The sequence below is a fragment of the Scyliorhinus torazame genome, chromosome 10 (assembly GCF_047496885.1).
Source record: "Scyliorhinus torazame isolate Kashiwa2021f chromosome 10, sScyTor2.1, whole genome shotgun sequence".
Lineage (NCBI taxonomy): Eukaryota > Metazoa > Chordata > Chondrichthyes > Carcharhiniformes > Scyliorhinidae > Scyliorhinus > Scyliorhinus torazame.
In genome coordinates, this window is record NC_092716.1 from 85,967,447 (window position 1) to 86,255,804 (window position 288,358).

General features: G+C 48.8%; 1 protein-coding gene across 1 annotated transcript; it reads right to left on the bottom strand.

Annotated features, from left to right (window-relative positions):
• Positions 1–48,421: 48,421 nt before the first annotated feature.
• Positions 48,422–174,951, bottom strand: LOC140430707 (11-beta-hydroxysteroid dehydrogenase type 2-like). The gene is made up of 5 exons (XM_072518368.1): positions 174,622–174,951; positions 67,378–67,590; positions 62,359–62,544; positions 61,426–61,563; positions 48,422–50,478 (listed from the first exon to the last, which is right to left on the bottom strand). The coding sequence occupies exons 1-5, from the start codon at positions 174,893–174,895 to the stop codon at positions 50,141–50,143; spliced, it is 1,149 nt and encodes a 382-aa protein (XP_072374469.1). The 5' UTR covers positions 174,896–174,951; the 3' UTR covers positions 48,422–50,140.
• Between the last annotated feature and the right edge of the window lie 113,407 nt (positions 174,952–288,358).

The following is a 288,358-nucleotide window of genomic DNA, read 5'->3' on the forward strand; positions in this document are numbered from 1 at the left end:
TCCAACAGCACGCTTTGTTCTGTACAATCCATCTCGGTCTGTGTTTGAGTGTTTTTCATTGTGTTTGGGATGCTGTGTGAATAAACATTGGCTGGACCTTTCCACACATGTCAACCATGGGGCCTTAAAACCCTGCCCGTTATCTTTTCCTCTGTATGAAACTTGCCTGAAAGTCTGTTTGATGTTTATTACTAAAAGTCACAACACTCAAAACACTCACTCTGAAACACACATCTTGTTGCAGACAAGGTGAGGAAAAGCAGATACGTTTTCCCATCATGTCTCTGCCTGTCCGTAACACAAGTTTGCAGCATCCTTTTTGTTATGTACAACATGTCAATCTAACATCAAAATAGCTAAATTGGAAAAGAAGACAAAAATTTAGCTAAAGTTATGCAATATTTTTACTGATGCAACAGGGACTTTAACATCATCTAAACAATTTATTTGTCTTCCACAATTTCTTTCTCTTGTACAATTGAGTGAGCTCGCTAAGCAAGTCACTGGCTGCCTGGGTATACAGAGGGCATTGAGGATTGGCAGACCTGTTGATGTCAGAGCTTCTATAATGGGCAGTTGCTCCATGACTATCCTACTGAACTTGCACACGTGGTTCCTGAAGCTTTGGTTTATGATTTTGCCCATCATCTTGATCAATTCAGCATAACAAGGAACTAACTGATTTTCAAAGCTCACATGCTAAACCTCACTGTCTCCAATTTTTCAAATGGTAATTTTTTTTTAGAATTCCTACAGTGCAGAAGGAGGCAACATGGCCCACCGAGTCTGCACCGATCCTCTGCAAGAGCACCCCACCCAGGTCCACACCCCTGCCCTAACCCCACTAAGCATTGCCAATTCACCTAACCTGCACATCTTTGGACTGTGGGAGGAAACCCACACAGGCACAGGGTGAATGTGCAAACTCCACACGGTCCACAGTCAACCAAGGTGAGAATAGAACCCAGGTCACTGGCACTATGAGACAACAGTATTAACCACTGTGCCACCCCAGAAAGGGGGATATCCAGATTTGCAAGGCTGACCAGTTTTGCTGATTGCAGTATATCTAGCTTGGAAAAATTCAAGTCCCTCACTGACACTCAAAGAGAATTCAGTGTTCTTGAGATCCATATAGTTGGAATTCTAGGTTTGGTTAAAGCCCCAGCTGCTTTGCTGCTGAAATTTTGAAGTTACATTTCTGAGGAATGGGCAATAGAATTGTGGAATATTGTCCTGTAACAGTTTAACCAACTTAGCAAATGCCACCAGAAAGATCACTTGCATGGTTCGGTTCATCCTTGGCAGCATTCATTCCCAATATGCACCGCAGTGGATTAGCAGAGAATGCTGGGCCAACTGTTATGATGTGTCAGGTTAATGATGAAATTACAGATGCCTACATTGTTGAACAAATGTTGACATTTCTAAAAATTATTTATGGACACTGGACTCCATATGATAAAATAAAAGCAGTGCAAAATATATTAATTTGTGGGAATAGATGGTATTTTTTTCACATGTACTTATGCAATCAAGAGCCAGTATAATAAAGTTGTCTTTGTGCATAGCCATTGAAATTGGGATTGTGATATTAAGCAAAAAACACTTGTAGGCAACACCTCATGATCAGACCTAAATATTCTTTTCGGAATTAATTTTGGCCCTTTTCATATCTGCACAACTGTTAGAGCAATTCCTCAGCCTTTCCTTTGGATTGCGATCGTACATGCTCGTCTGCAATTAGCCCAGCATTAAGAAATTTCCGCACAAATGTAACCAGTTGAAAATAGCAATGTTGCCCTTCATTTCTAACTTTCTAATTGAAGAAAAGCTACATCAACTCTTCCCCAACACAGGAAGGCTAGAAATTAAGGGCAAAATATAACCCCATTAGCCAGCGGTTAGCAAGGTACAGACACAAGTAGGATTTCACTTGTCTAATCCAAAACCAGTGTGAAGGTGAAAGCGGAACTCAGCACTGCCAGCTGTACTTCACTCTAGGCAGAGACTAGCTTCAAATAAATATCCATAGCATTATCGTCCCATTATGTACAAACGAGTCTCCTTTGAGCAATGTCTCTACCATGAAATCCTTTCCTGTCTGAGGTTACTGGGATTAAAATAAAGAACAAGCTGTTTCTGCAGCAACTGTGAATAAGCCATTGCTTATTCTGTCATTATTACAGTTTAACTGTTAAGTGGAAGAAGTCCAAATCTTCAACCCCAACAATAGTCCAAAGCACAAATAATTAATTAATCCTTTGACTACATAGAAACACATGGAAAATAGAAGCAGGAGGAAGCCCTTCGAGCCTGCTTCACCATTCATAATGATCAAGGCTGATCATCAAGTTCAATACCCGTGGGCAGCACAGTAGCATAATTGCTTCACAGCTCCAGGGTCCCAGCTTCGATTCCCGGCTCGGATCACTGTTTGTGCGGAGTCTGCACATTCTCCCCATGTCTGCGTGGGTTTCCTCCGGGTGCTCCGGTTCCCTGCCACAGTCCAAAGATGTGCGGGTTAGGTGGATTGGCCATGATAAATTGCCTTTAGTGTCCAAAAAAAAAGGTTAGATGGGGTTGCGGGGATAGGGTGGAGGTGTAGACTTAGGGTGATCTTTCCATGAGTCGGTGCAGACTCGATGTGCCAAATGTTCCTCCTTCTGCACTGTAAATTCTATGTAAATCCTACTTTCCCCCATATCCCTAGGTCCCTTTAACCCCAAGAGCTGTACCTAATACCTTCTTGAAATTACACTCTTTTCACCTCAACTACTTCAGTGGTAGTGAATTCCACAGATTCACCACTCTCTGGGTGAAGAAATTTCTCTTCATCTCAGTCCTAAAAGGTTTATTCCATATCCTCAAACTATGACCCCTAGTTCTGGATTCCCCACCATAGGGAACATTCTTTCTGAATCTACCCGGTCTAATCCTGTTAGAATTTTATAAGTTTCAGTTAAAGTTTACATTTTGCACTGTTTCTTTGTTTAGCGGGGTTTTGTTTCTGTCGGGCAATTGTGCTGGGATTGTTTGTCATCTGAATATCTGTGTATGAGCGGGGGGAGGGTGGGGAGGGAACAATAGGTGGGAGAATGTCTGGTGCCAGGGGTGGGGGCCACTAAGCTAGCTGGGTGGGCTAGCTCACAGAAGCATAGTGGGGGGTGAGCAGATGTTAGGCTTATCAAAGGGGTTGATTTACATTGTGCTGTTATGAGGGGGGAGGGGGGAAATGTTCTGCTGACGAGGGAGGGACTGTTGCTGAGGGACAGAGAGGAGGTCGGGGGTGGAGGCTGCCTGGGGGCGGGCCGGTGGAGGCGCGGGGCGTGGGCTGGAGACAGGCCCAAGAAAGGTGATGGCTGATCGGCGAAGGGGGAGGGTGATGAGCCCCCCAACTAGGCTGATCACCTGGAATGTACGAGGGCTAAATGGGCCGGTAAAGAGGGCACGCGTGTTCGTGCATTTGAGAGGACTGAAGGCGGATGTGGTAATACTGCAGGAGATGCACCTTAGAGTAGCTGACCAGATTAGATTAAGGAAAGGTTGGGTCGGACAGGTTTTTCACTCGGGACTGGACTCGAAGACTAGAAGGGTCGCGATCCTGATCGACAAGCGGGTGGTGTTTGAGGCGGGAAGAATAGTTTCGGATGTGGGAGGTTGGTACATTATGGTCAGTGGGAAATTGGAGGGGGTGCAGGTGGTACTAGTAAATGTGGGCCGATGTGGAGTTTATAAAGAGGATGCTGGGGAAGATACCGGACCTGGATTCGCATAAGTTGGTCATTCGAGGGGACTTCAACACAGTTATTGACCCTGGTTTAGACCGGTCAAGCTCAAAAACAGGCAGGGTGCCAGCAATGGCAAAGGAACAAAAAGGGTTCATGGAGCAGGTGGGAGGTGGGGGGTGGGGGGGTGGACCCATGGAGATTTGGACAACCGAGGGTGAAGGAGTTCTCCTACTCACACGTGCATAAAGTGTACTCCCGGATTGATTTCTTTATTCTGAGCAGGGCTTTACTGACGGGGTGGTGGACACGGGGTACTCGGCGATCACAATCTCAGACCATGCTCCGCACTGGGTTGACCTGCATGTTTGTAAAGACAGTAACCAGCGTCCGCACTGGAGGCTGGACATGGGACTTTTAGCTGGCGATGAGGTGTGAGGGCGGTTGAGGAAATGTATTCAGAACTGCCTGGAAGTCAACGACACGGGGGAAATTTTGACAGCGGTGGTCTGGGAAACATTGAAGGCGGTGGTTAGAGGGGAGCTGATCTCGATACGGGCCCACAGGGAGAAGGTAGACAGGGCAGAGACGACCGACTGGTAAAGGAGATACTACAGGTCGACAGGAGGTATGTAGAGACCCCAGAGGCAGGGCTTTTAAGGGAACGGCGGAGGCTACAGGCGGAGTTTGGCTTGTTAACCACAGGGAGGGCGGTGGAGCAGCTGAGGAAGGCAAGGGGGGCGATCTATGAATATGGAGAGAAGGCCAGCAGAATGCTTGCACAGCAGCTTAGAAAGAGGGAGGCAGCCAGGGAGATAGGGAAAGTAAAGGATGGAGATGGGAACCTGGTTGGAGACTCAGTAGGGTTGAATAAGGCGTTTAAGGAATTTTATAGTAGGTTGTATGAGTTGGAACCCCCAACAGGGCCGGAGGGGATGAGGCACTTCCTCGGGGGGTTGAACTTCCCGAAGGTGGACGGGGTGCTGGTAGAAGGGCTGGGGGCCCCGATTGGGATGGAAGCGATAGCGGAGGGTCTGAAGGCCATGCAGCCGGGTAAAGCTGGACGGATACCAATGGATTCTATAAGATAAGCAGGTTCTTTGGGGTAGAAGATAGGTGTGCAAAGTGCGCGGGAGGGCCAGTGAACCATGTCCACATGTTCTGGACATGTCCCAAGCTTAGGGGATTCTGGCATGGTTTGCAGATGTCATGTCCACAATGTTAAAAACAAGGGTGGCACCGAGTCGGGAGGTGGCGATTTTCGAGGTGTCGGAAGATCCGGGAATCCAGGAGGAGAAAGAGGCAGACGTTCTGGCCTTTGCTTCCCTGGTAGCCCGGAGACATATTATTAGCTTGGAGGGACTCAAAGCCCCCGAAGTCGGAGACTTGGCTATCTGACATGGCTAGCTTTCTCTGTTTGGAGAAAATCAAGTTCGCCTTGAGAAGGTCAATGTTAGGGTTCGCCCGGAGGTGGCAACCGTTCATCGACTTCTTTGCGGAAAATGAATCATCAGCAGAAAGCGGGGGGGGTTAGTTTAGTTTAGAGTAGGGGATTAATAAAGGTAGGACCTGTAAGGGAGGAAGACTGCTTTTGCACTATGTTTATAGTTTCATGTACATTGTTTATTTTGTTGTTGCCAAACGAAAAAATACCTCAATAAAATATTTATTTTTTAAAAAAAATGAATTTTATAAGTTTCAACGAGATCCCTCCTCACTCTTCTAAACTCCAATGAATATAATCTCTTCTTATATGATAGTCCCGCCAACACAGGAATCAGCCTGGTAAACCTTCACTGCATTTCCTCCATAGCAAGAACATCCTTCCTCAGATAAGAACACTAAAACTGCACACAATACTCCAGGTGTGGCCTCACCAATGCCATGTATAATTGTAGTAAAACATCACTATTCCTGGACTCAAATTCTCTCACTATGGAGGCCAACATACCATTTGCATTCTTTACTGCCTGCTGTACTTGCGCGCTTACTTTCAGCCACTGATATACAAGGACACCAAAGTCTCGCTGTGTATCCACCTCTCTCAATTTACATCCATTCAAATAATAATCTGCCATCCTATTCTTGCTACCAAAGTGGATAACATCACATTTACACACATTATACTGCATCTGCCATGCATATGCCCACTCACTCAGCATGTCCAAATCCCACTGAAGCATCTCTGCATCCTCCTCATAGTTCATCCTCCCACCCAACTTTGTATCATCTGAAAATTTGGAAATACTACATTTAGTTCCCTCGTCTAAATCATTAATAAAAAATGTGAACAGTTGGGCTCCTCGCACAGATCCCTGCGGTACCCCACCAATCACTGCCTGCCAATCAGAAAAAGGCCCATTTATTCCAACTTTTTTCTCTCTGTCTGCTAACTAACTGTCTATTTATCTCAAGGCACTACCTACAATCCCATGCGTTTTAACTTTACATAGTGATCTACTGTGTGAGATCTTGTCAAAAGACTTCTGAAAGTCTAAATAAACCACATCCACCGGGTTAACTCTACTAGTTACACCTTCGAGGATAGTTTTGTCAAGCATGGTTTCCCTTTCATAAATCCATGCTGACCGTGTCTGATTACACCACTGCTTTCCAAATCTGTGCTATGAAATCCTTGTTAATGGACTCTAGCAACTTCCCTACTACCAATGTTGTGCTCACTGGTCTACAGTTCCCTGTTTTTTCTCTATCTCCCTTTTTGAACAGCGGGGTTATATTAGCTACCCTCCAATCTGTACGAACCATCCCAGAATCCAAAAAATTTTGGAAAATGACCACCAATGGATTTACTATTTCTAGGGTCATTTCCTTAAGTACTCTGGGATGAAGATTATCAGGCCCTGAAGATTTATTCGCCTTCAATCCCATTAATTTCCCTAAAACTATTTGTCTACTAATACGAATTTCCTTCAGCTCCTCACTAAAACTTGTGTTTCACAGAACTTCTGGTACATTATTTATGCCTTCCTTTGTGAAGAGAAGCAAAGTACAAATTTAGTTCCTCAGTCATTTCTTGGTTCCCTGTTATGAATTCCGTCGTTTCGGACTGTAAGGGGCCTGCATTCGTTTTTATCAATCTTCTTCTCTTTACATACCTATAGATACTGTTACAGTCAGTTTTTATGTTCTCCGCTAGCTTACTTTCATATTGTATTTTCCCCTTCTTAACCAATCCCTTGATCTGCACTGCTGAATTTAAACTGTTCCCAGTCCTCGGGCCTCTTGCCTTTTCTTGCTAACTTGTATGCCTCTTCTTTGAATCTAGTACTTTCTCTAATTTCCCTTGTAAGCCATGGTTTGGCCACAGTTTCCTTTTTACTCTTGCGCCAAATAAGAAAAAGCAACTTTTGGAGTTCACCTATTCGTTCCTTGAATGCCTGTGATTGCCTGTCCACTGTCCTTCCTTTCAGTAATGTTCCCCAGTCCATCATAGCCAACTCATGCCACATACCATCATAGTTACCTTTATTAAGATTCAGGACCCTAATCTTAGAATCAACTACCTCACTATCCACCATGATAAAGAATTCTATAATATTATGCTCAGTCATCCCCAAGGGTTCTCTCACAACTCGGTTGCCAACTAATCCTTTCTCATTGCACAACACCCAGTCCAAGATGACCTGTCCCCTTGTTGGTTTCTCAATGTATTGGTTCAAAAAACCATCCCGTACACACTCCAGAAATTCCTCCTCTATTGTACTGTGACTAATTTGACTCACCCAATTTCTAGGCAGATTAAAGTCACCCATAATCACAGATGTTCCTTTATCTCTGGTTTTCTATCTAATAATATTCACAACATTACCACTGCACTTTGGTGGTCTATATACCAGCCATACGAATGCTTTGTTGCCCATTGATGTTTCTTAACTCAACCCAAACAGATTCCACATTATCTGTGCTGATATCTTTCCTCAATATTGTATCAATATTTTCTTTAATCAAAATGCAACTCCACCACCTTTTCCTTTCTGTCTGTCCTTCCTAAACACTGAACAGCTCTCAATGTTTAATTCCCATCCTTGGTCACCTTGGAGCCATTTCTCCGTAATCACAACTATATCATAACCTTTTACGTCTATCTGTGCAATTAATTCATCCATTTTATTTTGAATGCTCCGCACGTTCAGGTACAAAATCTTCAGACTAGTCCTTTTAACATTCCTTGACCGGTTCCTACTATTTTTTACAGTGTCATTATCTGATACTGGACTTGGTTTCTCTGCCCATCACTTTTCATATTCTCTTAGCTGTGTTTTTGTCTTGCTTCTGATTCCCATTGTTCTGAATCCTTACATGGGTTCCCACCCCCTGCACTATTAGTTTAAACCCTCCCCAACTGCTCTAGTAAGTACTCCCCACATCCCAAGGACATCAGTCCTGGTCCTGCCCAGGTGTAACCCATCCAGTTTGTGCAGGCCCCACCTCCCCAGAACCGGTCCCAACGCCCCAGGAATCTGAAACCCTTCCCCTCACATCATCCCTTCAGCCAAGTATTCATCTGATATATCCTGTTACTTCTACTCTGACTAGCACGTGGCACTGGTAGTAATCCTGTGATCACTACCTTTGAGGTCTGACTTCTCAACTTTCTTCCTGACTCCCTATATTCTGCTTTAAGGACCTCATCCCTTTTTTTTTAAACATATGTCATTTGTACCAATGTGTACCATGACCACTAGCTGTTCACCCTCCCCCTCCAGAATGTCCTGTAACTGCTCTGAGACATCCTTGACCCTAGCACCAGGGAGGCAACACACCATTCTAGAGTCTGGTTTATGGCCACAGAAATGCCTATCTATTCCCCTTACAAACAAGTGCCCTATAACTATTGCATTACCGCACATTTTACCCCTCTTCTCTGCAGCAGAACCAACCGTGGTGCAACAATTTGGCTGCTGCTGCTTTCCCCAAAGAGGTCATTCCCCTCAACAGTATCCAAAGCGGAATATCTGTTTTGCAGGGAAATCGTCCCAGGAGATTCCTGCACTGCCTGCCTAACTCTCTTGCGCTACCTGGTGGTCATCCATACCCGTTTCAGCCTGCAGTGTGGCCTCCTCTCTACATGTGCAATCAATTATACTCTCTGCCTCGTGAATGCTCCACGGGGTTTTTTTAAAAATAATTCATTTATGGGATGTGGGCATCGCTGGTTAGGCCAGCATTTGCTGCCCATCCCTAGTTGCCTTCTTGAGCCGCTGCAGTCCTTCAGCTGTAGGTACACCCACTGGGCTGTTAAGGCTGGAGTTCCAGGATTTTGTCCCAGCGGCAGCGAAGGGACACCGATATATTTCCAAATCAGGGTGGTGAGGAGTTGCAGCTGGAGACACGTTCTGCACAACCAGTGGTCCTGGAAACTGGAACCGTTCCTGGTCTCCCACATGGAGTAGGAAGAGCAGACCATGCTTGGAGCTCCGCTGACAAGTCTTACCCTTTAAATTAAATGTATCCTTTTAATATCAAATAATATTAATTAGTATTAACTAGGGCCCTTCTTCTCATCACCTTGTTATTATAGAATATATAAATGTACTCATCCAATCAGCTCTTTTGATTTCCTGGTTGTGATTTCAGATTAATTTCTCCTTTACCCTCTAGGATTGGTTCCCTAACTGTTACCTTTTTCAGTTATTTAAGTTACAGCTATTAAGACACAGTCCCTAATATCAGTTACACACCAACCAATCCGCTTCCCTGTGATGTCCCTGTTGATTTTTTTTTTGCTTCAAACAGCGCGCTGCTTGAACAGCTCCTGAGCCTCGAGTAAGCTGTCCCTCGCAGGTCCAGTGCTCTCTACTGCCTGAAGGTGAGTCTGTGGATCAGGAAACAATCCCGTTTAAGGTATATCAAGTAGAAAAATATTTTATGTTTACACAACTTAACAGAGCAATCTTCCAGGACTGTATGTAAGCTCTGCATCGGTAGCTTCAAAAAGTAACTTATTCACCAGGGGCCTGAGATATACCCCGTTATAAACTTTAAAAAATAGCGTGATCATTACTGCTGACATGAGTTAATTACGAAGACCAATAGGGACAGGAGATTTGGCTTGGCAGTGAATTTTAGGTTTATTTGTGGGAAGGTACATTTTTGATTTTGTTCCACAGAATCCCTACAATGCAGAAAGAGGCCATTCAGCCCATTGAGTCTGCACTAACCCTCGAAAGAGCACCCTACTTAGGCCCACTCCCCTCGCCCTATCCCCATAACCCCACATAACCGACACATTTTTGGACACTAAGGGACAATTTAGCATGGCCAACCCAACTAACCGGCACACCTTTGGACTGTGGATGGAAACCGGACCACCTGGAGAAAACCCACACAGACATGGGGAGAAAGTGAAAATTCCACACAGTCACCCAAGGCTTGGAATCGAATCCAGGCCCCTGGTGCTGCGAGACAGCAATGCTAACCATTGTGCCACTGTGCCACCTTAATGCTAAACATTTGAAGATCAAACTGACTTGATTCATGAGTCACAGATGTTGTATCAGACTGTTGGGAAAATGGTGGTCTGTTGCTCTCTTTGGTGATGTGTGCTTACCACAAGACCACCATCAATTAGTAATTCTGCAGAAGTCTGATGTGAAAAGGAAAAAATGCCGATAGTGTTACAAGAGTGTTGGATATTTTTCTGATCCTCTCATCCAACACAGCAGTTGAACATTAAAAGCAACACTAATTAGTTACCTTTCTGAGTAGCTATGTGTTTATTGATAGGCAGCAAGCACTACACAGAAAGCTTTGACTGAAATATCAACCTTCTGTGTACAAAGGGGAAGGTCCATTTGAGAAAGAAGTTATTTATGTTTTAACTTAATCAGATGGTCCAGTTTAGTTCCCTTTAGATTATCAATGCGTAATTCTGACTTCACTCTGTTTCAAAATCTATAGCCCTGGTGGGAACCAGCACCAAACCAATTTACAAGATAAGGAAAGCTGTGATCAATGAACCCGGAATTCAAAGAAAAACTATAATTTAATGCATGAGTCCTTTGATCAAGAAAGTCATACTAAGAACCCTGAGGTAATGTATAACTTCAAAGATGAACTGCTTCCATTGTCATTTAGCAAGATCTTGCTAGTCTTTTAGCACAATTATCTCTTAATGGTAACCCCAGAAACACCATTTTACCATTTAATAAATATTTTTCAAAATCCAGTCTGCAAGGGAATAAAAATCAGCTACTTGGAATCAATAATATTTACTTACTCCCTCAAATTTAGTAAACCATTAAATGGGAAATGCCCAGTGATGGTTTTAATTTATGGCAAGAAATCACAACGTTCAGTACTTATTCAAAATATCTTGATCCGCCAAGGATGGTAACGACTGACATTTCCTATCCTTAGCGTCACTGATATAAGGTGGGAACCTTTATATTTACAGAAAAACTAACAAAACCATTTTTTCAAGAATTCTGACAGCAAACATGTATTGTTAGAATTCAAATTTAAGAATTCAAAATCCTGAATCTACGATAAAGATGTGAGAGGGAGGGGAATCCGTCAAGGGTGCCCTCTGACCCCACTGCTTTTTGCCCTCGTGATGAAACCCCTGTCAATAGCCCTAATGTCCTACATGCTGCTAAAGGGTATCTTTCAAGCTGGTGTGGAGCACAGTGTGTCCTTGTTTGCTGATGATCTCCTATTGTGTCACTAACCCTGCTGCCTGATGGCATAATGAATATTTGCAGCTCCTTTGACTCATTCTCTGGCCGTAAATTGAATATTAACAAAAGTGAGTGTTTCCCAATTAACTCCCGTGCCAAACAAATCCCCCAAGAGCTTTGGCGTTTCATATATCTGGTGCTGGTTTTTGATAGTTAGGTGTGAACATAATGCACCCTCTCGCAACTCTTCATAGAACAAATCTTACGAGCCTGGTCACCAAAGTTAAAGTGGATTTGCGGCACTGGGAAAGTTTGCCTCTTTCCTTAGCTGGCAGAATTCAATCCAAAAACGTGAACTTTCTGCCCAGATTCTTGCATCTTTTCCAATGTCTCCCTATTTTTCTACCAAAATCATTTTTTGTTATGGTTAACACAATGACACCAACATTTCTGTGGCAGGCAGAAGTCCGAGAGTCCGTAGAGTGATACTTCAAAGAGGGAGATGGCTTGGTGGGCTCACTCTTCCTAATCTACTGTGCTATTATTGGGCGGCCAACATTCAAAAGATATTAATATGGTGACATAATCCAAGTTTAAACTGATGCCTTATGGAAGCGCACTGCTCCTGCTCGCCCTCTCTTCCTGCCTTAATTTGTGCCACACTACCCTTTTCCCCCTCTAAACACGTCAAACCCCTTTGTGATTTCTACTTTACAAAATATGGAAACAATTTTGTCAGCATTTCCTCTCCCTCGCTATGTGGTCTTATTTGTAATAACCACTTTTTCTTGCCCTCCATGCTTGACTCGACATTTGCCTTGTGGAGGAAGATGGGACTTTGCTGACCTGTTTGTGGATGGGAACTTTGCCAGCTTCAGCGAGCTTGCAGCCAAATGTAATTTTCCTCAATCTAGTCTTTACCGCTATTTTCAAGCCTGTAGTTTTGTTCGCTCGCACTGTCCATCCTTTCATCGACTACCTCCTAATACATTGTTGGAAAGGATTTTGTCATTCCCTCAAAAAGTAGTGGTTCTATTTCAAGGTTGTCTATCCCTTGGATGCTCCCATCTCTATAAGGAAATGAAGGAAGCGGAGCTTGGGTTTAACCTTGCAAACGACTGGTGGGACCCTTTTTAGAGTCAGCTCCACATCCTCCAGTGCTCGGTTAAGCTCAATTCAGTTTGAAGTTCTGCACAGAATTCACTTTACCAAGGCCAGGATTTTCAAGTTGTTCTCCAACACAAGCATCAGATGTGACAAGTGCTCACTCGCCCCTGCAGACCATATCCACATGTTCTGGTCATGCCTGAAGCTGGCCAATTTTTGGTCATCTTTCTTTGACACACTATCCAAGGTTTAGATATTGACCTACAGCCTTGTCCGTTGTTAGCCATATTTGGAGTCTCATCTACACTGGTCAGTTTTGCTAAGATTAAAGCATACAGGGGCAGCACAGTGGCACAGTGGTTAGCACTGCTGCCTACGCACCCAGGACCTGGGTTCGATCCCGGCTCTGGGTCACTGTCTGGAGTTTGCACATTCTCCTCATGTCTGTGTGGGTCTCACCCCCACAACCCAAAAAGATGTGCAGTATAGCTGAATTGGCCATGCTAAATTGCCTCTTAATTGGAAAAAAATAGAATTGGGCACTCTAAATTAATTTTCAAAAAGATTAAGGCAGGCGTCATTGCATTTGCTTCATTGCATAGCTCGTAAGCAGAGTTTTATTCACCTGGAAGTCTCCCAAGCCATCCAATGTTTCGCATGGTTGGAAGACTTAATGACTTTTCTATATTTGGAGAAGATGCCAGAAGAGGATCCACTGGGCAATGTTCTTGTAGATGGCAACCATTTGTCTCTCTCTTTAAAGAATTAATTACTGTCGACGTTAATTTAACTTTCTTTTTGTATAGTTTTTGTTTGTTTGACCGTTTATTGGGGGAAGAGTTGCATTATGGTGCTGTATTGTAGTTTGTTTAGCTGCTCCTTTTCTCTTTTGGAAATCAATAAAAATATATATTTTTTAATATGTGCGGGGATTAAAACCTCACTTTGTATATTTTTGGAAAATACCTATAGATATCCTCATGGCTATTTCCAAGTAATTAAAACTGGACCTTTCAAAATGATTGAATCTATGTCAGTCTGTGACTCCTGAACAAAGGGAGCGATCTGGCAGTATCGAAGAAATTTGGACTTCGCTATATCTTAAGAGACACTAATTCCACAAAGTGGGCAGCACAGAACAAATTCAAAGAGAGCTGTACAAAGGCCATCTGCATTTCATAAACCAGGTTCACCAACCAGAGTCTAGTCATCTGCTAGGACAAAGGGTACCCTCATCTTTCTTGCAGTTCTTAATGGTTGAAATATTTAACCATCTCAGCGACCAAGACAGGAGATACACACCCTTTGTTAAAGACTGTGAGAGGTGGAAGCCATGTGAAACGGACTTCTCTTTGGTGTCACCAGTATTGCAGTATACTGAGAAATTTCAGTCTGCCATTTTATCAACTAAGTAGCAGCAACACAGAAAAGGTACTCTGCCCATATTGAATACCTGGCCACATCTGCACTGTTTCTGCTGGAATTTCTGTATCATTGCCTGCAGGATGGAATCATCCCTATGGCCTATCTCATTGTGTGAAATCAACTCCACCAGAAAAGTGAATTATACAGCATTGATTTTCAATCTGTTGACCTTAGTGAAGGAACACCTCACTGGCCATTAATTCTGGACTCTGAACCCATGTGAAACAATATTGGTCTCTGTAGTATAAATCTTTATTTTCTGCATCCTTTTATTGTATGAGTGCAAATGAAGCAATGTTGCAACCCCCCCCCCCCCCCCCCATGTTTGAGTGTGTGCAATAAACTACTCTTTGAGTTCATCCTATCTCGAGTTTTCTGTGGGGTTATTGATAGGAAATTGGATCACACCAAAACAGAGGGGTTATAAAAGTGGAAGCAAATCAAAAACACTTTTCTTTTTACGGATAGGTAGTGAGTGAGAAATTAGCCCCCTTCTGTCCGTAACAAGTATTATTGCTACAATTGCACACTTGATGTATCTTAAAGCAATATCATGGGTTGAAGAGGGAATGGAATGTAGCAGACGTTCATCCATAAGATTACCATCAACATCTAAAGTGAGGGAATGCACATCTGCTATTGGGCAGACAACGTGGCCTGTATGCTTTGGCAATTGTACATGTGTCGGAGGCAGTGCATGTAGTAATATTCTGAGAGACATCACCATTCCTGTCATGACATTCAGGGTGAAGCACTGTCTTAGCCTGACCACCAGCCTGGTGGAAAGTAGACCTGATGTTAGCAATAGGTTCAGTCAATTCCTCACTGATGGTTGTCTTTGATTGGTCACTCATCCTATCAAATCCAGAAGAGAAGCTTCACCAACCTGGCACCGGAGGCCTCTATTGTAGGCTGAACACCCATTGCCCCTCTGCCATGGGGATCTCTGCTGCAGATGTCCCTGAAGCTATGCACAATCCATGAAACGATTCTCTGAGATACTTTACATGCTGCTGGTGGCCTCCTGCACTCAAGCTAAATGTGATATGACTCTCAACCCTGCACTAACGATGGTTCTCCAATTGTTGTTCGTTTGAAATCAGGTGCCGTAAGATTTGGACTGTTCAGTGAAGAGTATGCTAGGGGCTTTTCACAGTAACTTCATTTGAAGCCTCCTTGTGACAATAAGCGATTTTCATTTCATTTCATAATGTTTTCCTCTTTTTTGGGGGTCCTTCTCACATTACTGTGTGCAGCTTCTACTCCCTCTGGCTCTCTTTCTCTCTAACTGCACCTAGAAACGATAGCTGCGAACTGGTCCTTGAAAAAGATAGTGAAAATGTGCTCTGTGCAGTGCGAGCAGCGGCAGATGTAGCGGACCCCATGTCCTCTTCCTGTAGCAGATCTCCGTGAGAAAGCAAAATTAGAGTGGTTTCCTGATAAGTGGAGCTTGTGCCGCTTTGGAGTGAAGTGATGCAATTGACTGGCAGTTAACTTGTGCAATAGGACAATGGGAAGCAAAACATCATTGTGAAGCTGCAGTTCACACATCCTCTTCTCTTTCGGCTCTATCCCTGCAATAGCCTACCTCTGTGGGATGGGAGCAATTCCTGAGGCTGAAAGGTTAGACATTTGCAGGTTGGACTCAGCGATCTCACCTCCTTTTATGGGCCCTCTTACCCGTGGAAAAGAAAGTCAAAGAAGGCAAGTTAGCAAGACAGCGATAATGCACAAAGCTCATAATGATGATGTGCAAGAAAAGTGGAGTTACATTACAGGTTAGACTTGTAACGTGGTTAAAGTGTGAGTGAAGAAGGAGCATTTGCAGGCAAAAGCTCAGGTAGTAACACACCATGCTAGCACTCTAATATAGTGTGAGGAAACATGTTCAGTATAGTACATTGTTGGAAAAGGCAGCTACTTTCCCTTTGCTGTGGCTCAGTGGGTGCCACTCTTGCCTCTAAGTTACAAGTCTCTGGGTTCAGGTCAAGGTCACTGGAGCTCACGCACAAAAATCAAGTCTACCCACTCCAACCTTAGTACTGATGGTATACTGCACTGCTCGAGTATAGAGGGAGGGCTAAGCGGCCGGATTCTCCGTTCCTGAGACTAAGCATTGACGCCAGGGCAGGATTCATGGAGTTCTACGGCAGCAAAATTGGCTTCGCACCTCGACTGTTTCAGCAACCATTGAGGGGCTAGCACTGGCACCACATGGAACACATTCCAATGGAAAATGGTGTCGGATTCGCTGGGGTCAGGATTGACACTCGAGGCTGACAAGCTGCAGCCGCATATTAGCACTCCACTCCCCCCCCCCCCCCCCCCCACACACACACACACACATTCCAGCCAACAAGATGGCACTTGTTGCCCTGGAGAATGCCCATCGCATTGATGGGTCAGCTGGGGCCACAGGGCACCTAGGGGGTTGGCCTGGGGGGATACCCATACGACCTGTGGCCCTAAGTTCACAGTGGGCAGTCAGAGGTGTGCGCAGCTGCATGGCTGCCTTTCCATCTGTAGCAATGGTGTTTCCTGCCCGTCCACCCGGGCCCCACAGCCCACCTCATGGCCACCATCTGCCACTCCCCTCGGCCCTGGCAGAAGCTTCCCGGCCATCGGCACCACTGCCCAGCAGGCTCTGGCGATGTTGGACACACTCCGTACCCCCTCTCTCTCCCTCAGCAGCCTTGGTGCCTCTTTCACAATTTTTGAAAGCACAAGTGAACCTTGCCGCCGGGAATTCCCCCTGGTGGAGGCAGAGAATGCAGAGGCCCCGGAGAATACCGGGTCAGACCCGCTAATGATGTGCAAACGGTGTTTATTGTACGTGCGGAATGGAACGCATTGACGCCGCTGTCGAGGCACCGGAGAATTGTGATTTGGCGTGAACCCGCCGCCACCATGATTTTGCCGTCAAAACCAAATCTCCGCCCAATAGCCTTCCATGATTTCGGTGTTGGCCGACAGAGACTCCCACCCAAGTTATTAACCCAGGGGCCCAACCACCTGGTTGGGTGAATGTAAAAGACCGCGTGACACCATTTTGAAGAAGGGGGAGGGGCGTTCTCCCTGGTGTTCTGCGCAATATTTATTTCTGAATCAACATTACAAGAAAACAAATGATCTGGTCATTATCGCATTGCTGTTCGTGGGAATCTGCTGAGTAAATTGGCTGCCACTTTTCCTCCTTTGCAGCAGTGAGTAAACTTAAAAAAAATACAGCATTGACTGGAAAGCACGTTGGGATGTTTGATGGTCACAAAAAGCAATAACATTTGCAGCTCTTTGTTTCCCTAACCCAGGGTTATTAACTTTTTTCTGCGTTTTTTTCTACTGAGCATGGAACATGGTTGAGTATGCATGTACTGACTGGCTGTCTCTTTTTAGTGGCAAATCATGTTTCTTATATGCAACAAATGGTAGTTCCTTGAAGCTGCTGAAGAATTTAAACTGAACAGCAGCAGCCTATTCCCCAATCCTGGTGGACACACACCAACTCACAGCATTTAAAAGAGCTGGAACACAGACAGAATATAAGATTGGATTGAGCCTGGAAATGTTGTAGATACAATTACATGTTACTCTACTTCTTGTTGGGATTGCAAGCAATCAGAAAGCCAAGACTTTACGTTTTAAGGCCAGGTTTAATGATACTTTTTTAAAAAATCTTTTTATTGGCGTTTCCCATATTCATAAACAGTTGTGTATATACAGATCACATTTTTCTCGCTTGCGCTAATTTCCTTTATTATACAGAGAGGTTTAGTTTGTCCTTCATTTAACTGACCCTACGTGCATTTCATTGCCCTCTGGGTCGGTCTATGGTTCCTCCCTCTTCCCCGTTCACCCCCCCCACTTTCCCGTTCACCCCCCCACTTCCCCGTTCACCCCCTTCTCCGTTCACCCCCCTCCCTGTTCACCCCCCCTTCCCCGTTCACCCCCCCCTTCCCCGTTCACCCCCCCTTCCCCGTTCACTCCCCCTTCCCCGTTCACCCCCTCCCCTTTCACCCCCCCTTCACCCCCCCTTCCCCGTTCACTCCCCTCCCCGTTCACCCCCCCTTCAACTCCCCTTCCCCGTTCACCCCCCTCCTTCCCCGTTCACCCCCCTCCTTCCCCGTTCACCCCCCTCCTTCCCCGTTCACCCCCCTCCTGCCCCGTTCACCCCCCCTTCCCCATTCACTCCCCTTCACCCCCCTTCCCCGTTCACCCCCCCTTCCCCGTTCACCCCCTTCCCCATTCACCCGCCCTTCCCCATTCACCCGCCCTTCCCCATTCACCCCCCTCCTTCCCCGTTCACCCCCTTCCCCGTTCACCCCCCCTTCCCCGTTCACCCCCCTTCACCCCCCTTCCCCGTTCACACCCCTTCCCCGTTCACCCCCCTTCCTTCCCCGTTAACCCCCCCTTCCCCGTTCACCCCCTTCCCCATTCACCCGCCCTTCCCCATTCACCCCCCTCCTTCCCCGTTCACCCCCCTTCCCCGTTCACCCCCCCTTCCCCGTTCACCCCCCTTCACCCCCCCTTCCCCGTTCACACCCCTTCCCCGTTCACCCCCCTTCCTTCCCCGTTAACCCCCCCTTCCCCGTTCACCCCCTTCCCCATTCACCCGCCCTTCCCCATTCACCCCCTCCTTCCCCGTTCACCCCCTTCCCCGTTCACCCCCCCTTCCCCGTTCACCCCCCTTCACCCCCCTTCCCCGTTCACACCCCTTCCCCGTTCACCCCCTTCCTTCCCCGTTAACCCCTCCTTCCCCGTTCACCCCCTTCCCCATTCACCCGCCCTTCCCCGTTCACCACCTTCCCCGTTCACCCCCCATTCACCCCCCCCGTTCACCCCCCCGTTCACCCCCCCGTTCATCCCCCCGTTCAACCCCCCCCGTTCACCCCCCTGTTCACTTCACCCCCCCCGTTCATCCCCCCAATTCACCCCCCCCGTTCATCCCCCCCCGTTCATCCCCCCCGTTCAACCCCCCCCGTTCAACCCCCCCCGTTCAACCCCCCCTCGTTCAACCACCCCCAATTCACCCCCCCGTTCACCCTCCCCTTCACCCCCCCGTTCACACAACCCCCCCTTCACCCTCCCATTCACTCCCCCTTCACCCCCCCTTCACCCCCCCCGTTCACCCCCCTGTTCACTTCACCCCCCCCGTTCATCCCCCCGTTCAACCCCCCCCGTTCAACCCAACCCCGTTCAACCCCCCCCCCAATTCACCCCCCCGTTCACCCCCCTTCACCCCCCCCGTTCACACAACCCCCCCTTCACCCCCCCCGTTCACTCCCCCTTCACCCCCCCGTTCACCCCCCCCGTTCACACCCCCCCCGTTCACACACCCACCGTTCACCCCCCCCCGCTCACCCCCCCGTTCACCCCCCCCGTTCACCCCCCCCGTTCACACCCCCCGTTCACACCCCCGTTCACCCCCCCCATTCACCCCCCCGTTCACCCCCCCCCGTTCACCCCCCCCGTTCACCCCCCCCGTTCACCCCCCTGTTCACTTCACCCCCCCCGTTCATCCCCCCAATTCACCCCCCCCCGTTCATCCCCCCCGTTCAACCCCCCCCCCGTTCAACCCCCCCCGTTCAACCCCCCCTCGTTCAACCACCCCCAATTCACCCCCCCGTTCACCCTCCCCTTCACCCCCCGTTCACACAACCCCCCCTTCACCCTCCCATTCACTCCCCCTTCACCCTCCCCGTTCACCCCCCTGTTCACTTCACCCCCCCTGTTCATCCCCCCGTTCAACCCCCCCCGTTCAACCCAACCCCGTTCAACCACCCCCCCTAATTCACCCCCCCGTTCACCCCCCCCTTCACCCCCCCCGTTCACACAACCCCCCCTTCACCCCCCCCGTTCACTCCCCCTTCACCCCCCCGTTCACCCCCCCCGTTCACACCCCCCCCGTTCACACCCCCCCGTTCACACACCCACCGTTCACCCCCCCCCACTCACCCCCCCGTTCACCCCCCCCGTTCACCCCCCCCGTTCACACCCCCCGTTCACACCCCCCGTTCACCCCCCCGTTCACCCCCCCCATTCACCCCCCCGTTCACCCCCCCGTTCACCCCCCCCGTTCAACCACCCCCAATTCACCCCCCCTAATTCACCCCCCCAATTCAACCCCCCCAATTCACCCCTGCCCCAATTCACCCCTCCCCCAATTCACCCCTCCCCCCAATTCACCCCTCCCCCCCAATTCACCCCTCCCCTAATTCACCCCCCCACTAATTCACCCCCCCACTAATTCACCCCCCCCCACTAATTCACCCCCCTCCCACTAATTCACCCCCCCCCCACTAATTCACCCCCCCCCCAATTCACCCCCCCCCCACTAATTCACCCCCCCCCCCACTAATTCACCCCCCCACTAATTCACCCCCAGTCACCCCCCCCCCCCCCCCCCGGGTTGCGCAGTCTTTTGGTAACTCATCTATCTTGGTGTTTTAATAATTAAAAAATTAAAAATAAAATTCTTATTAGGTTACTCCTTGTTGCTGGCCTCGAACAGGTTTTGGAACAGACCGACAAACTGCCCCCAAGTATCCAGAAAGCCTTCCTCTGACCCTCAGGTGGCGTACTTAATCTTCTCCAGGTGGAGAAATTCCGAGAGGTCAGCGAGCCAGTCTGCAGCTGTAGGTGGTGCTGCCGATCGCCAGCCGAGCAGGATTCTCCAGAGTGCGATTAGGGAAGCGAAAGCAAGGACGTTAGCCCCCTTTCCCATGTGTAGCTCAGGCTGCCCCAATACCCCGAAGATTGCCACTATTGGGCATGGCTTCACCCTCATGCCCACAACCTTGGACATTGCCTCGGAGAAGGCTGTCCAGAACCCAGCAAGCTTGGAGCAAGCCCAAAGCATGAGGGTGTGGTTGGCCGGGCCCCTCTGGCACCGTTCACATTTTTCCTCCACCTCCGGGAAGAACCTGCTCATTCGGGTTCTGGTCAGGTGCGCTCTGTGCACCACTTTGAACTGCATGAGGCTGAGCCTTGTGCAGGAGGAGGTGGAGTTCACCCTGCTCAGCACTTCGCTCCAGAGTCCCCATCCTACCTCTGTCCCCAGTTCGTCCTCCCATTTTTGTCTGGTCTCGTCCAGTGGTGTCCGTGCCCTGTCCAGTAGCTGTCCGTATATTTTCCCACATAGCCCCCCCCCTTCTCGTTGCTTGTGCCTATCAGGTCCTCTAGTAGTTTGCTTTCTGGGGCCCCCGGGGTACCCCACTGTCTCTTTGCGGAGGAAGTGTTTTATTTGGAGGTGTCTCATTTCCTGTCCTTTTGCTAGTTTCCACTTCCTCGTCAGTTTGTCTAGTGTCGCCAGTCTGCCCTACGTAGAAGTCCCCGACCGTCAATGTGCCCCCGTCCCGCCTCCATCTTTTGAAGTTGGTATCTAGCATGGCTGGGGGGAATCTGTGATTACCGCAGATGGGGGCCATGGGGGACATTTTGGTTATCCCAAAGTGTTGTCTCAGCTGGGTTCACGTTCTCAGCGTGGCCGCTACCACTGGGCTTGTTGTGTATCTTGTTGAGGAGGATGGGAGTGCTGCTGTGGCCAGGGCCCGGAGGGTCGTTCTTTTACAGGATGCCTCCTCCATTTGTACCCAATCTGTGTTGGGTTCTTGTACCCATCCCCTCACTCTTTCTGCCATTGCTGCCCAGTGGTCGTATTGTAGGTTTGGTAAGGCCAAGCCCCCTTTGATTGTCCTTCTTTGCAGTGTCTGTTTTGGGATTCTCGGGCTCTTACACCCCCCCCCCCCCCCCCCCCCCCCACACACACACACACACACACAAACGCCATGATTAGACTGTCTACGTTTTGGAAAAAGGCCTTGGGGATGAAGATTGGAATGGATCTAAACAGGAAGAGGAACCTTGGCAGTACGTTCATCTTGATCGTCTGCACTCTCCCCGCCAGGGAGAGTGGGAGTGAGTCCCACCTTTGAAGGTCTCTTCTTACTTCCTCCACCAGGCTGGTCAGGTTCCACTTGTGGATCTGTGTCCAGTCTCTGGCTAGCTGGATCCCCAGGTAGCGGAATCTGTTCTGGGCTGTTTTGAACGGGATCCCCTCCAGCTCTCTCCCTCCCCCGTTTGGGTTCACTGGGAATGCTTCGCTTTTTCCCAGGTTAAGTTTGTAGCCCGAGAAGGTTCCAAACTCTTTCAGTATTTGCAGTATTGTCTTCAGTCCCTCCTGTGGCTTCGAGACATAGAGGAGCAGATCATCTGCATAGAGTGAAACTCTGTGCTCTCTGTCTCCTCTCCGGATTCCCTTCCAGCTTTTCGCGTCCCGCTGGGCTATTGCCAGGGGTTCGATGGCTAGCGCGAACAAGAGTGGGGACAGGGGACAGCCCTGTCTTGTTCCTCTCTGCAGCTGGAAGTATTCAGAGCTGTTGGTGTTAGTTTGGACGCTCGCTTTGGGAGTGTTGCACAAGAGCCTCACCCAGGTGGTGAACCCCGCTCCTAGACCAAACCGTTCCAGTAGCTCGAGGAGGTATTTCCATTTGATTCTGTCGAAGGCCTTTACTGCGTCCAGGGAGATGATCACCTCTGGTGTTCTCTCCCCAGAGGGGGTCATTATTACATTCAGCAGCTGCCTGATGTTCGCTGTGAGCTGCCTACCCTTGACGGTTTTATCCTCTGCGACCACCTCTGGTACACAGCTCTCCAGCCTTTTGGCCAGGACCTTTGTGAGTATTTTCACATCCACATTCAGCAGTGAAATGGGTCTGTATGATCCACATTCCGTCAGGTCTTTATCTTTTTTGGGTATCAGTGAAATTGTGGTCTGCGGTAGCGTTGGGGGCAGGGTGCCCCTTGCCAGTGAGTCCCCGAACATGTCCCTTAGGTGTGGGGCCAGGACTGGTGCAAATTTTTTGTAGAAGTCCGCCGGGAACCCATCGGGTCCCGGTGCCTTCCCTGCCTGCGTGGAACTGATGCTCTCTGATGCGCAATCAATTACACTCAAGACAAAGTGATTTCATAACTGAAGGCTTTAATCTACTAGAACCATAAGACCATAAGACATAGGAGTGGAAGTAAGGCCATTCGGCCCATCGTGTCCACTCCACCATTCAATCATGGCTGATTTCAACTCCATTTACCCGCTCTCTCTCCATAGCCCTTAATTCCTCGAGAAATCAAGAATTTATCAACTTCTGTCTTAAAGACACTTAACGTCCCGGCCTCCACCGCCCTCTGTGGCAATGAATTCCACAGACCCACCACTCTCTGGCTGAAGAAATTTCTCCTCATCTCTGTTCTAAAGTGACTCCCTTTTATTCTAAGGCTGTGCCCCCGGGTCCTAGTCTCCCCTGTTAATGGAAACAACTTCCCTACATCCACCCTATCTAAGCCATTCATTATCTTGTAAGTTTCTATTAGATCTCCCCTGAACCTCCTAAACTCCAATGAATATAATCCCAGGATCCTCAGACGTTCATCGTATGTTAGGCCTACCATTCCTGGGATCATCCGTGTGAATCTCCGCTGGACCCGCTCCAGTGCCAGTATGGCCTTCCTGAGGTGTGGGGCCCAAAATTGCTCACAGTATTCTAAATGGGGCCTAACTAATGCTTTATAAAGCTTCAGAAGTACATCCCTGCTTTTATATACCAAGCCTCTTGAGATGAATGACAACATTGCATTTGCTTTCTTAATTACGGACTCAACCTGCAAGTTTACCTTTAGAGAATCCTGGACTAGGATTCCTAAGTCCCTTTGCACTTCAGCATTATGAATTTTGTCACCGTTTAGAAAATAGTCCACGCCTCTATTCTTTTTTCCAAAGTGCAAGACCTCGCACTTGCCCACGTTGAATTTCATCAGCCATTTCTTGGACCACTCTCCTAAACTGTCTAAATCTTTCTGAAGCCTCCCTACCTCCTCCATACTACCTGCCCCTCCACCTATCTTCGTATCATCGGCAAACTTAGCCAGAATGCCCTCAGTCCCGTCATCTAGATCATTAATATATAAAGAGAACAGCTGTGGCCCCAACACTGAACCCTGCGGGACACCACTCGTCACCGGTTGCCATTCCGATAAAGAACCTTTTATCCCAACTCTCTGCCTTCTGCCTGACAGCCAATCGTCAATCCATGTTAGTACCTTGCCTCGAATACCATGGGCCCTTATTTTACTCAGCAGTCTCCCGTGAGGCACCTTATCAAAGGCCTTTTGGAAGTCAAGATAGATAACATCCATTGGCTCTCCTTGGTCTAACCTATTTGTTATCTCTTCAAAGAACTCTAACAGGTTTGTCAGGCACGACCTCCCCTTACTAAATCCATGCTGACTTGTCCTAATCCGACCCTGCACTTCCAAGAATTTAGAAATCTCATCCTTAACAATGGATTCTAGAATCTTGCCAACAACCGAGGTTAGGCTAATTGGCCTCTAATTTTCCATCTTTTTCCTTGTTCCCTTCTTGAACAGGGGGGTTACAACAGCGATTTTTCAATCCTCTGGTACTTTCCCTGACTCCAGTGACTGTTGAAACATCATCACCAACGCCTCCACTATTTCTTCAGCTATCTCCTTTAGAACTCTAGGATGTAGCCCATCTGGGCCCGGAGATTTGTCAATTTTTAGACCTCTTAGTTTCTCTCGCACTTTCTCCTTTGTGATGGCTACCATATTCAACTCTGTCCCCTGACTCTCCGGAATTGTTGGGATATTACTCATGTCTTCTACTGTGAAGACTGACGCAAAGTACTTATTCAGTTCCTCGGCTATTTCCTTGTCTCCCATCACAAAATTACCAGCGTCATTTTGGAGCGGCCCAATGTCAACTTTTGACTCCCGTTTGTTTTTAATGTATTTAAAGAAACTTTTACTATCATTCCTAATGTTACTGGCTAGCCTACCTTCAAATTTGATCCTCTCTTTCCTTATCTCTCTCTTTGTTATCCTCTGTTTGTTTTTGTAGCCTTCCCAATCTTCTGACTTCCCACTACTCTTTGCCACATTATAGGCTTTCTCTTTTGCTTTGATGCATTCCCTAACTTCCTTTGTCAGCCATGGATGCCTAATCTTCCCTCTGATAACCTTTCTTTTCTTTGGGATGAACCTCTGTACTGTGTCCTCAATTACTCCCAGAAACTCCTGCCATTGCTGTTCTACTGTCTTTCCCACTGGGGTCTGCTCCTAGTCGATTTTTGTCAGTTCCTCCCTCATGCCCCTGTAGTTACCTTTATTTAACTGTAACACCTTTACATCTGATTCTACCTTCTTTCTTTCAAATTGGAGATTGAATTCGACCATATTATGATCACTGCCTCCTAAGTGCTCCCTTACTTTAAGATCTTTAATCAAGTCTGGCTCATTACATAACACTAAGTCCAGAATGGCCTGTTCCCTCACAAGCTGCTCCATCACAAGCTGTTCCAAAAAGCCCTCCTGTAAACATTCAATGAATTCCCTTTCCTTGGGTCCACTGGCAGTATTATTTACCCAGTCCACCTGCATATTAAAGTCCCCCATGATCACTGTGACCTTGCCTTTCTGACATGCACTTTCTATTTCGTGGTGCATCTTGTGCCCCTGGTCCTGACCACTGTTAGGAGGCCTGTACATAACTCCCATTATGGTTTTTTTGCCTTTGTGGTTCCTCAACTCTACCCACACAGACTCCACATCATCTGACCCTATGTCGTTTAGTGCTATTGATTTAACTTCATTCCTAATTAACAAGGCAACCCCGCCCCCTCTGCCCACCTCTCTGTCTTTTCGATAGGTTGTGAATCCCTGGATGTTTAAATGCCAGTCCTGAACCCCCTGCACCCATGTCTCTGTGATGCCTACCACATCATACCTGCCAGTCACAATCTGGGCCACAAGCTCATCTACCTTGTTCCGTACACTGCGCGCATTTAAATATAGCACCTTTAATTCTCTATTGACCGTCCCTTTTTGTTTTCTTAGTGTGGTGGACCTTGGTTTACTGAGCCTTTCCATACACTGTGTCATATTTTGTGGGATGGGGACTATTGTAACCTCTCCTGAGTTTTGTCTTTTCGTGCTTTTTTGTATTCCTAAGCAGCTACGCTTCCCACTGATTACTTCACCTCTTGGTTCCCTGACTTTCCCTTCCCCCCCAATCTTTACCTGTTCCCCAGCAGCTTCGATACAGAAAGTGAAGGCTGCTGGGACGGCACCATCTCTTATACTCCGCCTTCAGGGCGGAGCTACGCAATACAGTCAATGGTAGACTCCTGTGTCTAACCAATGGTCATCAGCCTCTCAGGTACCGCAATACCTGGTACTACCACATTCTCCATGATTTCTCCCAGGTCTATTGGTACTTCCAGCTCCGCCCGTCTGTCTTCCCCCACAACTGGTAGTTCCAGTCCGTCTAGGACCAGTTTCATGCCCACGTCCCCGTTGGGGGGCTCGGAGGTCTACAGTCCCCGGTAGAAGGTCTCAAATGCCCGATTGACCACCTTTGGTTCTGTTACCTTTACCTGCGCTATTTCCCTTGTGGCTGCCTGCTTTCTCAGCTGGTGAGCCAATAGGCAGCCAGCCTTGTCTCTGTGTTCGTAGAAGATCCCCCGTGTCTGACGGAGGTGGTGCACTGCTTTCCTAGTGGATAGCAGGTTAAAGTCCATTTGCAGTTTTTTCCTCTCCGCCAGCAACCCTACGGTCGGGGCCTCGGAGTATTTTCTGTTGACTTCCAGGATGGAGTCCACCAGTTGTTGCCTGGCCACCCTCTCTTCCCTATCTCTACTTGCCTTGTAGGCTATGATCTCTCCTCTAATCACGGCCTTCAGTGCCTCCCAGAACGTGGAGGGTGAGACCTCCCCGTTTTGGTTGTTACTCACGTAGTCGTCTATGGCCCGCAATGTTTTCTGACAGAAGGCCTTGTCGGCCAGGAGGTCCGTGTCCAGCCTCCATGTGGGGCGCTGGGCACGGCCTGTCTCCAACCTCACATCCATATAGTGTGGAGCGTGGTCAGAGATAACGATCGCGGAGTAGTCCGTTCCCGTGATCCCTGGAAGCACCGATTTCCCCACTGCAAAGAAATCGAGACGTATGAAAATTCCTTCTCTCCCGGGTGCAGGAACCTCCATGGGTCCACCGCCCCATCTGCTCCATAAATGGTCCTAGTTCCCTAGCCATGCAAGTCTTTTTCCCTGCTCTGGGGTTTGATCGGTCGGTCAGTGGGTCCTGTACACAGTTGAAGTCGCCCCCCACGATCAGTTGGTGTGTGTCAAGGTCGGGGATTTCTGCCATGGTCTTCTTTATGAATTCTGTGTCGTCCCAGTTGGGAGCGTACACATTAACCAGTACGACCGGTGCCCCTTCCAGGACACTGCTGACCATGACGTACCGTCCCCCTGGGTCCGTAACTGTCTTGGTTTCCGTAAATCTTGTCCTCTTACTAATTAATATTGCTACTCTACTAGCCCTCGTCCCGTTGCATGAGTGGTATGTCAGTCCCACCCAGCCCTTCTTTACCAGCCGTCGGTCCTTCTTCCTCAGGTGCATCTCTTGTAGGTAGATTATGTCTGCTTTCAGGCTTCTTAGGTGGGTGAAGACTCTGGATCTTTTGACCGGGCCGTTGAGTCCCCTTACATTCCAGGTAACAATCCTGGTGGGGGGGCTTTTGACTCCCCGGTCCTGCGGGGTCACCCATACTTACCTGGTGAATGCGGCCCTGCCCTCCGGGGTTTCCCTTCGTTAGGGGGCCGTACAAAATGGCCACGGTCACCGCTCTCACCATGAGGTCGGGCCCCAGGGATCCGTGGTTTCCTTTTGTCCAGGGGGCACCCACCATGGCCGCCAGCTGTGTGTACGCCACGTGGCTGCGCCCCTGCACTCTAGGGTCTCCTTTCGTCCTGAAGCCCTCCGGAGTGGCTGTTTGTGGCACCGTCTTGGTTCCTCGCCCTGCTCCATGCCTGCCGAGGCCTGTGTTCGTGCTGCTTATCTACCTCGCCCTTCTCTTCTCTTTTGTTCTGCGCTCTCTCCCCAACTCCTCTCCACCCCCCTTAGTCCCTGTTCCTCTGCCCCCCCCCGCGTGTTCTGACCCCCCCTTCTGCCCTGCCCCCCCTTCTCTTTGTGCCAGGCGCTCCCTCTCCCCTGAAAAGCATGCTGCGGCCCTCCTTTCTTACTGCCCTTCCCTGTTAACCCTCCCTCCCAGCACTTGCCCTGTTCTGATCCTGTCTAGCCCTTCCTTTTGCTAGCCCTTGTCTCGCCCTCCTGTCCGCCTTTTTCACCCTCATTCACCTTGCTTCGCTCCCCCCATTGCATTGAGAGGTGGAACGAGCCCGGGAACGAGTCAGCACAGTGCACCAAACACGTGTGTAGAGTCGTGATCTTATTGTCTCGGTTTGCGGTCTGCCCGCTGCTCTTTGTTCCGATTCTTTCTTTCTTTTCCATCCCCGTCACTTTCATGATGGCCGTTGTGGCTGTCCCTCCCCCAGTCTGTTTGCTCTAACGAACTCCTCCGCTGCCGCTGGGGTGTTAAAAAACAGCTCCTTCCCCTCAAATGTTACCCAGAGTTTGGCCGGGAATAACATCCCAAATTTCACATTACTTTTGTAGAGTGCTGACTTGGCCCTGTTCAAGTCAGCCCTTCTTTTGGCCAGGTCCACCCCAATGTCCTGGTCCACCCTTATGGTCTTCCCTTCCCACGTGCTCGCTTTCGTCTGCCGGGCCCACTTTAGGATTTTGTCCGTCTTGGAACCTGTGCAGCTTCACGATAATCACTCTGGGCTGCTCCCCGGCTTTGGGCCTGGGTCGGAGCGACCCGTGCGCCCTGTCGATTTCTGGGGGGTTTGGAAACTTCTCCCTTCCCACTAGCTTGCCCAGCATTTGGGTGACGTAGACTGTTGATTCTCTGTCCTCCATCCCCTCTGGCAGACCCACTATTTTAACATTCTGCCGTCTGGACCTATTTTCCTGGTCCTCCACTTTCCCTCTTAGTCTCCCCTGGGCCGTTACCAGCCTTTTCACCTTGGTTTCCTGACTTACCATCCTGTCGCTCTGGTCCGAGGCGGCCCTCTCCAACTCCTGAATAGTTTGCTCCTGCACCTCCACCTGGTTTCCACCTGGTTTAAATGATACTTAACTTCAATATTTTTCTTTCTCACTTGTGGCCAGATACACCTCAGGGAACAGTTTTTTAAAATTTGTTTTCGTCTCCCAAGGTATGGTCCATGAATGACTGGTGACGGAATGATGGGAATGGTACACTTGTTGACCATTTACTTTGCTGATCTCGCACTGAGCTACACTTTTTCCAAATTCAGTGTACTTGAGATAAAAATAGCAACTGACCATACATGGCAAGACCATACATGGCACGTATCCACTCGTGTGACCGCAGTACTGACCTTTCAAAATGGGTTTTTTGAAATAGAAAACCCTAATAAAGAAAAACAAACATAAAAGACTCACATCGCCTCACAACAAATGGCCACCAAAACCTTAAAGAAAGGAATCTTGGCTTTTTCCTACAGCTAGCCACATTAACCAACAAAATAAATTATTAGGATTGAAATGGATGCACTAACCAATACATCTTGTCAAAAGGACAACTTCCAGGAATGTTTGATCCAAGACAATCAAGAGCGAGGATTCTTCAAAACCAACGAGTGGCAGGGAAGTGGTTAGAACTCATGAAGTTTTGAACAGATACAATGGGACTGCATCAAATAGCTCTTATAAACAGATATTCCCCTTAATATCCCATTCAACCCTTTATTTAATGAATAGAGATAACTGCAATAAATTCAAATATAAAAACAATTGATAAATCACATTAAGTTCAGAGGCCTGAGGCTCTCTAAATACTGTTCAAAAATATCCAATTCAACGCCATGAAGTGAACATAGAACATAGAAAATACAGCACAGAACAGGCCCTTCGGCCCACGATGCTGTGCCGAACCTTTGTCCTAGATTAATCATAGATTATCATTGAATTTACAGTGCAGAAGGAGGCCATTCGGCCCTTTGAGTCTGCACCGGCTCTTGGAAAGAGCACCCTACCCAAACTCAACACCTCCACCCAACACCAAGGGCAATTTGGACATTAAGGGCAATTTATCATTGGCCAATTCACCTAACCCGCACATCTTTGGACTGTGGGAGGAAACCGGAGCACCCGGAGGAAACCCACGCAGACACAGGGAGGACGTGCAGACTCCGCACAGACAGTGACCCAAGCCGGAATCGAACTTGGGACCCTGGAGCTGTGAAGCAATTGTGCTATCCACAATGCTACCGTGCTGCCATTGAGAACAAATAAATCTACACTATATCATTTTACCGTAATCCATGTACCTATCCAATAGCTGCTTGAAGGTCCCTAATGTTTCCGACTCAACTACTTCCACAGGCAGTGCATTCCATGCCCCCACTACTCTCTGGGTAAAGAACCTACCTCTGATATCCCTCCTATATCTTCCACCTTTCACCTTAAATTTATGTCCCCTTGTAATGGTTTGTTCCACCCGGGGAAAAAGTCTCTGACTGTCTACTCTATCTATTCCCCTGATCATCTTATAAACCTCTATCATGTCGCCCCTCATCCTTCTCCGTTCTAATGAGAAAAGGCCTAGCACCCTCAACCTTTCCTCGTAAGACCTACTCTCCATTCCAGGCAACATCCTGGTAAATCTTCTTTGCACCTTTTCCAAAGCTTCCACATCCTTCCTAAAATGAGGCGACCAAAACTGTACACAATACTCCAAATGTGGCCTTACCAAAGTTTTTACAGCTGCATCATCACCTCACGGCTCTTAAATTCAATCCCTCTGTTAATGAACGCGAGCACACCATAGGCCTTCTTCACAGCTCTATCCACTTGAGTGGCAACTTTCAAAGATGTATGAACATAGACCCCAAGATCTCTCTGCTCCTCCACATTGCCAAGAACTCTACCGTTAACCCTATATTCCGCATTCATATTTGTCCTTCCAAAATGGACAACCTCACACTTTTCAGGGTTAAACTCCATCTGCCACTTCTCAGCCCAGCTCTGCATCCTATCTATGTCTCTTTGCAGCCGACAACAGCCCTCCTTACTATCCACAACTCCACCAATCTTCGTATCGTCTGCAAATTTACTGACCCATCCTTCAACTCCCTCATCCAAGTCATTAATGAAAATCACAAACAGCAGAGGACCCAGAACTGATCCCTGCGGTACGCCACTGGTAACTGGGATCCATCCACCACCACTCTCTGACTTCTATCGGTTAGCCAGTTCGTTATCCAACTGGCCAAATTTCCCACTATCCCATGCCTCCTTACTTTCTGCATAAGCCTACCATGGGGAACTTTATCAAATGCCTTACTAAAATCCATGTACACTACATCCACTGCTTTACCTTCATCCACATGCTTGGTCACCTCCTCAAAGAATTCAATAAGATTTGTAAGGCAAGACCTACCCCTCACAAATCCGTGCTGACTATCCCTAATCAAGCAGTGTCTTTCCAGATGCTCAGAAATCCTATCCTTCAGTACCCTTTCCATTACTTTGCCTACCACCGAAGTAAGACTAACTGGCCTGTAATTCCCAGGGTTATCCCTAGTCCCTTTTTTGAACGGGGCACGACATTCGCCACTCTCTAATCCCCTGGTACCACCCCTGTTGACAGTGAGGACGAAAAGATCATTGCCAACGGCTCTGCAATTTCATCTCTTGCTTCCCATAGAATCCTTGGATATATCCCGTCAGGCCCGGGGGAACTTGTCTATCCTCAAGTTTTTCAAAATGCCCAACACATCTTCCTTCCTAACAAGTATTTCCTCGAGCTTACCAATCTGTTTCACACTGTCCTCTCCAACAATATCGCCCCTCTCATTTGTAAATACAGAAGAAAAGTACTCATTCAAGACCTGTCCTATCTCTTCAGACTCAATACACAATCTCCCGCTACTGTCCTTGATCGGACCTACCCTTGCTCTAGTCATTCTCATATTCCTCACATATGTGTAAAAGGCCTTGGGGTTTTCCTTGATCCTACCCGCCAAAGATTGTTCATGCCCTCTCTTAGCTCTCCTAATCCCTTTCTTCAGTTCCCTCCTGGCTATCTTGTATCCCTCCAATGCCCTGTCTGAACCTTGTTTCCTCAGCCTTACATAAGTCACCTTTTTCCTCTTAACAAGACATTCAACCTCTCTTGTCAACCATGGTTCCCTCACTCGACCATCTCTTCCCTGCCTGACAGGGACATACATATCAAGGACACGTAGCACCTGTTCCTTGAACAAGTTCCACATTTCACTTGTGTCCTTCCCTGCCAGCCTATGTTCCCAACTTATGCACTTCAATTCTTGTCTGACAACATCGTATTTACCCTTCCCCCAATTGTAAACCTTGCCCTGTTGCACGTACCTATCCCTCTCCATTACTAAAGTGAAAGTCACAGAATTGTGGTCACTATCTCCAAAATGCGCCCCACTAACAAATCTACCACTTGCCCTGGTTCATTACCCAGTACTAAATCCAATATTGCCCCTCCTCTGGTCAGACAATCTACATACTGTGTTAGAAAAGCTTCCTGGACACACTGCACAAACACCACCCCATCCAAACTATTTGATCTAAAGAGTTTCCACTCAATATTTGGGAAGTTAAAGTCGCCCATGACTACTACCCTATGACTTCTGCACCTTTCCAAAATCTGTTTCCCAATCTGTTCCTCCACATCTCTGCTACTATTGGGGGGCCTATAGAAAACTCCTAACAAGGTGACTGCTCCTTTCCTATTTCTGACTTCAACCCATACTACCTCAATAGGGTGATACTCCTCGAACTGCCTTTCTGCAGCTGTTATACTATCTCTAATTAATAATGCCACCCCCCCACCTCTTTTACCACCCTCCCTAATCTTATTGAAACATCTATAACCAGGGACCTCCAACAACCATTTCTGCCCCTCTTCTATCCAAGTTTCCGTGATGGCCACCACATCGTAGTCCCAAGTACCGATCCATGCCTTAAGTTCACCCATCTTATTCCTGATGCTTCTTGTGTTGAAGTATACACACTTCAACCCATCTCCGTGCCTGCAAGTACTCTCCTTTGTCAGTGTTCCCTTCCCCACTGCCTCAATACACGCTTTGGCGTCCTGAATATCGGCTACCTTAGTTGCTGGACTACAAATCCGGTTCCCATTCCCCTGCCAAATTAGTTTAAACCCTCCCGAAGAGTACTAGAAAACCTCCCTCCCAGGATATTGGTGCCCATCTGGTTCAGATGCAACCCGTCCTGCTTGTACAGGTCCCACCTTCCCCAGAATGCGCTCCAATTATCCAAATACCTGAAGCCCTCCCTCCTACACCATTCCTGCAGCCACGTGTTCAACTGCACTCTCTCCCTATTCCTAGCCTCGCTATCACGTGGCACCGGCAACAAACCAGAGATGACAACTCTGTCTGTCCTGGCTTTTAACTTCCAGCCTAACTCCCTAAACTTGTTTATTACCTCCACACCCCTTTTCCTACCTATGTCGTTGGTACCAATGTGCACCACGACTTCTGGCTGCTCACCCTTCCCTTAAGGATCCTGAAGACACGATCCGAGACATCCCTGGCCCTGGCACCCGGGAGGCAACATACCTTCCGGGAGTCTCGCTCGCGACCACAGAATCTCCTAGCTATTCCCCTAACCATTGAATCTCCTACAACTATTGCTTTTCTATTCTCCCCCCTTCCCTTCTGAGCCCCAGTGCCAGACTCAGTGCCAGAGACCTGGCCGCTAGGGCCTTCCCCCGGTAGGTCATCCCCCCCCAACAGCATCCAAAACGGTATACTTGTTTTGAAGGGGAACGGCCACGAGGGATCCCTGCACTTTCTGCCTGTTTGTTTTTTTCCCCCCTGACTGTAACCCAGCTATTCTTGTCCTGTACCTTGGGTGTGGTTACCTCCTTGTAACTCTTCTCAATCACCCCCTCTGCCTCCCGGATGATCCGAAGTTCATCCAGCTTCAGCTCCAGTTCCCTAACACGGTCTTTGAGGAGCTGAAGTTGGGTGCACTTCCCGCAGGTATAGTCAGTGGAGACACCGGTGGTATCCCTCACCACCCACATCCTACAGGAGGAGCGTGTAACTGGCCTAGCCTCCATCCCCTCTTACCTGACAGAATATAGCTGCCCTGTGGACTAACTAGATCTCCGCCCTCCGACCCTGCTCCCAGTCAGCTACACTTTCTGTAAACTCCTGGCTCTCTTTGCACTCTTTGCGGAAATGTCGGAAACAAAATGAAAGGAGCACCTTACTCCCTCCTCACCTAACTCCCTTGGTCACCAAACTCTCACTATCGCACTCAAATGCACCAAATTCAGCACTCAGTGCAAACAAGGTCTGCACTGTAGGGGATCACTTTTATACTGTGAATCTAGCCTCTGAAAACTGGCCTAATCCAATTAACTAATTAACAAGCTCCAGCTGCAAGTGCCTACAAGTAGAAGCCTGTTTAAAGCTTATTGAAAATTCACCTTCTTCTAAACCAAACAGCAACTTTTAAGTTAATTAACTAAATAAAAGAAAGACTAAACTTTAGATAAAAATGAAGCCTTATACTCCCTCGGTCACCAAACTCTCACTATCGCACTCAAATGCACCAAATTCAGCACTCAGTGCAAACAAGGTCTGCACTGTAGGGGATCACTTTTATACTGTGAATCTAGCCTCTGAAAACTGGCCTAATCCAATTAACTAATTAACAAGCTCCAGCTGCAAGTGCCTACAAGTAGAAGCCTGTTTAAAGCTTATTGAAAATTCACCTTCTTCTAAACCAAACAGCAACTTTTAAGTTAATTAACTAAATAAAAGAAAGACTAAACTTTAGATAAAAATGAAGCCTTATACTCCCTCGGTCACCAAACTCTCACTATCGCACTCAAATGCACCAAATTCAGCACTCAGTGCAAACAAGGTCTGCACTGTAGGGGATCACTTTTATACTGTGAATCTAGCCTCTGAAAACTGGCCTAATCCAATTAACTAATTAACAAGCTCCAGCTGCAAGTGCCTACAAGTAGAAGCCTGTTTAAAGCTTATTGAAAATTCACCTTCTTCTAAACCAAACAGCAACGTTTAAGTTAATTAACTAAATAAAAGAAAGACTAAACTTTAGATAAAAATGAAGCCTTATACTCCCTCGGTCACCAAACTCTCACTATCACACTCAAATGCACCAAATTCAGCACTCAGTGCAAACAAAGTCTGCACTGTAGGGGATCACTTTTATACTGTGAATCTAGCCTCTGAAAACTGGCCTAATCCAATTAACTAATTAACTTGCTCCAGCTGCAAGTGCCTACAAGTCGAAGCCTGTTTAAAGCTTATTGAAAATTCACCTTCTTCTAAACCAAACAGCAACTTTTAAGTTAATTAACTAAATAAAAGAAAGACTAAACTTTAGATAAAAATGAAGCCTTATACTCCCTCGGTCACCAAACTCTCACTATCACACTCAAATGCACCAAATTCAGCACTCAGTGCAAACAAAGTCTGCACTGTAGGGGATCACTTTTATACTGTGAATCTAGCCTCTGAAAACTGGCCTAATCCAATTAACTAATTAACATGCTCCAGCTGCAAGTGCCTACAAGTCGAAGCCTGTTTAAAGCTTATTGAAAATTCACCTTCTTCTAAACCAAACAGCAACTTTTAAGTTAATTAACTAAATAAAAGAAAGACTAAACTTTAGATAAAAATGAAGCCTTATACTCCCTCGGTCACCAAACTCTCACTATCGCACTCAAATGCACCAAATTCAGCACTCAGTGCAAACAAAAGTGGTCATGTGATTATTTATTATCTTGTGCACGTGTATGCTGAATTGATGCTTTCCTTTTCATGTGGTGCACGCATTCACTGGACTGTTAACACTCACTCACTCACCCAAAAGAGGTTGGTCCATGGGTATGAAGTAATTAAGTGAACAAATGGGAGCCTGATTGTGCTAAAGATCAGGTGCAAGGGCCCTGATGGAACAGGCAGGAGACAGAGCAAAATTAAAACAATTACAATTCTGGGCAGTGCGCTTGAAGGCAGTGCCACCCACCACATGACTTGGCCAGCCATTGGAACAAGAGGAAAATACAGCAGATGCTGGGAATCTGAAATAAAAACAGAATATACTTGAAATACATTATCTGTGCAGAGAGAAACAAATGGCTGAGGTTTTCCAATCACAGGGCAAGTCCCAATATCAGGGCTATGCTTGCAGATCCCAATGCAGTGAGGAAGGCCAAGAGGACCAAGGTGGCAATCTTCTAATCCAGCTTTGCAACCCTGGCAGCAGCACCAAGAGAAAGGAGACTACTGAGACAGCAAAGAGAACGAGGGGGGAGAGGAAGACAAATGACTTTTCTGCTGGTCAGGGCAGAGCACATGGTGGATCTGCACCAGGGAGACATCCCAGTGCATCTCCCCAGCTTTCTGCTAACCCAAGGCCTCCCAGTCTGTCACCCAAGGGCCAGTAAAATCCTGGCCAACACTGCAGCTGAGTGTTTTTTGATTGGAACAATCAGCCATGTGAATCTTCATTTCAGTATTCCGACTGCTTCTTCAATCCTTACTAGTGGATATGGGTTTCACAATAACACGTCGCCTGCTGGTTAATGTGACGACCACCATGGCAAAGATCAGAGGTGGGCAGCACTTAAAATAGTGCCACCATCTTGTACTCCAGCTCCAACCTGTCACTCATCTTCACCCAGGCCACTTTAGCAGATGTGAGAATGGTGAGGGGGGTTGGGAGGGGCTTATGGGAACAGGGTTAGCTGCCCACATGCAACCAACGGCACTCATTAAGAGCAATTCAAGATTTTCTAGTTGGCCTCCAGCCCCTGCAGGTTGCAGGTGGTGGGGTCCAGTTTAACTGCTTGACGATCACCTCCCGGTGGCAGACTGGGAAACCATTGCTCCAAGCAGGCCTACCCTGCATGCCTGGATTTTGCAGCAGCTTCTGACTGCTCTAGGATCGTAGGAACACAGGAAATAGGACTTAGGAGTAGAGGTAGGCCATTCTGCCCTTCAAGCCTGCTCTGTCATTCAATAAGATCTTATTGGCTGATCCCATTGTGGTCCCAACTCCACTTTTCTGTTGGCTCCCCATAACATTTGACTCCTGCATCTATCAAAAATCGTATATTGGCCGACAAATATCGACCCTGCACAAAGCCCATCTGATCTTCCAGAATTATGTCTGGAAGCCAGGGCTCCAGCCGAAGTGGCATGTAGCCACCTAAATTGGCCAACTCCCAATTTAAAATGGCGAACGGCAAAGGCTGATGGGAAAGTCAGCCAACATAGACAGAAACCAGCAGCTGCAGGTTTGCTGTGTATTTACCTCTGCAAAGGCCAGACAACATTGATACCAGCGACCATCAGCATAACAATGCAGCAGCCATCTACATACTGATGAACAATCCCCGGGACCAATAAGTAACATTTTGGACACACAAAGCAAAGCCAGACTCCTCGGCGCCAGCAGGAGCCAAAACAAAGGAGGTGAACGAGAACCTCAAGACCGCCCATCGATCAGGGAACCGCTCCAGTATTGGAGAAATCAAACCAAGCGATTGGGACAAAGTCCAATCACTTGGGACCAGGTACAGGGTCCGCCCCGAAAGACGAGAAGCCCCTGGGGACTATAAGAGTTAAGCCCCAAGTTAAAATCGCGCTCTCTTCAGCTCTCTTCACCCTGCCCGGGTCACCCAGCAACACGAACCAACATTGACTGTGACTGGTGCAGTGACCACCGAACAAAGTAAGTCTTAATTCAACGCTCGCTACGAGATAGGCGCTCCTAGCTACCAATCCGTACCAACTTCGAATCCCGCAGACTCAGAACCTGAACGAAAGGCCATTTGTTCCCCTGACCTGGTGGGCCAGTCCGAAGTTAAGTATAGGTCTGTTAGTTGTAGAAGTAGCTTAAGACGTAAAATTTGTGCATGAGTAGCGATTACTGTGTATAATAAATGTGCTTTGATTTGAATCTTACTAAATCGATGTATTGGGTTATTGATCATTACTCGGACTTGAACCTCGTGGCGGTATAAAGATACCTGGCGACTCGAGAGCAAAGGTAATAAAACAGAGCAATTGAACCTACGGAAAGTTAGCAACATTATTTGGCGACATCCTGACGGGACCCGATCTAGAAGTGGCAAAACCACTCCGGGAGAACCCAAGAATTTGAATTAGAGATCCAATTGGGAACAGAAAACCACAAGTGTTCAAGCAGTTCTGATCAATCCTCATAATTCGGAAGTGTGTGTATGCATGCGTAACTAACAGGGCGATAAGGTAAAACTGCTAGATTTTTTGGTGCGACAAAACTGTCGGGAGTTTGTATATCGGAAAGTAGCGAAAGCCGTACCCGTATTTACAACACCGCCTTAATACCCCTGTCCCAAATTTGAAGAGCATCCTTCAGATAGGAAAGATGGCAATGCAGCGCCTCATGAACCCAGAGGAATTTGCGGTCGCAGTGACCAGCAGCAGTAGAGTAGGACAATGTCCCATTTGGGAGGAAGAGATCAGGAAATATCTCAAAGGGAAAGGATGGCCCCTTTGGAATGAATTCTGTGACAACGAGGAATCAGGCCCCGTGAGTATAGGACATACTTAGTGGGAGAACCTGAGCGAGATCCTCAAAAAGAGCTTAGGGAAAGCTCGCAAGCCGATGGCAATCGTGTCCTGCTTGGCACAATTGCGAGGCACAGAGGAGGTCGTTAGGATGCTCCGGAAAGAAGTAGAGGGCATACATCGAATGAGTAAGGTCGATGTAAGCGAGGTAGAAAGAGAGAACTTAGAATTGAGGAGGAAATTGGCAGCAAAAGATGGAGAGGTGGAGGATGCCAAAAGGACACACCAGTCTTGTCTGGCGCACTTAAGCAGCTTCCAGTCTCAATATTAAAAGGCCTATCAGGACACGCAACGTGCAGTCCTGGTACGTGAAGAAACAGAAAAGCAGGTAGAAGCATTGCAGAGACAGTGCAGCGACCTAAAGGCAGCGTTAAGAGCGCTCCATGCTGCCACCACAGAGCAAAGACAAAGCACGCTAGATCACGCAAAGTGCCGGAAGCAGATTGCAGAGCTGCAATCGCTGCTTTCAGTTCAGAAAGGATTCCAGGAAACCTTTGGAGCAAAGTTAGATGAGGAAGACGGCCCTGATTGGGAAGAATTAAACGAGACAGGGCAGAGATATGTTCAGGGAACATGTGCGCAGGGACAGCCACAAAAGAGGAAAGCGCCCCAACCCCCCACACAGCAGATAGTTCAGGCTCCAATGAACCCAGTCACCACCCACCGCACAGCCACATCGGACGATGCGGAATTTCTATACTCCACCCCCTTAACAGTGACCCAATTACGGGACGCGTGCGATAAGATCACACCGTTCCTCCCCACCTCAGACCCCAACCATTTGTTTGCCAGAGTAAAGCAGCAGGCGACCATGTACGGCCTGGATGAGCAAGAGCATGTAAAGCTCACAGTTTTAAGTTTAGACCCTTCAGTAGCAGCAGCCCTTCCCGACCCACAGAATGTAGGAGGAGGCACCCTTGCAGAAATGCATACCGCGCCTGGATGCGATCGGGTATAATCGGGGTGACCCCGTAGATAGCCTCAACAAATGCAGGCAAAAGAAATCCGAGCACCCCACAGCGTTTGCTGGATGCCTGTGGATCCACTTTGCAACAAAACATACAAAGAACAAAGAAATGTACAGCACAGGACAGGGCCTTCGGCCCTCCAAGCCCGTGCCGACCATGCTGCCCGACTAAACTACAATCTTCTACACTTCCTGGGTCCGTATCCCTCTATTCCCATCCTATTCATGTATTTGTCAAGATGCCCCTTAAATGTCACTATCGTCCCTGCTTCCACCACCTCCTCCGGTAGCGTGTTCCAGGCAGCCACTACCCTCTGTGTAAAAAACTTGCCTCGTACATCTACTCTAAACCTTGCCCCTCTCACCTTAAACCTATGCCCCCTAGTAATTGACCCCTCTACCCCGGGGAAAAGCCTCTGACTATCCACTCTGTCTATGCCCCTCATAATTTTGTATACCTCTATCAGGTCTCCCCTCAACCTCCTTTGTTCCAGTGAGAACAAACAGAGTTTATTCAACCGCTCCTCATAGCTAATGCCCTCCATACCAGGCAACATTCTGGTAAATCCCTTCTGCACCCTCTCTAAAGCCTCCACATCCTTCTGGTAGTGTGGCGACCAGAATTGAACACTATACTCCAAGTGTGGCCTAACTAAGGTTCTATACAGCTGCAACATGACTTGCCAATTCTTATACTCAATGCCCCGGCCAATGAAGGCAAGCATGCCGTATGCCTTCTTGACTACCTTCTCCACCTGTGTTGCCCCTTTCAGTGACCTGTGGACCTGTACTCCTAGATCTCTTTGACTTTCAATACTCTTGAGGGTTCTACCATTCACTGTATATTCCCTACCTGCATTAGACCTTCCAAAATGCATTACCTCACATTTGTCCGGATTAAACTCCATCTGCCATCTCCCCCCCCCCGCAAGTCTCCAAACAATCTAAATCCTGCTGTATCCTCTGACAGTCCTCATCGCTATCCGCAATTCCACTAACCTTTGTGTCGTCTTCAAACTTACTAATCAGACCAGTTACATTTTCCTCCAAATCATTTATATATACTACAAACAGCAAAGGTCCCAGCACTGATCCCTGTGGAACACCACTGGTCACAGCCCTCCAATTAGAAAAGCATCCTTCCATTGCTACTCTCTGCCTTCTATGACCTAGCCAGTTCTGTATCCACCTTGCCAGCTCACCCCTGATCCCGTGTGACTTCACCTTTTGTACTAGTCTACCATGAGGGACCTTGTCAAAGGCCTTACTGAAGTCCATATAGACAACATCCACTGCCCTACCTGCATCAATCATCTTAGTGACCTCCTCGAAAAACAGTCTTTGGAGACTTAGACCGTGCCCATTTGTCCCCAGACAACATGGCCAAATGGACCCGCACCCTTATCTCCCATGCCACAGAAACAGGACAGAAAGCTTGCGCGAGTTATGATCCCTCAGAGGAGGCCCATAACGAGAAGTGGGTAGTGAAAAGATTGTCCCGCGCTTGGGAGCAATCTGTACAAAGCAAACCCGCAGTCAAAAATCCCGAGGAAAAGCAGGCCGACGCAGACATACACGCAGTTACAACACACCAGAACCCCACATGGGTAAATTAAAGCAAGAACAGCCCCCCTCCCAAGTCCCAAGAGTGTTACAACTGTGGCCATTTAGGACACTTTGCAAGGGAATGCAATGCCCCTAGAAAGCCACAGAGCCCAGCAGACGGACACTCTGAGTAAGAAGAACACAGAGCCCATTCATAGTGTTAGCGTCCCTTCAGATCAGACGGACCTGACCGGAACGGACTGACGGTGTTCGGGCTCCCCCAGTTGGGTCTGCGACACCCTTTGGAATAGGTCCGGACGACCGGTAGTTGCAGCGGAAATTCGGGGACAGCCCATCGAATTTCTCTGGGACACAGGAGGGTCCCGCACCACAATAAATTCCTCCACCATGTTCCAAAAGGACACGTGGTCCACTGCAGCCACCATCACCCTCAGCGGCTTTACAGGCCACTCACAGCAGGGACACATCACAGCCCCTGTACCCATTCAAATCTTTACCATCACCACCAAGCACCCTGTGGTTTTAGTTGACCTGCCCCACACAGCAGAACACATTCTGGGAATCGATTTCATGAATTCCCACCATCTTTCATTTGATCCAGTCAACCAGTGTGTCTGGAAAATGGCAAAACCGCAAGAGCCCCCGCAACACTCAACATAGGAGAATACGTGAACAAAATTAGCGCAGTAGGCGAATTTTGGTTCAACCCGACCACGCTTAGCACGGACAAGCAGGCAGTTCTGCAAAAGAACAGGGCAGCATTCGCAACCCACAAGCACGACTGTGGACGGATGACTGGCTCCGTACAAATAACAGGACCTGACCCTAGACCCCCAAAACAATATGGATTTCCCCAAGAGGCAGAGGGAGAAATCTCAAAGGTAATAGAAAGCTTATTAGAGCAGGGCGTACTTAGATCAGTAGCCTCCACTAATAATGCCCCGATTTGGCCAGTGAGAAAGCCCGATGGATCATGGCGACTGACCATCGATTACCGGGAACTCAACAAAATCACCCCCGGAACAGCCCCCACAGTAGCAACAAGTCCCGAGACCATGCTCAAGCAGGGACTCAATTCCCGATTCTTTACAGTTTTGGATGTCAGTAATGGATTCTGGTCCATTCCATTGGCAAAGGCGTGCCAGTACAAATTTGCCTTCACTTTTAAAAATCAGCAGTACACGTGGACATGCCTGCCACAAGGATTCCACAACTCCCCCTCCATTTTCCACCGACAGCTGGCAAATGGTTTAGCCAAATTTTCTCGCCCCGAATGTCTCGTCCAGTACGTAGACGACCTACTATTGCAGACAGACACCAAGGAAGAGCACATTGAGCTTCTGTCTGAACTCCTGGAACTCTTACACTCAATTGGTTGTAAAGTCAACCCCAAAAAGGCCCAGATTTTGGAAGATAAGGTGATATATTTGGGAACAATTATCACACACGGTAAACGCGAGATCGAGCATAAAAGGATTGACTCGATTGCTAAATTGCCCCTTCCCCAGAACGTTTCAGCCCACCGGTCGTTTTTAGGACTGGTTGGCTACTGCCGAAACCACATTGACGGTTTCGCCAGCAAGGCAGCGCCCCTCTCAGACCTCCTAAAGAAAGGAGCCCCCTGGGAATGGCTTCCGCAGCATACGGATGCTGTGGATGCATTAAAACAGGCACTCATAGCAGCCCCCGCACTACAAGTTCCAGACCCGTTTTCCCCCTACGCTATAGAGGTAGCAACCACAGACCGCACCCTTTTGGCCGTGCTCCTCCAGGAACGGCACGAACAGTTGAGGCCCGTAGCTTACGCCTCCAAAATTTTAGATGCTGTGGAGCAGGGATTTTCAGCCTGTGAGAGGCACCTGCTCGCAGTATTTTGGACAGTTCAGTATTTTTCGTATATTACCGGACTGAACCCCATCACAATTCTCACCGAACACACCCCCACCCAACGTTTACTGGACGGACGACTCAAGGATGGTACAGTAAGCCAGATTAGAGCAGCTAGATGGACCCTTCTCTTGCAGGGACGGGACATCACTGTTAAACGGACAAAGACGCACACCTTTTTAGCCGACAACTTACAGTACCCCAGAATGCCCCATGAATGTGAAATTATCTCTCCACACCACAACACAGGCCCCTTTATTGCTAAAACACCCCCCAGAAAGATAGGTAGTTCAACCCAGAGGAATTAGGATCTAGTGGAGGCCCAGAAGCAGGACAGCAATCTCAGGGAGATTTTAAAAGGAAAATATCCAGCACCCTACGAGAGATTTAAAAATGATCTGACCACACATGACGGTGTGGTGTTAAAAGACACCCTTTATGTGGTTCCTGAACAGGACAGGAATCAACTGATTTGTTTGTTCCATGATGGTCATGGACATCAAGGAATCAATCCCACTACAGCCCATCTCAAGCAGCTTTGTTGGTGGCCGAATTTAAAGGACGATGTAAATTACTACATCGAGAATTGTCTCATCTGTGCCCAGAATAATCCGGACAGATATGCCAAAAAGGCTGAGCTTAGTCACACCCGACCCGTTAATGGCCCCTGGACTAACCTCCAGATTGATTTTATAGGACCATTGCCCCCTTGCGGGAATGGTTATAAATATGTACCCGTGGTGATAGACACGTTTACAAAATGGGTGGAAGCATTCCCAGCCAGAACAAACATGGCAAAAAACCACAGCCAAGGTTTTGACCCACCACATCTTTACAAGATGGGGACTCCCCCGCAGCATTGAATCCGACCAAGGTTCCCATTTTACGGGACGTGTCATGCAGAACGTCCTCACGATATTTGGCATCACCCAAAAATTCCACATAGCATACCACCCACAGTCGAGTGGTATCGTGGAGCGCATGAATCGGACCCTAAAATCCACCCTCAGAAAAATGGTCCAGCAAAACAACACCACTTGGGACTCAGTCCTCCCTTTTGCGCTGATGTTTTTGCGTAATACAGTTTCAACTTCCACAGGTTACACCCCACACACCCTCATGACCGGACGCCCCATGAAAGGCACAGAATTTTTATTAGGTTTAGACTTGACTTGCCCCGAGGGGACGGCCCTCACACACGAGAAAGCAGTAGAGCAATTCGTGAAAAATGTTAAAACGGCTCAGCTAGCAGCCGCAGTGAAATTGGGCACAAGGAAGAAACAGAGCAAGGCTTGTTTCGACAAGACAGTGCATGCGACTGAGTACAGTATAGGACAGCAAGTCATGCTCTCCGTATACAACCCCAGCACATTCCTGTCACCAAAGTACTCGGGTCCGTACTCCATTGCGGACAAAGTAAGCCCTTCCGTCCACAAGATAAAGTATCCCAACGGAAAGACTGCGTGGTTCCATATCAACCAGCTGAAGGCATATGGAACACAGTCTAACCACGCACACCACATCATGCACGACGCATCACACCACACCCCGCCCACAGCCAACGTAACCCTACCCTCCCCCAACACGTCCAGCCCAGCCACGGACTCGACCTCAATTCCACCCCCGAAATATACACTCCGCCCCGGAACGCCCACAGACTGCAGCAGCAGAGACAGCGACTGTGACTCGGACGATAGCCACAGCACGCCTCCCTACTATCCCTATGCAACAGGACCACAACCAGCGAATCCGACTACGATCCGAGTGATCCCTTCATGATCACTTTCCTAAACAAACCCCACCACCGACCTTCAATGACGACCCCGATTCCGTCCCCACACAACTAGACACCACCTATTGGCACAGAGACAACTCATACAGACTCGTCCGAAACGACGAGAGTGACCCCAAATCGCACCATGCAGCCCTACCAACCTTAATACATTCAAGAGTTTGGCACCTGGGAGAAAATGACTCCCAGAACAAGAACCCCTTTGCGACCCTGTTCGCGACCGATAACTGAGGTGTCCAGATGATGTTTTAAAGGAACCGCCTGGGAGAAACGGTGTCCTTTCTGATGGAACCTGCAGCATGTTTTATGTTGTTTGTAGTGTTTTGTTAAATGTTGTATGTCAGACCGGAATTTCTTTTCCCACAGCCCCACGCCCTTTCAGCAGAAACCTCTGAGGACTTGCCCACAGAGACTTGCTATTGGCCAGACACTAGTTCAAGTCTGCAGAGACTTGTTAAGGTCCCAGACGCTAGTTCAGCGGAACTCGTCTTGTCAACAGATGCCCGTTCGTAACTGCCCTTCTGGTTCGAAGGTAGAACCAATACGGCAGCCCCACCACGATGACTACATTTCTTGCCCATTCTTGTCGGTTGCTCAGGCAGTGGAGAAACGGCTTGGGACCCGCCCTGCCTGGGAACCCCCCTATGGTCAGCTACGGTCGGGTAGGGGAGACACGGCATTGGTCGCCGTCCTACCCGGGGACTCCATCCAACTCTTACCCGTCGCGGCCCATACGCACCTCATTTTGGAAAGTTTCAGTTCAAAAGTTTTGTTTTGTTTAGGTAACCCTTAGGTTGCCAACCATATGCTATTTACATCCTGAAACATTGGGATGGTAAACCGCACAGTCTGCGAGACGGCTCGCACTGGTTCATTATTTGTAAGTGTGTCTTGTCCTAAAATTTGTTTTTTGAAAAAAAAAAAGGGAGTCACACATAGTGACCAATTATAAAGGGAGTAATTGGCACTAAAGGACAGACAGACTATCGTACGAGATGTTAAACCAAGATAGTTACAGACACTATGCTTGTTTCCACAGAACTCCAGAAGCTCCAGGACCGGAGACGAGAAGGGAAAAGAGAAGAGACGTGAAAGAAGACGTCTCTTCTTTCCTCCGGATTGTGCATCATGATAATGGACATTTGGTTGCGCGTGAATGCGAACCCCATGACCTCAAGCCCCCCAGCCGTTAATGATTCACTTCCCCACAGTACCCAGAGTCCAGTCACCATCTTGGTGTGGCAGGTTTATAACCTGGTATTCCCTGTCCTACGTAATAGAATCCTTGCTGGTATTGGCGATACTCTGCTGCATCATGCAGACTATGCGTCTAAGAAAATGGAGGAGAGCCTACCGCGCTCGCACCCCGGTATATAGGATCAGATCCCCTATTTTCGGATACGACCAGACCCCCGACCCCCGCGATCTATAATAAAGAGCATTCATTTGCGGTTTAATTGTAAATAAAGAAATGTTCATGAGCAATTTTACGATCCGGAGCTTGAATGCCAAGCCAGGAAAAATGTGTATAGACTGCTATGATTTTGTTTGTATGGTTGAGGAAGTTAGAGTGATGAAATGTTTGAGTGGGAGTAGCGTATTAAGGATAGTTAGAGGTTCCCACTTTTTTTTATTGTTTTGTAATGCATGTCCCTGTTTGACATAGTGCCCCTTAGAATTGTCAGGTAAAATGTTTTTGCAAAGTTATGGTCAGTGTAGAGGCCATGAAAGAAATGCTCCCCAGGTCAGGGAATGGAAAGCAACGTAGTTATGTGATCCTTCACGCTTCGCGTTAGGATCACAAGGAGGGAGTGTAGCCACCTAAATTGGCCAACTCCCAATTTAAAATGGCGAACGGCAAAGGCTGATGGGAAAGTCAGCCAACATAGACAGAAACCAGCAGCTGCAGGTTTGCTGTGTATTTACCTCTGCAAAGGCCAGACAACATCGATACCAGCGACCATCAGCATAACAATGCAGCAGCCATCTACATACTGATGAGCAATCCCCGGGACCAATAAGTAACATTTTGGACACACAAAGCAAAGCCAGACTCCTCGGCGCCAGCAGGAGCCAAAACAAAGGAGGTGAACGAGCACCTCAAGACCACCCATCGATCAGGGAACCGCTCCAGTATTGGAGAAATCGAACCAAGTGATTGGGACAAAGTCCAATCACTTGGGACCAGGTACAGGGTCCGCCCCGAAAGGCGGGAAGCCCCTGGGGACTATAAGAGTTAAGCCCCAAGTTCAAATCGCACTCTCTTCACCCTTCGTCCTGCCCGGGTCACCCAGTAACACAAACCAACATTGACCATGACCGGTGCAGTGACCACTGAACGAAGTAAGTCTTAATTCAATGCTCGCTACGAGATAGGCGCTCCTAGCTACCAATCTGTACCAACTTCGAATCCCGCAGACTCAGAACCCGAACGAAAGGCCATTTGTTCCCCTGACCTGGTGGGCCAGTCCGAAGTTAAGTATAGGCCTGTTGTAGAAGTAGCTTTGACGTAGAATTTGTGCTTGAGTAGCGATTACTGTGTATAATAAATGTGCTTTGATTTGAATCTTACTAATCGGTGTATTGGATTATTGATCATTACTCGGACTTGAACCTCGTGGCGGTATCATAAAGATACCTGTCGACTCGAGAGCAAAGGTAATAAAACAGAGCAATTGAACCTACGGAATGTTAGCAACAGGCAACACCTTGGCAAGTAACTTGACATCTGCGTTCAACAGTGAGATAGGTTGGTTGACCTAAAGACGCCTTGTGAGGGTGAACTGGATTATAAAATTATTTGCTTCAAAAAGACAGGACTTTAACTAAGAAGGGTTCTGCAGATTTATCATTTTTTTTTAAGAATCAGCAATTAAAATCTATAGCACGTTACTAATGCAAATATGTGATGGAAAGTGTGCATTCTGCAATTGCAAATGGCACCTCACACTCAAGAATTTAACATAACCGCCAGTCAACTTGTGCACCATATATTATGCAGTTATGATGGTGAGAAGCATGGGATAGAGGTTTGACCAACACTGTATTTACATTGTGATAATGCCAGCAAGTGCACAATCATGCTATCCCAAGAGCCACGATCATCTTGATCAGCAGAGTGCTCTTTCGGTGCAGGTTCAAGGGGCCAAATGGTCTCCGTCTACACTGTAAGGATTCCATGACTCTATGAAAGGAAAATAGGACGTATGGACTTAGATCTGAGCGCATGTTATTTTATGGCAAAATAAAAGCCTGAGGGTGGGATTTACCTTCCTCGGCAAAGTGACATTGACTACTGGGAAGAAACACCCCACTAAATATGCCCCCAAAATGACTTTTTTTCCCCCCCCATTGAATCCCTCCATGGATGTTTTGTTCCATCCTGGAAGTGTTGAATCGTAGCCTGGATGTTTTGTTCCATCCTGGAAGTGTTGTCTCGCTCCCTGGATGTTTTGTTCCATCCTGGAAGTGTTGAATCGTAGCCTGGATGTTTTGTTTCATCCTGGAAGTGTTGACTCGCTCCCTGGATGTTTTGTTCCATCTTGGAAGTGTTGAATCGTAGCCTGGATGTTTTGTTCCATCCTGGAAGTGTTGAATCGCTCCCTGGATGTTTTGTTCCATCCTTGAAGTGTTGAATCGTAGCCTGGATGTTTTGTTCCATCCTGGAAAGTACAAGGTCCTTGGATACACACAAAAAGACACATCCCGTAAACCTTGAAAAAATTTTTTTTAATTAAAGCGTAAGTCACAATGTTTTTACATTTTGTATTTTCATATTCAAGCCCCTGGCATTTATGATTCGATCTTAAATCTAACAATCAAATAATACATTTACAAATTTAAAAACAATGAATCTTTAGCTTGGTACATTTATATTTTGAAATTAAACTTGCAAGAATGAAAGTAACGTTAATGATAATGGTGCAGATGGGGTCATTCTGCTTTCTTCCTGAATTTACCCAGTATATACTTTGGACAAATCATAGTCTGAAAAGAAAAAGAATCAAAGCTTTCACTTACTCTGCAAGTTTTGTTCCAAAGATAATAGATAGAAAGAAACACTAACCTACAAGGTTTCATAATTAGGCAGGGTATGCATCATGAACTATTGGACTAGTACAAATACTTGAATTATCGATGACTACAATGACAGAAGGGCTTAAAATCATGCTTCACGATGAATTCATATCATTGGCGTTCAAAGCAGAAATGATAAATACGCACACATACAGGATCAACTGTATAGTATATGTAAATGTGTAATGAAAGACCACAGGCATAGCTAATAGGTTCCTAATGCCATTGCTTTTTTTGTACATTCCGTGGTTTAATTTTATACCAGCAGGCTACTTTTCGTGAAGGCTAGCAAAAAAAAAAAAAAAAATCAGAATTTCATTAGCTCCAACAGATAGAGGTTTGTCAATAAGTGACATCAAGCAGCAATAGAACACAGCTCTAGTCTCTCTTGGGGCAACATCATGCCTCATTTTAGATACTCATTAAACAAAATGTGTGTTAAATGTTTAAAGTATATTAGAATAACCTACAAATAGTTCACATTTTTTTTTTTAAGGTAATGGATAGTGTGTGTTCATTTCAACAAATAATATTCCCTTCTCAACATATCCTACAAAAAGGTGCTGAGGATCCCCCCTAAACGGAAGAAATTCCCAGTCCTAATATCGATTCCTCGACCTTTGGACACAATCTAATACATCTTTGCATTCAAAAGCATAAATCATTTCTCAAATTAGTTACTTTGGGGGGGGGGGGGAAAGACTGGTTTATTGCTTTGTTTTTGCTCATTCATCTATAACCACTATTTCTTCAACAATGCATGCTAAAACAGCCCAGATTTTCCCAATAATGTAGGTTGTGTCATCCAAAATCTCTGTCCCACAAAAAATGGTGCAGCTCACCATATGTGTAGGAGTTTAATGTTTTTCAAAAGTAGCGACGTATGGGGTTGCAGCACATTTAATATTTATAAGTTACAGTCGACAAGCCATATTCAAACACATCTAAATTACATTTGGAACATGGGGTCCTGTTGAACATTTTTGCATAATCATTATCGATGGTTTAAAAAGAAAATCAGTTGTACTTCAACAATTGCTGTTTTATTTACAAAATGCCCTGGAGTAAATTCCTTGGGAGTAATTTTCACCTTCAATGGTTGGAATTAAAGTGTTGGAAAATTGGTGGGGGTGGATGTGATCCCATTATGGACGGGCAATCCCATCCGCTCAGTTTAACACCCAGACAGTGAAAGTGAACCCCCCCCATCTCACTTTTCGCAGCAGAGTCACTTATGTGCATGTACTTAAACTTGCTATCAAATGAGCAACTAATACATTGAGAATTATCAAACTAACTGGTCATTTTGGAGGAGAAATTATTCACAATGTCTGATTTTTCCCCACTCTGCACTATTTTTGTAAAGCCTTTGGCAAGACTTTCTTAAGTAAGAATGACCTGCTGAAAATGAAATCGCTTAATGATGTCGGTAGAATACAGAGAAAGATGTACATAACAATAATTGCTTTCCCAGCATAATATCTTGGTTTTGGATTAGTGGAGAGGATAGCATCGGTGATACTTTCAATTACAGGGCTAAAGTCTTCCGCGGCCGTTGTCATATATTTCAAGAATAGATCTTTTGTCTCTAACATATACTCTTCGCCATAATCCTGGAGTAGTTCTGACGAAATACTCTTTATGAGATGGTGGACTTGCTGTTCCCAGTATTCAAAATTACGTGATGGAGCTGGAAGATAGAAAGCCAACAACAAAAACCAATTAGAAAAAAAAAGGGAAAAATATTGCCTTTTGGCAGTGCAGATCAATGAGGCTCTCCCTCAACCAAACAGAAAATGACTTTTGATCATCACCATCACAAGTACTGATCTGGGCCTTGGGTCTCCCCACACCTTCTGCTGTCAGACCGGTGACAGAAAACCAGGTTATGCAAACAAGTGGGGTGCTGAACAGTTTGTTTATTTCAATGTGCTGGGCAATTATAGCATGTACATGTACATCTTTGACAAAACTCTTCCATTGGTCCCATTCCACCACCTCTCCACATCCTGGCCTACTTGTCCTCATGCAAACCATTTTGCCACGTCTCTCACATGGCCCATTCAATCTCCTTGCTCATTGGTTACATTCTGGCTGTCTAGCCTTTCTCATATCTGCCCATTCTAACGCTACGCTTTCACCACACACCTGGACTGTCATCTCCTCTTTCCCGATACTAAGGGCTGGATTCTCCGGTCACGGCCGCCAAAATTGCGTTCGGCGACAGGCCGGTGAATCCAAATTACTGACAGAATCGGAGGCGGCGCCCCCTCCAAAGCGGCGTACTCTCCATGTAGCGACCCCCCGATGCTCCTCCCCCGACTGGCCGTGTTCCCGGCGGCGTGGGACACGTGTGGTCTCACCCGTTGGGAACTCGGCGTGGCGGCTGCGGACTCAGTCCAGGGGAGGGTAGGGGTGGACGGGGCTGGGGCGGTCCTAGGTGCCCGAGCTGGCCGTAAATAGGGAACTATTTCACAGGCTGGGTCCACGAAATAGTATCTGCCATGAAGCACAGTGGGTGGCATGGTAGTACAGTGGTTAGCACTGTTGCTTCACAGCACCAGGATCCCAGGTTCGATCCCGGCTGGGGTCACTGTCTGTGCAGAGTCTGCACGTTCTCCCTGTGTCTACGTGTATTTCCTCCGGGTGCTCCGCTTTCCTCCCACAAGTCCCGAAATTCTCCCTCTGTGAACCCAAACAGGTGCCGAAATGTGGCGACTAGGGGCTTTTCACAGTAACTTCATTGCAGTGTTAATGTAAGCCTACTTGTGACAGTTAATTGCTTCAGTATCTGAGTAGTTACTAATGGTGCTTATTAATTAATTACTTCAGTATCTGAGTAGTTGCTAATGGTGCTAAACACTTGTGCAGTCATCTGCAAACATTCTCACTTCTGATGGAAGGAAGGTCATTGATGAAGCAGCAGAAGATGATTGTGCCTAGGCCACTAACTTGAGGAACTCCTGGAGCTGAGTTGACTGAGCTCCACCTTTCTTTGTTCCAGGGATGACTCCAACCAGCAGAGAGTTTTCCCCCCCGATTCCAGCTTATCTAGAAGTCCTTGATGCCATACTCGGTCACATGCTGCACTGATGTCAAGGGCAGTCACTCTCACCTCACATCTGGCATTCAGCTCTTTTGTCCATTTTTGAACCAAGGCTGTCAGGAGCCGAGTGACCCTGGCAGAACCCAAACTGAGCGTCAGTGAGCAGACTATTGCTGAGTAAGTGCTGTTTGATAGCACTGTTGATAACCCCAATAATTGAGAGCAGACAGATGGGGCGGGAATTGGCTGGGTCAGATTTGTGTACAGAACTTACCTGGGCAATTTTCTACATTGCCGAGTGGATGCCAGAGTTGTAGATTTACTGGAAAATCAGCTACTGAGCCATTGCCTCCCCTGGACAGTGCACTGGTGAAACCTGGAGTACTGCATACAGTTTTGGTCTCCTTACATAAGGAGGGAAAAACTTGTGTAGGAGACAGTTCAAGGAAGCTTCACTGAAGTGATTCCTGGGATGGGGGTGGGTTAGGAGGCAAGGTTCAGCTAATATTTATTGGTTTTCAGTAGAATGAGAGGTGATCTTGTTGAAACATGCCAGATTTTAAGGGGGCTTGACGGTAGAAGCAAAGAAGATTTTCCTCTCATGGGGAATTGAAAACTAAGGAACACAAAACACAACGGGCTGGATTCTCCGCACCCCGACCCCGAAATCATGGCCGGCGCAGGGGGGGGGGGGCGGGTGGAGGATCCATTTTCCCGCAAGGAATCGGGACCGGCGTCAGTTCCCCGATTCTGCAGGCCCCGAAAAGCGGTGTACCTGGGGAGTATGCTGCGCCGTCGAGGACCGACCTGGGGTCATTGACAGAAGCCCGCTCTGCCATTCTCCACCCCCGACCGGCCAAAGTCCCGACGGCGTGGATCTAGCATGGTCCAGACGGTCGGGATACTCGCGTGGCAGTTGCAGACTCAGTCTGCAGCCACCCTGGTCGGGGGCATGTCGATCGGAGGGCAGGGTGGGCCCTATAGGCGGCCGGGAAATGTTTGTGCACGAGTGGAGGATCGGGCTCGCGGCCGATCAGGGGGTATATTTTTCGGGTCCAGCTCCGCGGAGAGTCTGCTGTGGAGCACGGGGTGGCCGCTGCCATGTGCATCCGCGGCCACCGACCCGGAAGTGCGGGGGCCCGAATCTGCAGCAAGAGCTGGTAGATCTACGCCGGGTTCCTCCTAGCCCCCTGCAGGGCTAAGAATCCGTGGCCCTTTCATGCCAGTTTTTCTGCCCTGAAATTCCATCGTTTTGACGCCAGCGTGGGGACATAGTCCCAATCTCAGAAGATCATTAATCTTTGGAATTTTCTACCCCAAAGAGCAGTGTAGATGGAGTAATTGAATATATTTCAAGTCTGAGTTAGATTATTGATCGACAAGGAAGTCAAAGGTTATGGGAGGCAGACAGAGTGCAATTAACACAGCAATCAGAGCTGCCATGACTCAAAGAGCCTACTTCTGTTCCTATTTATTATGTTCTTATTAATAATAATAATAATAATGCACTTTTTCAGGCAACTAAACAAGTGAAAAGTATTCCATCGTTCTGCTGACCTGCATCTTGTAGAGGGTGAAGAGATATTTGCAACAGAAATCTCAAAAATGGCCCTTGTAGCCACAGCATTTAAATGGCTTATCCAGTTATGTTTCTGGTCAATGGTAACCCCGTGGATGTGAATAGTGGGGGATTCAGTGATGATAATGCCATTGAACTGAAGACCATAAGACATAGGAGTGGAAGTAAGGCCATTCAGCCCATCGAGTCCACTCCACCATTCAATCATGGCTGATTTCAACTCCATTTACCCGCTCACGCTCCATAGCCCTTAATTCCTTGAGAAATCAAGAATTTATCAACTTCTGTCTTAAAGACACTCAACGTCCCGGCCTCCACCGCCCTCTGTGGCAATGAATTCCACAGACCCACCACTCTCTGGCTGAAGAAATTTCTCCTCATCTCTGTTCTAAAGTGACTCCCTTTTATTCTAAGGCTGTGCCCCCGGGTCCTAGTCTCCCCTGCTAATGGAAATAACTTCCCTACATCCACCCTATCTAAGCCATTCATTATCTTGTAAGTTTCTATTAGATCTCCCCTCAACCTCCTAAACTCCAATGAATATAATCCCAGGATCCTCAGACGTTCATCGTATGTTAGGCCTACCATTCCTGGGATCATCCGTGTGAATCTCTGCTGGACCCGCTCCAGTGCCAGTATGTTCTTCCTGAGCTTCAGAAGTACATCCCTGCTTTTATATTCCAAGCCTCTTGAGATGAATGACAACATTGCATTTGCTTTCTTAATTACAGACTCAACCTGCAAGTTTACCTTTAGAGAATCCTGGACTAGGACTCCCAAGTCCCCTTGCACTTCAGCATTATGAATTTTGTCACCGTTTAGAAAATAGTCCACGCCTCTATTCTTTTTTCCAAAGTGCAAGACCTCGCACATGCCCACGTTGAATTTCATCAGCCATTTCTTGGACCATTCTCCTAAACTGTCTAAATCTTTCTGCAGCCTCCCCACCTGCTCCATACTACCCGCCCCTACACCTATCTTTGTATCATCGGCAAACTTAGCCAGAATGCCCCCAGTCCCGTCATCTAGATCGTTAATATATAAAGAGAAAAGCTGTGGCCCCAACACTGCGGGACACCACTCGTCACCGGTTGCCATTCCGAAAAAGAACCTTTTATCCCAACTCTCTGCCTTCTGCCTGACAGCCAATCGTCAATCCATGTTAGTACCTTGCCTCGAATACTATGGGCCCTTATTTTACTCAGCAGTCTCCCGTGAGGCACCTTATCAAAGGCCCTTTGGAAGTCAAGATAGATAACATCCATTGGCTCTCCTTGGTCTAACCTATTTGTTATCTCTTCAAAGAACTCTAACAGGTTTGTCAGGCACGACCTCCCCTTACTAAATCCATGCTGACTTGTCCTAATCTGACCCTGCACTTCCAAGAATTTAGAAATCTCATCCTTAACAATGGATTCTAGAATCTTGCCAACAACCGAGGTTAGGCTAATTGGCCTCTAATTTTCCATCTTTTTCCTTGTTCCCTTCTACAACAGCGATTTTCCAATCCTCTGGGACTTTCCCTGACTCCAGTGACTTTCGAAAGATCATAACTAACGCCTCCACTATTTCTTCAGCTATCTCCTTTAGAACTCTAGGATGTAGCCCATCTAGGCCCGGGGATTTAACAATTTTTAGACCTCTTAGTTTCTCTCGCACTTTCTCCTTTGTGATGGCTACCATATTCAACTCTGCCCCCTGACTCTCCGGAATTGTTGGGATATTACTCATGTCTTCTACTGTGAAGACTGACGCAAAGTACTTATTCAGTTCCTCAGCTATTTCCTTGTCTCCCATCACAAAATTACCAGCGTCATTTTGGAGCGGCCCAATGTCAACTTTTGCCTCCCGTTTGTTTTCAATGTATTTAAATAAACTTTTACTATCATTCCTAATGTTACTGGCTAGCCTACCTTCAAATTTGATCCTCTCTTTCCTTATCTCTCTCTTTGTTATCCTCTGTTTGTTTTTGTAGCCTTCCCAATCTTCTGACTTCCCTCTACTCTTTGCCACATTATAGGCTTTCTATTTTGCTTTGATGCATTCCCTAACTTCCTTTGTCAGCCATGGCTGCCTAATCTTCCCTCTGATAACCTTTCTTTTCTTTGGGATGAACCTCTGTACTGTGTCCTCAATTACTCCCAGAAACTCCTGCCATTGCTGTTCTACTGTCTTTCCCACTAGGCTCTGCTCCCAGTTGATTTTCGTCAGTTCCTCCCTCATGCCCCTGTAGTTACCTTTATTTAACTGTAACACCTTTACATCTGCTTCTACCTTCTTTCTTTCAAATTGCAGATTAAATTCGACCATATTATGATCACTGCCTCCTAAGTGCTCCCTTACTTTAAGATCTTTAATCAAGTCTGGCTCATTACATAACACTAAGTCCAGAATGGCCTGTTCCCTCGTGGGCTCCATCACAAGCTGTTCCAAAAAGCCCTCCTGTAAACATTCAATGAATTCCCTTTCCCTGGGTCCACTGGCAGTATTATTTACCCAGTCCACCTGCATATTGAAGTCCCCCATGATCACTGTGACCTTGCCTTTCTGACATGCACTTTCTATTTCGTGGTGCATTTTGTGCCCCCGGTCCTGACCACTGTTAGGAAGCCTGTACATAACTCCCATTATGGTTTTCTTTTGCCTTTGTGGTTCCTCAACTCTACCCACACAGACTCCACATCATCTGAGGAGCTATTAGATTCCTTGTTGGAAATCCATAGAATCCCTACAGTACAAAAGGAGGCCATTTGGCCCATCAAGTCTGCACCAATCCTCCAAAGGAGCACCCTCCCTAGGCCCATTTCCTCACCCTATCCCCATAACTCCACCTAACCTGCACATCTTTGGGCACTAAGCGGCAATTTTACCTGGCATTTGTGGTGTGAATGTTACATGCTACTTATCAGCCCAAGACTGAAAGTGTCCAGGTCTTGCTGCGGATGTCTGAGGAGCTGCGAATGATACATTGCATAATTAGCAGCGAACATCCCTACTTCTGAACTTATGATGGAGGAGAGAACATTGATAAAGCAGTTGAGATTGTTCAGCCTAGGGCATTCTAATTATGAGTGTTGCTTCCTTTGCATCCTTTCCATTGAACATTTGCTGGATGGACCTCAAAAACTCCAGAGCAGAGTTCTCCGATCCTGAAACGTGATGTGGGTAAGTTCCCCAAACACCACCCCATTCACTTTGTCCCAAATTCTTACCCTCTCCCCCAGTTCATGCAATTCCTTATCAAGAGGACTCTAAACACCTGGGCTATTACGCACATAAAAAAAATCACCAAATTATAAATATAATATTCTAACATTGAAAAATATTGTGAAATTTAAGATCAAAGGAGTTGCAATGGATTGCCAATTTCAAGTTTCTGATGTAACAGGTAATAAATTAATCAGGACTTCCGGTTTAGTTTTTCTCTCCCCCGCCTTCCCTAAACTGTTGACTGATGTGAGCAGCCTTTGGGTACCTTGTTAAATTGGCAGTTGTCCATGTGCAAGTCTGTACTGTGAGTTTTGGCAAAGACGTGAATGACAATGGCATAACAGCTGAACCCAACACCGTCCAAAAGTCAGACTTTACAGCAGAGGTTATATTAAGATAGCAGTAGCGCTGAGAGATTCCCACCTCAATCCTCAAGGCCAATTCTAGCACTCAATGTCCCTGCTTGTACAGTACAGGGGAGAAATTCTCCGGTATCGGCGCGATGTCTGCCGATCGGCGCCAAAAACGGCGCAAATCAGTAGGGCATCGCGCCGCCCCAAAGGTGCGGAATCCTCCGCATCTTGGGGGGCCGTGCCCCAACCTTGAGGGGCTAGGCCCACGCCGGACTGATTTCCGCCCCGCCAGCTTGCGCGGAAATGACATTGCCGGGATGTGCATGCGCGGGAGCGTTAGCGGCCGCACACGGCATCCCCGCGCATGTGCTGTGGAGGGAGTCTCTTCTGCCTCCGCCATGGTGGAGACCGTGGCGAAGGCGGAAGGAAAAGAGTGCCCCCTTTGCACAGGCCCGCCCGTGGATCGGTGGGCCCCGATTGCGTGCCAGGACACCGTGGGGGCACCCCACGGGGCAAGATCGCCCCGCACCCACCCCCCAAGGACCCCGGAGCCCACCTGCGCCGCCTTGTCCCACCGGTAAGGTAGGTGGTTTAATCTACGCCGGCGGGACAGACATTCTAGCAGCGGGACTTCGACCCATCCGGGCCGGAGAATCGCGGGGGGGGGGGGGGGGGTGGGGGGGGGGGTGGTGGCGCTAACCGCCCCCGCTGAATCTCCGATGCCGGAGAATTCGGCAACCGGCGGGGGCGGGATTCAAGCCAGCCCCCGGCGATTCTCCGACCCGGCGGTGGTTCGAAGAATCTCGCCCCAGATATCAAAACCACGACCGAGGAACATTGGAATCCTGAAGCCTGTTCTGTCATTCACTTATTTACCTTCCTCCATTCCATATCCTTCAACACCCTGAGCTAACAAAAATCCGTGATCTCAATCAGGAAAGCCCCAGTTGTCTCAGCCGCCACCATCCTTTGTGTTCATAAAGAACAAAGAACAAAGAACAAAGAAATGTACAGCACAGGAACAGGCCCTTCGGCCCTCCAAGCCCGCGCCGACCATACTGCCCGACTAAACTACAATCTTCTACACTTCCTGGGTCCGTATCCTTCTATTCCCATCCTATTCATATATTTGTCAAGATGCCCCTTAAATGTCCCTATCGTCCCTGCTTCCACTACCTCCTCCGGTAGCGAGTTCCAGGCACCCACTACCCTCTGCGTAAAAAACTTGCCTCGTACATCTACTCTAAACCTTGCCCCTCTCACCTTAAACCTATGCCCCCTAGTAATTGACCCCTCTACCCTGGGGAAGAGCCTCTGACTATCCACTCTGTCTATGCCCCTCATAATTTTGTAGACCTCAATCAGGTCGCCCCTCAACCTCCTTCGTTCCAGAGAGAACAAACCGAGTTTATTCAATCGCTCCTCATAGCTTATGCCCTCCATACCAGGCAACATTCTGGTAAATCTCTTCTGCACCCTCTCTAAAGCCTCCACATCCTTCTGGTAGTGTGGCGACCAGAATTGAACACTATACTCCAAGTGTGGCCTAACTAAGGTTCTATACAGCTGCAACATGACTTGCCAATTCTTATACTCAATGCCCCGTCCAATGAAGGCAAGCATGCCGTATGCCTTCTTGACTACCTTCTCCACCTGTGTTGCCCCTTTCAATGACCTGTGGACCTGTACTCCTAGATCTCTTTGACTTTCAATACTCTTGAGGGTTCTACCATTCACTGTATATTCCCTACCTGCATTAGCCCTTCCAAAATGCATTACCTCACATTTGTCCGGATTAAACTCCATCTGCCATCTCTCCGCCCAAGTCTCCAGACAACCTAAATCCTGCTGTATCCTCAGACAGTCCTCATCGCTATCCGCAATTCCACCAACCTTTGTGTCGTCTGCAAACTTACTAATCAGACCAGTTACATTTTCCTCCAAATCATTTATATATACTACAAACAGCAAAGGTCCCAGCACTGATCCCTGTGGAACACCACTGGTCACAGCCCTCCAATTAGAAAAGCATCCCTCCATTGCTACCCTCTGCCTTCTATGGCCTAGCCAGTTCTGAATCCACCTTGCCAGCTCACCCCTGATCCCGTGTGACTTCACCTTTTGTACTAGTCTACCATGAGGGACCTTGTCAAAGGCCTTACTGAAGTCCATGTAGACAACATCCACTGCCCTACCTGCATCAATCATCTTAGTGACCTCCTCGAAAAACTCTATCAAGTTAGTGAGACACGACCTCCCCTTCACAAAACCGTGCTGCCTCTCACTAATACGTCCATTTGCTTCCAAATGGGAGTAGATCCTGTCTCGAAGAATTCTCTCCAGTAATTTCCCTACCACTGAAGTAAGGCTCACCGGCCTGTAGTTCCCGGGATTATCCTTGCTACCCTTCTTAAACAGAGGAACAACATTGGCTATTCTCCAGTCCTCCGGGACATCCCCTGAAGACAGCGAGGATCCAAAGATTTCTGTCAAGGCCACAGCAATTTCCTCTCCAGCCTCCTTCAGTATTCTGGGGTAGATCCCATCAGGCCCTGGGGACTTATCTACCTTAATATTTTTTAAGACACCCAACACCTCGTCTTTTTGGATCACAATGTGACCCAGGCTATCTACACCCCCTTCTCCAGACTCAACATCTACCAATTCCTTCTCTTTGGTGAATACTGATGCAAAGTATTCATTTAGTACCTCGCCCATTTCCTCTGGCTCCACACATAGATTCCCTTGCCTATCTTTCAGTGGGCCAACCCTTTCCCTGGCTACCCTCTTGCTTTTTATGTAAGTGTAAAAAGCCTTGGGATTTTCCTTAACCCTATTTGCCAATAAAGTTCAGGGAGCAAAGCCCAGAATTATTTTTAAAGAAGAGAAACCAAGCGGATAAGTCAAGGTGCACAACACAATTAGGATGAGTTAGGAAAAATAGAAAAGTTGTTATGAAAGTGATGCCAAGATACTAAAAAAAACAAAATTGTAGGAGACAGAAATACCGAGGAAATTGGGCCACATGTTTTTGACACCCTGAGAAAATAAGCTTACACAAGGGGTGGCACGGTGCCACAGTGGTTGGCATGGCTGCCTCACAGCCCAGGGACCAGGATTCAATACCGGCCTCCGGTGACTGTGTGCAATTTGCACTTTCTCCCTGTGTCTGCGTGGGTTTTCTTCGGGTGTTTTGGTTTCCTTCCACAGTCCAAAGATGTGCAGGTTAGGCGGGTTACGGGGATAGGGCGGGGATGTTGACCTAGGTAGGGTTGTCTTTCAGAGGGTGGATGTAGATTCGATGAGCCGAATGGTCGCCTTCTGCATTGTAGGGATTCTATGGTTCTAAGAGATGGATCTTTATAATAGCCTACTGTAATTATTCTTACAATGAAACTCAGTCGAGGGAAGTACACAATAAAATATTGTGCAGGATATTTTACAAAGTATCTGGAATACATAGAGGGTGTTCAATGGATTCAGTGAGCTTCTCGAGAGCGGGGGAAGCTTACACCCATGCTCACTGGTGAAGCATTCAGCTTACTTTGTGGGGCTTGGTGTTTGCTAGAATAGGAGCACTGATCAGAGATTTAAATACCGCCTACTGGCAGGTGATAAACCACAGCTGTGCTTCAGCCTTCCGCTCACTTGTCTGAACAATCACTTTAATGAGCATGGGGATAAATTAGTGCCCATCAACTTCAATGCAATTATTTAGGAGTTTTGCTTTGGTTGTTGAATGAAACTCATGGAGCATAGTGCCAGACAAAATAGGAACTCACTACTCCCACAGACCCGCTTGCACTGTACAGCTCGTCTGTACAAGAGCATTTTGATCGTCAGGGTATGAAGGGTATGAAGCCAGATTCCATTGATCCACCCCGAACAAACCAATCAATATGCACTCACGTCTTCTGAAAGGGGACGTCTCGGAGGGAAGAGGACACCTCCAGTAATGGAATTTGTCTCAGGTTTTTAAGGGAAAGATAATTGGCAGGGCTGTTCTGAATTTTACAGCACAGTAGTACAACATTCAGTCCAGTGTATCTATGCTGGTTTTAAAAAAAATAAGCTATCCAATTCTAAAAATGTTTACTTTTGCAAGTACTTGTCCAACCCCCGACTAAAATAGTTACGATTGAATGTGCTTCAACCACCTTTTCAGGCAGGACATTCCAGATCATAATTTGCTGCACAAAAAAAAACTCCTCCTTCTCCTCGATCTTTTGCTAATTGTTTTAAATTTGTGCCAACCGGTTACTGACCCTTCAACTGAAAACGTGGAGTGGACAGAAAGGATTAGGGAGTCAAGTTGTGAAGGTCACATTAATAATTTGGGTTTGAAGCAGCATTCCAGGGCTGTAGTCAGGTTAAAGGTGAGGATTGGTACCATCGGGAGTCCAAAATACAACCATTCTGCCGTTTGCCAATATGCCAAATAATACCTACCTGTTTTATAGCATCCAGGAAGTATGGTGCAAACTTTCACTCCCCAGTGACTCAACTCCAGGCGTAAAATATTTGTGAATAAGGAGAGTGCAGCTTTCGAAGCTCCGTAAGCTGCGAAGAAGGGCAACGGAATTTCTCCTGGAAGGAAATGGATAGTGGAAGAGCAGTTACATTTTTATTAAATAAAATGCAAGATACTGCAAATGATATGCTTGCTGATTTATCAAGGGAGTGTGCTATTGGAAATTTATTCTTAAACATATACTGTATGAAACAATTCTACCATTACAAAATGACATTGGGCTTATCATGTATCTGTAATCATCTTATGCACATTTGGTTCATATGTGGTCTTTGTTATTTTATGACCTTGTAGAGTCATTGTGGGCAAGTAGAACCACAATCAGCCATGATTTTATTGAACGGCATCGCAGACTTGAGGGGCCAGATTGGCCATTCCTATTTATGTGCTTATTTATTTATTTTTTAAAGTTCTCAGAAAATAACATGAAACTCTGCATTTGGCAATAACTATAAATAGTTGCTTACATTATAAACTTCCACTACCAAAAGGGGAAGAATATATTAAAGATGGATAAACATAAAGGCTGGGATTCTACGTTCCACGCTGCTAATATCGGGAATCCCGATCAGGCGGAGAATCTTGCAGTGGGGAAAAAAAAAAAGGAGGGTTCACGTGGGTGCGAGTTTCTTGCTGGCCGAATCGGACATCCTGCCACAACTTGGCGGGATCGTGAAAATAGCTCATTAAAGATATTTGACATATCATTGCAGGTGGGACGCACAATTCAGGAGGCAGCTGGGATGCTCTGCAGCAGCAACCACCCCCCCACCATATAATCATTGTGTTGTGTATCTATTATTTCACTCTTGGATTTTGTTCTCCTGTGTACATTATACAACACAGCTTACCCACTGGGCTGGAAACATTTACAATTCTGCCCTTTGCTCTGCGTATCAGGGGAAGGAAGCCCTTTGTAATAGCTATTGCACCAAAGAAGTTGACTTCCATGCAGCCTCTGTAGTTGGACATGGCCGACAGTTCAGCATCGCTAATGTTGAAGCACATTCCGGCATTGTTGACCAAACCCCATAAACCTGAAAAATAATACAATACCTTCTTACATAAGCTAGTGTCTAGGTTCATAATAATAATAATAATAACTCTGTGCAAGTTTGAAACTAAAAAGAATAACACTCTCTCCGGATGGAAAAGTATGGCTGCAATTCCCAAGGTGCACTTCCTGGAATTGCTGAACCTTTGTAAGTGAAAAAAAGCAGGAATGATACAGTCAACATAAGTATCCGGCATATCTTTTCTTTTGAAAATTCACGGCCTAAAATGCTAATGCCGCTGTCCTTATTTTAGAATGTAGCCCTTACTTGAGGGGTTGAAGGTCTCAGGGTAATATAGTCAGCCTTCTCCCAGGATTCTGTTAACAAGCTGTTTGGAGAAGTGTGAAAAGGAAGTTGGTTTAACTTTCCCTTTGGTTTCCTCTGTCACCAATGGTCGCCAGCAAATCCCAACAACCAAAGAACTAATAACTTGCATCCTCTGCCCGGCTCAGAGCTGGAACAGCAATCCACTATGCTGGATGTTAGCCTGCCCTGTTCCCAACACAATGAGCTCCTAATTTTAAAATGTGTCATTCTGCTAAGTTCAGAGATCATATTGAATTAAGGAACATCACTTGGAGGAAGGAATGTGTTGAGGTGGGTAACACTGGGGCCAAGACTACATGTTCAATCTTTAGGTTGCACATGCTTTGTGGCTGTCTGGATACACCGGGCCGTTTGTATCCTGTTGCAAAAGAAGAAACTGCATCAAACATGAATAAAAACATGGTTCATCAGCCCCTTTTATGGTCATAGAAGGTCCATGGGAGTATCTAAGCACTGGAGTTTACAATGCCATCGGGTTCCATCTGTCTGAACAAGAAATAAAGTGTATTTACAAAAGACAAAACATCACAACTGTCTCATGCTCTTTTGAAGCCATTTTTATAGTTAAGAACAGGTACAGATATGAATTATTCCTTCAGATTGAAGAACAAATTGCAATCATCTGGATCTTTTTATTGGGAACTATGGGGAGGCATTGGCCATCTCAATTTCTCTGCTCCCCTCACTCATTCTAACCAACTTCACTCTGAACTTGTACATTCCATTCTCTCAAGTCCAACCCTGACGTCATCTTCAAACCTCCTGCCAAGGATGGCACTCGTTGTTTGTGTACCAACTTCGATTTGGAAAGGCTGAATGCCAATTTGATACCTCCTCCTAGATTATGATCTCAACACTGAACAACAGACATTATTCTTTCCATGGCTGTCCCTCGCTGGAGCTCCTCTGGAGATCTTCTCTCCAACCCTGAACAACTTGCAGCCACTTCCTTTCCTAGATTCACAACAGGGCTAACCTGGCAGATGCATCGTTTAAATCTGCATTCGCCACAGGGAATTGATTTCTTCCCATCTCGCCTCCATTTTTCAGGACTCTTTCCATTTACATCCGTGGCTCTTTTGACTCTAACTCTTCCTGCTACTTAAGTTCCCTGTCCTTAATTGCCCCTTTTTCATCATGGATGCTCAATTCCTCTACATCTCCATTTCCTATCAGGACAGTCTGAGGGCCCTTCCATTAGCAATACCCTCCAAAGAACATCCCCCCCCCCCCCTCCCCCCCCCCTCGTTAAACAATTGCTGACTGTGCAACTTCTCCTTTGACTCCACTTTATTCCTCCAAATAAAACATGTTGCTATGGTAACTTGCATGGGTCCCCGCTGTGCCTGCCTTTTCAGGAGATATACGGCATATTCCTTTGTTCCAGTCCAAATCAGACCCCCTCTCTCAACTCTTTCTTCCCCCCAGTACTTTGATGACTGTACCTGTGCCACCTTTGCTACCAACTTCCTACTTTCATCCATCTCTAACTGTTCCATTTCTCAACTTGCCTCTATTTATGAACAATATCCACTATAATCCGGTCTACATTTCCTTCAACATCACCATAAACTCTATCCTCTTCTCCCAGGCTTAACCTTTCTGGTCATTCCCACTGGTGGGTTCTTCCGGTCCCGCTGACTGCGACCCCCTGCTCTGGGTTCCCCGGCAGCGGAATGTACGTGCATTTGGTTCCGTTGCTGGCCATGGCCGCCTCTGCAAAGCACACCATGGGTGATGGAAAATCCCACCCTTTCTTCTTTCCAGCTGTCCTGATGATGGCATCTTTCACACCAGTGATTCTAATAGGTCTTCCTTCATCTTCAACTGTGAACTCTGCTTTCTCCCTTCACTGCGGCTGACCAGGTTCGAGAACATCAATGCCGATTCATCTATTCCCTCCCTCCTGGAACCACAAATGGCTTCCCCTTGTCCTCAACATCCATGCCACCATCCTCCATATTCAATGGATCATGCCAATCATCTTCACCACCTCAGGCGTGAAGGTGAAACACTTCTCCTCCTCAACCCCATCAATATTGCAAATGCGCTGTTCCCTCTGCGACACAATGGTTCACTCCTCAAATGATCCTAACACAGTCACCCATTTCCTCATCATCTAGATGATGCAACATTTGCCCATTTATAGTTGCTCCCTTCTCACCGTCCAGGGCCCCAAACACTTCTTCCAGGTGAAACAACGTTTAACTTGGACTTCTTTCAATTTTGGCTACTGTATTCACTGCTCACAAAGCAGTCCCCTCGACATTAGGAAGACCAAACGCAAATTGGTGATTGCTTTGTAAAACAACACCATTCTATTTGCAAGCATGACCCGGGCAGCACGGTAGCATTGTGGATAGCACAATTGCTTCACAGCTCCAGGGTCCCAGGTTTGATTCCGGCTGGGGCCACGGTCTGTGCGGAGTCTGCAAATCCTCCCCGTGTGTGCGTGGGTTTCCTCCGGGTGCTCCGGTTTCCTCCCACAGTCCAAAGATGTGCAGGTTAGGTGGATAAATTGCCCTTAGTGTTGGGTGGGATTTCAGTGGGTTATGGGGATAGGGTGGAGGTGTTGACCTTGGGTAGGGTGCTCTTTCCAAGAGCTGGTGCAGACTCGATGGGCCGAATGGCCTCCTTCTGCACTGTAAATTCTATGAGATTCTGATTACCTGACATTTTAAAATTTCTACTCCACTGCTGCCCTTGGCCTTCTAGAATGTTCTATTAAAGCTCAACCTAAGCTGGAGGAATAGCACCTTACCATTGACTTAGACACTTTGCAGCCTCCAGACTCAGAATTTTAGATTACAAACTGTGCCACCTTTTTGTTTCCATATAGCAGTTGTTGCTGATGATTCAGCCAATCCAATTTGCACCTCCTCTAGGCGCATCTTTTATTTCTTTATTTGTCCCATTCTCATCCCCTTGCCATGCACTATTATCCCTCGTGTCATTTCATCTCCCTCTCCTCCCAGTTCTGGTGATGAGTCATAGACTTGAAACATCGGACGGGACTACCGACCAACCCACCGCATGTTTTTCGGCGTCGGAGGCATCATGCCAGCAGGATTTACCCACCCCGCCATTGTCAACGGGATTTCATGGTGACTGACTCCCTTGTTCCTGGGATACCCGTGTGCCGGCGTGGGATATCCCACCGGTGTGAACAGCCAGTAGATCGCGCCCATTAACTCAGTTTCTCCCTTCACAGGTGCTGCCTGACCTGAACATTTCCAGTTTTTACTACAATTATCTCTTGCACTGACTACTAAACATATGTCTCAGTGCAACATACAAGAATAAAACTGAGAGATTTCAGTTCAGGACACAAAGCACGAAAAAGGGAGTGAGAATTCACCAAATTGCAAATCTAAATGTGCAGTCTGATCCCTGATTGCCCAACCTGAAAGCTTCCATTTTAGTTGCATACCTATTACCATGGCAGTGCAGTCTTGAAAAGTATAAAATGGCCAGGACTAGTATTTGGTCTCATTTATTTCCATGTAGTTGGTTTAAAGAGGATTTTTTTTTTTTTTTAAAAACAAGCCCAAAAATGTTTATCTTTCCTTCAAAACAAAAAAAATTGCCCCAAGAGAAGCATATCTTAGGACGGAAGTTAGATATTATAGAATCATAGAATCCCTACAGTGCAGGAGGAGACCATTCAGCCCATTGAGTCTGCATTGGCCCTTGGAAAGAGCACCCTATTTAGGCTCACACCTCCACCCTTTCCCCACAACCCAGTAACCCCACCCATCCTTTTGGATACTAAGGGGCAATGTCGCATAGTCAATCCACCAAACCTGCACATTTATCAACTACGGGAGGAAACCGGAGCATGGGGCGGAAACCCATGCAGACAAGGGACGAAAGTGCAAACTCCACACAGACAGTCACCCGAGGCCGGAATTGAACTCGGCTCCCTGGTGCGGTGAGGTGGTAGTGCTAACCACTTTGCACACACCCATTTTAAAGTACACAGTAAGTTGCAATAGAAAACAAAGACAACATGTTTACCTTTCTCTCCCCCAAAGGTGGTGCATGTCTGCAAAAGGGCCACCAATAATTTGGACAGAAGTTCTCCCACTAACATTAGATTTAAGCTGAGAGGGGTCAATCCAATCAACCCAGGAAGTAGTTAAGTTTCAAGTACCCAGAGGGCAGCATGGTGGCACAGTGGTTAGCACTGCTGCCTCACAGTGCCGAGGACCTGGGTTCGATCCCGGCCTCAGGTCACTGTCTGTGTGGAGTTTGTACATTCTCCCCGTGTCTGCATGGGTCTCACCCTTACATCTAAAGATGTACTGGGCATGTGAATTGGCCATGCTAAATTGCCCCTTAATTGGAAAAGAAAATAGGGTAAACCATCTAGAATAGCGAATTCAATTTTAGGTAGTGAATTCCAACCAGGTAGACAGCAAAATTAAGAGAGTGGAAAAATAAATGGGATTGAGCGACAGAGATAAAGTTAAAACATGTTTATTTTACCTTTTTCACCGAGCTTCTCTTTTGTGATTTGCAAGGCTCTTTCGATATCCTCAGGTTTAGTGAGGTCCATCTGAATTAAGGTAAGATGTTCCGAACAGACCTGTAGCAGTTCCTTTGCTCCTGGTCCATTTTTATCCAGTACTGTAGCAAACACTTCGAAGCCCAGGGAGTCGAAGTGTTGAGCCATTGTCTTTCCAAAGCCTGAGTCACATCCTAGAATTATCACATTGCAGAAAAAATTATATTGGAGAGCAACAGGCAAGTCATCATTATTATAACAAGTAACCCAACTATTAGAATAAGCTTTAGGGGAGCCCAGGGTAGAGGGGTCAATTACTAGGGGGCATAGGTTTAAGGTGAGAGGGGAAAGGTTTAGAGTAGATGTACGAGGCAAGTTTTTTACGCAGAGGGTAGTGGGTGCCTGGAACTCACTACCGGAGGAGGTAGTGGAAGCAGGGACGATAGGGACATTTAAGGGGCATCTTGACAAATATATGAATAGGATGGGAATAGAAGGATACGGACCCAGGAAGTGTAGAAGATTGTAGTTTAGTCGGGCAGTATGGTCGGCACGGGCTTGGAGGGCCGAAGGGCCTGTTCCTGTGCTGTACATTTCTTTGTTCTTTGTTCTTTGGGAGTATACTTTTACTCAGGAGAGTAGGAACTAGAACTGGTTTGGTGGAGATAAAGGCATAAAACAGGAGGGGAAACATTAGTGAAGTAATTCATAGGGCCCCTGGTGGTAGCTATAATAATTCATAGGGCCCCCAGGGGTAGCTATAATAATTCATAGGGCCCCGGGTTTAGCTGTGCTAATTCCTAGGGCCCCCAAGAGTAGCTGTACTAATTCATAGAGCCATTGGGGGTAGCTATACTGTTGGACAGAGTATGTAATCAAGAAAGAAGGAGCTTGTAACAAGACAATGCAATAATTGTGGGGGCTTTATTGTTCATTGTTATGGACAGGAAGGGGGATTAATTAAAGCAGCACTAATTTAATGCTCCTCTGGGATAACAAGGTGAGAATTTCTCTGAGACTGCCAGATAGATTCTTGTGTTGAAAGCTCAGACAGACATAAATTCAGTAGTTTAAGATCTAGCAAGATTTAAGAGCTAGCAACGAGCTTATTGCTATATGTTTTATAAAAGTCCCTTTGTCCCTCAGACTGGAATTAAATAAATCAGTTATGGCCAACCTAGGCTATTAAGTGGCCCTCCTTCATCTCAGTGGGCAGAAAGATTGAAATCAGGCTAGTTCACTAACCATGACCCCATGAATAAGATTAAATACATTTAATACTCATCAAATATTTCATTGTGAGTTATACAAAATGTTTACTCATTCATATATTAATAGAACTATCACCTTCAAATGGTAAAAACAAAATAAATATTTACTCTTTGGATGCAAAGGGAGTGCACGGCTTTCAGTCTGTTGGGTGCATGAGCAAGCACCTCACTTCACTTGTCCTTGCTTTACAGGTGTACCACTTCAGTTACATTAGTAAGACAAAAACTACATGGACAGAAATCCGCATTAGCACTACTGCCTCACAGCGTCAGGGACCAGTGTTCAATTCAGGCCTTAGGTCACTGTCTGTATGGAGTTTGCCCGTTCTCCCCGTGTCTGTGGGTTTCCACCTAGTGCTCCGATTTCCTCCCACAGTCCAAAGATGTACAGGTTAGATTGATTGGCCATGCTAAATTGCCCTTTAGTGGGGGGTAGGGAGGAAGAGTGGACATGTGTAGGGTGTTCTTTCGGAGGGTTGGTGCGGACTCAAATGGCCTCCTTCTGCACTGTAGGAATTCTATGATTCTAAATCAGCAGATTAGGACAACCCTAGACATAGGCAACGGTTAACAAAATGTCTCGCAGACCGCACTCAGAACCCAGATGGGCCGCAGGTTGCCCACCACAGTTATAAGTTGATAAGTAGTAGTTTGGAAGGCCAGTTCACGTAATGCACTACAGACGGTTTCTCAGAACAATATGTCAAGGAACCGGTTTAGTTGGTGGCATAGTCTCAGAATAAGGGGTCAGCCATTTAGAACATAGAACATACAGTGCAGAAGGAGGCCACTCGCCCATCGAGTCTGCACCGACCCACGTAACCCAATAACCCCTCCTAACCTTTTTGGTCACTAAGGGGAAATTTATCATGGCCAATCCACCTACCCTGCACGTCCTTGGACTGTGGGAGGAAACTGGAGCACCCGGAGGAAACCCACGCAGACACGGGGAGAATGTACAGACTCCGCACAGACACAGTGACCCAGCGGGGAATCGAACCTGGGACCCTGGCGCTGTGAAGACACAGTGCTAACCACTTGTGCTACCATGCTGCCCACGGATTGAGACGAGGAGGAAGGTTTCATTTAATGCTGTGAATCTTTGGAATTCTCGATCTACACATCAACTGTGTATGCTCAGTCAGTGATAGAGCAGAGAAAAGGCCCTTCGGCCCATCGGGTCCACAGCGGTCAAAAACTTATTTCTTTAGCACAGTGGGCTAAATAGCTGGCTTTTAAATCAGACCCAGGAAGGCCAGCAGCGCGGGTTCAATTCCCGTATCAGCCTCCCCGAACAGGCGGCGGAATGTGGCGACTAGGGGCTTTTCACAGTAACTTCATTTGAAGCCTACTTGTGACAATAAGCGATTTTCATTTTTACTTTTTAAAATAAATTTGGAATAACCAATTTTTTTTTTTTCAATTAAGGGGCAATTTAGCGTGGCCAATACATCTAACCTGCACATCTTTGGGTTGTGGGAGTGAAACCCACGCAGAAACGGGATGAATGTGCAAACTCCTCACGGACAGTGACCCGGGGCCGGGATCGAACCTGGGTCCTCAGCGCAGTAGGCAGCAATGCCAACCAGTGTGTCACCCTGCACCGGTCAAAAACAATGACCTAACTATTCTAATCCCATTTTCCAGCACTTGGCCCATAGCCTTGGGATCGCATGTGCACATCTAAAAATTGCTAAATGTTTTTTAAAAAATATTTTTTATTCTCCTTTTTCACATTTTCTCCCAAATTTACACCCACCAACAATAAACAATAATCAGTAACAAATATGTCAATCCCCATATCAATAACAACAATCCCATCCTCCCACCAAACCCCAAACATTAGCCCGCATGTTCACACAAACAAATGACAAAAAGGAATTAGGAATCACCCATAGTCGCCATTAACACACACAGCCCCCCTCCCCCAACCCTCCCACCCACACACCCCAACTAATGTTCGATGTTATCCAGTTCTTGAAAGTGCATAATGAATAACGCCCATGAATTGTAGAACCCCTCCCATCCTTCCCCTCAGTTCAAACTTAACCTTCTCAAGAGTCAAGAATTCCAACAAGTCCCCCCACCACGCCAGGGCACAGGGTGGGGAGGCTGCTCTCCAACCTATCAGGATCTGCCTTTGGGCGATCAACGAGGCGAAGTCTACAACATCTGCCCCCGTACCCGTTTCCAACCCTGGCTGGTCCGACACCCCGAATATGGCCTCCCGGGGGCCCGGGTCCAGTTTCACGTGCACCACTTTAGAAATTACCCGAAAAACCTCCTTCCAGTAATCCTCTAGCTTTGGACAGGACCAAAACATATGAACATGATTAGGCCCCCCCCCCCCCGCAATGTTCACACACATCTTCTACTCCTTCAAAGAATCTGCTCATCCTCGCCCTCGTGAGGTGTGCTCTGTATACCACCTTCAGCTGTATCAGCCCCAATCTCGCACGCACGAGGTGGGGGCATTCACTCTCCGGAGCACCTCACATCAGAACCCCTCTTCCATATCCTCTCCCAACTTTTCCTCCCACTTTGCTTTGATCCCTTCCAGTGGTGCCTTCTCCTCTTCCAAAATAGCTCCGATAACCACCGACTCTACTCCCTTCTCCAGTCCCCCTGTCGTCAGCACCTCCTTCAGCAATGTGGAGGCCGGCTCCACCGGGAAGCTCTGTATCTCCTGTCTGGGAAAACCTTGAATCTGCATGTATCTAAACATTTCCCCATGCTCCAGCCCACACTTTGCTTCCAGCTCCTTCAATCCTGCAAACCGACCACTAAGAAACAAATCTTTTAGTGTCTTAATCCCCTTCTCCCATTTCCGAAAATTGCCTTCCCACTTCCCTAGCTCAAATCTGTGGGTCCCCCGAATCGGCATTTCGCTTGACCCTGTCCCCAACCTGAAGTGTTGGCGAAACTGCCTCCAAATTCTCTGTAGCAGCACCTTTCTAACTCTGGCCGCCTTCCCTCCCCATATGAACAAAGTAATCCTTCCCTCAATCTCTCTGAAAAAAGCTTTTGGCAGGAAAATCGGCAGGCATTGAAAAATAAACAGAAATCACGGCAACACGTTCATTAAAAAATTCTAAATGTTATGAGCGTCTCTGCCTCCACCGCCCTTTCAGGCAGTGAGTTCCAGACTCTCACAACACTATGGAGAAGAAAAAAAAGTTTTTCCTCACATCCCCTCTAAGCCGCCCCTTAAATCTATGCCCCCCTGTCATTGATTCCTTCACCAAGGACAAAAGTTTCTTCCTGCCTACTATTTTATACATCTCATTCATGTCCCCCCCTCAGTCTCCTCTGCTCCAAGATAAACAATCCAAGTCTGTTCAATCTCTCTTCATAGCTAAAACTCTCCAGCCCAGGCAATAACCTGAAAAATCTCCTCTAGTGCTATCACATCACACCTATAATGTGGATTTCAGAACGGCACACAATACTCTAGCTGTGGCCCAACCAAAGTTTTTTAGTTTCAGCATAACATTCTTGCTCTTAAACTCTATGCCTCGGCTAATAAAGACGATGTGGAGATGCCGGCGTTGGACGGGGGTGAGCACAGCAAGAAGTTTAACAACACCAGGTTGAAGTCCAACAGGTTTGTTTCGATGTCACTAGCTTTCGGAGCGCTGCTCCTTCCTCAGGTGAATGAAGAGGTATGTTCCAGAAACATATATATAGACAGATTCAAAGATGCCAGACAATGCTTGGAATGCGAGCATTAGCAGGTGATTGAATCTTTACAGATCCAGAGATGGGGTAACCCCAGGTTAAAGAGGTGTGAATTGTGTCAAGCCAGGACAGTTGGTAGGATTTTGCAGGCCAGATGGTGGGGGATGAATATAATGCGACATGAATCCCAGGTCCCGGTTGAGGCCGCACTCGTGTGCGGAACTTGGCTATAAGCTTCTGCTCGGCGATTCTGCGTTGTCGCGCGTCCTGAAGGCCGCCTTGGAGAACGCTTACCCGGAGATCAGAGGCTGAATGCCATTGACTGCTGAAGTGTTCCCCGACTGGAAGGGAACATTCCTGCCTGGTGATTGTCGCGCGATGTCCGTTCATTCGTTGTCGCATCGTCTGCATGGTCTCGCCAATGTACCACGCTTCGGGACATCCTTTCCTGCAGCGTATGAGGTAGACAACGTTGGCCGAGTCGCACGAGTATGTACCGCGTACCTGGTGGGTGGTGTTCTCACGTGTAATGGTGGTATCCATGTCGATGATCTGGCACGTTTTGCAGAGATTGCCATGGCAGGGTTGCGTGGTGTCGTGGTCACTGTTCTGAAGGCTGGGTAGTTTGCTGCAAACAATGGTTTGTTTGGAGGTTGCGCAGTTGTTTGAAGGCAAGTAGTGGGGGTGTGGGGATGACCTTGGCAAGATGTTCATCTTCATTGATGACGTGTTGAAGGCTGTGAAGAAGATGTCGTAGTTTCTCCGCTCCGGGAAAGTACTGGACGACGAAGGGTATTCTGTCAGTTGTGTCCCATGTTTGTCTTCTGAGGAGGTCGGTGCGGTTTTTTGCTGTGGCGCGTTGGAACTGGCGATCGATGAGTTGAGCGCCATATCCCGTTCGTACGAGGGCATCTTTCAACGTCTGTAGATGTCTGTTACGCTCCTCCTGGTCTGAGCAGATCCTGTGTATACGGCGAGCTTGTCCATAGGGGATGGCTTCTTTAATGTGTTTAGGGTGGAAGCTGGAGAAGTGGAGCATCGTGAGGTTATCCGTGGGTTTGCGGTAAAGCAAAGTGCTGAGGTGACCGTCCTTGATGGAGACGAGTGTGTCCAAGAATGCAACTGATTTTGGAGAGTAGTCCATGGTGAGTCTGATGGAACTTATTGATGTCATCGTGTAGTCATTTCAGTGTGCCGTGGGTCCAAAGGAAAAAAATGTCATCGATGTATAACGTCGGTTGAAGGTCCTGTGCGGTGAGTAGGTCGTGTTCAAACCTGTGCATGAAGATGTTGGCGTATTGGGGTGTGAATTTGGTCCCCATGGCTGTTCCGTGTGTCTGGATGAAGAACTTGTTGTCGAAGGTGAAGACGTTGTGATCCAGAATGAAGCGGATGAGTTGCAGAATTGCGTCTGGAGATTGGCAGTTGTCGGTGTTGAGTACTGAGGCTGTTGCAGCAATGCCGTCGTCATGGGGGATGCTGGTATAGAGTGCCGAGACGTCCATTGTGACGAGGAATGTTCCTAGTTCAACTGGTCCATGGGTGCCGAGTTTCTGTAGGAAGTCCGTCGTGTCGCGACAGAAGCTGGGTGTACCTTGTACGATGGATTTCAAGATGCCCTCGATGTAGCCAGAGAGGTTCTCACACAGGGTCCCATTGCCTGAAACGATAGGACGGCCTGGTGTGTTGGCCTTGTGTATTTTCGGTAGGCAGTAGAGATCTCCAATGCGGGGAGTACGTGGGATGAGAGCACGTAGGGTGCTCTGAAGATCTGGATCCAAGGTCTTGATCAGCCTGTTAAGTTGGCGGATGTGTTCCTTGGTCGGATCTGCGGGTAACTGTCTGTAGTGTTCTTGGTTGTTCAGTTGTCAGTATACTTCTTTGCAGTAGTCCGTTCTGTTCAGTATGACAGTGGCCCCTCCTTTGTCTGCTGGTTTGATGACGATGCTGCGGTTGGTCTTGAGAGCACGGATGGCATTGCCTTGTGCTTGGGTGACGTTCGGGGCTGTCTTGTGAATGCGACTGATGAATCTGGCATTGACGCGACTCCTGTCGGCTTGAGCATACATGTCGAGTCTAGGGCAGTGGCCTTCGCACCCAAATTCGCACCCCAATACGCCAACATCTTCATGCACAAGTTTGAACAAGACCTACTCACCGCTCGGGACCTTCAACCGACGTTATACACCAGATACATCGATGACATTTTTTTCCTTCGGACCCACGGCGAAGAATCACTGAAACGACGACACGATGACATCAATAAGTTCCATCCAACCATCAGACTCACCATGGACTACTCTCCAAAATCAGTTGCATTCTTGGACACACTCGTCTCCATCAAGGACGGTCACCTCAGCACTTTGCTTTACCGCAAACCCACGGATAACCTCACGATGCTCCACTTCTCCAGCTTCCACCCTAAACACATTAAAGAAGCCATCCCCTATGGACAAGCTCTCCATATACACAGGATCTGCTCAGACCAGGAGGAGCGTAACAGACATCTACAGACGTTGAAAGATGCCCTCGTAAGAACGGGATATGGCGCTCAACTCATCGATCGCCAGTTCCAACGCGCCACAGCAAAAAACCGCACCGACCTCCTCAGAAGACAAACATGGGACACAACCGACAGAATACCCTTCGTCGTCCAGTACTTTCCCGGAGCGGAGAAACTACGACATCTTCTTCACAGCCTTCAACACGTCATCGATGAAGATGAACATCTTGCCAAGGTCATCCCCACACCCCCACTACTTGCCTTCAAACAACCGCGCAACCTCAAACAAACCATTGTTTGCAGCAAACTACCCAGCCTTCAGAGCAGTGACCACGACACCACACAACCCTGCCATGGCAATCTCTGCAAGACGTGCCAGATCATCGACATGGATACCACCATTACACGTGAGAACACCACCCACCAGGTACGCGGTACATACTCGTGCGACTCGGCCAACGTTGTCTACCTCATACGCTGCAGGAAAGGATGTCCCGAAGCGTGGTACATTGGCGAGACCATGCAGACGATGCGACAACGAATGAACGGACATCGTGCGACAATCACCAGGCAGGAATGTTCCCTTCCAGTCGGGGAACACTTCAGCAGTCAAGGGCATTCAGCCTCTGATCTCCGGGTAAGCGTTCTCCAAGGCGGCCTTCAGGACGCGCGACAACGCAGAATCGCCGAGCAGAAGCTTATAGCCAAGTTCCGCACACATGAGTGCGGCCTCAACAGGGACCTGGGATTCATGTCGCATTACATTCATCCCCCACCATCTGGCCTGCGAAATCCTACCGACTGTCCTGGCTTGACACAATTCACACCTCTTTAACCTGGGGTTACCCCATCTCTGGATCTGTAAAGATTCAATCACCTGCTAATGCTCGCATTCCAAGCACTGTCTGGCATCTTTGAATCTGTCTATATATATGTTTCTGGAACATACCTCTTCATTCACCTGAGGAAGGAGCAGCGCTCCGAAAGCTAGTGACATCGAAACAAACCTGTTGGACTTTAACCTGGTGTTGTAAAACTTCTTACTCGGCTAATAAAGGCATTTATATATTGCACAAAATTCAAAGACAAATTCCACATAAAGATGTTACATTGGGATATAGATTAAAACAAACTTTATTACAAACACAGCATTGAAACACAAGAAAAATAGCTTACAATTACCCCTTAAACAATACTAATCAATATAGTGACACAATTATTCCTCAACAACAAAACCAACTCAGATCTCAATCAACTTTGAAATACAGCTAGCAATCAGGAATACCTACTGTACAGAAATGTATGGAAAGTCTACTTTGAGAAAGAAAGATCTTTTGACACCGGTTAAAGAAAGAGATCTGACCCTGTCAGAACAATGCAGTATTTCTAGCTGAAGTCTTCAGAAATTGTCTTCATAGTTTGACTTCCAGCTCCAGAACCAACTGCAAACTACTGTCTATCTCAACTCACTGTTGGAGCTGCCTATCCTGTTCACAGGCAACTTCTGCTTCTGGTCTGATCCCAGTTAAATCTTTAACTGAACTGCAATGACAGCAGATGCTTGACTTCCGCACACACCCCAACCTAAAACTCAACTAAAAACTGCTTTTCTGTAAAATGCCTGGTACTTCCTCCCATTAATTCCATCATGAAAATGAAATGAAATGAAAATGGCTTATTGTCACAAGTAGGCTTCAAATGAAGTTACCGTGAAAAGCCCCTAGTCGCCACATTCCGGCACCTGTTCGGGGAGGCTGGTACCTCACATCAGAGCCCCTCCTCCATATCCTCTCCCAACTTTTCCTCCCACTTTGCTTTGATCCCTTCCAGTGGTGCCTTCTCCTCTTCCAAAATAACTCCGATAACCACCGACTCTACTCCCTTCTCCAGTCCCCCTGTCGTCAGCACCTCCTTCAGCAATGTGGAGGCCGGCTCCACCGGGAAGCTCTGTATCTCCTGTCTGGGAAAACCTTGAATCTGCATGTATCTAAACATTTCCCCATGCTCCAGCCCACACTTTGCTTCCAGCTCCTTCAATCCTGCAAACCGACCCCTAAGAAACAAATATCTTTTAGTGTCTTAATCCCCTTCTCCCATTTCCGAAAATTGCCTTCCCACTTCCCTAGCTCAAATCTGTGGGTCCCCCGAATCGGCATTTCGCTTGACCCTGTCCCCAACCTGAAGTGTTGGCGAAACTGCCTCCAAATTCTCTGTAGCAGCACCTTTCTAACTCTGGCCGCCTTCCCTCCCCATATGAACAAAGTAATCCTTCCCTCAATCTCTCTGAAAAAAGCTTTTGGCAGGAAAATCGGCAGGCATTGAAAAATAAACAGAAATCACGGCAACACGTTCATTAAAAAATTCTAAATGTTATGAGCGTCTCTGCCTCCACCGCCCTTTCAGGCAGTGAGTTCCAGACTCTCACCACACTATGGAGATCATCTTACCAAGCTGAAACACAAATTGTATCCAACTCCACAGGGAACAAAGAATCTTAGAAAATAGAAGCAGGCGGAGGAGGCCATTCAACCCTTTGAGCCTGCTCCGACATTCAGTATGATCATGGCTGATTATCAAGTTCAATACCTTGATCATGCCTTCCCACCCCCCCATATCCCTTGACCCCTTTAGCCCCAAGAACTATATAATTCCTCCTTGAAATTACACAACGTTTTGGCCTCAACTACGTTCTGTGGTAGCGAATTCCACAGATTCAACACTCTGCGGTTGAAGAAATTTCACCTCACCTCAGTCCTAAAAGGTTTACCCCTTATCCTCAAACTTTGACCCGTTATTGGGAACATTCTTTCTGAATCTATCCGTACAGGTTATATAGATTTTATAAGTTTCTAGGAGATCCCGTCTCACACTTCTAAACTCCAATGAATACAATCCTAACTGACTTAGTCTCTCTGCATATGACAGTCCCACCATCCCAGGAATCAGCCCGAGAAACCTTTGCTGCACTCCCTCCATAGCAAGAACATCCTTCCTCAGATAAGGGCACCAACACTGCACAGGTGTGGCCTCACCAATGCCCTATACAATTGCAGTAAAACATCTCTATTCCTGTACTCAAATCCTCTTGCTATGAAGACTAACATACCATTTTCCTTCTTTCCTCCCTGCTGTACCTGCACGCTTACTTTCAGGGACTGATACACGAGGACACCAAGGTCTCGCTGAGTATCCATCTCTCTCAGTTTACACACATTCAAATAATTCAAACCCCTTTAATCCAAACAAAAAAAAACTCCATTAGCCCAAGGTTTCTACAATGCCTTAATTGTACCCCGGCTCCCAAAACCTTTCAAACCAGGATTCTTTAAAAACACTATTGCAGCAGTCGCACATACACACACTAACCCAGGCTTTTAACCCTTACTGCACCAAATACATATATAATATAATGGGCGGGATTCTCTGTCCCACTGCACCCGTTTTCTAGTGTGCGCTCCCTACCCACAGCGGGATCCTCCATTCCAGCAGCCGGCCAATGGGGTTTCCCATTGCAGGCACCCCCACGCCATCGGGAAATCCGCGGCGTCAATGCACTGCCAGTGAAATGGAGGATCCTGTCGACGGAGAATCCAGCCCAATATATTTGAAATTCTTATATTCATCAACTCCACCTTCGTTTTTATTTAGATAGGATTAGTGAAGCTGACACAGGATTAGTGAAGCTGACTCAGTTGAATCAGAAAAGAAGCTAGCTTTCTTTACCCATCTGACCTTTGCTGTATCAATCTCCCCCCGACCCTAAACATGCACGACTAATCTTCTCCCTCAGTCCATATCCCGCAAAATTGCTTCTTTCACTGGATCTTACTCAAAGACAATCTTGTTTGAAATTACATCTCAGCCTTTGGCCTCTGCAATGGTTTTACAGCACAGAAAACAGGCCACCCAGTCCAATAGGTCAAAGCTGCACATTCTCCCATTCTCCTTCACCCAGTCCTATTAGCATATCCTCCCATCCTTTTCCTCTTGAAGTCGCCATAGTCCCAGAGGACAATAGGCTAGTTTCCTGTTTGATAGAGAATTGACTGGTGGTGATTTAACTGGAGGGTCACCACACCTCAGGCGAAGGGCATGGTTAGGAATTGAACCCACGCTGTTGACATTGCTCTGCATCACAAACCAACCATCCAGCCAACTGAGTCAATCACCCTTCCAGCACGTATATAGCTTGAACTCAAACGTACAAACTCTTCATCTCAAACCATTCCCATGTGGTACCAAGTTCCACATTCTCACCAACCTCTGGGTAAAAAAAAGTAGTTTCTCCTGCATTCCCTATTGGATAAATTAGTGACCATTTTCCACAATGTGGAAACGCTTTCTACAGTTCTCTATCAAACTCTTTGATACTTTTAAAGGCTTACATTACTTTTCAGCCTTCTCTTTTCTAGAGAAAAGAACCCTTGCCTGTTCAGACCTTCTGGCATTATTCAAATTTTTGCAATCTCCTCCCACATATAAAAAACAGAACAGAATGTTCTAACCAAGCTTAACAACCTCACTGCTCTACTTTTCATGTTATCCCTCTAGAAATTATCCTCAGTTCTTTCTTTAATTTTTATATACACCACATGTGAATCTACACTCCTAGATCCCTTTGCCTCCATTCAGACTAATTTCCAACGTGCATGTGGCCTACCACCTCACATTATGCTGAAATGAATGTCATTTACATACCTGCTCAGAAAGCATATCGAGCTACAATTTGTCAAGTCTTCTTTTGTATATTTCACGATAGCGCACAATTTGGTATCGGAAAGTTTGAAATTGTACTTCTAATTCCAGAGTCCAAAGTGTTGATATGAATGGCGAATGAGGGTGGTGCAGGAAAGAAATAGCAGTTTTCACAACCGTCTTAAAGCACTTAACAGGCAACGAAGTATTTTTTGAAGCGTAATCACGGTTATAATGTAGGAAACATGGCAGCACGGATCTCTACACAGCAACTCTTCTTACAAGGCTGACTAAATAGCATTAATTCCTATTTTTCTATAACTCACTCCTCTACAACCAATTAGGTCTTCTAACCTAACTTCGACCAAAACTGTGTCCATCAAAACCGTTGCTGGCTCTGGATTGTATTGATTATATTGCTGCTAATGGGTAGTCAGCTACTACACAAGCTTGCAAGGGCGAGCTGACTGCATTAGGGTGGAGAGTTTGCCTCCTTTGTACGAGTTTTTCCCCTGATTAACCATTCCATGGTGATGATGTTTGATCTAGGTTCAGGGAAATTAGTCAAAAGATTGTTTAGCATGAGAGTCACATATGCACTTTGAATGCTGATTCAGGAGACATCTGTTGTTTACATTACCTCACTGACTGAGGGAGGATAGTAAAGTACTTGGAACTGGGTCAAAATCCTGGAGCTCCCTTCCCAACAGCACTGTGGGCACACTTACACCAAATGGACTGCAGTGGTTCAAGACAACAGCTCACCATCACCTTAAGGACAATTAGAGATGGGCAATAAATGGTGGCCTAGGCAGGGACACCCACAACCCAGGAATTAATAGAAACAAACCGCGGATAGCACCAATAAATTGCAACGGTAGCAATGATGAAACATATAGGACATGATCCTCCAGCGGGGTTGGGCTCTCACTTGAGCACAACGTGGCCTGAGAATGCTGGGAAAGACCTCCAGCGAGCCACCCGACAGGTTCCGCGCCTTCCGGGATTCTCCAAAGTCACGCAAGATATCGGAGTCGGAACCCCACCCCAAATGCGCGGGACCGAATGACCCTCGCAGATGTAGGTCGCAAACCTACTTATGACCTACCTGCACGAGATCCAGCAGCCTCCTGCGAGTCCTTGGCCTTCCCAGCGAGGCTGCAGCCGGGCGCTTATCAGTGCTAGTCCACACAAACGTGGACCAGGCGGAATGGCACCCGGGGGGCCTCCTGGGTCACTGGAGACCCCAGGGTGGTCAGGGTAAGTACAGGGTGGCTCCCTGGCCCTCCCCCTGGAACGTGGGCACCTTGACACTGCTGCGCCAAGGTGCCCAGATGGCATTGCCAAGCCAGCAGGAACACTGCCTGGATGCCAGGGTGGCAGTGTAATGGTGCCACTGCTAAGGGTGGGGGGAAGAGCAGGGCAGGTAAGTAAGGGCCTCCGGAAGATTGGGTGGGTGTCCTAGAAGGAAGGCGGTGCTGTAAGGGGGCTTGGTGGGGCCTGAAGAGAGGGGACCCCCAGGCACCCTATAGCGGCATGTCCTCACTTGGGGGATGTGAGGTCATGTCCATGTGTGGGGGGTGACATTGTCCATGGGATGGGGGGGGGGGGGGGGGGGGCGGGGGAGCCCCACAAGCTCACATAGAGATCAGGGATCTCTTTTCAAAATGGTGGCCCAATCTCTTCAGCTTCCCAGTGCTAAAAAAAATTCTAAGTGTGGGCTAAACCAGTGAGAATCTCCCCAGGGCCCAAAAAAGTGACTAAGTGTCATTGAATAGCGGTGGGGAATCCGCCTGTAGAGTCGGCGGGAAACTCCGACAAACCCACTGAAACGCCACTGAAATTTTCTTGGGATAATCAGGTTCATAGGTATGCCTGGCTGGAAATAATTGTTTGCAATAGTTTGTCACACAACAGATAATCAGACAACTAGTAATCCCCATTCAGCAATTCACTACTTTTATGCAAGAAGGATGTTCCCCCGATGATGGTGATGTCCAGAACCAGGGGTCACAGTCGGAGGGTGTGGGCGGGACCATTTCAAACAGAGAGAAAGAGAAACTTCTTCCCCCAGAGTGTGGTGAGCCTGTGGAATTTATTACCACAGTTAGTATGGAGGCAAAAAATATTGCATGTTTTCAAGAAGCAGTTACATATAGCACTTGAGGCGATGGGGGTTGAAGTACATTGGGGGAGGGGAGAGGCAAGGTTAGACTATTGAGATGTATGATTAGCCATGATCACAATGGATGGCAGAGCAGGCTCGAAGGGTTGAATGGCCTCCTCCTGCTCCAATATTCTATGTTTCTAATTCTGTGGTGAGTAACTCACCTCCTCCCCGAAGCCTGTCCACTAGCTACTAGGCACAAGTTAGGTGTATATGGAATAGTCTCCACTTGCCTGAATGAAAGTAGCTCCAATTACACTCAAGAGCTCCAAACCATCTAGGAAAAAACATCTCACTTGATCAGAACCCTATCCACCATCTTAAACATTCACTTACACAGTGCACAGTAGCAGCAGTATGTCCCACCCACAAGATGCATTGCTCACCAAGACTCCATGGACTGCATCTTCCAAACCTGCAACCTTTACTGCCTTGAAGGACAAGATGTGGAGATGCCGGCGTTTGACTGGGGTGAGCACAGTAAGAAGTCTTACAACACCAGGTTAAAGTCCAACAGGTTTGTTTCGATGTCACCAGCTTTCGGAGTGAGGAGCAGCGCTCCGAAAGCTAGTGACATCGAAACAAACCTGTTGGACTTTAACCTGGTGTTGTAAGACTTCTTACTGAAGGACAAGGGCAGCAGACACATGGGAACAGCACCATCTGAAGATTCCCCGCCAAACTCTCTTGCCTTGGACTAGATTTCCGTCCCTTCACTGTCGCAGGGTCAAAATGCAGGAACCCCCTCCCACAGTAGGTGTACCTACACCAGTTCTGATTCACCACCACCTTCAAGGGCAATTAGGGATGAGAAACAAATGCTCACAAGTGACACTTGCGTGGCCAGGAATAAAAATACTCTTATCAATCAATTGGCTGCACATATTGCTGACAACGGTTTCTGTATTAGAAGATTTTTTTAAAATTACGGTTGTTTAGACGACTGGAAGACATGCACGTTGTTAAATAACAGAATTCACCATTTGTTGCCATGTTTGTGAATCTTGCATTCGGACTACAGATAGACTACTTGACAAACTGAACTTTTAAAAAAAAGGAGTTGTTCCTGGGCTGTGAGCTTCCCAGCAAGGTCAGCATTTATTGCCCATTCTAACTGTCCTTGAGCAGGTGATGAGCTGCCTTCTTGAACTGCTGCACTCCATGTGGTGTCGGCATAGCCAGTGCGGTTAGGAAAAGAGTTCCAGGATTCTGATCCCGCAGAGTGTTTCTCCATGGCTTTCACCTACACTTAAGTCACTACTTTGGGCCTTGGGGAGTTTCTCCCCGGTCTAGCCCACAGAAATATTTTCAGCAGTGGAGAGCTGAACTCACCAGCAAGCTCTACTCCTCAAGATCAGGGAGCCATTTTGAAATGGTGCCCCAATCTCTAAGTGAACTTGAGGGTCCTCTACCCATAGACAATGCCATCTACCCACAGGCAATGCCATCTCCTCCAGACATACCCCTCCCCCAAGAAAGCACACCCTATGGGGTCGCTGAGGTCCCCTTCCTTTTCATGCACCCCATTCACCAAAACCAACCCTCACCTTTTATGATGGCCCTTCATACTCCACTCTTCATGGACATAGCCCCCCTCAGGCCCACATCTTGGCACCCAGGCAGTGCCCCAGGCACCCTTCCAGTGCCAGGGTACTGCCCTGCCCCTGTCCACCCAGGGGACTCCGATGCCCTCCAAGATCCCCAGAGTGGTCATCACGCCCAGTTTCCGCTTGTGGAGACCAGTCCTAAGCCCTGCCCGGATGAGGCCAGTGACTCCTGGGCGCTGGGAAAATGCGGCTCAAATAGGCCATGTATATTTAAATGAGCCTAATAGCTCATTTAAATATGAGTATCTCGATCATGCCCAGTGAGGGTGTGATCCAGATTGCGCTGGGCAACGCGGGGTCGGTTAACCGGCGTGCGGTTTTGCGCCTGGCGTGGAGGCCGATTTGAGCTTCTCCATCGACGCTCCCAGGATGAGATCGCCGCTGGGTGCAGTGGGGTGGCAAAACCCCGTCCATGGTTCCAACTCTGAATGATGTGTTACTTGGAGGGGAACTTTTAGGTGGTGGTGGTTCCTATGCAGCTGCTGCCCATGTCCTTCTGGGCGGTTGAGATCAAGGGCTTGGAAGATGTTACTGATGGGAGGCTTGGTGAGCTGTTGCAGTGCATCTTGTGGATGGCTCACACTGCTGCTACTGTGGGTTGATGGTGGAGGGAGTGAATATACAGGGTGGTAGAAGTGGTGCCAATAAAGTAGGTTGTTAAATTTGGATGGTGTCGGGCTTGAGTGTTGTTGGAGCTGCCCTCATCCAGGCAAGTGGAGAGTATTCCATCACACTTCTGACTTGTGCCTTGTGGATGGTGGACAGGCTTTGGGGAAAATCGGAAGGCAAATTACTTGACACTGAATTCCCAGCCTGGGACTTGCTCTACAGCCACAATATTTACATGGCTGGTCCAGTCAAGTTTCTGGTCAATTGTAACCCCATAGGATGTTTTATGTTGGAGGATTCAGTGATGGTCGAGTGTCAAAGGGTAATGGTTAGATTTCTCTGGGAGATGGTCATCGCCCAGAATTAATCTCATGGAGAAAATACCTGCTATGTTCCTTCAATTGTGCACTACTCGCCTCCCACTGTAGCATCCTTGCAGACACCATTTACTGCTCATTTACCACTAAATGACATGAATTTAGAAAGCCCATGACTCCTACAAAAACAGTAACTCTCTCAATATAAAATTGGCTCTGCTTCACTATTATCCATTTTCCTCTAACATTCATGTGTCTTCTTCACACACAGATTCAGGTTAACACTACAACTCCCTTAATTCGTTTACATGCATCTGCACACTTCTATTTTCACCCCCAGCGCTTGCCCTTGATGATAAAGTGTTGGGCATGCGATGTGTTGTTTACTTTCCAATTCCTTACTTCTTCCAAGTGCCCCACAGTGACAGGAACATAGGTGGTGACATGTTGCCATTCTACAATGGGAATTTCTTTTTTGTCTTGGGTGAATGCCTTATTTGATGCATGATCTGACCCTCCCACCACTGCCAACACTGGCATCGACATACATTAGCTGTTTGTTTACCTCACTGTTGCACAATATTGCTGACTGGTCAGAGATTGGCTACATTCACCAATTGTAATGGGAATAGTAAAACTCACAATACAGGTGTATACACCTCATCTGTCATTTCCCAACTAAAAAAATGACCACTCAGTAACGAAGGAAGTATAGCATCCTAAGTGATCACAAACACACACTGCTTTTCATCTAATCTAATTTGTGTTTTTGGTTAAAGTACACACTGTTTGAATGAGAATCGGGATCACATTCCCAGAAACTCTAAATGGGCAAATGGGGCAATGGGCAAAGACGCAATCTGGATTCCCAGTTAGCCACACATCTGGCAGAAAGCGTATAAATTGTCGGAAAGCGAATGAGATAACATTTCATACAATTTACAGTGCAGAAGGAGGCCATTCAGCCCATCGAGTCTGCACCGGCCCTTGGAAAGAGCACCCCACGCAAGCCCACACCACCCTATCCCCGTAACCCCACTTAACCTTTTTTGGACACGAAGGGCAATTTAGCATGGCCAATCCACCTAACCCGCACATCTTTGGACTGTGGGAGGAAACCGGAGCACCCGGAGGAAATCCACGCACACACGGGGAGAACGTGCAGACTTTGCACAGTGACCCAGAAGTCCAATGAAGGAAATTCAGCAGAAATGTCTTTACTGGTGAGAATGTGGAACTCGCATCCACATGGAATAGTTATACATGAGGCAGAAAGGAATAAAGGACTGTGCTGAGAGGGTGAGAGCAGGAAATATGGGAGGAGGTTTACGTAAACCTTTAGACAGAATGGCCCATTTCTGCTGTAAAAACAAAATTGGATACAATCCCTTTGGCTGACACCAAATTGGAGGCACAACCTCTACTGCTTAGAAAGATTTAAAATGTGATAGATGATAATTTGCAGATGTAGCAGCATACTGTAAAACTGTGCTTAATACATGGAGAAGATGAGTGTTACAAGCTCAAAGAGTACAATACTTCTTTGCTACAATGTCTTTATTAGAATGGAGCATAATGTGGGTGCCCATAGGGAGTGCTTCATGGCAGAGGTCACAGACCACGGCTAGCTACGTAGAACCTTTCATTTCCATTGTTGGCACCAGTGGACCTCTGGGACTGATGATTGTCTGGCGATTTTCATGGCCACCTCAGCCTTTCCATTCAACCGATGGAGACGATGTATAGTTTTGAATTTCCCAATCCTTTGTGAAGTGGCTCAACTTTTAATTCTTGTACTGAGGACAATTGTCACACATCACAAAATGTCTAGAATGCCATTACAACTGAAGTAAGCTTTCAAGCATTCTACAATCTCACCGATTGTCATTAAAGCCAGCGAGCCTAACTTTCAACCGTCAGAATAGGAGTCTATGGTGACAAGATAATCAGTTTTTACTGTACTGTAGGCGTAGTGATATGCACCACTGTATATACACAAGGGGTTAATGTAAATACACTACAACTAAGTAACCACTAGAGGGGGCACCAGAGATGTATATAATACACAAACAGGAAGTCAAGGGACACTCTACACAGGAACGGCACCTGGTGAGCAGGACACAAACAGACAGCTCAGATGTAACACATAGTATAAGCGCTGGAGAGAGAACAAACTCACACAATAAAGCATCTACTTCAAGTGTAAGACTACGAGCTTTATTCAAACACAAGGAATAATACATGGTACCAGGAGACGTCAGAACGCTTACCAGAAGACTACACAAGATGCAGACAAAGAAAGATCGAAATGACAAGAAAACTTGTACCGGACATTCGACGTGGGGAGACTTCGCTGAGTCGATGAAACTCGTTAGAACTACACCGCAGCTGAAAACCAGTAATTTAAGTCATAGATGGAAAATTTTGAAAGAAACGTTCGAACTATATATCGTAGCTAATGATTTGAGCACGGCCTCAGAAAAAACTAAAATAGCACTGCTCCGAGCAGGACATGAAGCTAGAGAAATCTATAACTGCTTTAATTACTTGAAAAGGTGAAGAGAATACCAAATTAGAAGTAATACTCAAAACATTTGAAGATCACTGTAACACCAGTAACAATGCTGCTTTAAGACATTCAATGCTCGGAGATCAAATTGCACGGGGAATGAGTGATGCGAAATTCCAACAATCCAGAAGAAAAGGTTTAATGCTGGAAATCGCGATTAAAAAGTGCAGATCGCAAGAAAAAAAATAACATTACGTTTTTAACAAGAACCCCTAAAACGTTCTTCTCCACGGGTCTGAAGCAGTTGAAAATGACGTCTGAGCACATTTTAAACTGCCCGTGGAACAAAACACTCAATCGCGCCTGCGCAATTGAAAAAAGACGTTTTGGGGGCAGATCGTTCTGCACATGCGCAGTCAGAAGACGATTGGACACCGTTCGAAGATGGATCTACGCATGTGCAAGCCACACACGTGCAGTTGAACGAAAAGAGCGCACAATTCGACGATGGATCTGCGCATGCGCAAATCGAGCATGCGCAATTGGACAAAAAGAGCGCACAGTTCGAAGATGGATCTGCGCATGCGCAAGCCACGCATGCGCAGTTTAAGAAAAAGTCTCCACCTGAGACCCAAAATTAACATGCGCAATCGATTCCTACGCTTTACATCATGAGCGTCATGACGTCAGAGGACTCAGACCACGCCCACTTAAAGGGGAAATGCCCGAAAATCACAAACAAGACTTTTAAAGCTACAAAACCAAATTTTTGTACCTCGAAAGACAGAACAATGCCTGAACTTCTACCAGCAGTTGAAAATAACTTTGCAGCACTTTGGAACAAGCAGTTTGCACCACCCAAAGTGAAGAGCACAATGACAAATCCGAAACCAAAGAAGATGATTTGTTCATTGAACATGAAGAGCACAATAACAAATCCAAAACAAAAAAAGATGATTTGTTTATCGAAAAATACTACTCAGACATGGCTGAGTTATTCGGATATGCTAATCATAGCATAAGCGACACAGTTGTAAAGCTCAATACGACTCTTCTCATGGTAGATGAATCCAATGCCAAGATGCAATGGCAGATCGTCGATACATTGGATGACAGCAACCTTTCAAAAACCCAAGAAGAAAACGACGCCACACAGCGAGTACTGACGGAGTCAGTTGAGAGAGTTGAGAGTGCACAGATCGATTCCACAGAGAGAACACTGCACAACTCCACAGAGAGAGCGACGCAAACCTTCAAAGAGAGCTTGTTGACATACTCCAAAATGGAAGCAACTAAAGACTCCCTAGCGAAATCCATGCATGAACAAAACCATGAAGGTCTACCCACCGACCAGAAGCAGACTATGAAAGTCTACCAAGCTCACATAATCAACAAGAAGATAATGTAAGTCTACCCACTGTATGTGAGACAAGTGACAAAGAAATCACAATTCGCAGACAAGATACATAAGATCACAGCGAGCCTGACAGATCTCAGCTCGTCTGTACAAAAGAACTTGACAATCAAAGCACAACCACTCATGAGTCTAGTGAGACCGCATCAATTAAAACCTCATCTACTCTTGACAACCTGCAAGAAAATGAAATCTTGACGATGTTGACTCCAGAGGAAGAGCACCAAGAGATCAAAGATGAAGCAGATCAACCAGAAATGACTCCAGAAGAGGAGCACCAAGGAATCAAAGAAGAGGAGTCGAATCAACCACAAATGACTGACGTCACCAAGATCAATCTCACAATCCTCAAGAAGAAATGCTCAATGAAACATCAGATACCACAAAGGACACTGACACCAATAACTTTGAGAGTGAGTCAAATTATCCACACGGAAGAGTCATTGAGCGCAACAAGAACAACAAAAACAACAAGAAGCACAACAAAAACTACAAGCACAACAACATCATAACAAAAACTACAAGCGCAACAACATCATAACAAAAACAACAATGAAAACATCAACAATGAAACGACGACCTGTATAACATGGAACAACTTTGCACATGAAGGACAACGCAACAGCACACTCCAAAACAATGACAAGAGTACAAACATACCATGGCATGACAACGAATCGCACAAATTCACATTTGCTCCAGAACAAACAAGCACACCAGCTTTCAAGGCAGATGACACACTAAATCGATACAAGCACCGAAAAAAAGTCCACGTCAGTCAACATCAGTGGTTAGACCATCTTGTGATGACTTGTTGGTTACTCAAACACAAGAACACTGACGACATTCACAAAGAAATTACAATGTCAACATCACCACGTCAACAACAGAAGAAAAAAACATCAAACCGAATAAATTCATAAAGTTGGACTCATTTTAGTAAGACTGGACTCAAACATTAAATTGGCTTTGTATAATCATCAATACCATCATTTGTCTACCTGTTTTGTACAATTTTCTTGAACAAAGTACAGAAAATATGTAAAAAGAAAAAAGGGGGATATAGTGATATGCATCACTGTATATACACAAGGGGTTAATGTAAATGCGCTACAAATAAGTAACCACCAGTGATGTATATAATACACAAACAGGAAGTCAAGGGACACTCTACACAGGAACGGCAGCTGGTGAGCAGGACACAGACAGACAGCTCAGATGTAACACATAGTATAAGTGCTGGAGAGAGAACAAACTCACACAATAAAGCATCTACTTCAACTGTAAGACTACGAGCTTTATTCAGACACAAGGAATAATACAGTAGGTTTACTCCCAACTTCATCCATGGTCTGTCTGAGATGCCATGCACCTTCAGTGGCTCTCTAGCTTAGCACTCATTACAAGCACCACACTGGCTGGCGTGGTCCCTCATTTTATTAATTGCTCACGTTTGGCCAGTAGGACACTTTTCTTGCTCTCCTTTGACTCAATTCCCTGATGGCGCTTATATCGATGCACTTCAGCATCTCGCCGCTCGTCTCCTTAGTGATAGGGATACTGACTCCATTTCCTTTGAAGTATGCCATCTTGAGCTGTCATTTCACTTTTGTATGTCCAATACGCTCATGATCACAGATGTAACGTTGATGCTTTCAGGCCATCACTACTTTTTGCACCATTTGAAAAGTTGCATCTTGTTGGCTAGTTTGCCAGTCTGCCAGATTCAATGTCTCTGGCGGGTTGATGACCTCGAATCTGGAAGATTTTATATTCTGTTTTAGCATGCTCAATTTTCTTCAGAGTGTGCTGCTTTCGACTACATGTCAGTGATGTAAATCAGTTTCCCTTGTTAGCACGGTAGCATTGTGCATAGCACAATTGCTTCACAGCTCCAGGGTCCCAGGTTCGATTCCGGCTTGGGTCACTGTCTGTGCGGAGTCTGCACGTCCTCCCCGTGTCTGCGTGGGTTTCCTCCGGGTGCTCCGGTTTCCTCCCACAGTCCAAAGATGTGCAGGGTAGGTGGATTGGCCATGATAAATTGCCCTTAGTGTCCAACATTCTTTGCAGACGCAAGGCAGATAGTAGCAGTTCTCGGAAAATGCTCTGAAGTGGCTTTGGTCAGACTCCACTGTGACTCTCCCAGCAGATTTTGATGAAAATGCTCATGCATAGTGTCTTCTTCACACGCTTCAGGAAAATGCATAGTATTGTTCAGTTCCTGCCTTGGATGCAAATGTAACTGGTGGTTCTTGTTGCATTAGGGCTGCTCCAAGACCAGTCTTGCTGGTGTCACACTTCATGGCAACTTCTGCTTTGATGTCACATAACTTCAGCACTGCTGATGCTGTCACTAGTTGTTTGATTTTAGTGAACGCTGCTTCTTGTTCTGCTCCCCAATAACACTGCACATCCTTGGCAGCGATAGTTAACAAATAAGGCAAACATTTTGCTAAATAGTTCACAAACCCAACAAATGATTACACTGGTTTCACATCTGTTGGTTGCTGCATCACCAGTACAGTTCCCACTTTTTCAGGATCCGGGCAATGACCTTTTGCTGTCAATACATAGTCTATGTACTGGACTTCAGGCATCGCCAGTGGCATTATTTTCTTGTTTAGCTTGAAGTCATCTGGTGAACTCTCCTAGAGAAGTTGCACTACATTTTGATCTTCCACTGCTTTGCCACATCCATAGACCAGTAGGTCATCCACTATGGTTTCAACTCCGGGAAGATCACTGACCTTCTCATTCTGTCTCCATTGATACTGGGAGCTGTGTAAATGCCAAACAGCAACCGCCCGTATTTCCCGAAAGGTGTCCAGGATGTAGTTAGAAAGCTGCTGCTTTCATCCAGCTTCACGTGCCAATATCCATCCTTCACACCTATGGTAGCAAAGATCTCTGCCGTGATGTTTCCAGCACATTTCTTTCAATGATTGGCATAGGTTAACAGTGCTATAATAATAATTGCTTATTGTCACAAGTAGGCTTCAATGAAGCTACTGTGAAAAGCCCCTAGTCGCCACATTCCGGCACCTGTTTGGGGAGGCCTGTACGGTGTTGTGCATTTTCTCTACTACTAGGTCTTTCCTGTGACTCTGTTCCAATTAGGACAATCAGTAAATTTGCCTTCTTTCTATATTGTCTCTGTCCGAATGCTTAGAGTCGCCAGGTATCGAGTGATAACACCACAAGTTTCAACCGGCTATCGATCAAAGAGCCAAACACCAGTTAGTTAGTTCAAGGTCAAGGGTACTTTATTTACATACAATCAGTCATGCAACATACACACTACTAGTTAAGTACACCTATTACTAAGACAACCTGTACTTAACTTCGGGCACCCGGCTTAGGTCAGGAAACAGTGGCCGCTGTTCAATTCTGGATCTCTTGGGTTCGAAATGGTTACTGCTGCTCAGCTGGGCTCATCAGTCTGGTAGCGGGGGTTGAACTCTAACTTGCTTCTGGTGTTGCTGCAGTTGGCGACGGCTGTGACTGGGGTACCAAGGCCAAAAGAGAGCGAACATATGGCAAACTCTTCCTTTATACTCGGGGGAGGGGCGCTCTTTTGGGCGGTCCTTCGATTTGGGCCTTACTAATTGGATGATCCCTGATCACTCCGTTCGATTCTTTAGCCAATAAGTGGATGGGGATCTGGATGGCTGGGCGTGTCCCAAGCGGTGATTGACCCGGTTGTTTGCGTTTCCCTTGGACAGGGAGGGGCGCCAAAATGTCTGGGACTGTCCCGGTTGCTGGAGTACCAGTCTTTTGTTTTGGGGGATTTGATCAGCCTGATTAACATGCTAATGGGACGGAGTTTCGATGCCGTCTGGACTTGGCTGACAAATATGCATTTCAGCCTCTGAGCCTGCCTGATTCTTGGTTTGTCCATCTTACCCTTCAGTCTTTGCGAGTTGCTCTGTACCTAATTGGAAGTGGCCATCCCCGATGGCTACAACGGGAATTGAACCCACGCTGCTATTCCTTGGGTCTGTGCACACATGCAGCTTTCCAGGTCATTTTCACTGTGACCATGCTGCGAATCCAGTTTGTCAGAGTTGTTACTTCCTTGATTTCCTCCTTTCTTTCCCTGTTCTTTGAGGCTGGATTGCAGGGCACCCAAAATTCTTCACAGCAGACGTGGAATTACACTCATCTACTTGGAGATGATATTCACCAGGTAGACATCCAAACCCTGGAAACAAATATCTTTGTACTCCGAGGATCTGTTCAGTGGTCAATGGTTTAGTGTGCTGTGGCACGTTGTAAATCTCTTTTGGCACGTTCAGGGTTACTAATGCAAGTTTTAGACTTGCTCTGGCTGAGGCGAGTGGCTTTTGGATACCGTTTATCTGGAACTTTCCTTCTTGCCATTGCATTGGGTTCACAGATAAATTTGTCCCCTCACAGTGAGTGAATATCAGCCATCATATAACCTCCATCTCACTTTTGAGGACTTTATCGTTGGATCATCATGCTAAGCCACTTCACATAGGTCTGTGAAGGGTATGATGCATGAATATCTATCTCACACATTATGTTCACTTGATGTTCTCCTTCTGCAGTCATCATTCTAATGGTTAAAGACCATTTATCACTTAGAGACTTGACAGCGCCAGCCTGTTGCATGGTGTCTCGTGATTTGTCAGAATCTTTGGCCGATATCTCTCTGGGAGGCTGGTTTTGCTTCTTTCTAGCAAAATGCTGGAGTGCAAAAATGATTTGGCTTTCATGCACTTAAAACACTGCATGGCAACTTCTGCTTTGATGTCACATAACTTCAGCACTGCTGATGCTGTCACTAGTTGTTTGATTTTAGCGAACGCTGCTTCTTGTTCTGCTCCCCAATGACACTGCACATCCTTGGCAGCGATAGTTAACAAATAAGGCTAACATTTTGCTAAATAGTTCACAAACCCAACAAATGATTACACTGGTTTCACATCTGTTGGTGTCACATCAGTGTTAAAACACTGCTTTTTTCACGTTGAACAAGTCTGCTTTTCCTTTGTATCCTGCCCTTGGTCTACGATACTTCAGCCTGGAATGTCTATTAGCATGATGCAAGCCTGGTCTGTTCAGTCTGCAAACCCAGTCTGTTCGGTCTGCTATGAATATGCTCTAGCTCAGTGTTCTTCAAAGTCGGGGGCGCAACCCGCGGGTGAGTCGCGGGAGGATCACGGAGCAGTTGTCCTCGGCGCTCCCGATCGCGCAAATCCCCGTGCAGCAGCCGGCTTTTCCATTTCCTCAGGGTCCCCTTCGGCATCACAAATGGGGTCTCCGTCTTCCAAAGGGCGATGGATCAAATGGTGGACCAATACAGTTTGCGGGCTACATACCCGTACTTGGACAATGTCGCCATCTGCGGCCATGACCAGGAGGATCATGACGCGAACCTCAAAAGTTCCTCCAGACTGCCCGAGCCCTCAACTGACCTATAACGAGGAAAGATGCGTTTTTCACACAACCCGGCTGGCCACCCTCGGCTATGTCGTGGAAAACGGGGTCCTAGGTCCCGACCCCGACCACCGCAGCGCGCGGTGAGTTTTTCTACAAATTCGTCTAGTGATTCCCCCGAGTGCTGCCGACAGGTAGAGAGCAGATGGCGGGCATGTACCTCGTTGATGAGTTTGACAAACCACTTGCGTAGTAACTTGACCACCTCTTCGTAGGTAGTCGCCTTTTCGAGCGTGGCGGAGATTCCCGGGCGTGGAGTAGGCGTAGCTTGCGTGGCCCCAGGATGGGAGTCTCTGAGAAGTCCAGGTAGGCCTCAAAACATCGGAGCCAGTATTTAAAAATGTATTTTGCCTCCGGTGTCCGTGCTTCCAGATTGAGCTTCTCTGGTTTTAGGCCTGCGTCCATCCTGATGTAGTTTAGCTTATTAAATTGTTGTACCCACAATAACGACGCTTAGAGAGTAAACAGTAAAGAAGGCTTTAATAAGCTAAGAACTAGCCTGGTGCCGAGACGGGTGCCGCCCACAAGGCGGCCCCTTATATACGACTCTCAGGTGGGCGGAGCAGGAGGCGGAGTCCCCCAGGGTTCCAAGCCCGGCCTTAAAGGTGACATCACCTTACATGATGATAAGGGGTAACATAGTAACCGTTCATCACAACATTAAAGCAGATTAGATTGTGGCTCTCAAAATTTAACTGATTAAGCATCTGAAATGAAAACCTGCAAGACCGACCTGGCTTACTGTGATCATGTGACCTTTGCCATGAGGCACTTCCACAAGCATTTGAGAAGCTACCTAGGAGCGGATTTTGTGTCAGCACTGACATTAGAGTTTCATAGAGCAGCAACTGTACATCAAAGTATCGGGGCACAAGATCAGCATGTTCTGAACCCCATTAAAAAAGCACCTCTTAGTGGCATCCACCCAAAGTTAATTTAACTTTTGGTTCTTATGACACGAGAAGAACTCCAACACTATGTTCACAACTTTATCCTTACTGCTATTTTTTAAAAAACAAAACGTGGCTGCCACACATCGCTTGACAAGGTTGGCCCTATTCCCGAGAACCCCATCAGGTGATTGAAGAGCAAAAAACCATTTTGAAATCCCTACATGCCTTTAAGAACTGAGAAATAATCAGTCTGCTATGCTATAATGTCCAGCTGGGGAGCTACCAAGAAGCATACCACTCCAGGCAGAAGAACAGCCTGTACCGCAAAACCTATCTCAGGACCAATTGAAAAGCGAATACTACATGTCCGGTTGTCAGTCTGCTGAACTCTTACTCCTACATAAAATAATTCCTTACTGGACTTCCCTTGGGACTTGGAAATACATGAACTAATATTAATTACATTGATTTACATAGAATTTACAGTGCAGAAGGAGGTCCCATCGAGTCTGCACCGGCCTTTGCACCCCCACTTAAGTCCACACCTCCAGCCTATCCCCATACCTAGTAACCCCAACTAACCTTTTTGGACATCAAGAACAATTTAGCATGGCCAATCCACCTAACCTACACATTTTTAGACTGTGGGAGGAAACCGGAGCACCCGGAGGAAACGCACGCAGACACGGGGAGAACGTGCCGACTCCGCAAAGACAGTGACCCAAGCAGGGAATCGAACTAGAGACCCTGCAGCTGTGAAGCACCAGTGCTAGCCACTGTGCTACCATGCCACCCAGTTCCTGGTTCTTCTACGTCAAACTCCTTTTTTTTAAAAAATCCCCCATTTGTGTGTTTGGACATGCCTCCCCTGACTTTTTGAACATGAAATAAGCATAACCTTCAGAGTTAGCTGCAGATTATTAACAATTAGGTCATAAAAACCGAGGGATTGGGAGAACACGCCACCACATAAACAAAAAATTCAAACACCTTCTGCTTACGAACAGATGGCAAGAGGGAATAGGTACAGTTTTCCTGTCTCTCCTGTTTGTAACACAATTTACATTTATAGCGGGAGTATAATCAATTAAAAAATGATACAGAGACAAAGGACTGTATGAGGAGCGACCAAAAGCTTGGGCAAAGTTTTTGCATTGACACAGCCACCAATGGTGAGGCGAGGGGATGAGGGATGGACAAGAGGCTAGAGGAGGTTACAGAGGTGAGGGACATAAATGAGGATAGAGGAAGCTATTTGAATGCATTTCACTGTCCACATCCCTATAACAATGATCCAGGGTACCTGTTAACCCATTTGATAACTTACAAAGTACCAAGCCATACAGCAACATTTCTTCATGGAATCCAAACATTGTCAATGCTGTCACCATTTCGGTTAACCCATGTCAGCAGTTGATCACTTTCTGGATAAAGAAATGCTGTCTAGCATCTTTCATAGAACATAGAACATAGAAAATACAGCACAGAACAGGCCCTTCGGCCCACGATGTTGTGCCGAACCTTTGTCCTAGATTAATCATAGATTATCATTGAATTTACAGTGCAGAAGGAGGCCATTCGGCCCCCCGAGTCCGCACCAGCCCTTGGAAAGAGCACCCTACCCAAACTCAACACCTCCACCCAACACCAAGGGCAATTTGGACATTAAGGGCAATTTATCATTGGCCAATTCACCTAACCCGCACATCTTTGGACTGTGGGAGGAAACCGGAGCACCCGGAGGAAACCCACGCAGACACGGGGAGGACGTGCAGACTCCGCACAGACAATGACCCAAGCCGGAATCGAACCTGGGACCATGGATCTGTGAAGCAATTGTGCTATCCACAATGCTACCGTGCTGCCCTTAAGAACAAATAAATCTACACTATATCATTTTCCCGTAATCCATGTACCTATCCAACAGCTGCTTGAAGGTCCCTAATGTTTCCGACTCAACTACTTCCACAGGCAGTGCATTCCATGCCCCCACTACTCTCTGGGTAAAGAACCTACCTCTGATATCCCTCCTATATCTTCCACCTTTCACCTTAAATTTATGTCCCCTTGTAATGGTGTGTTCCACCTGGGGAAGTTTTACGGTCACGATTCTCCCAAAAGGGAACAAAGACCCTAGCGAGTGCAATTAGCTGTGTGTTTCCAGTCACTCAGTGCCGAGAAACACATGGCTATTCAACGTGGCACGCATTGAATAAGGGCCTGAACAGAGAATGCACGGTCGAGGCCGCACATAGCCCCATTTTATACAGTGGGGAGCTCCGCTCACCGGAACTCCCCATTGTAGCAAGAGATCATTGCATCCCGATCTTAGAGGCCCCAAAACGATCCATGACCTTCTCCTCCCCCCAAACGCAATATGGGAGGATCCCCAGCCCCCCCCAATACCATCGCCAATACCCACGGCAGCAATCCCGTCCCGATCGTCCACGCAAAAAATGACAGTTTGGCACCCTGGCAGTGTCACCTGGGCACCTTGGCAGTGCTAGGATGCTAAGCTGGCATTGCCATGGCCCCACCCTGCCCAAAGGCATGCAGCTGGGGGCTTCCATTCCCCTGGGAGGCCCCCACGAGTGTCATTCTGTCTGGTACCCATTTGTGGGGACCAGTGCTGAACAGAGCTCCTCCGAGGTCTCAGAGGTGAAGGGGTTGAATACCAAAGCCTCATTTACCTTAGAGGACAGCATCACCCAATGGGGAGTGGGAGTAATGTCCCTGAGCCAGGGAGGGAATTGCGCCTTGCAGAGTTGCATGGTGCCCATCTGGTTGTGTCAAAAACGAAGATGCTTGTCAAAAACTGGCCAGGCATCCATGCCAATATCAAGTTTAGTGAAGCACTACAATCAGTGCTAGTTACAGTAAATGTTACTTGCTACAGCTCCTTCGGTCCCTTGGGAATGGCCGGGTCGACCATGGGCGAGAATCCACATATTGGGCTATTTTTAGCAAGCCTAACAATAGTTGTAAGTATGAGAGGAGTTCCACAACAGCACATGCCACAGTCAAGATGTTTCGCCAGTGCTCTGTGTTCCATGGAGTACCTGAAATACGCGCGATAACAGAACGGCTTTTACAAACACCGAATTTCAACGTTTCATGTCTTCCAATGGGATGAAGCATGTCAAAACTCTGACTTTGGGGTGATCCCGGCGGATTGGAAATTAGCAAACGTGACACCACTGTTTAAAAAAGGAGGTAGGCAGAAAGCGGGTAATTATAGGCCAGTGAGCTTAACTTCAGTAGTTGGGAAGATGCTGAAATAGCGAGGCAATTGGATGGAAATTGTCCCATTGGGCAGACGCAGCATGGGTTCATAAAAGGCAGGTCGTGCCTAACTAATTTAGTGGAATTTTTTGAGGACATTACCAGTGCGGTAGATAACGGTGAGCCAATGGATGTGGTATATCTGGATTTCCAGAAAGCCTTTGACAACGTGCCACACATAAGATAAAGATGCATGGCATTAAGGGTAAAGTAGTAGCATGGATAGAGGATTGGTTAATTAATAGAAAGCAAAGAGTGGGGGTTAATGGGTGTTTCGCTCATTGGCAATCAGTAGGGAGTGGTATCCCTCAGGGATCAGTGTTGGGCCCACAATTGTTCACAATTTACATAGATGATTTGGAGTTGGGGACCAAGGGCAATGTGTCCAAGTTTGCAGACGACACTAAGATGAGTGGTAAAGTAAAAAGTGCAGAGGATACTGGAAGCCTGCAGAGGGATTTGGATAGGCTACGTGAATGGGCTAGGGTCTGGCAGATGGAATACAATGTTGACAAATGTGAGGTTATCCATTTTGGTAGGAATAACAGCAAAAGGGATTATTATTTAAATGTTAAAATATTAAAACATGCTGCTGTGCAGAGAGACCTGGGTGTGCTAGTGCATGAGTCGCAAAAAGTTGGTTTACAGGTGCAACAGGTGATTAAGAAGGCAAATGGAATTTTGTCCTTCATTGCTAGATGGTTGGAGTTTAAGACTAGGGAGGTTATACTGCAATTGTATAAGGTGTTAGTGAGGCCACATCTGGAGTATTGTGTTCAGTTTTGGTCTCCTTACTGGAGAAAGGACGTACTAGCACTGAAGGGTGTGCAGAGGAGATTCACAAGGTTAATCCCAGAGCTGAAGGGGTTGGATTACGAGGAGAGGTTGAGTAGACTGGGACTGTACTTGTTGGAATTTAGAAGGATGAGGGGGGATCTTATAGAAACATATAAAATTATGAAGGGAATAGATAGGATAGATGCGGGCAGGTTGTTTCCACTGGCGGGTGAAAGCAGAACTAGGGGGCATAGCCTCAAAATAAGGGGAAGTAGATTTAGGACTGAGTTTAGGAGGAACTTCTTCACCCAAAGGGTTGTGAATCTATGGAATTCCTTGCCCAGTGAAGCAGTAGAGGCTCCTTCATTAAATGTTTTAAGATAAAGATAGATAGTTTTTGAAGAATAAAGGGATTAAGGGTTATGGTGTTCGGGCCGGAAAGTGGAGCTGAGTCCACAAAAGATCAGCCATGATCTCATTGAATGGCGGAGCAGGCTCGAGGGGCCAGATGGCCTACTCCTGCTCCTAGTTCTTATGTTCTTAAAACTGCACCATATCATCCCTCTTCCAATGGACTGGCTGAGTGGGAAATCCAGATTTTCAACACTGGCTTGAGGAAACAATTAGTTACACCTTTGGAAACAAAAATAGCTTGGTTCCTCCTAGCATACAGGACCACCCCGCATTCGACCACAGGTACATCTCCAGCAGAACTATTGATGGGTCAACGTTTAAGGACAAGGCCAAGCCTGGCATTCCCAAATTTAGCAGGGAGGGTAGAGGCAAGACTGTGCAACTAAAAGAACAACTGTGTTTTGACTAAATATGCAAGATCATTCGAAATAGATGACCCAGTTTACGTGAGAAATTTTGGGAGTGGTCCAGACTGAGGTCCAGGAGTTGCTGTGGCCAAGGCAGGACTGTTATCTTACGAAGTGACAGTGTACAAGACAGGATTTTGAGGAAACAGGTGGACCATCCACGTGGGCGAGGGGCATCCCAGGAGCCAATGTTACAGTCTGTTTCGTTATTGCCAACTGGTGGTGTTGTTGGCTGCCCAAGAAGTGACATTTCCAATCAGCTTGTGTCAGGTGGGAGTATTGTTCCGACTGAAACAGAGGAGGTTGAAGTTTCAGTTCCAGAAGAGAGAACCAGTGTGACAGTTTCTACAGAAAGTGCCCAACAGAAGCACCTCAGTCAATGGAGTTGCAGCGCTCTGCGAGAAAGGGGAAGCCATCAGAGAGACTGAGTTTTTGATGGACTGATTAAAAATTTAATTGTTGCAAATTATAGGGAACTCCACGATTCTGTAAATTAAGCAGCTTAGAGGGGAAGGAATGTAATAGCTAGCCACTTTTAGGGGTGATCTTTTGGAGGGCCATGTGAGCCGCTCGCCCAATCAGTACCTAGCAGGCAGAATCGCCAAGCAGAGCACGGGCTTTTGCTCTGTTCGATCCAGGAGGTGGGCCAGCAGCATCAAGGCTGCACTACTCTGTCAGTAGCATGGCGTGCAAATAAATGTTTGTTGTTTGCACTTTACTGGTGGAGCAAGTTACTACATCAAGAAAAGTCTGAACACAGGCCAAATGCAGAGATGCCAGCTGCCTGGACCATTAATCTGAACAGGAACCATATGGTATCCTAAGCAAAAGATTAAAAAGCCAACAATTAAATGCCCAAATGAATCTGATAATACAGCAGATGAGACTGTCTACATTTATTACTTTGATCTTTTGCCAGGTTATTTTTAGATTGAAGGAGTTTGTATTTTAAGTGAAGTGCATTTTCTGTGCAATTTTAAGTTTTAATAAATGAAGCCCATTATTAAAAGGATACACTGTGCTGGTCATGAGCATTTGATTAACTGCCATGTAAACTTGAAAGGAACCCAGCAGGCAGTCAATCTTAACTAAGTGTCTCATATTTATTTAATGCTGCAACATCCAGATTTGGGAAACAGAATCCAAATCTTTTCAGGACACAGAACAGTTAACAATCAGCACTTATCTTATTTTGTAGCTCTTCCTCGCCAGTAAGTATTTTAAATGATTGTTGTCCTCCAGTGTGGTGTCCATGGAGTTTCGAGAACAAGAGCAATAAGCTCTGGTCCCTCACATCACGATTGGTTATGGACGTGGCAGAGTTCTGCCTATCTACCAAGCACAGGCACAATAAGCTGGCCAACAACTCAAAAAGGAGCTCCCTGGATAATGTATATATTTTTGTTATCCTATTATCATGAGCAAGTTGCTTTAAAAGGTTTACAAAAGCAGACTGCCAACTAACTAGAACGAAATGGCAGCCGAAGTCCTGGTGCCAACAATGGAGTCTTTCTCTTCCAGGGAGACGTGTTCTGGTGCCACATTTTGCATTTCTTGCAAGGTCAGCAGTGTTGCATTCACATAACACTGGTGCAGCCCTAGACTCTGTGCGCACGAGTTATTTAACAGCAGCATCTTAGTGGTCAACTATAAAATGCACCTGCAAGGCCACAATTGAAAGTGTTCTCAGAATCCCGACAGTGCACACGGAGGCCATTCGGCCCATCAGGTCTGCACCAACCCTCTGAAAGAGCACCCTAGCCTTGTAACCCCACCTAGGGCTAATGTAGCATAGCCAATCCACCTAATCTGCACATCTTTGGTCTGTGGGAAGAAACCGGAGCACCCGGAAGAAACCCACGTAGGAGAATGTGCAAACTCCACACAGTTGCAAATTCATCACCCGAGGTCGGAATTGAACGCAGGTCTTTGCCGCTGTGAGGCAGCGGTGCTAACCACTGTGCCACCCAACACACAATGGAGATTATGGGCTGGGTTTTACTGCCGCAGGAATTGGATGGGCTGCCTGCACCCCCACGCGTATATGAATGATGTTGGAGCAATGATGTTGGGCTGGCAATCCAATGTCATCACGCCTGTTTCTGATACTATAGAAGGCAGGCATGCAGGGAAATCAGAAGCACACCCACTATTTTGAAGTAACCAATTCACCTGCTTCAGTTTGTTAAGGGGCCAATTCTATGCAATCTTGCACTACCCGCTGCAGTATTCAGATGGGAAAAGGTTTGAGAGTGCTTTACACCAGGAAAGAAGTGACAGCAGAAAGGTAGAAGAAACAGGCATGCCACCAGGAATGTGGCTGCATGAGCTGCAGACTCTGCTGGAGTGAAGGCAGCAACTAGTTTTTTGACTTTATTTATTCAGGGCGTGATTCTCTGACCACGTTGTGCTCTTGCTTAAGCAAAATGAGGCCGGTGAATGGCGGGAGAGGCCAAAACGAGGACCGCGCCAGGCACCAAACAGTTTTCGATGCAACCAATTATCAAGAAACCAATTATCACCACTGAAGCCCAATTTCCATATAATTAACAGAGCTGCCCCTTATCCACCGGCCTCCTGTCATTCAGGAGCCTCCCCAACAAGTGGTCGCGCTGGCGCCGATTAGTACTCTTTTTGAAAAATATGAACCTGGCGGAAGGGCTTCTGTGGGGAGCCATGGAGGCGAGTAGTCACCTTTGCTCACAGGCAAAGAGCTCTGGGGTGCTGGGCTTGCCACCCCTGTGCACGGTGGGGGATGAGGGATGCTCCGCAGGGGTGAGCCGCCATGGGAGGATGGCACTGAGGGGGCACAACTGCTCGTGGCACCACCATGCCAACCCCTGGACCGTGTACACACATTCTGGGGCGACCCTTGTCCTTGGCTGTCTGCCCCAATGACGACCCATAACCCCCACCAACTACGGAGATCTTTGGCTGCATGGCTGAAGGCTACTGGCAATAGGGAATTGGCAATCGTGGTTAAGTGAGCACTTCACACAACCAAAGCGGATTGCCGTGGGTGGACAGGCTATGTAGAATTGTGGAAGTCATTGCCCAGCACCCCAATCATACCCTGATGGCTGGACACTGGGAGGCAACACCACACACGCAACATCTGAACACCCAGGGGATGCAACACAGCTCCAGGGACATGCCCACGGCCCAATGGTGGGTGAGCGCCACGGGGTGGGGGGGGATGTCTGTAGCCATGGGCAAAGGGTCCGGAGGTCAGCCTGCACTGCGGAAGGAAGTGACGGGGGCATCATAATGGTTGTGCAAAAAAAAGTTTTCAATGTGTTGCACCATACCCCACTCCCGATTGTGCCGATGTTGTGCACCAGGCTCTCCACTACGATCGCCACCTTCGCAGTGTTGACCTCGTGCCATGCATTGCTGGCAACATCTCCTGTGCCTATAGGCTTTGGGATTCCTCCAATCAGCTGTGGATCTGCTGGAGTGAAAATTACATCTCCCCCCAAATGTCCCTGCTGCTCCCTAACATCTCCATCAGCTCCGGGTATCTCTGTACCACAGGCTCAGCATCAGGCTGTGATCCAGCTGGGTGCTGAAATCCAGCAGACCTCCGACTGCAGTTTTGCCGGGGGATTCCTGCCTCGACCTGATCTGCACGATCAGCAGTGTGGCTCACCAGATTGTGCCCCCGAAGCCTGTCCACTACCATATCCCACCGAGATGCATGTATCTGCGCTGGTGAAGGGTGGGGCCAAAAGTATAACAGTTGTGTCCTCTGAGCTCTCCTCCGAGGTGTTCACCTCGAAGTCAGGAGTGGAGGCCGCCCAGGATGGGCTGGCGCCATCGGCTGGAGGACCTGTGGGAGAATGGACGTGGTCAGTGGGAGGGATGGGTCAGGTTGCAAGGCAATAACAACTCACGTTTGACTGGTCCTCCTCAGCTCTGCGCCGTCCACCAGCCTCCGCGTGGGTGACCGATCGGTCCTCGGCCACGCTCCTCGAAGGAGGTGAGGATTCTGAAGTCCATCAGCCCACTTTGAGAGCTTTGACACCGAGAGGGCATCAATAGCCACACACGCAGTTTGCAGTGATGGGGGTGGGGATGTGTGAAAGGAGGGTTGAAGGGGAATGGGGTGGAAGGGGATAGAATGGGGAGGCGTTGGTGGATGCTCCCTTGGGTGGGGGGGCCCCAGGGGTGGAGTGCGAGTTGGTGTCTACTCACTCTGGCTGCCCGGTGTAGGTCTTTGACATTCTTACAGCACTGAAGGCCAGTCCTCCTGGTCACACTCCCCGAGCTGACAGCTGCCACCACCTCATCCCATGCAGTACTGGCTGTCTTGTGGCTGACTCTCCGGGACGCTCAGGGGAACAGGACGTCTCTCCTGGCCACCACCGCATCCAGGAGCCTCCCCAGGTCAGCATCCCCAAATCTTGTGGTCAGTCTCCTTGGCGCCATTGTTGTGAGCTGGCTGGGGTTGGCTGATCAAGTGCAGTGCAGCCCAAGTGCTGCGTGACCTCGTTAGCGGGGGGCTGGTGAACGCGGTGCCGGTGAATCAGCTGACGAACCTTCATTTGCAACGACAATCCCGTGAGGCCTCGTTAAATGGACTAATTAACGTTGAATTGCATTGCCGGCCTCGCTGTGCCGGGCACCGGGAAGCTTGCAGCAATTCCCGCTTGCTACCACATTTTCCGGACAATTGCGCCCTCAATGTTTTAAGTCTTTCCTAAGAAATAAAGAGAAACTGAGAAGGCAAGAGCCTCTAAATTAGTGGTTGTGACTATTAACCCTTCTCCCACCTGACACCACTAACTGGCTACTTGCTGCTGGGCGGTTGCTAATTGGCAATCCCACACTTGATTCACCGCAGTGGGATGTTGGGGTGGGAGTAAGCAGGCTACTCCGTTTGTTGTTCCACCTCCCTCACAAAAAACACAAAATTACTGCAACATCTCTACTCCCTGCAAATCTGATGCAATAAACTCACCGTGAAATGTATCACAACATGTGAAATGGAGTACGAGTCTTGGACCACTGCTTTTTTGAGCTTTACACCTGGACCTTGGAATACAGAGGAGAATTTCTAAATTTTCCAATGATATCAAGCTTGGGCAGAGTGGATGATACAAAACACATGCAACCTGACAGAGATAAGCTAGCAGAACGGGTCGGCAAGTGGCAGATGGAATTTAACAGAGAAAACTGGGAGGTGAGGCATTTTGGCACAAGAAAATGGGAGAAGCAATATAGATGTATAATTCTAAAGAATGTGCAGGAACAGAGGGACCTGGGGACACGTGCACAGATCATGTGGATGGCACTGGCAGGGCCAGCACTTGTTGCCTATCTTTGAACTGAGTGACATTTAGGCCCCTTCAGAAGGGAGTTCAGAGTCAAGCACTTTGCTGCGAGTCTGCAGTTACATGTCGGCCAGATCAGTCAAGGATGGAGGATTTCCTTCCCCAGGAGGAGGTTAGTGAACCAGATGGGTTTTTACAATAATCAATTATAGTGGTCATGGTCACTGGATAGGCATGTGAAGGAAATAAATGGTCACATAGCTTTATATTCCAGACTTGTTAACTGAATTTTTATTCCACTGGCTTTCATGGTGGAATTTCAGCATGTTCCCAGTAAATTTTCCTGGGCTTCAGAATGACTAATTCAGTGATATTACCACTACGTCACCATTTCCCGCTAAATCTTTGAAGATAGCAGGACATATTGAGAAAGTGGTTAGCAAAACAAAATGATCTGATTCATTAATAGAGCCACTGAGTCTAAAAGTAGGAAGTTATACTGAACCTTTATAAAACTCTGGTTAGGCCCCAACTACAGTACTGGAGTTCAGTTCTGGCCACTACACTTTAGTAAGAATGCTAGGGTCCTTGAGAGGTTAATCAGAATGGTTTCAGGAATGGGGGATTTCAGTTACAAGGTTAGGTTTGTTCTCCTTGCAGCAAAGGATATTGCAGGGAGGTTTGATAGAGATGTATAAAATTAGGTAGGTTTGGATAAGGCAGACAAGAAAAAACTATTCCCATGATACAAAGACCAGAAGAGGCAGATTTATAGGTCTTAGGCAAGGGGAGTGTAAGGGGACTTTTACAGGGAGAGTGCAAAGGACTTTTATTTTTTTTTACGATGCAGTGACTGCTAATGAACTCTCTGCCCACAGGATGGTGGAAGTGAAAACGATGAATGATGTCAAAAAAGAAATTGGATAGGCATGTGAAGGAAATAAACATCTGGGAGGAATTAAACTAACTGGACTGCTCAAAGAGCTGGTGGCATGGATTTCAATGGGCTGAATGGCCCCCTTCTACACTGTAAACAACTATGATTCACTGCTGCTGGGGCCAACAGCAAATGTACTTTAATTCTTCATATAAAGGGCTGTTTACAAGTTTACAGATTGACCAAATAGTACAAGTGCAAACAGTTTCATTGAAAGACAATTTTTTTCTCTTCACCTGCAGTGCATCCCTAGTGCCCCAACTTGACATTTCCTCCAGTGGTCTATACAATTAAATCTGCCATTAACAATACTTATTAAAAGCTTTGGAACATGTTAAAGAATTGGGAAGTTTAACAGATTTCACATTGCTGAAAAAAAGACACCGTTGTCCAAGCTTGTCACCTAAAGGAACAACAGTTTATACTGCATGAAAAGAGATTGGAAAAGTGGACACAATGGAGACTGCAACATAGAATTTACAGTGCAGGAGGAGGCCACTTGGCCCATCGAGTCTGCACTGGCCCCTGTAAAGAGCACCCTCTTTAAGCCCACACCTCCACCCTATCCCGTAACCCCACCACCGTTTTTTTGAACACTAAGGGCAATTTAGCATGGCCAATCCACCTGACCTGCACATCTTTGGACTGCGGAAGGAAACCGGAGCACCTGGAGGAAACCCACGCAGACACGGACAACGTGCAGACTCCGCACAGTGACCCAAGCCGGGAATCAAACCTGGGACCGTGGAGCTGTGAAGCAACCGTGCTAACCACTGTACTACCGTGCCAAGCTGGTTTAAATTCAAACTTGGCAAGTTGACCCATCCCCAAGGCAATGCTTAGTTGAAAAAGGCACAATGTGTGTACATGCTCTTTGTCTGCAAAGGACAGGGCCCTGTGTATATTCTACGCTGATGTGAGTCACACTGCAAGCTCGACTGATAATCTTAAATTGGCCGTCAGTGTAATTCTTAGCGCAGTCAGGATCGTTTAACAAATGTTGTCCAATCATGGAATCACATCTGATGTTGGACACTGTTCTTTTGAGTTTTGCAAGCAAAACTGTTGCGTACAACCAAAGGGATGTGCAGTTTGATACAATCTGCTGCCAGTCTTTGGGACGTACGGCCAACATACCCAGGATCACACCAGCACTGATGCATTCTCCCATGGCAACGCCTCGACCTACCAGAGTCCAGTTGCCAACCATAATCAGCACTCTTCTGATGCAGTATAAATGGTTGTTCCCTTGAAAATTGTCCTGATGGGTGCAAGACGAAAAGCATCAACAACATGTGTATTCCTTTCGCAACACTCCAGCCAATGATAAAAGTTCACATTTTGAACCGGAAAGCCAGGATGCCTCACAACCTGTCTCCGATTGATTTACTCATTTTACTCCAAATAACCAGCTGTTTTATTGGGAAAAACACATTTTTCTGTTTAGTTCAACAGTTTTTAGATTTACTGTTTGAAACATGTCCTAGAATCTTGAAGAAACAGGGTGACCAGGCTACGAGTGGCGTTAGACATTTTGCCCATGCAAATAAGGGACTTGCTATCTATTTTAGGCATGTGTCTGATTTTGCTGCCTACCGACAAACACTCAAGCCCATATTGGAGTGTGCATTGTCAGACTGGACACTTAAAAACGGCCTTTTACCATCTGGAAAACCGGCGTTGTGCAATCCAGTTTCTCAGCTTCGGTCAGATTCAACCCTGCTTCCTCATTTAAGACCGGATGACAATAATTCCCTGGGCTGAGTTGCCACTTGGAGGGATATTTGGTGCAATAATGGATTGCACCCTGTCTTTGACCATTAGGTCTAGAATCAGATGCAGCCCAAATTGTGTGAGAAAAATCTCCTTCTAATTAAGTTCTTCTAGGACCCAATGTCTGGAATGAAGCAATGTTAAACCAGTCCAGTAGTGGGGATGGGGAGCGGGAGCATTTGCGACATTTAGCACTCAGGGCAGATAGTGAGTGGAAATTTTTACAGCCTCTCCAATCGGCTGGACTTTTCACTCCCGAAGTCAATGGACTTTTAACCACCCATCACATTTTTCAGCCCAGCCCTTGCTATGACAGGACCATAAAAGGTCCGTCCTGTGTCTCTAAACATGCCATACTTGGCCCAAGTATCACTTACCTGGAGCACAAGGCCTTACTGCTTTTCAAGATGGACAGGCAGAATCAACTAGACGGATAAGTGCAATGTGGGAGACAGGCTATAATAGCAACCTTACCAGAGGTGGGGTCAAATAGATGAGCAATAAACAAAGGAGCTCTAAAAAGCTTCTTTAAATATAAAAATGACAAGTAAATATCAATGCAGAAATCTTTTCCTTCAGAAAAGATATTCCGGTAAATGTAAACATTAGACTAAAGGCTAATTTACCTTTAGTACTGTGCGTTTTTGAAAACTGTGTTTTTTTTAAGAGCCAGTTTTGTCAGTTAGATTTTATTCAAACTTTTTTTAAAAAATTAGTGTATCCAATTCAATTTTTTCCAATTAAGGGGCAATTTAGCGTGTTCAATCCACCTACCTTGCACATCTTGGGTTGTGGGAGTGAAACCCACGCAAACACGGGAGAATGTGTATTCAAACTATTTCAAACATAAAGTTCAATTCTGGGTATTAAAAAAACAATTTCTCAAACATAACAATGAGAAGCAGCCACTAATGAAAGATGACCTATACAGACTTATTACTTGAGACAACTCGTAATTTAAAAAAAGTAATGATTATCCAGAGCTAAATATCTTTTGAGGTAAAGGAAAACTGGATCTAATCTTATAATAATAATCTTTATTGTCACACGTAGGCTTACATTAACATTGCAATGAAGTTACTGTGAAAAGCCCCTAGTCATTGATGCACAATCAATTACTCGTGAGACAAGGAGAGTCATACTAATCGGCTTTAATCAGCTAGAACTGTACCCAGCAGCTTCGATACAGAAAGTGAAGGCTGCTGGGACGGCATGGGTTCTTATACCCTGCCTCTCAGGGCAGAGCTATGTGCGTTAGCCAATGGTAAACTCCTAGGTCTAGCCAATGGGCATCCACCTCTCAGGTACTGCAATACCTGGTATTACCACAGTCGCCATATTCCGGCGCCTGTTCGGGGGCACTCAGAGAATTCAGAATGTCCAAATTACCTAACAGCACGTCTTTTGGGACTTGTGGGAGGAAACCGGAGCACCTGGACGAAACCCACGCAGACACGGGGAGAACGTGCAGACTCCGCACAGACAGTGACCCAAGCTGGGAATCAAACCTGGGACCCTGACGCTGTGAAGCAACAGTGCTAACCGCTATGCTACTGTGTTTTAGGATCTCAGTACAATGCCCTTAAAGTATTTTGGAAGCCAAAATAGATGCTGGTCAAAGCCTATTCAGACGTTAGATATTTGCTTCTACATGGCCCTACCTCCACCGCAACAGGTCTGCTTCATCGCCCACGTGATCATATCAGGCCCATATCATTAACTGATGGAGAATTAGGGGGAAGATTTTTGTCAAATATTAGGTGCTAAAAAAGTGACTGGGGCTTAAGCTGAAACACCAGCTTTGCCTCAGTGCAAGATGTCATCTTGATAAGAGTTGAAGCCAGCACTAGGAACAGACACTGGAGGCTCGTTAAATAGCCAATTATCAATTAAAATGCTGATGGTGCCTAGTAAAGAAGCATCCCAGCATATTACTGGCTAGTGCCACCCTACTAACATGTTGCTGTCAATTTCAAGTGCTAAATACACAGACGGGAATTTCTGGAGCTTTTGATAAGTGAACCCCAATTATCACAACGCCGGGATTTAACACAGATTCACACCACAATCTTGAAGTTGGGTTTGTCATTGTTTAAGGGTCAGGATTTAGTGCAGAGTAGTGGTAGTCTGATTAACAAGCACCAATTCAGCACGTTTCACCCTTTGGCCAAAACAAATGGTCCAGCTGTTTCAAGACTCCATGGCAGATGAAAATAATAAACCAAGCAAAAAAGTAAGTTAGGAGGATTTTTCTACCATTGGCAAGTTACTAGGCGAGTGTAGACACACCCGCCCGCCCCTTGACATGTCAGGAGTTTGGTTCCATTGGACCAACTACCATAACGTACTGATGAAGAATGATCGAGCTGAACATTGGCCAGGACTTTCCTGCCCTGCCAGTGGTGGGCATGGTCGTGGGCAAAATGGGAACAGTTGTAGTTGCTATTTTCTCGCCCACTCCTGACAATCCCTGGCAGGACAGGAACATTCCACCCGCGTTAACTGTGCTTCTCTCTTCGCAGATGCTGCTTGGCCAGCTAAGCATTTCTAGCAATTTCTGTTTTAATGCTACGCAGCACTGTGGAAACAGCCACTGTCCTCGAGAAACATAACACAACAAGCAACTTGTCTTTTCGACCATGGGAGTCTACTTCCAGTGATTTATTTTTCCCTCTCCTCGCCCCAAAGGACGCCAGAGCCTTTGGTTATGCTTTTAGTGCTGAGATTCACTGAACATAGACCAAGAGCCAAGTATTATGTTGCACTGGAAAATAATTGGCTAAGTAAGATGTTTATGACTCAACTGGGAAGATTGGACTGCAGAGTAGAACTGCCTAGAACCAGTTGCGTCATATCCTCCCCCCCCCCCAATGGTTTAGTTGAACTACATAGTGAATAACTATGCCATTAAACTCAAGCTCCTTCCTGAGGAAGGAGCAGCGCTCCGAAAGCTAGTGACATCGAAACAAACCTGTTGGACTTTAACCTGGTGTTGTAAGACTTCTTACTGTGCTCACCCCAGTCCAACGCCGGCATCTCCACATCATGATTAAACTCAAGGTCACAGGATCAATTCCATGTGTGTGCTGTTAGCTGACCTTGCTAAACCATCTGTTTTTCAAGCCCAAGAAGTGAGTAAATTATCAGGCAAATCAACTATAGGGAAAGATTCACAACCAATGTCCACTCACTTCCAAAAACAAGAATCCTGCACAAACAGTACTCGCCCTAATGTAGGAATGAGGTGACCAAAGAGAATGTCCGAGTGCTGGATCCGCTAAAATGAACAGAAATCAGTGTTAATTCTGGGATCAATTCTGGGATCTTGCTGATCGCTCTCACTATTTGTCTTTTGTCGGGAACCATATTTGCCAAATGTAACAATACTGCGAATAGAAGCAATTTACTCCACAAATATAATGGAGACCTAGACAAACTGCAGGAGGTCTAGATAGGTTGTCGCGCATTTAAACACCACCACCCTACATTTATACAGCACTTTCCATGGAGGTAAAACATCCCAAAATACCTCATAGGAATGATCAGACTAAAATTTGATACTGAAGCACATAAAGAAATATTAGGAATGGTGAGAAAAAGCTTGGCCAAGATTTAGTGTAGAGATGAGTGTAGAGATGTGGACAGGTTTAAGGACGGACTTGCAATGGGGTTTGGGACTCCAGAAAGTAATTGCAACGGGAGCAGCTGAATGGTCAGTTGAGCATGGACTCTTTAAGAAGGCTTGTTCCAGTTCAGAGGCCCCTTCTTTCTTCAGGGGTCACATCCTTTCAGCTTCATTATTTGGCCAACAGTAACTAGCTTTTCCAACTAGTCTCTATGCTATGTTGTGGCTGCTGGCCTATGAGAGTATTTCTTGCTTGAAAAGCGAGAGAGAGAGAGAGAGAGAAATTCCCACTACTAGAATAAATGATTTATAAATTGAAGTGAAGAATCTTATTTAATTAATCTCCCTTCTTACGAGCTTAGCTTGGGTGAAAAATAATCTTTGCCATCTGATTAATACATTAACATTCAATTGCAGTGACATCTCTCAGTTACAATGTTATTGGTTAGCATAAGATTATATCGCCATTTCAAATCAGAGACTGGATTGGTTGAGTTAAGGTTGAGTTAAAGTGCACAGTAATGATTCCAGAACATTGTTCGCATACCCAAGTGCCATTTCCAAAAATACAAAATAATATTTCATAAACATTCAACAAGCTTGCTGATCAAGCACTCGGGAACTATTACACTATGTTCCTAACGATCATGACCTTTTGAAACGTACCTGAATTTATGACAAATAATTTAGACTTGGACACTGTGCCTAAAACATTGATAAGCAAAAGCAATTGTTCTTCCTGTGCATCAGTGCCAGTTGATAGATGACTTGCATAACTTTCAAAACAAAGGTTTTCTTCACAGTATTTAGAATTAGAGAGAGACAAATACAGGGCGCGATTTTACCAAATGGGAATAAAGTCTCATAGCGAGCGTGTTTAGCCGAGAAACACTGTTATTGAAAAGTGACTTGCGTTTGATAAAAGCGTTTCCTCAATGTGGAACGCGTGACCGAGGCCGCACATAGCCCCATTTTGTACATGCAGGATCTCTGCTCACCGGAACTCCTGTGTAGCACGAGATCAAGAATCCATTTGAAAATAGCTCCCTGATCTCCAAGGCCCCCGAAGCGACACCTGACCTCCCCCGCACCCTACCTCTCTCTCCCTCTCCCTCTTGATGCCTCCACCATATTTCCTGGCTGAAAGGAAGTGTGATTCTAAGGAGGGGGCGACTGAACTGGAACAAGCCTTCTGTAATCTTTATCTTTATTAGTGTCATAAGTAGGCTTACATTAACACTGCAATGAATTTACTGTGACAAGCCCCTAGTCGCCACATTCCGGCGCCTGTTTGGGTACACTGAGGGAGAATTCAGAATTCTGGAATCCAATTCACCCAACAAGTCTTTCAGGGCTTGTGGGAGGAAACCAGAGCACCCAGAGGAAACCCATACAGACAAAGAGAGAACGTGCAGATTCCTCACAGACAGTGACCCAAGCTGGGAATCGAACCCGGGTCTCTGGCATGGTGAAGCAACAGTGCTAACCCCACTGTGCTACCGTGACACCCATATTGAAGAGTTCATTCCAGACCCGAACCAATAAAGATTTTCTCCCACATCACATTTGCTTATTTTGCAAATCACTTTTAAAACTGTGATCATTCTTGATCCTTTTACGAGCAGCAATAGTTTCTACCCATCTACCCTGTCTAACGCCCTCATGATTTTGAACATCTCTATCAAATCTCCTCATAGCCTTCTTCTCTCCAAGAAGAACAGTCCCAACCGCTCCAATCTATCCTCATAACTGAAATGTCTCATCCCTGGAACTATTCGTGTAAATCTCTTCTGCACTCTCTATCTAATATGTTCCCATCTTTCCTAGAACTGTATTCTCCAGCTGAGGACTAACTAGTATCTTGCACAAGTTTAGCATAACCTACTCTTTGTCACAATTAATAAAGTCCAGAATACTATATGCTTTATTAACTGCTCTCTCCACCTGCCCTGCCACCTTCAATGATCTCTGCACAAATACACCCATGTGGCCCTGCCCCTGCATACCTTTAAAGAATTTTACCCCTCATTTTATTTTGTCTCCCCTGGTTCTTCCTACCAAAATGCATCACCTCCCCCTTCTCTGCAATAGACTTCATCTGCCACGTAATTGTCCATTCCACCAACTTGAATACTTTCTTTTCAAGTAGTTTAATATAATTCTTAGTTTTGTGTCATCCACAAACTTTGAAACTGTCCCCTGTACACCAAGATCTAGATCATTAATATATAATAATGAAAAGCAAGAGTCCTCCAGCCGACTCCTGGGGGACACCACTACAAACCTTCCACCAGCCCCCAAAATATTAATTACTCTCTGCTTCCTATTGTTCAGGCAATTTTGTATCTACGTTGCTACTGTCCATGAGCTATCACTTTTCTCAGAAGTCTGTTGTGTGGCACTGCATCAAATACCATCTGAAAATTCATGTACACTACATCACTCTCACCAACCCTTTCTGTTACCTCCTCAAAAAACTCCCAAAACCCTTTGGAAATCCATGCTGGCTCGTCCCAATGAATCCACATTTTTCCATGTGACTACACATTCAATCCCAAATAATTGTTTCTAGCAGCTTGCCCACTACCGATATGAAATTCACTCGCATATAATTTATGAGGCTATCCGTTCAACCTTTAAAAAAAAAAATTAGAGTACTCAATTCATTTATTCCAATTAAGGGGCAATCTAGCATGGCCAATCCACCTACCCTGCACATCCTTTGGGTTGTAGGGGCGAAACCAAAGCAAACACGAGGAGAATGTGCAAACACCCCACGGACAGTGTCCCAGAGCCAGGACTGAACCTGGGACCTCGGCGCCATGAGGCAACAATGCTAACCACTGTGCCACCATGCTGCCCGGCTCCATTCAACCTTTTTTAAACAAAGGTGTAACATTTGCAATTCTCCAGTCCTCTGGCACCTTCCCAGAGTCTAGAGAAGACTGGAAGATTATGGCTGGCGCCCTTGCAAATTCCATTCTCACTTCCTTCAATACCTTTGCATCTCATCTGGTCCCGATGCCTTATTAACTTTCAGTACCAACAGTTTATTCAACACTTCCTCATTATCAATTTTGAGCTTTTCTAGGGACAGAATTTCCATGTCTGTCACCATCTCCTGGGTAGCACCTACCTCCTTGTTAAAGACAAATGCAAAGTATTCATTTAATACCTCAACCATGCCCCCTGTCTCCATGTTTAAATCCCTTTTAGGTCCCTAATCAACCCTACTCCTTTTACCACCTTTTTACTATTTATATGACTATAGAAGGCTTTGGGTTGCCCGTCTTTTCTCATAATCCCGCTTTGCTTCTCTATATGTGCGTTATTACCTCCCCTCGGAAACTTCTGTATTTCTCTTGGTTCTCAACTGTATTTTCCACATGACACCTGTCATAAGCACACCTTTTCTTAATTCCTAGCTCCTTTTTCATCCAGGGCGCTCTGAATTTGTTTGCGTTACTTTTCCCTTTTAAGGGAATATACCTTGATTGTGTCCGGACTATTTCTGTTTTGAAGTTTGCCCATGGTTCAACTACAGTTTTTTCCAACCAACATTTCATTCCAGTCTAACTAGCCCAGCTCCATTCCTGCGCTACGGAAGTCAGTTCTCCTCCAGTTAATTAGTTTTATTCTGGATTATTGTAGAAGCTACCAATTATCCATTTTTCTTTTCTAACATCATCCTAAACCTTACAATAAACAATGATCATGGTCTCCTAAATGTTCCCCCACTGACACTTGGATCTACTTGATCCATCTCATCTCAAAGATCCAGGTCATGGCATCCTTTCTTGTTGGACTGGACTGTCGTAGAAACATTTCCTGGACACAATCTAGAAACGTTTGCCCCGCTCTGCTCTTGACGCTACCACTGCCCCAGTCTACCTTTTAAAGTCCCCCATTAAAACTATGTTTACATCTCTAATTTCCCAGCAGATTTGTTCTGCTACATCTTTCTCACTAGCTGGTGGTCTATAAATGACACCAAGCAATGTAATTGAACCCTTTTTGTTCCTTAGCTCGAGCCAAATTGATTTGGTCTTGAACCCTCTGGGACACTATCTCCAGCACTGCAATGCTCTCCCTAACCAACACCGCCACCCTTCCCTCTTTCCTATCGTTTCTGAACACCTTGTACCTTGCAATATTTAATACTCAGTCATAGAGTCCCTACAACAGTGCAGAAGGAGGTCATTTGGCCCATTGAGCCGCACCGACCCCGACCCTCTGAAAGAGCACCCCACCGAGGCCCCCCCCCCCCCGCCCCCGCGCCCCCCCCCCCCCCCCCCCCCCCCCCCCCGCCCCCGCTATCCCCGCAACCTCACTTAACCCATATATCTTTGGACACTAAGGGACAATTTAGCATGGCCAATCCAACTAACCAGCACATCTTTGGGCTGTCGGAGGGAACCGGAGCACCCAGAGGAAACCCACGCAGACACGGGGAGAACAGATTGATGAACTTCAAACCTCCCACAAAGGGATTATCGTCACACATGGTGAATCACGTCCAGACTGAACCAACAACCTGGTCAACCTTCAGTATCTCCCTTTCCTTTAACACTGTGTATTAACTGGACAGTATATCAACATTTGAGGTGTGCGAGTGATCTCCAACAGTTCCTGTAGGGTTTCAATGAAAATTTTTTTTTTAATGTTTAAAGTTCGTATGGAATAAATCTTGTAACGGGGTATTATATCATAAGAAAAAGCGTTTTCCAAAAAGAACTGGAGACAAAGAATCTGCCATTGCTTTTCCGTTCTACTGGCAGCCAGTGTCAAGATACTTATTGAAGAAATTGAAGTCAAATGCACAATTTGTTAGCCCAGCAAATCATGTCCACATGTTTTGGGCATGCCCGAAGCTTACAGGGTTTTGCTAAAACAATGTCCACAGTCATGGTGGTGTCGAGTCCGGAGGTAGCGATTTTTGGAGTGTCGGAAGATCCGGGGGTTCAGGTGGGGAAAGAGGCCGACGTCCTGGCCTTTGCCTCCCTGGTAGCCCGGAGACGGATAATGTGGAGGGACTCGAAGCCCCGCCCCCCCCCCCCCCCAACACTCCCTGCCGAGTGTAGAGAACTGGGTTAGTGACATGGCTGGGTTCTCAGTCTTGAGAAAATAAAGTTTGCCTTAAGAGGGTTAATGTTAGGGTTCTCCCGGGAGGTGGCAGCCGTTCGTCGACTTTCAACAAAGAACAAAGAACAAAGAAATGTACAGCACAGGAACAGGCCCATCGGCCCTCCAAGCCCGTGCCGACCATACTGCCCGACTAAACTACAATCTTCTACACTTCCTGGGTCCGTATCCTTCTATTCCCATCCTATTCATATATTTGTCAAGATGCCCCTTAAATGTCCCTATCGTCCCTGCTTCCACTACCTCCTCCGGTAGTGAGTTCCAGGCACCCAGTACCCTCTGCGTAAAAAACTTGCCTCGTACATCTACTCTAAACTTTGCCCCTCTCACCTTAAACCTATGCCCCCTAGTAATTGACCCCTCTACCCTGGGGAAAAGCCTCTGACTATCCACTCTGTCTATGCTCCTCATAATTTTGTATACCTCTATCAGGTCGCCCCTCAACCTCCTTCGTTCCAGTGAGAACAAACCGAGTTTATTCAATCGCTCCTCATAGCTTATGCCCTCCATACCAGGCAACATTCTGGTAAATCTCTTCTGCACCCTCTCTAAAGCCTCCACATCCTTCTGGTAGTGTGGCGACCAGAATTGAACACTATACTCCAAGTGTGGCCTAACTAAGGTTCTATACAGCTGCAACATGACTTGCCAATTCTTGCCAATGAAGGCAAGCATGCCGTATGCCTTCTTGACTACCTTCTCCACCTGTGTTGCCCCTTTCAATGACCTGTGGACCTGTACTCCTAGATCTCTTTGACTTTCAATACTCTTGAGGGTTCTACCATTCACTGTATATTCCCTACCTGCATTAGCCCTTCCAAAATGCATTACCTCACATTTGTCCGGATTAAACTCCATCTGCCATCTCTCCGCCCAAGTCTCCAGACAATCTAAATCCTGCTGTATCCTCAGACAGTCCTCATCGCTATCCGCAATTCCACCAACCTTTGTGTCGTCTGCAAACTTACTAATCAGACCAGTTACATTTTCCTCCAAATCATTTATATATACTACAAAGAGCAAAGGTCCCAGCACTGATCCCTGTGGAACACCACTGGTCACAGCCCTCCAATTAGAAAAGCATCCCTCCATTGCTACCCTCTGCCTTCTATGGCCTAGCCAGTTCTGTATCCACCTTGCCAGTTCACCCCTGATCCCGTGTGACTTCACCTTTTGTACTAGTCTACCATGAGGGACCTTGTCAAAGGCCTTACTGAAGTCCATATAGACAACATCTACTGCCCTACCTGCATCAATCATCTTAGTGACCTCCTCGAAAAACTCTATCAAGTTAGTGAGACACGACCTCCCCTTCACAAAACCGTGCTGCCTCTCACTAATACGTCCATTTGCTTCCAAATGGGAGTAGATCCTGTCTCGAAGAATTCTCTCCAGTAATTTCCCTACCACTGAAGTAAGGCTCACCGGCCTGTAGTTCCCGGGATTATCCTTGCTACCCTTCTTAAACAGAGGAACAACATTGGCTATTCTCCAGTCCTCCGGGACATCCCCTGAAGACAGCGAGGATCCAAAGATAAGTGAGTCCCAGTCAATATTGGGGACGTTGAAGTCTCCCATCACCACAACCCTGTTGTTTTTACTCTTTTCCAAAATCTGTCTACCTATCTGCTCCTCTATCTCCCGCTGGCTGTTGGGAGGCCTGTAGTATACCCCCAACATTGTGACTGCACCCTTCTTATTCCTGATCTCTACCCATATAGCCTCACTGCCCTCTGAGGTGTCCTCTCGCAGTATAGCTGTGATATTCTCCCGAACAAGTAGCGCAACTCCGCCTCCCCTTTTACATCCCCCTCTATCCCGCCTGAAACATCTAAATCCTGGAACGTTTAGCTGCCAATCCTGCCCTTCCCTCAACCAGGTCTCTGTAATGGCAACAACATCATAGTTCCAAGTAGTAATCCAAGCTCTAAGTTCATCTGCCTTACCCGTAATGCTCCTTGCATTAAAACATATGCACTTCAGGCCACCAGACCCGCTGTGTTCAGCAACTTCTCCCCGTCTGCTCTGCCTCAGAGCCACACTGTCCCTATTCCCTAGTTCTCCCTCAATGCTCTCACCTTCTGACCTATTGCTCCCGTGCCCACCCCCCTGCCATACTAGTTTAAACCCTCCCGTGTGACACTAGCAAACCTCGCGGCCAGGATATTTATGCCTCTCTGGTTTAGATGCAACCGTCCATCTTATACAGGTCACACCTGCCCCGGAAGAGCTCCCAGTGGTCCAGATAACGGAAACCCTCCCTCCTACACCAGCTGTTTAGCCACGTGTTTGTCTGCTCTATCTTCCTATTTCTAGCCTCACTGGCACGTGGCACAGGGAGTAATCCCGAGATTACAACCCTCGAGGTCCTGTCTTTTAACTTTCTGCCTAGCTCCCTGAACTCCTGCTGCAGGACCTCATGCCCCTTCCTGCCTATGTCGTTAGTACCAATATGTACAACGACCTCTGCCTGTTTGCCCTCCCCCTTCAGGATTCCCTCTACCCGTTCGGAGACATCCTGGACCCTGGCACCAGGGAGGCAACATACCATCCTGGAGTCTCTTTCACGTCCACAGAAGCGCCTATCTGTGCCCCTGACTATAGAGTCCCCTATTACTATTACTCTTCTGCGCTTTGACCCTCCCTTCTGAACATCAGAGCCAGCCGTGGTGCCACTGCTCTGGCTGCTGCTGTTTTCCCCTGATAGGCTATCCCCCCCGACAGTATCCAAAGGGGTATATCTGTTCGAGAGGGGGACAACCACAGGGGATTCCTGCACTGACTGCCTGCCCTTTCTGGTGGTCACCCATTTCTCTGCCTGCACCTTGGGTGTGACCACATTTTCATAACTGCGATCTATGACGCTTTCCGCCACCTGCATGTTCCTAAGTGCATCCAATTGCTGCTCCAACCGAACCATGCGGTCTGTGAGGAGCTGCAGTTGGTTGCACTTTCTGCAGATGAAGCCATCCGGAACGCTGGAAGCCTCCCGGACCTGCCACATCTCACAGTCAGAGCACAGCACCCCTCTAACTGACATTGCGTCAATTAATTAAAATTAAAATTTGTCTTTTTTTTTTATAAATACTTTTTTTTTAAATTGCAAAGTTACTGTCAACTATCTGTTTCCTAGCACTAGATTTCTAATAGAAATGTGATAGCTAACTATAATACTCTCCGATCTCTGGCTTAGATATCCTCTAAATTATAATTAAGTTATTATGTTTAATTAGTTCCCAAATACTCAATTTTTTTTTAAAATTTAGGTTAGAATCCCAACCAGCCACTCAGGTCACAGCTTTTCTGTGATGTCACTTCAGTTTCCCCCCGACACACACAATTTGAAAAAAGGTATAAAAGTAAAAATCACTTACTTACCTTCTGAGTGTCTGAGATGTTCTCAGGTTCTCTCGCTGACAGAGACTGCTCCTCCACCTCCGAACCTTGACCTGCACAATGCTAATAATATATGGCACTTACCTTACACCAATGGGTCTTATTATTAGGTTAGAGGAGGAGGGCGGGTGGGAGACACTACACGTGTAGTGTCTCGGGTTTCCTCTCCACCAGAATTTATTGGTTGGGAGGGGGGGGGGGGGGGGGGGGGGGGGGGGGGGGGGGGGGGAGACTTGCCAGAGGTCGAACTTCCGGTTCCAGCCTTATATAAAAACAAATAAAACAGAAAAGAAGAACAGACACGGGACCAGGCAAGGCTTTTTAAACTCACTACTCACCTCCCAGAAGGCCCCTGCGCACCGCTGCCGCCGAAATCCAAAGGGCTGCTCCTGTAAAGGTAAGGTTTTTAAATACACTACTCACCTCCAAGAAGGCCCCTGCGCACCGCTGCCGCCGAAATCCAAAGGGCTGCTCCTGTAAAGGTAAGGTTTTTAAATACACTACTCACCTCCAAGAAGGCCCCTGCGCACCGCTGCCGCCGAAATCCAAAGGGCTGCTCCTGTAAAGGTAAGGTTTTTAAATACACTACTCACCTCCCAGAAGGCCCCTGCGCACCGCTGCCGCCGAAATCCAAAGAGCTGCTCCTGTAAAGGTAAGGTTTTTAAATACACTACTCACCTCCAAGAAGGCCCCTGCGCACCGCTGCCGCCGAAATCCAAAGGGCTGCTCCTGTAAAGGTAAGGTTTTTAAATACACTACTCACCTCCAAGAAGGCCCCTGCGCACCGCTGCCGCCGAAATCCAAAGGGCTGCTCCTGTAAAGGTAAGGTTTTTAAATACACTACTCACCTCCAAGAAGGCCCCTGCGCACCGTTGCCGCCGAAATCCAAAGGGCTGCTCCTGTAAAGGTAAGGTTTTTAAACTCACTACTCACCTCCCAGAAGGCCCCTGCGCACCGCTGCCGCCGAAATCCAAAGGGCTGCTCCTGTAAAGGTAAGGTTTTTAAATACACTACTCACCTCCAAGAAGGCCCCTGCGCACCGCTGCCGCCGAAATCCAAAGGGCTGCTCCTGTAAAGGTAAGGCTTTTAAATACACTACTCACCTCCAAGAAGGCCCCTGCGCACCGCTGCCGCCGAAATCCAAAGGGCTGCTCCTGTAAAGGTAAGGTTTTTAAATACACTACTCACCTCCAAGAAGGCCCCTGCGCACCGCTGCCGCCGTCGGGGAAAATGCCAGCAGGTGCAGTATTCCGGGGGCGGACGGATTGTGAAAAATAAAAATGAAATGAAAATCGCTTATTGTCACAAGTAGGCTTCAAATGAAGTTACTGTGAAAAGCCCCTAGTCGCCACATTCCTGCACCTGTCTGGGGAGGCTGGTACGGGAATTGAACCGTGCTGCTGGCCTGCCTTGGTCTGCTTTCAAAGCCAGCCATTTAGCCCTGTGCTTAAATAGCCCCTTGTTGTTGTATGGTTGAGGTGTGTGAAGATTTGGGGGGGGGGGGGGGGGGGGGGCGAGAAATGTTTATTTTACCATGTTTATATCATTGTTTTTCTTACTGTTATAAAAATTTACAAATATCTTAAAATATTATTTTTTTTAAATGCACAAATTGTTTTTGTATGATGGAAGTGACTGTGGATTCAGCACAAGGCTGAGGAACACATCACAGAAACTGCATGACAAACCATACCACAGGAGTCTGCTAGCAATTACTTTGCAGAAACAAGGGGTACAATCCAGAACTCCTGATTTCTGACCAGTTTCATCACAAGCTGGAAAAAGAATTCTGACACAGACTTTAGTTCTGAAGTTATATTAAACTACCAAATACTGATCAGTGAATACAAATGAAATCCTTCTAATATTGTGTACCAGCAACAGGGAAAGAGTCAGAGGCTTTCCAAAAAGTATCAGTAGCGACCACCAGCAAGGATAGGAAAGTAGCTTCAGGGCATTCTGTAATTCTCCTGGCCTATGACCCAAGTTGGGGCACGGGGAGTGGTGGTGTGGGGAGGGAATCCAGGTATTAACCTGTCTATGGCGTTTTATATGCAGTCCTTGTGCAGATTTTAAAAATTGTCACATCTTCACATTGAGGACCCCCCCCCCCCCCCCATCCCCATTGGTGTGTGGCACAACTAATTGGTAAATGGGACTGACCTTAAATAAAAAGTTCATAGATCAAAACCAAATATCCATGAGAAACTGTGGACCACCAGCAGCAGAGTTTTCAATCACATTCTGGGATCCCGTGGCCTGGCATATCTCCACCCCCACACCCTTACCATTACTCATTAAGGGAGGGAACCGACTTGGTTCAATGAGAAGTGCAGGACAGCATGCCCAGAACAGCACCAGGCATATCTATAAATGTGGAGTCAACTTGGTGAAGCTACAGCACAATGTAACATGCTTAACAGTGGAAGCAACATGAGAGAGATAGTGCTAAGATGAGCCAAAAACCAAGGTGATCCAAAAACCAATGGATCAGATCAAAGTTCTGACGTTCTGACACTTGCAGTCATGAATAGTGGTGGACAAGCAGGTAATTAACTGAAGACTATATGAAGATCCCCAACTTCAATGTTGGTGGAACCCAGCATATCAATGCAAAGGGCAAGGCTGAAATATTTGCAACCATCTTTAGCCAGTAGTATGAGTGGATGATCTATCTTGGCATCATCTGGAGGTCTGCACCATCACAGATACCTTTCAAATTGATTCATGCTATGTGAACTGGCACTAATACGGCAAAGACCCTGACATCAACCTGACTGCTGTACTGAAGACGTGCTCCAGGACTATCCGTGACCAGTTAGGCTCGCCCAGTCAGCTGCATATACCAGGCAGACAATATGCAAATTTGTCCACAAAGAGCAGTTCAAGTCAATCCAACAAACTACCACCTCACCTGACTACTCTCAATCATTATCAAATTAATTGAAGGTGTCATCAACAGTGCTATCAAATGGCACTTACACAGCAATAGTCAGATCACCAATACTCAAGTTTGATTGACCACTCAACACCACACCTCATGATAACCTTGCTCTCCAAGTGTGGACAAAAGAAGCGAGGCGACAGTGGCTGCCTTGATATCAAGGCAACATTTAATGGATTGTGGTACCAAGCAGTCCTGGCAAAATTGTCATTGGGAATCAGGAGGAATACGCTCCACTGATTGAAGTTATACCTAGCACAATGGAAAATAGGTGGTGGTGGCTGGAGGTCAATCAGCTCAGTCCTGGGCCATCACTGCAAAGTTCCTCAGGGTAGTGTTCTAGGCCCAATCATCTTCAGCTGCTTCAGTAATGACCTTTCTACATAAGGGCAGTTGAAGGGGACTTCCAGTGTCGGCCATGCGTGGGTAGGTCGCATTTTCGGCAGCTCCCGCCACAAGAAAAGTTGGACTCAACCTAAAGGACAGTCATACTGGGACGTTACTCTGGTGGGGATGGTAATTGCCGAGTAGCCGGAGGGAGCGACATTGTGTTGTTCCCTCTTATTTTTGTTTGCTCTCTGTGTCTTCGGCCATGTTTTCGGCTTTTGTAGAGCTCGGCCGCAGAGGGAGGAGAGGGGCCCTACACGTAGGGCTGCTCTCCTGGCAGCCGGAGCCGTTTCTTTTGTGGGGTCAGGTTTGTGCCCGGGGTTTGTTGTTTGTTTTGTGGGGAGAGGGGGGCTGGAACTGTTCTTTGGGGGCCGTTGCAGCAGATAAGCTGGGCTTTCCACAGGGCGGGAGGGGCCCAAAAAACGAGGCATCTGAATAATTGGAGACAGAGGCGGGAGCAGCCGGGGTCAGCATGGGTCAGCTGACTCACGGAAGCGTAATGGGGGGAGAGCCAGTGTCAAGCGGGTGCTTGACTTGGGGGTTTGGGATCACGGGGCTAAGGGGGGATGGGAAGCTGCTTTGCTGACAGAAAAGGAACCAACATGGGGTAACAGAGGGAGAGTCGGGGGGGCCAATGGGAGGGCTCGAGTAAGGGGGAGACGCGGGCTCGTGGCTGGCCGAAAAAGGGAGATGGCTAATCGGGGGGGGTAGCCCCCCATCCAGGCTGATCACGTGGAATGTGCGGGGCCTAAATGGGCCGGTCAAGAGGGCTCGCGTGCTCTCGCACCTAAAGGGGTTAAAGGCAATTGAACGGAGGTTTCTAAGCATCATCATGATGCCCTCAGAGGGAGGGGAAGCAGAAGTAGTGATGGCAATGGACGCAGAGAAAGCCTTTGACCGGGTGGAATGGGAGTACCTGTGGGAGGCGCTAAGAAGGTTCGGGTTCGGTGAGTCCAGCTACTCTGCCAGGCCCCTGTGGCAAGTGTGCGCACGAACAGGGCGAGGTCGGAATAATTTAGGCTCCACCGGGGACGAGGCAGGGGTGCCCCCTCTCCCTGTTACTATTCACCCTTGCGATAGAGCCGCTGGCTATAGCGCTGCGGACTTCAAGGAACTGGCGGGGGCGGGGGTGGGGGTGGGGGTGGGGGGAAGCATCGGGTTTCTCTTTATGCGGACGATCTGCTCCTGTACATCTCGGATCCACTAGAGAGGATGGGGAAGGTCATGCAGATTCTGAGGGACTTTGGCAATTTCTGGGGTACAAGCTAAACGAGAAGAAAAACGAGATGTTTGTGATCCAAGCTAAGGGGCAGGAAAAGAGACTGGGAGAGCTTCCGCTGATGATGGTCGAGAAGAGCTTTTGGTTATTAGGGATACAGATGGCTCGAAAGTGGGATGCCCTCCACAAGCTTAATCTATCTTGGCTGGCAGAGCAGATGGAGGGGAACTTCAAAAGGTGGGACATGCTCCCGCTGTCTCTAGCGGGGAGGGTGCAGATCGTTAAGATGACGGTTATCCCCAGATTCCTGCTCGTCTTCCAGTGCCTTCCCATCTTCATCCCTAAGCCCTTCTTTAAGCGGGTGAACAAGATCATCTCGGGATTCGTTTGGGCAAATAAGACCCCGCGAGTAAAGAGACTGTGCCTCGAGCGGAGTCGGGGAGCAGCTGGCGCTGCCGAACCTTTGCAGCTACTATTGGGGGGCTAACATAGCCATGATTAGGAAATGGGTATTGGGGGAGGGGTCGATGTGGGAGCGGTTTGAGGCGGCCTCATGTAAAGGTACCAGCCTAGGGTCACTTGTAATGGCACCTCTGCCGTTCTCGCCGGCCCGCTACTCCTCCAGTCCGGTGGTGGTGGCGGCATTAAAGATCTGGGGTCAGTGGAGAAGGCACAGGGGGGTGGAGGGAGCCTCAGTCTGGACCCCAATACGCAACAATCACAGATTTGTCCCGGGCAAGATAGACGGAGGGTTTAAAAGCTGGCATAGGGCAGGTATTAAAAGGATGGGGGACCTGTTCATAGACAGGATCTTTCCCAGCCTGAAAGCACTAGAGGAGAAATTCAGTTTGCCCCCTGGAAACGTTTTCAGATACCTTCAGGTACGCGCCTTTCTGAAAAAACAGGTGGTATCATTCCCGCCGCTACCCCCACGCAGGATACAGGATAGGGTGGTCTCCGGCACCTGGTAGGAGAGGGGAAGGTTTCGGACATCTACCGGGAACTTCAGGAGGCAGAGGATGCCCCAGTAGAAGAGCTTAAGGGCAAATGGGAGGAGGAGCTAGGTGGGGAGCTGGATGCAGGCCTGTGGGCGGACGCCCTAAACAGGGTCAATTCCTCTTCATCATGTGCCAGGCTTAGCTTAATCCAGTTTAAGGTGGTCCACCGGCGCATATGATGGCAACCAGGATGATCAAGCCCTTTGGGGTTGAGGATAAATGTGTGCGGGAAGCCCGGCAGATCATGTCCATATGTTCTGGGCATGCCCGGCTCTTCAGGGATTCTGGCAGGGTTTTGCTAAGGCAATGTCCAAGATCTTAGACATGCGGGTGGTGCCGAGTCCAGAGATAGCGATCTTTGGTATGTCAGATGATCTGGAGTTCAGGAAGCGAAAGAGGCCGAGGTTTTGGCCTTTGCCTCCCTGGTAGCCCGGAGACGGGTCCTTTTAATGTGGAGGGACTCGAAGCCCCCCCCTCCCCCTCCGCCCCCCAGGGTCCATGGCGGGGTTTTCTTGGAGGTGGCAGCCGTTCCTCGACTTTCTAGGAGAGCAGTAATGTTCAGCAGCAGCATCCCGGGGCGGGGGGAATCGTTACGTTGTATTGTTCTTTTCTCTGTATATATGGTTAACCTTTATTTTATTATGATAATGGTTACACGCGGTTATACAAAAATTATGTTTTTGACAAAAATGTTGAATAAAAATAATTTTAAAAAATAAATAAGGGCAGTTGAAGATGTTGACAGATGATTGCACACTGTTCTGCACTATTAGAGTCTCAGAGATTGGAGCAGTCTGTGTCCATGTGCAACAAGATCTGCACCACATTCAGGCTTGGGCTGAAGTGGCAAGTGTCACAGTCCCAGCTGATGTTACTACTGTACAAGTCAGATCCAAAGGTGGAACCTGGCTTGATTGATCCCAACTATAGTTTTGTTTAGAAACTTGATGCCTGCTGGCACACTGGAGCGGAAAGTCGGTGATTATCCTAAATTGGGATGATGTAACTGTATAAGGTGGATGTTGGTCGCAACTGATTCTTCTGGGGGAGGTGGGAATGTAAACTGTGTATTAGACCCGAAGTTGGATCGCTCCAGGCCAAAATCGTTGGACCCTTCGGGGATGGCAAAGGTGCTTGTGGCATTCATGGAAGAGGTGCGGACCCATTTATGCACCCTGGGGGTAAGGAGTTCTTGCTTTTTTCTCCCCGGTTCACAATGTGTACTCGAGGATAGATTTCTTTGTCATGGGTAGGATTGTCTCCCCGTGGTGAAAAAGGCAGAGTATTCTGCAGTGGTTGTTTCTGACCATGCTCCGTATTTGTTAGATCTAGTGTTGGAGGTGGGCCAGACGCAGGGGTGGAGGTTGAATGTAGGGCTGAAATTGGATTCTGCGAGTGTGTTTCGAGAGTCATATGGGAATATGTAGAGTTTTAAAGAGAATGGGATGGTCTCACCCTCTGCTCTGTGGGAGGCGTTGATTAGAGTGGAGATCACATCGTATAAGGCATACATGGACGGGGAGGCCAAGAAGGAGCAGCAGAAGTTAGTGGATGAGATGCTTCAACTGGATCAGGGTATACAAGTGACCCAACTCCAGAAGTATTGGCATGCAGGAAAAAACTGCAAATGTAGTCTGACCTGTTGTCTATGGACAGAGCGGTGCACCAGTGGGCGTTTTGAGTGGGGTGGTGAAAGCGAGCAGCCTCTTAGCTCACCAGCTACAGAGGCAGGAAGCTCCTCAGGAGATCAATCAGGTTAAAAATTCAAACGGTAGGCTGGTTTCTGCCCCGGGTAAGGTGAATGGGGCATTGAGCTTGTTATGAGAGGCTTTATTAGGTCAGAGCCGCCAGAGGATGAGCAGGAAATTGTAGAGTTTTTAAGAGAGTCTGGAATTTCCAACGGTAGGGGAAGAACCGTGGGAAGAGCTGGAGGTACCATTGGGATTGAAGGAGGTTTGGGTTTGAACTGCATTAGGAAAGATGCAGACAGGGAAGACGCCAGAGCCAGATGGGTTCCCAGTGGAATTCTATAATTTGCAGATCAGCTGGTTCCGTTATTGATGAGGATGTTCAATGGTTCGCTGGCACAGGGATCCATCTCCCTTCTCCTGATAAACAATAAGGTCCCACAGAATGTACGTCTATTGCCCGATTTTATTGCTTATGTAGGTGCAAAGCTTTGGCCAAGATCCTGGCGTTTTTGGAACCCCGTCTCTCTGAGATAGTTGGGGAGGACCAAACGGGATTTGCGAAGGTCTGAAAGCTGTCGTCCAATGTGAGGTGACTGCTCAATGTGGTTCTCACCCCAGCAGTTGGGCCGGAACCCGAGATAATCATTCACTAGATGCACACAGGTGTTTGATAGGGTTGGCACCTCTTTGCGGTATTGGAGATTTGGGTTGGGCCCCAGGCTTGTGTCGTGAGTGCGGCTGTTGGATGAGGCTCTCTTTGCCAATGTTCGGACCAACATCATGAGTTGGGCTCTTTCAAAGCGAGGATGACCAATGCACCCTCTTGTTTGCCTTGGCAATTGAGCCACTGGCTATTGCCCAGAAAGCCTCAAATACAAGGAGAGGGATAGTTAGGGGTGGAACACAGGGGTCGAGATTCTCCGAGCCTGCGCCGGCTCAGAGAATCGGCGTAAACGGCGAAATGGCCCGACGCGATTCACCGACGACCAGAGAATCGCCGCCAGCCGTGCACGGTCGACACGGCGCCGGTCGGGGGCCGTTGAAGAGGCCCCCGCGGCAATTCTCCGCGGTCGACCGGCCGAGTTCCGCCGGCGTGGTTCCCGTATGATTCCACCCGGCGGGAGCTCGGACCCGCGGCGGCCGTCCTGGTGGGGGGGGGGGGTGGGGATCAGACTGAGGGCCTGCATGCGAGATCCGGGGGGGGGGGGGGGCTACCTTCTTCTGCGCCAGCCCGCTGTGTGGCTCCGACACGCAAGCGGACGCCGTGCGCATGAATGGACTCGCGGCGAGCAGTGCAGGGCCGCCTATGGCGCTGGAGCAGCACAGAGCACTCCACCGGCGTCAACATTTAGCTGCGGGGGGGGGGGGGTCGACCTGCAAAGGCGGAGCAGCCTCCCATTGATCTTGGCAGGTCGGGTTCAATCCATCAAAATGAACATCTTACCTAGATCATAGAATTTACAGTGCAGAAGGAGGCCATTTGGCCAATTGAGTCTGCACCTGCCCTTGGAAAGAGCACCCTACTTATTCTTGCTCTTATTTCAGTGTGATCCGCTTTTTATGCCCAAAGTCTTTTTTTTTTTCCGGGGGATTGAGCAACTTATATCGGGTTTCATATGGACGGGAAAGACCCATGGGATTCGGGGGGGGGGGGGGGACTTGCAGAGGGATAGACAGTCGGGGGGATTGTCACTGCCAAATTTGATAGTTTATTACTGGGCCACCAGTGTGGAGACGGTGCTGGGGTGGGGCAGAGACCCAGGGTCTACCTGAGTGCAGATGGAGTATGGGTGATGTAGAGCAGTGATTTTCAAAGTGGGGGTCGCAACCCGCGATGCCAGATGTGTAGAATGGGTCACCAAAAGGTCACCCAAAATGATCCCCAAATATCGCCTGACCATGTTTACCGTTTTCTTCTCACTAAATTCTCACTGCATTACCATGTATGACCGCGCGAAGCTGATGAAGAAGCCAGTGCCGTGGACCTCCTTGCCTCTCTGGGCCAGAGTGTAGTTGGGTAGTTTGCAGTCAGAGAACTTAAATTCTCTTTGGGTGGCATTTCCTGCTACTGTGTTTAGCGTCGGGATCTGTATTATTTCTTGAATTCAGTGTGTCACTAACAAACCGCGTGCGTCTTTTATCATTCTCTCAGTTAAGCTGGACATAAAGCCTCCTCCATCCCTATAAGCACCTATGTCCACTCCCGAATTGTTTCTCCACACCGCACTGGTCCTTCAAGGGCGCTTCATTTTTTCATTACCTCCCCCGTTGCTATCCATCCTCTCTTCTCAGGTACTCGTCCCCAAGCATCTGTCACTGCCCTGTGGCTGTATGGACTCCATCAACTGAATCGGTTCCTCTACCGCAAGGTCTTTTGCATTTACCTTTAATCGGGGCTTGAATTGTTCGCCAAAGATGGCATTAGCTGGCGACTAAACTACACTCATGTATACAGGAGCCGGAGAAATATGTTGCAGGTGTTAGAATGGAATGTGTCTGTTTGTTTTGCATATTCGTCAGCTGAGCTGTGCCCAGCATTGTTTTTTTTTTAAAGCATGTTTTCATCTGTTACATTATTACCTGGGAAATGGTAGACAGGCATCCAGTCTGACCGCATTTTTCATTCAACAGTTGGGGCTCCTATTTCTGAAGTTGAAGTCTCGAGTTTAATTTTCTATCCGAGGTTGTGTTTGATTTTGAAATCGTGAGGTTTTGAACGCATGAACAATACGTTGTTAAAACTGCAATATTGAGCCTGTTAATCTTTCCAGCGTTTGCATGCAATTTTCCAAAAGCTAACAATGGATGTGAAGATATAAAATAACCAAATAATCCTGTGTTACACCTTTAGCAAGGTGTCAGAGTGAAGCTGCTGCACAAGGTGAAACAGCAGTTCAATTTACAAATTTACATTCAATAATACAGAAGTGCCAACAGGTGGGACTTTTAAAAACAGTAATTATGGAGAATCTTTTGTGAATGTGGCGTGGGTCCAGACATTCTGTAAACATGGGTCGCTCGAAAAAAAGTTTGAAAAACACTGGTGTAGAGGGTCCAGTTTGGGGGCGCTCGTGATAGTGTCTCTGACATTTGCTCTGGCAAAACATGTGTCAAATCCAATGGTTGTCCCCACTTTAAAAATATGGAGGCAACTCCGTCAGCACAAGTTAGGAACAAAAGGTTGGCCCCAATGGTAGGAATCACCTGTTTGATGACACATATTGGGTGGGTGGAAAGGGCTGGAGAGAGGGAGTGATTTTTTCTTGGAGGGGTGGTTTGCCAGCCTGGAGGAGTTGAAGGAGAAAGTCGGGCTCGGAATCACCAAATTCCCCATCATCAACATCCTGGAGGTTGCCAATGAACAGAAACTGATGTGGACCAGCCATAGAGATACTATGCCTGCAAGAGCAGGTCATAGGCTGGGGGTTCGGAGCAGGAGCAGAATTAGGCCACTCGGCCCATTGAGTCTGCTCCGCCATTCAATCATGGCTGATATTTTCTCATCCCCATTCTCCTGCGTTCTTCCCATAACCCGATCCCCTTATTAATCAAGAACCTATCTATCTCCGTCTTAATGACACTCAATGATTTGGCCTCCACAGCCTTCTGCGGCAAAGTGTTCCACAGATTCACCACCCTCTGGCTGAAGAAATTCATCCTCACCTCGGTTTTAAAAGACCATCTCTTTAGTCTGAGATGATGTCCTCTGGTGCTAGTTTTTCCTACCATCCACTTGCCTAGACGAGTGAAGCAACCATCAACACTATAAACAAAACTAAAAGAGCTGGTCATTGACTTCAGGAAGGGAAGTATCATACACACCCCTGTCTGCATCAATAGTGTCGAGGTGGAGATGATTGTCAGCTTCAAATTCCTAGGTGTGCACATCACCAACAATCTGTCCTCGTCCATCTACATTGACGCTACGCCCAAGAAAGCATAATAGCGCCTATACGTTCTCAGAAAATTTGGTATGCCCACATTGACTCTTACCAATTTTTACAGATGCACTATAGAAAGCATCCTATCTGGTTGCATCCCAGCCTGGTATGGCAACTGCTCGGCCCAAGACTGTCGTGCATGTTTTCAGACTTTTGTATCTCCTGCCCAATGGAAGAAGTTGGAAGAGTGAATAATTTGGGTAGGAGGGGTCTTTGATTATACTGCCTGCTTTCCCTAGACAGCGGGAGGTGTAGACAGGGTCAATAGATGGGAGGCGTGTTTGCATGATGGACTGGGCTGTGTTCATGGCTCTATAGTTTCTTACGTCTTGGGCCGAGCAATTGCCATACCAGGCTGTGATGCAGCCAGATAGGATGCTTTCTATGGTGCATCTGTAAAAGTTGGTAAGAGGCAATGAGGACATGCCGAATTTCCTTAGTTTCCTGAGAAAGCATAGGCTCTGTTGTGCTTTCTTGGTCATAGTGTCAACGTGGGTGGACCAGGACTGATTGTTAGTGGTGTGCATACCTAGGAATTTGAAGCCATCAACCATCACCATCTTGGCGCCATTGATGCAGACAGGGGTGTGTACGATACTGTAGTCAATCACCAGCTCTTTAATTTTGCTGACATTGAGGGAGAGATTGTTGGCGTTACACCATGCCACTAGGTTCTCGATCTCCCTCCTGCACTCTGGTTCGTTGTTCGAGATCCGACCCACTACGGCCGTGTCACCAGAAAACTTGTAGATGGAGTTAGAGCCACATTTTGCCACACAGTCATGTGTGTACAGAGACTATATTAGGGGGCTAAGTACGCAGGGGCCCCGGTATTGAGGACTATCATGGAGGAGACGTTCTTGTTTACCCTTACTGATTGTGGTCTATGGGTCAGGAAGTTGAGGATCCAGTTGCAGAGGGAGAAGCAAAGTCCTAGGTTTTGGAGTTTTGATAGGAGCTTGGCTGGGATTGTGGTGTTGAAGGTGGAGAGCAATGGGCAATGACGAACTCTCTCAACATATACAAAGCATGAAGGATAACTGTTTACATTTCATTAGGTGATTTCTTCAGTGATGTAAATGCACACTCTGCAAAGTGACAAGCTTGGAGAACACCAAGTCAAAGAAAACATGCACCCACTCATACCCAGTCCCCTATCTGAACAAGACAAGACATCTTAGACCACAACAGAAAATGCTGGAAATACTCAGAAGGTGTGGCAGCATCGTGCAGTAAGAAATAGAGTTAACGTTTTAATATAAAGGTTGGAAAACGTTAGGGATGTAACAGCTTTTAAGTACAGAGGCTGGGACTGAGACTACCCCAGGCCTGTGCCGCGCGGCCCGCAGCCGCCCGCCCATCATGGGGGGCTACCATGCTACTTTTGTGGCCAGACCCAACACCCCCGACTGCACTGCCCGGCACGCAATGTGAACTGCAGCAGCTGCAGGCGAAAAGGACATTTCGCCAAGGTCTGCCTGGCCAGGTCTAAGAACTCAAACTCACAGACCCGATCCACAGACTCACAGGCTCGCAAACCCCGCAAGGTGACAGTGTGTCTGCCGACTCCGCCTCCACATAACATGTGCGACTCATGGGGGCCGCCATCTTTGCCATCCTCCCCCACACGGCCGGCCACGTGCGATCCATGGTGGCCGCCATCTTGGGCACCGCCATCTTGGGCGCCATCTTCCTCACCGCCCGCCACGCTCGACCAACGGGGGCCGCCATCTTGGCCGCCATCTGCTATGCCGCTCGACGCATACGACCTACACGGACAGCCATCGCGGGGCTGACCCAGCACCTCCGATCACGCCGCTGGCTACCCACACCTCAGCGCGGTCACCCTGGACTAGTTGCGACATAAGCACCTCCGGAGCTCCATGATGGCCGTCCGGGTTAACGGGTACAAGACACCTTGCCTTTTCGAATCCGGCAGCACAGAGAGCTTCATTCACCCGGACATGGCAAGACGCTGCTCGCTCCCAGTATTCCCGACGCAACGGACCATATCCCTCACCTCTGGGTCGCACTCGGTGCAAATCCAAGGGTGCACTACTGCAGCCCTAGCGATACAGGGCGCTGAGTATGCTAATTTTCAACTATATGTGCTCCCAGACCTCTGCGCTCCTCTCCTTTTGGGACTCGACTTCCAGTGCAACCTCAGGAGCCTTAAGTTCGGGGGGCCCCTGCCCCCGCTCAACATATGCAGCCTCGCAACCCTAAAAATCGACCCCCCCCCTCCCCTCTTCGCAAACCTCACCGCCGATTGCAAGCCAGTAGCCACCAGAAGCAGGCGGTATAGCATGCAGGTTGGAAAACGTTAGGGATGTAACAGCTTTTAAGTACAGAGGCTGGGAGATGTGTGAAACATGAAGAACAAAAAAGGGAGGGTTTGTGTCAGGATGGAAAGCCAGGTGAGATTAAATGACAGAAAAGTAATGGTACGGAAATGCCAATGGAACAAGTAAAAGAAAATCCAAGATGTTGAATCTCAAGGAAGCATAATACAGAATCATCAACAGCAGCTGTCACCTAAAGTAGGAAGAATAATGAGGGCACTCTGAAATATCCAAATGCAATGTTGAGTCCAGGGGGCTGGTAAATGACAAATTAAAAGATCAGGTGCTGTTTCACGAGCTTACATGGAGCTTTATGGCACGTTGCAGAAGGCCAAGGTTAGAGAGGTCACGATGGGAGCAACGTCAAGAATTAAACTGCCAGGCAACCAGAAACAGAGTCACTTCTGCTCCAAATAGAAGTGTTCTGCAAAGTGGTTATCCAGTCTGCGGTGACCACATTGTGAGCAGCAAATACAGAATTGAAAGTAGAAATAAAGCACTATTCCGGCGGGAAGGAGTGTCCAGGGCCTTGGATGGCAAGAAGGGAGGAGGCTAAAGGGCAGGTATTGCATGGGAAGAGAAGCAGGTGATTAAGAACAACCAGGCAGTCAGGGAAGGAATAGTCCCTTCAGGATACGGAGGGGAAAATGTGTCTGGTGATAGCATCACAAAGGTGAAAAATAATCCACTGAAAGTGGAAGCTGGCAGATGGAAGGAGAGTACCAGGAAAACCAAATCATGATTCTGGAAGGGTGATGTAGGGGTGAAAGTACAAGTGTAGGAAATGGGACAGACATATTTAAGGGCAAGGTCTTCCATAGTGAGGGTGGGAATTCATGACAGCAGATAAAAGACAACATACTGGATGTACTGGTATAAAAAAGGTGGCAGCATAAAATAAAACGATGAAACTAAAGAAACAGTGTAGAGAGTCCTTACAAGAAGGGTGTGTGGAAGTGTAAATCACAGCTGTGAGAATCAGTGAGCTTGCAGTGGATATTGGTCGATAACCAATCCCAAGAAATGGAAACACTGGAAGCTCAGGAAGGGAGAGTCCAAAATAGACCATGTGAAGGGCGAGGAAGTGTGAAAGGTGAAAGCAAGGTGGATGGAATTTTCCAGTTCAGGGTGACAGCAGGAATTGACACTGATTCAGTCAATGCTGGAATAAAGAAGTGAGGGAGGGACCCCATGTCATACTGAACAGAGAATTAAATGCCATGAAAAGGCAGGGATAACTACCACTCACATGGGTTTCAAAAGCAACTATTTGGAAAAATTGAGTGGAGTGAAGAAGTTGTTCAATGCGAGAATTAGTTCAGTCGGGTCGAGGAGAGTGACGCTGGATGAGGACTGGTTAGGCCTCAAGTCCCGAAAGATGTGCTGTTAGGTGAATTGATTTGATTTATTGTCACATGTACCGAAGTACAGTGAAAAGTATTTTTCTGCGGCCGAGGAGCGTGTGGTGTTGGGTGTTCTGACACACAGATGAGCCAACACGGTTGTATATGGTACAACGCTATTTTATTTAAACTTACTATGTACAGTTTTGTCTTGACACTCTGCACGTGGGGATTCCCAGTTTGTGATTTTGTAACAGCTCTTCTCCGTGTCTTTGTCCCCAGACCTACTGACCACCAGGTGTCGTGCTCGTGCTTTTTATGTGGTTGGTGTTCTTGTGTGTGATTGGTTGTGGTGTTGTGTGCTCTGATTTGCCTGTTGGTGTATCCATCATGATGTGTGTGTTTGAATATCATGACATCCCCCCTTTTTACAAAGATATGTGCCCACGTGGTAATAAATATGATCGTGTCGTGAGTGCATCTAAGAGTGTGTGTGTGTCGTGTACAGCATGTGCATATGACGGAACTATTTACATGGGGCGATGTCGGGTGCGTCACATGAACCAAGTTGTACCATAACATAACATGAATGCGAACGAGAGAAAAAAAAAACTTGAACAGTTGTCCAGTCAGACGATATCTGGAACGATAAACAACAACAGGTTATCATGTAAAATTGTGCAACTTGTTAGACATATGAACGGTATTATAAGTCCAGTCTAATGGGCTTGTGACGAGTTCGGGTTGACCGCCTCAAGGGTGGATCAAGAACCACCGGCTGCTGTGCAGGCATGGCCATGGGTGGCGATGGAAAGGGCGTGATGTGCGGCAGCTCCACAAAGTCATCCTCGGAAGCCTGTTGAGGGTCTGGCGTGTGCGTACTGTGTGGCTGTGAGCGTGGAAGTCGGCGAAGGGCGCGCCGATTGCGGCGACGCACTGAACCATCCGGCATGCGAACCAGGAACGAGCGGGGAGCCACTTGTCGGAGGACTTCGGCCGATGCTGACCAGCCACCATACGGTTGATGGACGCGTACTTTGTCTCCGGAGGACAGGGGGGGGCAGGTCCGTCGCTCGTGTGTCGTACCGACTTTTCTGGCGATCACGCTCCATTTGCATGTTCCGAAGAACCGTCTCATGGTCTGTTGTTGGTGCCAGGATGGAAGGTACCGTCGTCCTGAGGGAGCGACCCATTAGTAGCTGCGCTGGCGAGAGACCCGTGGATAGCGGGGCCGATCGATAGGCCAGCAAGGCGAGGTTAAAGTCCGATCCGGCAGCAGCCGCCTTGCACAGGAGCCGCTTGGCGATGTGGACACCCTTTTCAGCCTTCCCGTTCGATTGTGGATGTAGAGGGCTGGATGTCACATGAGTGAAACCATATGCTGCGGCAAAGGACGACCATTCACGGCTGGCGAAACAGGGTCCATTGTCTGACATGACAGTCCTTGGAATGCCATGGCGAGCAAATGTTTCCTTGCAGGCCCCAATGACTGCGGACGACGTCAGATCATGGAGAGGCATGACTTCCGGGTAGTTTGAGAAGTAGTCTATAATAACGATGTAATCTCTGCCGAGCGCGTGAAATAGGTCAACACCCACCTTCGCCCAGGGGGACGTCACCATCTCGTGTGGTAGAAGCGTCTCCGGAGGATGCGCCGGCTGAAACCTCTGACAGGTTGTGCAGTTGAGCACCATGTTGGCTATGTCTTCATTAATACCCGGCCAATATACCGCCTCTCGGGCCCTTCGTCTGCATTTTTCGACGCCCAAGTGGCCTTCGTGTAGTTGATGAAGAATCATCTGGCGCATGCTGTGCGGAATAACGATCCTGTCTAATTTCATAAGGACCCCGTCTATGTTGGTAAGGTCATCTCGCACATTATAAAACTGGGGGCACTGCCCTTTGAGCCACCCTTCCGTCATGTGGCGCATCACTCGCTGCAGAAGGGGGTCAGTCGCCATCTCTGCGCGTATGTGGGCCAGACTAGGATCATCAGCTGGCAGATTTGCTGCTGTCAGAGTTACGTGTGCCTCAATTTGACGCACGAACCCCTCCGCATCTGGTGGTGTGTCCGCCACGATGAGATCCTTCCCCGGAGTGTAGATCAGTTCGAAATCATACCTCCTGAGTTTAAGAAAGATGCGCTGGAGGCGAGGGGTCATGTCGTTCAGGTCTTTGTTAATGATGTTGACCAGGGGGCGGTGGTCAGTTTCAACCGTAAATCGTGGCAGGCCATACACATAGTCGTGGAACTTGTCCAGTCCAGTTAACAAGCCCAGGCATTCTTTTTCTATTTGCGCGTAGCGCTGTTCGGTAGGGGTCATGGCTCGTGAAGCATATGCAACCGGGGCCCATGACGACGTGCTGTCTTTTTGCAGGAGTACCGCTCCAATACCAGATTGGCTGGCGTCTGTTGAGATCTTTGTAGGGCGAGTCGTGTCAAAGAACGCCAGCACTGGTGCCGTGACCAGTTTGTGCTTGAGCTCCTCCCATTCCCGCTGATGCGATTGGTGCCAGTTGAATTCTGTCGATTTTTTTACGAGATGGCGCATATTCGTTGTATGAGAAGCCAGGTTGGGAATGAACTTCCCAAGGAAGTTGACCATGCCCAGGAATCTTAGGACAGCCTTCTTGTCAGCCGGCCGTGGCATGGCTGTGATGGCGCTAACTTTGTCTGCATCGGGACGGACCCCTGACCGTGAGATGTGGTCCCCGAGGAATTTCAGCTCCGTCTGGCCGAAGGCACACTTCGCACGGTTGAGACGCAGGCCATTTTGTCGTATGCGGGTGAAGACACGTCGTAGACGATGCATGTGTTCCTGCGGAGTGGTGGACCAAATGATGATATCGTCCACATATACACGTACCCCTTCGATGCCTTCCATCATCTGCTCCATAATGCGGTGGAAAACCTCAGATGCTGAAATGATGCCGAATGGCATCCGGTTGTAGCAGAATCTGCCAAAAGGGGTGTTGAATGTGCATAGTCTTCGGCTGGCCGGGTCCAATTGGATCTGCCAAAATCCTTTGGACGCATCCAATTTGGTGAATATTTTGGCTTGCGCCATCTCGCTGGTGAGGTCCTCTCGTTTCGGGATGGGATAGTGTTCCCGCATGATGTTGTTATTCAGATCTTTAGGATCTATACATATGCGGAGCTCGCCAGAGGGCTTCTTTACACAGACCATGGAGCTGACCCATGGCGTGGGCTCCGTGACCCTGGATAGGACCCCTTGGTCCTGAAGATCCTGCAGTTGTAACTTGAGGCGGTCTTTGAGTGGCGCAGGAACCCTGCGAGGTGCGTGAACGACAGGGATGGCGTCCGGTTTGAGTCGAATCTTGTACGTGTATGGCAATGTCCCCATGCCTTCAAAAACCTCCTGGTTGTGAGCAAGGAGGGAATGGAGATTTGCGTGGAACTCAGCATCCGGGAAGTCGGATATCTCATCTGGAGAGAGAGACATAATGCGCTGTACCAGGTGAAGGACCTTACACGCCTGTGCGCCCAGTAACGAGTCTTTTGATGAGCCGACAACTTCGAAGGGGAGTGTGGCCATGTGCATCTTGTGAGTTATCTGTAGCTGGCAAGATCCTATGGACGGGATGACGTTCCCGTTATAGTCAACCATCTTGAGCCGGGATGGCGTGATGGGTGGTTTGACCTTCATGGCCTGGACTGCAGAATATGCAATCAGGTTGGCGGATGCGCCGGTGTCCAGACGGAAGGTGACGCGCGATCGGTTGACAGTCAGGGTGGCACACCACTCATCGGCTGGATTGATGGCATTGACCTTGTTGACATCGATGACGGAAACGCGGAAGGCATCCTGGTCATCTGCATCACTTAACTGGAAGTCTTGATGCGTGGGCTGGACGGTCCTGACTTGTCTGCGAGATTGTCGGGGATGTGCCGGATCCATGGGTTGAGCCGAACGACAGTGGGCAGCGTAGTGGCCCATCTTGCCACATCTGAGGCACTGTCGGTTTTTTGCAGGACATTGCCCTTTTAAATGTAGAGCTCCACAATTGCCGCACGTCATGACGTCACGGCGTTCGTTGCGCCACTGCGCATGCGCAGTGCGATCTTGCGGTGGGCGCGCCTGCGCAGTGCGTCCCTCGATGTGGCCGTTATTTTTGGCGCGCACCAGCGCGGGAGACCGCGAAAAGCGCGGGAAGCGGCCGCTGTCGTCCGGGCCGTGGGTCGGGAAGTAATCGACGGCCTGGATGCGTTCAACGTCGTGGGCGGCCTGGCTTGCCGATTCGACGGCTGGGGACCCCCTCCGTGCCAACTCGGACGCCTGAAATCGGGCAAAACGGCAGGTAGCATTTTCGTGGAGGACACAGGCTTCCACAGCAGATGCTAAGGTGAGGCTTTTTATTTTAAGAAGCTGCTGGCGTAGGCCACTAGAGGCAACGCCAAAAACAATCTGGTCCCTGATCATGGACTCTGTGGTGGTGCCGTAACCGCAGGACTGCGCTAGAATCCGGAGGTGCGTCAAAAAGGGTTGAAAAAGCTCCTCCTTACCTTGCAGGCGTTGCTGAAAGAGGTATCTTTCAAAACTTTCATTCACTTCAACATTAAAGTGCTGGTCCAGTTTGAGGATGACCGTGTCATATTTGGATTGGTTTTCGCCTTCTTCGAACACCAGTGAGTTGAAGACGTCGAGGGCGTGCTGACCTGCGTAGAAGAGGAGCATTGCAATCTTCGTTTCATCCGAGGCACTCTGTTTTTCGGTGGCACGGATGTACAGGTCAAATCGCTGCCTGAAGAGCTTCCAATTGGTACCTAGGTTCCCCGCGACTTGCAACGGCTGCGGTTTGTCGGTGCGGTCCATGTCCAGAATGGCAGGTTAGTTGGCAGGTATCGATCCACTCCTGTACCATGTGGTGTTGGGTGTTCTGACACACAGATGAGCCAACACGGTTGTATATGGTACAACGCTATTTTATTTAAACTTACTATGTACAGTTTTGTCTTGACACTCTGCACGTGGGGATTCCCTGTTTGTGATTTTGTAACAGCTCTTCTCCGTGTCTTTGTCCCCAGACCTACTGACCACCAGGTGTCGTGCTCGTGCTTTTTATGTGGTTGGTGTTCTTGTGTGTGATTGGTTGTGGTGTTGTGTGCTCTGATTTGCCTGTTGGTGTGTCCATCATGATGTGTGTGTTTGAATATCATGACAGAGCGTACACAGTACGTACATAATAGGCACAAGAATAATCAACAGGGAACAAACAACAGGGAACATTGACAAATGGTACATCGACAAAACAGTGATTGGTTACACTGTGGAACAAGGGGCCAGACAAAGCAAATAAATGAGCAAGAGCAGCGTAGGACGTCGTGAATAGTGTTCTTACAGGGAACAGATCAGTCCGAGGGGGAGTCGTTGAGGAGCCTTGTAGCTGTGGGGAAGAAGCTGTTCCTATGTCTGGATGTGAGAGTCTCCAGACTTCTGTACCTTCTGCCTGATGGAAGGGTCTCGAAGAAGGCAATGCCTGGGTGAGAAGGGTCTCTGATAATGCTGTCTGCCTTCCTGATGCAGCGGGAGGTGTATACAGAATCAATGTGGGGGTGGCAAGTTTGTGTGATGCGTTGGGCTGGGTTCTCGTGGACATTCTGAATTCTCCCTCTGCGTACCAGAACAGGCACTGGAATGTGGCGACTAGGGGCTTTTACAGTATTAATGTAAGCTGACTTGTGACAATAAAGATGATTAATTATTAAAAAAGAGCTCTCCGATCATCCTATTGGGGGATGTGGGCTTAGAGCAGTGATGGGGAACGTGCAGCCCAGGGCCTACATGTGGCCCATCTGGGTCCAGAGTGCGGCCCATGAGGCATTTTGTCGTCTGTTGCCCACAGAGTTGCCACATTCTGGTTTCTGTCCCTGCAGTTTTTCTCCGACCTGTATGACTAAAGTAATAGGCGTGTAAAGCAACGGCCCGTGATGGGAGTTGCGTGTTGACTGCACATTGTGATGAATGTAGGAATTTCAGATATCTTGCATTATATATCTTTGGTGCAGTAAGGGTTACATATAGATACATAGAAGATATGAGCAGGAGAAGGCCTTTTGGCCCTTCGAGCCTGCTCCGCCAATCATCACGATCAGGGCTGATCATTGTGGTGAATGTATAATTACTGATAATTCACCAGTGCACTGTGTTATGTTATTAACCCTGTGGGCTCTACCTATGGGCCACTGTGTGGCTTCACCCACAGGGGGTATGTTGGGGCATGTACGGGCTCCGCCCATGGCTCCACCCCCTTTACAGAAAGTACAAGAGCTGCTGACCTGCGGGGCCGCCTTCAGTGTTGTACCAGTCACAGGCAGGCTCAGTTCTAAGCTGATTAAAACCACGGTTTACTTCTCCACGTGTCTTAGAGTGAATTGATGGTCGCATCAATTTAATCAGCTTAAAATACTACTATGGAATCAGCCCTCAAACCCGACAGACTGGAACTCGATCCACAGGCCGCGGAGGCTAAATAAATTTTTTCACATTGGCTTCGATGCTTCAAGGCCTTTGGAACTCGATCCACAGGCCGCGGAGGCGAAATAAATGTTTTCACATTGGTTTTGATGCTTCAAGGCCTTCGATGCTTCAAGGCCTATCTCGCCGCGTCGTCTACGCCATCCATCACTGACGAACAGAAGCTTAGGCTCCTCCACGCACGGGTGAGCCATCGCATTTCTGTCCAGCTCGACGAAGCCGCTTCCTGTACAGAGACCCTCGCACTACTCGAACGCCTCTATGTGCGGCCTGTGAACGAGGTATACGCGCGATAAGTCTTCACCACTCGCCACAAGCGCCCCGGAGAGTCGCTAGATGATTACCTACGCAACCTCAAAGCCCTCGCGCGCAACTGTAACTACCAGGCCGTTATGGCCACTCAGCACATGGAGCTCGCCGTCCGAGACGTTTACGTGACGGGGGTCCAATCAAACTATGTGAGACAGCGCCTGCTCGAAAAAGGGGCCCAGGACCTGGACGACACGGTAAAACTGGCTACCTCTCTGGAGGCCGCTTTTCAGAGCTTTACTGCATTCTCGGCTGATCACGCGATCCCCTCGTGGGCTCCCGACCCAAGACTACCCCAGGCCTGTGCCGCGCGGCCGCCCGCCCATCATGAGGGGCTACCATGCTACTTTTGCAGCCAGTCCCAACACCCCCGACTGCACTGCCCGGCACGCAACGCGAACTACAGCAGCTGCGGGCGAAAAGGACATTTCGCCAAGGTCTGCCTGGCCAGGTCTAAGAACTCGAACTCACAGACCCGATCCACAGACTCACAGGCTCGCAAACCCCGCAAGGTGACAGTGTGTCTGCCGCCTCCGCCTCCACATAACATGTGCGACTCATGGGGGCCGCCATCTTTGCCATCCTCCCCCACACGGCCGGCCACGTGCGATCCATGGGGGCCGCCATCTTCCTCACCGCCCGCCACGCTCGACCAACGGGGGCCGCCATCTGCTATGCCGCTCGACGCGTACGACCTACACAGACAGCCATTGCGGGGCCGCTCCAGCACCTCCGATCACGCCGCCGGCTACCCACACTTCAACGCGGTCACCCTGGACCAGTCGCGACATAAGCACCTCCGGAGCTCCATGATGGCCGTCCGGGTTAACGGGTACGAGACACCTTGCCTTTTCGACTCTGGCAGCACAGAGAGCTTCATTCACCCGGACATGGTAAGACGCTGCTCGCTCCCAGTATTCCCGACACAACAAACCATATCCCTCACCTCTGGGTCGCACTCGGTGCAAATCCAAGGGTGCACTACTGCAACCCTAGTGATACAGGGCGCTGAGTACGCTAATTTTCAACTATATGCGCTCCCAGACCTCTGCGCTCCTCTCCTTTTGGGACTCGACTTCCAGTGCAACCTCAGGAGCCTTAAGTTCGGGGGGCCCCTGCCCCCACTCAACATATGCAGCCTCGCGACCCTAAAAACCGACCCCCCCCCCCCTCTTCGCAAACCTCACCGCCGATTGCAAGCCAGTAGCCACCAGAAGCAGGCGGTATAGCATGCAGGACAGGACGTTCATTAGGTCAGAGGTCCAGCGTCTCTTGCGGGAGGGGGTCAGAGAGGCCAGCAATAGCCCCTGGAGTGCTCAGGTGGTGGTCGTCAAGACCGGGGAAAAGTTCTGGATGGTGGTAGATTACATCCAGACCATTAACCGGTTTACGCAACTCGATGCGTACCCCCTTTCCCGGATTGCAGACATGGTAAATCAGATTGCACACTACCGCGTGTTCTCCACGGTGGATCTGATGTCTGCATACCACCAGCTTCCAATCCGCCCGGAGGACCGCCATAACACGGCATTTGAGGCAGTCGGCCGCCTTTTCCATTTCCTCCGGGTCCCCTTTGGCGTCACAAACGGGGTTTTGGTGTTCCAACGAACGATGGACTGAATGGTGGACCAGTACGGGCTGTGAGCCACGTTTCCATACCACAACGCCAATCTCCACCGATTTCTCCAAACCGCCCAAAAACTCAACCTCACCTACAAGGAGAAATGCGTTTTCCGCACAACCAGGCTAGCCATTTTCAGCTACGTCGTGGAAAACGTGGTCCTAGGGCCCGACCCTGACCGTATGCGCCCCCTCCTACAACTCCCTTTCCCAAGGCCCTGAAGAGGTGCCTTGGAGTTTTCTCCTATTACGCCCAGTGGGTCCCCCAGTATGCGGACAAAGTCCGCCCATTATTTAAGGCCACCCTCTTTCCACTGGCAGCCGAGGCTCACCAGGCCTTCAACTGCATCAAGGCGGACATCGTCAAAGCTGCAATGCGCGCGGTGGACGAGTCTGTCCCCTTCCAGGTGGAGAGCGACGCCTCAGAGGTCGCTCTCGCCGCCACCCTCAACCAAGCAGGCAGACCGGTAGCATTTTTTTCCACACACCCTCACCACCTCCGAAATTCGACACTCCTCGGTCAAAAAAGAAGCCCAAGCCATCGTGGAAGCCGTGCGGCACTGGAGGCACTACCTCGCTGGTAGGAGGTTTACCCTAGTCACCGACCAACGATCGGTTGCCTTCATGTTTGACAATACGCAGCGGGACAAGATCAAGAATGATAAGATCTTGAGGTGGAGAATCGAACTCTCCACCTAGAACTATGATATAGTATATCGTCCTGGGAAGCTCAATGAGCCCCCAGATGCCTTGTCCCGCAGCATATGCTCCAGCGCGCAAGATGACCGACTACGGGCTATCCACAATGACCTCTGCCACCCGGGGGTAACCCGGCTCGCCCACTACATCAAGGCCCGCAACCTGCCCTACTCCACCGAGGAGGTCAGAGCTATAACCAGAGACTGCCAAATCTGTGCGGTGTGTAAACTGCACTTCTATCGACCGGATAAGGCCCACCTGGTAAAGGCATCCCAGCCCTTTGAACGCCTCAGTATCGATTTCAAAGGGCTCCTCCCCTCCAATAACCGCAACATGTACTTCCTTAAATCATAGACGAGTTCTCCCGCTTCCCATTTGCCATCCCCTGCCCTGATATGACCACCCCCACTGTCATTAAAGTGTCATAGTGTCTTCACCCTGTTTGGTTTCCCCAGTTATGTCCACAGCGACAGCGGCTCGTTGTTCATGAGCAACAAACTGCGTCAGTACCTGCTCAGTAAGGGCATCGCCTCGAGCAGGACTACCAGTTATAACCCCAGGGGAAACGGGCAGGTGGAAGACCGTCCTCCTGACCCTGCGGTCCAGGAATCTCCCAGTTTCTCAATGGCAGGAGGTCCTCCCCGATGCGCTCCACTCTATTAGGTCCCTCCTTTGCACGGCCACAAACCAGACTCCTCATGACCATTTGTTTGTTTTCCCTAGGGGAGCTACCTCAGGGGCCTCGCTTCCGCCCTGGCTGATGACACCTGGTCCAGTCCTCCTCCGAAAACATGTTCGGAGCCATAAGACCGACCCCCTGGTAGAGAGGGTCCAGCTCCTGCACTCCAATCCACACTATGCGTACGTCAAACACCCCGATGGCCGACAAGATACCGTCTCCCTCCGGGACCTGGCGCCTGCAGGCTCCAACACCACTCCCACTACTGCATCCCCCACACTATGTCCCGTCCAACCTCCCATGTTCAGCGCTCCTACCCCTATATGGTTCCCGCGTTCCCACCCACCCGCCGCACCGGTCCACAGGAATGAAGCTCCGGAAGAGCCACTCCCAGAGTCCACGACTGTGCCGGCTCCGGACCCACTTCCACAGCCACCCGAAGCGGCTGCAACACCAGTGCTTCAGCTGTCGCAACGTACGATCTGGGCACCGGACCAACTGAATCTATGAGCCCGTCACCCCCGCCGGACTTCATTTTTAAACAGGGGTGAATGTGGTGGATGTATAATTACTGATAATTCACCAGTGCACCGTGTTATGTTATTAACCCTGTGGGCTCTACCTATGGGCCATTGTGTGGCTTCACCCACAGGGGATATGTTGGGGCATGTAAGGGCTCCGCTCATGGCTCCACCCCCTTTACAGGAAGTATAAGAGCTGCTGACCTGCAGGGCCGCCTTTAGTGTTGTACCGGTCACAGGCAGGCTCAGTTCTAAGCTGATTAAAACCACGGTTTACTTCTCCACGTGTCTTCGAGTGAATTGATGGTCGCATCAATCATTCAACTCAATAGCCTTGTTGAAATTAGTTCTTTCTGTCCCGTCTGGTCTCAATCAAAAGGCTGAGTTCGGATTTAGAAATTCCTTTAGTGTATTTCAAATAGCTTGCAAGCTTACACTCACTCTGATGAAGGCAGGAGACCCATGTCTCTTGAAACTCCCAGAGCGAGTGAGACAAAGGGAGGCAACACATGGTGGTCTCATATACATTCATGCAGTATCATGTTCCACATACACGAATACAAGATTCCGATAGGCTCTTTCCTTGACCTGGTCATATAATCTAACTGCCCCTGATTCTGATAGGCTCATTACACATTCCTTTCCTTCCTCTGGGCCTCTGCCTCCCAGCATCCTTTGCGGCATCCTTTGTGCAAAGAGCCAGTCCGGATAGCCACCCCTCCCCCTCCCCCTCTCGCCATGCTTTGCCCATTTCTTTGTTCACTCCCTGCAACCTGAATTAATGTCCATAATGCACTATTCTAACTGGTCATCCCAGTCTAATGCTCTTTTCTTTAGTTCAATTCCTCAGCCTAATCCTGCTTTCTCCCCGTAGCCTTTGATCCCATTCTCCCCAAGTGCTATATCCAGACACCTCTTGAATATATTCAAAGTTTTAGCATCAATTACTTCCTGTGGCAATGAATTCCACAGGCTCACCACTCTGTGTGAAGAAATGTCTCCTTATCTTTGTCCAAAATGGTTTACCCCGAATCCTCAGACGGTGACTCCTGGTTCTGGACACGCCCATCATTGGTAACATCTTCCCTGCATCTACCCTGTCTAGTCTCGTTAAAATTTTATAAGTCTCTATGAGATCCCCCCTCATTCTTCTGAACTCCAGCGAGAACACTCCCAACCTAGTCAATCTCTCTTCATATGTCAGTCTCACCATCCCTGGAATCAGTCTGGTAAACCTTCGCTGCACTCCCTCGAGAGCAAGAACATCCTTCCTCCGAGGAAACCACAGAATCGATGAACTGATGCTGATCCCGATTTCTTGCGGGAACATGGATTCTCCAGCCCCTGCGCCGGCCACGATTCCGGCGTGAGGGTGCAGAGAATCCAGCCCATTGTGTTTAGCTTTAGTAAGCTGATTTAGTTAATGGGAGGAGCCAGAGGCTGTAGCAGGGGTTGAGTTTCAGTTCAGATTAGATTATCGAATTTACAGTGCTGAAGGAGGCCATTCGGCCCATCGAGTCTGCACCGGCCCTTGGAAAGAGCACCCTACCCAAGCCCATACCTCCACCCTATCCCCACACCTCCACCCTATCCCCGTAACCCCACCTAACCATTTTTGGACACCAAGGGCAATTTAGCACAGCCAATCCACCTAACCTGCACATCTTTGGACTGTGGGAGGAAACCGGAGCACCCGGAGCTAACCCACGCAAACACAGGGAGAACGTGCAGAATCCGCACAGACAGTGACCCAAGCCGGGAATCGAACCTGGGATCCTGGAGCTGTGAAGCAACTGAGCTAACCACTATGCTATCGTGCTGTTTGGGGATATGAACAAACTAGCAGATTTTTGCCAAATGCTGGAAGTTAATCATTAGTTTGACACATACAATGACCTGCAAGTTGGTTTCTGAAGGATCTCTCTTGCAAAGTGGTTTCTCCAAGACATCTCTTTACAGCAAGTATTCAAAAATGAATTTTGACCCAAGATGGGTTTTGTTTGAGTGAAGATAAAATATAGAGTGTTTCTGTCATTGTTTAATGGGTAACTGGAAGCTATTTTCTTTAATAATGTTAAAGTTACTTTGATCGTGTGTTAGTAATAATGTTTGTTTTAATATACCATACTGTGTGTGGAATCACTCCTGGAAAGAATCCTTTCCTCACAGTCTTACAGACTTAAAATATTGGGGTTTCTTTCTGGTATCCTAGCAACTGTTGGGGTCTGGTCCGGGATCATAATAACACAATGCTGACAGAGAGCTATGCACTACCTCTGCGTTCAAAGTATAAATATTTATCTTGTTACCATTTGAAGTTGATATTTTCTATAACTCGTTATGAAATATTCAATCTTATTCATGGAGTCATGGTGGTGAGTTCAGATACCGGCAGGTTAGGGACGTTGCGCGAAAGGTCTGGGCTTCCGGATGTGGAAGGGGAGGGAAGAATTGGGGATACACAAGTGGCTGGGGGAGCAGGGAGGCGAGCGGGTGGTGAAGATCAAGGAGAAATGGGAAGCAGAGTTGGGAGGGGAGATCAATTGGGGAGTATGGAGTGAGGCACTACGTAGGGTAAACGGGACCTCCTCTTGTGCAAGGATGAGCCTGATACAGTATAAGGTGGTGCATATGACTCAGGCGAGAATGAGTGGGTTCTTTCAGGGTGTAGCAGATGAGTGTGAGAGGTATGGGCGGGGGCCAGCCAATCACGCGCACATGTTTTGGGGTTGTGAAAAATTGGGAAGATTCTGGGCGGGAGTGGTTGCGGTCTTAGCCAGGATAGCGGAGGAGGTGGACGCAGAACCTTTGGTGGCATGGTGGCGACATTTGGGGTTTCAGAGAAGCCGGAGCTCATGGAGAGGAGGAAGGCCGATGTCGTGGCCTTCGCCTCTCGGAATGTACGCCGACAAATTTTACTGGAGTGGTGGTCAGCATCGCCACCGGGGGTAGCGGCTTGGTTCGGTGACCTGTACGACTTCCTGCGGTTGGAGAAGATAAAGTATGAGTTGAAGGGCTCAGCAGCGGGGGGGGGGGTTTGAGAAAAAGTGGGGGATGTTTGTGACCGTGTTTGAGGATCTGTTCGTCACAAGGGAGTGGGGGGGGTGAAAAAGGGGAAAACGGGGTGTTTATTTGCTGTAACCTGATTTGATACATGTTTGTAATAAAATACATTTTTTTTTAATGGTTCGCGAACATGGCCGATTTCAATCTTGCAAGCCACTGAGTCTGAGGAGGGCTATTCATGCAACCCACTCACTAGCCCAAGTTGCCCAGCATTGGTTTAGCGGAACTGGAAGTCTATCGTGAAAGGGAGACAGTAATGGTCAGTACGGACATTTGGGGACATAGTGGGAAGACACTGGACAAGCCCATAAGACAAGAGAGGAACAGAATTAGGCCATTCAGCCCATTGAGTCTGCTCCGCCATGCAATCATTAATTAATCAAGAACCTATCCATCTTGGTCTTAAAGACACTCAGTGATTTGGCCTCCACAGCCTTTTGCGGCAAAGAGTTCCACAGATTCACCACCGTCTGGCTGAAGTAAATCCTCCTCATCTCAGTCTGAGGCTGTGCTCTCTGGTTCTAATTTTTCCAACGAGTGGAAAAATCCTTTCCATGTCCACTCTACCCAGGCCTCTCAGTATACTGTAAGTTTCGATAGGATCCCCCTCATCCTACTAAACTCCAATGAGTATGCACCCAGAGTCCTCAATCACTCCTCATATGACAAGCTGTTCATTCCAGAGATCATTCTTATGAACCGCCTCTGGACTCTTTCCAAGGCCAGCACCTCCTTCCTTAGATACGAGGCCCAAAACTTCTCACAATACTCCAAACGGGTCTAATCAGAGCCTTATACAGCCTCAGAACTACATCCAAGTTCTTGTATTCTAGCCCTCTCGACATGAATGCTAACATTGCATTTGCCTTCCCAACTGCCAACTGAACTTAGGACTCCCAAATCCCTTTGTGCTTCTGATTTCCTAAGCATGTCCCATTTAGAAAATTGTCTATGCCTCCACTCTTCCTACCAAAGTGCATAACTTCACACTTCTCCACATTATATTCACCTTATTGCTTTTTTAGTTGTCCTCTGCTCGCTTTTAAAGGCTTCCCAACCTTCTGGCTTTCCACTAATCCTCTGTGGTAAACACACTGGTAACACACTACGCATATTACGGTACTGCCACTGTACTACAGGTACCACAGTAAATCCCAGCCTGCTGGCTCCTCCCAGCAGGCGACGTATAAAAGTGCATGCTCTCCTGCGCTGCTCCCATTCTGGTTCCAGCTGCAGGAGGCTCAACATCTTGTGCAATAAAGCCTGAATAGAACAAAGAAATGTACAGCACAGGAACAGGCCCTTCGGCCCTCCAAGCCCGTGCCGACCATGCTGCCCGAGTAAACTACAATCTTCTACACTTCCTGGGCCTGTGTCCCTCTATTCCCATCCTATTCATGTATTTGTCAAGATGCCCCTTAAATGTCACTATCGTCCCTGCTTCCACCACCTCCTCCGGAAGCGAGTTCCAGGCACCCACTACCCTCTGTGTAAAAAAAAAAAAAAAAACTTGCCTCGTACATCTCCTCTAAACTTTGCCCCTTGCACCGTAAACCTATGCCCCCTAGTAATTGACCCCTCTACCCTGGGGAAAAGCCTCTGACTATCCACTCTGTCTATGCCCTCATAATTTTGTAGATCTCTATCAGGTCGCCCCTCAACCTTCGTCGTTCCAGTGAGAACAAACCGAGTTTATTCAACCGCTCCTCATAGCTAATGCCCTCCATACCAGGCAACATTCTGGTAAATCTCTTCTGCACCCTCTCTAAAGCCTCCACATCCTTCTGGTAGTGTGGCGACCAGAATTGAACACTATACTCCAAGTGTGGCCTAACTAAGGTTCTATACAGCTGCAACATGACTTGCCAATTCTTATACTCAATGCCCTGGCCAATGAAGGCAAGCATGCCGTATGACTTCTTGACTACCTTCTCCACCTGTATTGCCCCTTTCAGGTGACCAGTGGTCCTGTACACCTAGATCTCTTTAACTTTCAATGCACTTGAGGGCTCTACCATTCACTGTATATTCCCTACCTGCATTAGACTTTCCAAAATGCATTACCTCACACTTGTCCGGATTAAACTCCATCTGCCATCTCTCCGCCCAAGTCTCCAAACAATCTAAATCCTGCTGTATCCTCTGACAGCCCTCATCGCTATCCGCAATTCCACCAACCTTTGTGTCGTCTTCAAACTTACTAATCAGACCAGTTACATTTTCCTCCAAATCATTTATATATACACTACAAACCAGCAAAGGTTCCAGCGGAACACCACTGGTCACAGCCCTCCAATCAGAAAAGCATCCTTCCATTGCTACTCTCTGCCTTCTATGACCTAGCCAGTTCTGTATCCACCTTGCCAGCTCACCCCTGATCCTGTGTGACTTCACCTTTTGTACTAGTCTACCATGAGGGACCTTGTCAAAGGCCTTACTGAAGTCCATATAGACAACATCCACTGCCCTACCTGCATCAATCATCTTTGTGACCTCCTCGAAAAACTCTTGTCAAGTTAGTGAGACACGACCTCCCCTTCACAAAACCATGCTGCCTCTCACTAATACGTCCATTTGCTTCCAAATGGGAGTCGATCCTGTCTCGAAGAATTCTCTCCTGTAATTTCCCTACCACTGAAGTAAGGCTCACCGGCCTGTAGTTCCCTGGATTATCTTTGCTACCCTTCTTAAACAGAGGAACAACATTGGCTATTCTCCAGTCCTCCAGGACATCACCTGAAGACAGTGAGGATCCAAAGATTTCTGTCAAGGCCTCAGCAATTTCCTCTCCAGCCTCCTTCAGTATTCTGGGGTAGATCCCATCAGGCCCTGGGGACTTATCTACCTTAATATTTTTTAAGACGCCCAACACCTCGTCTTTTTCGATCTCAATGTGACCCAGGCTATCTACACACCCTTCTCCAGACTCAACATCTACCAATTCCTTCTCTTTGGTGAATACTGATGCAAAGTATTCATTTAGTACCTCGCCCATTTCCTCTGGCTCCACACATAGATTCCCTTGCCTATCCTTCAGTGGGCCAACCCTTTCCCTGGCTACCCTCTTGCTTTTTATGTACGTGTAAAAAGCCTTGGGATTTTCCTTAACTCTATTTGCCAGTGACTTTTCGTGACCCCTTCTAGCCCTCCTGACTCCTTGCTTAAGTTCCTTCCTACTTTCCTAATATTCCACACAGGCTTCGTCTGTTCCCAGCCTTTTAGCCCTGACAAATGCCTCCTTTTTCTTTTTGACGAGGCCTACAATATCTCTCGTTATCCAAGGTTCCCGAAAATTGCCGTATTTATCTTTCTTCCTCACAGGAACATGCTGGTCCTGAATTCCTTTCAACGGACACTTGAAAGCCTCCCACATGTCAGATGTTGATTTGCCCTCAAACATCCGCCCCCAATCTAGGTTCTTCAGTTCCCGCCTAATATTGTTATAATTAGCCTTCCCCCAATTTAGCACATTCACCCTAGGACCACTCTTATCCTTGTCCACCAGCACTTTAAAACTTACTGAATTGTGGTCACTGTTCCCGAAATGCTCCCCGACTGAAACCTCTACCACCTGGCCGGGCTCATTCCCCAATACCAGGTCCAGTACCGCCCCTTCCCTAGTTGGACTGTCTACATATTGTTTTAAGAAGCCCTCCTGGATGCTCTTTACAAACTCTGCCCCGTCTAAGCCCCTGGCACGAAGTGAGTCCCAGTCAATATTGGGGAAGTTGAAGTCTCCCATCACCACAACCCTGTTGTTTTTACTCTTTTCCAAAATCTGTCTACCGATCTGCTCCTCTATCTCCCGCTGGCTGTTGGGAGGCCTGTAGTAAACCCCCAACATTGTGACTGTACCCTTCTTATTCCTGATCTCTACCCATATAGCCTCACTGCCCTCTGAGGTGTCCTCCCGTAGTACAGCTGTGATATCCTCCCTAACCAGTAGCGCAACTCCGCCACCCCTTTTACATCCCCCTCTATCCCACCTGAAACATCTAAATCCTGGAACGTTTAGCTGCCAATCCTGCCCTTCCCTCAACCAGGGCAAGGGCATCGCCTCGAGCAGGATGACTAACTACAACCCCCGGGGAAACGGACAGGTGGAGAGGGAGAATGGGGCGGTCTGGAAGGCCGTCCTGCTAGCCCTTTGGTCTAGGAATCTCCGGTCTCCCGCTGGCAGTAGGTCCTCCCCGATGCGCTCCACTCCATCTGATTGCTCCTGTGCACCACTACTAATGAGACCCCTCACAAATGTGTGTTTGCCTTCCATAGGAAGTCCTCCTCCGGGGTCTCGCTCCCAACCTGGCTGACAGTTCCTGGGCCCGTCCTCCTCCGGAAGCATGTGAAGAGTCACAAATCGGATCCCCTGGTCAAGAAAGTCCACCTCCTCCATACAAACCCACAGTACGCCTACATGTCACACCCTGACAGGCGACAGGACACAGTCTCCCTCCAGGACCTGGCATCCGCTGGGTGCCCACCCACAACCGTCACCACCCCCGACCTGGTACCGTCCCCTCCCCCTCTGGCTGCCCCCCTCACCCCTGCACCGACCACCCTCCCACCAGCGAACCTCACTGCAGTACCCATCCCAGCAGCGTTCGCCCCCTCACCGGAACCACTACTGGGTGACGAAGGAGAGGACAACACGCTCTCGGAGTCACAGGTGACCACATCGGCACCCACACCACCACCAGGACTGAGGCGTTCACGGCGGAGGGTCAAGCCCTCGACAGACTTGTTTTCACCCCCGCTGGACTTTTAAAAAAATAATAAACGGGGGTGGGGAATGTGGTAAACACCACTGGTAACACACTACGCATATTACGGTACTGCCACTGTACTACAGGTAACACAGTAAATCCCAGCCTGCTGGCTCCTCCCAGCAGGCGACGTATAAAAGTGTATGCTCTCCTGCGCTGCTCCCATTCTGGTTCCAGCTGCAGGAGGCTCAACATCTTGTGCAATAAAGCCTGAATAGTTTCACCATTTTTGTCTCGTGGTCATTGATGGTACATCATCCTCGCCACCTTGTACGCTGTCCTTGACTTCCCTCGTCAGCCATGAACGCCTCGTCCTCTGCTTAGCATGTTTCCTCCTTCTTGGGATGAATAACCCCCAAAAACCCCTGCCATTGCTGTTCCACTGTCTTCCCTGCTAGGCTCCTTTTCCAAACAACTCTGGCCAGCTCTTCCCTCATGTCTTTACTCTAGTCAGCTCTACCACAACCTGCTCCAAAATAAATTCTCATACACAATGGGAGTGTGTTGAGATGGAGACATTGGCGCGATTCTCCGATGCCGCGCCGTTTGGGAGAATCGCCAGGCGCCCCATTTTTCCACGCCACGCCGGTCCGACGCCCTCCCGCAATTTACCCAAGCGGCACCGTCGTGTTCTGCGCGGCGCAGGCCGGAGCATTGCCCGAGACACCCAAAATGGCGATTCTCCGCTACATCCACTGTTCTCCGGCCCGGATGGGCCGAAGTCCCAACGGCGTGACCCCAGTTCACGCCGTCGCCGTTCACACCTGGTAAATAAAGTCGTCAGCCAGTTGTGCTGGCTGACGCTGAGCAGTGAGGAGGTGAGCGGACTGTTCCGGAGCTCCGGGGGGGGGGGGGGGGAAGAGGGATGGAGTGGAGGTGGGAGGGGGGTGAGGGAGTAAGTGGAGGTGGGGGGGGGGGTGAGGGAGAGAGTGTGGAGGTGGGAGGGGAGGGGGGGGGTAGGGAGAGAGAGTGTGGAGTGGGAGGGGGAGGGAGGGAGAGTATGGAGGGTGTCGTCCATCCGCGGATGCCACATGACAGCCGCCCTGATATGGCAGGACGGTGACGAGGACACAGCCGCAGGTTGTCGTGTGGCTGATGGGCACAGGCGACTGGCACACTGGTGAGGAGGACGGTGTGAACTGACCGTTGGACGCAGACAGTGACCAGGTGTTCGGCAGGCTGCGTATCTGCAGCGCGACCATCCGACCGGGGCACACAGGTATCCAATGCAACCCGGCTGGCGAGGTGTGGAAGAACCTCGGTGTAACATGTCGTTTCTCTGCCCCCCACCACCCTCCTGCAGGTCACCATGTATGCCAACCAGACAGCGATGTTCACTGCCGTGGTTGGAGCTGCAGCTCTGCAGGTGGCCATCTGTCAGCGTAGACTCAGATGGCCCACAGTGGCTGCAGATGCAGCGGCTGCTGCTGCAGCAGCAGAGGGGATGGCCGCGGAGTGGCCCGTCGTCGCCGCGCAGACCGCAGGCGCTCAGGCCCGGAATGTCCAGGGGAATGCTGAGGGGAACATTGACCGCCAGACGGCGAGGAATGCACAGGAAGCGGGCACTGATATCGAAGTGCTTGGGGGGGGGGGGGGGGGGGGGGGAGGAGCCATTGATGGTGGTGCCAGGGTGCCACAGGCGTCCAGCAAGGCCTCGGGTGTACCGTGACAGAATGTCATTCGAGGCCCTACCGAACATCACATGCAGGAGGAAACTAGTTCAGCAGGGAGACAGTCGCACATATATGTCACCTCGTACCACTTGGAATAGGAGGAGGATACGCTGTACCAGTCTCCGTCAAGGTGACGGTGGCCCTAAACTTTTACGCTACCGGTTCCTTCCAGGCACCGAGCGGGGACCTATCTGGGATCTCACAGGCATCGGTCCACAGGTGCATCAGGGCCGTGACCAACGTCTTGTATGCGATCGCGGACAGGTACATTGAATTCCCCGAGGACCGAGCACAGCAGGAAGCACAGGCACGTGGATTCGCCAAGGTGGCCGGGATACTGATGGTCCGGGGTGTCATCGATGGTGTGCACGTCACCATGCGCCCACCTGCAGACAACAGGGAAGTGTTAATGAACAGGAAGGATGCATACTCCATGAAGATTCAGGTGGTGTGCGACCCCCACATGAAGATCATGCACGTGTGTGCAAGGTACCCCGGGAGTGTGCATGACGCCTACATTCTGGCACAGTCGTTCATCCCCCCCCCCCCGGCTGAGGGGCTGGTTGCTGGACGACAGGGGCTATCAGTTGAGGTCATGGCTGATGACGTCAATACGGAGGCCTCAGACCAATGCGGAGAGCCTGTACAATGAGGCCTATGCAGCAACCAGGGGTGTGGTGGAACGGTGCTTCGGCCTGCTGAAGATGCGATTCAGATGCCTGGACCGCTACGGAGGGGCCCTGCAGTACCGGCCCGACAGGGTCGGTCGCATAGTTGTGGTCTGCTGTGCGCTGCACAACATTGCCATGCAGAGGGGAGATGCACTGGTGGAGGAGTCGGAGGGAGGAGCCGACGGCACCGGAGCCAATGCAAACGAAGGGGAGGAGGAGGAGCAGGAGGAGGAGGAGGATGGCGTGCATCAGGGTGGGGGTAGAGGCGCAGGACACAGACACTGCCCGGGTGCTGATTACATCCAGGAGGCTGCATGACGTCATCATCGAGGACAGCGGGCATGCGACGCGTTGGTGGCCGCACGGTTCATGCACCGTGGGGGAGGGATTCACTGAACACAGCCACTTGCACCACCAGTCCTGCACACAGGCACCACACTGCACCCACCCCCCACCCCTCCCCCCGCACCGCGTACAGGGCACCAATTCCACATCACCTTACCACTGCTGTACTACGGGATTGCACAACATTGATGATTGTGTAAGCGGGTGTGATCAGTGCCATGTTGAATGATGACAGCCCGCTCTGCAATGAGCTGTGAGCTGAGATTCGCCTGCCAAGGTCTGACTCATGGCTATAGCTGAACCATGCACTCCGGTGGTCACAGCCTTCGTAACGGGCATTTCATCACGTGCCCGTGTGGGCTAGCTGGCGTTGGAGTGCCGAGGACTATGGTGTCCGATTTTGGGAGGCAGGGGGGAAAGGGACAGCACATCCGGCACCAACGTTGAACCGCTCGTTAACCACAGCGCCACTCGGTCACCCTCACCAGCCCCCGGCACCGGACATAGCACAGAGTCTTACAAGTTAAGTGCAACAGTGAGTTTATTTGTGACATTCATATACAGATGCCCTACCCCCTACAACTAAACTGTGCCCTGCACCCGTGCCAACTTATTATGTGCCTAACTTCTTTGTCTTACGGGCCCTACCACTACGTCTAGGCATCTCCCCAGATGGTACAGCAGGAGTGGAGGTGGACTGCTGAGAATCACGCCCTGCGACATGGCTCCCCGTCGGCACGTGTTTCCTGTGGCGACCCGGCTTCGATGGGCCAGGCTGCTCGGCGGGCGTGCTGGATGGCGTGGTGCCACCCTGTCCTGCCCGCTGCCCACCAGGTGCGCCAGGGACGGAACGGGGGGAGGCTGAGTGTACCGGGACGTCCCTTACTGGAGGTACCGGGATGCTCCCCCAGCAACGTCCAAGGCACTCTGCTCATGAACATTTAGGGGGTGCAGCACAGGAGAACCCCCTCCGGTTCTCATACGCTCACGTTGGTTGTGAGCGGTCTTGGATAAAGCATCACAATTAGACGGGTATCATCAGGGCGTGCAGATACAAGCTATATTAATGCTAGGTGAGGAGACAGTTGGAGCCATGGCATGGCATCTATCCAGGGGGGGTCCCGGTGCTCATGTGGGTTGAGTACAACGTTGTGCACCGTGAACCCCCCCCCTCGTGCATGGGGGTTGGTTGTGACCCGGGGGCACCCTCATGGAACTTACCCTGGCAGCCCAAGTGAGGTCGTACAACTTCTTCCAACACTGCTCCCCGGACGGGGGGGTGTGCCCCACAGCACTCACAGCAGTGCCATCGTCACGCCAACCACGCCTCACCGTGCTGGACGGCTGGCGATGCCCACATCTTGGGCAGAGGGTGGCCCTTTGGCTTTCAACCTCATCGAGGAGGGTGTCCACGTCCGTGTCCCGGAACCTCGGTGCGGCTCAGCCACCTCTCCTCCTCTTGGGTCCTTCAGTGCGCGGATCGCGCCATTTATGGCGCAGCGCCGCGTCACTTGGGTGTCACGCGCTTACGACGCTGCTTTCGCGCCACGCCCCCAGAGTTCCTCGCGGCCCCGCTCCTAGCCCATTTTCGGGCCCTGAATCGATCACAATCGGGGTCGTTTCGCACCATCGTGAAACTCGACGGCGTTCACGACGGCGTGGGCACTTAGTCACGGGAGCGGAGAATCCCGCCCATTCAGTTCAGTGGTGCAAGAGTAGGATGAAGCAATGAATCGAACAGGGTAATTGTATTTGTGGACTTAGAGAAGGAGGTATTAGCGAGCTCTCTGTATGGTTGAGGAAAAATATTGTCAGAGGATACGAGACCAGTGACAGCCATGGGAATGATGGCTTGATGTGGTGTAGTTTTTGGTCCATCGAGGGGAAAACACCCCATACTGGTTTCTTCACTTGTATGATTACCATCTTTTATTTTGCCTTGCACCATCATCCCTTTTTGTCTTTAATCTCTTCTTCATGCCTCCCACCTAATCACAGAACTTTCCCTTCCCCCATTTTCTTGCCTCAGCACTTTTTTAAAAACTTGTTACATCCCAGATCAGATGAAGGCCATCGACTTCAAAGGGCATGATTCAGCGGCTTTGTCGCGCCCGACTGAATGTCGAGACGAGGCTGTAGAATCTCACGAGACATCGCAATCTGGATCTCGCCCTCATTGGGCATGATCCAGTTCTACATATTTAAATGAGACATTAGGCTCACTTAAATACGTGTTCGCGGGATTCAGCCGGTGCCCTGGACCTAACGGCTACACCTGGGAGACCTCGCCAGGGTGTAATTGTGCGTTTCCACAAACATGGACCAGTCATAACATCACCTGAGGGTTCTCCCAGGCCATCCGAGACCCCGGAGTGGTCTGGGACAGGGCAGGGTGGCACCCTGCCAGTGCCACATTGGCAGTGGGGGGAGAAAAGAGAACTGGGGAAGCCAGACAAAAGGCGCCCTGGTCTGCGAGGAGCCTTTCCTGCTGGAAACCAAGGCCAAAAAAAAGGCACAATGCCATTGGACAGCGGAGAGTTACCTGGCGCTGCAGCCACCGATAAACACCCACACCCGGCGAAACACACCCAAACCAGATATTGTTTTCCCTTTGAATTGCGTCTATTAACTCGGTTTTTCTTTCCACAAATGCTTGCTGAGTATTTTTGGCATTTTCCACTATTATTCCATTTTCAGTCCTTCCGAAGATTGAATTAAATGCCCAAGCTCATCCAAGGGTGATTGGATCAAGAAGCTGGAGATCCAAGCGGGAGAGGAGGGAAATGGAAGCTCGGGAGGGAAGCAGGAATCCAGTCAAGGAGGCAAAGGATTTTGAAAGCGAAAAGGATGTACAGCAAGCTAGTGGACTTGAGGGAACCAGTTCAGAGAACTAACTATGATAGCTGAAAGTAGAGCTGATGATCAGGCAGAAGTACTGGGAAAGAGGGCTTGCTGCCAGAGATGCAGGATGTGTGCATAATGGCTGACTGGGGTAGGTTAGAAGGAAGTCAAGGGAGAGATATGACTACAAGGATGAGAATCTTGGTGGGATTGAAGGAAGGAGGAATTTGAGTTTTGGCCAGGATACAGCAGACGACTCTATATTCTTTAAACTAGCACCCAGCTAAAAGGGTTCCTCAGTTTAACAACCAATCTGAAAGATGGCACCTCTGACATCACAGCACTCCTTCAGTATCACACCAAAGGTATCAATCTGCATTTTGCACTCAGTCTGCAACTTGAACACACTGCGCAGTGTGACTTGAACACACAGCCATCAGAATCAGAGACCAGAGCTACCACTGACCCACAGCGGAGAACACCACCCGGTTGTCGTGTTCTGGATCATTGCTGTGTGGAGATCTGAAATAACCAATAATGTTAGAGAAGGCAAGTCCATTTCATTTATTTCCGACCGGTGCCAAGTTGAATTGCTAGATTTCTACACCCTAACTATTCTGCGTATTTAATTCTATTGAGCTGTGGGATGTCAGGTTTGGAGAATGGGAGGCGGTGGGGTTGTGGTATCATCATTGGACTTGTAATCCAGAGACCCAGGGTAATACTCCCTGCTTCAAATTCCACCATGGCAGAATCAATAAAAATCTGGAATTGTTGATTGTCCTATAAACCCATCTGTTGCACTTTAGTGACTCCCAACACAGCAATATGGTTGTCTTTTAAAAGCCTTCTGAAATAGGGATGGGCCAGCGACTCCCACATCCCCTGAACAAATTTTTAAAATACATCAAAAGTCCAAGGAAAGTGGTTGAAAGATGCAAGCCCTTCAAGAACAATATCCCACTCTAGCCATCTTTGAGGCCGCTTTACTGGACTCCTGCCCACTTGGAAACAGGTTTGAGTTTGCACAACCGTATTTGAGTGAAGGGCCCAGACAGCTGGGAAGAGGGACCATCGTCATTGCAGTTAGGCTGGGTTGAAATGGAATGAAAGAAGATTGCTTTTACTAAAAGTGCCATACACAGTCTCAGGAGCAGCTGCAGACAGACATAGCCTAGAAATTCCACTATCGTGTGATGCATGCTTTGCATTGTATCAGATTTCACGTCCCACTTGTTATTGAAACGTTGGCTCACCAAACCTGTTCCCATTTATTGTTAAGCTGATCTGTTGTTCAGTTTTGGGAAGACAATGACCCCAACATTTTATTTCATTAACCCAATTTAAACTTCGGAGAGTCACCCCCTGTAGGTTTTGTGCCAACCACAACCCCTCACCCACCACCAAAATCAGATTTTTAAAAAAATGTTTAAACTTCCTTTTTGAAAAGAAACGTCTTTCAAAACTTCTTGTGCAATTTGAAAAACAAAACAACAATTGGAATGCTATGCACTGAAGCAAGTACAAAACTGGTTTATAGAACTCTTTCTGTAATCAGATTTTCTTTGTAAGAAACTAAATTTGTTTTACTGGGGAAAAAATGCACACAAAATTGATGTTTATTATCGCTTGTGTGTGGGGTCTGGCCCTTAAAAAGCAAGTTTGTTTTTATTTTAAATAAAAATATGTTGAAAGGGAATTTCTGAGAAGTCGCTAGTTCATACTCAGGATGGACATGCAATAATGTCCAAATAATTGTTCAAAGATGGAATGTGGCATGATGCAAAACAGCAGCATCTTGTATCCTTGCCCATGTTACATTAGTTCATCTCTGCCAGGGAGGGGCATGAAATACTTCTGCTGGCTTCCGCTTCCAAGAAATAAAAGGTTCTTACACGCAAATGGATGTTGGGGGAGCTCAGCTGTAATCTTCATATATTCTTGGGCCATGATATTCCTTGCAGATAATCACCTGGCATTAGTACCAGGAACGTTTACTGGAGATCCAAATCCATGGCAGGCATGGGTTCCCTAACTTTAATAAATAGTGGCAGGTATCACTTGGGTGCCCACTATTTGAAGAAATGTTGCGACATGCAAGAGAGGCTGTGTCGTTTAGAAGGAGGCTGGGGTGGGTTAGGGTTGGCAGGAGGAGTGGAAAGTAGTTTGGGTACAGGCCAAGCTCCAGAACTGCAACTAAAGACGGGATAGTAGCTCCGTCAGCTGGCAGACTTCTATATCCTCTGCTCACTGGGTGCACCAAGTCTACCAGCAGGTTCCCAAGGAACCTCTGGCCTGGAAATCCACTGGCTACGATCGCTCTGATGCAGGTGATATTGTTCGGAAGCAAACCAAGCCACAGGAGGAACAGCCAGGGAGGTTTGGAAACAGATAGCTCCGCCACACTTCTATCAGACTGCGCACGACGTGTTAGGACTTCAAACTCTCCCATAATCTAGGTTGCAAATCTATTTAATCTCAAAATGTCACAGAGCATTTTGCGCAAGGAACTGCTTCTCTACCCTGGAAATGCAGCAAAATATGCAAAAAGCCAGAGCGGTCATTCTGCGTCAACACCGACCCACAATTCTGAAGTGAACAACCAATCTATTTTTAAACTGGCACTGGTTAAGGGAGGAATGAAAGCTGTGACCTGGAGGGAACTGCCTGCTCTATTCTGAATAGTGCTGTGGAAACTAGACCAGCCACACAAACCACGAGTGTATTTGCAAGAGGGCACAATTCCCCGATACTGTTGCCACCAATTCTATTGTGAGCCTATGCCACACACCTCTTGGCTCATGGACAACGCTACGTGGCAATTCACTCAGACTGCCAGCATGAGGAATGGCACATATGGGCTAAGTATGATACCCACCACCTCTTTCAGTCTCTCCAGGTGAACAGGAGATGAATTGTAAAACCCTTTCTTCCCCAACACCAACTTTGAGGCATCGATGCTATTCGATCACCGACAATGATGGCATATCTTTGTGCTTCAGAGAAAGCATCGCTGTTTTGATTGGTATTGAAATAGCCCTGGCATTTTTTCTTAAAAATACAATTAAAATATGACCGACATCTACTCATTTCTTTCCAACCAAATACTCAGCATTCCAACCAGGAACATAAGCTGTTTAATAATGCCATCGGTCATCACTGAATTATGGAATAATGGAGGGATGCAGTGGAACTTACAGAAAGCATTACAGAAAGCCTGGACAATCACACAGGAAATCTCTTTGAGGTGTCGACCCAGTCATAAGTAAATGGGAAGTCTTAGCTCTTTCACTGCTGAGTACCTTATGAGCAATTGTTTTTGTTCCATAAATACTATTGAACAATATAAATGGTGGAAGAGTGACAGACTCACTTCAAAAAGGTCCCAGTGCAAAACACCACTGTTGTGTCAGATCTCCAGATGTCGAAGCTTTGGGTTTAGACAAATTCTCTCATTTCCCTCGTCCAACTATTATTTATTTTCTTTTAACCAGAAATGTATCCCATGTTATTGCTTGTCGGTTTATCCAAGCTTCATTAGTTTCAGGAAGAATCCTGCCCATTGGGAACACTACGAAACAATAGCGCTTTGTCAGAGTTGATATTATCAAAATTAAACCCCCACACAGTTGTACAAAAATGACATAGGAACAAAGGAGAAAGCACATCCGTCTCTGGGTTTCATCATGCTAGGACTTATTTTGGCAAGATAATACCAAGTGACACTTGTTGACAGATTTTTACACTTTGTTCAAACCTTCAGTTAGAATGCAGCACTGTGTCTTTTGTTTACATTGGAAAGCCACTTCTATTAAAAGCAGCTTCACATAATATTGAGGGTCCTAACGCATTGAATTCGTTATGCTTAACATTCCAGAACAAAATTTAAACCCAGCAACACAACAGAACAAATAATATTACCCCGGCACCGGTCAGGATCAGTGGGTTTTGCACAGCTGAAGACATAGGAACTGCATAGCCGTCATAGGTAGATTTAGAACTCAATGGCTTGTTTACTTCCTCGGTGTGGCAATCAGTGGAGGATTTATCTGTGTAGCGATTTACCTCGGTGTGGCAATCAGTGGAGGATTTATCTGTGTAGCGATTTACCTGTGTTTGAGTCGTTACGTATCTGGCTTGCCCGACCTTCCGGACTTGGGGAGAAAACGGTTCCAACAGCCAAGTGCAAAAAGAGTAAAGTGAAGGAGAGCACACTTCCCTTTAACCGTACTAGCTGCCGTGAAGCAGGTGAGTAAAGGCCCGATGAAAGAGAGATGGTACGTTTCGAAGGTAAGTGAAAGGGATGTCGGGTGCCCCAAGGGGCTTGGTCTGGACCCTTAAGAATAGTTATGCTGGAATTAGAAGTGCGTTTTTTCCTTTTAACTCTTTCAAGGGTAACTACGAGAGTAAAACTGGCAGGATCATCCAACGTTAGCGATTTAAATTGCTTTGTCAGATGGTTCCCAGCCCAGTGCAATTTACGAGGGAAGTCAGCCCTTCTGGACAATTACCTAGTAAACCCGTACCTGGAAACCGCATCTCTGCGATCCCCACCCCCCCAAATCTGACACGGGGGAGCCAGGAAGTGATGGGCCAATTTGGCCATCATCAACAGCTGAGGGTTGACTTCAGAGTTAGTTATTGAAAGTAATGTCTCCACAAGTTGTAACCAAGGACGAAAACAAAGCCACTAATTCTCGGTCCAGAAATTTATAAAAATGGAGGAAGTGTTGATATTGGCGAAAACCTTAATGCTGAAAATAATCCTCTCTTTCCATCCCGATCTGGAACATCCCCCATTAAAATTCATCCCATTGGATAGCTGGGATTCAATAAATCCAATTCCTAACATGTGATCTATTCTATTTGGTTGAATGCATGTTGACAATGGACGTGATTCTCCGTTAAAAATTTCCAAGTGTTGTAGCGAGCAGGAATTGCCACGAGTTTCCCAGCGCTCAGCCCAGCGAAACCGGCAACACAATTCAATGTTAATTGGTCCATTTAAAGGACGCTTCACGGCTTCTCACCGCAAATAATGGCTCGCCAGCCCCCCGCTAACAAGGTCAAGTAGCATTTAACCTGCACTTGCTCAGCCAACCCGCAACTGCGTCGAGGAGGCCAGCCCCACATTTCGGGGATGCTGACCTGGGGAAGCTCCTGGAATCAGTGGAGAGCAGGAGGGATGTCCTATTCCTCCGGGGGTCCTGGAGGGTGAGCCACAAGGCAGCCAGTTCTGCCAGGGATGAGGTGGCGGCAGCCTTTAGTTCCAGCAATATGACCAAGAGGACTGAAGGCAGCCAGTGCTACCTGGGATGAGGTGGCGGCAGCCTTTAGTTCCAGCAATATGACCAAGAGGACTGGCCTTAGTGCAGGAAGTAGGTCAACGACCTACACCGGGCAGCACGAGTGAGTACACACCAACGCCACCCCCCCCAAAAAGGGAACATCCATCCCCCAACTCTCCATGTGACCCCCCCCCCCCCCCCCCCCCAACCAACCAACCCCACCTTCACACCCCCTCTCCCACCACTGAACCACATTGTAGCTAACGATGTCGGTGTCTCCTCAGGGAAATGTCTCCCACAATCGGCAGGAGAGGGCCCAGACTGGCGGTGGTGTGCCAGACACAAGAATCCTCACCTGCTTTTGAGGAACGTGCCCTGGAAGTGACCTGTGTGGCAGAGGACAGGGCGGTCACCCACGCGGAGTCTGGCGGACGCTGCAGAGGTGAGGAACCATCGGGTTCCACCCGGAAGACCTGTCCGCGAGTAGTGGTTGCCTTACTGACTGACCCATCCCTCCCACTGATCACATGTCCATTCTCCTGCAGGTCCTCCAGCCGATGGCACCATCCGGGGTGGCCCCCTCCCCTGACTCCAAGGAGAACACCTCGGAGGAGAGCTCAGAGGATGCCACCATAATACTCACGGCACAGCTGTCATCCCCACCCTCCACCAGCGCAGATACGCACATCTCAGGACATGTTAGTGGTCAGGCCCCTGGGGCATAATCTGGTGAGCACCACACTGCTGCTGATGTACATCAGGTGGAGACAGGAACCCCCAGGCGAGACAGCAGTCAGAGGTCTGCTGGATCCCAGGACCAAGCTGGGTCCCTGCCAGACACCAAGCCTCTGGAGGTGGGTTACCCGGAGCTGATAGAAAGTGGCCGGGACATTCAGAGGGAAGAAAATGGCCGGGACATTCAGAGGGAAATGTCAGTGTCACTCCAGCAGATCCATAGCTGCTTGGGGGAGTCCCAGAGGCGACGGCGCAGGAGGTGGCGCCCGCAATGCGTGGCACGGAGGCCAACACTGCTAGGGTGGCGACTGCAGTGGAGAGCCTGGTGCACAATGTCAGCACCATGAGTGAAGGTGTCCAAGGCATCGCGAAGTCGGTGACGGCCATCGCGGAGGGTCGCGGCAGAAAGTCTGACTTCGTAGGAGAATGCCACCCAGTACCAGGCTAACCTTGATGAGGTTCTGCGGGACATGTCCTGCTCTCAAGATGGGCATGGCCGAGGCGCTGCGGAGCATGTCCCAATCACAGGTGTGCAAGGCTGAGGCGCTGCAGAGCGTGGCCTGGTCACTGAGGACATCGATGGTGCAGACCATGGGGAACCACCACGTCTGGCAGAGTTAGATGATGCAGGGGCAGTCGGGGCTCAAAGCAACTGCCCCTCCATCCTAAGAGTGCTGGGTGCATCATAATGGTTGTGCAAATAGTTGTTTAATAAATGTGCTGTTCAATACCCCATTCCCGATAGTACTCCCCACCTCCCTGGTGCCCTCAGTGATCCTCAATGTGCTTGGCCCTCCGAGCTCTACGACTACGACTAGGTGTCTCCCCAGGATGCACATCTGAGCTGGAGGCAGCCGTGGCTTACCTCGTCCCATGGCCCTCAATGCCCCTGGCAGATGTCCTCTGCGGTCCTCTGGGGCGTCTAAGACTGGAGGGCTCCGGCTCACATGCCGCCCTGTCCTGTGTGCTGGCTGTGAGACGCAGCCTCATCAGAGTGGTGGAACTCGGGGAACTGATGGCCACCATTGATGCCCCATGGGACAGGTCCGGGTTGGTACCCAGCACCCCCTCCTCCCGATCAGTACCCATTAGGGCCCTGCGGTCCACCCTGGGACGGAGGGGCAGCTGGTTCAAGCCCCGGCTGCCCCTGCATCGTCTGGCTCTGCCAGACATGGTGGTTCCCCGTGGTCTGCATCATGGCGTTCACGCCCTCAGGTGATGATCTTCAGTGACTGTGACATGCTCTGCAGTGCCTCGGCAATGCCCACCTGCAAATGGATGACCCATCTGAGCGCGGAAATTGCCGGCGACATCTCCTGCACCGCTAGCCTTTGGGCTCTAACCGGCTATGGGTCTGCTGGAGTGACTCTGATAATTCCCTCGGAATGTCCCAGCCGATGTCTCCATCAGCTCCGGGATGACCTCTTCCATAGGCTCGGACCCAGCTGGGTCCTGGGATCCAGCAGACCTCCGATCGCCGTCTCGTCTGGGGGTTCCTGCCTCCACCTGATGTACATCGGCAGTTTGGTGCTGACCAGAATGTGCCCCAGGGGCCTGACCACTAACATGTCCCACCGGCGTGTGTGTATCTGCGCTGGTGGAGGGTGGGGATGACAGCTGAGCTGCGGCGATTACGGTGGCATCCTCTGAGCTGTCCTCCGAGGTATCCTCCTCGGAATCAGGAGAGGCCGGCGCCGTCAGCTGGAGGACCTGCAGGGGACTGGACATGTGGTCAGTGGGAGGGATGGGTCAGTCAGTAAGGTAATAACAACTCTGTTTGACAGGTCCTCCGGGTGGAGCCCGGTGGTTCCTCACCTCTGCGGCATCCGCCAGCCTCCGCGTGGGTGACCGATCGGTCCTCAGCCACCCCGGTCACCTCCAGTGCCCACTCCATGACGGTGGTGAGGATTCTAATGTCTGGCACCCCACTGCCAGTCTGGGGTCTCCTCCCAGCGATTTTAGGAGAGCTTTTCCGGAGGAGACAGACAAAGGACATCGTTAGCCACATGGGTGGTTCACAGTGGGCGTGGTGGAGCGTTGGTGTCTATTCACTCATGCTGGCCTTCTTCCTGCACTGGAAGCCAGTCCTCCTGGTCACACTCCGCGCTCATCCCAGGCAACAATGGCTGTCCTATGGCTCTGCCCTATGGCTATCCCTCTGGGAAACAGGATATCCTTCCAGGCCTCCACTGCATCTCACAGCCTCCCCAGGCAAGTGTCCCTGAATTTTGGGGCTGGTCTCCACGGCGCCATGCTTGTGAGCTGGCTGGGATTAGCTGAGCAAGTGCGGCTGAAGTGCTGCTCGACCTTGTTAGCGGGGGGCTGGAGAGGGTGGTGACGGCAAATCGACTGGCAAGCCTTCATTTGCGATGAGAAGCCCATGGGACCTCGTAAAGTGGACCAATTAACGTTGAATAGCGTTGCCGGCCTCGCTGGGCTAAGCGCCGGGAAGATCGTGGCAATTCCCGCTCGTTACAACAATTCAAAATCTTCCCGGAGAATCGCACCTATTATCTCTTTGCCTCACTGCCATTTATCACGCTCTGGCCTCACGCTCTGGCCTCACAATGAGTTTTTCCTGATTACATTCCTATGAGGCTCCCTGGACTGTTTGCCTACGTTAAATGTGCTATGTAAATGCAGGTGGTTCTTGTTGTTTCCACATTTCATACAGTTTATTCCCAATCTCGGTGTATGTCTTAGCCAGAAGGATGAAATGTTGCAATCATGGCAGTGACTCCAGCTACATGTTCAGTACCCTTCCCAGCCATCTACCAACAAGCAATTTTCATAAGGACGGAGAGTACAGATACAGGAAAGGTGAACTGCATATAGGGAAAGTGACTAATCAACAGGAAAATGCAATGGAGGGTAATAGACGTAGACGGTCGGGAAGCGGATAAGAATGTCACACATACAAGCAGGGACATGCAAGGTAAAGTCACACCTGAGCAACCCAAAGTAATATACTGAAACTGGATGAGCATTTAGCACGTCATAAGATACAAGGCTGCGGGCGAAGTGCTGGGCAGCACAGTGGCCCAGTGGTTAGCACTGCCGCCTCACAGCACCAGAGACCTGGGTTCAATTCCGCCTTTGGGTGACGGTTTGTGTGGAATTTGCATTTCTCCGTGTCTGCGACGGTTACCTCCGGGTGCTCTGATTTCCTCCCACAGTCCAAAGAGGTGCAGGCCAGGTGGGTTGCCCATGCTAAATTGCCCCTTAGTTTCCAGCGGATGTGCAGGTTAGGTGGGGTTATGGGGGGGGGAAGAGAAAGAGTGGGCCTAGGCAGGGTGCTCTTTCAGAGGGTCGGTGCAGACTCGATGGGCTGAATGGCCTCCTTCTGCTCTAAGAATTCTATGGTAAATGGGATTAGGTGGGTTTGTCAAAGTATTTTTTTTACGTGTTGGTGCAGACTTGATGGGCCGAAGGGTTTCATCTGCACGGTGCGATTCTGTGAAAGCAAAAAAAATGGCAGAGAAGAAGAATAGGACTGCAGTGTGAAACACCACCAGGCGGATTCTCCATTCCTGTGACTACGTGTTGACGCCGGGGCAGGATTAGTGGATTTCTACGACAGCAAAACTGGTACTGCAACTGTACCAATTCAACGAACGTTGAGGGGCTAGCACTGGCGCCACGTGGAACACAATCAATGCCAATGGGAAACGGAACGGTGAGGATTTCGCCGGGTTCAGGATTGACATTCAGGAGGTTGACAAGCTGCAGCCGCATATACACACACTTCACCCCCCATACACACCATTCCAGCCAACAAGATGGCAGCAAGACGCACGGCTCCAAGATTCACCGACGTGGAACTGGAGACCCTGCTGGACGCCGTGGAGGGAGGCCGGTGACCCTTTACCCCGGGGTGGGAAGGAGACTGCCAGCTGCCACCATTCACCGGGCCTGGGTGCAGTTGGCAGAGGTGGCCAGCGCCATGGGCAACACCATCCGGTCTGGTGCAGTATCCTAACAATGGTCATCAAAGTCTTTCAGCGTGAATGACTATAAGAAGTTCCTTGTAACATTTAGCTAATTATTAACTTTACAACATTAATGGCAGAAAAAGTGTGTCCGGAAAGTAGGCAAAGTTCATTCAACAATGGGAATAGGCCTACAACCTAGATTATTAATCGATCAGTCAACAAATGGAACAAAAGTGAAAGCTCCTTCCACTTCCATGTTTGCATCTTAATCCCAATCAGATTTGCAGAGTGTGGTATTATCAGGTATTGCAGTACCCGAGAGGCTGAAGACCATTGGTTAAGCCTAGGGGTTTAACCATTGGCTGTTTTGTATGTAGCTCCGCCCTGACAGGCGGGATACAAGAACCAGTGCCGTCCCAGCAGCCCACATTCTGTACCGAAGCTGCTGGGGAACAGTTCTAGTCTATTAAAGCCTTCAGTTATGCTTTAACCTCGTCTTTGCCGTAATTGATCGCGCATCAATTTAATAGACTACTACTTGAGCTGGAAGGATGGATCGCCGAATCGAGCCAGAGTGTCTGCAACTCAGCCCCCATGCGGAGAACTCGGCGGCGATATTCAAGCACTGGCTGGCGTGCTTCAAAGGCTACCTCGAGACGGCCGGAGGCACACCCTCGGGGGAGCAGAAACTGCATCTCCTGCACTCAAGGGTAAGCCCTGTGATCTACACCCTCATCGAGGAGGCGGAGGACTTCGATGCAGCGATCGAACTGTTAAAAGGACATTATATCCGCCCTGTAAATCAGGTCTACGCACGTCACCTGCTTGCAACAAGACGGCAAAGCCCCGGGGAATCATTGGAGGAGTTCTACCGCGCACTACTGGTGCTGGGCAGAAACTGTGGCTGCCCGCAAGTTTCGGGGAGCGAGCACACGGAACCCCTAATCCGGGATACCTTCGTAGCAGGTATGAGCTCCTCAGAGATCTGCCAGCGGCTCTTAGAAAAAGACACCTTGGGACTTAGAGGCACGGGCCCTGGATGTTGCCTCCAGAAACGCGCAATCCTATGTGCCCCACCGCGCGGCGGCCCCCTGGGCTGCGGGGCACCCCGCAGCGGGAGCCCCGAGGACTTTCCCAGTGTCCCCGCAGGCCTGCGCTGTAAGATGGCCCGTTAACTCCGTCGGGCCCCGCTGTTTCTTCTGCGGGGAGGCGAAGCACCCCCGCCAGCCCGCACCTCCACCTGCAAAGGGTGCGGCAAGAAGGGCCATTTTGTGTGGGTCTGCGAGGCACGAGCGGTGGCCGTGGTCTCCAGCGGCGACTCCGGACCGCAGCAGCAACCTTCTCTTCGGGCCCCAGGCGGCCAGCATTCACCGCCACCCCCCTATCGTCGGGCCATGTGCGGCCCACAGACGCGGCCATCTTGTCCCTCGGACACCACGCTGGATGGATGGGCGCCGCCATTTTGTCCATCCCCGACCACCATGTGCATCCAAAGGCTACTGAGGGAAGGGGTCATTGAAGCTAGCAACAGTCCCTGGAGAGCTCAAGTAGTGGTGGTAAAGACCGGGGAGAAACATAGGATGGTCATCGACTACAGTCAGACCATCAACAGGTTTACCCAGCTGGACGCGTACCCTCTCCCCCGCATATCCGACCTTGTAAACAGGATCGCGCAATATAAGGTCTTCTCCACGGTGGACCTCAAATCCGCCTACCATCAACTACCCCGCCGTACTAGTGACCGCAAGTACACTGCCTTCGAAGCAGATGGGCGGCTCTACCAATTTTTTAAGGGTTCCCTTTGGTGTCACTAACGGGGTCTCGGTCTTCCAACGCGAGATGGACCGAATGGTTGAGTGGTACGGCTTGCGCGCAAAGTTTCCGTATCTTGATAACGTCACCATCTGCGGCCATGACCAGCAGGACCACGACACTAACCTCCGAAAATTTCTCCAGACCGCTAAAATCCTTAACGTATAATAAGGATAAATGCATATTTAGCACCGACCGTCTAGCTATTCTCGGCTACTTAGTGCAAAATGGAGTTATAGGCCCCGATCCTGAACGCATGCGCCCCCTCATGGCGTTCCCCCTCCCCCACTGCCCCAAGGCCCGGAAGCGCTGCCTCGGCTTTTTCAGCTATTACGCCCAGTGGGTTCCTAACTACGCAGACAAAGCCCGTCCCCTAATCCAGTCCACAACCTTCCCCCTGTCGACGGAGCCCCGCCAGGCCTTCAGCCGCATCAAAGCAGACATTGCAAAGGCCACGATGCGCACCATCGACGAGTCCCTCCCCTTCCAGGTCGAGAGCGACGCGTTCGACATAGCTCTGGCCGCCCCCTCAACCAAGCGGGCAGACACGTGGCCTTCTTTTCCCGTACACTCCATGCTTCCGAAATTCGTCATTCCTCGGTCGAAAAAGAGGCACAAGCCATAGTAGAAGCTGTGCGATATTGGAGGCATTACCTGGCTGGCAGGAGATTCACTCTCCTCACTGACCAACGGTTGGTGGCGTTCATGTTTAATAATGCACAGCGGGGCAAGATAAAAAACGACAAGATCTTGCGGTGGAGGATAGAACTCTCCACCTACAACTACGAGATCTTGTACCGTCCTGGGAAGCTAAACGAGCCTCCCGATGCCCTGTCCCGCGGCACATGTGCCACCGCACAAGTGGGCCGCCTCCGAGCCCTCCACGAGGACCGTTGCCACCCGGGGATCACTCGCTTTTTCCATTTTATTAAGACCCGCAACTTGCCCTACTCCAGCGAGGAGGTCAGGACAGCCACCAGGGGCTGCCAAATCTGCGCGGAGTGCAAACCGCACTTCTGCCGGCCAGAGAGGCCGCACCTGATAAAGGCTTCCCGTCCCTTTGAACGCCTCAGCATGGACTTCAAAGGCCACCTCCCCTCCACCGACCGCAACACGTACTCCTGAACGTGATTGACGAGTACTCCCGGTTCCCATTCGCCATCCCCTGCCCAGACATGACCACAACCACCGTCATCAAGGCCCTCCATAGCATCTTTACGCTGTTCGGGTTCCCCGCTTTCATACACAGCGATAGGGGGTCCTCCTTTGTGAGCGAAGAAATGCGTCAATTCCTGCTCAACATCGCCTCAAGCAGGACGACCAGTTACAACCCCCAGGGAAACGGGCAGGTAGAGAGGGAGAACGGAATGGTCTGGAAGACCGTTCTACTGGCCCTATGGTCCAGGAACCTCCCAGTCTCCCGCTGGCAAGAAGTCCTCCTGGAGGCCCTCCATGCCATCCGGTCACTGCTCTGTACAACTACCAATCAGACACCTCATGAACGTCTCCTTGTCTTCCCCAGGAAGTCCTCCTCCGGGACCTCGCTCCCGACTTGGCTAGCAACACCCGGACCCATCCTGCTCCGAAAACACGTGCGGGCGCACAAGTCGGACCCGTTGGTCGAGAGGGTCCACCTGCTGCACGCTAACCCCCAGTACACCTACGTGGCGTTCCCGGCCGGCCGGCAAGATACGGTCTCCCTACAGGACCTGGCGCCCGCCGGAAACCCTCGCGCACCCGAACCCCCCCCCCCCACAGCACCTCACAGGAGGGTCAGTCCTCCCGCCACTCCTGCCTAGGCACCCCCACCCACCGACACCCCCTACAGGCGCCCCCTCTCTTGTCAACCTTTTGCCCCACCAGCGCCGTCTCGGAGTGACGAAGCTGCCATGGAGGCCGAAGCCACGCACCCAGAGTCGCAGACGCCCGGACCCCCGCCGGAATTACCACCGAGGCTCAGTCGATCCAAGAGGACGACCAGTCCACCCGACCGACTGATTGCTTCAGTATAACCGATCTGTAACTGTAAATAAACACTGAATGTATATATCTTCCACGATTGTAAATATTCTCTACAACCCTGTAAGGAGGTATCACGGTACCTCCATATCTGATCATACCATGTGAAATGTAACCACTGGCCACCACCCCCGCCGGACTCTTTTTTTAACAGGGGGTGAATGTGGTATTATCAGGTATTGCAGTGCCTGAGAGGCTGAAGACCATTGGTCAAACCTAGGGGTTTACCATTGGCTGTTTTGTATGTAGCTCCGCCCTGACAGGCGGGGTATAAGAACCAGTGCCGTCCCAGCAGCCCTCATTCTGTACCGAAGCTGCTGGGGAACAGTTCTAGTCTATTAAAGACTTCAGTTATGCTTTAACCTCGTCTTTGCCGTAATTGATCGCACATCACAGAGCAGTGAAGTAAAAGCAAAAAAGAGCAAGTGGATATGTTTATCAATTTAAACATGACTGGTGATTGGAACTGGGAGGAAAATTACTTAGTTACAACTTTACAGAAGAGTAAACTCATTCTTGGAGGTAATACATCGCTGCCTCTGACAAGTAACAACAGGAAATCTTGGCTCTGAAGCATCAAATGGATGAGAAAGGCGATTTAAGTAAAAATAACAAAATGTAAGAGGGAACTGCATTGGTGTGAAAAGGAATGGAATGTGTTTGTAATAGTCGCCTCAGGACAACCTATAAGATACACCGTTACCTGTTTGGCGAGTTGCGATGGCCCACAAACATTTACAACTGGTGCACAGTGCTGGTGACAGCTGATGTTCCCATAGCAACAGACAGAATGCCTGTCCTTATCTGAACCCTTCCTCAGTGGAACCTGTTGCGAAGGTGATTGTCAGTTGTGCTAATAGAAAACTGGAAGTACACCCCACTTCCCTTCACCACACCCCACCAAAATCGCAGATATCAACCATATCCTCGTAACACACTTAATGCATCGAAGAACCACAGTCAGCATCAGAGAACACAGTCATAACAGAACATTACATTAACCAGTTAATAATTACTCAGCCATGAACTTGCTGGCAGGGAATGACACAGCTGCTTATGGAGTTGAAGAACGACACCAATGACAATATTGAAAACAAAATGGTGGTACAGAAGAAGCACATTCTCCCTTCACTGCCAACACCAAACCCTCAACACTTCCTCACCACCCCCTCAGTCAGCAATCCCCCAGGCAGTCAAAGTTATGCTATATTTGTATAAGAGCTCCGATTAGACCATATCTCGAGCATTGCATTCAGTTCTGGGCACCTCACCCCAGCGAATCAGTCTTGGGAGGAGCACAGTACAAATTGAACAGACTTATATTGGGGCTACTGGGTTAAATTACAAGAACAGGTTGAGTAGAAAAGACCTGTATTCCTGTGAGTATAGAAGATTAAGTGGCGATCTAACTGGCAGTGTTCAGGTTAATTAAAGGATTCGATAGGGTTTATAGAAACTATATCTGGTGACGAAACGATATCTGGTGGCGAGAGTCCAGAATGATGGGAACAGGATCCTAAAATAAGACTAGGCCATTCAGAGGCGATGTCAGGAATCACATCTGCCATAACCCGGTGTGAGAAATCTGGAACTTTCTCTTCTCAAAAGACTGCGACAGTCGGGTTAAATAGAAATTTTAAACTGACCTTGACAGGTTTTCATTAAGATGCAGATCAGTCAATTGTGGAACAGGCACAATGGCCACTTACCCCGCAGGAATAAGCTTAAACTAACATTGATTTGTGAACAGACAAAATTTATCATTCGCTGATCATTGTGGATTCATTTAAAATAGCAAACGCAAAAAAAAGGTGGGGGGCAAAATGCCCTCTTTTATATGTGGAAAGTGCCCATTCATCAAACCCTGGTCTCTCAGCGAGTGGATGTTGCCGATTTGTAGACAACCAATAGGCTGGAGTTAGAACAACACTCAAGCCTATTCAACGGTGTCTGATCTCTGGTGATTTATTTAAACCATGCCACTTTGTCCTCGGGCATTGACTGGGATGAAAGGAAGAGGAAAAAAATGGGCAGGCGAAAGGAGAGAGAATCATGTCTGCATCTGGCTGGATGTTAACATTTTGTTCTCTACGGATTAGGGGAAAGCCCATTTCCTTCAACTTGCAAAATTAAGATTTTTTTTAAAGTAGAAAATGAACACTATTCATCCTGCTCCATTACAATCTCTTTGAAATGACAGGTCTCCATTGCAGACTGGGGCCAGACTAATTGGATTTAGCTTTGACCAAATCTGAAAATGATTGGCAGCAGTGATTAGTTTATTTTAAAATTAAATACTTCAACTTTATTTTCAAACGATTCATTAAAGTAGTTTTTAAAACAAAAGACACGGGTAATTTGAGATAAACACAGCGTGAAGCAGTGCCAAAGTTTCAACAAAGTGAACCTTCTCATCAGATCCCTCCCTGCTCTGTGGAGTTTCACAGATAATAGGCTGAGACAGCACAATACATTTTTGCCACTAAGGCACAGATATTAAAAGATTTCCACAATGCAGATCTTTAAATATCATTTTTGGTGTCTGAAGCATACTCAGTCAAGGCCATTCACTATTCGAACTGATAAGCTCTCACTGTTAACAGAACACATTTCTATTTAAAGATAGCTTTTGCAAATGCATTTGACAGTATTTATTTAAGTTACTTGACGAAAATCCCCCCTCCCCCAATACGTTTACATTTATTCATGCTGTCAGTCAGCAACAGGGTGCCTCTTACCTGTAATGAGTACAGACTTCCCCTGCACAGATAACTTGGGTGGGGAAAGTGTCTGAAAGGTAAGCAAGCATGTAGCAGCAGTGAAAACAAGAACCCCTGACAAGGCTGCCAGATACATGCAACAGATCCTCTCCAAGGCGAGAAGGAGAATCGCATAAATGATCAGCCGATGAGTCAATTGTATTTCAGACATGACCACTCTCAGGAAAGCAACAGTGCCCAGCACGGTGATAACAGACACACAAGCTAAAAAGGGACTGGCATATCCCTCCATTGGTTCTGGCACAGGCACACTTGCAGCTGGTCCAAGACACGACTGATTCAAAGACTCTTTTTATACTGATACTATTGGAAAGGAGAGAGTAGCCCCAAAAGGGGGCGGGACTATGGAAATATACACCCGCTTCAATAGTTGAAGAAAACTTTTTTTGGGGGGGAAAGAAAACCTCGAAAGTCCAATATGAAGTTTCGGATTAGAAGCCACGCGATTTCAAACCTTGAGCCAAGAGTTGGAGGTGTTATTAATTCCCCTCCATATTAAACCATATTGTTCCCCTCCCTCCAAGTTTACCAGAAATACAAATTCAGGCTGAAAGAATTAGGCCGTCATTTCATGTTGGCCAGTTGCCAAGAGGCTGAACTTTAATCCGCAGAGAGCAGAAACTTTGTAGCCGAGGAGAGTCGTGATGTTTTAATTCGAAACTGAATAGTGTATGCAAAGTGCTCAAGTGCAACATTCAATAGTTGTTAAAAGAAATCTAGGCGCGCTCGGTGCAAGGAAAGGTTCAAATGCTTCTCATTTTCCAAACCACTGATGGGAATCGGGGTGCTGTGCATCCTGAAATGAGGCACTGGGAAAACAAAGCACTTTAGTAGCCCAGCAAAACATGGTTAATTGCATATTCCCAAAATTAAGCGTAGCGCATCACTCAGTTTTTTTTTAATCATCCAGAGTCCACTCTTAAATTTCAAAGAGAACTCCCAAGGGCGTTTTCTTTTGGTAAATACATTGTCATTCTAGACTGATTAACAACAAAGACTGCGAAGGAAAAAAAAAGACTGCACCTGATACAAATTAACAATTTCCGAGAAAACTTCAGCTAATGGCAGCCGAACGTATTGCTTTTTTTTGTGTGTAAAAACTTCTAGCAGCTGAGGTGATTCTGGAGGTGAAGTCAAATGTGGCGGAATACTCTTGGGCTTAGCAAACTGATTGAGGTCACCTGTTCAGGGTGACCTTTGCTGCTCTCCCCCCCCCCCCGCCCCCGAGTGCAGGCCCCCACCACATGACCCTGTCACTAGCTTCCCCATCTCCCTTTAGGCCCACCAAACTAATTCGGAGGTGAGCAGCGGGCAGAAAAGTGGCTGTTTGGAGATTGACAGCCCCGAATGCACCTCACAATTGTACTCCCTCATTTCCTTCTCCGTTGCTGTCAGATGCAGGGTTGTCAACCCATGACTGCTCATTTTTCAACCCTGGACGTTGGATTTTAGTCCCATTTGTCTCTGAAACTCATCCTCTCCATTCCCACCATTGCCCCAACTTCCCTTCCTGTGCTCCCTGATATTAAATGTTGTCCCTGCTTCTCAGAAACTGCCCCTCTTCCAAAATTGCCAAACTCAACTCCACAAAGAAAACACACAGTTCAGCTACTGATGCTCGATCAATAACTCCAGAAGCGAGATTGGATGACAATTGAAGGCTTTATTGGACTAGATGTTTCCCCCAGCAGCGCAGGTACAGAATACAGCTGCTAGGGAGACACAGACTATTACACTCCGCCTTACTGGGCGGAACCAGCAGGCAGGCTTCACCAATGATCTTCCTGTCTCAGGTACCTCCCACACCAATGATCATACAGCCTCAACCTAGGTTACTCAATACCCTTAATACAGACTATCACAGTTACCACCCATCTCTAACCACCCTCTCCAAAGTCCATGAACATGAGCCCTATCAAAGCTGTAAATCCATGTTTGAATGCCATCAATCAAGTTTCTGCCCCTTCCACAGCCCTGGACAACCCTCATTAAAGTAACTGCTGCTCTATCCCTCCTTTACCTGCTTGACCTTTCTGCAGTCTTTGACATGTCAACCATATCGCCCTCTTCAAATGCCTCTCTGCCATTGTCCAGCTCAGTGAGACTGCGTTTACCTGGTGCATCTGCAGTAACAGGTTATCTTCCCAGCATCAAACCGTTCACTCTGTAGTCCTTTAGAACATAGAACATACAGTGCAGAAGGAGGCCATTCGGCCCATCAAGTCTGCACCGACCCACTTAAGTCCTCATTTCCACCCCATCCCCGTAACCCAATAACCCCTCCTAACCGTTTTGGTCATTAAGGGCAATTTATCATGGCCAATCCACCTAACCTGCACGTCTTTGGACTGTGGGAGGAAACCGGAGCACCCGGAGGAAACCCACGCAGACACGGGGAGACCGTGCAGACTCCGCACAGAGAGTGACCCAGCAGGGAATCAAACCTGGAACCTTGGTGCTGTGAAGCCACAGTGCTATCCACTTGTGCTACCGTGCTGCCCGAGAATTTATCCTTGCCCCTCCTCTTCATTATCTACATGCAGCCCAACTGGCAACATCATCTGAAGATTATGGGGGACAAAACTGAGCTTGGTATCACCCAGCTACAAGTGATGTTTGGGTTCTGAAATGGCATCCACATCTCTGTACATTAGCGGTTACCCTTCACTGGAAATTGGTAGAGCCGGCAGATTATGGTGTCCATGAGTGCTGCCATTTTGAAATTCCACACTTCAGTCAATGCCCATTCTTAACCTTGATGTGGAGATGCCGGTGTTGGACTGAGGTGAGCACAGTAAGAAGTCTTACAACACCAGGTTAAAGTCCAACAGGTTTGTTTCAAACACTAGCTTTCGGAGCACTGCTCCTTCCTCAGGTGAAGGAGGAAGGAGCAGTGCTCCAAAAGCTAGTGTTTGAAACAAACCTGTTGGACTTTAACCTGGTGTTGTAAGACTTCTTACTGTACTCTTAACCTCACATAGATAGACATGCTTTAATCAACATGGAGGATTCCCATTGACACTCTTTGAAAGGATCATTAGCTACTTACAGGTTAGTTGTTAGTGTATTTCTTCCCTATCATTTCACATTTCTATAGTTGTTCCAAGATTCAAACATTTACAGGGAGTGGTGTGGCCGCTGCTGAAATCATTCTTGCTGACTTCAAGACTTCTGTATAAACCAGTTGCTCCTGGACATGGGTGCAGGAGGGAGCCTTCCTCTTAAAATTAAGGATGCTTGAGAGGGTCATGATCAGAGGCCATACATAGCAGAAAAAGCTGGGAGAAAAGGGAGGAGCAGGAAGGAAAGAAATGCTGCCAGTCGGGGTTCATCTCTGCTCAGAGTTTAGGGAGAAATGGTCCCAGTTGAAACTCAACAACAAACAATGTTTGAAAGGTCTGCGCTTTACTAAGGAGGCCATTACTGAAATCTGCCATCAGATGCAGCCACAACTACAGCCTGAGAACAGAGCAAGGACCATGCTAGTGACTGCGAAAGCTACCACCGTTATAAACTTTATCCATCTGCCCCCTTCCAGGCTAGTGCTGGAAATGTCCGCAAAGCACAGTTGCATAAAGGAGGTCGCTGAGGTCTCCTATTCAAACAGAGAAACTTTACCTCATTGCTTTTTAACCAGAGAGAAGTAGGCAGAATAAATGTGCAAGGCTTGCAGGCTTCCCCAGGGTGTCATTGGCAGCGCACACATTACTTTGTGGGCGTCACTAGGTCAGCTCTGCCACATTTTGGAACTGAAATTGATTGCACTCTCTCAAAATCTAACTGGATCTTGTCATGATATCCATATTAACATATCATGGTGCAATCACACACACACACTGATGGACAGGTCGACGGACCAATCAACACACTCGCAACATCACAGCCAATCACCAGTGAGAGCACACGCACTATAAAACAGGGAACATCACAGTTCCCGCTGATTCCACCAGGAGATAGCTCAGAGCTCACAGTGTGCCACTCAGACATACACCATGTGCTGAGTGCCTCACTAAGATAGTGCTAGGGCTGGGTCCACAAGTTAGCTGGTGAAGTACGAACCACAGCCAGAAGTTAACAGTTGTTATTCTACAGAATAATAAAACAGAGTTGTACCATCTACAACCGTGTTGGTTCGTTTGTATCTCGGAACACCCAACACGACAGATCTGACCAGAGGCAATGTATCGTGCAGGTCAGAGTCTGGTATCCTGGCACCAGGCATGCTGTTTTCATTCTGCAGAAGTCTCTGCGGCAAACTAAAGGGTAGCTGTTGGGCAACAAGGCTGATGACTCTAGTGTGCAACCCACACACGTGTGGCCAGCATGCATACAACAAAAGCCATGCTGCCACGTAACATGGCGGGACAGCCCATTGCCATGTGAAACAATGTTTCAGTTGCCTGGGAGATCCCTGAAGTACTCAGCAGTGCAGGGTTCGAGATTTGACTGGTCTGCTGTATGCTGATTCATCTCACCACCATGAGAGCGTCAGCCCTTGACACCAGCTAACAGGTGGGCAGCTGAGGAGCATGTGCAGGAGAAAGGGGGGGACGTAACTTAAGACACCTCCCATCTGCCTGTGCTTTCCGTGAAGGACTGATCCATGTGCTAATCAGCAGGTACGAGTCCAATTTCCCCATTCACCCCATTCACAGTCCTTCGCCTCACCTTCCCCCTGTCACACCCATCACTGTGTCCACCTGGCCACAAAGTAAAAATAAAAACAAGCACAAAATAAACTCTGCAAACCAAATTTATAAATTAAACCATGCATATTGAATTTAAAAAAATACCATAGTGCATTCTCCTAATGGCTACTATCTGTCTGCGTTTATTCGTACTCCTGTTCCTCTCCAGTGCTATACCAAAGGTTGCATCATAGTTCTTGGAAAGCTTCAGACTTTCAGTGGAGGAGATTGCAGATGGCCTTATGTTTTCAGTTGTAACTTTCCTCTACATGTGGGCTCCTCGCACCTACCACCCCTGAAACCGTGAAATGCTTTGTCCAGCGCAGAGTGACACATTGCAGGAAGGCTGAGAGACAGAGGGAGAGGGGGCACAGGTTATTGGATACATAGAACATACAATGCAGAAGGAGGCCATTCGGCCCATCGAATCTGCACCGACCCACTTAAGCCCTTACTTCCACACTATCCCCATAACCCAATAACCCCACCTGACCTTTTTAGACACTAAGGGCAATTTAGCATGGCCAATCCACCTAACCTGCATATCTTTGGACTGTGGGAGGAAACCGGAGCATCCGGAGGAAACCCACGCAGACACGGGGAGAACGTGCGGACTCCGCACAGACAGTGACCCAGGAGGGAGTCGAACCTGGGACCCTGGCGCTGTGAAGCCACAGTGCTAGCCACGTGTGATACCATGCTGCCCACTTTTAAGATACAAAAGGAAATAAATATAGAAGGATATCGGAGGTACTGAGGAGAATGGATGCTCGGTACCTGTGGGTTATCTCCAGTGACTTGAGCACAATAATCTAGCTCGGTGTTTTTCAAACTTTTTTTCCTAGGATCCACTTTTCTCAACCAGCCAAGCTTCGGGACCCAAACCGGCTGACCTTTGCAACCCATGCTGGCCAACCTTCACGACACATGTCACGTTTGCTGGCCTTTAATGCAAAAGGGGAGCCTGCTTGGTCCTCATGATCTCACTTGAATCAGGATCAAAGGAGGAGAGGGCAATGCACATACCAAGTGCAGACTTCAGCCAGTTCCTTTGTGCCAGTTTCATCTTTATGAAAATGGAAAATCCAACCTTGCCATGAAGAGCAATCACAACAAAATGCTTGTTTTACTCAGCACTGGATATCTCTGGGAGGTGGTATTCCAGAATGCTGACAGCCTAATGAGCTTTTGGGAGTGTTTTTAATGTGGTATCACAGGTCAGGTACAACAGCATCTTCTTTTAATTTGGAGTGAGCTGTAAGTTAATAACTGACTCTGGGGTCTCAACCTCAAAAGGAATTTTTCACCCACCATTTCTTTCAAAATCTGAAACTTCTCCTCTCGTGCCTGTACCTCCCTGCATAAAACGCACATGGGCTTTTGCATCCTTATTTGCAATGGCACAATTGACAAAACCATACCTCAAGAAATCATCTTTATATTGCTTTGTTCCCAATTTAAGCTTCTTCTTTGTAGGCTGTTAACCAGAGGCTCAGGAGCTCTGCACAGCTAACACTAGCGCTGCTCTGTCCTGCCCCGGACTCACTTGAGCAGCTCACCCCAGCAGATTCTGTTGTGAAATCCTGGCCAGTAGGTATACTGTCTGTTTGAGTCTCTGGCTGTCTCTTACTTTTAAGAAAATGATACATCTTCACAGTCCTCTTGACAGCAACTGAAAAATGGAAGCAGCTTTCCTCTGTGATTTGGCACCAAAAGCACGTACATGGAGGGTGCTTGACGTCAAGTGTATGTAAAAGACACGTGACCTGCTCTCTGCTGCCATTTCTGGCCGGAAGACGACACACAGTCTCACTTATTTTCATTTAAATGGCAGCAGCAGCTGTCATTATCAATGTAAAAGCCGATAGCGACAATTGGGTGATTTTCCCACGATCGGGGCCAGCATGGAAATGCTGTGACCGTTTGCCCCGCAGTCCTCCCGACACCCGCCCGCGACCTGCACTTTGAAAAACCCGACCTAGCTGACATGCCAGTACCGTTCAGAAAGGACGCTGCAGTGTTGAAGGTGCTGTCTTTCGAATGAGACATGAAACTGTTGCTCCATTTGTCTCTTCAGGTGAGCGTAAAAGATCCCATGACTATTCTGAAGAGGAACAGAGGAGTTATCCTGGTGTTCTGGTCAATATTTATCCCTCAATCAAGATATTATCTGGCCAATATTACATCGCTGTTGTGGGAGCTTACTCTGCATTGATTGGTTACACCATTTCCTACATTTCAATAATGATTACATTTCAAAAAGACTTAATTGGTTGCTAAGTGCTTTGTGCAGTGAGCTATATAATAATCTTGCAGAGTGATAATGAAAAATGTTATCCCTTTTCCCAGGAAGCAAAGAAAATAAAAAGAGTGCTTAAAAATACTTTAACTGTGGAAATACTTGCTCTTGTAGAAGCAGTGGATAAGGGGGTTTACTCGTCAAATATTTTTGGAGAAATTATATACAAGGGACTGTCGTGTTGTGTACTCTGGGATAACACAGGCTGCAACTGGATGCAGCTATAACCAAAAGATACTCCAGACCTTGAAGTTAGTTCAATCTGATTTATTGAACCAGTAGCATAGTTAGCACAATTCTCTATGAGTTCGACTCTCTGCTAACCTAAGTGTGGTTACTCTGTCTGACTGAACCAGACTAGCTCTTAGCCACGTGCTGGAGGTGTGATACTGTACATACACCCTGACTCACTCTGTAGATGTTCATCAGTGGAAAGAGCCAGAGTGTGAGTGCCTCGTGCCTTTTATAGTGAGATACCACCCCTGAGTGTCCTGCCTGCCCATTGGTCATGTCCTGTTCTCTGTGTTCATTAGCTGCCTGTCTGTGCCTGTCTGTATATCATTATCTGCATGTCTGCATATCATGACAGGGACATCCTGAGAATGGTTTACCCATTGATATTATATAGATAATTGTTCCCTGTGAGATAAAGTTCATTCCTGCGGGTGCTCTGGTTTCCTCCCACAGTGCGGGTTAGGTGGATTGGCCATGATCAATTGCCCTGGAGTGTCCAAAGATGTGCAGGTTAGGTTACGGGGTTACAGGAATAGGAAGGGGTGGAAGGGGGAGTGAACATGAGTAGAGTGCTCATTTGAAGGATCGGTGCAGACTCAATGAGCCATATGGCCTCCTTTTACACTGTAGGGATTCCATAAATGAATGAATGATTCAATGAATGATACATTCAACAAAGCGTAAATGAGAAGGTAAAGATTGACCTTGCTAGTGGAAAAGAGATGCAGGAAATTAAATAAACCTCCAAGGTAAAATGATTGATGAAAGTCATTTATTGTTGGATTGCTTTATAAAAAAGGAATGCTTGTGCAAAGAGACTATTGGAGTTCCTAGGAGAAGGATATCTTGTGTTATGTTGTGATGGGCAGAATATGGGAAATCATTTTTTCTTTTTGGGCGCGATTTAATGAAAAAGTTTTGAAGTGTCATTTGTGGTGGGTTTTGTTGGGAGTTTCCTGTCGGGGCCTACCTGGCTCGCCACGCCTCGTGAGATCCAGCGCAATCACTTTTTGGCAAATCTGCATATTAGCGCGAGGCAGTAAGCCTCACTCTATCTAACGTGCAAATTCCAGAGGGACCTGAGGCTTTGGGATTCAAGCCATTCGCCTCCAAGGCCTCAGGCAAGCGTCATTCAGCGCTGGTCCCCACAAACAGGGACCAGACGGAAAACACTCGTAGGGCTCTCACAGGGAAGCAGAGGCCCCCAGTATTATGCCCTTTAGGCAGGGTGATGCCCTGACACTGCTGATATGACCTGGGCACCCTGGCAGTGCCAGACTGACACTGCCAAGGTGCCCAGGTGGCACTGCCAGCTGGCATGGGCACTGCTAGGTTGGCATTGCCAGGTGCCAAACTGGCAATTTTTTGTGCACGCACGATCGGGCTGGGGTTGCCCGGCGTGGGTGTTGGAGGGATGCATGGGAGGCGGGACCCTGCCATAGTGCGCTTGGGCTGGGGGGAGGTCAAGGATCATTTTGGGGGCCTCAGAGATCGGAACGCGAGTTGCGTTGAATAGCCACGTGTTTCTCAGCACTGCGAGCGACTATACCTGCTCACTCGGGACTTTGTTCCCTTTTGGGAGTATCGTGCCCTTAGTCACTTTTTGTGGGCCGTGGGGAGATTCTCCAGCAGCAATAAAATGTGAGATGGTGAGTAAAGCTTTAAGTTGCACTTGAACTTGGCATCAATGCCATGTTTACTCCCAATCGGCTGGTTGCTATTAGGCGAGGGACTCAGGACAAGCTCCAGCCACTGAAATACAGTTCGGAGGTTGGCTGCTGCGTCCGTGGTGTTGATTCCAGCAGTGCTCAGGTACAGTGTCCAGGCATCAGGGTGTGATTGGGATGCTAGGCAATAACTCCCACATGTTACATGGCCCGCCCACCCACGGCACCCACTTGGGGGCTGTGAAGTGCTCACTTAACCACGATTGTCAATTCCCTATTAGCAAAACTTGAGCTATGTGGCCAGAGGCCTCCACGGTCAGTGGGAGTTATGAGTGGTCAGTGGGTCAGACAGGCAGGGGCTGGGGCTGCCCCTGTAATGGGTACACACGACCAGGGGGTGGCATGGTGGACCCACGGCCGCTGAGACAATGGCGCGTGTGCCCCCCCCCCCCCCCCCCCCCCCACCTCCAAGCACCGGGGCAGCATCCAAGTGCCCTCAGGCTCAATGGCTGGGTGTGAAGATGGCTACTCATCTCCTTGGGTCCCCGCAGCAGCCATTCCGCCAGCTACATGTTTTTAAAAAGATGTCCTAATCGGTGCCAGTGTGACAATTTGCTGGGGAGGCGGTTAGATCACGGGAGCCCATTAGATAGGGGGTTATTTCCGTAAATTGTATGGAGATTGACCTTATGTGGTGATAATTAATTTCTCGCCATGGGAGCAGGCCGGTTAGATCGCAAACCAATCGGTTCTTGATTTTGGCCTCTCCCTGGAATCTAACGGCTTTGTCGTGCTCTCTCTCAAGAGCAACACGGCCATTAAATCATACCCGCACATGTTTAAATATCTCTCACTGCTAATCCGCCATTTATCCAACTAATAAAGCTGGTCTGTGTCCCCTTTAACCACATTGGAATAAGCTTATTTTCAGCCCAACGTATTTACCTCATTTGACACGACACTTCAATTATTTTGCTGTGTAGTATTGCACTTTTAATGAGGTGTACACGTTACCTGATGGCATGTCTGGCAACAATTCAGCTACTGCAATTGAATGCTGTTGTGATTGGCAAAAGTTCAAATTCCACACATATCCCAATTTCAAATAAAAATAGAAAAATATGTGGGATGGCATTATGCAAAGCCAAGTGAGGAGAGATTGATTGCAGTAACTCTCACAGCTATTGCAGTCCATACTCAGTAGGACTAAATAAAAAAACTCAACATGCAGTTCGTTCCATTGGGAGCCAGAATTCCCGTGAAAGCTTTATGCTGCAGTTTCCCTTCAATAATCTATTTTGTCCGATTCTGAGGTTAGTTTTGGATGTGACTGTTGACATACTGTATGTACTTAAACATCACATTTACACCCATTGACGAGAAAGTGGTGGAAAACCGAGGTGGAATTCTCTGATAATGGAGAAAGTCCAGAGTGATTCTCCATTTTGCTGGTGGCGAGCAGGGCCCCGAGTGCTCCTCGCAGCTCCGGCTGCCGATACGGAGCCTTGCATTTCCGGCCGCGGGTCCGTGCATGCGCGCCGCCGCGGCCTGTTGTGGCGGCCCCGCGCAACATGACGGACCCACACCGTGGGCCGGCCCCCCTGAGATCGCAGCTGCCACTCCGAGCTCCCGCCGGGTGGAACCATGCGTGAACCACGCCGGCGGGAACTCGGCCAGTTGTCGGCGGAGAATCGCCGCGGAGACCTCTTTCAATGGCCCCCGACCGGCGCTGCGTCGACCGCATGCGTGCGATTGGCGGTGATTCTCTGGTCCCCGGAGAATCGCGGGAGCGGCATCGGACCCGATCGCAGGTCTGACGCCCATTCTCCATCCCCATGCCGAGCGCGATTGCGGCGCGGAGGCTCGGAGAATCCCGGCCCGGAAGTCTCTAGTGCAGTGGGATTGGGCTATCCATCACATTGATGGTCAGGCTCGGTTGGCCTTACACTTGCAGTTAGCTGATGCTGCTATTATGCGTGGGGTGGTGGTGGGGTGAAGATGATTGAGCTGGTAATATAGTTTGAACACTGTGGTGACAGTTGGCAGTACCGCTCTTTGGGCACTGTGTGATCTTGCAGTGCTTTGAACTGACCTTGGATTAAAATACAACATCAACTCATCAACAGGACATCTCAGAACTCCCAGCATATTGCAGTCTTAAAGGGACACCGGTTGTCTTTAGGCCATACTACTGCTTAAGAATAGAAGGAACAACAGTAGAAGTAGCCAAAGGGCCAGGTAGCTGAGAGAGTGAACATTGCCTCACCTTTGACCAGATCCTAGGATCAAATGAGGGAGGAGTTTGTTGGCTTCCAAAAGATTGTTGCTTTGGTTACCTTTATAATGTTGTCTTACAAAGCACTTTGTGGTAGGTTTCATCATAGAATCAGCATAGAATTTACAGCGCAGAAGGAGGCCATTCGGCCCATCGAGTCTGCACTGGCACTTTGAAAGAGCACCCTACCCAAGGTCCACACCGCCACCCTATCCCCATAACCCAGTAACCCCACCCAACACTACGGGCAATTTTGGACACTAAGGGCTAAATTGTGAGCAGCAAGCGGAGTTGCTGCTGCTGTTGTATATATATGTTATTGTAAATAAATGTTATTTCTTTGTATCCTTAAAACTCGCGCTGGATTCTTTGTGGCCCTCACAAAACAAGGTCATCGACTTTCTGTCCATTTGTTTTTTGATTGATGCTTCACCAAAGATGTGGCGGTTAGGTGGATTGGCCATGCATAAACCCGCTTGCTGCTCACTCCTTCCTACTGGTTCCAAACTGGCCAGCTTTATTTATACAGGGAGTCTGCTAATGATTTCTCCGCCCTCCTCATTGGGGAAGCTCATACTCCCACAGGATTGTGGGATTGTCATTAGTCCCCAGCCAATGGTAAGCAGGCAGGTTATAACACCTTGACAACTCCTTTCCAAATACAGTGACATGCTGTGTTTGAGCATCATGCTCTTTGCTGCTGCCAGCGCAATGCATTTGTCCCGTGGTTCAGGCTCCTGGAAGTAACAAGATTGCTGCTGTTGTGAGAAAGGAGTTGAAGAGAAATGTGCAGAAAGCAACAGGAAAGCAAATGCACCATCTCCCACAAGGGTTTGAGATGTAATAGCTTAAGGATGATCCATTTTCTGTGAACTAGGCTGCAGAAGATCACCGAGAATCCATCAGGGGAATGTTATGGAGCCCACAAGAGCAGGAAACATGGTGTGCAGGATGACTTTGTGTGGCGGGATGCTTGTTGGGGGTGGGTAAGTGGGTGTGGAGAGTTGTTGGTGTTCCTTTGTACATGTTTGCATTTCTTTGTTCTTGGGTGGGATGATTGTTTCATATATTGGATGTGGGTGGGATGTAATGTTTTTGTATTATGGTTGTTATGGGGAATACATAGTTCTCAGTTGAAATATGATGTTTGATGGGGGTTTTGTTTTACTTTATGTCATTGGTCTGGGCAGTAATGCTTTTTCACCCTGGATAAGAGCCACACTGCCAGCCGAAGAGTTAGATAGCTAACGGGAGCGGAGTGATGAGCATAGCTGCAGCTCATTATACTAGTTTGGTTTTGGATAATGAGCTTAGTGTTTGCATTTTGTTTGGGATCAGTGTTAGGAGAAAGGGGGTTTTGTCTGCTTTGTTGTTATTGGTATGTACATTTGGGTGTGGTGTTGTTTTGGGGTGGGGAGAAGGGGGGGGGGGCGAGGGGTAGGGTTAGTTTGCTGATGGTGACTACAGATTTCCCTTTGTTTTGTCTTGTTGGTGGGTTTGGTGGCCATCTTGTCTGGGCCTTGTGCCTGTACTCTCGAAGTAGTTGTTGGCCCCCAATTTAGATGGTTGTCAGGAATGTAAGGGGGTTGGGTGGCCCAGTGAAAAGGTCGTATTTGTTCATCTGAAAGGTTTGAGTGCTGATATGGGGTTTCTGCAGGAGACTAATTTGCAGGTAAGGGGCCAGACTAGGTTGTGGAATGGGTGAGTGACCCAGGTATTTAATTTGGGCTTTGATGGTAGGGCCCATGGGGTGCCGATTTTGGTTAATAAATGGTTTCAATTTTCGGCCACTAAGATCATGGTAGATATGTGAATGTCAGTGGGTCTTTGGTGGGCACTCAGGTGGTCCTGGTGAATGTCAAGGCATCAAATTGGAATGATATGGGGCCTCCATTCCTGACTTGGACTCACATCAACTAATCTTGGGGGGCTGACTTAAACTGTGTTCTGGAACCGAAGTTGGATCGATCTAGGTCCAACTCGCTGGTTACATCAGGAATGGCAAAGGCAGGGGGGATGGGGCCCCGCGGGGGAGGGGGAGGCCCGAGTCGGGGATGAGGGGACTGGGCCTGTAAAAGGAGCTGCGTCAGAGGTGGCGGGGCCGGGCAGGTGGAAAGCGCGGGTTTTTTCCTGCGCTGAAGGCTGGAGGGGGCGGGGCTGGGGCAGGGAAGCGAGGGTTGTTTCCTGCGCTTGGGATAGAAGGGGGAGGCGGAGAGCCTGCTGATGGGTAATGGAGGAGGAGGGTATATCCCACAATGGGAGGAGTCAAAGGAGAGGCAGTAAGTGGCCAGGGTCAGCAGGAGTCAGCTGACTTGCGGGAGTGCAATGGGGGGAGCAAAGCAGCTAGGAGGGGTCCTAGTGGGGGGGGGGGGGACCGGGTTGCTGCTGGTATGGTCAAGGGGGAGCTGGAGCCAGTAGAGGGGGTTGGGACGGGGATCTGCCGCCGTGGGGGACGGGCTGGGCGTGGGGTGCGGGCGCGTGGCTGGCCGAGGAGAGGTTATGGCTAGTCGGCGGGGTAGGGGGGCGGGTAGCCCCCTGATCCGGCTGATAACCTGGAATGTAAGGGGACTGAACGGGCCGGTTAAGTGGGCCCGGGTGTTCGCGCACCTGAAGGGGCTGAAGGCGGATGTGGTCATGCTCCAGGAGACACACCTGAAGATGGCAGACCAGGTAAGATTGAGGAAGGGGTGGGTAGGTCAGGTGTTTCATTCAGGGCTGGATGCCAAAAATCGGGGGGTGGCGATCTTGGTGGGAAAGAGGGTGTCGTTCGAGGCGTCGAGCATTGTGACAGACAATGGCGGCAGGTACGTAATGGTAAGTGGTAAGCTGCAAGGGGAGAGGGTGGTGCTGGTCAACGTGTACGCCCCGAACTGGGACGATGCGGGTTTTATGCGCCGCATGTTGGGTCGGAGCCTGGACTTGGAAGTGGGGGGCCTGATAATGGGGGGGGGGGGACTTTAACACGGTGTTGGATCCGGCACTGGATCGTTCCAGGTCTAGGACGGGTAGGGAGCCGGCAGCGGCTAAAGTGCTGAGGGGGTTTATAGACCAGATGGGAGGAGTGGACCCTTGGAGATTTGCAAGGCTGGGGGCTAGGGAATTTTCATTCTTCTCGCATGTTCATAAGGCTTATTCCCGGATCGACTTTTTTATTGAGTAGGGCGCTGATAGCGAGACTAGAGGATACCGAGTACTCGGCGATAGCCATTTCGGATTACGCCCCGCATTGGGTAGACCTAGGGCTGGGGGAGGAGAGGGACCAGCGCCCGTTGTGGCACTTGGAGGTGGGGCTGTTGGCGGACGAGGAGGTGAGTGAGCGGGTCCGAGGAAGCATAGAGAGATACCTGGAGGCCAACGATAACGGGGAGGTCTGAGTGGGGATGGTCTGGGAGGCGCTGAAGGCGGTGGTTAGGGGAGAGCTGATCTCCATTAGGGCCCACAAGGAGAGGAGAGAGCAGAGGGAGAGGCTGGTGGGAGAGATGGTGAGGGTAAACAGGAGGTATGCGGAGGTGCCTGAGCAGGGACTGTTGAGGGAGAGGCATAACATCCAGGCCGAATTCGACCTGTTGACCACCAGGAAGGCGGAGGCGCAGTGGAGGAAGGCCCAGGGGGCGATTTATGAGAATGGGGAAAAGGCAAGTCGGATGCTGGCGCATCAGCTTCGGAAGCGGGACGCAGCTAGGGAGATCGGAGGAGTTAAGGATAGGGGAGGGAGTGTGGTGCGGAGTGGGGTTGGCATTAATGGGGTCTTCAGGGACCTTTATGAGGAACTATATCGGTCCGAGCCCCTACTGGAGGAGGGAGGGATGGGCTGCTTTCTGGACCAATTGAGGTTTCCGAAGGTGGAGGAGGGTCTGATGGCAGGATTGGGGGCCCCGATTGGGCTGGAGGAGCTGACCAAAGGGATAGGGAGAATGTAGGTGGGGAAGGCACCGGGGACGGACGGTTCCCCAGTCGAATTCTACAAAAAATACGTGGTCCTGTTGGGCCCGTTGCTAGTTAGGACCTTCAATGAGGCAAGGGACGGAGGGGCTTTGCCCCAAACGATATCCCGGGCACTGATCTCCTTGATCCTGAAGCGGGACAGGGATCCCCTGCAGTGTGGGTCTTACAGGCCGATTTTGTTGTTAAACGTAGATGCCAAGGTGCTGGCGAAGGTCTTAGCCACGAGAATTGAGGATTGTGTGCCGCAGGTGATCCACGAAGACCAGACGGGGTTCGTGAAGGGGAGGCAGTTGAACGCAAATGTGCGGAGGCTCCTGAACGTTATTATGATACCGGCGAGGGAGGGGGAGGCGGACATAGTGGTGGCGATGGACGCTGAGAAGGCCTTCGATAGGGTAGAGTGGGGGTACTTGTGGGAGGTGCTGAAGAGGTTCGGGTTTGGGGAGGGTTTTGTCAGGAGGGTTATGCTGTTGTACGAGGTCCCGATGGCGAGTGTGGCGATTGAACCCCTGGCTATGGCACTGAGGGAGTCGAGGAACTGGAGGGGGTTGGTGCGGGGTGGGGAGGAGCATAGGGTGTTGCTCTATGCGGACGATTTGCTGCTATATGTGGCGGACCCGGTGGGGAGAATGCCGGAGGTAATGAGGATCCTCAGGGAGTTTGCGGATTTCTCAGGGTACAAGCTCAACATGGGGAAGAGCGAGTTGTTCGTGGTTCACCCAGGGGACCAGGACAGGGGGATTGGCAAGCTCCCACTAAAAAGGGCGGAGAGGAGCTTCAGGTATTTGGGGGTCCAGGTGGCCAGGAGCTGGGAGGCCCTGCATAGACTTAATTTCACGAGGCTAGTGGAGCAAATGGAGGAGGAGTTCAAGAGGTGGGACTCGCTGCCGCTGTCTCTGGCGGGTAGGGTGTAGTCAGTTAAGATGACGGTGCTCCCAAGGTTTTTGTTCCTGTTCCAGTGCCTCCCCATTCTTATCCCAAAGGCCTTCTTTAGGCGGGTCAACAGGAGCATAACGGGGTTTGTGTGGGCTCGAGGGACTCCGAGGGAGAGAAGGGTGTTCCTGGAGCGGAGTAGGGATGGGGGGGGGGGCTGGCACTGCCCAACCTCTGTGGGTACTACTGGGCCGCCAATGTGGCGATGGTGCGCAAGTGTGTGATGGAGGGGGAAGAGGCTGGAGAGGGCGTCTTGTGAGGGTACGAGTCTGGAGGCGCTGGCAACGGCGCCACTGCCGCTCCCTCCAATGAGGTGTACCACGAGCCCGGTGGTGGCGGCTACCCTCAAACTCTGGGGGCAGTGGAGGCGGCACGGGGGGAAGTGGGGGGCCTCGGTGTGGACCCCAATATGGGGGAACCACCGGTTTGTCCCAGGGAGAAGAGATGGAGGGTTTTCGGGGTGGCACAGGGCAGGGATAAGAAGGTGGGGGGACCTGTTTGTGGATGGGAAGTTCGCGAGCCTGGGTGAGCTGGAGGAGAAGTATGGGCTCCCCCCTGCGAACACCTTCAGGTATTTACAGGTAAGGGCATTTGCCAGGCGTTTGTTTGTTTACACTGGGGGATCTGAGGGGGTGTATATATTTGCTATGTGTTAATTCGGGGTGTTAATTTATTATTTATGTATAGGGGGAGGGGGGCACGGGGGTTGTTTTATTTTGTTCTGTATTTAATTCTATTGGGTTCCTTTTTCATTTTGTTGTTGATATTTTGTGAAAACCTCAATAAAAATTATTTTTTTAAAAAAAGGAGTGGCAAAGGCGTTATTGGCTTTTATGGGTGCAGATCCATAGTGCTTTTTGACACGAAGGATGAGGATTTTTTGCATTTTCCCTTGTCCGTCAGGTTTACTCACGGATTACTCACCTTCTGGTGGGTAGGTGTCTTCTCCCCTGGATAAAAGAGGCACCGTATTCAGCGATTGTGATTTCAGACCACGCTCCACATTTTATGGACTCGGTCCTAGAGTCAGGTCCCTCTCAACACCCGCCATGGAGGTTGAATACGGCGTTGTTAGCAGGCAAAGGATTTTGCGAACGTATATCCTCTGCCATTGAGGAACTTTAACAAATTTAACAAGAGTGATTCTATCTCACTTTTTATGCAATGGGAAGCCCTTAAGATAGTTATTAGGGTGGGAGATAATTTCCTACAAAGCACATGTGGAAAGGACTGCGAGAGTGGAGTGGCAGAGGCTGGTGGACTCCATCCTTGAGGTGGACCATCAGTACTACCTTGACCCTACCTCAAAGTTGTTTGTGAGCAGGAAAAAGCTGCAAATGCATTTTGAATTGTTATCAACAGGTAAGGGGGTGAATCAGTTGTGACGTTTTGAAGTGGGTAGTCTACGAATATGGGGAGAAGGTCAATTGCCTTTAACTCATCAGCCGAGGCACAGGCGGCTTCACAGAGATTATAGAGATAAAGGACTCGGTGGCAGTTTGTTTCCGCCGTCTAAAGTAAATACGGCTTTTGAAACATTCTATAAGGATCTTTATAGATCGGAGACCCTGGAGGAGAGTTCGGTTATGGAGGAGTTTTTAAATGGGTTGTGACAAGAGAAAAGAGGGAGGATTTGGAATCCCCGTTGAACCCTGAGGCGATTTTGAAAGTGTGGTACCCTCAATAACGACGCTTAGAGTGTAAACGGTAAAGAAGGCTTTAATAAACTAAGAACTAGACTGGTGCCGAGACGTGTGCTAACAGCTACGCCGCCCACAAGGCGGCCCCTTATATACGGCTCCCAGATGGGCGGAGCCAGAGGCGGAGTTCCCCAGGGTTCCAAGCCCGGTCTTAAAGGGGACATCACCTTACATGATGACAAGGGTACAGTGTTACAGTAACCGTTCATCACAGAAAGATATTGGGTTAATGCAGACAGGTAAAGCTCCCGGTCCTGATGGATTTCCCATTGAGTTCTACAAGACGTTCTCGGGTCAGTTGATCCCGTTAATACTGGACATGTTCTTTTATTCCTGTTCTTTGCCTGTTACACTTACACAGGCTTCTATTTTGCTGATCTTGAAGAAGGATAAGATCCCAACAGAATGTGGGTCATTTTGACCCATATTGGTTTTGAACCCAGACACTAAATTACTTGTGAAGGTGTTGGATTTGCTGTTGGAGGCCTGCCTCCCAGAGGTGAACGCAGAAGACCAGACAGGCTTCGTTAAAAGTCGACAATTGTCAGCCAATATACGTTGGCTATTAAATATTGTTCTTTCCCCTTTTCCTGTCCATGAACCAGAGATACTTGTGTCCATGGATGCTGAAACAGCGTTTGGTAGTGTGGAGTGGGATATCTCTTTGAGATCCTTTAGAGGTTTGGTTTGGGGCAAAAGTTCATATCTTGGGTTCAGTTGTACAGAACTAATGCCTTGAGCTCGGGGTATTTTTTGTTGAACGGGGGTACGAGACAGGGATGTCAATGGTCTCTGCTTCTATTTGCTTTAGCGATTGAGCAACTGGCCATTGTGTTGGTATGTTCTGATAGATGGAAGGAGATAGGTCAGGGAGAGAGCATAGGGTGCCCTTTTACTCAGATCATAGAAAAGTTATAGCACAGAAGGAGGCCATTCAGCCCATCTTGTCCATACCAGTCCGAGGACACCCAGATGCCCTTTCTAATCCCACCTTCCTGCACCCGGTCCATAGCCCTATATCTTACAGCACTTAAGGTGCAGATCCCCAGGTACTTAAAGAGTTTAGGGTCTCTGCCTCCACCACCAACTCGGGAAGCGAATTCCAGACATCCTCTACCCTCTGCGTAAAAACGTTCTTCCTCGTGACCCCTCTGCACCTTCTGCCATTTATCTTGCATCTATGTCCCCTGGTTCTAGAATTCTCCACCAAGGGAAACAGTTTTATCCTGTCCACTCTCTCTTTCCCTCATAATTGCGTACACCTCAATTAAGTTACCCCTCAGCCTTCTTTGTTCCGAGATAATAAATAATCCCAACCTATCCAACCTCTCCTTGTAGCTACACTCTTCTAAATGTTTTCTACCCCAGTGTTGTAAACCTCCTCTGCACTCCTCTCCAGAGCAATTACGGCCTTCCTGGAATGTGGTGACCCGAATTATCTGTTTCTTTTTTTTCCCAGAGGTTTTCTTTTTAAAAAATTTTTTTTAAAAATTTTTTTTAAAATTTAAAACAAATTTGTAACATTTCCAGAGCGAAAACAGACCTGATGCAAAGAGCCTTAACATAGTGAAAACAAACAGTGGGAAAGAATAAACATGTTAATAAGGCACTTCCCCTGTCAGCTCTGTTTGCCATGCCCCCACATGTTCAACTAAGCTAACGTGGCTCTAACCTCCCCCCCCCCCTCTCCCTCGGGTGCTGCTGCTGTCGGTTTCCTGCGCTGTTCCCTGAGAGTCTGCAAGCGACTTTCTCCCCCGGGGATCCCTGGTCACCTCTCCTTGCCCACTTAAGTCTCCTCTGCTCTACTTCTCAGCTGCCCCCCCCCCCCATCCCCCCCCCCCCCCCCCTCCCCGACCTCCCCTGCGCCCCGAGGCCTGACCTGCAAGGTCAGCCCTGCACATGGCCCTAGCCCGCCCCTCCTCCTCCTCTCCCTGGTACCCCCTGATCGACGCTAGCTATGCTGACCCCTGCCCTTGGCGCCTGTCTGTATCCTGCCCGAGCGCTCGGGGCCTCCCCCCACACACCAAGGACCCATTAACCTGATTGTATCTCCCCCATGCCCTTTCAAGTCCCTTAACTAGCCCCTAGCCCATCCCCCTATCAGAGGCCCTGATCTCCCGCCAAAAGGTACCAAGTGCAGGGCGCCCTTTGCAGGGCCCCTCTCTCTCTCTCTCTCTCTCCCCCCCCCCCCCCCCCCCCCACCCTCCCGTTGCAATCTCCCCAAAACACCCTAAACAGTGCGCCCTCCAGCCCCCGCTCTCTGTCCAGGCTGAAGACAATCTTGGATAAAACATTACAGTACAGGATAATTTAACAAACCACCGCCACACAAAAGCCCTGAGAGCCCAGAGTCCTTTAGTTCAAGTCCAGCTTCTTATTTTAATAAAAGTCCACTCCTAGTCAGAGCAAGTTAGGTTAACAGACCACCACCATTGTACAGCACTGAAAAAACTAAGTGCCCGTTAGTTCAAGTCCAACTTCTTATCTCTAATGAAAGCCCAAATCTGTTCTGGTGTCTCAAAGTAGTAGTGGAGTTCCTCAAACGTAACCCAAAGCTTTGCAGGATACGGCATTCCAAACCTCCCCTCCTTTTTGTAGAGGGCTGCCTTTACCTTGATGAATCCTGCACGCCTCTTGGCCAGCTCCGTTCCCAAATCCTGGGTGATGCGCACCTCACAATTCTCCCATCTGCTGCTCCTCTCCTCTTTGGCCCATCGTAGTACACGTTCCCTGTCAGCAAACCGGTGGAAGCGGACCACCAAGGCCCTCGGTCGGTCGCCCGTCCTGGGCTTCCTTGCGGGGACTCTATGCGCCCCATCCAACTCCAGGGGTCGAGGGAAGGCCTCCGGTCCCATCAGCACCTCGAGCATACCCGTCACGTATGCACCCGCATTCGATCCCTCACAGCCCTCGGGGAACATAGAACATAGAACATTACAGCGCAGCACAGGCCCTTCGGCCCTCGATGTTGCGCCGACCTGTGAAACCACTCTAAAGCCCATCTACACTATTCCCTTATCATCCATGTATCTATCCAATGACCATTTGAATGCCCTTAGTGTTGGCGAGTCCACTACTGTTGCAGGCAGGGTATTCCACACCCTTACTGCTCTCTGAGTAAAGAACCTACCTCTGACATCTGTCTTATATTTATCTCCCCTCAATTTAAAGCTATGTCCCCTCATTCTAGACATCACCATCCGAGGAAGAAGGCTCTCACTGTCCACCCTATCCAATCCTCTGATCATCTTGTATGCCTCAATTAAGTCATCTCTTAACCTTCTCTCTAACGAAAACAGCCTCAGGTCCCTCAGCCTTTTCTCATAAGATCTTCCCTCCATACCAGGCAACATTCTGGTAAATCTCCTCTGCACCCTTTCCAATGCTTCCACATCCTTCCTATAATGCGGCAACCAGAATTGCACGCAATACTCCAAATGCGGCCGCACCAGAATTTTGTACAGCTGCAACATGACCTCATGGCTCCGAAACTCAATCCCTCTACCAATAAAAGCTAACACACCGTACGCTTTCTTAGCAACCCTCTCAACCTGGGTGGCAACTTTCAGGGATCTATGTACATGGACACCGAGATCTCTCTGCTCATCCACACTGCCAAGAATCTTACCATTAGCCCAGTACTCTGTCTTCCTGTTATTCCTTCCAAAATGAATCACCTCACACTTTTCTGCATTAAACTCCATTTGCCACCTCTCAGCCCAGTGCTGCAGCTTATCTATGTCCCTCTGTAACTTGTAACATCCGTCCGCACTGTCCACAACTCCACCGACTTTAGTGTCACCTGTAAATTTACTCACAAATCCTTCTACGCCCTCCTCCAGGTCATTTATAAAAATGACAAACAGCAGTGGCCCCAAAACAGATCCTTGTGGTACACCACTAGTAACTGGACTCCAGTCTGAACATTTCCCATCAACCACCACCCTTTGACTTCTTCCAGCTAGCCAATTTCTACTCCAAACTGTTAAATCACCCTGAATCCCATGCCTCCGTATTTTCTGCAGTAGCCTACCGCGGGGAACCTTATCAAACGCTTTACTGAAATCCATATACACCACATCAACTGCTTTACCCTCATCCACCTGCTTGGTCACCTTCTCAAAGAACTCAAATAAAGTTTGTGAGGCACGACCTACCCTTCACAAAACCGGGTTGACTATCTCTAATCAAATTATTCCTTTCCAGATGATTATACATCTTTTCTCTTATAAACCTTTCCAAGATTTTGCCCACAACAGAAGTAAGGCTCACTGGTCTATAGTTACTAGGGTTGTCTCTACTCCCCTTCTTGAACAAGGGGACAACATTTGCTATCCTCCAGTCTTCTGGCACTATTCCTGTAGACAAAGATGACTTAAAGATCAAAGCCAAAGGCTCAGCAATCTCTTCCCTAGCTTCCCAGAGAATCCTAGGATAAATCCCATCCAGCCCAGGGGACCTATCTATTTTCACACTTTCCAGAATTGCTAACACCTCCTCCTTATGAACCTCAAGCCCTTCTAGTCTAGTAGCCTGAATCTCAGTATTCTCCTCGACAACATTGTCTTTTTCCTGTGTGAATACTGACCAAAAATATTCATTTAGCACCTCTCCTATCTCCTCGGGCTCCAAGCACAACGTCCCACTATAGTCCTTTACTGGCCCTACTCTTACCCTAGTCATTCGTTTATTCCTGACATATCTATAGAAAGATTTAGGGTTATCCTTGGTTGATCCTACCTGCCAAAGACTTCTCATGTCCCCTCCTGGGTCTTCTTAGCTCTCTCTTTAGGTCCTTCCTTGCTAACTTGTAACTCTCGAGCGCCCTAACTGAACCTTCATGTCTCATCTTTATATTAGCCTCCTTCTTCCTCTTGACAAATGTTTTGACTGCTTTAGTAAACCACGGTTCCCTTGCTCGAGCACTTCCTCCCTGTCTGACAGGTACATACTTATCAAGGACACGCAGTAGCTGTTCCTTGAACAAGCTCCACATTTCCATTGTGCCCATCCCCTGCAGTTTTCCTCTCCATCCGATGCATCCTAAGTCTTGCCTCATCGCATCATAATTGCCTTTCCCCCAGATATAACTCTTGCCCTGCAGTATATACCTATCCCTTTCCATCACTAAAGTAAACGTAATCAAATTGTGGTCACTATCACCAAAGTGCTCACCTACCTCCAAATCTAACACCTGTCCTGGTTCATTACCCAGTACCAAATCCAAAATGGCCTCGCCTCTCGTTGGCCTATCTACATACTGTGTTAGGAAACCCTCCTACACACATTGGACAAAAACGGACCCATCTAAAGCACTCGAACCATAGCGTTTCCAGTCAATATTTGGAAAGTTAAAGTCCCCCATAACAACTACCCTGTTGCTTTCGCTCCTATCCAGAATCATCTTTGCAATCCTTTCCTCTACATCTCTGGAACTTTTTGGAGGCCTATAGAAAACCCCTAAGGACTTCCGGTTGCGGTGATGACCAGCTAAGCCGCACGTTTCGGCGGCTCCAGCTTTGACGGACCTTCGGGCTCTTTTAAGATCCCCAACAAGAAATTTTTTGCGACGAAACCCGGTGTGGGGTGAAGCAACAGGGAGTCCCCCCGCAGTGTGGAGAAAAAGATCGGCAGCGGCAGCCAGATCTCGGAGGATCCTCGAGGGCAGCGGCAGAGGAAAGAAAGGAACAAGATGGCGTCGGAGGGAGCCCAGGCGACATGGGGACCGGACCAGGATGAATTTTTAAGACGGTGTGTGGAGCTGCTAAAAAAGGAGGTGCTGGCCCCGATGCTACAGGCAATCGAGGGGCTTAAAGAGACACAAAAGGCCCAGGAGATAGAGCTCCGTGTGGTGGAGCAGAAGGTAACTGACAACGAGGACGAGATCTTGGGCCTAGCGGTCAAAATGCAGACGCACGAGGCGGTTGATAAGAAGTGCATCGAAAGAATTGAAGTCCTGGAAAATAGATCAAGGAGAAAGAACCTCCGGATCCTGGGTCACCCCGAGGGAGTGGAAGGAGCGGATGGCGGGGCTTATGCGAGCACGATGCTACGCTCGCTAATGGGAGCTGAGGCCCCCTCGGGCCCCTTGGAAGTGGAAGGGGCCCACCGGGTCCCTGCGAGGAGACCAAAGGCTGGAGAACCACCTAGGGCGATAGTCGTGCGATTTCACCGCTTCAATGACAGAGAGGTGGTTCTGAGATGGGCCAAGAAGGTACGAAGTAGCAGATGGGAGAATGCGGTGATATGAGTGTATCAGGACTGGAGTGCGGAGGTGGCGAGAAGGAGGGTGAGTTTCAATCGAGCCAAGGAGGTGCTGCATAAGAAGAAAGTAAAGTTCGGGATGTTGCAGCCGGCGCGATTATGGGTCACGCATCAGGATAGACATTATTACTTTGAGACGTCGGAAGAAGCGTGGACCTTCATTCAAAAAGAGAAACTGGACCAGAACTGAGGGACTGATGTTGGAGGGGAAACGACAATGCTGATGTATAGAGGTGTAAATTGGGAAGGGGGGGACACTGAGAAATGTGGGCGCCGGTGGGGGGGAAAAAGAGACACAGGCGGGGTATGGGGAATGGGAACGGGGCTGTAGGGGGAGCTGCGCCATGGGGGGGCAGGATGGTTCTAGAAAGCGCGGGGTTTCTTTTTCTTTTCCCGCGCCAGAGAGATGATGGCGGGAAGATAGGTGCAAGGAGGAAGGGAGTTCCTCACACGGGGGGGTCAAGGAGAGAGCGGGAGAAGCCGGGGTCAGTTGAAGTCAGCTGACTTTCGGAAGCAATATGGGGGGAGTAACCATGCTAGATGAGGATCTAGCGGGGGGGGGGGGGGACGGGGGGGGGGGACACGACAACTGGGTTGCTGCTGCTGAGATCGAAAGGGAGCTGGTAAGAGAAAAGGTGGTCGAGGCGGGAATGCGCCACCTGGGGGACGGGTGGGTGCGCGGAACCGGGACGTGGGACTGGCCCAGAGAGGGTGATGGCTAGTCGACAGGGGAGGGGGGCGGGCAGCCCCCCAGTCCGGCTGATCACGTGGAACGTGAGAGGCCTAAATGGGCCGATTAAGAGGGCCCGAGTGTTCGCGCACTTAAAAGGACTGAAGGCAGACGTGACCATGCTTCAAGAGACGCATCTGAAGGTGGCGGACCAGGTTAGGTTAAGGAAAGGATGGGTGGGCCAGGTGTTCCACTCAGGGCTGGACGCAAAGAATAGAGGGGTGGCTATATTGGTGTGGAAACGGGTGTCGTTCGAGGCTAGGAACATTGTAGCGGACAGCGGGGGCAGAAATGTGATGGTGAGTGGCAGACTACAGGGAATGGAGGTCATGCTGGTCAACGTATTTGCCCCGAACTGGGATGATGCGGGATTTATGAAGCGGATGCTGGGACGTATCCCGGACCTGGAGGTAGGAAACCTGGTAATGGGGGGGGACTTCAACACCGTGCTAGACCCAGGGTTCGATAGATCTAGATCCAGGACCGGAAGAAGGCCGGCAGCGGCCAAGGTGCTTAGGGAGTTTATGGACCAAATGGGGGGAGTGGATCCGTGGAGATTTGCCAGGCCGCTGGCCAAAGAGTTCTCCTTTTTCTCCCATGTCCATAAGGTATACTCCCGGATAGATTTCTTCGTTCTGGGAAGGTCACTGATTTCGAGGGTGGAAGGAACAGAGTCCTCGGCCATAGCTGTTTCAGACCATGCCCCACATTGGGTGGATCTGGAACTAGGAGAGGAGAGGGAACAGCGCCCACTCTGGCGACTGGATGTGGGATTATTGGCGGATGAGGGAGTCTGCGGAAGGGTGCGGGGATGTATCGAAAGGTACCTGGAGGCCAATGATGATGGGGAGATCCGAGTGGGGGTAGTATGGGAAGCGCTGAAGGCGGTGGTCAGGGGAGAGTTGATCTCCATCAGGGCTCACAAGGGCAAAACAGAGGCCAAAGAGAGGGAAAGATTACTGGGGGAGATCTTGAGTGTGGATAAAAGTTATGCGGAGGCCCCGGACGAAGGACTATATAGGGAGAGGCGAAGACTCCAGACGGAGTTTGACCTGCTGACCACAGGGAAGGCGGAGGCACAGTGGAGGAAGGCACAGGGGATGAGATATGAATATGGGGAAAAGGCGAGTCGCCTGTTGGCCCACCAGCTTCGTAAGAGGACAGCGGCGAGGGAAATAGGGGGAGTTAGGGATGAAACGGGAACTACGGTGCGGAGAGCAGGGAAGGTGAAGGAGGTGTTTAAGACCTTTTATGAGAGGTTATATAGGTCCCAACCCCCGGAGGGAAAAGAGGGGATGCAGCAGTTTCTGGACCAACTAAGGTTCCCGAGGGTGGAGGAGCAGGAGGTGGCAGGCCTGGGGGCGCCAATTGGGGTGGACGAGGTGACCAAAGGGCTGGGGAACATGCAGGCAGGGAAGGCCCCGGGACCTGACGGGTTCCCGGTGGAATTTTACAGGAAATACGTAGACCTGTTGGCCCCGCTGCTGGTAAGAACCTTTAACGAGGCCAGAGAAGGGGGGACTCTACCCCCGACAATGTCGGAGGCGACGATATCACTAATCCTGAAGCGAGATAAAGATCCGCTGCAATATGGGTCTTATAGGCCTATCTCGCTCCTGAATGTGGACGCCAAGTTGTTGGCAAAAGTGCTGACAATGAGGATAGAGGATTGTGTCCCGGGGGTGGTGCACGAAGATCAGACAGGGTTCGTAAAGGGGAGACAATTGAATGTTAACGTGCGACGGCTATTAGGGGTGATAATGATGCCCCCAGCAGATGGGAGGCAGAGATAGTGGCGGCAATGGGTGCAGAGAAGGCATTTGATAGGGTAGAGTGGGAGTATTTATGGGAGGTGCTGAGGAGGTTCGGGGAGGGGAGGGGTTTGTCAGCTGGGTTAAACTCCTCTATGCGTCCCCAATGGCAAGTGTAGTCACAAATCGGCAAAGATCGGAGTATTTTCGACTACATAGGGGAACAAGGCAGGGATGCCCGTTGTCCCCATTACTGTTCGCGCTGGCAATTGAACCACTGGCCATAGTGCTGAGAGACTCCAGGAAATGGAGAGGGGTGGTTAGAGGGGGAGAGGAACACCGAGTGTCACTCTATACAGATGACCTACTGTTGTATGTGACGGACCCAGTGGGGGGGATGACAGAGATTATGCAGATATTGAGGGAGTTTGGCGATTTCTCGGGATATAGGCTTAACATGGGAAAGAGTGAGCTTTTTGTGATACACGCTGGGGACCAGAGTAGAGGGATAGATGGCCTGCCGCTAAGGAGAGTGGAAAGAAACTTCCGATACCTGGGGATTCAGATAGCCAGGAGCTGGGGAACCTTACACAGACTCAATCTGACTCGGCTGGTGGAGCAAATGGAAGAGGATTTCAAAAGGTGGGATATGCAGCCGCTGTCACTGGCAGGCAGAGTGCAGGCGATTAAGATGATGGTCCTCCCGAGGTTCCTATTTGTGTTTCAATGTCTCCCTATATTGATCACTAAGGCCTTTTTCAAGAAAATAGATAGGAGCATCATGAGCTTCATGTGGGCAGGGAAGGCCCCGAGGGTAAGGAGGGGGTTCCTGCAATGTAGCAGGGACAGAGGGGGACTGGCGTTGCCAAATCTGGGCGACTATTACTGGGCCGCCAATGTGGCGATGATCCGTAAGTGGATGATAGAGGGAGAGGGGGCGGCGTGGAAAAGGCTGGAGATGGCGTCCTGTAAAGGAACGAGCTTAAAAGCGCTGGTGACAGCGCCACTACCGCTCTCACCGAAAAGGTTTACCACAAACCCAGTGGTGGCGGCAACATTAAGTATCTGGGGGCAATGGAGGCGACAGAGGGGTGTTGGGAGCCTCGGTGTGGTCCCCGATCAGGAACAACCATAGGTTTGCCCCAGGGAGGTTGGACGGAGGGTTCCAGAGCTGGCACCGGGCAGGAATTAGGAGAGTGGGAGATTTATTTATAGATGGGACGTTTGCGAGCTTGGGAGCGCTAGAGGAAAAGTATGAGCTGCCTCCGGGGAATATCTTTAGGTATATGCAGGTGAGGGCGTTCACGAGACAACAGGTGAGGGAATTTCCGCTGCTCCCGACACAGGGGATCCAGGATAGAGTGCTTTCGGGGGGGTGGGTCGGGGAGGGCAAAGTGTCCGAAATATACCGGGAGATGAGAGAAGAGGGGGAGGAGCTGGTAGAAGAACTGAAAGGAAAATGGGAAGAAGAGCTCGGGGAGGAGATTGAGGAGGGTTTGTGGGCTGATGCCCTAAGTAGGGTAAATTCCTCTTCCTCGTGTGCCAGGCTTAGCCTGATCCAATTTAAGGTGCTACATAGAGCACATATAATGGGAGCGAGGTTGAGCAGGTTCTTCGGAGTGGAGGACAGGTGCGGGAGGTGCGGGGGAAGCCCGGCGAACCACACACATATGTTCTGGTCGTGTCCGGCACTGGAGGGGTATTGGAGGGGAGTGGCGGGAGTGATCTCGAAGGTGGTGAAGGTCCGGGTCAAGCCAAGCTGGGGGTTAGCTCTATTTGGGGTAGCGGATGAGCCGGGAGTGCAGGAGGCGAAAGAGGCCGATATTGTGGCCTTTGCGTCCCTAGTAGCCCGACAAAGGATTTTACTCATGTGGAAGGAAGCGAAACCCCCCGGCGGGGAGGCCTGGATAAACAACATGGCAGGGTTCATAAAACTGGAGCGGATGAAGTTTGCGCTGAGAGGATCGGCTCAGGGGTTCTCCAGGCGGTGGGAACCGTTCCTCGACTATCTAGCGGAACGTTAGGGGGAAAATAGATAGCCAGCAGCAGCGGCCCAGAGGGAGGGGGGGGGGGGGGGAAGGGAGGGAAGGGGGAGGGGTAAATTGTTTTTGTTCTAGAGGGGGTGAAGGGGCGGGGGAGCACTATTTCGTGTTATGTTGTTAGGTCACTATTTTGTTTAAACCATGTTATCTATCGGTTATCCTGTTACCTTTTTTGTTGATTTGTAACGGGGAAAAATTGTGTTTGAAAACTTTAATAAAATCTATTTTAAAAAAAAGAAAACCCCAAAGAGGGTGACCTCTCCTTTCCTGTTTCTAACCTTAGCCCATACTACCTCAGTAGACGAGTCCTCATCAAACATCCTTTCTGCCACCGTAATACTGTCCTTGACTAACTATGCCACCCCTCCCCCTCTTTTACCACCTTCCCTGACTTTACTGAAATATCTAAACCCCGGCACCTGCAACAACCATTCCTGTCCCTGCTCTATCCATGTCTCCGAATGGCCACAACATCGAAGTCCCAGGTACCACCCCATGCCGCAATTTCACCCACCTTATTCCGGATGCTCCTGGCATTGAAGAAGACACACTTTAAACCACCTTCCTGCCTGCCGGTACACTCCTGCAACTTTGAAACCTTACTCATGACCTCACTACTCTCAACCTCCTGTATACTGGAGCTACAATTTAGGTTCACAAGCCCCTGCTGAACTAGTTTAAACCTTCCCGAAGAGCATTAGTAAATTTCCCCCCCAGGATATTGGTACGCCTCTGGTCCAGGTGCAGACCATCCCGTTTGTAGAGGTTCCACCGGCCCCAGAATGAGCCCCAATTATCCAGAAATCTGAAACCCTCCCTCCTGCACCATCCCAGTAGCCATGTGTTCAGCTCCTCTCTCTCCCTATTCCTTATCTCGCTATCACGTGGCACGGGTAACAACCCAGAGATAATAACTCTGTTTGTCCTACATCTAAGTTTCCACCCTAGCTCCCTGAATTTGTGCCTTACGTCCCTATCCCTTTTCCTACCTATGTCGTTTGTACTGATGTGGACCACGACTTGGGGCTGCTCCCCCTCCCCCTTAAGGATCCCGAAAACACGATCCGAGACATCTTGCACCCTGGCACCTGGGAGGCAACACACCAACCTCAGGAGGCCAACGATCCTCAAATTCTGCCTCCTGGCTCTGTTCCCCAGCTTTTCAAGCTGCTCCTGCATCCTCCTCTGGCGGGTGTTCAGCTCCTCCACCTCGTGCTCCAGCTCCGTTTCCGTGTCCGCCTGGCTGGAGAGCTTCAACTCGACCTCCCTGAGCGCCTTCTCTTGGATCGCCTGTGTCTCGACCATTCGGTCCATTACCGCTCTCATCGGGTCCAACGTGTCCCTCTTCAGTTCGGCGAAGCAATTCCTGAAGAACTCCATCTGTTGCTCCCTTGGCCAGTGAACCTCCGCTCCCTGGTCCCTGCCGTCCGCCATGCTTCTCCGCCCGGTCTGGGGTCCCCGCTGCTCCCGCTTTGATCCTTGCCGCTCCACTCGACCACTTCTGGACCAGCTGTCTATACCCCGGGGGTGGAAAGCCTCTTCCCTATTGTCCCCTCCACCGATTCAGGTCGCCAGGTCCCGAAAAAGTCCGTTGAAAAAGGTCCGTTTGCCCACCACGGGCGGGAGCGATCCGACCTGCAACCTGCTTCCTCGAGGGCGCCACCCAGAAGTCAATTATCTGTTTCTTTATATTACAGACCCAGTCTCCGCTATGGATGAGGTAATGAAGCGACTTAGGAGTTTTGGCTCCTTTTCTGGTTATAAATTGAATCTGGATAAGACTCAATACTTCCCAGTTCATCCCATAAGACCATAAAAAAGGGAGCAAATTAAACCATTCAGCCCAACAAGTCATTCAATCATGGCTGATATGTTTCTCATCCCCATTCTCCTGCCTTCTCCTCCTGATCGCCTTATTAGTCAAGAACCTATCCATCTCTCTCTTAAAGACTTGGCCTCCACAGCCTTCTGCGGCAAAGTTCCACAGATTACCACCCTGTGGCTGAAGAAATTCCTCCTCATCTCTGTTTTCTTTTAAATTTAGTGTATCCAATTAATTTCTTTTCCAATTAAGGGGGAATTTAGCGTGGCCAATCCACCTACCCTGCACATCTTTGGGTTGTGGGGGCGAAACCCACGCAAACACGGGGAGAATTTTCAAACTCCACACGGACAGTGGCCCAGAGCCGGGATCGAACCTGGGGCCTCGATGGCATCAGGCAGCAATGCTAACCACTTGTGCCACCGTGCTGCCCCCTCATCTGTGTTTTAAAGGAATGTCCCTTCAGTCTGAGGCTGTACCCTCAGGTTCTAGTTTCTCCTACTAGTGGAAACATCCTGTCCAAATCCACTCCATCTAGGCCTTTCAATATTCTGTCAGTTTAAATGTTTTAAGCAAATTTTTTAATTTGCATGCCTAACTGTAATAAGATATGTAACTTATAGAGTATTAGTGGTGTTTAATAATGAATAATGTTTGAAGTTGAAAGGCTTTGGTAAATTAAGCAATATTTTAATTTTGCTCGTTCAGTTTTTTTAAGGGATAGGTGTGATGAATGTAAGAAATTGGTATGCATATTGTATTATATGCATCAGGTGCAGTAATGTTTTTAAAAGCTTGCGTTAAGGTGTATGTATATCTGCTGCAGCAATTTAAAAATAAATCCTGGTTTGAAAGACAGCCAGACTTTGAGGCTGCTAAAAGGTGCAATTAAGATGTCATTAATGTGAGATCATCATTCTTTCAAGCCATACTTATGTTTGCAAGGAGAGGCCTAATGGGTTTTTGTTATGATTTCTGGGGAGTAGAAAATTAGAGACATTGGCTGGAATTCTCCAGATGTTGCGAATCGCTCTCCCCGCTGATCGTCACCCCCGCCCGCGGTGGTGACAATGGGAAATTCCATTGACAAGTGGCGGAAAGATAGAATTCTGCCACCAGAGAAGGAGGCACCACTGAGAAACATGAGGCTGGGGGACTGAAAAATCCCGCCCATTGTGTTTAATCTTAAACAAATAGGCCATGGGATTTAAGTGGAATAGGGGTGATTTAATTAATGGGAGGAGCCAGGGCTGTAGCAGGCATTCAGTCTGGAGATAGTTTAGTTTTGAGCTGAACAACAGCTTCTGCAGAAGGCTGTCAATTCAGCATTAATCTGACAGACAATGTTCTGCAGGTCGGTTACTGAAACAATCTCTTTCTTTCTCTCTTCAAGCTGTCTTTTCTAAGAACTCTTTCCCCAAAGATTTGCTAACTCTATTCAAAAGTATTTTTGACCTGTGGTGGGTTTTGCTTGATTAGAGATCAAGAGGGTATCAATTAGAAGTTAAACTGTTAAGCATTCTTTAACTGGTAATTGTAAGCTATGTTTCCGTGATGTTAATATTGTTCAATAATGTGTTCATAATAAAGCTTGTTTAAATATACCACATCCCTATTTCTACATGGAATCATGTCTGGAGCAATATATCCTCTCCTCACAGTTATAGACATTTAAAAAAAGGATTGGGGTTCCTGTCCGATATCCTAGCAAATATGGGTTCTGGTCCAGGATCGTAATATTATGCATCATCACAATTTGATTGCTTCACATTTCACTACATCCTGTGTGTCCATCTGTACCAACATGGATGGTTGGTTCATTCTCCTTACTCCTGACTATTCCAACCTTGCCGGCTGCCATCAATTGAGCTTCCTCCTCATCAGTGATCTCCATCGCCTCCTCCTCAGCAGCTATGAAGAGCATCGGGCCTGGAACTCCTCCTGGATGTCTCCTATTGAGGGAATTGTGGGTATGCTTGTCCTGCATAACAATTGCCACGTGGCAGGAAGCTGATCAGAAATTCGCTCTTCTGGAATAGCTGCCCACCCTATTGATTACCACACAAGAGACTCCTGTTCAACATGTGACACTGGCATTTACCCTTGTGCATCCGAGGAGACTGTAGACCCATTTCATGAACTGGACCCAGGTTTGGCGGGTGACCTCACTGGTTCCACATCCATCCAGGTCACCTTGCACTGGCAGGAGAGTTTTCTTATGCCATCTTCAGGAAAGCAGATCTCATGCGTTTCCCTGATGGCCTGGAGGAGAACCTGCAGAGAGGCATCACTGAACCATACGGCTGGCTTACTGCAATGGTCAGACATTTCTGCAAAGATTATCCTATTCTCAATCAGTTGTCACAGACAAGAGAGGATTTAATTTAAACAGTATTAAATTATTTTTCTTTTCACCACCTGTCTGTAAAATGAAAGGTGTTTTGATTTGTTTCCCACTTTATAAGTGGTGATGGTGTATCTCCCAACCCTTCAGTTTTTTTGTGATCCAATTTTCTATTAATAACCTCACAGCAAACTTGAGATAGGATTAACTCAAAGGGTTAATTTATTTGTATGCACTCAAAACGCAGGAGGAGGGTCACTATCACCTCTGCATTCAGGCGAGAAAGAGAAAAGAAGACTTTACAGTACAGAGACGACACGGAAAATTACTATTTGTTCACCTGAGTTCCTTAGTCCACAATCAAAGCCAATAAGATATTCCTTCACTGAGGCCAGTGGACTAAAAATTGGTGCTGGATAATTCACTACTCCGGTGTTGACTACACACAATAAGATAGACATGCAAGGAGGAATCAGTCTTGTAGGTGATGGTACAGAACTTACAGCAGAACATGGGGGCCAGGTATTCAACATGGGTACACTTCTTTTCTGTGAGGCTGCTAGTTAGATGGTAAACAGCAGACTGAATGTTTTAGTTCAGCAAGGCAATATTACTTGTTCAACAAGCCAGAGGCCCATGTCACATGACTCCCACCTCTCCACCATCTTTGACAAAGGATATGTATCCATCGTCTGAATTCCAATGTCTCAGCCATTAGGAATTGAAAGGTAAGTTGCGGTGCCTTTGTCTTAGCAGAGGACCCATCTCCTTCTGACAGCCTGGATTATTAAATACGGATGACCTTTGATGAGCTCTCTTTGAAATTGGGCTGTACAGTCCACAGGGGGTCGTTACTGACTCCTCAAAGATAACAAGTTTTTCCTAAAACTGTCAAGTGGCCCCTTCTGTATCGGGGTCACAGACAAACATTTTAGCTTCAGCCATTTTAAAGGTCTTTGATCTGCATTAAAAAATCAGAAGTAAGAATGAGAATATCTATAATATTTGATATGAATGTACAACGTGAGGCCTTAACCCATCACACAGTGGCGGTGCATCCTGGCAGTGATACACAACCTCCCTGTTTGAACAGGAGGCTTTTTAATCAGCTGCCCATTGAAGCTGCTGGTGGGTTTCACCAAGGAACAGCTTCCCTGCTGCTAAATTGCACATGTGTTGCTTGCATGCCGCTGACACTTAGAATTTTAATTATAATCGTGTGTGGAAAAGACAAGAGAGAAAGCGTTACGGTTGTTTGATTCCGGTCCCAAAGCTGGGAATGACATGCTGTTGATAAATTCTTGGCCCATATTTATGATTAATTTACATTAATTTAATTCATTTTGACAGGGCTAAGAAGGCTGGTGCCCATAAACCACACCAACAAATTAAAGTAATTGAAACCAGCCAATGGTAACCACCAAAGTGATGGGTATTGGTCCTGAGATTTGCATTTTTGTAGCACTTTTCACCACCGGACATCTCAAAGCACTTTACAGCCAACGATGTACTTTTGAAGTGTAGTCATTGTTGCAATGTAATGCAGGAAATACTTTCTAATTTGTACTCCATGCTAATACAGCACAGTCTCCCTGCAGGTCCAGCAAAGGCCAGATGAGAATAGAACTCTCTCTATTCTAGTCCAATAATATGTGTCATGTGAGAGTGCCTTTAAGAAATGGGTGTTTATAAATTAGTATGTATATAAATATCTATATTGAGAGTACCTTTAAGAAATGGGTGTTTACCACTGCAGTGATGTCAGAGAGTGGGTGGAGCTGGGCTGTCTGTCAGCTTTTTACTTTCATTTTAAGCTGTTTGCTGCAGGTTTTTTTTTTAGTTTCGTTTTCAGAGCTGGATAGCTGCAGTCACAGCCAGAAGATTTATGAGTTTCTCTCTGTAATCTAAAGACTGTAAATCGATCCTGGTGATTTAAAACTAATAACAGTAGTGACTTTAACCTGATGTGCTTCTGGTAAAAGGTGTTTTAAGTCTTATGGATGTTAAAAGGAAAGCTTAAAGGATTACTTAGTGTTGTAGTCTTTGCGGGCTGTATTTGAATTAATGGTTGCTAAGATGTTCACTGTACGTTTTAAAAAGGTTAACTTGAGTTCATAGAATAAACATTGTTTTGCTTTAAAAAATACTTCTCCACTTCTGCTGTACCACACCTGTAGAGTGGGCCGTGTGCTCCCCATACCACAATCTATTAAAAGTTGTGGGTCTGGTGAACTCCATGATACACTTTGGGGTTCTCTAAACCCTGGCCCATAACATATGCCTTCACACTAATCTTGGTACATTGGACTGGCATCCCGATTTCCCATCACAACCTTTCTCCCGATTTCTCCAGTAAAGTTATTAATAAGCATCCAACTTGCTTCAAGTTTTGGGGGCAGTTTTATGCTCTGAATGTGTACCAACAGGAAACTGGTTTGGCTTGCATGTGATCAAAGAGCCAGTGTGGAACTCTGGAGCACAAAGTGTGGTGGTTAAAGAGTTGGGGAGAGATGGTGGAGTAATGGTGAAACTTGTAGATATTGGAAGGCTGAATCCTGCGCCCCTCTGTGGGGTAAGTTACCAGACAACAATTACGTTCGTTCAGGTTTCAAGTAAAAAGCACCCCGCCCTACATCCATTAGATCACAAATTTTTACGAGGGGTCTTGTACCTAAGCACAAGTGTTAATCCAGTATTGAGTGGGTGGGTGGGGGGCTGGAGCTGTCTGATGAACAAGCACGAATTGCAACTTACTATTGTTTCCATAGCATTGCCTTCCACTTGTATCAATTTCTGTTTATTATTTCTGCTTTCCATGTCACTCTGCTTTTTGTAAGTCTGGTTAGCTGAGAATCTCTGCAATGCACTCAGCTTATTTATTTGTCTGTCAGTGCCAACAAAAAGGCCTCATTTGCCAAAATAATTCTGCAATTGCTGAGTCATTGGTGTAGCGTGTGTTATTAAAATCAGTTGGTAGCAAACTAGTGATTTTTTTCAGGGCTGAACAATATGTGTTCTTTACTGCTCAGCCATCGTAGTAGTGTTATGATCCTCCATGCCGTACACCAAAATAACCAATTTCCTGAATGACCCCCAAGTAAAGAAATTGGCAACAAGATTCTACTTTTTCTAACTTATGACAAATCGGAATCCACACAAATTCAACATGAATTAACAGGCAAATTATACTTCAAATAAAAAGGTAAATTTCACTTTTAAGTAGTTGATACAACAAAGGTCCATCTTACACAACGACAAGCATATATGCTGTTGCGCAGCTGCACTGTTCCATATACTGTTCTTTGATCATGCAGGATAGGCCAGGAATCCTACCTGACTGAGGCATGATCTATTGAACAAAGACTAGAGTTGGATACAAATGAGGCTTTATTGCTCTAAGATGTGTGGCCTCCCACAGCAGCTGGCAAAATGGCTGCTGAATGGAGGACACGCATATTTATACTCTGCCTACTGGCCGGAGCCAGCAGGCAGGGACTACCGGCGAACCTGTAGTACTGGTCCTACCTTACATCACCTAATGCAGGTGTAACAGTGGTTTACCACATTCACCCCCTGTTAAAATTGAGTCTGGCAGGGGTGGTGGAGAACTATATACAGCAATGAATCTATATTTACAGTATATGTCTTTTGAAGTCCGGCGGACCAGTTAGAGGTTCAACCGGCCCAGTGCCTTGATGTTCCGTTGAGAGCGAGGTAGCGGTGGCGGCAATGTCGATGCTGGCCCGATGTTCAGTGACTCCGGGAGCGTGCCGAAATCCTCTTCATCCTCGGGCGTGGGCAGGGGAAGGACGGATGGTCCTGGTGAGGTTAATGCTGGGAGCGCCGGGGGAGGGGAGGGTGGTGCCAGGCCGGAGGGGTGTGTGTGTGTGTGTGTGGAACCTGCTGGTGCCAGGTCCCTGAGGGAGACAGTATCCTGGCGGTCGTCGGGGTACGCCACGTAGGCATACTGGGGGTTTGCAAGGAGCAATTGCACCCTCTCCACCAACGGGTCCACCTTGTGGAGTCGAACGTGCCTATGGAGCAGGACTGGTCCTGGAGATGTGAGCCAAGTCAGGAGCGACACCCCGGATGTGGACTTCCTGGGGAAGGCAAAAAGACGTTCATGGGGTGTGTTGTTAGTGGCGGTGCACAGCAGTGACCGAATGAAGTGGAGTGCATCAGGGAGGACCTCCTGCCAGCGAGAGGCAGGGAGGTTCCTGGACCGTAGGGCCAGTTGGACGGCCCTCCATACCGTCCCATTCTCCCTCTCTACCTGCCCGTTTCCCCGGGAGTTATAGCTGGTCATCCTGCTGGAGGCGATACCCCTGCTGAGCAAGAACTGACGCAGCTCATCGCTCATGAATGAGGATCCCCTGTCACTGTGGATGTAGGCAGGGAAACCGAACAGAGCGAAGATAGTGTTTAGGGCTTTGATGACGGTGGCAGACATCATATCGGAGCATGGGATGGCGAAGGTGAATCTGGAGTACTCATCGACCACACTGAGAATATACATGTTTCGGTTGGTGGAGGGGAGGGACCCTTTTAAATCCACACTGAGGCGTTCAAAGGGGCGGGAGGCCTTCACCAGGCGCGCACGGTCCAGCCAGTAGAAGTGCGGCTTGCATTCCGCACAGACCTGGCAGTCCCTGGTGATTGCCCGTACTTCTTCGCTGGAGTAGGGCAAGTTGCGAGCTTTGACAAAATGGTACAACCGCGTGACTCCCAGGAGACAAAAGCCATCGTGTAGGGCCCGGAGTCGGTCTACTTGTGCGCTGGCACATGTACCTCGGGATAGGGCGTCTGGGGGCTCGTTGAGTTTGCCGGGGTGATACAAAATCACGTAATTATAGGTGGAGAGCTCGATCCTCCACCTCAAGATTTTATTGTATTTGATCTTGCCCCGCTGTGTGTTATTGAACACGAAGGCTACCGACCATTGGTCAGTGAGGAGGGTGAATCTCCTGCCGGCCAGGTAATGCCTCTAATGCCGCACATTCTCAACAATAGCTTGGGCCTCTTTTTCGCTCGGGTGAGTGCCGAATTTCTGAGGCATGAAGTGTGCAGGAGAAGAATGCCACGGGTCTGCCTGTATGTTAGGTTAAGGATCTTTGCGGTCTGGAGGAATTTTCTGAGGTTGGTGTCGTGGTCCTGCTGGTCGTGGCCGCAGATGGTGACATTATCGAGATACGGGAATGTTGCCCGTAAACCGTACCGGTCAACCATTCGGTCCATCTCGCGTTGGAAGACCGAGACCCTGTTAGTGACACCAAACGGAACCCTTAAGAAGTGATAGAGCCGCCCGTCTGCCTCGAAGGCAGTGTATTTCCAGTCACTAGTGCGGATGGGGAGCTGGTGGTAGGCGGACTTGAGATCCACCGGGGTTGAAGACCTTATAATGTGCGATCCTGTTTACCAGGTCGGATATGCGGGGGAGGAGGTACGCGTCCAGCTGCGTAAACCTGTTGATGGTCTGACTGTAGTCGATGACCATCCTATGCTTCTCCCCGGTCTTTACCACCACTACTTGAGCTCTCCAGGGGCTGTTACTGGCTTCAATGACCCCTTCCCTCAGTTGCCTTTGGACCTCTGATCTAATAAAGATCCGGTCCTGGGCACTGTAGCGCCTGCTCCTGATGGCGACGGGTTTGCATCCCGGGGTGAGATTCGCAAACAGGGAAGGTGGGTCGACCTTAAGGGTCGCGAGGCCGCAGACAGTAAGGGGGGGTATAGGGTCGCCGAATTGGAAGGTCAGACTTTGAAGGTTGCACTGGAAGTCTAAACCCAGGAGTGTAGCCGCGCAGAGGTGGGGAAGGACGTAGAGACGGAAATTTTTGAACTCCCTTCCCTGGACTGTGAGGTTTGCTAAACAAAACCCCTTTACCTCCACTGAGTGGGAACCGGAGGCCAGTGAGATTTTTTGATTAACAGGGTGGATGAGGAGGGAACAGTGCCTTACCGTGTCGGGGTGTATGAAGCTCTCCGTGCTTCCAGAGTCAATTAGGCAGGACGTCTCGTGGCCGTTGATGAAAACAGTCGTCGTAGCGATTGAGAGTCTTCGAGGTCGAGATTGATCCAGAGTCACCGAGGCCAATCGCAGTAATTGAGAATTCTGTTCAGGCAGTGTGTGGTCGGCTGAGCTGGGGTCCTGGGGGCCCATCCAAGATGGCGTCTCCCATTGGTCGCACATGGCCGGTGGTGCACAAAATGGCGGCGCCCATCCCTCAAGCGTCGCATCCGTGGAACAATATGGCGGCGCCCGGGGTCCTCACGTGGCCCTGGGATATGGGGGTGGCAGCGACCGCTGGCCACACGGGGCCCGTGGAGAAGTTTGTGGTGGCGGTCCGGATTCACTGCTGGAGACTGCGGCCACTGCTCGGGCCTGACATACCCCCACGAAATGGCCCTTTTTGCCGCTTCCCCTGCAGATGGATGCGCGGGCTGGGCAGCGCTGGCGGGGGTGCTTGGCCTGCCCGCAAAAGTAGCAGCGGGGCCCCTTGGGGTTGGCAGGCTGCCTTGCAGCGCAGGCCTGCGGGGGAACGGGGGGAGTCTCTGGGTCGGCTGCTGCGGGGTTCCACGCTGCCCAGGGGGCGGCCGCGCGGTCGGGAACGTAGGCGCGGGCGTTCCTGGAGGCCACGTCCAGGGAGCCTGCAAGGGCACGTGCCTCCCTAAGACCCAGGGTGTCTTTCTCTAACAGGCGCTGGCGGATTTGAGATGGAAGCATACCTGCCACGAAAGCGTCCCGGACTAAGAGTTCCGTGTGCTCGCTCGCTGAAACTTGCGGGTAGCCGCAGCTTCTGCCCAGCACCAGGAGTGCGCGGTAGAATTCCTCCATCGATTCCCCAGGGGTTTGCCGTCTTGTTGCAAGCAGGTGCCGGGCATAGACCTGGTTTACCGGGCGAATATAGTGTCCTTTTAGCAGCTCGATTGCTGCATCGAAGTCTTCCGCTTCCTCGATGAGGGTGTAGGTCTCCGGGCTCACCCTTGAGTGCAGGATGTGCAGTTTTCGCTCTCCCATGGGTGCGTTTTCTGCCATCTCGAGATACCCTGCTTAAAGATTGCCGCTGAGTTTGCCGCGTGGGGGCTAAGTTGCAGACACTCCGGCTTGATCCGAAGCTCCATCCTTTCTTCTTAAAATCTAGCTTATTAAATTGATGCACGATCAATGACCACTAAAACGAGGTTGTAGTCCAACTGAAGGCTTTAATAAGCTGGATGTTTCCCCCAGCAGCGCAGGTACAGAATGAGGGCTGCTGCGACGGCACGGGTTCTTATACCCCACCTATCAGGGCGGAGCTATTATGCCAATAGCAAGCATATAGGTTCTACCAATGGTACTTCAGCTTCTCAGGTACCGTAATACCTATAATACCACATTGTGGTAGGCGGATTTGAGGTTTACAGTTGAGAAGACCCGGTACTGCGCAATCTGATTGACCATATCAGATATGCATGGGAGGGGGGACGCGTCGAGCTGCGTGTTCCGATTGATGGTCTGGCTGTGGTCCACGACCATTCTGTGTTTCTCCCCAGTTTTAACAACTACCACTTGGGCTCTCCAGGGGCTGTTGCTGGCCTCGATAATGCCCTCCCGAAGCAGCCGCTGGACCTCGGACCTAATGAAGGTCCTGTCCTGGGTGCTGTATCATCTGCTCCTGGTGGCGACGGGTTTGCAATCTGGGGTTAGATTTGCGAAGAGAGAAGGCGGATCGACCTTTAGGGTCGCGAGGCCGCAAACAGTAAGGGGTGGTAGGGGCCCGCCAAATTTGAAGGTTAGGCTCTGGAGATTGCACTGGAAGTCCAGGCCTAGTACTAGAGCAGCGCAGAGGTTAGGGAGGACGTAGAGGCAGAAACTGCTGAATTCTACGCCCTGGACCGTGAGTGTGACCGTACAGTACCCTCGGATCGTGACGGAATGGGATCCGGAGGCCAGGGAGATTCTTTGGTTGGCGGGGTGTACCGCGAGGGAGCAGCGCCTTACCGTATCCGGGTTAATGAAGCTTTCGGTGCTCCCTGTGTCCAGCAGGCACGAGGCCATGAGGCCGTTGATTTTCACGCTGGTCGATGCGGTGGCCAGGTTATGCGGACGAGACTGGTCGATTGTCACTGAGGCGAGTTATGGTCGGTCGTCGCTGGCGTCGGATGATGGGGAGCCTGGGGGGCCCAGGTCCTTGAATGCTGTCGGTGTCCATGCCCCATGGGGGAGACAAGATGGCGGCGCCTGAAGATCCTGCGGGGGACAAAATGGCGGCACCCATGGGCCGCACGTTGCGGGGGTTGGACAAGATAGCGGCACCCATGGGCCGCACGTGGACTGAGGGGGAGAAGATGGCGGCGCCCACTGGCCGCGCATGGTCCGGGGAGATGAAGATGGTGGTGCCCATTGTGTGTAGACTACGGGGGTGGGGGCGATAGCGGCGACTGCGCGGGCCTGGCACACCACGGCGAAGTGGCCCTTTTTGCCACAAGCCTTGCAAAGGGCCATGCGGGCCGGGCAGCGTTGGCGAGGGTGTTTCTGCTGGCCGCAGAAGTAACATCGGGGACCCCCGGGATACACAGGCTGGCGTGTGGCGCAGGCGTACTGGTTGGGTAGGGCCCCCGCTGGGGCGGCCGTCTCTGGGGTCCACGATGCGTAGAAGGGGTGGGCCGCACGACTGGGGAGGGGGTAGGGCTGACTGTCGCACGAGGCGACCATCATAGAGAGCGCTAGCTTCTTTGTTTCAGCTAGATCGAGCGTGGCCCCTTCTAACAGTCTTTGGCGTATGAGGTCCGACCCAATCCCCGTTACGAACGCGTCCCACATAAGAAGATTGGAATGTTCGGTGGCCATAACGGCCTGAAAGTCTCAGTCCCGGACGAGTGGGATTAGGGCCCATCAGAAGTCTTCTATGGACTCACCAGGGAGTTGAGAGCGAGTGGCGCGTACATGCCTGGCGAAGAGCGTGTTCGTCTTCTGTGCGTAGTTTTCCTTGAGAAGCGCCATGGCGTCGGCGTAGTTCGGGGCGTCCTGGATCAGCGAAAACGTGTTGGAGCTCAACCTTGAGTACAGTATCTGTATCTTCTGAGCCTCCGGAACAGGGGTGGTCGGTGAGTTGATATACACCTCGAAGCAAGCTAGCCAGTGATTAAAGTCCTTTTTGACGTCGCTCGATTGCAGATCCAGCTGCAGGCAATCTGGTTTGATTCAGAGGTCTATCTTTTAGAAAATCTGAGAGCAATAAATTGAGGCACGATCAATTGAACAAAGATTAGAGTTGGATACAACTGAGGCTTTATTGCTCTGAGATGCGTGGCCTCCCACAGCAGCTGGCGAAGTGGCTGCTGAATGGAGGACATGCATATTTATACTCCGCCTACTGGGCGGAGCCAGCAGACAGGGACTCGGACCGGCGAACCTGTAGTACAGGTCCTATCTTACATCACCTAATACAGGTGTAACAGTGGTTTACCATACTGACAAAGGTTAGGAATCCTATCTGACAACAGTTTTCACCTCCGAGTTTCAAAGGTACGATTCTCATTAGTATGGCGGACCTCTGAGAACCCTCTCTCCATGTGTCACCACAGTCCTGATGGTGTAGCTTTCATTTCATCCGACCAACCATTAACATCCCAGATCAGACCCACCCCAACAGTGGCTAGAATACTGGACAGAGATCTCTTCATCCTCCTGTCCCTATTTAGCACAGTAGCTGGTGCTGCTCTGCCTGGCCTCATTCCCTCCTCCTATTCCTCTTATAGCCCCCTGGCAGATGTCAATGAACAAGTATTCTTTTTCACCTGGTGCCTTCCATAAGGTAGAGTACGGCCTCTTTTTCTGTGCAGTCTCCAGAAAATTCCCAGAATAACTGTTGAGGTGAAGTCTTGGAAAAGTGGGAAGAAAGTCTCCTGATGTGTTCAAGAAAATCTGCTTCAAACCTCCAGCAAAAAGTGACTCGTGAAAGGTGATATAGCTGTAAGTAGTCCAGTTGGACAGCTGATTTGTGATGCAGAGCAAGACCAACAGCTCAAGTTCAATTCCCGTACCGGCTGAGGTTATTCGTGAAGGCCCCGCCTTCTCAACCTTGCCCCTCACCTGAGGCGTGGTGATCCTCAGGTTAAATCACCACCAGTCAGCTCTCCCTCTCAAATGGTAAAGCAGCCCATGGTCATTGTGGTAGTCACCACTGTTGTATTTTGTATATATGGGTAGTACGGTAAGGCCCCTGTACTACAGGTACGGGGGTAGATCCCTGCCTGCTGGCTCCGCCCAGGAGGCGGAGTATAAATGTGTGTGCTCTCTGAACAGTAGCCATTTTGTAAGCTGCTGTAGGAGGCCAAACATCTCTGTGTAATAAAGCCTCGATTACATTCTACTCTCGTCTCGTCGTAATTGATAGTGCATCAATTTATTACTCAGAGATTTTACAAAGATGGATCTCCGCATCAAGCCGGATCGCCTGCAGCTGCATCCTCAAGCAGACAACACCAAAAAGGACTTCCAACATTGGCTAGCTTGCTTTGAAACATACATCGGGTCTGCTCCAGACCCAATCTCAGAAGCACAGAAGCTCCAGATTCTGTACACGCGGCTGAGCTCCAACGTTTTTCCCCTCATCCAGGATGCGCCTACCTACGCAGAGGCCATGGTGCTACTGAAGGAGAATTACGCTCAGCAGACCAACAAAATCTATGCCAGGCACCTCCGATCCATGCGGCACCAATTTCCCGGTGAGTCTGTGGAAGATTTCTGGCGTGCCCTGTTCGCCCTGGTGAGAGACTGTGATTGCCAGGCCGTTTCGGCCGCTGAACATTCAAACCTGCTAATGAGAGACGTGTTCGTTCTGGGCATAGGGTCCGACTACATCCGCCAGCGCCTCTTAGAAGGGGCCACACTTGACCTCGCAGCGACCAAGAAACTAGCGCTCTCGCTCACGGTCGCCTTACGCAACGTACAGGCTTATGCCCCCGACCGCACGGCCCACCCTCCCTGTGCATCGTGGACCCCGCCAGCGGCCACCCCATCGTGGACCCCATCAGCGACCGCCCTCAGCCAACCCCACGCCTGCGCCGCGCGGCAACCAAACAACCCCAGGGGACCCAAGTGCTACTTCTGTGAACAGACAAAACATCCACGGCAGCGCTGCCTGGCGCGGAGCGCGCTCTGCAAGGCCTGTGGCAAGAAGGGACATTTCCCTGCAGTGACATTTCGCTCAATCGCCGCGATTGTCCCGGCACCCCCCACGTGCGGCCAGTGGGCGCCCCCACCTTCCTCTCCTCAGACCACGTGCAGCACATAGGCGCCGCCATCTTGCTCCACTCACAACACGTGCGGCCCGTGGGCGCAGCCATCTTGCTCCACTCACAACACGTGCGGCCAGTGGGCGCCGCCATCTTCCTCTCCTCAGACCACGTGCGGCCCATGGGCGCCGCCATCTTTCTTGCCTCAGAACCAATGGGCACCGCTATCTTGCCTGCCCCAGGACACGTGCGGCCCGTGGGCGCCGCCATCTTACCCACCTCAGGACCCCTGCCCGTCGGGCACCTCATCGCCTGCAACCGCTGACGACCAGCCACGTCTCGCCTCGGTCACGATCAACCAGTCTCGGCCGCACAACCTCGCAACCGCTTCGACAAAGGTGAAGGTTGACGGGCACGAGATATCCTGCCTTCTGGACTCCGGGAGCACTGAGAGCTTCATCCACTCTGATACCAAAAGGCGATGCTCCCTCGCGGTACACCCCGCTAACCAAAGAATCTCCCTGGCCTACGGATCCCACTCTGCGGCGATCCGGGGGTACTGCATCCAGGGCGTAGAGTTCAGTGGCTTCCGGCTCTCCGTCCTCCCCAACCTCTGCGCTGCCTTGCTACTCGGCCTGGACTTCCAGTGCAACCTCCAGAGCCTAACCCTGACATTTGGCGGGCCCCTACCACCCCTTACTGTTTGCGGCCTCGCGACCCTTAAGGTCGACCCGCCTTCCCTGTTTGCAAACCTCACCCCGGATTGCAAACCCGTCGCCACCAGGAGCAGACGGTACAGTACCCAGGACAGGACCTTCATCAGGCCTGTTGTCCAGCGACTGCTTCGGGAAGGCATCATCGAGGCCAGCAACAGGCCCTGGAGAGCCCAAGTGGTCGTGGTGAAAACCGGGGTGAAAAACAGGATGGCCGTTGACTACAGTCAGACCATCAATCGGTACACAGCTCGATGTGTACCCCCTCCCACGCTTATCTGATATGGTCAATCAGATTGCACAGTACCGGGTCTTCTCAACAGTGGACCTGAAACCTGCCTACCACCAGCTCCCCATTCATAAGGCGGACCGCCCATACACTGCGTTTGAAGCAGACGGCCACCTTTACCATTTCCTTAGGGTTCCCTTCGGCGTCACCAACAGAGTCTTGGTCTTCCAACGGGAGATGGCCCGAATGGTTGACCGGTACGGACTGCGGGCCACCTTCCCGTACCTAGATAACATCACCATCTGTGGCCACGACCAGCAGGACCACAACGCTAACCTTTCCAAATTTCTCCACACCGCCACACTCCTCAACCTAACCTACAACAAGGAGAAGTGTGTGTTCAGCACAAACCGATTAACCATCCTCGGCTATGCGGTTCAGAACGAAGTTCGAGGGCCCGACCCCAATCGCATGCGCCCCCTTGTGGAACTCCCCTTCCCCCACTGCCCCAAGGCCCTCAAACGATGCCTGGGGTTCTTTTTGTATTATGCCCAGTGGGTCCCAAACTATGCGGACAATGCCCGCCCACTCATTCAATCCACCGCTTTCCCACTGACGGCCGAGGCTCACCAGGCCTTCAACCGTATCAAGGCCGACATCGCCAAGGCCGCGATGCACGCGGTCGACGAGTCGCTCCCCTTCCAAGTCGAGAGCGATGCATCAGACGTCGCTCTGGCCGCCACCCTCAACCAGGCAGGCAGGCCCGTGGCATTCTTTTCCCGCACCCTCCATGCCTCCGAAATTCGGCACTCCTCCGTCGAAAAGGAGGCCCAAGCGATCGTTGAAGCTGTGCGACATTGGTGGCATTACCTGGCCGGCATGAGATTCACTCTCCTCACTGACCAACGGTCGGTTGCCTTCATGTTCAACAACACACAGCAGGGTAAGATCAAAAACGATAAAATCTTGAGGTGGAGGATTGAGCTTTCCACCTACAATTACGAGATTTTGTATCGCCCTGGTAAGCTCAACGAGCCCCCCCGATGCCCTGTCCCGAGGTACATGTGCCAGCGCACAAGTGGACCGACTCCGGACCCTGCCCGACGATCTCTGTCACCCAGGAGTCACCCGTTTTTACCACTACATTAAGGCCCGCAATCTGTCCTACTCCATCGAGGAAGTCAGGGCTATCACCAGAGACTGCCAGGTTTGCGCGGAGTGTAAACCACAATTCTACTGGCCAGACTGTGCGCGCCTGGTGAAGGCCTCCCTCCCGTTTGAACGCCTCAGCATGGGCTTCAAAGGGCCCCTCCCCTCCACCGACCGCAACACGTACTTTCTTAATGTTGTCGACGAGTATTCCCGATTCCCCTTCGCCGTCCCATGCCCCGATATTACATCTGCCATCAAAGCCCTCAACACTATCTTCGCTCTGTTTGGTTACCCCGCCTACGTCCACAGCGACCGGGGATCCTCATTTATGAGTGAGGAGCTGCGCCAATACCTGCTCAACAGGGGCATTGCCTCGAGCAGGACGACCAGCTACAACCCCAGGGGAAACGGGCAGGTGGAGCGGGAGAATGGGACGGTCTGGAGGGCCGTCCAGCTGGCCCTACGGTCCAGAGATCTCCTGGCCTTCCCCAGGAAGTCCACCTCCGGGTTTTCGCTCCTAACGTGGCTGGCAGCTCCAGGACCCATTCTCCTCCACAAGCACGTGCGGCTCCACAAGGCTGACCCATTCGTTGAGCGAGTACAGCTACTCTATGCAAACCCGCAGTACACCTACGTAGCGTACCTCGCCGCCCGTCAAGACAAAGTCTCCCTCAGGGATCTGGCACCAGCTGGGTCTCCACACCCCCCCCCCCCCCCCCCAGCGCCACCCTCCCCTCCCCTGGCGCACCCCACCGCAGCCCCCGCTCCAGGACAATCCGTCCTCCCCTTGCTCCCACCCGGGGATGAAAAGGATTTCGACACGCTCCCGGAGTCACCGAAGACCAAACCGATGCCTGAGGCGCTCTCAACGACAGATCAAGGCTCCCAATCGTCTAAATTTGTAACATTCTCTGTAATTTACAAACCAATCTGTATGTATATAGTTTTCCACCAACCCCGCTGGACTCATTTTTAACAGGAGGTGAATGTGGTAGTTACCACTGTTGTATTATATTGTATTGTGGTAGTCTGTATAGAGGTATTACGGTACCTAGTAATGCTGGAACAACATTGGTAGATAATGCATGTTTCCCATTGGTCAAGCTGTATGGTAGCTCCGCCCTTCAAGGCGGGGTATAAGAGCCCGTGCCGCCCCAGCAGCTTTCTTTCTGTACCTGAGCTGCTGGGGGAAACATCTAGCTTATTAAAGCCTTCAGTTGGATTACAACCTCGCTTTAGTCGTCATTGATCATGCATCAATTTAATAAGCTAGATTTAAAGAATGGAGCTCCGAATCAAGCCTGAGTGTCTGCAACTCAGCCCCCACGCAGTAAACTCGGCGGTGACTTTCAAGCACTGGCTCGGAACGGCAGAAAACACACCCACAGGAGAACAGAAACTGCAAATCCTGCACTCAAGGGTAAGCCCAGAAGTCTACACCCTCATCGAGGACACGGACGACTTCGATGCCGCGATGGAGTTGCTGAAAGGACACTACATTCGCCCTGTAAATCAGGTCTACGCCCGGCATCTACTAGCGACGAGGCGACAAATTCCTGGTGAGTCACTGGAAGGATTCTACCGTGCGCTCCTGGTGTTGGGGAGAAACTGCAGCTGCCCGCAAGTTTCAGCAAACGACCACACTGAACTGTTGATTTGGGACGCTTTCGTTGCGGTAATGCTGTCCTCTCAAATCCGCCAGCGTTTGTTGGAAAAAGAGACTCTAGGCCTCAAGGAGGCATGGGCCCTTGCCGGTTCCCTGGATGTGGCCTCCCGAAACGCCCGCACCTACGCCCCCGACCACGTGGCAGCCCCCTGGGCAGCGTGGAACCCCCCTGCAGCCGACTCCGAGGCATCCCACATCCCCCACAAGCTTGCGCTGCAAGACAGCCCGGCAACCCCGGGGGGCCCCGCTGCTATTTTTGCGGGCAAGCCAAACACCCCCGACAGCGCTGCCCAGCCAGCTCGTCCACATGTAAAGGGTGTGGCAAAAGGGGCCATTTCGTGGCGGTTTGCCAGGCCCGGGCGGTCGCTGCGGTCTCCGGAAGCGAATGCGGGCCACCACCACAACCCTCTCCACGGACCCCGTGCGGCCAGCGAGCGCCGCCATCTTCCTCCCCAAGGGCCACGTGTGGCCTCCAGGTGCCGCCATCTTGTCCTGCTGATGCCACGTGTGATGGGAGCCGCCATTTTGTGCACCCACAGTTATGTGTGACCAGTGGGCGCCGCCATCTTGGATGGACTCCCAGGACCTCGGTGCCGATGACCACACACCGCCCGGCGAGAACACCCAGCTGCTGCCGTGATTAGCCTCGGTGACCCTGGACCAGTCTCGGCCTCGAATACTCTCAACTGCTACAACAACAGTACTAATCAACGGGCACGAGACGTCCTGCTTAATCGACTCTGGGAGCACGGAGAGCTTCATACACCCCAACACGGTAAGGCGCTGTTCTCTCCTCATCCACCCTGTTAATAAAAAAATTCCCCTGGCCTCCGGTTCCCACTCAGTAGAGATAAAGGGGTTTTGTGTAGCAAACCTCACGGTCCAGGGAAGGGAGTTTAAAAATTACCGGCTCTCCGTCCTTCCCCACCTCTGCGTGGCCACACTCCGAGGGTTGGACTTTCAGTGCAACCTTCAAAGTCTAACTTTCAAATTCGGCGGCCCTATACCCCCCTCACTGACTGCAGCCTCACAACCCTCAAGGTCGATCCGCCTTCCCTGTTTGCGAACCTCACCCCGGATTGCAAACCCGTCGCCACCAGGAGCAGATGGTACAGTGCCCAGGATGGGTTCTTTATTAGGTCAGAGGTCCAACGGCTACTGAGGGAAGGAGTCATTGAAGCTAGCAACAGTCCCTGGAGAGCTCAAGTAGTGGTGGTAAAGACCGGGGAGATGCATAGGATGGTCATCGACTACAGTCAGACCATCAACAGGTTTACGCAGCTGGACGCGTACCCTCTCCCCCGCATATCCGACCTTGTAAACAGGATTGCGCAATATAAGGTCTTCTCCACAGTGGATCTTAAGTCCGCCTACCACCAGCTCCCCATCCGCACTAGTGACCGCAAGTACACTGCCTTCGAGATAGATGGGCGGCTCTACCACTTTTTAAGGGTTCCCTTCGGTGTCACTAACGGGGTCTCGGTCTTCCAGCGCGAGATGGACCGAATGGTTGACCGGTATGGTTTACGGGCAACATTCCCGTATCTCGATAATGTCACTATCTGCGGCCACAACAAGCAGGATCACGACACCAACCTCAGAAGATTCCTCCAGACCGCAAAGATCCTTATCCTTACGTATAACAAGGATAAATGCGTGTTTAGCACCAACCGCCTAGCCACCCTCCCTCCCACCGGTGCACCTTACATCTGCCCCCTTCCCAGGAGGATCGGTTCTTCCGCCGGCCCCGTCTAGGCCCCCCTGCCCACCGACGCACCCCGCAGACGCTCCCTTCCCAGGTCAATCGGCTTCCCCACCAGCACCGTCGCGGGGTGTTGAAGCTGCCACAGAGATCGAAACCCATTCTGTACAGTGTACAGTCTGTACAGTACAGACGCCCGAACCTTAAACGGCGTCACCACCAAAGCTTCAACGATCACAGAGGACGACCAGGGCCCCCGATCGACTGATTGCTTCATTTTAAAGTGTATATAGTTAATTGTGAAATTGTAAATAGTTACGACAATAAGACAAAACGCTGCACGGAGGTATTACGGTACCTCCATAACTAACTTCTACCACGTTACCATGTTGTAATACCAAGCCACCAACCCCGCCGGACTCTTTTTTTAACAGGGGTGAATGTGGTAGTCTGTGTAGAGGTATTACGGTGGTACGTAGTAATGCTGGAACACCATTGGTAGATAATGTATGTTTCCCGTTGGTCAAGCTGTATGGTAGCTCCGCCCTGCAAGGCGGGGTATAAGAGCCCGTGCCACTCCAGCAGCTTTCTTTCTGTACCTGAGCTGCTGGGGGAAACATCTAGCTTAGTAAAGCCTTCAGTTGGACTACAACCTCGCTTTATTAGTCATTGATCGTGCATCATGTATATATGGGTATTACGGTGAGGCCCCTGTACTACAGTTATGGGGGTGGATCCCTGCCTGCTGGCTCCGCCCAGGAGGCGGAGTATAAATGTGTGTGCTCTCCGAACAGCAGCCATTTCGTAAGCTGCTGTAGGAGGCCACACATCTCTGTGTAATAAAGCCTCGATTACATTCTACTCTTGTCTCGTCGTAATTGATAGTGCATCAGTCACCTGGGACTATGGCGACTTTACTTTGCTTTACCTGTAAGTAGCACTCACAATCTTCAGCAATGACATCCAATCAGGCTGCTTGATACTGGAGGCTGTTCATAGATTATCATAGAATTTACTGTGCAGTAGGAGGCCATTCGGCCCGTCGAGTCTGCACCGGCTCTTGGAAAGGTCAACACTTCCACCCTATCTTCATAACCCAGCAACCCCACCCAACACTAAGGGCAATTTTGTACACTAAGGGCAATTTATCACGGCCAATCCACCTAACCTGCACATCTTTGGACTGTGGGAGGAAACCGGAGCACCCGGAGGAAACCCACGCACACACGGGGAGGATGTGCAGACTCCGCACAGACAGTGACCCAAGCCGGAATCGAACCTGGGACCCTGGAGCTGTGAAGCAGTTGTGCTAACCACTATGCTACCATGCTGTTAGTCCAGCATTAGCCACCAAAATGCAGTTCGGCCTCTAAATAGTGTGAGCAGACAATAAGTGGCAATCAGCTCCTTAGCAATCGTCCAAGTGGTCGTTTTTCATTTTAAGCCCAACTCGTTTGTCAAAATATTATCTTCTGACAGAAGGGGGCGAAAACCAAACTTCAATTTAAGACTTCAATTTAGCCACCTTGGAGGATTTTAAATGCCAAATCTATCTGTGGAAAATTGTGCCGCTTCGATCTATTTACTGAGAAAGCTGAATGGACATAAATACCTCACAGACATAATCAGACAGATTTATGGTGAACTTGAGAAACCATTTTTAAGGCCCTTATTGCATTCTGGGCCGCATTCACTTTCATAGAGTTAATCTAACACTTATCTTCTGATGGTTAATAGGAAAAAGAGCGGTGAAATAATTGGGTAGACATGGATGGAGAAATAAAAGTAGCGAAATCCAATCCTGCAGTTCATTCAATCTCATTCTGCAGCTCAGTAGAAAGAGGCATGCTCGCTTTGAAAGTAAAATGATGCAAGTCTTTTTCTACCATAATTTCTTAATTTGACAGATTAAAGCAGTAGCAGGTTTGTTGACAGTGCTAAAAAACAGCCCTAAACATCTCGCAGAAGTACTTGGTGACAAAACCTTCAACTTCTTCCATGCTAAATTCCAAACATAGTTATTTATAGAGAACGTATTTAATAATGTCAGCAAGAATACAAGTCAGCACTTTTCACCATGCACCCCTGCACCCACCTCCCACGCCCCACCTGGTTATCCTTATTTGTTCAGAATTCTTTACTTTTTTCTCCTTAACAGATCCAACTTCTCCATCCCATCCCAGAGGTGGGAAGAGTCACAATGCCACGTTCCCACAGCCTGGCCTCTTGGATTGTTGCAGTTCACATATTGCACATAGAAATAAACCCAGAACCAAAGCCGAGCATTTATTATTTGACTGTCGTTTGTTATTAAGTTACCATAAGCTAAAGGAAACATTTGGCATTATTAATGCTACAAAGTTTAATGGTTTTTGCATGAATTCAACAATGTGCTTTTTTAATGTCCTGTTAAAATACTGAACAGAGAAATGTTTCATGAAGAATATGTCTGCTAATAGGTGTCAGCCTTGGCTCAGTGGTAGCCTCTCACATTTGGGTCAGAAGGTTGGGGTTTAGGTTTCACTCCAGAGCCTTGCACAGGAAAGCTAAGCTGACACTGCAGTGGAGTACTGAGGGAGTGCCGCACTGACAGAGACACCATTTTGCAGATGCGATGTTACATTAAATTCCATCTGCCCTCTCAATTAGACACAAGAGATTGCACGGTACTATTCCGAAGAAGAAGAATGGGTGGCACAGTGGTTAGCACTGCTGCTTCACAGCGTCAGGGACACAGGTTCGATTCTGACCTTGGGTGACTGCCTGTGTGGGGTTTGCACATTCTTTCCATGTCTGCCTGGGTTTCCTCTGGGGCTCTGGCTTTCTCCCACAGCCCAAAATGTGCAGGTTAGATGGATTGGCTACACTGAATTGCCTTTATAGATTATCATAGAATTTACAGTGCAGAAGGAGGCCATTCGCCCATTGTGTCTGCACCGGCTCTTGGAAAGAGCACCGCACCCAAGGTAAACACCTCCACTCTATCCCCATAACCCAGTAACCATCTCAACACTAAGGGCAATTTTGGACACTAAGGGCAATTTATCATGGCCAATCCATGGGGTTACGGGGATAGGATGGGGGATTGGGCCTATGTAGAGTACTCATTCACAGGGTCGGTGCAGACTCAATGGGCCGAATGGCTTCCTTCTGCACTGTAGGGATTCTATGTGTGTTCAGTCCTCTACTGTACTCTCTATACACACACATGACTGTGGCAGCACGGTGGCACAGTGGTTAGCACTGCTGTCTCACAGCGCTGAGGTCCCCCCCCCCCCCCCCAGCACCCTACATCAATGGCTCCGGTGGAGATGGTCGATAGCTTTAAGTTCCTGGGGGTTGCCATCACCAACAATCTGTCCTGGTCCACTCGTGGTGATGCAACAGTCAAGAAAGCCCAGCTGCGTTGCTACTTCCTATGGAAGCAAAAGAAATTTGACAAGTCTGTATCAACTCTCATAAACCTCTACAGATGTGTGATAGACAGCATCCTATCCGGCTGCATCACAGCCTGGTATGGCAACTGCTCAGCCCAAGATCACAAGAAAGTGCAGAGTGTGGTGAACTCAGCCCAACGCATCACACAAGCTTGCCACCCTCACATTGATTCTGTCTACACCCCCCGCTGCCTCAGAAAGGCAGACAACAGTGTTAGAGACCTTTCCCACCCAGGCTTTGCCCTCTTCCAGACCCTTCCATCAGGCAGAAGATACAGAAGTCTGAAGACCCGCACATCCAGACAATGGAGCAGCTTCTTCCCCACAGCTACTAGACTCCTCAACGACTCTCCCTCGGACTAATCTGTTCCCTTGGAGACACTATTCATGACGCTCGATGCTGCTCTTGCTCATGTCGTATTTGCTTTGTTTGGCCCTTGTTCCGTACTGTAACCAATTACTTATTTGTTGATGTATTGTGTACTTTTTCGCATTCACTGTAACCATCTACTATTCTTTTTTGTCTACTGTGCATGTACTGTGCATGTCTCCTTGGCCACAGAAAAATACTTTTCACTGTACTTCGGTACATGTGACAATAAATCAATCAACCAATATTGTGGGGGTGGGGTTCGAGATTGGTGATAATCCCACTTTGTCACTTCATGGGGATCAGATACTGTGGTAATACTGAGCTAAAAATCTGTGTTTCTGACCAGTCTGACGTCTGTTCTTTCTTTTGAAGCTGAAACAGGCATATCCAATCTAGATAAATTATTCTCACAGTCAGGTAAAAAAGGGATTAAAAGCAAATTACTGCAAATGCTGGAGTCTGAAAGAAAACCAAAAATACTGGACAATCTCGGCAGGTCTGACAGCATCTGTGGAGAGAAAAGGGAGCCAACGTTTCGAATCTGGGTGACTCTTTTGTCAAAACAAGAGAGAATTGGAAATGGGGTCCGATTTCTACTGTAGTGGGGGAGGCGTACAGCACTGGGGCTGGATAGGGAGCCAGCGACAGGTGGAGATTGAGAAAGATGTCGAGGACGGAAGGCAAAAGGATTGCAAATGGGGTGATTAAGGCTAATAAAGGTGCTGATAGTGGCACATAAAGAGATTAGAATGTGTGACTGGCAGAACAAAGGGGAGCAGTGTGTCAAAGGGCAACTAGGAACAGTTGGCCCAAGTGGAGTGGGGGAGGGGAAACAATGGTGAGGGAAAACAAATGGAAGAAATCAAAGGTATTAACTCTTAAGCTGCAATGGTATACACCGAAGCCTCTTGACTGAGGCGTGGCTGCTTTGACAACTGGTCTGCAGAAATAACAATCCTCGTACCGTAGAGAAGACTGGGGTCTCATGTTCGTTAACACCTCAAGAACACAAAATACTGAATTTAAGTATAGGGTCATCTTTGAGACAATTTACTGGCGATTATGGGCAGCAACATCACTGAATTAAAGCAGCAAGGTCAGAAAACTCTCTAGATTGTTTGGTACTTCCTGATCATGGGAAAAGGAAATGAGGGCTACATTTTCTGCCTATTGACTACTAGGTAAGAAATATATTTCAGCAAGAATTTACGAAAACAAGGTTTAAACTACCATTGCATCTAAACCAGACAGCCCGGAAACAGGCACATGGATTGTGACGCGCTTTAGCCCATGCCCATTGATTGAAATGTGGACAGGATATCATCTTCATGGTCAAAGGGACTCCCAAGAAATCAGAGTGTGCTGCTAATCAATTCTTCAGCAGGTCTTCTCCCTAAAGATCTGCAGCAAATTTGGCCTCCTCCAAAGAGCATTTCATCCCCTTCTCCTTCCTCACTCTTCTAGAAACTTGGCCTGCTCTACATGACCTCTGCTAATTCTCTCAATCATGCTCACCACTAAGTGGAAGTCCCAACAGGTCAGTACTGTCTGGTAGGTTTGTGTGTTAGCCTTGGAGTCAGCACATACCACAACACCCCCTGCAGACTTTGCAACTTGAAGCAACTATGACGAGCCCAAACCTTTGCAAAATTGTAGCAGCAGCCAGAATAAATCAGCCAGCAACTGTTGTATAAGCAGCTGACGATAGCTTTAATTAGCATTGGTAGAGTGGGTCCTTCGTGCTGCTTAATAAAACTTCTGATGTGGAGATGCCGGCGTTGGACTGGGGTGAGCACAGTAAGAAGCCTTACAACACCAGGTTAAAGTCCAACAGGTTTGTTTCGAATCACTAGCTTTCGGAGCACAGCTCCTTCCTCAGGTGAATAAAAATTAAGAGAAGGCATTGGCTGAAATGTGGAGCTCTAAATTGGCGTTGCTGATTGACATCTGCCTGCTCAGCTTACTCCCAGCAAATGTTAGTTGCATGCACACCATCTCCTCCGTCAATTTAGTATTTGGTGGGATACGTTTGATGCGTGCATGTGGCCAGCATCACTTTGGTTCCAGAATTGTACCCATAATGCCCAAACAACATATACTACTGAGCTCAATTTTCCCCCCCCTTCTATTTTGTTTTTGAAAAATATTTTTATTCAACATTTTAACATTTTTACATCAACAGAACCCAATGTTCCCCCAATCACACCGAGGCACACGGGGAAGAAGCTAACCTCCACCCCAACAGGACCCGCCTGTGAGCGATCATAATAATAACATAATAATCGCTTATTGTCACACGTAAGCTTCAATGAAGTTACTGTGAAACGTGCCTAGTCGCCACATTCCGGCGCCTGTTCGGTGAGGCCGGTACGGGAATTGAACCAGGCTAAAACATCTGCTCGCGTTCATGTCTGCAACTCTGGCAGGTCCAACACCCTGAATATGGCCTCTAGGGGACCAGGCTCCAGATCCACATGCAGAACCTCGGACATGGTGCTGAAAACCTTCCCCCAATATCTCTTTCCCCCCCCTCAATATCTCTTCGGGCAGGACCAGAACATATGGATGGGGTTGGCTGGGCCCCTTCCACACCGCTCACACTATCCACCACCCCCTCAAACAGCCAACTCGTCCTCGTCAGGTGCGCCCTATATCCCACTTTTAACTGAATCAACCCCAGCTTCACACACAAGGTCGAGGCATTGACCCTTCGCTGCACTTCGCACCATAATCCTTCCTCCAGCACATTCCCCAACTCTTCCTCCCACTTAGCCTTAATTCTCTTCATTGACTCCTTCTCCTCCATAATCCTACCATAAATCACTAAGACAACCCCACTCTCCGACAGTACCACCTCCAGAAACGAGGAGGGCGGCACCACTGAGAAACTCAGTAAAGTCTTTCTTGTGAAATTCCGCACCTGCATATATCTAAACCCCTCCTCGCGCTGCAACCCATATTTCATCCCAATTCCTAAACTTGCACATCTCTCCTCCAGAAACAGATCCTTCATTCTTTCGCCCCTTTCTCCTCCCTCCACCTTGCGTCCATCCTCCCCGGCTCAAACCCATCATTCCCTCTTCTCGGCATCACCCTCGATCCTGTCCTCAACTTGAGGTGCTGTAGGGGAAGCGCTGGTAGAAGAGTTGAAGGGTAAATGGGAGGAGGAGCTGGGGGAGGAGATCGAGGAAGGTCTATGGGCTGATGCCCTAGGTAGGGTTAATTCCTCCTCCTCGTGTGCCAGGCTCAGCCTGATACAATTTAAGGTGGTCCACAGAGCGCACTTGACGGGGGCGAGGTTGAGTAGGTTCTTTGGGGTGGAGGACAGATGTGGAAGGTGCTCAGGGAGCCCGGCGAACCATGTCCATATGTTTTGGTCATGCCCGGCACTGGAGGGGTTCTGGAGAGGAGTGGCGGGAGCAATATCTCAGGTGGTGAAAGTCCGGGTCAAGCCAAGCTGGGGGCTAGCAATATTTGGAGTAGTGGACGAACCGGGAGTGCAGGAGGCGAAAGAGGCCGGCATTCTGGCCTTTGCGTCCCTAGTAGCCCGGCGAAGGATCTTGCTAATGTGGAAGGAGGCGAAGCCCCCCAGCCTGGAGGCCTGGATAAATGATATGGCTGGGTTCATAAAGTTGGAGAGGATTAAGTTTGCCTTGAGAGGGTCTGCGCAGGGGTTCTACAGGCGGTGGCAACCATTCCTAGACTATCTCGCGGACCGTTAGAGGAAGGTCGGTCAGCAGCAGCAGAAACCTGGGGGGGGGGGGGGACATTCTGGGAGGGGGGGGAGGGGGGGGGAAGGGGGGACTGCCTGGGAGGGTGGATGAGCAAGAGATACCATGAAGGGTTGGGGAAACTGGCACGTATGGGTGAGGGCCTGTGTACAAAGCTGTGTAAATATATCATTTTGCCATGTATATATCTTGCTCTGCGCGATTTCTCGGTTTTTTTTGTTACGGGGGGGGTTATTGTTTGTAAGGGAGAAAAATTGTGTTAAAAAACTTTAATAAATATATATATTTTTAAACTTGAGGTGCTGTTGAAATTGCACCCAGATCCTCAGCATGGGCACCACTACCAGATTCCCAGAATAATTCCCTGGAGCCAACGTCAGTGATGCCATTGCCAGCGCCCACAACCCCAACCCCTTTACAGGACCCCGCCTCCATCCTCACTCAGAAAGCTTCCGGCTCCTTCCTCCAGCCCCACACTATCTTCACATTCACCGCACAGTAATAGTGCAACAGATTCGGAAGAGCCAAGCCCCCTGACTGCAGCCCCCTTTGGAGCACCGCCTTCCTTATCCTTGCCACCTTCCATGCCCATACAAATGACAAGACCAGCCTGCCCACCCCTCAAAAAAATGCCTTTGGTAAAAACACCAGTAATCACTGGAATAGGAACAAAAACCTTGGCAAAATATTCATCTTGATTGCCTGCACCCTGCCAGCCAAAGAGAAAAGAGACTGTCCCATCTTCCCAAATCCTCCTTCACCTTCCAGTACAAAAAAAAGAAGGCAAGGCACAAATTAAACACTCCAGCCCGAAGAATCTGCTCATCCGGGCCACCGTCATGTGGGCCCGGTGCACAACCTTAAACTGGATCAGGCGCCGTGACCAGGGCTGCTAAGCTAGTGCCTCTGCACGAAGCAGCCTCCATCCGCTCCCAAACCGACCCCGCACCCACCATCCATTTCTTTATCATCGTTATGTTGGCCGCCCAGTAATAGTTGCTGAAGTTCGGCAACGCCAGCCCCCCTTCTCCTCTGTTCCTTTCAAGCATCACCCTCTTCACCCGCGGGGACTTCCCTGCCCATACAAATCCCAGAATAATTTTATTCAGCCTCTTAAAGAAGGACTGCGGGATAAAGATGGGGAGACACTGAAAAACAAACAGGAACCACGGGAGAATTGTCATCTTAACAGTCTGCACCCTCCCCGCCAATGACAGCGGGAGCACATCCCACCTCCGGACCTCCTCCCTCACTCGTTCCACCAGTCGGGACAGGTTGAGCTTATGCAACTTGCCCCAGTCCCGTGCCACCTGGAACCCCAAATATCGGAAACTCTCCCCCACCAGCCTGAACGGCAATCCCTTCAGCCTACTCTCCTGCCCCCTCGCCTGAATTACAAACAACTCGCTCTTAGCCATGTTCAGTTTGTATCCGGAGAACCAACCAAATTCCCTCAGGGTTGCCATAATACCGTCCATCCCCACCTCTTCACTGGCCCGTTTAACCCTCTAACATTCCAGGTGATCAGCCTGGTTGGGAGGCACTTTGCCCCCCCCCTTTGCCGATCAGCCATCCCCTTTCCTTGGCCAGCCCCCCAGCCATGTGTCGCGCTTCATCTGGCCCGCCTCCTGACCAGCTCCACCCATGACTTCCTCACTGTTGCCATGCCCAGTTTCTATCCCCATCAACAGAACGACCCCCCCCCCCCCCCCACAAGCAACACCACCCTATCACCTAACCCCTGCTCTAATCTAACCAGATGCACACTCCCCACCTCGGCTTCCGTTGATTAGCCCCACTCAGCTAGCCTGGGGCCCCCCGCCTCGGCGCCAGTGCGTCTCCCACCCATTGTTCCCAGTCACCCCTCCCCGACCCATCCATACCACTTCCCCAGATCAGCCCTACTTAAGCAAACACTCTATACAAGTCATAAACAACCCCCACAATAGCACAATTCAAGTTAAACAAGAAAAAAAAGAGATAAGAAATAACAGGTACTCTCAGTCCTTCCCATACAGACACAGAAAAAGATTACACAAAGTTCCCCTAAAGCATCCATCTTAACCCAACCCTTTTAACTGTTTTCTTTATTATTTTCCCCCCAGCCAAACTCCAACTAATCAAAGAGCCCAAACAGGAAACACTCAGGTAAACCACGCAAAAATCACGCAAAAAAACACATCTCTACCACCTTCCAACCCCTAAAAAGGTCAAAAAAAGAAACAACAAAAACGGACCCAAACATGCAGCCAATTTTCAAAATGGGAGAGACACCACATATACTTAAAAGCTCTAACATGAGTCCAAACGGCCTCCGCCCAGGGCCAGCCCTTGCTTCTTAACGAAGTCCATCACCTCTTCGGGTTCCTCGAAATAGTGGTGCTGACCCTCATACGCAACCCACAGTCGCGCCGGAAAAAGCAGCCCGAATTTCACCTTGTTTTTGTACAGTATCTCCTTCACCTGCCTGTAGCCTCCTCTCCTCCTGGCCACCTCAGTGCTCAAATCTTGGTAAACACGCAGGGTGGTATTGTCCCAAGTACAGCTTTGTGTGCTCTTTGCCCATTGCAGCACCCGTTCCTTGTCCAGGTACCTGTGAAAGCGTACCACCATCGCTCATGGGGTACCCCCTTGTCGCGGCTGCCTCACCTGCACTCTGTGTGCCCTGTCCACCACCGGCGGGCACGAGAACACCTCGTTCCCCAGCAACTTCTGAAACATAACCCCCACATACGCAGCAGCGTCCAGCCCCTCTGCCCCCTCCGAGAGGCCTACGATTCTCACGTTCTGCCGGCGAGGTCTGTTGTCCAGGTCCTCCAGCCTTTCCAGAAGCAGATTTTGCTGGTCCCTCAATTTCTGAATCTCCACATCCGCCACCGTTTGAAAGTCTGCCTGCTCCTCCACTGACTTCTCCAACTGCTGGAGCTTCTCAGCCTGATCATCCGCCTTTTTCCCATCTGATCAATCGACTTCTGAAGCGGCTCCAAGTTGTCACGTTTCAGAGCCAAAAAGCCCTCCTGCACAGTCTGCAGCAGCTGCTCCATTGTGGGCTGGGCTGTTGGCTCCTTGCTCTGAACACCAGCCATGCTGGTCTCTCTCACAGCCTCCACTGTGCCCTTACTCGACCACTTCTTCTGCTGTTTACGGTCCCTCCGGCTTCTTAGGTCCATACAATTCTGTATGGGTCCAGTGCCTGAGTACTATTGCTTTCCAGTTCCGTGCTCAAAAGCGCAAAAAAGTCGGGGGAAAAGGTCCAAAAGTCCAACCGAAATGGGAGCCACCAAATGTACGACCTACACCCTCATAGCTGCCACCGGAAGTCCCATAAAATGTAAATATGAGATAAAATTAGTTTCAAACTTATAACCATTGAAGTCAGATTTAAAGTCACATCTATTGAAGATGTGGCTTTAATAGCGCTTGAATCATAGAATTGAATCATAGAATTTATAGTTCAGAAGGAGGCCAGTCGGCCCATCGAGTCTGCACCGGCCCTTGTAAAGAGCACCCCACTTAAACCTACACCTCCACCCTATCCCCATAACCCAGTCACCCCACCTAACCTGTTTGGACACTAAGGGCAATTTATCATGGCCAATCCACCTAACCTGCACATCTTTGGACTGTGGGAGGAAACCGGCGCACCCGGAGGAAACCCACGCACACACGGGGAGAATGTGCAGACTCCGCACAGACAGTGACCCAAGCCGGGAATCGAACCTGGGACCCTGGAGCTGGGAGCAACTGTGCTAACCACTGTGCTAGCGTGCTGCCCCGACTTTTATTTGGCCCACCACATAGGGGCTTTAATTTGAATATTTGAACATAAATTAGTCAGAATGGGCCTTTGCTTAGATGATTCAGAAAAAATCAAGTCATCTAGCTGCCTGAGTGCTAGCTTTGTTTGGACGATCTGTTATCAGACGAGGAAACATTTGTATTAATTTAACACGCCAAACAAAATAAGCTGCACTCTGTCCTTATTTCCCCTGCATGTGAACTTGAGCTTGTTGCAGAAAGAACTGGCATCCTGTCAAGGCACCAAATGCTATAATATCAAGGAGTGCCATTGATCCCACCTTGATGTTTGCAGACCAGAGGTCAATCCGAGTTGAAGGGAACTCCTTCCACAAGCCTGAATCCATCAAGATCAAATGGGGGGGACTCTGTGCCGTTTAATTTCCTTTGGTCGATCCACTTCCAGATGATGGCTGGAGTTTTCATGGTGGTTAAATAAGTCTTCCGATCAGCGGATGGAATGCACGCTTTTTGTTTTGAACAATTAACATTCATGATGTAGTAGAATCTCTGCGTTGACATATTTTGAAATGCTTTGCAAGTAAGGATCACAATGAGCTTGCTGCCTGGTATTTTCTGTTGCAGTAAATTTTGTATCGGCCTCTTCACTCAGGGGATTTGGGTAATAAGGACAAAGTGCAGTTTTCTAAGAATATTTGGCACTGAAAGTAAAACATAATGTTCTTTCACGATCATTATTTGCCTGCCAAAACTACATTCCTGCCTGACCATCTGGCACGCTGCTTTACTTAGAAAGAAGCTGCTGTAGGTGGGTATAACTCCAAAATGAAATTAAATCATCACACTTCTAATTCAAAGGTAAGATTAGGTAAGATTGCAACACTGATCCAGTTTATTATCGCAGACATCATTATTTGTAATCGGCATAGAAACGAACAGCATCTGTGAACCTTTGTATCAGGTATGCTGGCAAGTTGTTCGGCTCCAAAATCCATGGGCCCTGATTCCAGTGATAATTGTCATGCCGACAATGTTTAAGTGCGAGAGATCAATGAAAATGGATCTGATTAGCATGGGACATGTGGCTCCCGCCACGCAACAGCTGGTTCGTGATGCAGAGCAAGGCCAACAGCGCAGGTTCAATTCCTGTACTTGCTGACGCTATTCATGAAGGCCTCACCTTCTCAAACTTGCCCCTCGCCAGATCCTCAGGTTAAATTACCACCAGTCAGCTCTCCCCCTCAAAGGATAAAGCAGCCTATGGTCATCTGAGACTATAGCGACTTTACCTTATTTTACTGCCCAATGCTGCCAATAAAATCTGGCCCATGGCTGCCACCAGGAGAACACTGCCCAGATCAACCCTGAAGATCCCAGTCATAAAGGGAAACTATCCACAATATTCTTCAGGAGTCTATTACAGATCCTCTTTTAAGGTCAACTTTTGGTCGTCTGACAATCTTATATTTTTTTAGCATGGCCGCCTCCTGTCTTACGCCACTTCCTAACTGGGCCAGGGAATTGAGTCCCAGCTCAAAATTATTTATTTGTAAGGGGTGGGCAGAGGTTCTCCCCTTAAAAGGTCGGCTTGGAACTCCCAGAGAGGGTAGGGACACCACGCATCTGGATTCCTGCCCGTTTCCACTCAACTCACGCCAGAGTTACAAGAAGACGTTGGATCCTAATCGCTGAACTTCACTCATTTTGAACCCGTATCATGTAAGTAAAGATGCTTGATGATTCAGAGTCGGCCTTAGTTTGGTACGGATGTAAATTCCATCTGGTGACCATTACAATCCCTGACTCTCGATATTGGTTATATAAATATTGGGAACAAATATTGTAGCGTTCTAGCTTCTGTGTGGTCTCCGACAACCTGAACATTTTTGGGAGGCAAAAAAGGGCACACAATAGTTGCCACCTCTTGACTTTTATGGGATTTGCAATTATATAATAATAATCGCTTATTGTCACAAGTAGGCTTCAATGAAGTTACTGTGAAAAGCCCCTAGTCGCCACATTCCGGCGCCTGTTCGGGAAGGCTGGTACGGGAATTGAACCCGCGCTGCTGGCATTGTTTTGCATTACAAGCCAGCTGTTGCCCACTATGCTAAACCAGCCACGACACACTGCAGCGAACAGAACTCATGATTGATGCCACACTATGGCTATTTCTCTGGAAAAATGCAGTGAATGGGAAATAGTTACGTTATATAACTTAGATGCATAAAATCAATCCCAGTCATTTGTAGCCATGCAGGCCAGATCCTACTGCACCCTTATGATTTAGAAATAGTTGCCTCGATAAATGCCATTTGAATCACACCCAGTAATTGATTGAATTGATGTTTAGAAATTACTGATTTAAATATCAGCCATTTAAACCTGGAAAAGAAACAAGTCAACTGTAATCAGTACCAGCTTTGCACCTGGTCACACATCATACATGGTATTGTACAGCATTAAAATTACCCCTCACATTATCGACTCCAATAAAAGTCATGATAAAACAATTGCTGAATACATTTATATGCATTGTTCCTTCTAGATCTCAGTGATATAACCTGGGTTGGAAACATTAATGAGGATGTCAGCTGCTCATTGCTCCCTGATGCGGATTATCATTATTTGAACAGAGCTTTTATTTTTCAAGATTTGTTCACAGAAAGGGTTTGGGGGGAGAGGGTAAAGGGATTACTTTTTAACTGGGATCTTCCAGTCTTGGCAGCAGTGGGCATCAGGGGAAAATTTAAATCCTGTCCATTGGGCGGAATTTCCCCTCAGTACACAGAACACTGGCTGAGGCGGTGAAACTGGCGTGCAACTCTCCAGCTGCAGAGCTGAGTATTGTCTGCAGGTTTAAGTGCACTAGTGCAAAATACATCTGGGGCCACGGTTTTTGTCGTCATCCTGGTGGTGTGGGGCCTGGTGGAGCATCTTTAAAGGGCGCCCGATCCGTGGTAAAAATATACCACGTCCCCCCTTCCCCATGGGCACAGGGGCCACCACACAAGCTTTGGGGTGACTTCCTTCCCCCACACAAGCATCGGGGTGAACCCCCCACCCCACAGAGGTATCAGGGTGACCAACATCACCGTACAGTCTTCGAGGTGACCCCGCCCCCCACCACAGAGGCATCGGGATGACCTCGCCCACTGAACAGGCATTGGGGTGACCCACCTTCCAGATAAGTATCGCCCCCACCACCCATAAATGGAACCCCCTCCCAAATAGGGCCCTTCCCAGGCACTGCCATCCTGGCTCTGCCAACCTGGCAACACCAGCTCTGCACAGGTTGGCACTGCCAAGTTGGAGCTGGCATGTTGGCACTGCCAGGTTGACACTGCTGAGGCAGTGCAAACCTGTGCCAGCGCAGTGCAGATGGCAGTTCCAGGCATGTCTCTCTCTCCCATGGGGGCTATACTTACCTTGGCACCCCCCAGCCGGGGATGTTGTGAACCTCAGTGACGGGGAATCATATGGCTGAGAAGCCCTTTAATTTTATGTTAATTAATTAAAATGTATTCAAATGAGATTCCCTGTGGGAATCTTGTTGCATCATTGGTAAGGGGCGGGGAAAATTGTCGCCGGTGAGAATCTTGTTTCCAGAATCTCACGGGAGTTTGGGTCCACGTCACTGTTTATGCTGACGGCTAACATGGGCTCAAAATTCCACCCATAGTATGGATTCACACAAATTCAATAAAAGGCATGGATATAATAGGTAATTGAAATAGTAATAAATTACTCATTGATATTGCTTCCCTGTAGAATACACATTCATAAGCAATTTGGTTGCCTATCTAGCAACTGATATAGAGTTTATACCTATTTGGAATGGGAAGCTCTATCCATTTCTGTCTGTAAGCAGTGGATGATTAACAATGGCCCACGTATTCTGGTCTCCAGGAGATCAGAGACCAAATGTATCCTGGAGGATGCACAATGGGATCCCTTGGACCTTGGAAGCCCATTGCAAGGACGCTGCCGGAATTTCCTGGGACATTTCGACTTCCAATGGGCAATTATTCTGCATACGGATGCCTCCAAGTAAGTTCCCAACTATGGATTGAAGTCGGAGACTTCAAAGAGTTCCAACTCAGTTACCGAGATAGACCCAAGAAATATTAGACCAAAAAAAAGACATGCCCAACTCCTGGGAAACTATACGGCTGCCTCCACCAACTCACCCTGACCCCAACCCCAACTGTCCCCCATCCACCCACCACCCCAGTCCTTTCAGCCCCACCAATCCACAAATCTCCGATTCCCTCTCGACCCTCTCGAATGGGCAGCACGGTAGCACAGTTGCTTCACAGCTCCAGGGTCCCAGGTTCAATTCCCAGCTTGGGTCACTGTCTGTGTGGAGACTGCATGTTCTCCCCGTGTCTGTGTGGGTTTCTTCCGGGTGCTCCGGTTTTCTCCATCCAACAGGTTGCCTTATCCTGAATGGTGTTGAGCTTCTTGAGTGTTGCTGGAGCTGCACTCATCCAGGCAAGGGCAGAGAATTCCATCACACTCTTCTCTTCAGCCTTGTAGATGGTGGACAGGCTTTGGGGAATGAGGAGGTGAGTTACTTGCCGCAGGAAGCTACCGTATTACCACTGGGCAGCCACAGCCGAGAGGGTGAGGGGATGGATACGGGAGCCAAACACAGAATGGGTAAGGCTGGGGGAGTCCTCCTGCAAGGGAACGACCCTCCAAGCCCTCGCCAAGGCAATGCTCCCATTCCCCTCCAACAAAGTACTCATCCTGCCTAGAGGTGGCAGTCACTCTGAAAACATGGAACTAAATGAGGCAGCATTTTGGATTAACTGGGATGTCCCCCATGGCGCCCATCTGCGTCAACTACAGATTCTCACCAGCCATGCTTGACGCCACATTTTAAAAATGGAGACAGGATGGGGGACGCTAACGGTCAGGGACTTTTACATCGGAGACAGATTCATGACCTTGGACGAACTGACAGAGGACCTGGACCTGCCGACAGGACAGGAACTCAGACACCTACAAATTAAACACTTTCTCCGCAAGGAGACACAAGAGAGACACAGTTACTGGAGGAACTAATACACACGGACAACAATGAGGGGGGAAACTGTGGGAACAGAAATACAATGGTTACTGGATAGGTCAAGACTACCACTGGACGAAGCTAAACAAAAATGGGAGGATGAATTGGGGACGGAAGTGGGCTGGTGACTCTGGAGCGAAGCACTGAGCAGGGTGAACTCCACCTCTACCTGCGCCAGGCTCAGCCTCATGCAGTTTAAAGTGGTGCACAGAGTTCACTTGACCAGAACCCAAATGAGCAGGTTCTTCCCGGAGGTGGAGGATAAATGCGAACGATACCCGGGAGGCCCGGCCAACCACACCCACATGTTCTGGGCCTGCTCCAGACTTGTCGGGTTCTGGACAGCCTTCTTTGAGGCGATGTCCAAGGTTGTGGGGGTGAGGGTGGAGCCGTGCCCAAGAGTGGCAGTCTTCGGTGGTATCAGACCAGACAGAACTACACATGGGGAAGGGGGCCCACGCCCTTGCTTTCGCTTCCCTAATCGCACGCCGGAGAATCCTGCTCGGCTGGCGATCGGCAGCACCACCCACAGCTGCAGACTGGCTCGCTGACCTCTCGGAACTCCTCCATCTGGAGAAGATCAAGTGCATCATCCAAGGGTCGGATGAGGACTTCCACAAAGCCCGGGGGCCATTCATCAGTCTGTTCCAAGCCCTGTTCGAGGCCAGCAGCGACTAGGGAAAGAGAGATGGGGAAGGGAGGGAGGAAGACCAGGAAAGACACACACAAGAGAAAGAGGCAGAGGAGGGGAAGGGGAGAAGGGAACGCAAAGGGACCACAGAGTGGAACACAGGGGGTAAAAGAAGGGGAGGGGCCATGCAGCCCCCCCCCCCCCCCCCCCCCCCCCCCCCCCCCCCCCCACCAACGACAAAAAACAAAAGACCCCAACAGAAAGAAATGGAATGCAGTGGGCGGGATTCTCCCAGCCCCGCACCGGTCCGGAGAATCCCCGCAACTGCAGCACGCTGCCCCGAAGCTGGCACGCGTTTCTCCGCTCCGCGGAGAATCGGCGCCATTGGCGCAGCGCTGGCCGCGGCCGGGCCGCTGATTCTCCAGCCCGGATGGGCCGAGCGGCCTCTCTAAAGAGGCAGAGTTCCGCTGGCGCCATCCACACCTGGTCGCAGCCGGCGGGAACTCTGCGCGCAGGGTTGGGGCGGCCTGTGGGGGGGGGGGAGGGCTCCGACCTCGGGGGGAGCCTCCGACGGGGCATGGCCCGCGATCGGGGCCCACCGCTTGGCGGGCCGGCCTCTCGCTCCCCGGGCCTATTTTCTTACGCGCCGGCCCCTGAACTCCTACGCCGCGTTGCGTCGGTGCCGGCACATTGAGGGAGGCCACCGCGCATGCGTGGGTTGGCGCGGTGCACAGTTCACGCCGGAATGGGAGGCTGGAGCGGCGTGAAATGCTCCAGCGCCGTGCTGGCCCCCTGTAGGGGCCACAATCGGTACTCCCAGTGGCCCGTTCACTCCTTCGGGAAACGCGACGCTGTTTCTGACGGTGTGGACACTCTGCCGCTGAATGGGAGAATCCCGCCCAGTGTGTGGCACCAAACGCAGAAGGCAACACTAAGAGGGTGGGGGATGTGGGGGAGGGGGGGAGGGGGGTGCATGTAAAAAGCAGTGTAAATAAGAAATGACTTTAGTTGTAAATATCAGACATACTTGAGCCATTACTGTATAAAAACTGGAACATACCAATAAAAACACTTTAAAAAAACTTCTGATCTTATGATGGAAGGAAGCTCAATAATGAAGCAGCTGATTGAGATTGGGCCTATGACACAACTCCTGCAGTGATGCCCTGGGACTGAGATGATTGGCCTCCAACATCCACAACCATTGTCCTTCAGGAAGGTGAACTGCAGGAGTCAATCTGCTGCCCCAACATAACCCGTCTTTTGGGGCTTTGCGAGTGAGCCAATGCCAAGTGCTAGGATTAGGGCAGGGAGGTCAACGAGAGGGGACAGAGTGGGTGAGTGTGGGTCAACAGAAGTCTGCATTGTCTTGGGGCAGTCGTGGAGAAATTCCACAAATATATGCTTTTTTGCTTTTGGACATTCTTTGAGCAGTCTCTGGGGTCTTTTTAAGAATTGCTGGTTAGACAGCTCAAGACTAGAAATGCCAATTGGAACTTGTTCTGACTGGGACAAACAAATGTAGGTATTAGATTTGGAAATGAGCGCAAGAGCCTTAATTCAATATTGCTGGCCTCCTTAAAGAAAGCCCTGGCTAATTTAGCATTGGCCCAAGTGCCTCTGGAACTTCTGTGCTGTATTGTTGCACCTGCTTAGGCACATAAAATAGGCACGCCAATATTAAAGTTGGATCTCATTTAGTTTATGTCAAATAAGACAACCCAGTAATGTGACAAAGTATAGTTTGTTTGTTATTTTGCATCATCAAAGATAAGTTAGTTTGCACTTGGGGCAAAGGGGATCACAGGATATAGGGATAAGACAGGATCAGGCTATTAAGTTGGATGATCAGCCATGATCATAATGAACGGCAGAGCAGGCTTGAAGGGCCAAATGGCCTCCTCCTGCTCCTATTTCTGTTTCTATATGTTTCTAAGATAAGTTGTATCGATTGAACAATGCAAATTTGGTCATGAAAGTAACTTTGTATTTCTCACTGTGAAACAAAATGATTTAACAATGTGTTTCTGCCTTCATCTTACCAAATGCTTTCTGTCTGTCTGTGAGGTGTTTGTCGAGGCTCGTGGGAAGAATATGCATACCTGATTTAGACCACAAGGGGCACTATTGTTGCAGTCCTGCGTTACATTATTGGGCGAGATTTTGTGGTCAGAATTGAAGTAACATGCTTGCTGTTGACTTCAAAGGAAGTTGCCTACAAAGATCTAGCTATCTCAGTGACACGGGCTTCCCCTTTCCCAGTGACAGTTTAAATCTGCCAAGTTCAGGGAATCATCAGGCGAGCAGCAGCAGATGTTAAGCAGCTAATTACATTGAATTATTCTCACAGACAGCAAGCCAGGAAGCAATTTTATCCTTCACTTTCAATTTCAATTTTCAGATAGCGTTAGCACTGTTGCTTCACAGTGCCGGGGTCCCAGGTTCGATTCCCGGCTTGCGGCGGAGTCTGCACGTTCTCCCTGTGTCTGCGTGGGTTTCCTCCGGTGCTCCGGTTTCCTCCCACAAGTCCCGAAAGACGTGCTGTTATGTGAATTGGACATTCTGAATTCTCCCTCTGTGTACCTGTACAGGTGCCGGACGGAATGTGGCGACTAGGGGCTTTTCACAGTAACTTCATTGCAGTGTTAATGTGAGCCTATTTGTGACAATAAAGATTATTATTATTATTATATAGTGAGACTAACTGCGTTGCTTTAATATGCAGATCTGCCAAAAAGTGATCCTGCCCTCAATGGGCGAGATTTAAATCGCAAAGTCTCGCGAGATCGCATTAGATCTCACGAGGCAATGCGAGCCGGGTAGATCCCGGGAGCCGGGTCTCCTGGCTTTTATCGGCCATGCTGTGCCACGGCGAGCTGCTTTTCCATTGCAGCATCGGATCATGTCCAATGTCTCAGACAGGATGATGAATTTGTAACAGTGGTATTGGATTTGGCATTCACTTTGAAGCTTCAACTCTGATTCAGTTCTGATTTGGAATACTGGGATCAAGAAATGTTAATCTTGTGTGGCAACCTGGTTTATTGCTCCCAGGTGCATGATCACTGATTTCCCTTATGAAGAGTGACATATATATATCTATTGTCATAGATAGCAGTAATATAAATGTGGTCACACCCAAGCTGGCAGAGAAATGGGTGACCACCAGAAAGGGCAGGCAGTCACTGCAGGAATCCCCTGTGGTTGTCCCCCTCTCGAACAAGTATACCCCTTTGGATACTGTCGGGGGGGATAGCCTATCAGGGGAAAACAGCAGCAGCCAGAGCAGTGGCACCACGGTTGGCTCTGATGTTCAGAAGGGAGGGTCAAAGCGCAGAAGAGCAATAGTAATAGGGGACTCTATAGTCAGGGGCACAGATAGGCGCTTCTGTGGACGTGAAAGAGACTCCAGGATGGTGTGTTGGCTCCCTGGTGCCAGGGTCCAGGATGTCTCCGAACGGGTAGAGGGAATCCTGAAGGGGAGGGCAAACAGGCAGAGGTCGTTGTACATATTGGTACTAACAACATAGGCAGAAGGGGCATGAGGTCCTGCAGCAGGAGTTCAGGGAGCTAGGCAGAAAGTTAAAAGACAGGACCTCTAGGGTTGTAATCTTGGGATTACTCCCTGTGTCATGTGCCAGTGAGGCTAGAAATAGGAAGATAGAGCAGCTAAACACGTGGCTAAACAGCTGGTGTAGGAGGGAGGGTTTCCATTATCTGGACCACTGGGAGCTCTTCCGGGGCAGGTGTGACCTATGTAAGAAGGACGGGTTGCATCTAAACTGGAGAGGCATAAGTATCCTGGCCGCGAGGTTTGCTAGTGTCACAGGGGAGGGTTTAAACTAGTATGGCAGGGGGGTGGGCATGAGAGCAATAGGTCAAAGGGTGAGAGCATTGAAGGAGAACTATGGAATAGGGACAGTGTGGCTCTGAGGCAGAGCAGACAGGGAGAAGTTGCTGAACACAGCGGGTCTGATGGCCTGAAGTGCATATGTTTTAATGCAAGAAGTATTACGGGTAAGGCAGATGAACTTAGAGCTTGGATTAGTACTTGGAATTATGATGTTGTTGCCATTACAGAGACCTGGTTGAGGGAAGGGCAGGATTGGCAGCTAAACGTTCCAGGATTTAGATGTTTCAGGCAGGATAGAGGGGGATGTAAAAGGGGTGGCGGAGTTGCGCTACTGGTTAGGGAGGATATCACAGCTGTACTACGGGAGGACACCTCAGAGGGCAGTGAGGCTATATGGGTAGAGATCTGGAATAGGAAGGGTGCAGTCACAATGTTGGGGGTTTACTACAGGCCTCCCAACAGCCAGCGGGAGTTAGAGGAGCAGATAGGTAGACAGATTTTGGAAAAGAGTAAAAGCAACAGGGTTGTGGTGATGGGAGATTTCAACTTCCCCAATATTGACTGGGACTCACTTAGTGCCAGGGGCTTAGACGGGGCAGAGTTTGTAAGGAGCATCCAGGAGGGCTTCTTAAAACAATATGTAGACAGTCCAACTAGGGAAGGGGCGGTACTGGACCTGGTATTGGGGAATGAGCCCGGCCAGGTGGTAGAAGTTTCAGTAGGGGAGCATTTCGGAACAGTGACCACAATTCAGTAAGTCTTAAAGTGCTGGTGGACAAGGATAAGAGTGGTCCTAGGGTGAATGTGCTAAATTGGGGGAAGGCTAATTATAACAATATTAGGCGGGAACTGAAGAACCTAGATTGGGGGCGGATGTTTGAATGCAAATCAACATCTGACATGTGGGAAGCTTTCAAGTGTCAGTTGAAAGGAATTCAGGACTGGCATGTTCCTGCAAGGAAGAAGGATAAATACGGCAATTTTTGGAAACCTTGGATAACGAGAGATATTGTAGGCCTCGTCAAAAATAAAAAGGAGGGGACCTCCGGTGACGGCGGGCGGGAGGCGGCCGCACAATGGAGGGCTCCCGTTCAGGAATGGCATTTTCGGGGCTTTAAGCCCGGTCCCAGGATCCACGGAGGCGGCAGAAGCAGGGAGAAGGCACGGAGGAGGCACAGTGAAGACACAGGAGGGCAAAAAAACAAAGAAAAATGTCGAGGGTGAGCAAAGAAACGGCCGAAAAAAAAACAGCTGAAGGTCCGTCAGGGAGTGGAAAGGTCACCGCGGGGTCACCAAGGAAAATGGAGGCTGGAGCACCAGGAAAGGCCGCACTGCTTACGGCTGAAGAAATAACTAAGGTGATGGCTGCGGAATTTGAAAAGCAATTGGCGCAGATTGCGAAATGCATGGAGACGGTGAGGAAGGAGATGAGGGAGGTTTTGAGTGTGCTGGTGGAGGAGGCAGTTTCCCCGGTGAGGACGGAGGTGGCGAGCACAGTAGCGGAGGTGCGAGAGCAAGGGGAGGCGCTGAAGGAAGTGGAGGAGACGTTATTGCAGCACAGTGATCAACTTGCCTCGATGGGGAAAGAGACGCGGAAGGTGATGGATACTAACAAGGATCTGCGAGGAAAAATGGAAGATCTGGAAAACAGATCCAGGCGTCAGAATTTGAGGAATGTGGGGCTGCCCGAAGGAGTTGAAGGACCGAAGCCGACTGAGTATTTTGCCGCGATGCTGGCAACACTATTGGGGGAGGGGGAGGATCCCTCCCGATATGAACTGGATCGGGCTCATCGGTCGTGGAGGCCTGTACCAAAGGCGAGTGAGCCGCCAAGGGTAGTGACTCTGTGCTTCCGTAGGTACAGTGTGAAGGAGAAGGTCCTGAGCTGGGCCAAGCAGAAGCGGGTGGTGCTGTGTGCTGGAGCTGGTATACGTGTATACCAGGACTTTACGGTGGAGCTGGCGAGGAGGCGGGCTGCCTTCAACCGGGTGAAGAGGGCACTGTACATTAGCAAGGTGCAGTGCAGCATTGTATATCCAGCGAAGCTGAGGGTGACTTACAAGCTCAGGGACTTTTATTTTGGAACGGCGGAAGCAGCGGAGGAGTTTGCGAAAGCAGAAGGACTGTGGCAGAACTGACAAACTGAGGAATGGCCATGTGCCGATGTAACCTCATGACTGTATTTTCTTCTTTTTTGTATCACTGCGCGCGGGTGTAGAGATTAAAGGAGCCAAGGTGGTATATATTTGGACAAGGGAAGGGACGGGACTTTCACTCGAAATGAGAGTTCTTTGGGGTGTAGGTGGATATGCGGGGTTTGTGTGCTAAAAGGGGATCTTTGGGTTTTCCTGGGGCCGGGCAAGTGGGAAAGGGACCCGGGCGGGGGCCTCCACGCTGGCCGGTTTGTGCCGGCCAGTGAACGAGAGTGAGGTGGGGGGAGGGGCTACGGCCATCGGAGCCTGGCAGAACAGGGTCCGAGTGGTCTAGCCGGGGCGGAAAGTTGGGGAGAAGGAACCGAGGTTGGGAGGAGGAGTTTTACAAAGGCAGTGGACGGGAGGAGCTGGAGACCTGGGGTGGGGGGAGTGGGGGAGGGGGGGGCAGGGGGGGGGGAGCTGGGTAAGATTAAGGGTGCCTACGGGTAATCCCTGATTCCTTTTTGTCATTTGTTTATGTAAATATGCGGGTTGAGGTTCGGGGGTTGGTGGGTAGATGGGATCATTGTTATTTTGGGGACTGACATATCTTGCTGATTATTGTTTATTGTTGATGGATGTAAATGTGGGAGAAAATATGAAAAAGGAGGAGATTTAAAAAACATTTTTTTAAAAGGAGGCATTTATCAGGGCTAAAAGGCTGGGAACAAACGAAGCCTGTGTGGAATATAAGGAAAGTAGGAAGGAACTTAAGCAAGGAGTCAGGAGGGCTAGAAGGGGTCACGAAAAGTCATTGGCAAATAGGGTTAAGGAAAATCCCAAGGCTTTTTACACGTACATAAAAAGCAAGAGGGTAGCTAGGGAAAGGGTTGGCCCACTGAAGGATAGGCAAGGGAATCTATGTGTGGAGCCAGAGGAAATGGGCGAGGTACTAAATGAATACTTTGCATCAGTATTCACCAAAGAGAAGGAATTGGTAGATGTTGAGTCTGGAGAAGGGTGTGTAGATAGCCTGGGTCACATTGAGATCCAAAAAGACGAGGTGTTGGGCATCTTAAAAAATATTAAGGTAGATAAGTCCCCAGGGCCTGATGGGATCTACCCCAGAATACTGAAGGAGGCTGGAGAGGAAATTGCTGAGGCCTTGACAGAAATCTTTGGATCCTCACTGTCTTCAGGTGATGTCCCGGAGGACTGGAGAATAGCCAATGTTGTTCCTCTGTTTAAGAAGGGTAGCAAGGATAATCCAGGGAACTACAGGCCGGTGAGCCTTACTTCAGTGGTAGGGAAATTACTGGAGAGAATTCTTCGAGACAGGATCTACTCCCATTTGGAAGCAAATGGACGTATTAGTGAGAGGCAGCATGGTTTTGTGAAGCGGAGGTCGTGTCTCACTAACTTGATAGAGTTTTTCGAGGAGGTCACAAAGATGATTGCTGCAGGTAGGGCAGTGGATGTTGTCTATATGGACTTCAGTAAGGCCTTTGACAAGGTCCCTCATGGTAGACTAGTACAAAAGGTGAAGTCACACGGGATCAGGGGTGAGCTGGCAAGATAGATACAGAACTTGCTATGTCATAGAAGGCAGAGAGTAGCAATGGAAGGGTGCTTGTCTAATTGGAGGGCTGTGACCAGTGGTGTTCCGCAGGCATCAGTGCTGGGACCTTTGCTGTTTGTAGTATATATAAATGATTTGGAGGAAAATGTAACTGGTCTGATTAGTAAGTTTGCAGACGACACAAAGGTTAGTGGAATTGCGGATAGCGATGAGGACTGTCAGAGGATACAGCAGGATTTAGATTGTTTGGAGACTTGGGCGGAGAGATGGCAGATGGAGTTTAATCCGGACAAATGTGAGGTAATGCATTTTGGAAGGTCTAATGCAGGTAGGGAATATACAGTGAATGATAGAACCCTCAAGAGTATTGAAAGTCAGAGAGATCTAGGAGTACATGTCCACAGGTCACTGAAAGGGGCAACACAGGTGGAGAAGGTAGTCAAGAAGGCATTCGGCATGCTTGCCTTCATTGGCCGGGGCATTGAGTATAAGAATTGGCAAGTCATGTTGCAGCTGTATAGAACCTTAGTTAGGCCACACTTGGAGTATAGTGTTCAATTCTGGTCGCCACACTACCAGAAGGATGTGGAGGCTTTAGAGAGGGTGCAGAAGAGATTTACCAGAATGTTGCCTGGTATGGAGGGCATTAGCTATGAGGAGCGGTTGAATAAACTCGGTTTGTTCTCACTGGAACGACGGAGGTTGAGGGGCGACCTGATAGAGGTCTACAAAATTATGAGGGGCATAGACAGAGTGGATAGTCAGAGGCTTTTCCCCAGGGTAGAGGAGTCAATTACTAGGGGGCATAGGTTTAAGGTGAGAGGGGCAAGGTTTAGAGTAGATGTACGAGGCAAGTTTTTTACACAGAGGGTAGTGGGTGCCTGGAACTCGCTATCGGAGGAGGTGGTGGAAGCAGGGACGATAGTGACATTTAAGGGGCATCAGGAAGTGTAGAAGATTGTAGTTTAGTCAGGCAGCATGGTCGGCACGGGCTTGGAGGGCCGAAGGGCCTGTTCCTGTGATGTACATTTCTTTGTTCGTTGTTCTTTGTATATCCTCCCTTCATATTATTTCAGGCTATACAATGGGCCCTGTTGAACATCGGAACTGAAGTAGGACATTCAGCCCATTAAGCCTGATCTACTCTACCCCTCTATAAACAATCCTTGTTCTTCAAATAAAAAACATTGAGAAGAGCTCTCAAGCTGACTGCTTTCTATTTACTTCGAAACTGACAGAAAAATATAAGATGTTATCTTTCTGTAAATCCTTCATAATATCTGACGCAGCATTGTCAGCCATCGCAGGGTATGGATCTGCAGATGCCAGTTCAGGATTTTTCAGGATGTAGCACTACTGCCAAGGCTGGCATTTATTTCCCATCCCCAGTTGTGCTGTAACAGTGAGAGTATGCTTTCTCAAACCACTATATGGAGCTGTTTGACACAACAGAGTGAGCAGTTGGAGAGTCAACAGTACTGGGTAAGGTTGGCAGGGTTCCTTCCCCAAAGGACAACTGCGAACCATTGGAGTTTTATGGCAATCCTGATCAGATTCTTATTTCCAGACATTTTAAACAAAGTCACGGTGGGTTTTGAGCTCATTATCTGATTGGCTTATTAGTGCAGACCCATGACCACCAATACCTCTCTGTGCATCTGGGCCGTCATTCTCCGACCCCCCAGCGGGTCGGAGAATGGCCGTTGGCCGCCGTGAATCCCGCCCCCGCTGGTTGCCGAAGTCTCCAGTACCGGATATTCGGCGGGGGCGGGAATCGGGTCGCGCCGGTTGGCGGGCCCCCCCGCTCGATTCTCCGGCCCGGATGGGCCGAAGTCCCGCCGATAAATTGCCTGTCCCGCCGGCGTAAATTAGAGTACCTATTTACCGGCGGGACAAGGCGGCGTGGGCGGGCTCCTGGGGGGGGCGCGGGGCGATCTGGCCCCGGGGGGTGCCCCCACGGTGGCCTGGCCCATGATCGGGGCCCACCGGTCTCCACCATGGCGGAGGCGGAAGAGACTCTGACGCTGACGCTCCCACGCATGCGCCGCCCCGACATGTCATTTCCGCGCCAGCTGGTGGGGCAACAAAGCCCGTTTCCGCCAGCTGGCGGGGCGGAAACCCCTCCGGCGTCGGCCTAGCCCCTCAATGTTGGGGCTCGGCCCCCAAAGATGCGTAACATTCCGCACCTTTGGGGCGGCACGATGCCCGTCTGATTGGCGCCGTTTTGGGCGCCAGTCGGCGGACATCGCGCCGTTTGGGGAGAATTTAGCCCCTGTTGTTCATTAAGATCTATCTTTTAGTTGAGACTTAAACCAAAATCCAATCCATCCTCTCAGGTAGACTCAAAAGACATTGTGCAATTTGAATTGCAGGAATGCCCTGCCTAATATTAAACCCTTGAGAAACAGATTATCTGATCGGGGCTTTTCACGGTAACTTCATTGAAGCCTACTTGTGACAATAAGTTATTATTATTATTATCCACTCCTCTCTGTGTGATTTCTTGTTGTGTGCAATTAATATATAATAATCCTAATTGTCACAAGTAGGCTCACATGAACACTGCAATGAAGTTACTGTGAAAGGCCCCTATTCGTCACATTCCGACGCTTTCCCCACAACTGCTAAATTGATGCTCATAAGATAAGAAATAAGCCACAATTTCACATCCATTCACTTAAGTAATAATAATAATTTTTATTATTGTCACAAGTAGGCTTACATTAACGCTGCAATGAAGTTATTGTGAAAAGCCCCTAGTTCCCTTACTCCGGCGCTGTTCGGGTACACAGAGGGAGGATTCAGAATGTCCAATTCACCTAACAGCACGTCTTTCGGGACTTGTGGAAGGAAACTGGAGTTTCCCCGGAGTAAACCCACGCAGACACAGGGAGAACGTGCAGACTCCGCACAGACAGTGACCCAAGCCGGGAATCGAACCTGGCATTTCCTGACAATCGTGACCAGGGTTCAAAGCATTTGCGGACATCCTGAGGTCATGAGAGACTCAGAATTCTCTCTTTCAAATTACACCAGAGGGGATGCAGGGGCAATTCACCAGAATGCTGCCTGGGATGGAATATTTAAGTTATGAAGAGAGGTTGGATAAGCTTGGGATGTTTATGCTAGGGCAGGAAAGACTGAGGGGCGAACTGATCGAGGTGTACAGGATTATGAGGGGCATGGACAGGGTGGATAGGGAACAGCTGTTCCGCTCAGTTGAAAGGTAATTTATGAGGGCACACAAGTTCAAGGTCTGGGGCAGGAGGTTTACGGGAGATCTGAGGAAAAACATTTTTGCCAGAGGGTGGTGACGGTCTGGAATGCAATGCCTGGGAGGGTGGTAGAGGCGGGATGCCTCACATCCTTTAACAAGTACCTGGATGAGCACTTGGCACGTTATAACATTCAAGGCTATGGGCCAAATGCTGGCAAATGAGATTGAGTAGGCAGATCAGGTGTTCTCACGCGTTGGTGTAGACTTGATGGGCTGAAGGCCTCTTCTGTGCTATATTATTCTGTGATTCTGTGAAATGAACTTGACATGGAATAGAGAAAGAGGGTGGATTCTCTGATCCTGGGGCTAAGTGTTGATGCCGTCATAAATGCCGGAGCATTTTACGACGGCGTCAACAGGCCCCTAGGATCAGTGATCCTGTGCCGCACAGGGGGCCAGCATGGCACTGGAGAACCTCACGCCACTCCAGCTGCCGATACGGGCATCAGGACGGGTGCCACTGGTCCACGCATATGCGCGATGGCCGGCGTGAGTTCGCACATGTGCATGGGTTTCCTTCTCCGCACCTGCCCCGACGCAACATGGTGGAGAGCTACAGGGGCCCGGCGTGGAGGAACATAGGCCCCCACCGGGATAAGCCCGCCCGCTGATCGGTAGCCCCCATTGCGGGTCAGGCCACCGTGGAGGCCCCCCCTCCCGGAGTCGGACACCCACTCCCCCCCACCAGGCCACCCCCCGCAACATGAACGCCGAGATCCCGCCGGGCAGGACTATACGAGAATGGCGTCGGCGGGCCTCGGCCTAACTCGGCAGGCACTCGGCTCATCGCGCAGGGTGAATTGCCGGGTGGGTCGCGTTTAGCGGTCCCCGACCGGCGCCATGCTGACCACGCCGATTCTCCGGTCACTGGAAAATTGGCAGACCGACGTCGCTTGATTTGCGCCCCCCCGCCCCCTTCCCCCCCTTCCCCCCTCCCTCCTCCCCCCTTCCCCCCTCCCCCTTCCCCCCCTTCCCCCCTCCCCCCTTCCCCCCCCTTCCCCCCCTTCCCCCCTCCCCCTTCCCCCCCTCCCCCCTCCCCCTCCCCCTCCCCCTCCCCTCTCCCTCCCCCCTCCCCCCTCCCCCTCCCCCTCCCCCTCCCCCTCCCCCTCCCCCTCCCTCCCCCTCCCCTCCCTCCCCCTCCCCCTCCCCTCCTCCCCCTCCCCCCTCCCCCTCCCCCTCCCCCTCCCCCTCCCCCTCCCCTCCCCCTCCCCTCCCCCTCCCCCCTCCTCCCCCTCCCCTCCCCCTCCGCCTCCCCTCCTCCCCCTCCCCTCCCCCTCCCCCTCCCCCTCCCCCCTCCCCCCTCCCCTCCCCCTCCCCCTCCTCCCCCCCTCCCCGCCCCCTCCCCCCCTCCCCGCCCCCTCCCCCCTCCCCCCTCCCCCCGCCCCTGTTTAACCTGGGCAGTACCTCCTATTTTAAGTGGAAGGTTGCTTCTGCCTGTAGGACTGTTTCTGGTCATGACCCTTTTCATAGTCCCTGACTGCCAATCCTATGATCAACTTTGTTGATAACATGGGAAGTGGAATGCAAAGTTTTCCAACTAGCAGCAGCTCTGATTAGGCCAATCCACATTGCAGACGGGTAGAGATCAAATTCATCATTTCTATTCAAGAGGATAATAATATGGAGACCTCTTTCTGCCTCTCTGTTAAATTGTGAATACCTCAGGGAGCTGGTGAGGTCTCGACATCCATAATTCCTGGCAAAATGCATGAAGTATTCATTAGCAAACTGCAGGCTGTTGTTGGACACCATTTGGTCCAGGGTGCCATGGATCGCAAATATTTCTTTTGGCGACCTAGTGACCAACTCTGTGGTTACGACACCCTGGGCTAGTGCGCGATCAATTCCAGCCCCACTTGACGCGGAGTCGCAACACAATTGAATTAACCAATAATTCTTAGAAAAACACCCAAAGTCTTTGGCCCCTGGCTGCCCAATAATTACAGTCACCAGGTTTGTAAATGTAAACACAATTACTTTTTATAACAAGAACTATACTGAAATATGCAGCAAATACAACTGTTTAACTACTATCTAATCGCTAATCCCCCATTTTAACTTGCTCCCACCCTCTACACATACAGGACAGAAAAACACAAGAGATAACAGGGGTGAAAATAATAAGGATGAATGTCAAAAAGATAAGAGTCTTTGTTTCAGGTGGTTGTTTCTAGGATCTTTCTTCTCTTCAAACTTTGCTTTCAGTTCAAGGTTTCACTGTAGATTCATTCATGTCTCTGCAGGTTCAGGAATACATCAACTCACGCCCTTTCTGGACAGAGAGGGAGCAGGCCCTTGTTCCTGTATGTCCAGGATCCAAACACTGAGCTCCTTGGGTCTCTGAAAACCATTCCACTCAGGAAGGATCCAATCACCACCTGTTAACAGGAAGAATACGGCATTTAGGCCAATTCATTGGTCACTAGCCAATCAATTGAACCGTGTCCACCCCATCTCTTGGGTGACAAAAAGTCTTGAGTCTTGCTGTCCAAAGATAGCAGCACCATACACTATGTTGCAACTTCTTAAATTCCTCCTTCTCTCTGCTACTTGACTTAAAGATACATGTCCATTAAGCATCCATGTGTCAAAAATGATAACAGCAAAATAATGAAAGGGGAAATAAGGAAATCACTAGGAAGGACCCTTATAGCATGAAAAAACTTCACATTGATCCACCAAGAGCAACAGTCAGTAATGAGGAGGAAGGACTTCCCATTGTATATGAACAGATCCATTCCCAAATGTTCCCATGGTCTGGTAGGAAACTGTGTGGGGATAAGGGGACCCTCTGGATTGGTTTGTGCATCATTCACACCTGGTAGTTTAAAATAATTTCTTCAATTGCTTTTGATATTCTCGGTCACCACGCCTTTGGCTGGGTTCAAGCTCTGCACTTTTGATGCCCAAGTGGTCTTGGTAGATTGGTTGTAGAATCTCCGGATGAACCAGGAATGCCCAACTACTCCTCATACAGAAGAATGATTAATTATACTGAAGCGTTTCTGCTGTTTTTACGTAGATTTTGATAACATGGCCACATGAACACTGCAGTGGCCAACCATGTAGCCAGTACTGATGGATGCACTCTTCATCTTGCATCTGTTCCTGGCGTATCCACTGAAGAATTTTGGAGCTCGCTGGCAGTTGTGTTGTCAAGAACTGGAATATGACTCGAGCTCATCATCCAGATTGATATTATGTGTTGCAAGGTGATTGGCTGTGGCCCAGACATTTGATGCTTCTTCTGTATATGCAGTTTCTTGTGGGCGGTACTGTTTCCTCTTTAACCCATACAATCCTGAGATGGATATATGAGAGGAAAGGGAATAGTAAGATCTGATGAAAGGTTGAGATGAGGTAGATGGAGTGGGAGTAGATTCATGTGGATTATGAATACCAGCAGAGCTCTGAGGCTGATCTTCATCATCAGAGTTTTGGGTGAAAAAACACGCCCACCTCCTTTTTAAAAAATTAAGTGTCAGGAGATCAGGAGCGAAAACCTGGCTGTTTCCCTGGGGAAAAATACACCAGTTTTCAGCCAAAACCTGACACTTTGCCATTTTGTGGGGGAAAGTTCCACTTTTATGAAGTGTCAAAATACAAATAAGAGGGAATTGGGAAATTGTATTAGGGTTACCACAAATTCTGGCCATTGAAGATGACTGGGTTACTCACCCATCAATCACTGCTGTCGGTAACCGGAATTGGTTTTGCACACATCACTTGTATTACTTACTGCATTTTTACTGGAGAAATAATCCTGCTGCACTCAAGACTATTCGCTGTAGATTCTGTGATTAAATGCCCAGACCCTCCAGACCCATCCCATCTCCAACTTACTGGCTGCGACAGAGGTGTGTAGAAGCCAGGTATTTCAAATACAACCAGTATAGGTAAAAGATAGCTGTTTAAGTACTCATTTTTGAAAATGAGAATTTCAGCACACATAAATTCAGGACTTCAATATGATACATGAAACAGCATAAAATTCCATTATAAGATTATAGCAGCACAGTTGCAAGACAATTTGACACTGCTTGTGCTAATTGTCAAGGCCAAGGACTGAGTTCCATGGCAACTAGGTGGCAAGAGTCCAATGCAGTTTGTAAGAGCATTGAATCATATATATATATTCTCGATATGAAGTCTCAATTGTTACATTAGCCAAGCCAGCTAAAAGATGAGCAAAATATCACATTCCATAACATGTAGACATGAAACAATTAAAAAGCTGATGTTGCACATTGAAGATGGACGGCTTGCCATCAAATCAAATGTGTTTGAGTCTAACCCAAACCAATTAGGATTATATTGGGGTGTAATTAGACGACTTAAGACAGATATGAAAGTGTATAACTGAAAAGTTTCCGCCCGCCATTTTAGTGTGTTGAGGAGATGTCTTTGTGTTGTCTTTCTGTTAGTTTAGTCAGTTTTGTCCTTTATAGTCTCCATTTTAGAGATGTCTTTTGGGGGTTCTGTCAGTCTAACAGTCTGTGTCAGTGATGTTAGTCCACTTTTGACTTTGAGTTTGAGTTTAGTTGAAGTTTAGCTTTCTCTCTCTCTTCATGTTTCATTGCCAGACTTTGATCTTTTAAAAGTTACTTTCGAGCTGTCTGCCTAAGCAAAGAAAGATAATGTCTGTAATTCTCTGAAAGCTTCGAATTGTCTACGAATTGCCTTTTAAATGACTTTCAAATTGTAATCAAGCGACTACAAATAAAACAATTCTTTTTGGCACCTGAGGAGTTTATACTGCAAATTTCTGCTGAGTTCCAGTATTCGCCAAGTGCTACTGATAACCAAATAGCAGAGATAATATAAATTCCTTCAACTATACACAGTCGAATAATACAAGGAATCAAACAACTTGGTAAAGTCTATAAATAGTACAAATCTTACAACTTGTCGTATTGCGCCAGGACTTGATTCATCAACTAAGCTTCCCCCAAACTTGGCGGAGTTTGACAGGTTAAGATCCCCATCAATTAAAAATTCCTTTAAAATTGGTGTCCAAATTTATTTTCTCCAAAAGCTGACTACTGTTTTAAAAAAACGTTAATATCCCAATTGACTTATCATTAAGAAACACTTAGCTTGATCAAACAAGTGCAACTAACATTCTGGCAAAGACAAACATAAGTCTTAAGAGCAGTCCTGAGGCTATGAGCCAAATTATGTGACCCATCTCTAATATAATAGACGTTTGGCGTCTTGTTTTCAAACAATTAATATATTGTTCAAGTCAAGTATTCCAGCAATAGCTTCTTGTGGTGCCTTGCCTCTGCTTAAATATCCAGAAATAAATGAAATGTGAACCTGAGTGTAATCATAGATTTCATAGAATCATAGAATTTACAATTCAGAAGGAGGCCAGTCGGCCCATCAAGTCTGCACCAGCTCTTGCAAAGAGCATCCTACTTAAGCCCACACCTCCACCCTGTCCCCATACCCACCAACTGCACCTAAACCTTTTGGACACTAAGGGCAATTTATCATGGCCAATCCACCTAACCTGCACATCTTTGGACTGGGGGAGGAAACCGGAGCACCCGGGGGAAACCCACGTAGCCACGGTGAGAATATGCAGACTCCGCACAGACAATGACCCAAGCCGGGAATCGAACCTGGGACCCTGGAGCTGTGAAGCAACGGTGCTAACCACAGTGCTACCGTGCTGCCGTGATCTGATGTTGTGTGTTTATAGCATTTTCAAAATAACATGGTAAGCATTCCCTGTGGTTATCATTACATTACATCGAGGTGTAACTTGTCCCATGACTTACCACAACTCAATATATACATTAAAGTGTTGGTCATAATTCAAAGGAAACTTGACATTCTTAAGCATTTTTGCACTGTACTCAAATTAAAAATATCAGACATAAGACAACCCGCACCATTCCTAGACAAAGTATGATATTATGACAAATGGAGTATTTAAAGAATATTGGATTCTAAACATTTGGCCATTTAAGGGTTGAAACCTGTGGTTAGGGTGATTTTGACTATGGTGGTCATGTTTTTTTTTTTAAATCCTGTTTTGCAGGGCTTGGGAGCTTTTCGGAGCCGAAAGGTGAAATTGACCAGAGGAATATGTTTTTCAGTCTGGGCTAATGCACTGTGGTTTGACTGGGGAAAGTCCCTGGAGAGTTAATGTGCTTTCAGTTTGGGGAGATGATGTCATTGCTGGGTGGGGCTAAGAGATTCAGAGAAATATTTTGAGAAAGCTTTGGAGAGAAATTTTGAGAAAGCTTTGGAAATGAGTTCAAGTCTGATCTGTGTGACAATGAGTCCACAATTATCTACAGTAAGATACTTATAAAACGTGTAATAATATTTGAAGCAGAGTGGTCTTGTCTGAGGACAAGGAATAAGCGGAAACACACCAGGTGAACCAGCTTTTTGAAGATATCCAGCCAGTGTCTGAAGGGGTACTAACAGGATCCAAATATGTTCTGTAAATGCTGATTTTAAGATGAATTGAGAGCTGTATCTTTCTTTTCTTGTTGTTTAATGGGGAATTGAGTAGTAGTGTTTAAGAGATAATTGTAAGCCATTTTTTTCAGGTATGAAGTTAAAGAGTTTAATATTGTATTCATAATAAAGTTTTGTTTCAAATATACCAAATCCTTATTTCTTCGTGCAATCACTCCTGGAGCGAATCATTCTTTCCGCACAGGCTTACAAAATATTGGGGTTTCAGCCTAGTATTCAAGCCACTGTTGGGGTCTGGTCTGGAACTTTAATAATATGCAAAATATGTATTCAGTGTTGAGTGAGACCAATGGAACCGAGGCATGTTGGGCTATGTCCTGTACTTCTAGTAGAATTTGACAGCTCGTCTCTGTTTTATGAATTGGGGATTGTTTTGTGAAGCCTATTGGAAGAAGTGGCCAACAATATCTTTTGATCCTTCTCAATATAAATTGACTCATTTTTCAGAACGGCGTGCGTTTCTTCAACACAAAATACTAGCATAGCATAAGTCTGAAAGAAGGAACGATGGAACGACTAGGATAGAGCATGTTAATTTTAAATAACAAGTCAATGTTCGTCCCCTGCTTGTTCAAAAGATGTTCATTTTCCAGTTCTGATGAAATGTCATGGATCTGAAGCATTGGGCAGGACAGGTGGCATGGTGGTGCAGCGGTTAGCACTGCTGCCTCACGGAGCTGATGACACCGGTTCGATCCCTGCCCTGGGTCACTGTCCGTGTGAGGTTTGCACATTCTCCCCGTGTCTGCGTGGATCTCACCCCCACAACCCCAAAATGTGCAGTGTATGTGAATTGGCCATGCTAAATTGCCCCTTAATTGGGAAAAAAAATAATTAGATAGTCTAAATTTATAAAAACAAAAACTAAAGTATTGGGCAGGACTTTGTCTCTGATATGGGGGCAGGAATGGAAGTGGGCAAGGGCTGAATTTCCTGACCCCGTCCATTTTCATGAAGGCTGATTTTCGGCAAACGATGGTTACCCACTCACAAGTGGTGGGTAGCGTGTTAATTAAAAGGCCAATTAAGGCCATTGATTAGAGACCTGTAGGCCTGTTAGAGCCTCAGGAGCATGCCAGATGCCTGGAGGGTTTCCTCCCTCAATGGTGGTTTGCAGCTGTAGCCATTTTTAATTCCACATATTTTAAAGAGCTGAGAGGGTGGCCCAAGATGAAGTTTCCCTCTCTCTCCCCTACGTGTAATGGGACACTGCAGTTCCTTCTGTGCTAGAGGGCGTCCTATTAACCCGCAAGCTTTGAGAGCCCACTCACTCTTGTTAATGGGACAGTGAGCATGCCCTCTGGCCTCTACCTGGCCAAGCCAGCAAAAAATCATTGCTGGGTTGCAGCTCCAAATGGGATGTGGTGTCTGGACCTGTATTTAATCCGGACACAAGGACCCTGCCGGTTAACTCTGTTTCTCTCTACAGGTGCTGCCAGACTTGCTGAGTGATGCACTACCAATTACGACGAGACGAGAGTAGAAAGTAATCGAGGCTTTATTACGCAGAGATGTGTAGCCTCCCACAGCTGCTGCCGAAATGGCTGCAGCTCGGAGAGCTCACACATTTATACTCCGCCTACTGGGCGGAGCCAGCAGGCAGGGATCTACCCCCGTACCTGTAGTACAGGGGCCTTACCGTAATACCCGTCGTATGCGGTATATACAATACAACAGTGGTGACTACCACATTCACCCCCTGTTAAAAAGGAGTCCAGCGGGGATGGTGGAAAACTATTTACATTCAGGTGTTTAACATTTTAAGGAAAAGTTTATAAATTCAGACGATCGGGCGCAATGATCCGTCGTTGCGAGCACTGCAGTTCTGGTGGCGATTTCGGCATCGGTTCAGTTGTCGGTGACTCCGGGAGCGTGTCGACCTCATCTTCATCCCCGGGTGGGACCAAGGGGAGGACGGATCGTCCTGGAGCGGGGGCTGTGGTGGGGTGCGCTGGGGGGAGGGAGGGTGACGCAGGGGGTGGGGACCCAGCTGGTGCCAGGTCCCTGAGGGAGACTGTGTCTTGGCAGCCGTTGGGGTACGCTACGTAGGCGTACTGCAGGTTCGCGTGAAGTAGCTGTACCCTCTCAACCAACGGGTCCGCCTTGTGTAGCCGCACGTGCTTGCGGAGGAGGACGGGTCCTGGAGCTGCCAGCCACGTTGGGAGCGAAACCCTGGAGGTGGACTTCCTGGGGAAGGCAAAAGACATTCCTGGGGAGTTTCGTTAGTCGCAGTGCAAAGGAGCGACCGAATGGAGTGAAGGGCGTCGGGGAGGACCTCCTGCCAGCGGGAGGCTGGGAGATTTCTGGACCGTAGGGCCAGTTGGACAGTTTTCAGACCGTCCCATTTTCCCGCTCCACCTGCCCGTTTCCCCGGGGGTTGTAGCTGGTCACCCTGCTCGAGGCAATGCCCCTGTTGAGCAGGTACTGGCGCAGCTCATCGCTCATAAATGAGGATTTTCTCTTTTTTTTTTGTTACGAAGGTGGGGGGGGGGGGGGGGGTTATTGTTTGTATGGGAGAAAAATTGTGTTAAAAAACTTTAATAAATATATTTAAAAATAAAAAAAATAAATGAGGATCCCCGGTCGCTGTGGTCGTAGGCGGGGAAACCGAACAGAGCGAAGATGGTGTTGAGGGCTTTGATGAATGTAGCAGACGTCATATCGGGGCATGGGACGACGAAGGGGAATCTGGAGTATTCATCGACCACACTGAGAAAGTACGTGTTGCAGTCGATGGAGGGGAAGGGCCCTTTGAAATCCACGCTGAAACTTTCAAAAGGGCCGGAGGCCTTCACCAGGCGCGCACAGTCAGGTAGAAGTGCGGTTTACTCTCTGTGCAGACCTGGCAGTCTCTGGTGATAGCCCTGACCTCCTCCATGGAGTAGGGCAGATTGAGGGCCTTAATGAAGTGATAAAAGCAGGTGACCCCTGGGTGACAGAGATCGTCGTGCAGGGTCCGGAGTCGGTCCACTTGTGCGCTGGCACATGTACCTCGGGAAAGGACATCGGGGGGCTCGTTGAGCTTACCGGGGTGATACAAAATCTCATAATTGTAGGTGGAGAGCTCGATCCTCCACCTCAAGATCTTATCATTTCTGATCTTAACCCACTGTGTGTTGTTAAACATGAAGGCAACTGACCGTTGGTCAGTAAGGAGAGTGAACCTCCTGCCAGCCAGGTAATGCCTCCAGTGCCGCACAGCTTCAACGATAGCTTGGGCCTCCTTTTCGACGGAGGAGTGCCAAATTTCGGAGGCATGGAGGGTGCGGGAAAAGAATGCCACGGGCCTGCCTGCCTGGTTGAGCGTGGCGGCTAGAACGACGTCTGATGAGACGCTCCCCTTCCAAGTCGAGAGCGATGCATCGACCACGTGCATCGCGGCCTTGGCAATGTCGGCCTTGATACAGTTGAAGGCCTGTTGAGCCTCGGCCATCAGGGGGAAAACGGTGGAGTGAATGAGTGGGCGGGCCTTGTCCGCATAATTAGGGACCCACTGGGCGTAGTACGAAAAGAATCCCAGGCAGCATTTGAGGGTCAAGTGTTTCATAGGATGACAATGTCAGCAGTTTTAAAATTAAAACATAAAATTTAATGCAGCCACTAGAACACAAGGACACTGAAATTAAACAAAAATGTTCACACCCATCAGGGAAGCCCGGCCTCTCTGTTAACAGAGGAATAAAAATAGCTATATTGAGGTAATGGATCTGTGCCTCACTCAGCTTGGAATCGGGTGGTGATAGGATGATCACAGGCCTGTCTACTGCACTGCACCATTGCCCTGGCTTCTGCTGTTGCATCTGCAACATCCAGGTCCTCATCATCAGCTTCATCTTCCCCTTCCTCCTCGTCAGAGGAAACATCTGGGTGTACCATTGCCTGTTATGTAAGCATATTGCCCCTTTGCTGAGCAAGGCAGCAGGCCATGATGATCCTGGACACTCTCTGTGGGGAATATTGAAGCTCCAGGCCTGAGAGATCCAAGCAACTGAACATCATTTTATGTAGGTCGATCTTCTGCTCTGTCGTTGCCCTTGTTGAGCCATGGGCAGCATCGAAGCTGTCCTCAGCACTTTGGACAGTGGCACAATGGTTAGCACTGCTGCCTCACAGTGCCAGGGACCTGGGTTCAATTCCAGCTGTGGGTCATTGTCTGTGCGGAATCTGCACGTTTTCCCAGTGTCTGATTGGGTTTCCTCCGGGTGCTCTGGTTTTCTCCGACAGTCCAAAGATATACAGGTTAGGTGGATTGGCCGTGCTAAATTTCCCCTTGTGTCCAAAAGGTTAGGTGGGGTTATGGGGATAGGGTGGGGTGGGGGGGTGGGGGGGTTGGGGGGGGGGAGAGGTGGGGGTAGCCCTTGTCTCCAATGACCCAGCCCTGAAGTCAAACACTTGTGATACTTCCAAGTGGGTGAGGCTGTATGCATCGTTCAAGCTCCCTGGGTAACACGCAGAAACCCAAAGGATTTGTTTTCTATGATCAGATATCAGCTTCATATTTAGAGTGAAAACATTTTCTGCTAATGAATGCGGCGGGATGATGCCAGGGAGATCTCAGTGCTACATCTAATGCCAAAGTAAACGTAGAGTGGATGCTTCCTCTTGTGGGGCAATCTAAAACGAGAGGTCAGGTAAGGTTGGCACAGTGGTTAGCACTGCTGCCTCACAGCGCCCGGGGCTCGAGTTCAATTTTGGCTTTGGGCATCTGTGGGGAGTTTGCACTTACTCCCTGTGTCTGTGTGGTTTCCTCCAGGTGCTCCAGTTTCCTCCCACAGTCCAAAGAAGTACAGGTTTGGTGGATTGGCTATGATAAATTGCCCCTTGTGTCCAAAGATGTGCAGGTTGTTTGGACTTACAGGCATGGAGCAAAGGAATGGGCTTAGGTAGGGTACTCTTTCAGAGAGTCGGCGTACACCTTTTTTTTTAATAAACATTTTATTGAGGTATTTTTTGGTATTATAACAACAACACAATAACCAATGTACATGAAACTATAAACATAGAGCAAAAGCCGTCTACCTCCCTTACAGGTCCCACCTTTATTAACCCCCTACTTTAAGCTAAACTAACCCCCCCCCCCCCCCCCTTCTACTGACGATTAATTTTCTGCGAAGAAGTCGCCGAACATTTGCCACCTCCGGGCGAACCCTAACAGTGACCCTCTCAAGGCGAACTTGATTTTCTCCAAACAGAGAAAGCTAGCCATGTCCGGTAGCAAGATCTCCGACTTTGGGGGCTTTGAGTCTCTCCAAGCTAATAGTATCCGTCTCCGGGCTACCAGGGAAGCAAAAGCCAGAACGTCTGCCTCTTTCTCCTCCTGGATTCCCGGATCTTCCGACACCCCGAAAATCGCCACCTCTGGACTCAGCGCCACCCTTGTTTTTAACACCGTGGACATGACATCTAGCAAACCCCTGCCAAAATCCCGTAAGCTTCGGACATGCCCAGAACATGTGGACATGGTTCGCTGGTCCTCCTGCACATTTTGCACACCTGTCTTCCACCCCAAAGAATCTGCTCATCCGGGCCACTGTCATGTGAGCCCGGTGAACGACCTTAAATTGTATCAGGCTGAGTCTGGCACACGTTGCGGACGTGTTGACTCTACCCAACGCGTCTGCCCATAGACCATCCTCTATCTCTCCTCCCAGCTCCTCCTCCCACTTGTGCTTCAGCTCCTCGGTCTGCGTCTCCTCTGACCCCATAAGTTCCTGGTAAATGTCCGAGATGCTCTCTTCTCCTACCCACCCTCTGGAAACGACCCTGTCCTGAATGCCCCTTAGCGGTAGGAGCGGGAAGGTTGACACCTGTTTACATAGGAAGTCCCGCACCTGCAGGTACCCGAATTAGTTTCCCCTCGCCAACCCAAACTTCTCCTCCAGCGCCCTCATATTCGGAAAGCTCCCCACTATAAACATATCCCCTATACTCTCAATCCCTGCTCTCCACCATATCCAGAACCCCCCCCATCCATACTTCGCGGGGCAAACCGGTGATTATTACAGATTGAGGAACAGACCAATGCTCCCTCTGCTCCCACATGTCTCCTCCAATGCCCCCAGACTCTCAGGGCCGCCACCACCACGGGGCTGGTGGAGGACGGGGCTGGTGGAGGACCGTGCCGGCGGGAACGGCAGAGGCGCAGTTACCAATGCCCCCAAACTGGTGCCCTTGCATGAAGCCGCCTCCATACGCACCCATGCTACCCCCCTCCCCCACCACCCACTTCATGATCATGGCTATATTAGCCACCCAGTAATAGTTACTAAAATTTGGCAGGCCAGCCTGCCCTCTCCCCGACTCCGCTCAAGCATTACCGTCCTGACCCGTGGGGCCTTACCCGCCCAAACAAAGCCAGAGATCACTTTGTTGACCTGTTTAAAAAAGGACCGCGGAATAAAGATTTAATTTATGCAGTCAGTCCCATTCCCGTGCCACTTGAATGCCTGTGGTGAACACCACTAGTGGTATATTATATGTATTACGGCACTGCACTTATATTAGAGGTACGATGGTAAATCCCTGCCTGCTGGCTCCGCCCAGCAGGCGGCGTATAAAAGTGTGTGCTCTCCTGAGCTGCAGCCATTTTGGTTCCAGCTACAGGAGGCACAACATCTTGTTCAATAAAACCTCGATTGTTCCACCACTCTCGTCTCGTGGTAATGGATGGTACATCAATGCCTAGGTACCTAAAGTTTCCCCCTACTAATCTAAATGGCAGATTCCCCAATTGCCTCTTCTGTCCCCTCGCCTGGACAGCAAACATCTCACTTTTCCCCATATTTAGCTTATACCCTGAAAACCGGCCAAATTCCCCTAGAATCCTCATTATTTCTTCCATCCCCTCTAGTAGGTCCGATACATATAGAAGCAGGTCGTCTGCATAGAGCGAGACTCTGTCCTCCAACCCCCTCCCGAAGCAGTCCCTTGAGGCTCTCAGAACAAATGCCAACGGCTCTATAGCTAGCGCGAATAACAGTGGGGAGAGGAGGCATCCCTGTCTCGTCCCCCGGTGCAGTCTAAAATAGTCCGATGTTGTCCTATTCGTCCGTACACTTTTTTTTGCCACAGGAGCCTGATACAGCAACCTGACCTAGTCAATAAAGCCCCGCCCAAATCCGAACCGTCCTAGTACCTCCCACAGATAATCCCATTCTACCCGATCAAAAGCCTTTTCTGCATCCATTGCGATCACTACCTCCATCTCCCTACCTTCCGGAGCCGCCAACTGCCTACCCTTAACAAACCCCGTCTGGCCCTCCCCAATAACATCCGGAACACAATCCTCAATCCTGGAGGACAAAATTTTGGCCAGCAGTTTGGCATCCACATTCAACAGGGATATCGGCCTGTAGGACCCACACAGCTCCGGGTTCTTGTCCCACTTCAGAATCAGCGAAATTGTGGCCTGTGACATCGTCGGGGGCAGCATCCCTCTTTCCCTTGCCTCATTCAACATCCTCATTAACAACGGTCCCAATATCCCAGAGAACCTTTTATAAAACTCCACTGGGTACCCATCCGGACCTTACCCGCCTGCATTTGGGCAGCACGGTAGCATAGTGGTTAGCACAATTGCTTCACAGCTCCAGGGTCCCAGGTTCGATTCCCGGCTTGGGTTGCTGTCTGTGCGGAGTCTGCACGTTCTCCCCGTGTGTGCGTGGGTTTCCTCCGGGTGCTCCGGTTTCCTCCCACAGTCCAAAGATGTGCGGGTTAGGTGGATTGGCCATGCTAAATTGCCCTTAGTGTCCAAAATTGCCCTTAGTGTTGGGTGGGGTTACTGGGTTATGGGGATAGGGTGGGGGTATGGGCTTGGGTATGGTGCTCTTTCCAAGAGCCGGTGCAGACTCGATGGGCCAAATGGCCTCCTTCTGCACTGTAAATTCTATGATTCTATGATTCAGACCCTCCACTATCTCTTCCAACCCGATCGGGGCCCCCAGTCCTTCTACCAGCTCCCGTCCACCTTTGGGAAATTCAGCCCTCCCCCCAAGAAGTGCTTCATCCCCTCCAGCCCTGTAGGGGGTTACAACCTATACAGCCTACTGTAGAAATCCCTAAACGCCTTATTAACCCCTGCTGAATCTCCAACCAGGTTCCCATCTCCGTCATTTACTTTTCCTATCTCCCTGGCTGCCTCCCTCTTTCTAAGCTGCTGTGCAAGCATTCTGCTGGCCTTCTCTCTCCATACTCATAGATCTCCCCTTCACCTTTCTCAGCTGCTCCACCGCCCTCCCTGTGGTTAACAAGCTGAACTCCGCCTGCAGTCTCCGCCATTCCCTTAAAAGCCCTGCCTCTGGGGTCTCCGCATACCTCCTATCGATCTGTAGTATCTCCTTAACTAGTCGTTCCGTCTCTGCCCTGTCCACCTTCCCCCTATGGACCCGTATCGAGATCAGCTCCCCTCTGACCACCGCCTTCAGTGCTTCCCAGACCATCGCTGCTGAAATTTTCCCTGTGTCGTTGACCTGCAGGTAGCTCTGAATACATCTCCTCAGCCGCTCGCACACCCCTTCGTCAGCCAAAAGTCCCACATCTAACCTCCAATGCGGGCGCTGGTTACTGTCTTTACTAACCTGCAGGTCAACCCAGTGCGGAGCATGGTCTGAGATTGTGATCGCCGAGTACCCCATGTCCACCACCCCTGTCAGTAAGGCCCTGCTCAAAATGGAGAAATCGATCCGGGAGTACACTTTATGCATGGGTGAGTAGAAGGAGAACTCCTTCACCCCCGGCTACCCAAATATCCATGGATCCACACACACACACACACACACACACACACACACCCCCCCCCCCCCCCGGCCATCTGCTCCATCAACCCTTTTGAGTCGGCGTACACTTGATGGGCCGAATGACCTCCTTCTGCACTGCAGGAATTCTATTCTATGGTCATATTTTTAGGATAATGGATAGCAGATTTGAAACAGAGATGAAGGAGAAATTACTTATCTCAAAGGGTCGTGAATCTATGGAATTCTCTACCCCAGAGTGCAATGGATCCCAGGACATTGAGTAAATTTAAAGAAGATATAGACAGATTTTTAATTAGTAATGGGTTGAAAGGTTATGGAGATGGGGCAGGAAAGTGGAGTTGAGGCCAAAAGGAGATCAGCGTATTGAATGGCGGAGCAGGACTGCGGGGCTGAATTGCCCATTCCAACTCCTGGTTAGTATGTTACAATGTGCCCCTTGCACTTACAGGACTTGCCCTTCAATGCAGTGTTTACTGCAGCTCACTCACAAACTTGATGCTATTTTTTTTTTTTTTTTCTTCATTCATTCACGGAATGTGGGTGTCAGTAGCTGGCATTCATTGCCCATCCCTGAGGGCATTTAAGGGTCAGTCACATTGTTGTGGTTCTGGAGTCACATGTAGGCCAGGTAAGGATGACAGATTTCCTTCCCTAAAGGACATTAGTGAACCAGATAGGTTTTTACGACAATCGACAATGGTTTCATGCTCACCTTTTAATTGGACTTTTAATTCCAGATCTTTATTGAATTCAAATTTCACCATCTGCCATGGTGGGATTTGAACCCGGGTCCCCAGATTATCCTGGGTCGCTGGATTACTAGTCCAGTGACAATACCACTACGCCACCACCTCCTCACGGCATGTTATGAGATCTATGAGTTAGGGAGAAGACTTGCTGCTAAATGGGCTTCCTCATGAAGAAGATGATTCACATCCAATGGACTCCTGATTACTGGGATGGACTTTAATTGGTCAATAGTGCTCACCGTTAACTCCACCCACCTGAAAAGACTCTCCTCTCAGTTCAGGGAATCACACTTACCAACCAATCTTTTCCAGTTAAAATTTTTTAAGTGGGATGTATCACCTTTCAAAAATGCTCCACTGCTTTTTACCCTCCTCCATACCCCACCAACCCCCCCTCTCATACCCTTTACCCACCCAATATAATCATCCCTCTCCCCTATATTACTCTTGAATCTCCTCCATTATCCTTGGACCTATAACCATCTACATTCCTTATCTCCCCACTGCGCCTGCACCCATTCTCATGCCAATGTCCGCCATGACCCCTCCTATTATTCACACCACCTGTTTTGTCTATTTCCTTTACCTCCTTCCCCGCTACAAGACATCTGCTACCTGACCATGACCCTGGACCTCCCACACTACCATATCCCACTCCCCCTCTCACTTTGTCTATTCTGTCCAATGCCCAGTAACCTCAATTCAACCCCAAGACTCACCATAGACAGCATCAACCCTGTCCTTTACAATCATCTCTCTCCCATCATCCCTGCCTGAAAATCTCCCAACCAATCCATTTACGGGACCCTCGTACCAAACATGCAAGGCCCTTCCCTCTGTCCCACATTCCTGCAGCCTCTCCTTCACCCCCTGGCTCCATCCATGCCCTATACAGCTTGCCTGCCTCCCTGCCCAAATGTCCTGCCTCCTTCCCTGTCTTGTGGCCCAAGAGTCCCACTCTCCCTTGGCCAGCCTCCCCACCCTGTGCCCCATGTGACTGCCACCACTTGATCATTGCCTCATTGAACAACGCTCCCCAAAGAGGGAAAGAAACAGTGGCTACTCACTCCAACCCCAGCAAGTTGCCTGCTGCACGTCATTTATATGCAATCATAAATCTGAAGGCACTTGTGGTTAACTTTTTGGGAAAGGGCGCTTAACACGGGCAAGCTGGCCTTCTAATGAACATGCATGATATGCAGATACATACAGTAGCTTGGCCCACCTTCAAACTTTTAAAATTTCCATCCGTGGTTGGGAACTTGACTTTTGGCCTCCCGTTCAATTAAAATGTTCCTGTGCCTGCCTTGCTTCGCGCTCCCAGGACAGCACAAGATTCCGCCCATTGTATCTGTGATCTCCTTCTGCCAACTGGTTTCAACAAAGCTGCAGAGGATATGTTTGGTCTCCTTGGAGTCATCCATCCCAAACTGCTTTCTCCTTTAAATAAATCAGGCTCTTAGGACAGTCTTCAAATAAGAAAGAATTGCATGTGCTGCTTGGGAAGCAGGCACTACCCTGTATGTACCTGTACTGATGGTCATTTAACTTTTCAGGCACTAATGAAGTAAAAGTCGCTGTGGCTACTGAACACTGTGTTACAGCATCGAGTTACTGTGGATGGCTATATGGATGTAACAATGAGGCTCTAGGGCATCGTAGAATATTAAAGCAATGCAGTGAACTTCCATCCTATTGTTGTTTTGGAAGTTGAGGTAAGGGTGTGTTCTGGTAAACAAAATTTAGTGGCTTGGTTAATGCGTCAATGAAAATGAAAAATAAAAATTAACTTATTTTGCAGATTGTCATGGAATGGTTATAACACAGATAGGGACCATTCAACCCATCAAGCCTGTGCCACCACTCTGCAAGAGCAATTTGACAAGTCCCACATCCCTGCCCTATCCCTGTAGCACTGCATGTGTTTTCCCTTCAAGGGCTTATCCAAATCTCTTTTGAAAGCCACAGTTGAATCTTTCTTTCCCACACTCTCAGGCAGTGCATCATACCAACTCGCTGCATAAATAATCTCCTCATGCGAATAACTCCAGCTTCTCCATGTAGCGAAAGTCCCTCATTCCTGAAAGAAATTTTGTAAGTGTTTTTTGCATCCCCTCTAAAGCCTTCACATCCTTCCTGAAGTGTGGTTCCCAGAATTGGACACAGTTTCTCCAGTTGAGGCTGAAGCAGTGTTTTCTAAATGCTCATCATAACCTCACCTTTTCACTTGATGCCTCTAGTTATGACATCTCTGGGAGGTTGTCCGCAGGTTAAATGGTGGCAGCTGGAATAGCGGCCTCTCCGATGAATCCAAGCTCACAAAGACAGTTCTGTTTGGATATTCCTGGTGGCTCTAGGATAATGGGTACAGCCAGTCCATATCTCTGCAAGTGAATCTCCATCATATCTCCCCTGACACCCTTTCTTCAGTTTCTTCCACCTATTATTTTTCTCATCGCGATTGCTGCCACCAACCCTACAGCTTACATTTCAGGTTGTAGGTTGTAGTGGCTTTTAAAATCCATTACACATGGATCGCAGACATTATTGCTCAATTACTGCCCATGAGGTCATTCCATCTACATCATGTTGAGTATTTAATTCTAGCTATTGCATGTTGCGTGGAAAAACGATTAATGCTGGCAGTAAACTGAGTACAGAAAATGTGTTCGCTTGGGAAATCACGAGGAGCTGGCAAATTTTACAAGTCATTTCTTGGACCCCTACATCCATTTTGTACTGAAGGCACAGATTGAATGTTCCTGGATGTGGATATCAGTTCACGTGATTGCCAGAGTCCAAAATGTCAGAGTCCAATTGGGGTCCCTCACAAAAGAGCTAAAGTTCAGGCGGGTTTAGCTAGCTGATGCAGGAGTAGCAGGATTCCTTTAAATTTATTGGGGACCTAGTGAAATGAGGTTGGTATACAGAAACCTGGTCTGCTTGGCAGGTGATTGCAGGAACCTTACAGAGAAACAGGCTCTGAGGAGGTTTAGACTTTCTGTAGGCTGTTGGTCAGCCTGGAGACCTGCTTTAATTTTTTCAGGCTAAATCATGTGATGTTACCCATTAAGGACTTAGTCACAGGCTAACAATCAGCTTCTATGATTCTGGTCAAAACCAGCGTTCAGCTTAGGAGATAAATGTTGGCATTTAGCACCTCTGCAGGTACAACAAACCTCTATGGTTCTCTTTGTTAATTGTAATGTGTCTTCACAATGAGAGGTGTGAGAACCACAAGGGTGATGGTTAAGCATTTATCCTGTAACTGCTGTTGGAAATTTCCCAAAATTGTAGCCAACTTGTGAATCATGTGACCTGTAGCAGCCAGCCTTTGGGTCAGCGAGATCTATGTTTTAAATGAGCAAAAAGGCAAGGGTTGACTGAAACAGTTTATGATCTCTTTCACGCCTTCGGGACAATATGTAGGGAACTTGTAATATTAAAATGTGGCATCTAAAGAGTGTTTTAATAATGCTTTGAAGAAAGAAGATATGTACGTCAGGAAATGGGTGAAATCGACATGTCTTTTCACTCCTGGTGCGCTCCTCTCCTCGGTAATAACCAGTCCACTTTGCACAGGATGTGGGGCAGCTGCACTCCATTCCTGCCTCCTAACTTGCATTTTATTTTTCACTCCCTCAGAAAGTGTCCACAGATCTCCCAGAGTCCACAGACCCTGGTTTGAGGACCACTAGTTTTGGCGTGCTGTCCCAGCTCTCCCTGTGGCCGTGGAGTCTGCCACTTCTCTGCCAACCATCACTAGCACTGCTCCTTGAGGGATCTCATGTAGTTATTATTCCCTTCCCCCAGTCAGGACCTGCTATCATGCGCTATCTCACTCTGGAAGAATAAGCATGTCCATTGTGAATGAGTATATTGGCAGGTGTGTTTGCGTTTTTGTAAAGCCTCACATAATTGAAGACCAGTGCAATGTATCTGGGGTACGAGAAGTTCTTGTGAAGTATGCAATAGTGTGAGATGTCTGAATGTCAGTTTGTACTGTAGTTAGATGGTAGATGCAGTGTGTTGAGATTGTCGTACTGGTGGTGCTGCAGTGAAATGGATTTTCAAAAAACAAATTTAGAGTACCCAATTCATTCTTTTCAATTAAGGGGCAATTTAGCGTGGCCAATCCACCTACCCTGCACATCTTTGGGTTGCGGGGGTGAGATCCGCGCAAACACGGGGAGAATGTGCAATCTCCACACGGACAGTGACCCGGGGCGGGGATCGATCCCGGGTCCTCAGCGTCATGAGGCAGCAGTGCTAACCAGCAGTGAGATGGAATCTTGCCTTAATTCATGTCAGACTATGAGATATTTTGTGGCACTGGAGCCATGTCCGGAGTAATCCTTCGTGATCCTCTCCCATCTCTACTTTTGTGGCTACAGGAAATTGCTCCTCACAGAGGAATCCAGGATGTCATACATGTCCGGATTGTTTTGTAAGAAACTGCATGATGAAGAGTTACACTGAGGGATGATTACGAATTCCCAAAGAAAATAATCAAATTTTGAGATGAGGTAACAGACTCTGCATGAATTAAAGAGTGCAATTTAATGACCATGCTGCGCCTGAAAAACAGTGCGCCGCGTTTCAGCGTGGCCAATAAAAGCCAGGAGACCCACTCCCGGGATCTACCCGGCTCGCAACGCCTCACGAGATTCAATGCGATCTCGTGAGATGTTGCAATTGTAGGTGGGATCACCTTTTAGCAAATCTACATATTAGAGTGAGACAGTGTTGCCTGAGGCGGGGGATCAATTTCCCTTGCCTTGGAGACCTTGGGTGAGCGCTGTTCAGTACTGGTTTTCACACCCGGGGATGAGATGGAATGGTACTTGTGGAGGTCTCCTAGGGGATCAGAGGCCCCCACGTACATGTCCTTTGCGCAGGGTGGCACCCTGGTACTGCAGCTGCCACCTGAACATCTTGGCACTGTGAGCCTGGCACCCTGGCAGTGCCAGGTTGGTGGAAACCTGGAACTACCAAGGCGCTTAGGTGGCACTGCCAGATGGCATGGGCAATGCCAGGTTGACACTGCCAAGCTGGCATTTTTTGCACCGTTGCGATTGGGCTTGGGGTGCCTGTGCGAGTATTGAGGCTTAGGGGGGGTTGTGGATCATTTTGGGGGCCTCAGAGATGGCATCCCGATCTCTTGCACATGGAGGAATTCTGGCAATAGGTGCTCCTCAGTGCAGAAAATAGGGCTATGTGCGGCCTTGGCCATTAATTCCCCGTTGAGCTGCCGGGAAACACGCGGCAAAACACGCTCACTCTGGGACTTTGTTCCTATGTGGTTAAATCACGCCCAAAGACTCTGACAACATGCAAGGCAAGTGTCAGTGAGGTTTTCTGCTTCCTGAAAATGGTTAAAACCAGTGAGGTAGCAGCTGATATAGAAAATTAGATTGTTAAAGGACCTCCTTACGAAAAACAAAATATGTATATACACTGGTTATCAGGACTAGGCATCGCATTCATATTAATGTTAGACCATCGGTAAACGAATGAGAGGGGAGACCTAGAGAGATGTTTTCACTCAGAAAGTTATCAGAGTCTAGAACGTATTACCTGAGAAAGTGGTGAAGCTTATTTGATAAGAGCTCCAAAGGACAAGTGCAAAAGAGAAACTGATGACTCTGTAAATTGTATGAATTAAGAGCCATCTGACTATGCCTACCCCAGCGAGGACATGTCTAAGAGGTGCATGCCTCAGAATTAGTGAGCAGCATGGGGGGGGGAGACATGCACAACTAGAGAAGTGTACAGTATTATTTGAGTATGAGAGAGTTCAGCAACCTTCATGGAAAATCCCTCCATGCCTGTGCTAGCTCTTTGAAAGGGCGATCATGTTTAATCCCACATCCTTGTTTTTTTCCATAAACCTATAAGCTTCTCATTTGATTTGATTTGATTTATTGTCACATGTACCGAAGTACAGTGAAAAGTATTTTTCTGCGGCCGAGGGAATGTACACAGTACGTACATAGTAGACAAAGAGAATAATCAACAGAAAACGCTGATAGGAGATAAAAGAAAAGGGACAGGGGGAGAGAGCTCGCAAAGAGTCGCCATGCTCCTGCACCATCTTGAATCACTGGATTTGCAGGAATCATGCTCAATCAGGAAGTTAACTCCTGGTTAACTTCATCACCTTCTCAGCAAGTGCATTCAAGGTCCTGTGATAATCTCTGAAAGGTTTTCTCCACATTTCCCCCCAGATCTTTTACTTATGATTTTACACCTGTGACCTCTGATTATAGATTTACTCAGAAGAGGGAATTGTTTTTTCTCTATCTGCTTGAACAATCTCAAGGAACATCTCTTAAACCTTCTCCATTCAAAGGAAAACTGTTCTAACTTTCCCAATCTCTCCTCATAACTGATGTCACTCCTCACTGGTAACATCCTGACAATCACCGTTATGACCTCCCCAAGGTGTTTAACTCCTTTCCTGAAGTCTGGTGCTCAGAATTATCCACTATATCCCTGCTGAGGTCTATTTGGTGATTCTATAAAGTTTGACCCAGGTCACTTTATTTTCTAATCTATTCCGTTGTTATATATTCAAGTAGCGACATCCGGTGATGGGGATGTGCTAAGTAGCCGCAAATCAGGTGGCTCTCCTCAATACGACAGAACAATCGGCACCTTTCGCCGAATTTAGCCCGCAAAATCAGACTTAAGCATCCCATCACCCTCACATTAGTATGAACAACAAAAATGGCAGGAAGCAACAGGTCGAGGGGCTGCAGGGTTACCAGGAATTGCGGCAAGGGACAGGAGCGGCGAATAAGCGGGTCGGAGACCCACGAGATGAGGGGTCCCCAGGCCTCCCCTGAGAGAGGGAGACAGGTGATCAAGAAAACAAGACCCCCCCCCCCCTCCCCCTCCCCCCATACCCCCACCAGACGATGGATGGAGGATACTCCTAACCAAGGAACTAAATCCAATGAAGGACGAAATCAAGGCGAGAAAGAGCAATGAAGCCTTCGAGGCCTTCTACTGGGGCTGTACACCTCCTGACCCCCCGACTGGGGCTCGGGGATGAAATGGTTGCTCAATGGACTGGACATGCCAGTCGTGGGGAAAGCACCACTAGGACTGGGAGAGGTCATGGAGAGCAGCAACTCCATGCAGGCAGGGAAGTCGCTGGGACCCGATGGTTTCCTGGCGGACTTCTACAAAACGTTTGCGACGCACTGGCCTCACACCTGTGGGAAATGTTCTCAGACTGACTAGCGAGGAGCACCCTGCCTCCGATGCTAACACAGGCCACCATATCGCTATTACCCAAAATGGACAAAGACCCAACGGAGTGCGGATCACACAGATCCATTTTGCTGCTCAATATGGATGTGAAAATACTCACAAGTCCTGGCCAAGCGGCTGGAGAACTGCGTACCAGAGGTGGTCGCAGAAGATCAGACGGGCTTTGTTAAGGGTAGATAGCTAACATCGAACATCAGACACCTGCTGAATGTGATCCTGACCCTATCCGAGGAGAGAACACCAGAGGTGATTGTCTCCCTGGACGCAGAAAAAGCCTTCGTCAGAGTCAAATTGAAATACCTCATCGAGGTACTGGAACGGTTTGGACTAGCGGCAGGCTTCAGCTCGTGGATGAAACTCCTGTAAAACGGTCCCAAGGCGAGAGGACGGACCAACACCACCAGCTCTGAATACTTCCCGCTGCACAGAGGCACAAGGTAGGAAAGCCTGCTGTTCTCGCTCTTGATCGCCCTGGCAATTGAGCCGCTGGCAATCGCTCTGAGAGAGGCAAGAGGTTGGAAGGGAATCTGAAGAGGAGACAGAGAGCACAGAGCCTAACTCTGTGCAGTTGACCTATTTCTCTACGTCTGGGACCCGCAAAGCAGCATGAAAGAAATCATGAAGCTACTGGGAGATTTGGAGTCTTCTCGGGCTACAAAGTAAAGTTTTCCTTGTGAACCGAGAGGAGAAGGGGCAAAGCTGGATGTTCTACTATTTAAAATAGGCTGAAACAAATTCCGCTACCTGGGGATCCAGATTGACCACATCTGGACACGGATCCACAAGTGGAACCTGACCAGTCTGGTGGGGGAAGTCAAAAGGACCTACAGAGATGGGATGCACTCCCACTCTCCCTGGTGGGCACAGATGATCAAGATGAACGTACTGCCCAAGTTCCTCTTCCTGTTTAGATCCAGACCGATCTTCATCCCCAAGGCCTTTTTCCATTCAATAGATAAGATGATTATGGTGTTTGGATGGAGAGGGGAAGAATCCAAGAATCCCAAAACTGTACCACAAAGGAGAAGAAACAAGGGAGGCCTGGCCCTCCCAAACTTGTAATACTACCACTGGGCAGCCATGGGCGGAAAGAGTGAGGGGTTATGTAAAGGACACAGACATGGAATGGATGAGGATGGAGGAGTCCTCCTGTACAGGCGTGACCATCCGGGCCTTTGCCACGGCAGTGCTCCCATCCACACCAGCAAAACACTCAACATGCCCAGTGGTGGGAGCAACCCTGAGAACCTGGAACCAGATGAGGCAACATTTTGGTCTGACTGAGGTGTCCATGGCTCCCATCTGCGGTAACCATAGGTTTACATCAGCCATGCTCGATGCCACCTTCAAGAAGTGGAGATAGGACTGGGGGGACGCCAACAGTTAGAGACTTTACAGGTGACAGACAATCGACCTTAGACGAGCTGATGGAAAGACTGGACCTACCGAACGGGAACGAATGCCGATATTTACAGGTGGAAAACTTTCTCCGCAAGGAGACGACTACATACCCACGAACCCCGAGAAGCACAATGCTAGAAGAGTTACTGGACACTGACAGTCTGGGGAGGGGAAACTGGGGATCTGTATGGATGACGTTTGGCTAGGATGCGCTCCCCACTGGATGAAACTCTGAACAAATGGGAGGAAGAGCAAGGGATTGGAATAGGCTGGAGACTCTGGAGTGAAGCACTGAACAGGGCCAATTCCACCTCCACATGTGTAAGGCTAAGTCTCATGCAGCTGAAAGTGGTGCACAGAGAACACCTAACAAGAACCCAAATGAGCAGGTTCTTCCCAAAGGTGGAGGACAAATGTGAACGGTGCCAAAGCGGCCCGGCCAACCACACCCATATGTTCTGGGCTTGCCCTGGACTTGTCAGGTTCTGGACAGCCTTCTTCGAGGCAATGGCAAAGGTTGTGGGGTGAAGGTGGAGCTGTGCCCAAGAGTGGCAGTTTTCGGAGTATCGGACCAGCCAGAACTATTCATGGGGAAGGGGGCCTATGCCCTTGTCTTTGCTTCTCTAATTGCACGCCAGAGAAACCTGCTCAGCTGGTGATCAGCAGCACCACCCACAGCTACAGACTGGCTGGTAGACCTATTGGAATTTCTTCACCTGGAGAAGGTCAAGTTCACCACCCGAGGGTCGGAAGTTGGCTTCCACAAAGCGTGGGGGCCATTCACCAAATTGTTCCAGGACCTGTTTGAAGCCAACAGCCAATAGAACAGGGGGAGGAGGGGCCGCATGTGAGCGAACGGGACCACAGGGAACAGACAGGAAAGGGACGGGGGGGGGGGGTGGAGGAGTGGTGGGGAGGCTATGGGGAAAAGGAGGGGGAAGCCAGAAAACAACTGATGCAGAGGCCAGAGAGCCTAGAAAGAGAACACAGGAAAAGGAACCCCCAAGGGAAGGCCGAAAATGGGGTGGGGGGGATGGCAGGGAGGCCCGACAACAAAGGGAGGAGAGGAGGGAGGGTACTGCTCACTTGTAAATAACAGATAACGACCCAGTATACAGTGAACTGCCCAGGGAAGGACCCTGAAACAATGAATGAAAGGGGAGAGGGGGTGAGGACCGGCACAAAAGGAAATTGGCATGTACATGGTAATCAGCACTGTTATCATTACTGCTTGTATAGTGTATAATGTGTAAAATCTTCAATAAAAACATTTAAAAACATATATATATAATCAAGTGGCCCAATTGCTTTTTTAACCACCTTATCAAATTGCTCTGCCTCTTTTAAGTATTGATTCTTCTGCTCGTAGACACTTTTTAAAGTTGTACCATTTATAGAATATTGTTTTTCCATATTAGTCCTCTCAAAGTGCAATACTTTACACTCCATTGAACTCCATCCGGTCTATATGAACCTGAAGCCTATAACTGTTCTCCTTACTGTAACTCATGTGATGAATGAAGAAATTAAATTGTTATATATCATATTTCATATTTTTGGCAGTAATGTTATTTAAAAAACAAGCAGTGTATCTATCAAAACTGTAATAAGGAGTCATAAAAGGCAAGGTAATCATTCATTCCAACCATTTACTTGTTTACAGAGAGATGGCTAATGGGATATTGTTTTGATTGCTGGAGATTCCATGGAAAGTAGATAATTCATGAGGGATTGTATTTAGTCCTAGCTAAACAGGTGATGGGACATCCTAATGGGATACAGATGAAGACATTTTAAAAAAAAAAAATATTTTTTATTCTCCTTTTTCACATTTTCTCCCAAATTTACACCTATCAACAATAAACAATAATCAGCAACAAATATGTCAATCCCCCTATCAATAACAACGATCCCATCCTCCCACCAAACCTCAAACATTAGCCCGCATGTTTACATAAACAAATGACAAAAAGGAATCAGGAACCACCCATAGTCATCCTTAATACACACACCACCCCCCCCCCCAACTAATGTTCGATGTTATCCAGTTCTTGAAAGTGCATAATGAATAATGCCCATGAATTGTAGAACCCCTCCATCCTTCCCCTCAGTTCAAACTTAACCTTCTCAAGAGTCAAGAATTCCAACAGGTCCCCCCACCATGCCAGGGCACAGGGTGGAGAGGTTGCTCTCCAACCCATCAGGATTTGCCTTTGGGCGATCAACGAGGTGAAGGCTACATCTGCCTCCACATCCGTTTCCAACCCTGGCTGGTCCGACACCCCGAATATGGCCTCCTGGGGACCCGGGTCCAGTTTCACGTGCACCACCTTGGAAATTACCCTAAAAACCTCCTTCCAGTAATCCTCTAGCTTTGGACAGGACCAAAACATATGAATGTGATTAGCCCCCCCCCCACTCTCTCAATGCTCACACACATCTTCTACTCCTTTAAAGAATCGGCTCATCTTCGCCTCGTGAGGTGAGCTCTGTATACCACCTTCAGCTGTATCAGCCCCAACCTCGCGCACAAGGTGGAGGCATTTACTCTCTGGAGCACCTCACACCAGAACCCCTCCTCCATATCCTCTCCAACTCTTCCTCCCACTTTGCTTTGATCCCTTCCAGTGTTGCCTTCTCCTCTTCCAAAATAGCTCCGTAAACCACTGACACTGCCCCCTTCTCCAATCCCCCTGTCATATCATAGAATTTACAGTGCAGAAGGAGCACCCGGAGGAAACCCACGCACACACGGGGAGGATGTGCAGACTCCGCACAGACAGTGACCCAAGCCGGAATTGAACCTGGGACCCTGGAGCTGTGAAGCAATTGTGCTAACCACAATGCTACCGTGCTGTCCCAGTGACTGTCAGTCTGCTTTGTCTTAGCTTCTTTTGGCGCCGGGGAGTCTGCCTTAACATTGTGTATCTAAATGTTTCCCTTTTGTCTCCGGGGATGGCTCATTAGTATGTAGATTGTTTGGTAGTTTCTGTCCTGTCTGAGAGTTTAAGGTTCTAATCAACAGACAGAGCTTGCACCTGCTTATTTCTTAGCATTGTCCAATGTTCCCTGCATTCTTTGCAGGTGTCCGTTTTGTAATCGGGTCGTGGCCATCCCAAATGGCTACACTCCCTCCTTGTGATCCTCAACGCGAAGCGTGATGGATCACATTACTATCGCGGCTTCATCCTCTGATCACCGGGGCACACATCCTTAGGCTCTACATTGTCCTATCCTATGCAACACAATTTTACCTAAACCATTTTAAATACATTCATTATCATAAAATTCTACGGGGCGCTATGACATTAATACATGCATTACAGGAAAATAAAAAAACTGGAACCTCTAACTATTCTCAATAAACTATCCTCATTCAAACAATCCAAAAATACAAACAATCCAAAAATAACCTATACATCTTAAACTGTACAAAAATAGCAGCACACAAATTTCTCTGGCCTGGCAGTCAGACACAGAGGTTCACATCTCTTTATTCCATATAATACATTAAACAAAATGGATGCTCTTTATTCCGTCCCAATGGGTTCGGGGGTCTGGTGAAATCCGAAAATGGGGGACCTAAATCTGTATACCAGGGTGCGAGAGCGATATGCTCTGTTTCGCCATTTCCTAACTCTAAACGTTTGCACGACACTGCAAAGTATCGCCAGCACTAAGAGTGCTTCGATTACATATGAGAGTGAGTACCAGGTGTTAAACTTATCACACCAGGTTGGGGTATTGCTAGCTGTCGCGGGGCTAGTTATCTCGGGGTTCCTTGTGTTGCCGGGGTGAGAATCGTTTACGGTTTGTGTGGTAGGGGCCAGGGGGGTAGCGTCCGCGCGCAACTGAAGGGATCCCGCTAAGATCCACGTGAACACGAAGGCTGTCTTCATCTTTGTCGGACTTCTTCTTTGTCTTCCTCTGGGGTTCCTGGGTTCCTGGAGTTCTGTGAACACTAGCATAATTTCTGTTATTATCTTGCTTAAGTGCTTGTATAATGTTCCTTGAGCTTCCATTGAGTTGTATTGGAACAGAGTAATTGGTCATCGAAAGAGAGTTCAGAGAATTAAACTGGCAAACAACTGGAGGTTCAGGGCCACACTTGCAGGCTGAGCAGAGATGTCCTGCAAATCAATTGCCTCTTTTGCATATAGTTTCCATATAGGGACCCTGGATTATAGAAAGGGAGGATGTGAAAGACCAGGAATTGCACCTCTTGCTATTCCACAGGAAGTGCTTTGGGATGGGGAGGACTTCTTGGGGAGATTGCAGAGTCAGAGTGGAGAAAACCGTGTGTGCAGAAGGTTGAAAGGGTGGGAAAGATTTGTTTCATGATGACATTGCACTGGGTGGCAGGAATGATGGAGAATAATCAATGTGACCTCTGAGCAGTGAAAGGTCAGGACAAAGGAAACCAATTTGGGGTTCTGGGGGAGAGGAGGATCACCCAGAAGGAACAACGGTTTGTCCCAGTATTCTTATTTCCCAGTTTTTCCTGGTGTTCCATTTTAAAGTATAATGACCAGTTCAGATCAGTATTCTTATTTCCCCGTTTTGACTATTTTTTCCTTCCGAGAGGTGGGAACAGAAGTGTGGGAAATAAGTCTTGTTAAGCACAGTGGCAGGAAACCTCCGTTGAGTAAAAAGGAAAGCTGGGCGGAATCACAGAGAAACTGGGAGAATGGAAACATCCTTACGTGAAGTGGGATGGGAGAAAGTGTAATCGAGGCGCCTGTCGTAGTCAGTGAACTGACAGAAACATAGAAAATAGGAGCAGGAGGAGGCCATTCGGCCCTTCGGGCCTGCTCCGCCATTCATTATAATCAAGGCTGATCATCCAATTCAATAGCCTAATTCCGCTTTCCCCCCCATATCCTTTGATCCACTTTGCCCCAATTCTAAATCAAACTGCTTCTTGAAAGCATACAATGTTTTGGCCTCAACTACTTACTGTGGTAGCGAATTCCAAGGCTTACCACTCTCTTGGTGAAGAAATTTCTCCTCATCTCTGGCCTAAATTATCTTCATAGCCGCAGACTGTGAGCCCTGGTTCTGGACACCCCCACCATCCATTAAAGCACACATGGATGGAGAGCCTGCCCCAGAATTTAAATTTGCAAATTGTGTGTCATAAGTTGATGAAGTTGAGACTATAGTTGGAGTGTCCCCTCATCCATAGATGGAGAAGTAGACAAAAGGAAAGGAACAGTCAGAGAACGAAAGTGATAAGGCAAGGCAGGGATGGAGATTAGAAGTAAAGGAGATAAATGATAAATCTGGAGCTGGAGTTAGCCAGAGACCACTGGGAATTCCGAAGTACAGAATAATATTTGGAGACCATCGAAGCTTTCAAAAATGATCGGATTTAGAATTGCAATTATGTTGCTTTTTTGAAAGAGGGTCGTTTTGTTAAGATAAAATGTTGTCAGTTGTACATACTAAATGAAAAGGCCAGGATGGGAATCTGAAAATGGTGCAAATCAGGAAAGACAGAGGGCTGGATTCTCTGTTTCTGAGTCTAAGTGCGATCACCAACGGAGGATCCGTGGAGTGACACGTCATAAAAATCGGCACGACACCTGCACCGATTCCTCTGAGGGGCTAGCACCGGCGCCGCATGGAACACCAGCAGAACACACAAAAAACGGTGTGGGAATCGCTGGGTCTGTGATGGCCACTTTCAGGGCTGACAAGCTGCAGCTGCGCTGAAACTATACACCGCCCACGCACACACCTGAAAAGATGTGACAGGTTGTGCTGGGGCACCCATACAGGTGATGGGTCAGCTGGGGCCAGAGAGCACCCAGGGGGGTGCCCCAGGGGCACCCACCACTACTCCTGCGGCCCTGACAGAGCTCCCCTGGCCAGCGGCATGACTGTCGGCGAAGTATGGCGGGGCTGAACACTGTCCGTACACCCTCTCTCAGCAGCCACCACGCCAGGTACACGACTGTTGAGAGCAGACGTGGACCGTGCCGTCGGGAACTCGGACCATTGGAGGTGGAGCATCGTGGGTGGGCCCACGAATGAGATGTGAGTGGGGTTACAACTACGCGCAGCATGCATCGCAAAAGTGTTCCTTCCGAGGAGGTGGAGCATTGTGATGTGACGTCAAACCGGCACCTGCCGCGATTTTGGCATTGGGAGCTATTCTCCGCCAAATCGCACGCCCCGATTCCGGCGTCGGCCAACGGAGAATCCCGCCCAGCGTATCTGAGACTTGGTGAGCAAGGGAGAATTGGTTATGAGGATGGTGTATCAGGCTTGGGAGACAGCTGAAAACCAGTGATACCCTTTGAATGAGGCTATTCAGAAAGCTTCCTCTCACAACTAGGAACTAAATGTGCTTCTTCCTTTAAGAGTACAATGCTGTTATCTTTATTCTTTTAAGCAAGTCTGTTGCAACAACAGGAGTTGTACAATCACTTTTTTCTATAACTCCCATAATAATAATAATAACAGCTTATTGTCACTAGTAGGCTTCAATGAAGTTACTGTGAAAAGTCCCTAGTCGCCACATTCCGGCGTCTGTTCGGAGAGGCTGGTACGGGAATTGACAAATTATTAACTGAAGACTGGACTATGTTCAAGACACCTAATATAGTTGTAAAACACTAATCTAGCATCAGCATTTTTCCACTAGTTTTCAGTCCAGAAATGCATTTAGATCCAGCACATTACTGTTAGTTACTGTACATACCAGGGATGTACTTCTGAGGCTGTATAAGGCTCTGGTCAGACCCCATTTGAAGTATTGTGAGCAGTTTTGGGCCCCATATCAAAGGAAGGATGTGCTGGCCTTGGAAAGGGTCCAGAGGAGGTTCACAAGAATGATCCCTGGAATGAAGAACTTGTCGTATGAGGAACGTTTGAGGACTCTGGGTCTGTACTCGTTGGAGTTTAGAAGGATGAGAGGGGATCTTATTGAAACATACAAGATACTGCGAGGCCTGGATAGAGTGGAAGTGGAGAGGATGTTTCCACTTGTAGGAAAAACTAGAGCCAGAGGACACCATCTCAGATTAAAGGGACGATCCTTGAAAACAGAGATGAGGAGGAATTTCTTCAGCCAGAGGATGGTGAATCTGTGGAACTCTTTGCCGCAGAAGGCTGTGGAGGCCAATCCACTGAGTGTCTTTAAGACAGAGATAGATAGGTTCTTGATTAATAAGGGGATCAAGGGTTATGGGGAGAAGACAGGAGCATGGGGATGAGAAAATATCAGCCATGATTGAATGACGGAGCAGACTCGATGGGCCAAGTGGCCTAATTCTGCTCCTAGGTCTTATGGTCTTATACCATCCAAGTCATGGAAAGAGGAAGCTTCTTTTGTGGTGATACTATTGGCGCTACTTGGCAGAACCTAACCAGACACAGTTAGTAAGGTCGATGAGTTTTCTCATGCACACATTGTAAATGTCTCTGGGCTGCTGATTGAGCAAGTTTACCAATATTGGATACCATTTTTCTAGGTTTGGATTTGGCAACATACAATTTGATGCTAATAAAATTAGAATGGACGAGGGGACACTCCAACTATAGTCTCAATTTGATCAAATTATGGCACTGAATTTGCAAAATTTAATTTTCACTTGTACATGCTTCATTCTTTTGTATTGTGATCTTAAAAATTAAACACTCGCTTTGTGTTACTTCCCATATTGGGACTATTTTCTGACTTACTGGAGCAGTTGCTGAGTGAACCTCAGCAATGGTGTTCCATAGGTAGATGTTAGGAGGCATGTAAATAACAGGAGAGGAGAATAATGGGTCCATTGTTACGGTAAGAAGATAGTGATGCTAACATGGTGTAATAGTGACATCAATAGTCAGCGACTATGAATAAAGATGGAATGGTCCATACTAGAGAGAGGTGTACTTGCCTAGAAACTTAGGATGTACCATAGTGTAAATAAAAAGAGTTTTTGAAGAATCTACCGGACTTGTATTTAATTCATTGATAGGGCAGTGGGAAAGTTTCCCAATCCAGATCAGGCCATGAGTTACCTGAAGAGAGATCCGAATAGTGTTCAAAGTGGAAGCCAAACAACAAAACATGGTAGCGGGGGTGGTGGCTTCAATCTAACAGTGACTTGGTGCCATCGACAGAATATCCATGGGGAGAAATTAGAAGAAGGCTTCTTTAAAAAAAAGAGAAGTATTCTTGGTGAGAGGGACACTGAGAATCAGCAGCGATCTCAGCCTCATGAGCAGTCACTGCCCATTCTGTAGCTGTTTGTAAACAGATCCACAGAGAGGTTGGGAGCTGTGGAGAAAGCAATACCTGAGGTATCAAGCAGCGCTGGGTCTGCATGCTAAAGAGAAGAAGCATTGGATTAGTCTGTTCCTGTATGCATTCCTGCATGCTGACAATGTCCTCTGTTAGGAACCCAGACGAGTACCTGCCCATTGCAATTTGTAAAACTGTGAGAATAGGTTACTGCTCCAGAGGAGTGATAACACTGACCAATAGGTATCTTTTATGTTAGACCAAACTTTAATTTAAACACAGAATTAACCACATTAACAACAGAGAAAGAGCTTTACAGTTAACAGTCACAACAATTCTTAAGTGAAAGAAGAAACTGAAGCTTACTTCCTAAACCTACCGCTATATTCCAATTAAGCAAATCCTATGTGTCAATCATTGCCTGTCTGCATCTCATTATATACATGAGTGGATATTATGACATCTCCCCTTTTTGAAATAAATTTTGGAATGTGGCTGTATATACATGTATGACTATGTACAAGTGGTGAGTGAATGAACATATGTACTTGGGAAGGTGTCTATCGTGCAGATACAGAGCAAACTGAACAAAATTTACAGGATTCAAGTCTATAGATTCAGTCCTTCTGGTGGGCGACAAATTCTTGTCGATCGCCTCAGAGGTGGAAGGGGGGACGCCGGCACCTGGACAGGCAGAATTGCTGCCAGATCGGTGGCCTCGTCGACAGGCGGGATTGCTGCCAGATCGGTGGCCACGTGGTGCGAGATGTCCTGAGACGGCATGATGACATGCAGAGAAGTGCGGTCAGGTGGTGGGCAGGCAACATTGTGCAGCCATAGAATGGAGCCATCAGCCATTTGAACAACGAAAGACCTGTGGTCGGCCTGTCTGATGACAACAGCTGGGGCTGACCAGCCTCCCTCAGGCAACCGGACGTGAACAACATCTTCTGGAGCCAGCGCAGGCAGATCCGTGGCATGAGCATCATACGTGATCTTCTGCTGGTCCCTGGATCGCTGCACTTTCTGCAGCACCGTGAGGTGGTCACGGTCTGGAACATGGATGGCTGGAACTGTCGTCCGCAGGTTGCGGTTCATGAGCAGCTGCGCCGGAGACAAACCAGTCGACAGAGGGGTTGCCCTGTATGCCAACAGCACCAGGTTAAAATCAGAGGTTGAGTCTGCAGCCTGGCAAAGCAGCCGCTTTGGCAATATGGACCCCCTTCTCGGCCTTCTTGTTTGATTGCGGGTAATGGGGACTGGATGTGATATGCCTGAAGTGGTAGGCTCGTGCAAAGTCGGACCACTCTTGGCTGTAGAAACATGGACCGTTGTCGCTCATTACTGTGAGTGGCATCCCGTGCCTGGCAAACGTCTCTTTGCAGGCTTTGATGACTGACTTGGACGTGAGATCTGACAGTTTCACCACTTCTGGGTAGCTGGAGAAGTAGTCGACTAAAAGCACGTAATCACGCCCACTTGCGTGAAAGAGGTCTATCCCCACCTTGGACCACGGGGACGTCACAATCTCGTGTTGTTGCAGTGTTTCCTTGGACTGGGATGGTTGGAATTTCTGGCACGTTATGCAGTTGAGGACCATGCTGGCAATGTCCTGGCTGATGCCAGGCCAGTAAACTGCCTGCCGAGCTCTTCGTCGACATTCCTTTCTGCCTCGTGAGAGGCCAGTTTTGCAGTTTCTGCTGCCCTGATGCGGGAGTAGCGATTTCTGCCATGCTCATGGACAACGCACGTTTCGATGGCGACGGAGAGGGTCAACTGTTTGATTTTGAGGAGCTGCTCCAGCAGGGAGTCGGACTAGACCCCGAAAATGATCTGATCCCGGACCACGGAATCAGCCGTCGAGTCATAATTACATGAATGCGCTAGGATGCGGAGATGGGTCAAGAAGGACTGAAAAGGTTCATCCTTACCCTGAAGCCTCTGTTGGAAGATGTACCGTTTAAAGCTCTCATTCACCTCGACTTTGCAGTGGCTGTCAAATTTCAGCAGAACTGTCTTGAACTTCGTCTTGTCTTCGCCATCAGCAAACGTGAGCGAGTTAAAGATGTGGATGGCATGATCCCCCGCAGTCGACAGGAACAGCGCGATCTTCCTGGCATCCAATGCTGCCTCGAGATCAGAGGTCTCGATATACAGGAGGAACTTCTGTTTGAAGACCTTCCAGTTGGCGCCGAGGTTGCCAGAGATCCAAAGTTGTGGAGGGGGCTGGATCTTTTCCATGCTGCTGGATGGCTGCTTGCTGGTCATTGCAGATTCACTCGAGATAGGTTCGTTAGAGTTAATAGTTCCCTGGCACCATGATGTCTTATCTGAGTTGGTTTAACATTGACTGCAACTGGATGCAGTGAGACCAGAAACAGGCTTCCGACACAGGAGATGGTCCAACACTGTTTTATTGAACCTGCTGGTTGCTGTACATAATCTGCTGTGAGTTGACACTCTATTAATCTAAACTGATAACCTCCTACTGGCTTGACCAGACTAGCTCCCTGTCACATGGAGACGGTGCTCACGGCCTTGTGCACTCTAACTATCTCTGTAGCTGTATCCTGTGAGAAGAGGGAGAGTCTTAATGCCCTGTGGGCTTTATAGTGGTAGTGTCCTGTCTGGTGATTGGTTGTTCTGTGTCGTGTGTGTTCATTGGTTATCCTGTGTGTCAATCACTGCCTGTCTGCATCTCATTATTTCCATGAGTGGATATTATGACCGAGACCTCTGCAGATTTTAAAATGGTCCTGAAGGCATTCAATGCATACTTCAGCCCAAAACGGAACCACATAATCAAGGGAGCAGGATTCAGAGGTACCAAAGGCCAGGGGAAATCCATCAAATTATTCCTTAGAGACCTCTAGAACATAGAACATAGAAAAATACAGCATAGAACAGGCCCTTCGGCCCACGATGTTGTGCCGAACCTTTGTCCTAGATTAATCATAGATTATCATAGAATTTACAGTGCAGAAGGAGGCCACTCGGCCCATTGAGTCCGCACCGGCTCTTGGAAAGAGCACCCCACCCAAGGCCAAAACCTCCACCCAACACCAAGGGCAATTTTGGACACTAAGGGCAACCCACCATGGCCAATCCACCCAACCTGCACATCCCCGGACCGCGGGAGGAAACCGGAGCACCCGGAGGAAACCCACGCACACACGGGGAGGACGTGCAGACTCCACACAGACAGTGACCCAAGCTGGAATCGAACCTGGGACCCTGGAGCTGCGAAGCAACTGTGCTATCCACAATGCTACCGTGCTGCCCTTAAGAACAAATAAATCTACACTGTATCATTTTACCATAATCCATGTACCTATCCAATAGCTGCTTGAAGGTCCCTAATGTTTCCGACTCAACTATTTCCACAGGTAGTGCATTCCATGCCCCCACTACTCTCTGGGTAAAGAACCTACCTCTGACATCCCCCCTATATCTTCCACCATTCACCTTAAATTTATGTCCCCTTGTAATGGTTTGTTCCACCCGGGGAAAAAGTCTCTGACTGTCTACTCTATCTATTCCCCTGATCATCTTATA

Coding starts and splice junctions, on each gene's coding strand:
- LOC140430707 (XM_072518368.1), bottom strand. CDS start 174,895: ATGGAGGGATATGCCAGTCCCTTTTTAGCTTGTGTGTCTGTTATCACC. Junction 61,564..62,358: donor AAATGTTTCCAGCCCAGTGG/GTAAGCTGTGTT, acceptor ATTTCCTTCCAG/GAGAAATTCCGTTGCCCTTC. Junction 50,479..61,425: donor TCCTGGATGCTATAAAACAG/GTAGGTATTATT, acceptor TCTATCTTCCAG/CTCCATCACGTAATTTTGAA.